Source organism: Cibotium barometz, chromosome 37 (genome assembly GCF_041138505.1).
Source record: "Cibotium barometz isolate CiBa-2024 chromosome 37, ASM4113850v1, whole genome shotgun sequence".
In the NCBI taxonomy this organism is placed as follows: Eukaryota; Viridiplantae; Streptophyta; class Polypodiopsida; order Cyatheales; family Cibotiaceae; genus Cibotium; species Cibotium barometz.
In genome coordinates, this window is record NC_141082.1 from 2,778,873 (window position 1) to 3,067,230 (window position 288,358).

General features: G+C 42.9%; 1 protein-coding gene across 3 annotated transcripts; it reads right to left on the reverse strand.

Moving 5' to 3' along the window:
• Positions 1-57,257: 57,257 nt before the first annotated feature.
• On the reverse strand, positions 57,258-199,444 carry LOC147616843 (uncharacterized). Of its 3 annotated transcripts, XM_086776480.1 has the most exons (15): positions 199,310-199,444; positions 199,086-199,210; positions 179,717-179,792; positions 179,513-179,609; positions 144,403-144,505; positions 144,200-144,265; positions 143,791-144,002; positions 133,859-133,994; positions 118,853-118,932; positions 118,423-118,663; positions 102,121-102,183; positions 88,450-88,497; positions 75,227-75,280; positions 57,509-57,560; positions 57,258-57,399 (listed from the first exon to the last, which is right to left on the reverse strand). In XM_086776480.1, coding segments are annotated over exons 1-15 (1,440 nt in total). In that variant the 5' UTR covers positions 199,395-199,444; the 3' UTR covers positions 57,258-57,397. The 3 variants fall into 3 exon arrangements, with proteins under 3 accessions (XP_086632606.1, XP_086632607.1, XP_086632608.1); XM_086776481.1 differs by lacking the exons at positions 75,227-75,280; positions 88,450-88,497; positions 102,121-102,183 and having other exon boundaries at positions 57,290-57,560; XM_086776482.1 differs by lacking the exons at positions 144,403-144,505; positions 199,086-199,210; positions 199,310-199,444 and having other exon boundaries at positions 57,290-57,560; positions 179,513-179,570; positions 179,717-183,730.
• Between the last annotated feature and the right edge of the window lie 88,914 nt (positions 199,445-288,358).

A 288,358-nucleotide genomic window follows, 5' to 3' on the forward strand; every position in this document is an offset into this window, starting at 1 on the left:
CTTTCAAGCACATATTTAGTGTATGGCATCGATATAACATGGCCGCATTTATTTATTTCAAGTTCATGCACACATAGATCTTACCATTCGTCTAAGGCACAATCATGGCTGGCACTTCCCCAATTTGTTTGCTTGCACTCGTAAATGAAACCCGCATAGATAAGTCTGACGACTTCATCCTTAATTATCTTGGCACATGTTTCATTGGATGTGTAAGGGCTTTGTTTGGCTAGTCTAGCACCATGGTCTAGCACCATCCACTAAAGGAATTATGTGTTGTGGTAAACCTCTGGAGGGACTCCTTTCAAATGTACATAGCTCCAAGAAAACATATCTCTGTATTCCTTGAGAATTGCTCATAGGACTCTCCTGGTGGTTCCTCGTCTTTTCCCTTTTTGGTGGTGGGGCACACACATTTTGATTTTTAACTTTATAATTCTTGAATTGAGAAGGGACTTGTTTAGATTCATGTTCTCTTGATCACTAGTTGTTAGGCTCGAATACTCAGCCACCTTCTTGACTTTCCCTTCCTTCATGGCCTTGTTTTGACTTTTTCTTGTAGACTTGGAAGTCTTTTTGGAGTCCACTGGAACCATATCATAGGGGCACTCATGGACTAGCACTTTAGCTATTTTAGGGGCCATGACTTTCTTGTCCATTTCAAGAACCTTGTCTTTTTGGTCCATTATGATTGATTCATCTTCACTTTCCTTGCCTCATTCCTCACATCAAGACTGATTAATATCTGGTAGTTCTAGGATGATTTCTATTTCTACCTAACTTAGATCATTAATTTTAACCTTGGGGTTATTCGTTCTTCTCTCTGGGCCCACAAAGCTCTTTCTCATTTCTCTTGGAATTCTGGGTTCTTTCTATTAGCACAAGTTTGTCAGGATTGTTTAACCACTCCTTTGCATCCAAAGTTACTTGGCGTACTAAATTAGGAACATCTTCAATCTTAGCATAACCTGGATGGTCCTTAGGGTTTCTTACCCTTGTCTCCTTTGCCACTAGGTCTTTTTGAAATCCTTGGTTGATTGGGTACTTTTGTCATCTTAGAAGAGGGAAATATAGATTTTCCCTTGCTCTATTTTACCTCATTTCTTGTTGTTAACACTTTTAGAGGTTTTTGATGCTTCAGTCATAGACTAAGGACTAGCATGATCCTACTTCTGTTGGGCCTATGCCCTAGTCACAATCCTTCCTGGTACTTCCTGTTCTTCCTCTAAAGAAGGTTGGCTTATGACATTGACTATCCTAAAGCTACTAGTGCGGTGCAATGGTAGATGGATTTGAAGTTGTAGGCTTATGCAGGTACATAGTAGCACCGATCAAGTGATATATGCCACACCCATTGTACCATCTATCCAAGGGTGATGGATTTATTGTTACCCACAGATGCCTTGGTTGTGTGTTGAATCATAGTAAGAACATAATCACTTACGCTTGTAGCAATGGTGTAAAGTACATCTACATTGCACCGCTTCCATGCCCGAAGAAGAGCAGCATCTGGTGGAATCATTCTTGTGTTATCGCTAGGGTCAATGGTTTCCACTAGTTCTTGGTCCGTTCCTAGAACGGTCTCTAGCAGTTCATAGGAATCAAGTATGGCATTGATTTTGAACTTCCAAAGAGTGGATTTTGTCCCATCTAACTTGCCTTCAGTGAAGGTAGGTGGACGGATGTGCTGGAATAGCAGCATTACAACACCACACCCTAAAGGAGACATTATTGGAAGCTACTTCTATGCAAAGAAAGACTAGACTTTGTGTACTAATTTTGCTAAGAGCAGCTATAGCTCCGATACCATGTAAGAATATGGTACAACAAAAGAAGATACAACAAGAGAAAGTACACTAGACAATGCAATACAGAGAATGGAGAGAATTTTAAAATTTTGATTATACCAAACAAGAGATAGGTAGAATATAATGGTGTTTTCTACTTGTGGGCTCTAGTGTAGAGCTTAAATAGTGATCTAGACAGACTCTGGATTGACGATGTACTGAGAATATAAGGAATATATGCTCACAAAAGCATTGGATACCTTAGCTTGTGCCAACTAAGTCTATATATAGTATTGTAGGTAGTGCAGTGGACGCATCCAAGACGTGGGCGGCTATGCTGCATTGACGCGGCTCACCGCTCGTGTGTTCATAACGCGTCCCAACCGATCACTGCCCATTAATGATGAAATTAGTATCTGATGGAATATTCCAAAGAATATTCCCCATACTTTCTTGTACTCCTCATCATCTCTTAACCATACAACTACAACCCCTTCCAGTATTTAAGCTGGGGTTCCCACTAAAGATATGTGCACCAATGGCTTCTCCTCATAATGGGGGCCACCATACAAATGTGCACCATACCTCAATGTGAGATACATGCTGAGAAGCTGGCATTGAACATATTCTAACACAAAGAGGGAGGTGGATTATGGAATAGAGCTTGAGGATGGAGTGGCAAAGAAAGTACAAGAGCTTAAGAGCTTATGGATATGGGATGCTGCTAATCACCCTTTGCATCACCTATACTCTTGGTCAAGAAGAAGGATGGCACTTTTCACACGTGTGTGGAGTATAGGAATTTAAACAAGTCAATAATTAAGAATAGATTTCCTGTTTCATAAATTGATGACTTACTTGATGAGTTTAAGGGTGCATGTTGCTTCTCAAATATTAACTTGAGATCGAGGTATCACCAAAGTAAGGATCAAAGAAGGTGATTAGTATAAAATGGCTTTTTGAACTAAGAGAGGGCTCTACCATGACTTGGTTATGTCATTTGGGTTGTGCAATGTACCAACCACTTTCCAAGCATTGGTGAACAAAGTGCTTCAGCCTCTCCTTTGCAAATGGGTGCTTGTGTTTGTCATTGATAATATCTTAATTTATAACAAGAGTGAGCAAGAGCACTTGATGTATTAAGGGATATTTTGGATGCGTTGAGGACCCTACCATGACTTGGTTATGTCGTTTGGGTTGTGCAATGTACCGACCAATTTCTAAGAATTGATGAACAAAGTGCTTGAGCCTTTCCTTTGCAAATGGGTGCTTGTGTTCTTTGATAACACTTTAATTTATAGCAAGAGTAAGCAAGAGCACTTGATGCGTGTAAGCGATATTTTTGATGCTTTGAGAGCTAGTAAATTGTATGCAAAGGAGAGTAAGTGTACTTTTATGGCATAAAGGTGTTAACCCATTTCTAGGGTTAACAAGAGTTAGTAAATTGTATGCAAAGGAGAGTAAGTGTACTTTTATGGCATAAAGGTGTTAACCCATTTCTAGGGTTAACAAGAGTTACTGCCATTATCTTACATCAATGAGTCAAGGTAGATACACCAAAAGGTCATACATTCAAGATATGAAGCAAAGATGTCAAAATCTAGACAGGTGCCTGTAATAGTCCGACGGAATACTTATGACTATTTTCACTTCAAGAGCATGTGGTAGCAAGTTAGGATGAAGTCCCAAGTGATGTAATTCATTATGAGATTAGTCATTGAAATAGCATTAGGTCTCTTATGAGCCTAAAGTGCCTGGCCCGCCATAGTTTATGTGAGTGTGCACTTATGGCCATGTATATAAGTGAATATCTCTCATAATACAAAGAAAATCTCCCATTGTACAATAGAGTCTTGCTCTTGATAATCCTCTTGCTAATATCGCTCTAATCCATGCTAGTGAGTGTGTGTGAGTGAAGTGAGGTGAGAGGAGGGAGGAGTACACGTAGTGCAACGTGGCGGTGTGACAACACATCCGCGGGAGGCATGATGGAATTGCTTCTCAAGGAGTCATGGAGCTTGGAGACCTCAAGGGTTACGAGCTCGGCCAATGGAAAGATCTCCAACAATACTTGCGGTTTGCTAGGTAATCTTCTTGTTGGAGGTGTTTCGAAGGGGGTTTGGGTGAGCCAAAACATTTTTGGCGTCGCTATCCGGGGAGCCATCCCTTGGCTTTTTCCATTGTTTGCTCTCTAATCTACACATACCCATTGCCCATTGTCTTGATTAGTGGTTTCCCATGAATGGTTTTGATGGAGATTTGTAAGTGATTTTGTGAGAAATAGCTCTCTTTTTTGCTTTTTGAAAGGATGATTTTTTGGCTTAAATGTGTTGTTTTGTTAGTTTTAATCTAGTTTTTAGTGTTTGTTAAGTGTACACATAGAGTGTGTTAGGTTCAGTTTGCATCCATTGCATCAAACAATGCAATGGATTACAATTTTGTGATTTTTAGCTCTCTTTAGAGTTAAACAAAGAACTAGAATCATTAATATTTGCTTGATTTGTGTATTTTTTGTTTGATTTGTATGCATTAGAGTGTTAGCAATTATTAGGGATACTTAATCATTTTAAAATTTCATGAAAACTTTAAAAAACTCTTGAAATTAACTAATCTTTCTTAATTGATTGGTTTTTATCATTACGGGGTGATTAATCCAATTCAAGAGGTAAAAAAACTAGAAAATGTGTTTTTTTGGGGGTCAAAATCAATCATGTAAGAGGTCGAAATTAGTGTCTTTAAGTGTTTTTTTGGGGGTCAAAATCAATCATGTAAGAGGTCGAAATTAGTGTCTTTAAGTGTTTTGAGAGCATCTAGATGCATCAAAACACCTAATTACATAAATTTCTTCATCATTTGCAGGAATTTCACTCTCTTTTGCTTAATTTTACATAAAGACAAGAGACTAAAATTAAGATTTAATTAGGCTCTAATTATTACACATTAGTTGAAGGACATAGCTTTGCAATTCCATGCCCTATCCAATGATGTGATCAATGGTTTGAATTAATTAGTGATTAATGGTTAATTAGGACTCTTAATTATTCTAAAAGAAAAAAAGATTAGTGAAAGGATTAAGCTTTAATTAATTCTTAAGAAATTTTTTCCATAACTCATTAAGGCTAATGAAAGAGTTGGATGAAAAGATACCCTTAGTTGGCAAATGGCCACTTTTGGGGAGTCATTTATGAAGGGTGTAAGAGGGTGTCATAAAAGTGTTGATCTTTTAGGGAGTAATTTATGAAGGGTGTAAGAGGGTGTCATAAAAGTGTTGATCTTTTGTATTCCCACTTACCTTTTTGGAAAATGGCCCATGTCTTTCTAATTTAAAATTTAAAAAATATTATCTCCACACACAAGGAAACTCAAATTTTCCTCTAGACTAAAAAAAAGACTGTGAAATACCCCATTTCATGGCGTGAACTGACTTTTACATCATGAAAGTTGTCCGCATGAAAAATCATGAAATCCCCCATTTCATGTCGTGAACCAACAACTTTCACGTCCTGCACTTTCATGTCGTGAAATTTTTCCGCGTGCAAAAAAGAAAGTCCGTGAAATATCCATTTCATGTTTTCGTGAAACCTTGACTTTCATGGCATCAAATAGGTCTGCGTGAAAAAAGAAACCTTGAAATACCCATTTCTCGTTTTCGTGAAACATGTCTGCATGGAAAAAAAATCCGTGAAATACCCATTTCACATTTTCGTGAAACCTTGACTTTCACGATGTGAAACAGGTCTGTGTGAAAAAAAAATTCCATGAAATACCCATTGCATGTTTTTGTGAAACCCGGACTTTCATGGCGTGAAACAAGTTTGCATGAAAAAAAAATCCATGAAATACCCATTTCACATTTTCGTGAAACCTTGACTTGCATGGTGAGAAAGAGGTCCGCGTGTGAAAAAAATATGTGAAATAACAATTTGATGTTCTCGTGAAACCTTGAGTTTTATGGCGGCGAGAAACAGGTCTGCGTTCATGAAAAAATAAAATAAAATCGTGAAATACATTTCATGCATGAGATACGTTTGACAGCGTGAAAGGTCTCTGCACTTTCACGTTCGTGAAAAGGGTCTGTCCGCTTGCATCGAGCTGTTCAAAATTGGTCTTGAGCATCCTAGGGCAAAATCCATCGTTTTGGCCTCTCTGACCAGTAGCCTCAAAATTCAACCTAGAAATCGAGGTAAAAAATGGGCCTTAAAGCACAAAATCGCCCAAAATCGCATGAAAAAGACCTCATATCATATTCAGGCTACTTTTCAAGAAGTGTCTAAACAACAAAATCACGAAAAGTCAGAGAGACAAAGTTGTAGTACTTCAAAAATACCACAACTCTGTCATACAATGTTTTCCAAATTCCTTTTGGAACACATTAAAAAACGGGATGGTTGGAAAATAAGTTTTGAGACCTCCTCTTCCGTTTGGGATACTACTGGTATGCACTTTTTCTGGAAAAGTTTATTCTAAGGGCGAACGTGCGCTTTTGAGACCTCGACTTCCATCTGGGACACTAGTGGCACGCACTTTTTTTCAGAAAAATATATCTAAGAGGTTCACGTGCGCTTAGAGCCTAAGCAAATTAAGGCAAACGGATCTTCGTTTGACCCAGTGAAGGGTACGCCAGGCCTCCTAAGGCTGCAACGAGTTGTAACAAAACCTAAAAAGGAAAAAAACCCACGTGTGCTTGCTCATCAAGGAGTAATTAGCAACGTCATTTTGTAAGATTTCTCCCTCCGGCTTTTGAGGTGTGTAGGTATAAAAACCTCCCCTTCTAATCTTATAATTATTCCCCTCTATGAAATAAAAGAAAGATCCTGTTTTACCCTGTTTTGGCCTAGAGAGAGAAAATGTCTAGAGGGAGGTAATTCAAAATTGAGATATTTTTGGATATAAAAATCCTCCTAGTGTCTAAAATGGTTTGCCCTGAAACAAATATTCAAAAAGAAATTTCGAATGTGCAATTGGAATAAATTGAAATCAGGTTAAAAGGACCTTAGCCTAAGGGTCCAAATTTTCTAAAATTTTTGAATTAAGATTCCTATGGACCAATTAGATTGTTCCAAATGTAAGGAGGATATAAATTGAAGAATAAAAGGAAATCCCTCCAAAAATGAGTAAATATTCACATAAGATGAAGAGTTGACTAAGGACAAGGTTATTAGTTAAAAAAGAAGAGATATTTAGAAGAAATGATGCATTTTTGACACCTCAGTGTGGGGGAATTCCCCTCATGAAGGAGGAGCCTATTTCACATGTGTGGTTGAGTTTTAAACTCACAAATAATGAGATATTTTCATCTCTCCTCTCTCCTGCTTCAACTAGATCCAAAAAGTAAGCTAAACTGACCTAAAAATGGTCAAAAATTGACCAAACTGATCTGAAAATTTCTAGAATCAGTTTGCTTGGTTAGAGGCTCACTTTTTCCTTAAATGAAGCCTCCCCCTTTGTAAATGGTTAATAGTGTTTTATGCACTATTACTCTACTTCTCTCCAGAGCCAAAAACAGGGAATTTATTCATAATTCATTAGTTTTTGACCATTTTCTCTTCAAAAGAATTGGTGGCCACTCTTGTTGCAAACAAGAGTAGATCCCTTAAACCATCAAGCCAAAGGAAAGCTCACAAAAATTCATGTAAGCTAGAAATCCTACTTTTTCTTTATTCCATTTTATGGTTTTCTAATTTTTGTTTTCTTTAAAATGAAAAATGATGCTATGCCTTGTTGGAAAGGCTTTTCCCCTCTCTTCATTCTTGAATTCAACCTTTCTTTATCCTAGATGTGTAATCAAATTGTAAGAATTAAACTTTTCATATTGTTTCTCTTTAAAAAGTGAAATTTGATTAGTTTAGAATGCTTTAAACCATTTGGGATAATTTCTAAGTAACTTGAGAATGAAAAAAAGTGAAAAATGGTCAGCCATACAAAGGAGGTTATGGCAAAATTTTCTTAAATTTTGTGAAATAAGTTTTATCTTTTATTATTCAAAAAGAGTAATCCCCACCGCTTGTGTATTCTTAAAGTGTTATTTTTATTCTATGCATAGAAAGAAATATTTTTATAATAAAAGTGTTATTTTCATTAGAATTAATTTCTATGCATAGAAAGATGCATATTGGAAATATTTTGATTATAAAAGTGTTACTTTCATCAAAATTGATTTTTATGCATAAATAGATGCATAAAAGAATTTTTTTATTATTATAAAAGTGTTACTTTCATTAAAATTGAATTCATGTATAAATAGATGCATAAAGAAATTTATTTTTATCTCAAAAGAGTTATTCTCATCAATTTTGATTTTATGCATAAAGAAATTTATTTTTATTTCAAAAGAGTTATTCTCATCAATTTTGATTTTATGCATAGAAAGATGCATAAAGAAATTTATTTTTATTTCAAAAGTGTTATTCTCATCAATTTTGATTTTATGCATAAAAAGATGCATAAAGAAATTTATTTTTATTTCAAAAGAGTTATTCTCATCAATTTTGATTTTATGCATAGAAAGATGCATAAAGAAATTTATTTTTATTTCAAAAGAGTTATTCATTAAAATTAAATTTATGCATAGAAAGATGCATAAAAAATTTATTTTTATTTCGAAAGTGTTATTCTCCTTAAAATTGGATTTATGCATAAATAGATGCATAAACAGATTTTTATAAAAGTGTTATTTCTCACTGAAGTTGTTCTTATGCATAAATAGATGTGTAAAGAATCTTTATATAAAAAATAAGAATTCTCTTACATTCGATAAACAGATGTGATAAGATGTGATATGAGTCATATAGATGAGAATGAATAGAGAATGGATGTGATGAGAATAGAAGTGATGAGAATGAGAGGTAAATAGATGTGATGATATGTGATGCGAATCAGATAGATGGGAATGGAAGGATGGATGAATGTGATGAGAATGAGAGGTAAATAGATGTGATGAGATGTGATATGAATCAGATAGATGAGAATGAATAGAGAATGGATGTGATGAGAATAGAAGTGATGAGAAAGAGAGGTAAATAGATGTGATGATATGTGATGCGAATCAGATAGATGGGAATGGAAGGATGGATGGATGTGATGAGAATGAGAGGTAAATAGATGTGATGTGAATCAGATAAATGTGAATGAATAGATGAGATGATGTCATGTCATGTGAATCAGGATGTAAATGAATCATATAGGATGTGAATGAATGTGGTAACATGTGAATCAGGATGTAAATGAATGATATAAGATATGAATGAATGTGATAACATGTGAATCGGGATGTGAATGAACAATAAGGGGCGTGAATGAATGTGATAACATGTGAATCGAGATATGAATGAATGATAAGGGACATGAATGAATGTGTTAGCATGTGAATCAGGATATGAATGAATGAGATGTGATGTGAAATAGATGTGATAAGATGCAATGTAAACTAGATAGATGTTAATGTATATGAAGTGATGAGATATATGGGTAGATGCAAGTAGATGTGATCTGATGATGAGGAAATAAGTGATGAGTTAGAAAAAGATGTGATTAGATGAGAATGGGAATACTTATGAAATGAATGTGGATTGATGTGTGGGTAATGTGGATTGACGTGAATGGATGTATGGATGATGTGGATTGATGTGTGGATAATGTGGATTGATGAGGATGGATGTATGGAAGATGTGGATGGATGAGTGGATAATGTGGATTGATGTGAATGATGTGGATAATGTGGATTGATGTGAATGATGTGGATGGATGTATGGATAATGTGGATTGATGTGTGGGTAATGTGGATTGACGTGTGGATTGATGTGGAGGGATGAGTGGATAATGTGGATTGATGTCACGTAGGCTGTAATGCATGTGACCGAAGGCAGACTGGATGGCCATATCTGGGGTTCAGTGGGAGAGGACACCCATGCGGAGTCATGGGCGGCCAGGCTAGTGTGGACGGCAGGCCACACACTATATAGCCTGGGGGATGAGGGGCAATCCTCATTCTTCCTCTATGGCTGGGTGGTGAGCCAGAGGCCGTCCCCTCTCGTGGTAACGCCTGTAGTGGCGTTACGGATATCTAACACTGGTATCAGAGCGTGGTTCGAGGGGATCGTGAGAGTCCGCGCGTGAACGGGGGACCGGAGCCCACTCGATGGTTTTCATCCACAATCTTCTCACCCTTATCTCCTCAAGGGAGTGTGTGGAGGGAGGCGAAAACACACGTTTTGAAGGGAAGAACTCTTTCTCTCTCTCTCTCACTCTCTCTCCCCGTCACACACAGCAAGCAGCATCGCAGGTAAGCAAAATTTTTGTTTTTTTTTTCTGCGTTGAATGGCTACGAACAAATTGTTCAATTTGTGTGGAAGGGGGGGCGCAAGCCTTGGAAACACACGCTGTGTGTGGGGGTGGGGCGGCGAAAACCAGTAGCTTAAGTTGTAAACGTCGTAGCTGAAATGCAAAACGACGGCTGAAACGCACTGTCGAAACGCAATAGTGTGCGTGGGGTGGGGGGGCGAAGACCAGCCAGCCCCACGACCTCATTGTATATGGTGTGGTGTTGTTGTGCGAAGGGGGGGGCTTGCCTTGCAAAAAACGAAGGCATAGACCAGCGAAAACCAGCGATGTATGGAGGGGTTCGCCGCCTGGCCTTGCGTTGAAGCCGGCCAGGCCAGCCCGGCCTAGGCGGCCAGCTAGGCGGCCCAGCCAGCCAGGCCTAGGCGGCCAGCCAGCCAGGCCTAGGCGGCCAGCCAACGGCGGCGGCCGGCGCGACAGACGGCCAGGCGGCCACCAAAGGCCAAAAAAAAAAATAAATAAAAAAAATAAAAAATCATTTATTTTAAAAAAAAATAATTTTCATTATTCATTTTTATGAAATTAAAAATGAGAAAATTCAAGGAAACCCTCTCTCTCGGCTGGGAACGAAGGATAATCCCCGCAAGAAATAATCCCGGCAAGGCACCTCTCGATCATTTAAATTTTTGTTATGAGTTGCAGGCATTTTTCTCGTGGATCGCAGCATCCCGGAAGCATCCTTGTAGAGGCTCGCAACGCAACACAAATCGACAGGCGACCGTAAAGGGGGGTGACTATTTTCTCTCCACCACTGCTCATTTTTATTAGCGTTTTTTTAGTAATTTCCGAGTTCTCGCATTATTTTTTTGCAAGAATTAAAATGTCTGCTAGGCATAGTGTGTCCCCACCGCCTTCTACTTCTCTAGGTTTTTTCAGTCTCTTGTCCTCCGTCGCGGGTTTGACCCCGACCGAATTGTCAGGCCGTACATGCCCGACCGTTGTTCGGTTCGAAGCGCGCTCGTCGATCACTCATAATCCGCTAACGCCCTCCTCGTCTATTGACCCTGCCTTAGGACCCAGCGGCCGCATTGGCTGATGACCCCTTTCTGGCCGATGAGCCAGAGAACATGAATACTGACGTCGCCGAGGGGACCGAGGAGGACCTCTTGGATTATGACGACGACGACTATGACCTATTGGACCCTACTGATGTCCTGACAGAGACAGAGCTCTCTAGTGGACTGTTTAAATATCTTAATGCCAAATTGAACACTATGGGTAAAGTCCAGGCTGATTTAGTCACGATGCTACAGAGCATCTCCACACGGTTAGATGCACTGACAGCCGCCTTCGGCTAGTACTCCGACTCCTTGTGGTAGCCGAGCTCCTGCGGCACGGGTGAGCGTAGCCTTGCCAGTAATTGCAGGAGTACAGGCCACGCCTACGGGGCCGTCCGTAGCGACAGCTTTGTCGTTGTTAAAAGACTTAAAGCCGCCTAGTTTTGGTGGCGAGGAAAAGGAGAGAAACAAGGACTCAGTCTCAATATGTTTCTAGCGAAGTGGTCAGATTTGCACGCGCTGCGACAGCAGCCTAGCCGTATACAGCCCGTAGAGGCTGGTCTCTCATTAAAACCGGCAAAGCGTACAAGTGGTGGATGAGTTTGACAACTCGCCCTGCCACTTGGACGGAATTTGAAACAATGTTTCGAAAAGAATTTTTGCCTGTTAATGAGACAGAGAGAAGCTGGGCGTTATGGGACAAGTGCTCGATGGAGAAAAAATCCCTAACTCAGTACATCTCAAACTACAGGGAGATAGTACTCAAGCTAAAGGGAATCGATGCATTCCAGACATTGCTAGGCTTTAAGAGGCCTCAAAGATGATTACCTTGAGTACGTAGAACCCCTACAGCCTAAAGACTTAGCAGAGGCAATTCAATATGCACAGATATTCGATGACATCAAGCGCCGTAGTGCGCGTGGTGGTTCTAGTAGGGCCGATGGTAGTGAAAAGAGGAGGTCAGGCCTCAAAAGAAAAGGGTTCCGCAGTGAGAAACAAGGGGATAGGACGGACCAGGAAGGACAGGGTGGTCATTGGTCTAAGAAACCGCGACGATCCAAAAAGAAAAGAGACAACGAAATCCAAAAGAAAGAGCAGTATATTAAAGCACGAAAGGAAAATCGCTGCTTTAATTGCAATGAAGTAGGGCACATGAAGGCTGAGTGTCCAAAGCCTAGAGCCAGCACGAGTGGCAACGAGCCCAAAAAAGATGGTAAATCTTCTAGGCAGTTGCATACAGTGCAGAGACTACCTCTCAGTTCCGTAGAGTTCAGAGAGGTGACAGTGTGTCATTGTGATGAGCATCACGCTTGTTCAGTGACACCAACGATGTGGCAGCCTACTGTAGGTCCGTATGACATGGTGCGCATGTATGGCACCATAGGTGGCCGTAGAGTCACAGTTTTTATTGATGATGGAGCTAGCCACAACTTCTTGAACTACTCGTTAGTCAAGAAGTTGGGGTTGACTGAGACCCAGAGTGATCATGAGTATAGTGTTGGCCTAGCCAACGGATATGACAAAACGGTATGGAATACCGTAGTATTGGGGGTCCCATTATCTATGCAGGACTACGAGGCTCCGCTTGACTTTCAGGTCATGCACTTAGCCAGAGCAGACGTATATCTAGGCAGGGAGTGGCTGTATGGCTTGGGCCCTAGTCTAGCTCGGAATTACTTACATAATACGCTATGTTTTGAGCACGGAGGTAGAGTCATCACCCTGCAGGGCGACCGTATTGTCCCTGCCACACCACTTATTTCCTCCATGGAGTTGTGTACAGCGGTCCGCAGAGACCAGATAGCAGAGGTATATGCTTGTTACCCTCTTTTGAATTCTGTTTTCGTAGATGAAACGATAAATGATGTTTGCGTAGACAAACAAGAAAAACAAAATAACCTTGGACGAGACCCACTATTTGAAAACCCTGTTTGGCATGCATGTGATTCAAACAAGAAAAAATCCAAGGTGAATGAGACATTAAAGAAAAAGTACGTAGATACTTTAATGAATTTATTAGAGGAATTTCAGGATGTTTTTCCTGATGATTTACCAGATGGTTTACCACCATCTAGAGAAGTAGACCATGGCATCGAAGTTATGCCAGGATCAAAACCTATAAGCAAACCTGCTTATAGATTAAGCCACTCCGGCACAGGAGGTGGAAAAACAATTGACGGAATATTTGAACAAAGGCTTTATTCGGCCTAGTTCAAGTCCGTGGGCATCGCCTATTCTTCTGGTAAAGAAGAAAGACGGATCTATGCGGATGTGCATAGACTATAGGGCTCTTAATCAGATAACGATTAAGAACAAGTATCCGATGCCACGCATGGATGAGTTGTTTGATCAACTCTATGGATCGAGATACTTCACAAAAATAGACCTGAGATCTGGGTATCATCAGGTTAGAATAAAAGCAGAAGATGTTGCGAAGACAGCATTTCGGACCCGTTTCGGGCATTTTGAGTTTTTGGTCATGCCATTTGGGCTTACCAATGCTCCAGCGACGTTTATGACGCTGATGGACAGTATTTTACGTCCATATCTGGGAAAATTCGTAGTAGTTTTCCTAGATGATATTCTTGTGTACAGTAAGACACAGAAAGAACACATAGAGCATTTGCGTCTAGTGTTCGAGTTGTTCCGAGAGCACAAATTATTTGCGAAGAAGAGCAAATGTGAATTTTTTGAAACAGGAATTCACTATCTTGGCCATATTATATCCGCCGATGGTACGCGGATGGAGCCAGAAAAAGTAGAGGCTATTCTTAAATGGCCAGTGCCGAAGAATCTCGAGGAACTGCAGATTTTTCTTGGCATGTCGGGGTTCTACCGACAGTATGTAAAGGACTACGCGAAGATCACAGTCCCGTTGACTGACCAGTTTACGGTCAAAAACAAAAAACATTAGTTGGGGGGATGCCCAATAGAAAAGCTTGGATAAGCTTAAGGTGACCGTAGCAGCTGCACCTGTTTTGACTATTGTGGATCCAAATGAGCCGTTTGTTTTGGAAACAGACGCTAGTAATGAGGCCATTGGGGCCGTACTCATGTAAAGGGGACGCCCAATTGCATTTGAGAGTAAAAAGTTAGATCGTGCACAGTGTAACTACTCGGCTTACAAGCGAGAGTTACTAGCGATAGTTCATGCACTGAAAAAGTGGAGACACTATTTATATGGTGCTACTTTTGATGTCCGGACAGATTATGAAAGTCTGAAATGGCTTTCAAGTCAAAATGAACTGAAGGGTAGAAAAGCTCGGTGGGCGGAGATTCTACAGGAGTTTGACCTTCAGATACGTTACCAGAAAGGTAAGTATAACGTGGTGGCAGATGCACTTAGTCGCATGCCACAGATTAATGAACTTAGTTTCACAGTCTTCAAGGATGATTTCTTGGAGTCCCTACGTGGTTTATGTGAGCACGATCCATCTTTTACAGAGGTCTGGTGCGCTGTACGCGTACGCACTTCTTCACAGATGCAACCACCTCCCTTGTTGGCACGTATTGCTAGTCCGGAGAGACTGGCCGAAGGTGCAACAGGAAGGGAAGCGAGAGTTAGTCCGGAGAGACTACCCGTGTCTTCTGGGTATAGTTTGGAGCCGGAGAGTTCTGACGTAGGCTCTTCATCACCTTTGACTGTCCCACGGCTTCAAAGGGGAGTGATAAACTTTGTCGGGGGGAGAAATATGCTAATTACTCCATTGACGACGGGTATTACTCTATAAGGGTAGAATATGTGTATCAACTATTGGTGACTTTCGGGCCCAAATTCTTAAAGAAAGTCATGATAGTCCAAGTGCGGGTCATCCTGGGATTCAGAAGACCTATGCACTAGTAAAAAGACAGTTTTATTGGCCTAGTTTGTTTAAGGACGTCCAGACTTATGTGCTGAAATGCAGTAAGTGCCAGGTCAATAAACATGAACGTCTTAAGGTTGGAGGACTACTCCATCCGCTAGAGATTCCTCAAGGGAAATGGGAAAGCATTTCCATGGATTTCATTGCCGGTTTACCCAAGACGAGTCGAGGGAATGACTCGGTGTGGGTGGTAGTGGACAGGTTAACTAAAATGGCAAAGTTTATTGCCACGAAGAAAACTGTTAAAACGCCAGAGTTGGCAAAACTCTTTATTGAACATCTCTACAAGCTATATGGCCTGCCCGCAGATATAGTGTCGGATAGAGATAGAAAGTTCAACAGTCATTTTTGGAGGGAAGTCTTCAAAAAGTTGGATACTACTCTGAGTATGAGTACGGCAGATCGTCCGGAGTCTGATGGTCAAACTGAAAGAGTTAACCAAATTCTAGAGGATATGTTGCGTTCTTACGTTAGTAAGAAGCAATATAATTGGGAAGAGTACTTGCCCTTATTGGAGTTTGCCTATAACAGCTCCAAACACTCAGCGATTGGATTTACACCATTCATGTTAATGTATGGATTCCAGCCGAGATCTCCGATGGCTGTAGGCCTAGAAAAGGAGAAGATTCAATCTTTCAAGGATTTCCTTGAAGATATGAATGATATGCTCAGAGCCGCACGTGAGAGCATTCGTAGCGCCCAGGATCGCGCTAAAACTTATGCGGATAAAGGGACGAAGAAAGGTGACCTTTGCAGAAGGTGACTTTGTATTCCTCAAGGTTCCTACGCAGTCAGAAACCATGAAAACGGGAAAGTGTAATAAACTTTCTTCAAGATATTGTGGTCCTTTTAAAATCCTTAAGAAGATTGGGGACGTAGCATATAAACTTGAGTTACCGGAGAGTTCTCAAGTCCATCCTGTCTTCCATGTTAGTAAACTGAAGAAATCAGTTCACGGGTTAGAGAACGTAGTTTCTCCAGAGATTTTGGTGGACTTGATAGAGCCACGAAAGATACCACATGAACCTGAAAAGATTCTACAGTATCGTGATAGACAAACCCGACATAAAGTGTACCAGGAGGTACTTGTTAAATGGACAGATAGGGATGAGGAGGTAGCTACCTGGGAACGCCGTAGTGCAATTTCCAAAAGGTTTCCCCAGTTTGTTTTCGAGGACGAAAACTCTTCTTAAGGGGGGGGTAATGTCACATAGGCTGTAATGCCTGTGATGACCGACCGGCAGACCGGATGGCCATATCCGGGGTTCAGTGGGAGAGGACGCCCATGCAGAGTCATGGGCGGCCAGGCTAGTGTAGACGGCAGGCCACACACTATATAGCCTGGGGGATGAGGGGCAATCCTCATTCTTCCTCTATGGCTGGTGGGTGGTGAGCCAGAGGCCGTCCCCTCTCGTGGTAACGCCCGTAGTGGCGTTACGGATATCTAACAATTGATGTGGATGGATATATGGATGATGTGGGGATTGATGTGTAGGTAATGTGGATTGACGTGTGGATTGATGTGGATGGATGAGTGGATAATGTGGATTGATGAGAGGATGGATGTATGTATGATGTGGATTGGTGTGGATGATGTGGATGGATGTATGGATGATGTGGATTGATGTGTGGATGATGTGATTGGATGTGGGAATGATATGATGTGATAGGGATCGATGCAGAAAAAGAAAATTTGTGGGAAGATGAGAAAAGATGGGGACTAATGTGAAAGGATGTGGAGTGATGAGAAAAAATGGAAATATTGTTGGAACTGTATTTGTATGTGAAATCTATTTTTAAATGACTGTTTTATATCAAGAATGCTGGGGAAGCATTTTGACCGTCTTATGAATGAGGTCGTGGTGGAGATCTATCTATTAAAGTTGCAACTGCTGACGGCGGAGAGTCAACGGAAGACGTCTCACGTAGCAAGGTCGGCCGAGGTCTTAACCAACCTCGCTTTGATTTAAATGGTGAGCTTCGGGTACAGTGGATGAGGGACCAAGGAAGCGACCTATGAGTGAAGCGCTAGGTGACCTGCGAAGGATCCTAGAGGGTGCTGACCATACGGTGCTCGGGCTCTGGGTCACCGAGAAGATACCCACATGTACATCGGGGAAGATATTGGACAAGGAGTAAGAGTTGTTTTCTGAATTCGGGCATGGATCTGGTTGGTTGACCTTGCTGGTTCTCAACGGCGGATGAGTCCATGGCTCTTTTATATGGATCCGTTGGTTAATCTTGCTGATCTTCAACGGAGATTCCATTTTGATATGTGAATATATTGCCGGTTACTATGAGCTAGGAACTATCGAAAAGGCCCCTGAGTGAACAGGTGGTGAGCGTTCTAGTTGCCAATGATGCCATAAGTACACTGATGAAGGAATGATTGGAAATAAGGATTCAACCGGAGATTTTGAGGATTGTGATCAATGACACAATGATTTCATTAAATAATTGTTTTAAAGATAGCTGATGCTGAGAAAAAAGCAATTTCATATTGGGTGTGTAAGTGGTGTGACTAGTTTTAAGTTTGCATGAATATCCGACTAGGGGGTCTGGGAACTCTTTTCCTTAGTACCAAGGACAAAACCTAACCCGATTCTTGATTGGATCCCATCACTATAGTGGTTGGGTGGTTGGCTAACCCACGGGAATGGATGGGGTTAGGCTGGACTGATGGATCCTTAAATTGAAACTCAATTCTATTATGGTACGATAGATGAAGTAAATCCCAGACAAAAATTGTTCTATGGAAAAGAATCAACGGCTGTGCCTCTCAACATGAGAAAAAAAGCATTGGTCTCTATGATCCAAGTGCAATCTTTTCCTGGAACTTACGGGTTTGGTCAGATCAGTTCAGTTAGTTAAGGCTTTTGACTACGTTAGAGAAAAGTTATCCTGGAGGAATCGCCCGTGCTTTCCAGGCAAGGGAAGTTTTTCCGGGATCGGTTTTGGAAGAACCGATGGATTAGTCTCTTGTCCGGATATCTGTGGAGGCGAGGCCCCGAGTGTGAGACCCTGCCCCATGCAAGAAGTGCTACTTTCGCTGTTGTTAGAACCCGTGAATTCATTGTATGGTGGAGATAGGGACCCAGGGACCTTACACCTGGTATCAGAGTGAATTGGCTGATGAGGATCAACCGAGAAGCGAAAAATGTCAAAAATTTATGAAGAAGCAGTAAAAGGTTGTAATTGTGTGATAAAATTCATACAATTTGATATTCAAACTGAAATTCGTAAATTGGTAATTGGGTCTTCAGATGGACGTACCGCAATTGTATGGAATCCCTGACTTGCTTGAGGCCTAGACATGATAGTATTTACCTTATAGTTCCAAGGACCGTGACTACCCATATATACTGAGGATAATTCATTAGTTTTTGACCATTTCCTCTTCAAAAGAATTGGTGGCTACTCTTGTTGCAAACAAGAGTAGATCCCTCAAACCATGAAGCCAAAGGAAAGCTCACAAAAATTCATGTAAGCTAGAAATCCTACTTTTTCTTTATTCCATTTAATGGTTTTCTAATTTTTGTTTTCTTTAAAATGAAAAATGATGCTATGCCTTGTTGGAAAGGCTTTCCCCCTCTCTTCATTCTTGAATTCAGCATTTCTTTATCCTAGATGTGTAATCAAATTGTAAGAATTAAACTTTTCATATTGTTTCTCTTTAAAAAGTGGAATTTGATTAGTTTAGAATGCTTTAAATCATTTGGGATAATTTCTAAGTAACTTGAGAATGAAAAAAATTGAAAAATGGTCAGCCATACAAAGGAGGTTATGGCAAAATTTTCTTAAATTTTGTGAAATAAGTTTTATCTTTTATTATTCAAAAAGAGTAATCCCCACCGCTTGTGTATTCTAAAATTGTTATTTTTATTCTATGCATAAAAAAGCATATTAGAAATATTTTTATAATAAAAGTGTTATTTTCATTAAAATTAATTTCTATACATAGAAAGATGCATATTGGGAATATTTTGATTATAAAAGTGTTACTTTCATCAAAATTGATTTTTATGCATAAAAGAATTTTTTTATTATAAAAGTGTTTCTTTCATTAAAATTGAATTTATGCATAAATAGATGCATAAAAGAATTTTTTTAAATAAAAGCATTACTGTCATCAAATTTGGATTGTATGCATAGAAAGATGCATAAAGAAATTTATTTTTATCTCAAAAGAGTTATTCTCATCAATTTTGATTTTATGCATAGAAAGATGCATAAAGAAATTTATTTTTATTTCAAAAGATTTATTATTTATTCTCATCAATTTTGATTTTATGCATAGAAAGATGCATAAAGAAATTTATTTTTAATTCAAAAGAGTTATTCTCATTAAAATTGAATTTATGCATAGAAAGATGCATAAAAGATTTATTTTTATTTCGAAAGTGTTATTCTCCTTAAAATTGAATTTATGCATAAATAGGTGCATAAACGAATTTTTATAAAAGTGTTATTTCCCACTGAAGTTGTTCTTATGTGCATAAATAGATGTGTAAAGAATCTTTATATCAAAAATAAGAATTCTCTTACATTCTATAAATAGATGTGATATGAATCAAATAGATGAGAATGAATAGAGAATGGATGTGAGGATGAGAATAGAAGTGATGAGAATGAGAGATAAATAGATGTGATGATATGTGATGCGAATCAGATAGATGGGAATGGAAGGATGGATGGATGTGATGAGAATAGATGTGATGGATGGATGTGATGAGAATAGATGTGATGAGAATGAGAGGTAAATAGATGTGATGAGATGTGATATGAATCAGATAGATGAGAATGAATAGAGAATGGATGTGATGAGAATAGAAGTGATGAGAATGAGAGGTAAATAGATGTGATGATATGTGATGCGAATCAGATAAATGGAAATGGAAGGATGGATGGATGTGATGAGAATAGATGTGATGAGAATGAGAGGTAAATAGATGTGATGAGATGTGATGTGAATCAGATAAATGTGAATGAATAGATGAGATGTGATGTCATGTGAATCAGGATGTAAATGAATGATATAGGATCTGAATGAATGTGATAACATGTGAATCAGGATGTAAATGAATGATATAGGATGTGAATGAATGTGATAACATGTGAATCGGGATGTGAATGAATGATAAGGGACATGAATGAATGTGATAACATGTGAATCGGGATATGAATGAACGATAAGGGATGTGAATGAATGTGTTAGCATGTGAATCAGGATGTGAATGAATGAGATGTGATGTCAAATGGATGTGATAAGATGCGATGTAAACTGGATAGATGTTAATGTATGTGAAGTGATGAGATGTATAGGTAGATGCAAGTATATGTGATCTATGAGGATAAATGAGGAAATAAGTGATGAGTTAGAAAAAGATGTGATTAGATGAGAATGGGAATACTTATGAAAAAGATGTGATTAGATGAGTTAGAAAAAGTTGTGATTAGATGAGAATGGGAATACTTATGAAATGAATGTGGATTGATGTGTGGATAATGTGGATTGACGTGAATGGATGTATGGATGATGTGGATTGATATGTGGATGATGTGGATTAATGTGTGAATAATGTGGATTGATGAGGATGGATGTATGAAAGATGTGGATGGATGAGTGGATAATGTGGATTGATGTGGATGGATGTATGGATGATGTGGATTGATGTGTAGGTAATGTGGATTGACGTATGGATTGATGTGGATGGATGAGTGGATAATGTGGATTGATGTGGATGGATGTATGGATGATGTGGATTGATGTGTGGGTAATGTGGATTGACGTGTGGATTGATGTGGATGGATGAGTGGATAATGTGGATTAATGTGGATTGATGAGAATGGATGTATGGATGTATGGATGATGTGGACTGGTGTGGATGATGTGGATGGATGTATGGATGATGTGGATTGATGTGTGGATGATGTGATTGGATGTATGGATGATGTGGATTGATGTATGGATAATGTGGATTGATGTGTAGATGATGTGGATTGATGTATGGATGATGTGGATTGATGTGTGGATGATGTGATTGGATGTGATTTGATGTGGGAATGATATGATGTGATAGGGATCGATGAAGAAGAAGAAAAAAATTGTGGGAAGATGAGAAAAGATGGGGACTAATGTGAAAGGATGTGAAGTGATGAGAAAAAATGGAAATATTGTTGGAACTATATTTGTATGTGAAATCTGTTTTTAAATGACTGTTATGCTGGGGAAGCATTTTGACCGTCTTGTGAATGAGGTTGTGGAGATCTATCTGTTAAAGTTGCAACTGCTAAGAGACGGAGAGTCAATGGAGGACATCTCGCATAGCAAGGTCGACCGAGGTCTTGACTAGCCTCGGTTTGATTTAAATGGTGAGCTTCAGGTACAGTGGATGAGGGACCAAGGAAGCGACCTATGAGTGAAGCGCTAGGTGACCTGCGACGAAGGATCCTAGAGGGTGCTGACCATACGGTGCTCGGGCTCTGGGTCGCCGAAGATACCCACATGTACGTCGGGGAAGATATTGGACATTGATCCATCATATAATATATATCTTCCACGACATACGCATGGGTGTCCTAAGCACCACGAGCCTGTGTATCACCTGGTCAGAACCCTCCAGGATCCTCCTTAGGTGTCCTGGCACTTCACTCAGGGACCGCTTCGTCGGCCCTCGCCCATCGTACCGGAAGTATACCATTTTTTACCATACCAAGGTTGGTCAAGACCTGGGCAGGTTTCTGCCACGTGAGCCGTCCTTTGAACACTCCCCGCGAGCTGTTGCAACCGAACTTCCCTTAGAAAAACACATATACCAAATGCTCCCTCCAGCATTCTGGCGTAAGACAGTCCTAAAAAAAAAAACAGGGTTTCTATGCAAGTTTTCAGTTTTGATTTTCTTTTGAATATAATGAGTATATCTTAAATCCGTATCCCAATACTTCTAGATCGCAGGTCTGAATTCCAACAGAATTTCCTGAATTCTGTAACCTTGATCCTCAGATCAGAATCAAAGGGTCTTAACTTGATTTCAGATTCAATGGGTGATTTGAGTGAATTTTCTTGAACTGGTCACATCGTCTTTTCTTGAAACTGACGAAGGAGTTATGTCTTGGTCATAGTCTGATTCAGGGTTTGAGTCTGGAAAGGTTCTCCTCCCTGAACTATCTTTCTCGAAGGGTAATATTTCAATTACTACTTTATTGAATTTCATTCATTGATGAGTATTTGCTTAACTGAATTCATAACTAATCACGAATTCCAACTTCGATAGTTTTTTTGAATTTTCTCATTACCATCCTAGAGAATATGAAACGGTAGAATTTTCTCTCATAGAGTATTTACTTATTCATTTACCAATATTCATGGGATTCAAACATAGGATTAAAGAGAACTCTTATTTTGATATAAAAATGCTGTATGCATCTATTTATGCAGCATAAAATCCAACTTCTATGGAAATAACACTTTTATATAAAAGAAAATCCTTTTATGCATCTATTTATGCATAAAAATCAATTTTGATGAAAATAACACTTTTATAATTAAAAAAATTCTTTTATGCATCTGTTTATGCATAAAAATCAATTTTGATGAAAGTAACACTTTTAGAATAAAAAAGTTCTTTTATGCATCTATTTATGCATAAAAATCAATTTTGATGAAAGTAACACTTTTATAATAAAAAATTTCTTTATGCATCTATTTATGCATAAAAATCAATTTTGATGAAAGTAATACTTTTAGAATAAAAAAGTTCTTTTATGCATCTATTTATGCATAAAAATCAATTTTGATGAAAGTAACACTTTTAGAATAAAAAAATTCTTTTATGCATAAAAATCAATTTTGATGAAAGTAACACTTTTATAATAAAAAAAATCTTTATGCATCTATTTATGCATAAAAATCAATTTTGATGAAAGTAACACTTTTATAATTAAAAAAATTCTTTTATGCATAAAAATCAATTTTGATGAAAGTAACACTTTTATAATAAAAAAATTCTTTTATGCATCTATTTATGCATAAAAATCAATTTTGATGAAAGTAACACTTTTATAATAAAAAAATTTCTTTTATGCATAAAAATCAATTTTGATGAAAGTAATACTTTTATAATTAAAAAAAATTCTTTTATGCATAAAAATTATATTTGATGAAAGTAACACTTTTATAATTAAAAAAATTCTTTCATGCATAAAAATCAATTTTGATGAAAGTAGTACTTTTATAATTAAAAAATTTCTTTCATGCATCTATTTATGCATAAAAATCAATTTTGATGAAAGTAGCACTTTAATAATAAAAAAATTCTCCAATATGCATCTTTCTATGAATAGAAATTAATTCTAATGGAAATAACACTTTTATAATAAAAATATTTCTAATATGCATTTTTCTATACCTAGAATGGCACTAATACACAAACGGTGGGGATTACTCTTTTTGAATAATAAAAGATAAAAATTATTTCACAAAATTTAAGAAAATTTTGCCATAACCTCCTTTGTATGGCTGACCATTTTTCAATTTTTTTTTCTCAAGTTACTTAGAAAATATCCTAAATGGTTTAAAGCATTCTAGAAGAGAGGAGGAAAGCCTTTCCAACAAGGCATAACATCATTTTTTATTTTAAAGAAAATAAAAATTAGAAAACCATTAAATAGAATAAAGAAAAAGTAGGATTTCTAGCTTACATGAATTTTTATGAGCTTTCCTTTGGCTTGATGGTTTGAGGGATCTACTCTTGTTTGCAACAAGAGTGGCCACCAATTCTTTTGAAGAGGAAATGCTCAAAAACTAATGAATTATCAATAAATTCACTGTTTTTGGCTCTCCCTACGTCTGGATTAATCTTATTGGTCCATAGGAACCTTAATTTAAAATTTTCAGAAAATCTGGACCCTTAGGATAAGGCCTTTTGAACAGATTATAATTTATTTCTAATGCACCTTCTGAAATTCTTTTTGAACTTCTGTTTCGAGGGAATTTATTCTAATAAGATGATATATTTTTTCATCCAAAAATATTCAAAAATTGAATCATCTCTCTCTAGAAGATTTTCTCTCTCTAGGCCAAAACAGGTAGAAACAAGATCTTTTATATTTCTGAAGAGGGATTTGATTACAAGGGAAGATACTGGACATCTTGAGGGGCTGGGGAGGAATCTTACACTTCTTAAATGGGAGTCATTTCTTTGTGGAAAATGATCATAGAGTACTTCAATACTTATTGTCTCAACATAATCTTTCTCCTATGCAAAGAAGATGGGAACTCATTCTACACAACTATGATTTCGAGATCTCTTACATGAAAGGGAAGGAGAATGCTATGGCAGATGCATTGTCATATACGTGGACATGTTCATGCTTGGAAATATTAAATGTACACAAGGATTGGATTATGGATATTCAAGAAGAGTACCTTTTGGATGAGGAAGTGGCACCAATGTGACATGATGATTTGCCACATTATGAGCTTCATAATGGTATCATTTACTACAAGGGTAAGGTCTACCTTATGCATACATCAAGCTACAAGAAGAGGATATTGGAGGAATCCATTCTTCTCTATTATTGAGGCACATGGGTCTATTCAAGACCTTTGGCAATGTGAGAAAAAGTTTCTATTAGTGGAAGGGTATGTGGAAAGATGTGCATGCTTTTGTGACAAGTTGTCTACCATGCCAACAAAACAAGGATCCTAGTCACTTGGCTTCTTTACCATAATTAGTTAGGGATTCCAATGTGGAATAATCCCATTATTTTACGAACTCTTCTAAAAATTTCTATGGGCAAAATTTAGGGTATAAGTTCACATGCACAATTGTGTATTTGACTTACACCTTTTTAGGCATGCTTGAACCTCATCCTTTTAGGCTTAGCCTCTTCTTTATTTTAAATTTTTTTGCTAAGTCTAAGGATAGATTTAGAGTTTCGTTTGAGCTAAAATTAGCACTTCACAACAACTAGGGTAAAAGACTTTAAAAATCTAGTTGGAATAGGAATAACAACCATCTTATGTGCATTTTCTATGTGCACAATTAGAGGATCTGACCCCACATAAGAATCTTTTAAATCCATCCATTTTAATTTATTCTTGGGCTAAATTCATTGACTAAGATCAAAACTATTTGTGAAAGGGAAAAAATTTAGTTTAAGTGTACATTTTTAACGCACTTTGAAACTCCAATTTTGATACCTAAAAAAATTATACTTTTAAGGCTTCAATGATTCTAAACACCTAAGATTATTCTATCCCTATCCAAAGTTAAAATTAAGATATGCCCATTTATAAGTTGCTTCCAAGGCTTCCTAGTAACATTGTCAAAACATAGTCTATGCTTTTCATCCTAAGGTTTAATGTAGTAAATAATTACACATGGCATAAACGATAAAAAGAAATCATATGCAAAGGTTTGGTCAAAGGCTTATCTTATGAGTGATTGTTTAAAGGCTACATCAAGGTAAATCTATTTAAATTGGCCTATTTAATGGTTTCCAAGGGTATATGGTATATGCCTAAGATAATAGAGTTAGTTTTTATTTACTGTCAAATAACATAATGCTAGAAAATAATTAAATTGAAAAGAAAGGATTAAAACATCAAAAAATGGTACTTGTACTCCAAATTCAATTATTTAAAAACTTAGATGATTTGCTTACTTGTAAAAGTGATTAAAGATGATGTTGATGTGCTGGAGTAGATGTGGAGTGTAGAGGTCCCTCCAAAGCATCTAAAAAAACTCACTTCCTTTTGGCCTTGGAATTACTACGACACAAGTTTCAATGTGAAATAGATAGTTAGCTTGACCACTTTCGCTAGTACAATGACATGTAAGGGTACTACGCAAGTAATGCAAGGCTATTAATGAATGAAAATACTAGCTTAGGGGAGCATAATAGCAGATATGGAGATTTGAAGCAAATGGGATCCCTTTTTATAGATGATAGTCCCTTCACATCATGTATATGACCCTATTTGGTATAGCCTCCATCTAGGCTAGTTAAACTCACAGATACTCAAGTAAAAGGTGGCTTTAATATAATGCATGCACTAGTCTAAGGTGCCTCTACTAAAATTAACTCAAGTATCTCAAATCTATCTAAGTCAAGTTTGCTCGAGTCTAGCAAACCACTAGCTCTCCAAAACCATAAATAACCCATTTTCACTTACCACTCAAGAAAAACCATGTGTGTAAGACCACTCAAGAAAAACCATTTTCACTTACCACTCAAGAAAAATCATGTGTGTAAGACCACTTACCACATTCCACACACCGCTTGCCCAATTCTACATATATTATGTTCAAACCCATGGTTTTCTAACCTTTTCCCTTTAAACCATACTTTATTATGCACCCCCCTTGCACATTGGAGTTGGAAAGAGAAAGAAAAAATAATATTAGATTTTTTAAAAGAAATAAATAATTTAATTACATGAAAATTAAATGATAATAATTATCTGTAAAACATGCAATCTATTTACAATCTTCCAACCTTAGAATTTAGTCTTTCATGGCATTCAACCTTAGATTAATTAAATGATAATAATTATATACAAGCCTTGGTAAAGATTGCCAAGGCTTGTATATAATTATTATCATTTAATTAATCTAAGGTTGAATGGGTGAAAGACTAAATTCTAATGTTGGAAGGTGGAGTGTAAAACCTTAGGAGTAATTTTTGAAATGAAAAATAATTATTAATGTGGAGTTAAGGATGGTGAACTAATAGATAACTCTAGTCGTGCATAAATGTGGGAGTTAACTAGATGTATGGGTGGGAGTTAAGCATGGAAAACTAATAGTAGATAACTCTAGCTGTGCATAAATGTGGGAGTTACTAGATGTATGGGTGGATACATGTAGGAGTGGTTGAATGCATGGAAAATGGGTGGATGCATGAAGTCTAAAGTTGAGTTGCATGTGATATTATGGGATACTGACCTTGAAGAAGTGAACTAAGAGTGCATGTAGAGTGTGCAACCATCATTTTCACATATATAAAGGGTCCCCTTCTCATGATAAGTCTACAAAATTTTATCATGAGAAACCATCATTTTCTCATATATAAAGGATCCTCTTCTCATGAGAAATCTACATAATTTTATCTTGAGAGGAGAGAGTGCTACACTTTTCCCTTGGTTATATGTTTGCATTACCTAGGCTGTAAGTAATCATTAGGATTATACAAGCACCTTGGGATCCTCAAAAAAAACTCATGGACTTTTAAAGAAATGGGAAGCTCATTTCTATGTACACAGGGTACAATAAGCCCTTTTCAAGCTAATTTCCAAAGGTACAATTAAATCCTTTGCTTAAAAATGGCATTTCTCCTATTCTTTGGTAATTCAATTGTCTATTTCATGCTGATTCAAATTTAAACCAAATTAGAATAATAATTTCCTAATCTCTACACACTTCTCAAAATCAGAGGTCTCTAAGGTTCAATTTTGACCCTTTACCCTTAGTTTAAAACATGCACATAACCTTACTCCTCTTAGAGATCTCTAAGGTCCAATTTTGAACCTTTACCCATAGTTTAATTTAAAACATGCACATTACTTTCATAGAGGTGTTAATAAATTGAGGGAAACTTTTTGTTGTGCCTAAAACAAAGGATTGGGAGGTCCAATTTTGACCCTTTAATTTAAAATACGTACATAAACTTTGTAGAGATCTTGTTAAATTAAGGGAACTTAAAACCATAGGAAAATTCAAGATGATTCTAAACTTAGGAAAAATTAATATTTAAATAATTTATGGAATTCTTAGATAGCGAAAAATTAATCCAGGTGCTTTAATTGAGATGAATCCAAGGTTAGGTAAGATTTTGGATTAGTTTTTGGATCGTAAAGTTTAATTAGGAAGACTAGACTCAAATTATGAGTTTAGTAATATTTACTTGCATTAATATGCATGGATAAGATTAAGATTAAGATTAATCCAAGATCCTAGATTTAACCTCAAAAAGATAAATTGTATAGATGTGGATAGATTGGATCAATCTCTTCAAAGATAACATGTATTTAGAGAGAGAAAATCATGATTGAACCCTAAATTAAGGATTTTTGGAGTATCTTACTGACTTTAATCAAGTGTAAAGCCATATCCTAGAGGGAAGTCTGGAGGACATTAAAGTAATCAAAATTTAATGACCCTTAGTAATAAATTTTAAGTCCTAGAATAAGAATCAGGAATAAGGCTCGATTTAGGAAAGGTGGATGTTCTCAAATCAAAGAGGCAAAGTCCTTAAATTAGGAATAAGGCGAGATTTAGGAAAGGTGGATGTGTTGAAATCAAAGAGGCAAAGTCCTTAAATTTGTGAAGGAATAATTGATGTCCCACTGATAAAAAGGGAAATGAACCCAATCAAGAGAAAAAATTGAAGGTTGGGATATTTTAAGAGCCCTATAAGGAAGAAGAAGACCTTAAAAAGGGAAATAATCCAATCAAGAGAAAAATCAAGTTTGGGATATTTTAAGAAGCCTATAAGGAAGAAGAAGACCTTAAAAATGACTCAAGACCCTTAGAGATTTTCAACATAAAGATACGACCCAAGTAAGTGAGAGAAGTAGATGGATGACCTTAGGAAGACCTTCTTTATATACAAAGGAATTCACTTGAAGTTGAATGAAATGAATTATGGAATAAAGACTTAGAAATGACCCCAACAAAGGGAAGATCTCAACAAGAAGACCTTGCTAGGATATGTGTGGTTGGAGGAATTCAACTTGTTAGTCACAGTTTCACTGGTGGAGAGAGCTATAATGTCTCATAGATCTTGCGATAGTTTACACTGCTTTGAATATGAATATGGGGCATATTATTTAAAATCCTACTTTATTATTTGGATACGTATTTATGTGGTGTATATGTGTTGGTTTTTAGAAGCCTCTAAAGGTCCCATATAAGTTTATGGATTGCTGTGTGTGGGTGTCATCAGCATGGTGCATCACACGAAGGTGGTCATCTGAGAACTTGATCTCTCCATATAGATAAATGCACTAAGTGTTGTATATCTGAATTCCCTCTAGATCCTATATGCATTTGTCCCTTAGAATTTGCCACACTAGCAATGAGGAATATTGTAACATGTATCATTGGGCCACACCTTTGTATATCAATATGGTGGTAATCAGATCCTTGTACTTAAAACATATATGTGGAACAATCTGAGTGAGCCAAGCGATAGCACCCCAAGTAACATAGATGGTATCTTTTCTCAATCTGAATCTCATCATCATAAGTTGAGCTACACCCCCATATGCAATGTTATACTATCTCAAAAGCCACCGAGCATCTAGGGCAAGATGGGCTTTGCCAAAAATAGCCCTCTTCTTATTAATGGGGAGGCCACCATGTAAGAATAAAACCAAAAGAAGTAGGAAATCTACCTCCTTCTATATGAGTGCCAAATTCTGTGCTAAAATCTCTTTTGAATCAATGGTGTAATGTCATAACTCTCCTAGTATGGTTTGAGCATAGGAGTCCTCTAAATCTATCCAAATACAAGGAGCCTAGCATTATGGATAATGTAGCTAGAAAAAGGCTTACACCTATAATGACACTCATGTCTTGGGGAGAAAACACCCAGCCACCTAGGATGATGTTGGTCATGAAATTTTCCAATAATCATGAGGTGTAGGTACATCAATTTGATCAATCTATCTAAGACTCCCTCTATGGTGGTGCTACCCCTAACGAGTCGAGAGATGAAATGTGGCTCAAGAGAGAATTCTTCTAGGAATCTACCTTGAGCTAGAGACCATGGACTATCACCTTGGGATTACCTTACTTAGAATGGCAAGCTATTCTCTCCTTCTAGCCAAAGAAAGTTCTTGATCAATCATTGTCTCGTAACACCTAGCTAATGTAGAAATGATGAAAGGGCCACTAGGAGGTGACGTGCCACATGGCTGGGGGAGGAGGGTTTGATTGTGCTCTAATAGAGAAGTTTCCTTCAAAGGCTTAAGAGAGGAGGGGGTGATCTGTTCCTTTGCCATAATGTTAAGTCCCACTTGGTAAACCAAGGTAATGTATTGAGGCTGAGGGACACCCATAAGTATCTCCATTGAAAATAATCAAACTTGCCTCCAAGTTGAGATGGGTGTTGCCTCCAAGTTGAGATGGGTGTTGACCCAAAAACCACATAACTTGTACCAATTGATTTGAGCTCCTAATAATGAGGCGAGGCAAAAATCCTTAATCATTCAGTGCTACAAAATAGTAAGGGTTACCCTCAAAACCCTCAAGGTATGTCAACAAACTCAACATCAAGGAGCTCCTTTGGGAGTGGGGATGAGGTGAAGACCCCAGAGTCATGTGTCCTAATGTTTAAGCTTACCTTTTCTATACCAAAACAAATGTCATTTTAGGAGCTCTACATAGAGCAAATTGTGGTTGTGATAGTCCATCATCCACATCCTTACTATATTACTACACCGGAGTTCTCCATTTGCTATGGGTGTGGAGAAAGAAATATATCTACTTAGATGAAGGCAAGAAAAGGGTTTCCTTCACAATGGTCCAATATCATAAGAGCTCAATAGAAAGGAAGCTCATCAAAGAGAGAATTCTGTAAGCAACCCTATCCATGCATGAATCCATCAATCTATGCAAAGATTCAATAAAGCAAGAGAGTAGGAAGAAGAGATAGAGCTTACAAGTATTCTATTATAAGGGGAATGATTCGCTTGATGTTAAAATAAGGGGCATATTGTTAGCGTGTGTGAAATGGCCATACACTATATAAGTGACCTTGTTCTAGGCTATTGTACCTTTTTAATATCTTCTTGATCAATTAATATGATAGATATCGTGTTTATCATTTAATAGACAAGATGTCATCTTGTATATCATTTGATATGATAGACCTTGGTCTAGGCTATTGTACCTTTTGATATCTTCTTGATCATTTGATAGGATAGGCATCTTATCTTCTTAGAGCTTATGCTGCCTAAGCTTTCATGTGGTTGATTCCCGATAGTCTTTCTATATCTAGGTGTTACTCCCTATGATGAGTGGGACATTTGTATACTCAATGCTAATGATTACAATTCCCTAGGTCTCTTCATTGCATTGGTATCATAGCTCTTGGCTTAGATCTTAATATTTTGAGTAAGGAGTGATTAGTGCTTCATCTATTTTTAGATTAGTGTTTTTATATAGTTTTTAGATTCTTATTTTCTTTATTTTGAAAAGATTAATAATGAGATTAATGCTTAATTATTTTTGATTTTATGCTAATAACCATTTTTAAAAACCTTAATCTACAGAGTTTCTTGAATTTCTACATTTCTTGATTTTCTTGAAAATTTTCTTGAAATCTTGAAAGATTAGAGGTTCTTTCACTAAGCCTACTAGATCTTTCTCTATCCTTTCTTAGATCCTTAGGATTCTGTGTATTTTAGGGAGAGATTTGAAATTTTATGCAGGTTTTTGGTAAAATTTCATCAAGAAAGTGATGCAGATTTTAGATCTGTTTAGAAAATTTTCAAAGATTGCTGTGCAATATTGCTAGGTAGTAGAATCTTGCTATAGTTTTTATCAAGAAAGTGTGTAGATTAAAGATTTCAATTTTGTTAGATTTATGCAAGGTTGCTATAGTTTTTATCAAGAAAGTGTGTAGATTAAAGATTTCAATTTTGTTAGATTTATGCAAGGTTGCTATACATAGCAGTACATTTTATAAATATGTGAAGACTATGCAAAATGAGTTGTGCAAAGTGCATTTACAAGTTTCTTTTCTACAAATGTGTTAAAGACTATGCAAAAGTGCAGTTTACAAGATTCTTGTGGTGAATAATTGTAAAGTTTACATGATTAAGTGTAGAAATCAACAAATCTTGGTGCAAACTTGAGCTGTGAGCGATTCTTGATTGGAACTTTCCTAACACTGATCATTTCTTGTAAGAGGTGTTTCTTTAAGAGAAATTGTGATAAATTCAAGAAACCATGATATGGTTGAAACTGATGTAAGAGAAGCCAGATTAGTGTATCTTAATACAAGATTATAATAACATTCGATGATGTGATATGATCTAAGATACTTGGGATAGCTTATTGATCAAGAAAGTCATTATTAATGATGATCTTGTGATTGGTGATTGATCTTGATGGATATTGACAAAATCAAAGAAGCAAATCATGAAGTGCTAATAAAAAATTAAGAGCGCAGTATTGAGTTTACAGAAATCTTGACATAGAATTATACAGTTGGTAAAGACAAGTGTGTTAAGGCCAAGACTTTGGCACAATTAACAAGATTCATTAAGGTTGTTTGTAACTTACAATACCCTTTTAGGGAAAAAGGGAGCTCATTTTGGGGCCTTTTACGGTTTGGAAAAATAAGCTCTCAACCAATGAACAGAGGGCCAACGTAACGTTGGAAATTCACAAAAATAAAAGAAAATAGATAAAAGAAACAATATTTTATGTAGGTACAAGCGTGCTACATTAATGTGGAGATTGGTTTTTTATTCTCACAAGATCTTTGGACATGAAGATAGAATCTAGTCTGACATTTTCTCTGACAAGGGCCTTCCCGCTTCCACCTCCCTTTGAACTTTGAATTGTTGTGCTGCCTTTCCTTCGAAAGGTCTACCATTCTACACCACTACCTCATTGTGCAGTAACCTCTTCTTTTCCAAAACTGCTCCCTTGATCCAGTTTGGCTTAGAGTAAGATGTTTCTTGTCAACTATCTGTCTGCCTACTTTCTCTTACTTGAAACTTCACTTTGTTATCTTGTTTACATTACTTTGCTGTGGTTACAGATTCACAAGGTATCCATGGTGAATAAAAACTATGGTCGTTCTTGTGGAAGACGCTCTGTGGATGATAATGCTATGAAGGCAGAATTATACCACACATCCTTACCCCGTCGACCTGCTTCTTCTATTTCTTCGGTAGAGAATTCAAGTACAGTCAAAACGGAAGGAACTTGGGAAAGGTTTACTGTTTCGAAAGGAGCATGGGTGCTCATGCAACCTAGTAAAAGAAAGAGACCCCAGACAAAAAATATTTTCTTGGCATCATGGAAGGGAAGAGTACGAGATTTTAAAATCACCAGAGGAAAGATATCGGTGAAAGAAGTTTTGATTCAGCATGTGTACATGCATAAAGAACTTGTCTTGCGAGACTATCCAAATGATCTTCCGCAACACAGGCCTAATTGTATATTTTTCTATTGTGGTTTTGTTTTTTATGAGGTGCATGGATTTTTAAGACAAAGCTTTCTTTCTTTGCTTATTGATATTCTTGTGTTATTTTATTCCAGATTTATACCCTTCATCGTATGAGACATGGCAAAACATCGATTGTATTCTGGGATTTATAGATGTTTTGCATGGATCGATAGGAGAACAACAATACGAAGGTCGATGTGCAACAGAGCTAGCTCAATCCGGTATATTTTTTACTGATCATTTTTATCAGTTGCTGGACAATGCAAACACACATGGTGTGTTAAGAAAACAAGACCTTCCAGCATGGAATTCAGTGGATTGGCCTCTCCCACATTTTAGTGTTACAGAGGCATATAGAGCCAAGCTTTTCAAAGAAGTACAGAAAGCTCTTAGGCCCAATATTGCCACAAGGATAATAAAAATTTCTTTGTGCATGCCTCTCACAGTTTTTGTAGACTTGTTTAATACCTTTCCAGTGAAGGTTTCAAAAACAATGTTCACAGTTAAAGCAACAAGTCTGGCATGCATGCCACAATTTTTGGATAAAGGTTGGGATAAGAAGACATGTAGTTCAGTGTTTTGTGAGGTTGTCCAACCTTCTATGCAACTGAAGTACATGGTTGCATCACAAAATTTCATTTTTTCTTTTTATTATAAGCGCAGTCGAATGCTAGGTACAAAACTAGTCCCTATGGATCAAGATGAAGATTCTTTTGGTGCAGAAAATAAACTTCTTGATATTGATGTTGTTGAGAATGGTGATGTGCTAGTCAATATCACATTAAGACAATGCTGCTCCCTAGCTCAATTGCGCAATGACATTCTATTTGAGACAGAAGGTTCTATTTCAAAGGACTTTTTATTTATCTACAACAATAAGAAGGTATACCATGTGACTTATCCTAGTCTCATTAAGCACTGCTATTAGTTTACTTTACCCTATTGTTTCATATTGCTTTTTTGCAGGTGCTCAAAAGAAGAGAGAGATCAATAAAATGCAAAGACATTGAAAATTTTAAAATTGAGATAACACAGACTCCATAAACAAAGGTATTATATTCAGAAATGTAAAATTCTGTATAGAAGTGTTTAATTACATATGTAGAACATATTCTTGATAGCAATTTTCTATTTATCTACAGGTTGATCTAGAGGCTGCTCTACATGGTCCAAGCTCACCGTATCATCTTTATTTGGAGAATCTACTTTCTGTTGCTCCATCTTGTCGTGTACAGTCTCTTGGTGCTGCTCCATTGTCTCCTCTACTACCCTTGGAGCATCTGTTTGCTGTTGCTCCATCATTTCCTCAATAACATCAGCAGCAACAGGTCCTTGTTCTTGTGGCTTCTCCTCATCAGCACTAGGTCTTTGTTCTTGTGGCACCACATCTGCATCATCTGTGTCATCAAGGTGTATGACACCTTCTCGGACTTTAGAGCTCTCACCTAACTCGACAGTAGCTGGTACAATAGGTTTGGGGAAGGCATACTTCAAAAACTTCCAAATTATATCAGCTCTGAAACTATACACATAGCTCGAGTTGAAGCTATCTTCTCTCATCTGCAATGAGATATGATGATTTAGAACACTTTGTACCAATATCAAATTTTTTGAAGCTAAATGAAAATTATTTTTTCTTACAAGCTCTGGCTGTCCTATCTCAAAATAGCTTGAAAGTATATATTTGGCACTAATCAGCACTCTCCAGCCACAGCTACTTGAATCATCTTGTTGTGGTGTCTGGATAGTTGGAAAGATATGTTAGAAACTGTTAATGTCTGAACAAAATAAAATTATTCAATAAGTTCAAAGGCATAGCATGAAATAGACATCAGTAGAGGGAGCAACTTTCTACCTCTAAATCTATTGGCTCTATTGAATCCAAAAGATTGACATTAGGAGGACACTGATCCAATGCATCTAGAAGTCTTCTAATACAACTGCAATACATATAATTCAGTTAGTGTGCATTAAATCCAAATAATGAAGTTTAAAGTTAAAAATAGCACACAAACCACTTACAATTTAACCTCTCTGTGTGTGTTTCTAAGAGAGTTGAATAAAAAGCATTGCTTCTGCTGGATGTCAATAGAAGCAAAGCTCCAGTGGTCACTGCATAAGGAAAAAAGCATTAAGAAATCAAAGGCTACAAGAGTACTCAATCTTGAAGGAAAATCCCAAAAGAAGCAGCCACACACATACTTGTTATGGTATGGAAGTAGCAAAATATCAACATGATCAAAATCACAGTGTCTGAACCAATTGGAAATATCCATGGGAGTTTCCTTTGGATCTCTCAACTTGAAGGAAATTGCAGGATCAATAATATAAACTGTATGCTGTACAGCATGGTTCAGCCAACTTCTCATCATGCTACATTGGACAAAACAATAATTAAGGTAAGGTGTAAGGGAGGAGGTACAATAAGGATTGTTTTGCAAACAAATGTAAAATAAAAGACACTTACTAGAGCATTGCAAGAATGATAGTATCTGAGCAATACTCATTCTTATGAGCCAATGCTGCCAAGCATGCTCTTGTCAAGTCAAAATTATTCTCTGAAAAATCATCTTCAATATGGACAACTATGTTAGGGCCCAGCTCCTGCAACCTTCTCTGTATCTGTAGCTCCATCTGTACAGTCTCCACATTTATAGCAAACTTGGATTCCTCTATTTGCTGCTTCAGTGACTCCTCATAAGCAGCTTTCCCTCTGGTGCTCATTGAGTGGGTCACTTCAACAACCTTCACCTTGTCTGCCTTCAATTTCCTTGTAGGTGGAATTAATAATATGTCTCTCATTTTTATGTCCTGCCATTCCACAGGATGGACCAGCTTGTCATACCTCCACCTCACTCTGGACAATGTGTTGAAGTCCTTGGCCATCAGAGTTACCCTGTGAGCATGGGCTGCTACAAGCATTGCATCTTCAAAGTACTTCTCCAGGTAATCCTCTGCCATTTCCTGTAAGGAAAGAATGGCAGTCCTATTCCACCTGAAACCAAGGTGCCAGCTATCACAAATTTCTCTGACTAGCCTCTGGAAAGGTGCCTTGGGGATTGCAAAGCCTATAGCTTTTTGCTGTTTCCTGATCTCCTTTAGCACACCAGCAGAATGCTTTAACCTCTTGGACTTCTGCTGTAGCATGCTCATTGGCTTCCCCTTCCTGCCATGTGCAACTCTTCCTTTTGTAGGCACACTAGATTCCTTGACATCAGGCCCAGCTGCTGCTGCTGCAAGCCCTGGCCCCTTGCCAGTCCTCCTTGCAGTTGCCTTGGTTCTTGCCATCACTCTGAAAAGGTCCATATAAAACAATAGTAAAAGATTAGAAACATAGAGAACATAGAATGATTAAAGAAGGTGATGACAACTTGGATGAAGCAAAATTGAACAATTTGCAACAAAAGGCGATTATGAACATTTGAAATTTGTAACAGCTCAAAATCGCGTTTTTCTGCAAATGCTTGAAACAACATGCTTTTGCATTCATATAATGAATTCTCTATCTTTCCAACTATAAACTATATGTATTGTGTCTATAGAAGAACTATGCAGGCTTGAAATGGGTGGATGAAGAAGATTTTTGAAATTTGCAACAAAATGCGATTTGCACTATTTTGAGATTTCTAAAATACCCTCCTCGCGTTTTGCTGCAAATCCTAGAGACAACATACTTTATCATGCATTTAGTCATTTTAGTGTGTATGCAGCTTGGTGCAACATGGATTGAGCATATAGACATCAAGAAGTGATCAAACTCTCATTCAACAAGGCCAAATAAAAAGTCTTCCTACTTCTACATGCAGTGGAGAAAATCTAAAAAATGCATATAGTATTTATCATAATATGTAACCTACATCACATCAATCAATTCCTTTCCCTAATATACTATTAAACAAGAAGAAGAGGAAAAAGATTTTCTTACTAACCTGGAAGCTATCTGCAAGTGTTCTGTGCTGATGATGAGTATCCTGTGCTGGGTATGAATCTCTGCTGCTGGTCTGGATGCTGATGTTGTGGAGTAGAGAGGTAGAGATGCAAGAGAACTGAGTTAGGAGAGTAGATTATTACAAAATACAAATAATGGAGTTATTAATACCACACGTGTGAGATATAGTCGTTTTTTAACACGTGTGGGTCCCACCAAATCTTTTGGGATTTTAAATTTGTGGGTCACTTTTTGCCTTGGAAATTGTGCCAATCATGATTTCATAATTAGATCCATTAACACTTTTCCCTCCCCGTATTCCATCCCTGCCAGCACCCTCCCATCATCCTCTTCTCTCCCACCTTGACCACTTTCTACCCAACACACTCCATCCACTCTGCAACCTGTCTGAAGACTACTACCATTACCAGATCTCCAGGTTACCAGTGCTACAGCTCAGTTTTGGAAGAGAGCAGGACAATCTCCAGGGCTATTTCATCAGTATGGAAGAGGAAAAGAAAGGTCAGAGATATATACCATTTCCAATGTTTTCTGACATATGTTTCTTCCATCTGTAGAATTCTTAAATCTCAGTGCCTAGAAATCTGGCAGATCACCCTAGGATTTGATTAGAGATGGATATGAGTAGGACATAGAATTTTGCAACAAAATGCGATTAGACAGGTTTATATTTTCCAAATGCTCCAAATCGCGTTTTGCTACAAATTCTGATACTTGTTCTAGTTTTTCTTTTTTCTCCTTCTTTTAATCTCTTTTGCACTGGGGAATAGCTCCTTGCATCATTTACTGTCCTGAACATTGTGAGATATCCCTAGCATTAGATTGGAAATGGATGTCAGTAGAAATTCAGAATTTGCAATAAAATGCGAGGAGAACACTTTACATTTTTCAAATGGATCTGCATCGCGTTTTGTTGCAAAGTCTTGTGTCTCTTTTGGTTTTTACTGTTTGCTCATTGTTTTGCTTTCTATGTCCATGGAGATGTCTTTCTTGATGATGAGAAATGTTTCTACTTTGGAACAGTTGATCCTCAGGCCCCTCCTTTCAAGAGGAAGTTGGACTTCTCTGCTGCTGTACTCAGACCACAGCAATCACCAGGTGATTCATGTGTGCTGATGAAGAGTTTTGTTTGGTGATATCCTATACATTATCTGATTGCATATGTGAGCATATAGAATTCATGTTATATAAATTTTGCTTCAGGCAAAAGCAAGAGACTAGAGCAGAAAGCTAAGTCTTCCCTTTCAAAACAAAGGGAACCAGAAGAGGACAAATCTCCAGATTTGCTCCTATTTGACTTTCTTCACAAGTGCAAGGCTCAAAGGAACTTCCACATATACCACAGTATTTTCAACAGGGAGTTCACTATGAGCTCTCTTTTGGACCATCACAGAGATTTCCTTTCAGACCATTGGGATACCTTCAAACAACTGACAGAGGCAGGAAGGATTGTGGAAGGTGAAAAGGTTTTTGTGCATTTAAATCATATTGTCTCCATTGACAAGCTGAGGTACCATGTGAATAGAAGGTTTGACAGCCTGCCTGAGGAATATAAATTCAGTTGTAACTTGCACACCAGAAAGTGTAGAGTGCTTGAGGAAAACATGGCATTCCTTATGTACATTGTCTTCCAACAGCAATCTCTAGAAGAGCAAGGGCAGGAGACTGAAGAAGAAGATATATCTATAGCAGAGGTAAAAGAGGATATTCCTATGGCAACAGATATAGCAGAGCAGGAAGAAGATATCAACCTCGAGGATGAGGGGCTGCAAGTGGCTGCTCTTGACCTTGTTCAGCTAAGGACTGAGACTCTTAGGGCAGCACAGCCAGTTGAAGACTTTGATGTTCAGAGCAGCAACTATGCAGTGCCCATGCTTCCAGGTGTCTTGATTGGTGGTAAAGATTATGTTTTCCTCCATGATATAGAGTGTATGTTCAATTTGAGGGAGGACTATGCCATTTCCCTTATTGCCCAGGCTTCAAGGCTTGACAAGGAGGTTGGCATAGAGGATGACCATTCACTGCTAGCTTTGGAAACAACCTTTGATCCTGCAGAGGCCCTTACTATTTGTTTCAAAGAGGCTGAAAGTTTCCAAGAGCCAGATGAAGCTGCCTTCCAGCTCACCCAGGAAGCTATGAATCTCTCATCACTTCATAAGGAAAAACTTAAAGAAGAGGCTGGACTGGAGGGGAGAGGAATAAATCTTTGGAAAGATGAACTTCTTGTTGCTGATGAAAATGAGAGGGTATGATATTATTACTTCAAATCAAATACTTTATGTTGTGTTTAAATGTTTTGTAGTTATGTATCATTGTCTCACTATAATCTTTTGATACATGGCAGCTACAAATTGAGGATGACACATTCCTCCAGAGATCAAGTGGAAGCAGGCCAGCTGGGTTTGGCAAAATGTCAAGCCTAGCTCATTATATTCATGATCTAGGTAGTGCTAAGATCTTGATTTACCATAGGCAGTTGAGCAACAATGGAGAAGCCATTGTTTACTTCTTTAAATGTTTGTCTAGGGTATTAGGTGGACATGATCTTCCATGGCAAAAGGAAAAGATCATTTTAATAGAGAGGTTGTCCGCCATAGATATATTTGGGGATTATGTGAATAAGCAGGCCTCTCGGGCCTCTTACTTTTTGTCTTACACTTCTTATGCATTAGCATGTGGTGTTAAGGAGCCCAAATGTCTAGAGGGCTATGGAAAACACAAGCTCATAAGGTTTCGAGAGCCACCCATGATTGCATCAGGCCACACAATCCAAGAAGAAGAACATGTGGAGATAGCTGAAGACAAGGATACCCCTCTCAGACAAGCAACAGAGGCAAGCATTGATAAACAGAAAGTCGACATCAAGCCAATAAGGAAGAAAAAGAGTCCAATCAAGTTCAAAAAGAGAGTTCCGACTCGCAAGCCTTGGGAGTAATAGGATTTAGTCATCAAATATAGCACAAACATTATGTTGAAGTTGAACTGATTTGTACAAAGTCTTTGATCCTCATCAGTTCCTTGTCCTTAGACACTTCAGTACTCTTCCCACACTCAAAAGCTTCTAAAAGTGTTTGACACTCAGTATTTTATTGGTAAGGATCAACAGTATGTCTAGCATAATTAAGTAGTATTGATTGAATTTTTTGTGTGTTAATATATGGATGTATTGATGCTTGTTAATATAGATCACATGTTTCACAAAAGACTTACTTTTGATGGAGTCTCAAAACATATAGGCATTACACCAAGAGTCACTTGTTCCACAGAATAAAAATCTATTGATTGAGTTTGAAAACATGTGGACATAACACCAATAAGTTACAAACTGCTATTCATGTTTACTTGTCCATTTATGGTTTCTAAATATCTTCGAATCCCTCCACTGTCTATGTCTCTCTGCTGCCATTGAATTGTCCAAAGTTTGTCTTCGTCTTTGCTTTTGGGCTAGAATAAAAGCAAGCTTGACTTTGGAGCTAGCAACTTTTCTTTTAGCATGCAGCCTTTGTAGAATGCCTCGGTAAAACCATTAGAAGACTTCCTTCAGACTATTTGCCTTTTGACTCCCTCCATAGTGTTGTGTGTGTCTGAAAAATGCATTACGTGCCATGTAGTGAGACTTCTCCATGCCTTGGGTAGACCAAATTGCTGGGCATCCATACTTTTTGACAAAATAGGGAAGGTGGTTGTAGATGATATGCTGTTTTCACAAAGACATAAGAATGCATAGTAAGTTATAAAAGAAAAGAGGATCACACTTAAGTAAAAAAAAGAAGACATCACTTTACCATGTAGTGAGTTATATTGCAGGCTGTCCATGCGTCTTTCATTGACTTCCCAAAATGTTTTATTGCCTCTTCAAAGTTCTTGTAATCACTCTTTGTCCATGTTACATTGTCACAGAACATGAAGAGTTGATCAAGAGACCTCCACACCTCTGCCTTCACATTTCGTGCTTCCCCATCTGCCTCATGATCTTTCACGGCATTATGGACTTGCTTCCACAATCCATAACTAATCCTTGAAACTGTTTTACCTTGCCTTACTTGCTTACTATTGTGTTTGGGTCGAGACAAGAATCTTCTTGCCTTAACACCACCAATAGAGGGCTTAATTGGTACCTCCTTGCCATTGCTAGACTTTTTAAAATCCTTTGTGATATGAACATCACCTCCATGCAGACCTATATCGGATAACACTTTTTCCAATGCATGAAGAGCATCCTTTCTATTTCTTTCGGGACGGAGTTTCCAAGCAAATCCAATATACAAAAATACCAATTTCTCAATAATTCGACATAGAGCGTGCAATGTGCATATGTGAACATTACATAGTGGAATGTCAAGAATGGCCTTGAAGACAGGGTCAACTTTATCTCTATTAGGTGCTCTCTTCCACCATTTAGAATCCATTACTTGCGCTGATTCTTTGCAGTAAAGACAAGGAGACTTTGAGTTACCTCCTTTACTAACGTTATACATGCACTTAAGTGTTTTAAGATCCCCCGCCATGTGCCACTCTACTTGAAAATCACCTTTTCCTGCAACATGGAGATTCTCTCCCTGCACCTGTCTTTTAATTATTCTTGGTATTTCCGTGTGGTGAAACACCCAATCCAGTGTTTCATGGTCTTCTGTCTTTACCTGTGGTTATACAAAACAAAAGTCTTACTATAAAAGATTTGAAAACATTGACTAAAATCAAGTACGAAATAAAAAATGATCATACCTGGAATGAGCCCAACCACCATATGTGTTTCTCCGACTGCACACTAAAATACTTCGAACTCGCTTCATTCAATGATGTATCAAGTGCTCCATTCATCAATGTGATAGTAATCCTTTCCATTTTCTTTTCCTTTACAACCTCACACTCATCCAGTTTGATAACAAATTTCAAAATGCCTTTGCACTCTTCAAATGTTATTCCATAAAACTCGACCATTCTTCTTTGAAGTTGTTGTAGATCTACAAATATATTGTTCCAAGGGTCATACACGGTGGTTCCTTTAGCACCATGAAATATATCTTCAATATGGATATATGGTCCAATAAACTCATCTATACTTTCATTCAAATGACCTCTTATCTTCCACACTGTTGCTGGATTTGGCAGTAAAACTCGTTTAATCCTTTGATCTCTCAAAGTTGAGGATATCGCATGGAAAATCGAACTATATCCCTTCCTGCTAACTCCACTAACATCAAGAGCCTCTTGGATTGTAGTACCATCAACTTGATTATTGGATATAAAGTCCTCTACAACATTGCGTTTGATTGTTTTGTATTTTTTTTCTTCAATCAAACCTTTTGCTACACCACAAGAAAGCAATCCTTTCATTTGTTTAACTGGAAGAAGGTTGGGATCCATATTTTCTTTTGCAGGCTCCAATAATTTCCTATAGTAACAATATAGTAACAACACAATATGCCTATATTATTCAACACTTCCAATCCTGTTTTGCATTAATGGACAAAATACATAGTCATTTGAGAGTATTTTTGAGTTTAAAAAATAAAAAATTACAAACTAACCTTGCTTCCTGAATTCTTCGCTTGCATCCACCAGTCCCAGCCTTCAAATTTGCAATGTTTTTAATCTTCCTACTTCGTTGTCTGTCTCCAAGCATGGTTCTCTTCCTTCTTGATCTTGTTAACTCTTTTTTACTCTTTGAATGCTCCTCAATTTCATTCTGCAACTGCTGCTCCAATTTTGCACGAATAGCTATCTCTTGAATCCTAGCTCCCTTTTCTTGTAGGTACATTGTTTTATATGTTTCTGCAAATGCAGACTGTGCTGAAATATAACCAAGAAGTCCATTTTGTCCATCGCCCGCAAACCTCAATTGGATTGACAAATGGAGGTGTAGAGTTTTGTACTAGACATTTTGGATATATACTTCCATCACACCATAAGTCAATATGTTGGAGCCCTTCTCTTCTCATATTTTCCCGTTGTTGAGCATTTAGCACCGTATCCTTTCGTCTTTTTTGTGCTGGAGCATATTGTTCTTCTAAGTCGATGTGAAGATGATATAATCGCTTCTTCTGAGATTGTACTTCACTAGTATCGGCCATTTTTGTGCTTCTGAGGTTGCAAAGTTGGCTTGTCAATCTCATAGTCTTTTTGTAACATGAATTGTGGAAGTGTGGCGGTATCCATACAATCATTAAGTTCAGTGATGGATTCTTTATGAGAGGCCTGCACACGTCGTCAAAAGAGATGCGAAATCTTCGAGAAACAAAAAAAATTAAGGAGATATTTAATGTAAAATCGTGTTAGTTAGATAAAAGATTATCTTATTCTTTTCTGAACTGACAGTTCAGTGGTCCTTACTGACAGTTCTGAGCCACGTTTCCATATTTTATTATTTTTGAGATCTTTTAGGAGAGAAATAAATCGAGAAATAGTGAATTTCTTACAGGGCCCCAAAATGAGCTCCGTTTTTCCCTCAAGTAGCATAGAAGAGAAATGTCCCGGATCTAAAGAAGATAGGATCATGTCCACAATCATAGAAGCCAAATGAGCATAACTCAAGGTCGGTATCATGTAAGATCAAATGTGAATCAATGTCGTCATCTCGTGTAGCACCTCTCGAATAATCCAAGGCATGATCCATTACATCAATATGCATATAGGCATGATCCATACCATGTAACATATCCTCGTGTTGTGCAAGATCATCTACATATGTATAATGATCCGAAGTAGAGACATGATCATCAAGATTATCATAATCATTCACTGAGAATAGTGATAATGAATCCACACATGAGAGATAAGTGGTATCATCCATAAGGTCGTCCCCATAGATATAATCTATCTCCATCAAGGGTGCCCCTATATGACCTATATCCGATGATAGATCAATCTCCATCAGTACAAAATCTAAGATGATGCCTATCTAAAATAAGAATATCTTAAGATTAACAGCACATGATCTAATAAGCATATGATCCATATGCATAATCTTACCTCTCCTATGAGGCCTTACCTCAACAATGTCATCACTACTCTATGACACTAATCCTGACTACTCAAATACATGAACTCTATCCACATGAATGCTGCCAAGAAAGCTATGAGAACTAGGAGTAATGATCAAATTAGGAATGAACCCACATGTGTAAGCCCTAGAAGAATAGCTTGACATATCTAATACAAGAAGTTTAGGCCTATAGGTATCATGTGAACCCACATGTGAAGTATCGCTAACCTCGTGTGTAATAATGGACACATCAATAATCAAATGATCATGATCCCCTACTCGATCCTCATGATCATCTAATGAATCCAAATTCTCCCTAGGAAGGTATATAGACATAGGTGTACCCATGATACTCGATGTTATACCTACCCCTAAGCTGGATCATGCCCACATGATTTAGCTCACACACATAAATACCACATACATCATCATCATGTAGACATAGATGATACTCGATGCTGCTATACCTACCCCCGAGCTAAATCATGTCCACATGATCTAGCTCATACACATCAATACCACATACATCATCATCATGTGTACCATGTGCATATGTGTCAATGCCATCATCATGTGCATATCTATCAATATCATCATATGCATGTGTATTATCATGTACATGTGTATCAATATCAGCATGAGTATGTGTGTGTGATACAACATCATATGCATGTGTGTGCAATACATCATTATGACTATCTAATGTGTTAGAGCATTCTACATCCTCATGAACATAATCAGGATGGCTCAAGAGTATAGGACCCTCATCCCATGCAAACAATGTTGAACCACCCGTATTGAGTTAGCCAAGCAATGAATCAACAAAGTTGTCATATATAGACCATCTGGACCATCTGGCACATATATGTCTATAATCAAATAAGTGCCTCAAATGGCTAGGCATCAAACCCTCAAGCTTGAAAATCCAACCATAGCATGAGTATGCCGCCTCGTCATAGCATGAAGTCGACAAATGAGGATATAAAGGTCTAAACCTCGAAGTGCCAAAGGTATATGTGAACTCGGCAAAAGAAATGTGATCCAAGGCATGAGATGGCAACTTGTGATAACAAGCGTAGAGCCATGATGACAAAGCATGAGCAAATCTCCTATGATTGGGATCTGAAATGGAAACAAAGTGATATCAATGATGATGATGGCCTGTAGCATGTTGATCCAATGAAGGATAGTAGTAGTAAATCATGGCTACATGTAAACACCAACCAACACACAAAGTGTGTGAAGTGTGTGAACACACCTCAAATCAAATGCACAATCACCTAGAATGTGAAAAACCCCCACAAAATACAAAGCACGTGAACACCTCAAACATAGCATGGGAACAACCGAGATAATGCAAATTTGCACGTCCATGAATAAGGATGTCAAGGGAAATGGAAAAAATATGAGATAATGGCCAAGAGTGTAGATAAAGCAAGGCTAGATAGCGTGGCCAAAGTGTAAATGGGTATGCCCAATGCTTGAAGTAGCAAAAAGGATGGAAGGTGTGAAAAAGGGAAGGTGTGAAAGTTTCAAAAGTTTAGGGCTAATAGAGAATGTAAACATAACGACAAGGAGTTTTGAACTCTATTTTTTTCCATCTCCCACACTTTCACATTGGGATTGAGTGGCCACTTTCCCTGAGAGCTATTTAATCTCAATGATGCTCTCTCTCTCTCTCTAATCCTTACATATGCTGGCCTAGCGGTCACTTTCCCTAAGAGCTCTTTGAGATCAATGATGTCTTCTCTCTCTAAGCCTTGCAAAGCCTTCTTGCTGAGAGCTCTTTTGAGCTTGATGAAGATTTTTATGTTTGCACAAGGAGATGACTGGCGGCTAACTCCATTTCTAGAGCCAAGCAGTGCTATTCTCTTTGCACACATTCTATGCCACTTGAGGTGTATGATATTTGATTTTGTGGCATGTCATTTGGATACACATCTGGAAGATTTTAGTTTGGGCCTACACGATGACTCATTTGCGCCAAGGCCATTTGGCATTATGTCCCCATGAGTTATGGCTTCTTTTGGTGGATACCTTGGATGATGTTGGATTCACACTATGGTTGAGTGGATGGGCTTGTGAGTTTTCCCTTTAACCCAAAAGCTATTACTACATCAGATTCAAAGGTCTATGATGTATACTATAGCTACCCATTTGACTCAAGAAGATATTTGGCTAGCTTCATGATTGAAGATGGTTCCTTACACTTCACATTTGAACTAGGTTTATTTGGAGCCATTGTTTTGAAGTTTAAATGGTGGGGATCCCATTTAATACCAATGGTTACATGATAAGCCTGATAAGCCTCATCTTCAATGGAATATCACCTTCCTTTCCATTAAATCCATGGGGTCATACAACTTTTGCATCGACATCGCACGACTCATGTTTTTGGCAACCATTTGCCTCAACATCGGCACCTAGTTAGTGATTTTTCGATTTTGTATATGACCTATTGTATATGTTGTTTGTGCATGACCACCCTTCGATTTTGAGAACGAGATCATTATAGGAGGGGATGGTTTTTAACAAAGGGATTTTAGGATGAAAATGCACATGAGGCATGGCCTAGACACATGGGGGCTTAAGGTACATTGAGGCATATGGGACTAGGGCACATGTGGCCTTGGAACTATAAAAGGCACATGGCCTATGTACTTACCACCCTTTTGACATATTATACACGACCTTTCTTGGAGCTATTAGCTTCTTGCATAACCTTTCATGGCCTTCTTCATGAACCTATGGCTACTCTAGGCATTGAGGAGCAACCTATGTGGGCTCTAGCCATTGAGCCTAGTTGTGCGGATTCGAACCATTGAGTTCTACTCTATCCTAAGGTCCCTTCATTGTATATGTCATTGTACTTAAACAAAATGCAAAGGCCATCAAAACAAGCCTCCCTATCAATTATCCAAGGTGAAAAGAGAGAAAGTGGCAAAGCAAGTGTAAGACTTGCTTTCCATGGGTCTTATTCAATCCTCACAATCTCCATTTACTTTCCATGGGTCTTATTCAACCCTCACAGTCTCCATTTGCTTCTCTTGTTCTATTTAAGGCATTATTTTCATGACATGCAATCTTCATGGGATGAAGGGCTACATCTTGTTGAATTTTTCCATAATTCTAGCAAAAATTTGAGCATTGGGATGTCTCTCTTTGAGGCTCTTTATGGGTATCAAGTGCATGTGCCTTTCAACAAGAAGACAAGGTGGTCAACCCATTGGCTAAAGAAGATTTAGAGGGAATAAGGAAACTTCTTCAACTATGTAAGGACAATATGAAGAAAGCCCAAGAGGTTATGAAGGTTGATACGGATGAGCATAGGCATGATGTGAAGTTTTAAGAGGGAGATTATGTACACTTGAGGCTACCAAAGAGCCACCACAACACTCTCAAGGGTTCCGCTAATCCCAAGTTTTCTCATAGGTACTATGGTCTATACCTAGTACTCTAAAAGAATTGGTGATTTGGCAAACAAGCTTGATCTTCCTCCTTCTACTAGAATCCATAATGTACTCCATGCAACCAATCTTAAGAAGTATATGGGTTCTATATCTCAAGAAGTGGAAGAGCTTCCACCTATGGCGGATGAAGAGGGAGAAATCATTTATGTGCTGGAGAGAGGAATGTGGGAAGAAGGATAAGAGAGTCGAGGAATAGAAGTATAGAGGAGTTCCTCATCAAATGGAAGCATTTACCCTTAGATGAGGCTACTTTCCTATGTGTAAAAACAAGGTCTATTTGTGGAGGATGTTTCTTGACCATGTGACACTATTTCCATGGACTTTTTACCTCTTATATAGGGAGATTTACATTCTATAATTTCTTGGATAGATTCTGCAGAGACATCTTTGGCGGTATTTCCTCTATCTCAATGGGTTCTAATGGATATTATGATGAAGACTTATGATATGAGGATGATAAGACATGGTGTATAACTCATTTGCGACCCATTTCAAGGTGTTTTCATGAAGGAACTACAAGGGATTTCAACTATGACATGGGTGTCATAAACAATCTTCTACATGTGGATTAATGGTTGTTCTTCATTGGATAGTCGAAGCTTATAGGTTTCCAAGCTTGATTCATGACTCACTAGTTCATTTCTTTGAAAGCTTCATTCATCATACGGAAGATCAAGGACATTTTTCTTTCATGATTGGAGGATATAATTCTACATCAACTATGCTATGGACTCATGGAGATCCTTCCATCTATTCTTATGGCCTTAAGGATATGATAAATATAAAACCTTCACTTATCATTGATGTATGATTGTACATGATAGATTTTGAGGATAAAATCTTTGGGAATGAATGGTAGCAGCTTTATTAGTTAGGTTTAGGGACTGTGGTCATGGACTCAAGTATAAAAGGGGGCTTATGTGCCACTATTGGGATCATTTGGACATAGTACTTTTGGACTATCTTGGAGCCTTTGGCTTACACACATTTGGCTTATAGAAGGCTATTTCCATCCTCATTGGAGAGAGGCTAAACCACTAAGGCATCATAAATTTGTATGTGATTACTACTTTGATTACATAATACAAGCTTTCATGGTGATTGCTCTACTTTCCCTTATCTCAGCTTTCATGTTTTTGTACAAGTGAATATCCATTACAGTGTGTGTGTGTGTGTGTGTGTGAGAGAGAGAGAGAGAGAGAGAGAGAGAGAGAGAGATATGTGAGAGAGAGAGAGAGAGAGAGAGAGAGATATGTGTGTTTGAGAGAGAGAGAGAGAGAGAGAGAGAGAGAGAGAGAGAATACATGTAAGATGTATTTATTTGAGTGTGAGTACACCTCACTACGCATCCCCACCCATTAAGATTTTAATCTAAATTAAAATTTAACTAATGAAAACTATATGTGTATGTGTGTGTATATATCAATTTTTTTATACTCATAAAAATACACATATATATGTATAGATATATGTGTCTAAATATAATAAAACATTTACATATACTTGTGTGTGTGTGTGTGTGTGTGGAGTGTGATTTTTGAGGGAGCTTAGTGGAGGGAGTTTTTCTTAGTTGTCCTCTCTCTCTACTTGAATAATCTCTCTCTAACTATTGCCACCACCATCTTCACCCACCACTGCCCTGCCCAGCCTAGCCCACACCACCCTCTCTCTCCTTCTCCCACCCTCTTCCCTCCCTCTCTCTCTTCCCTCCCTTTCACTCTTCCTCTCTCACTCTCTCTATCCTTGTTTCTCTTTGCTAACTCTCTATATCCTCCCCATGTTACTCTCTCTATCCTTCTCGTTTCTCACTCTCTGTGTTCTCCCTATCTCACTCTCTCTATCCTTCTCTTTCATAACTCTCTCTATCCTTCGCTCTCTTCGGTATCTCTCTATATCCTCCCCCTTCCTCTCTTCTTCAATTCCCTCTCCCTCCCTCCCTTTCACTCTCCCATCCTCCCTCTCTCTCCCCTCCACCCTCTCTCTCTCTCTCGCTCTCTCTCTCTCTCCTTGTCCCACCACCGCCCATCCCACACTACCCTCTCTCTCCTTCTCCCACCCTCTTCCATCCCCCTCTCTCTTTCCTCCCTTTCACTCTCCCACTCTCCCTCTCTCTCCTTCTCTCACTCTCCCTCTCTCTCCTCTCCACCCTCTCTCTCTCTCTCTCTCTCTCTCTCCTTGTCCCACCACTGCCCATCCCACACTACCCTCTCTCTCCTCCTCCCACCCTCTTCCCTCCCCCTCTCTCTTTCTTCCCTTTCACTCTCCACCCTCTCTCTCTCTCTCTCTCTCTCTCCTTGTCCCACCACTGCCCATCCCATCCTCCCTCTCTCTCCCCTCCACCCTCTTTCTCTCTCTCTCTCTCTCTCCCTCCTTGTCCCACCACCGCCCATCCCACGCTACCCTCTCTCTCCTTCTCCCACCCTCTTCCATCCCCCTCTCTTTCCTCCCTTTCACTCTCCCAACCTCCCTCTCTCTCCTCTCTCTCTCTCTCTCTCTCCTTGTCCCACCACTGCCCATTCCACACTACCCTCTCTCTCCTCCTGCCACCCTCTTCCCCCCCTCTCTCTTTCTTCCCTTTCACTCTCCACCCTCTCTCTCTCTCTCTCTCTCTCCTTGTCCCACCACTGCCCATCCCATCCTCCCTCTCTCTCGCCTCCACCCTCTCTCTCTCTCTCTCTCTCTCTCTCCTTGTCCCACCACTACCCATCCCACACTACCCTCTCTCTCCTTCTCCCACCCTCTTCCATCCCCCTCTCTCTTTCCTCCCTTTCACTCTCACACCCTCCCTCTCTCTCCTCTCCACCCTCTCTCTCCTTGTCCCACCACTGCTCATCCCACACTACCCTCTCTCTCCTCCTCCCACCCTCTTCCCTCCCCCTCTCTCTTTCTTCCCTTTCACTCTCCCATCCTCCCTCTCTCTCCTTCTCTCACCCTCCCTCTCTCTCATCTCCCTCCCTCCCTTTTACTCTCTTTCTCCCGCTCTCCCTCTCTCTTCTCTCTCTCCCTCCCTTTCGCTCTCCTTCTCCCGCTCTCCCTCTCTCTTCTCTCTCTCCCTCCGTTTCGCTCTCCCACCCTCCCTCTCTCTCTTTCTTCCCTTTCACTCTCCCACCCTCTTCCCTCCCCCTCTCTCTTTCTTCCCTTTCACTCTCCCACCCTCCCTCTCTCTCCTTCTCTCACCCTCCCTCTCTCTCATCTCCCTCCCTCCCTTTTACTCTCCTTCTCCCGCTCTCCCTCTCTCTTCTCTCTCTCCCTCCCTTTCGCTCTCCCACCCTCCCTCTCTCTCTTTCTTCCCTTTCACTCTCCCACCCTCTTCCCTCCCCCTCTCTCTCTTTCTTCCCTTTCACTCTCCCACCCTCTTCCCTCCCCCTCTCTCTTTCTTCCCTTTCGCTCTCCCACCCTCCCTCTCTCTCCTTCTCTCACCTCTCTCTCATCTCCCTCCCTCCCTTTTACTCTCCTTCTCCCGCTCTCCCTCTCTCTTCTCTCTCTCCCTCCCTTTCGCTCTCCCACCCTCCCTCTCTCTCCTTCTCCCACCCTCCCTCTCTCTCCTCTCTCTCCCTCCCTTTCGCTCTCCCACCCTCCCTCTCTCTCCTTCTCCCACCTTCCCTCTCTCTCCTCTCTCTCCCTCCCTTTCGCTCTTCCACCCTCTCTCCCTCTCCTCTCCACCCTCTTCCCTTTGTCTCTCTCTCTCTCTCTTTCACTCTCCCACCCTCCCTGTCTCTCTCCTTGTCCCACCCTCCCTATGCATAATCTCTTCTTCCACCTTGTTTCTCTCTATCTCCCTCATCTTTACATGCATTTAGCATTGCATGTGACATGGGATGTAATTAACAAGGTGGATAATTTCAAGGATTATACATACAAGATAATTTCACTCTAAGCAAGATATCTACTATGCCTTGCGTAAGAAGCAATAAAGAATGTAAATTTATTAAGGTCAATAATTATTCAATTATGATTGAGATCATGGCCTAATTATTTAAGAGAAAGAGGGAGTGAGTGAGAGAGAGGGGCTATCCACTTTATTTAGAAAGTAGATGCATGGCTATCCACTTTCTTTAAAAAGTAGATGAATGGAACGAACATATTCAAGTCATTAACATATAACCATATTAATTGTCTTGCTAAAATATTTAACAAAATAAAAATTAAATAGTCCTTGCTAGAGAATTGAGACAAAGGACATTTTATTATTGCAACATGAAGGATCTTTTCAAAACTACAGTACAATGTCATCAACAGTACTAGGTCCTTTTCACATTGTTCTCCTGCTGAACACTCACTAGCTCCTCCTTTTTTAGAGCAGTTTGATGTATAAACATAACATGGTTCGCATCTAACCCAAAGATATGTAAATATACAAAATAAAGGTGCTAAAATGCACGCTTACATGCACAATATGGTCGTCCAATACCCTGATTTGAAAATTGGGACATGTGCATGATGGATTCTTTCCCATAGTCACCGAGTATTTTTCATTACATACTAGTGATTCCTCAGTCTCAATTACAAACACTTCCATCTACCTGACCTTAATGAACAAATGCTCAAAAGACCATAACTGTACTTGAAATTGCCGGATCTGTTCTCTTATATATCTGATATGCTACTTCTGTACCGTGTTGACCGTTGGCCTACATCATTTGCGTCTTCCTGACATTGTTCCTTTTACAACACAAACCCACCAGCCTCTAATGCTCAGATCTCATCCACAATTAGGTTTGTACCTCGTCTCACTGGCCAAATAACCGGGGGTCTAGCAGGTGATTAACAAATGGTGTTACATACTCTCCAAGTATGATCCACACTACTATTATAAAACCACATGAACTGACGCCTTTGCCCCCCAGACTATTCTCTTATACCATAGAAAGAAGAAGCTCGAACACCTTGTTCGCAGTTCTTGATGCTCTTTTTTCACTTGCCATCTCGGCCACCTAACCATCCTTGGCAAGTTACCTTGCTATGTAGAGATGTTCGACGTATAGACCACATTGAATCGTGTATGTCACTCTCCACAATTTCCTGTACCTCTGCTTCAGTTGTCTCTCCCTTTGCATTGTGTTGCCCACTTGTAGCTAAAGAAGTTGTGGGTGGAAAGCTTAGTCTCCTACCTTGTTTCTTGCGTGGTTGGTTTTCTATGACATACTTTGGACGATGTGATGAGTTATCTTCCTCAAGTTATAACTGTGGGTTTTTGACACCGGCTAATAATAATGTTATCACCAAAAAAGTTTGGTTACAAGAGGACATTAGCGAGGTCTGAAACAATTGCATCATATAAAGAGATCGTTTCCCTGAAACTCTCTCCTGCTAACCAACTTGCATGTTTCATTTCTACTAGATTGGTGGTCGGCATGTGCGGCACACAAGCATCATTGACATCTTACAACAAGAGATTAAGTTAATTGCAAGCTCCAATCACATTCTATAACTAGATAGTTAAGTTGAAAATTTAGATTTAAAGTACAAGCTATTCTTTTTGAAAACCAAGAAAATAATACTTACCCCTACAAGATGTTTCCTCCAATGGGGATATCTAGTATGCCACCAACTAAGGCAACAATCCATGGCTGTTAAGTTTGCATCAGCGACTTTACTAATCATCCACCACAATCTAATGTATCTGTATTTAAAAGTGTCTCTTCCTCACTCAATGCACAACGCCACTGATGACATAGTCGCTTGTGCTCTTTCTGAAAATTCCTAACTACAAATTGTACTGTATGGATATTCAAGCTTTGTTTCCAATGAAAAAGACACGAACGCTCTCGCGACCTTCCAATATATTCTTTGGTCCATTATTATAGACTGTCCTAAATGCCCTCTAGTTGGCTCCAGCCTCATCAACCATGAAGCCAAAAAAATCTGGCTTGGAAAAGCCTTTTTGGACCATAACATTGTTAATCATCTCCCAGAAAAGCACTTGTGTCACTGTGTCCTCCTCTTTCATTTTACAAGTTGCAATTGTCATGAGGTCTTACAGGCTGCATGCCATCATACGACAATTGAAAAATTCCTAAAAACAAGATCAATTTTTTAAAGAACTTTTACAAGACCAAACTATATCTTGGATCATATACATGTGCATCCATTGTTGTCTATCCTTGCACATGCCTAATGTGATCAAAACAAACCCAAGCCTTACTCAAATCCTTGTTTCCTGTTTGGCGCATACGGTTCACTAGATCTAAACCCGATGCAGGCCTTGTAGTTGACATTTTAAACACATAACACCGGTTTGACCCTTCTAAAGCTTGCCCAGAAAAACGACTACCAGTGAAGAACTCAAAACTACATTGTCTCTTCAATTCTAGGATACTTGACTTTGCTCCTTGCACTGAACCATTGATCCTAGAAGCACGCACCATCCTCCTAAATCTACAAGAGAATTGGACAGCTTAACAAACTATGTAAATTTTCATTCACAAGAATTACCAACCAATTAAAAGCAATATAGAAAGAACATTATCTTTGACATTGAATTAGGGGATGCCACTACTTCTCTTACCATCTTGCTAACCTCATGCCAACCTTCCATGCTGCCTGCCACACCCCCCATTCCCAACCTACCCCTCAGGTGACCCTTCCACCCCTCATTCCTGACCCCCTGCACCAATCACTATGGCAATAGCTTTGATGAACATCACGACTCACCCTCCCCCACCCTACAATTTCCCCATCCTTTGTTATAGATGTGGGGAGTATGGTCACTACCAAAGCTAGCGCGCCTCATTTTTGAGAGGCACACCACCTTGTAATCGCCCCCATCCTCTGTTACAGATGTGGGGAGGTACCGAAGTCGATGCCCCCCTTTTGGGAGACACACAACCCTGTAGGCAGCACTGCCCAGTATCTAAGGATAATTACACTGAGATTGCCCTAAACAATGAGCATTCACTTCAATCGACTTCACATTCCAAACAATTCTAGCCACCCACATGGTTTCAATAGGAACTCCCCCATTTGCTTGCTCTACTACACATAACCCTTCTTTCCCCACTCTTTGTGTATTTGTCACTCCCACACCGACCATTTATGTGGATCCACCATCAATGATAGTGGTCACTCGTGCATAAAAAAGCGCCATGCTAGAAGGACCTACCAATGGAGGGGATGAGCCCAATGGCACTAATCTTCCACCTCCCTGCACAGTCAGAAACCAGTCCTTCTTGCAAGCCTTCAAGGATCTCTATAACCATCCCTTTGTGGTGGACAAACTACATATGGGCACCCTTCTCACAATCCAAACAATAGCTTCCACCCTCAAGGATCTCTACAATAACATCCCGCTGTATTGGACAAACCACATACTTTGCTTCTCACAATCATCCACCCTCAAGGATCTCTACAACCATCCCTATGTATTGGATAGACCACATTCGCCTTCCTTCTCGCAATCTTTGACCCTCAAGGATCTCTGCAACCATCCCTTCGTATCAGACAAACCACATACTCTTCCTTCTCACAATCTTCCACTTCCCTACATAGTCATAGACCAATACTTCTTGGAAGCCTTCAAGGAACTCTACAACCATCCCCTCTGGATCGAACAATCCACATACGCCTTCCTTCTCGCAATCCAAATGACAACTTCTACCCTTCTCCATGGAAGATCTACTAAGAGGGAATAAGATGGCAGTGAATCTCTTTGATCTTCTCTAGATCAACCCCAATGGCACCTTAGTGCACTCCTGCACTCCTAGAGCAACTTGACTATTAAGCCATCTAATTCTAGTGGTGGGAAGTTCCACAATGGTAGGTTCCCACTTCTTAAAGTGTACACATTATGGGTTACATGGGTATAAGCGGCACACCAACCCTTCCCTTACTACCAGAGAGCCTTTACTAGACCCCCTATCTCTCTGTGGAGATTCATACCAGCTTACTTTTTGGAGAACAATAATATTCATTGATTATCAATTATTAACTTAAAAAAGTTAGATTATCAATTATTAACTTAAAAAAGTTATACACAACCACAAATAGTAATGACATTTAGTATAAGTTAAAATACCTAAATTATTTTCAATACAATATTTCATTAAAACAAAAAAAAACAAAAAAAAAAGAATAACACCATGACTTAATCTATAGTCATAACATAATAATGATTAAAAGCTTAAAGAATAAAACAATTCAATCTTTAATTTTCAAAGCTTATAAACAAAACACACAAAAAAAATTCTATGGTCGCATGCTACGTGGAACCTTGACCATATCATCTCAATGAAGGCAATGGATAGAGGCTGAAGCCTGGAGTGTTGAGGTCCACCGTCCACGAACGGAATATTGGACGTCCGCCTGTTGGACGACAGCAGACGAGGACAGACTGACAGACGACAGATGGCAGATCGGAGGCTAAAGCGCTCATTGAGAGAACGCCTGGTCGGACTTGAGACGACGGATGGAGCCTGGACAGTGGAGGCTGAAGCAACGAAGCAAAGCGTGCACCCTCCACTGTCCAGGATAGCTAGCCTTCACTCTTCTGAGCTAGCCTTGGATAGTCATTACTACTCTATGGAGACTTCGGAGTGGACTCGTGGGAGAGTCTAGACGAGTCCACTTTGAAAGAGTCGAGACTGGAGAGAAATTTGCATTGGAAGGAATTTGAAAAGTAATCTGTGGAACCTAATAATTCTCTCTCAAATGAATGTTAGAAGAAGAGAGATTAATGGTTAAAATATTGAGAAATAAATACTATCTAAAGAGAACCTTGTCATAATTGTAAGTACCCAAATCCCCATCACCTTTCACAAGAACAGATATTCACAACTTTGCTAGTACAATTATGGGGGTGTTTTTACATTCTGGCTCATTCGATTACGAGCAATTATCACCTTTCTCTTTCAAAATTTACATTTAAGTTTTCACCATCTATCGATCATAAATAAAAACTTTACATATTATTTCCAAAAAGTTTGAATACCCTTTAATATTTATGTCTTGTCTATAGTTTGTTAGATCAGTTATATGGTTATGTATTAAAATAAATTAAATTAAATTTGAAAAACCTACGTTTTGAGTTTGGATTTCTTTTAGAAACGAAAGAATCAACATGTACTTCATCTGTTGACAGCCAAATTTTTTCTGACACCTAGTGAAGCCTTCAAATTCCAGGCATGGCAACTGGTGATGTCCTTTAGGACATTTTGGGCCAAAACCATTAAATACATGCAAAGATTTGGAGGGTCCACCCAAAAAAGGGCTCTGTGTGTGGTGGTTTTACATCTTTAAACTTTGTATAATTACACCTGCGTCGTCCGGTTGCTTGCTGCTGCTAAGTAGTAAGAGTAAGTATTCAAATGCTTTTTTGATTTTTTTTTTTTGAGTGGTGGTTGGTTTGGTTTCCTTACATGTGACTTTCCAAAAATTAACTAAAAAGAACTTATTTAGGTAGTGATATTGCAATGCGTGCTCCACTACTGACGTATCTTCTTTTTCGTTGGAACTGTACCCTCCATGTCAATAAGATTCTGTTTCTTAACCGTCTGTGATCCATGGGTTTCCAATCCGGGAAATGAAAAATAATATTATCTAAACGCTCTCACTACGGATACCACCCAACATTCTGGAGAAGAACGGAAAGGATTCTTCCAAAGTTTCGGGCTTGATTTTAATTAATCAGATATTTAAAAAATATATATATGTGTGTCTATATTTCTTTCTTTCTTCGCGATGAATAAGAAGAAGAAGCCGTCAATAATTAATTATAGCTATTTATTGCCATCAGTCCTACAAAGAGAACTAGACAATAATGTCGATCCATTTCATTCAACGGGCTCATCACTTTGTCTTATTTACACACATGACGATGTGTCCTGTCCAATCATTTCAATGCCGTATATATGAGCTACAGTTACTTTAGTCTTTTGTTGAGATGATGACAGTATGTACAGAGAGAGGACGTGCATTGAGATGATGACTCACATATTGCTGCTGCAAACTTGCGATCAAGACTGGAGAGACATATCGAAAAGGCCTGCCAAATTAGTGCAGGTGCACACACAACAACATCAGAAGAAATACTATCGAGCGAGCAAATGAAGATACTGTCAGCACCAAAAGCAATCGTCAAAAAAAGATGATCATCATCCCTCCTTTCTGATAATTTCTTTTTGCAATGGCAAAGCGCACCATCTTTCTGATCTCTTATTGCAATTGCTCCAAACAAAATCTCAAAAAGCGTACCCCTCCCTATAAGTCCTCCTGTGAGGCAAAATATACAGCTGCTGACACTAATACAGAGAGGCGCTAAAATTCCATGTTCCGCGCCGCCCCGCCTAACTGTGTGTGTGTGTGTGTGAGAGAGAGAGAGAGAGATCCTGGGTCCGTGTCACAAGAGGCTAGTTGCATCAAAATGATAACTTACGTCTTCGATGCGAGAACCACGTGGTCGAGCAGTATGTCAGAGTTAGACTTAACTTAACCTAGGTTAGCAATAAAAGCAAACTCCATTGCTATCGGGAATTTAGCAACGGTATTAACCGTTACAGTTTGTATATACAGAGGTCCAATCGACGTGGTACACTCTCTCTCTCTCTTTATTTGCTCAATCGCTAGTTTTTGCTTTATCATCTTAAATATCGTCTGTTCTTAGAGCCAACTCCATGGAACATTGCTAGCCATTGATTGAAAAAGAAAAGTGAGATGCTTATGAAAAGAAAACGAAGATGGTGATGTGAGTGAGCGAACACAAATAGATCAGTGTAGAGAACTTGTAAATAAGAGTGCTACCATATGGTGAAACTTTAGAGTAGACCGACCAGTGCTCAAGGCGCTCCTGGAGTGAACCAACCTCCCCCGAAGCTCAGTAGATAAGCTAACCGGACCAAACTTTCTTGTTTGGCAAGTTCGCATGGAACTTCTCCGTCAGCGTGCTGGTCTCTGGCCTCTCATTTCTAGCGCTCAAGCTGATCCAGAAAATGCTGATCCCGCTGCCCAAGCATAGTGGCAACAAAGGGATGTGGCTGCTTGGATGGACATCATCCTCCATCTCGGCGATCACCAGGTCCAGATGGTTTGGACTCTATATGGCTTTACTGCGCTCAACATTTGAGCACACAGGTCTTGTCTACCAAGTTACCTTGGGACCTCAAGCGTGTCCATGCATACAGATCTTGTCTACCAAGTTACCTTGGTCAAGCGTCTCATAAATCTGCCCATGCATGAAGGGCAGTCAACTACTCAATTTGTGGATGAGTAGCAGTCTTCACTGGATGAGATCATTGTGGCAGGTCTTGCCATCCCTGCCCAACTGCAGTCCATGTTTCTCCTGGCTGCTCTACCTCCAACATGGAGGAGGGCTTTCATTACCACACAGTCATCGGTGGTGAACCTCCAGCTCCAAGCCTTGGTTGCAGAGATTCTCCAAGAGGAGGTTCTCCGTACCACGAATGGCAATGGCTCCAAGCCCATTGATATGGTGATGGGCTTCGTCAGGGATGCGCAACTCCTACTCTCACCGCAAACAACCAGCTCCATCACCACAGCCCAACACTGTTTGGAAAAATGTTCAGCCCATCACCAGGCCCTCTCCACCTTACAATGGCAATGTGATGTGCCGCTATTGCAAGTGCTGGGTCACATGGAGTGTGATTGCTACACCAAGTGGCGTGCAACTTTGCCTCCACAACAGTTTCCTCAACTGATCATGACCCCAGTTGACCACCTTACAATGACAATGTGATGTGCCGCTATTGCAAGTGCTGGGTCACATGCAGTGTGATTGCTACACCAAGTGGCAAACTGATTGTTCGGGCATGGGGTCTATGAGACTACACGCATCAAGATGGTAGCCTGGAACTGTAATGGGACTCTGTGGTCAGATGTGGGAGGCTTCTGGGAGACATTTACAGGATGAGATATCGTCTTCTATATGGAGACACACCAGAGCTCGGACAGGGGATTGCCTCATGTCGCCAGATACCACGGGCATTTCGCTTAATGCGGGCATAACCACAGGATAGGAGTACGGGGGTTAGAAAAGTAGCAGTCCTATTTAGGTCACACCTTCAAGGTATGATCAGCATAGTCAGGCACGATGAGGATGCCAGATACATGTGAGTGAGGCTACAGCTTACCCCCACCAGATACATACATGTGGCGGTTTGCTCCTTTGCACCAGACAGGAGTACGGGGGTCAAGATAGAAAGTAGCAGTCCTATTTAGGTTGCACATTCAGGTTATGATCAGCACAGTCAGGTAGGATAAGGATGCCAGATACATGTGGGTTAGGCTACAGCTTACACCCACCAGATACATACATGTGATGGTTTGCTACTTGCACCAGATACTTCGCGATATGCTATACAGAATAGTCAAGATAGCCTAACCGCTCAGGTAGAGGAGAGGAAGGAGTCCCCATATGCTGCTATGCATCATTGTCTGATGAGATCTCAGCCATGTTGGGACTAGGTGAAGTTCTCCTTAACGCTAGGATCAAGAGTGAGCAGTCTCAGTTATGTAGCTTTGAGGACCCTATCAGACTACAGGCACTTGACCAAGAGGGCACAGGATTGCAGCGAGCTTCTCAGGACCTTGGAGCTATCACTAGATATGGGAGGCACCTCCTGGAGTTGGGTTCTCGGCATGGTCTTGTTATTTATAATGGGATGGCACAGTGGCCCCTATCTGGCAGACCAACTTCACACACGAATGTGACCACATATACCAACAACATTGATCATGGTTTGGTAGATATGGACCCATCAGTTCCCCTTGCCATCCTCACCTCCCAACTCATCGACACCATACATTGTGCAGCCATAGCTAGCTTTCCATACACCCCCCGCTCCAATGCTAAGCCTCGGAAAGGTACCATGCCCCAGAATGGTTGGTATGATGACCTACCGCACCACACGTGATCGTCTCAAATGAGAGGCAGCGATTGGTCAAATCCTCGAGCGTGATGCTCAAAGGATAAACCGCTCTCTCACTCGCTGTGCAAGAAATGAGCATATGTGATAAAGCAATACTGGAAGCTATACAAACTCTTCTTGAGTGGCAACTCTGAGGAGGCTTGGCATAGGTTGAGGGAACGACGTCCACCCACACCCATCACAGATCCTCACATTTGGCACACTTCTGCATACACACTTTACCACATTCCCAATCAGCCTCCACTCCCACACCCACCCAAACCTTGCCCCGCTACATCCACTTTCTTCACATCAACCATGGTGGAAAAGGCCATTTTGAAACTCCAAAACGGCCGCTCCCAGGATCACAAGGGGATAAGATAGGCGCACCTATCACATGCAGCCGACACCCTTGCACCCCTCTTGGCTTACATGTTTAACACGGCACTGGAGAAGGCTTTCCCCACACTTGGTCATCACACACCATCTCACCACACACAAAGCTGGGACACTATGGAGCCCAATAACTACAGGATCATCATGACCGGCCATACCTTGGCCAAGCTATATGGATTCGTGCTCGAGATAGAGCTCAGCTCATTGGTAGAGAGAGACGGGCATAGAGCATGAGGCCACGGAGGGTTTGGGGGGGACCTTCTCCACCGTGGATCACATCTTCACACTTAGGAGCCTCATTGAGCACGCCAACGTTGATGGCCAACACCTCTATTGTTGCTTTGTGGATTTCCGCAAAGCCTTTAATACGGTGCCACACGTGATTGCCTACTACATCACCTATAGATCATTTGGGGCAAGATTGCTTTATAATTGTCAGTGGTTGGGAGGGTGAGATGCCTTGGAGGAGATATCTAGTACTATTGGGGTGAAATAGGGTTGCTTGCTATCCCCCAATCTCTTCGGGCTATACATTGACGAGATCTCAGACTTTATCGATAGAGCAGGAGGTGGAGGGGCATCCCTAGCAGGCATACTTGTGTCTATTCTCTTATATGCTAATGATATATGTAGCAGGGTTATGTGCTGGTGTGTCTATTCTCTTTATGCTGATGATATATAGGTGCTTATTGCAAACTCACAAGAGGGACTACTCAAGCACATGGATGGATGCCCTAAAGGACTTCTGTTTGCAAAGGGGCTTGTCAGTTAACCTTGGGAAGACCAAGGTTATGGTATTCTATACCTCCCCTAGTGTGAGGAAACATACAGAGATCACCTACATGGGCAGCTGGGTGGAGGTAGCACAATCATGTCTTTTAGGGGGTCACTTTCACGAGCTCCAGCAGATGCTTCTCCCACGAGATAGGCATCACAGGACAGATTGACTAGGGGGTACGCTGCACTTGCCCTCCTAGAGAGATAGTGCCACTAGACACACTTCTAGGAGCCCAAGGACGAAGGGATGGCTTTTTGACACACTAGTGACTCCGACGATGATGTATGCATCCCAATTCTGGGCACCAGGCTTATCACAGCAGATTGGTAGTGCATAGAGTGCACTGATTTTGATGCTATCCAGATTGATACGCAACAAACCATCTGTCCGTCACCATATCATTTGAGCAGAGTTTGGCTACAACACTTTTGGTGGTAGAGGCCTTATTCCAGACTATAACGTACATATAGATGATACTAGCGATGCATTCATCACGGTTACCATACTTGGCACTACGATCTTCTTGGGCGATAGCGGAGAGAGGGGCATTCATCCTGGTATGCTTCTGTCCTCACATGGTTCACTGTGGAAGTCACCAGGATGGGACGGATTGACTGTGGATTTTTTTTCAATATTTTGAAGAGGAATTGGAAGACATTTTATTGGCAATGATAAATGTTGTATGGTTACAAAGAGTGATGCCTGCTTCTTCGCAAGAGGGCCTAGTGAAATTGGCTCCGAAAAAGAATGCATACCTAAATTTGGCTGATTGGAGACCTATCACCTTAATGCCAGTGCTTTATAAATTGGTGACAAAGATGATCTCCAATAGAATTGCCAATGTGCTTACAAAGGGTTCCATCCTGCCCAATACGGGTTCATTCCTAGACAACAAATAATAGACAATATATGTAATGCTTATGTGGGAATGGAGACTAAATATACTAGTCGGGAGGTATTATTACTGCATGTAGACATTGCCAAAACATTTGATACAATGCATTGAGACTTTATTGCAGTCACCATGAAACATTTGGGGTTTGGTCCAAAAATGGCAGAAGTCATCTATTGGTTGTATGGAGGCAACACAACTAGATGTATCATTGGGAAAGGATTATCAAAACCCTGGACCTTTGGGAAAATCGGTTAGATAGGGCTGCCCACTAAATGCGATGTTGTATGCAATTGCCACTCATCCTTTGCTGATGTATATGGATATTCTTACTCAGGAAGGAAAATCAGATGGATTGGCGCAGCGAGATGTAATGGTTGCACACGCATATGCTGATGACTCTTTTTTCTTCCCGACAGATACTCAAGGGATTTGATAGTGGTTTTACAATTGTTTGGGACAGCAGCGGGGCTGAAAATTAACTTTAGAAAGTTGAAGCTCTTACCACTAAAACAAGCGGATTGGCACAATATGCTCTCTGGCTAGGAGATATACTACCCCTAGGCCAAATCACTAGGAATTTGGGATTCCCTTTGGGTTGGAACATACCTTTCAAAGACCCAGTTGAACTGTATCTGTGAACATTGCCTCTCTAGCAAGCCAAGGGCTTCAGATTCTCTCATCAATCTAGCTTTGGCCGCCTTCCGCATCGAGAACTGAGGTCCAACAAAAGTGATCCCAAGGTATACATATGAGGTAACATACTCCACAGGCTCTCCACTATATGTAAACTGTACAACAGATCTACTTATCCACTATGAGGAGGTGTTAAAGATCATGACCTTGGTCTTTCCAAGGTTCACAGTGAGTTCCCGATCCTCACGAAAGGCCCGTAATGCATCCAAATGCCTCTGCAGCCCCTCTGGTGAATCATAAATAAGAACAATATCATCTGCATACAAGAGGATTGGTATCAGGACTCTTGCTAAATGTGCTCCTGGTCCTCCCTGTTTGTCTACGTAATCCGAGATCTCGTCAATGTATAGACCAAATAGAGTAGGAGACAAGGGGCAGCCCTGCTTCACCCCTATAGTGCTGTGTATGATCTCTGAGTCACCTCCTGGAGCCCGTACTCTGCCTGTGATTGACTCATAGAGTGTAATGATCCCCCAAAGCATCTCTGCTGGCACTCCCATATCCTGTAGTCTCCTCATCAGTCTGGCCCATGGGACGGTATCAAAAGCTTTGTGGAAATCCACAAAGCAACAGTATATCCGATGCCCGTGGGCTCTCCCCTCCTCAATGATCCCCCGTAGTGTAAATATATGATCTAGTGTGGAGTGCCCTCTCTTGAAGCCTGCCGGCTCCGATGCTCTGAGTCTTTGCTCCTCAGAGCATCCACAAAGCTCATGCTCCAAAATCGAACGATAAATCTTGGCCAAGGTGTGACCAATCATGATAGTCCTGTAGTGGCTGGGGGTCCATGGGGTCACCTGCTTTCAAGATAGGTACAATAGTATTTGATGACCAGCTGCTGGCGGGGAAGCCCTCACATAGAGCCCTGTTAAACATGTGAACCAGAAAAGGGGCTAGCGCGTCCCTAGCATGAGAGAAATGCTCGGTGAGGAGTCCATCATGATCCTGTGCTTTCTCAGTCTGCATCCTGTCAGTAGCATCTCTCACCATGCTGAGGTGAAGGAAGGAAGAGTGTGGGGACGGGGTTCAGGTGGATGGGGAAGAGGTGGTTGCTCGGCGGCATGGTAGAGAGAGGTGGCATAGGTGTGCCAAGTGGCGGGTGAAGTTATTGGAGTCGGCAGGTGATGATCCTGGAAGATCCTCCACGTCTCCTTACAATCCCTCCCAAGAAATAGTTGGTACAGCTCCTGCTCAAGCCTGGCTAGGTAGGCTCTCTTCTTTCTCTGTGTGAGACGTCGAAAGATCACTCGCGCCTACTGGTGAGTGGTGGATCGTAGTGCCACCTCCCAATGTAGACAGGCTCCGGTATCACAACATTCCTCGTCGTACCAGCTATTCTGTGGGGCAGTCCCTCCTAGTGATGTAGGGATGGCTCTTGAGTGCAGGAAGGCGGCTGCAGTGGACATATGGAGGGTGGTTGAGAGGTCTGTGGTAAGCTCATCAAGTGGGATGTGGGGGTTGAGGTCAGAGAGGATGCGGTAGACGTTGTTAGGAGTTTTTTGAGTGTGGTATTCTGACATATGTACATATAGATGCATGTTCGTATAGTATTGTAATGCCCAATACCTCAACCACTGAGGATGACAAGAACCATTTTTTTTGTACATAGAAGGAAGGCATTCTAGGTTCTCCCACTTGTGTGTGGGAAGTGTTGAGCAAAATTTAGTGACATATAGTGCATGGGTTGAGTTTATGGCAATGGTGCAGAAGGCATAGATAAAACTTTTGTCGATGATAATGACTAACCAGGGGGTGGACATGTGCCAAACCAATGAAGCAATGATGGAGAGGAGTTGCTGGAACAAAAAATGTTGAGGATCAAGCCTTTTTAGCATGTGATGATGTGTTGATGCAGATATGTTGGTTGGAAACGGTGCAAGCATCAATGGTATGATGTTTGGAACACATTGTGGAACACCACCAGAATGTGAGTTGTGTTGGGGTTGCGATCTTGTGAGCATATGTGGAAGAGCAGGAATAGATCAAATCTTTGTAGAGGGCGCACACGCAATCGGAGATGTTCATCACCAATATCAAGCCAAAGGTGTGCATGGAACTAAAGGCCTTAATACATAGAGGCCTTAATGCATAAGGGCAATAATAAAAGCTAGGTAATATTCTTAAAAAGGTGGCGGAATTGAAAATGTCAAAACAAAGAAATATTCGAGCAAAGAATGGCGGGCATGGTGGTTGCCAAAAGCAGAACGAGGATTCAGAAATTGCCGATTTCGCCAGAGGAATTCTTCAACACTCACACATTATAAAGGACTGCCGCTGGTAGCACAGAAGAGGGCATGTTTTCTTGTAGGGCGAGTGGCTTCTTGTAGGGGGAACCCTGGCCCATGGACCTTCTGTGTAGCTCGAAGGGTTTGTTTGGCTGTCTTCATCAACTTCTTCTGCAGTGCTGCAGTGTGTGGCCCAGTCTTGTGTGATTCAGCTGCTTGTGGGGTTTGGGCAGCCCAGTCCAGTTTCAGACAGTCCCGCCTGTGAACCCAACCCTACCTTGGTTAAAGCATTTTTTCTCTATGTATGGCACACTTGTAACCCGTGCCACCTGGTGTTGTCTCTTCATGTGAAGCCCTCCCAGAGAAGTACTCTCGTTATGCTAAGTCTACAGCTTAACCCTTGTAGTAGCCTAGCTCGTAGTCCCGTCATTCTGGTGTAACTTCTGTACGTGGGCTCTCAATGGCCACTCTTCATCAGCTTGTGTTACCTGTCATCACCGCATGTCCCTTGTAGGGCATTTCAGTACACATGATGATCTTGTTACACATAGTAGTTCAAGTATTTGGTTGATGCTCCTGCTCCCCTTCAGATGACGACATTTCACACATCAAGGTGGCTTTCATTTCCAGCAAGAGTCCGTGCATCCGCTGGCTGATTTCCAAGGCACAAGTGGGCTCTTGAGGGCCATTCACGTGGTCACACTGAAACTTGTCGGCTTGCATAGCCACTGAGGTATTTCTCATTTGGTTATTGGTATTTCGGAAGGGGAACTTCCCACCATATAAATGCAGAACATCTTGGAATTGATATGGGCAAAAGGTACCTTGGGTGCATGAAGGTGGTGTGGGTGTATTGTGAGCATGTTTCTCATTGGGTTAGTCATGGTTGTGTGATACTAAGAGTTGGCATTATGGTGGTAGTGCTTGCTATATTCAAACTTTGTAACTACACTCTATGCCAAGGTGTGAGTATCTTGGGTACTTTAAAGGGCGGCTATCTTTGAAACACCCTACTTCAAATTCAATCAATGATGTAGAACCTTTTTTTTTTTTTCCCAGAAAGGAGACTTCTATTGGTAGCACAGGGCTCCTGATTGGTTGAGATCTCCACCTTACTTTGGTGTGAAATCTCCATTTTGTAAAATTTTTTCATACTTAATAGATGCAGAACCTTTTGGAATTAATGTGTGTGAGCCCAAGGGGCCTTTGTGTTACAAGTTCTTTTGAAGTTGTGAGTGAGGTGGGAATGTAGATTTAGTGTGTGTGTGTGTGTGTGTGTGTGTGTCTGTTGATGTGCCCAGACCCCCTTGTGTGCACAAGGATGCCATTCACATGCTAATCTCTCATTCTCTCTATTGCTTGAGGCTGATTGAGCCTATGTAATCAAGGTTTTTTACCCATATATATCATCTACCACCAATGGAGTTGTGAGGTAGAGAAGTTGATGTACCTTTTTCCCTCTCTCCTCTTGGTGTGAATGTGTATTTTGGGTTGTGTTCTGTGTATCTGGATGGTTGGACGAGGGTAGAGAGTTGTTTGTGAGGATCTTGGGATTGTGAGTGTGTGAGTTCCCTTTTCTAGCTTTAGTAAAGGCCGGTGGTGCCCCTATTTTGTTCTTTGAGTGTGTTCTGGCATGTGTGGGTGGATGTTGCTATAGAGGACTGCCCTTTTCCTTTCACCCCACAACGTGATCAGAATAGATGGAAGAGGCCTCTGTGGTGAAGTGGTATCTCGGGCGGTGATGGGGCAAAGCAGGTGGTTAGGTGGTGTATCGGCATAAGGCCAAGTATGCATGGTCGGCTGCAAAACCGATGGGGCAAGGCGAGATGGTAAACTCTGGAATGAGTGGGATTAGAGAGAGAGATCCCATTAGATAGTCCACTATATTGGCTCCATGTCCGTAGGGGTAGGAGGTGAACGAGTTGGATCCAGGCCATCTGGCCAGGCCATTATAAATGGCTAGCCTGTAAGCCCCACCGAGGGCTAAGAGATACTCTCCATAGTCTGTGCAGGCTGCTGTATCCTCTGATGTCCGCTCCAGATCTGTACCCACTGTGTCAATCTCCTGGTACATGGGATCATCCGTCTCAAAGAAGGGTACCGTGCACATGTGGTGTGGGCATTAAAATCTCCAGCCAAGAGGATGTCTCCTCGATTGGAAAACTTCATAATGTCATCATAAAGGGGCAGGTACGGGGACTCTCCATGGGTGGCATATTTAGAAGTGGAGGGTGCAAAGTAGCACAACGCAAGGTAGATGTCCTGAGCGCTCTCTGTCTGGATCCTCACCCACAAAAACCGTGCAGCCTCATCCCGCCCGACCACCTGTATCACATGCTAAAGCTCCTCCCTGTATAGTAAAGCCACCCCTCCCAACCCCCGGCTACCCCCTACTGTGTGTAGGTGTGGGCGGTGAACAGACTCCCATCTGTATCCTCTCACCTCTGGAGGCCGACTTTGTATAAGACCAAGTCTCTCCCTCTAAATGTCTCCACGAACAGACCTGCATCTGTCCTCAAGGCGCCATTGCAGTTCCAAACCGCAATCTCTAGCTTGGTCTCATAGGTCTCGCACCGTCATTGGGCACGTCGCTCAGTGATGATCACCCTTCCATCTCTATAGACTGCTTATTTCCCTGCCTTCCGTGCATCCAGGATGTGTGGCATGCACTCCCTCTTGTGTGCCACCTGTGGTAGTGTGAGATCGTCTTTGAGGTAAGTGTTTTCTCCTTTTAGTGCCCACCTTTTGGTAACGAATGCTTGCCTTGCTGCAAACTTGAGGATGAGTGCACGTTCCTTGGTGGTGTCTTTGCCCACCCTCCATGCCTCGATGATGAAGGGGGTATCAGGGATTTTCAGCTTTCTGCATAGTGCTATGGCGTCCTCTTTGGCGAGGCTCCTTCCTTCCATCCCACCACTGTCACATTCAATGCCCTAATCTTCCTTCTTCTCTTCGAGTGTGTCATTGATGATGTTTAGGGATGATGGTGGGTTCCGTTGCTTCTTGGCAACCTCAATCCAGCTGCCTGCTTCTTCCACTTGTTTTAGTGTCTTCTTAATCATCTCGGCCCATGTGGTTGCCTTCTTCTCCTCTTGTTCCTGGAGGGTCTTCATTTGCTCTCTAAGTGTATTCAGCTCATCATTGAGGGATAGTTGAATTTCTCCTTCTTCGAATTGAGTACGTGCCCTCAAGGTCTCGTTTTGAACTTTAAGCATGGTGACTTGGGCCTCCAGCTCCGTGATTAGTGAGGTATGGTGGTTGGTTTTTGCGTCCAACATTTGGACCATTTCCTCCTACATCTTGCTTAGCTGAGTTGCCATGTATACTTGCATGTTTGCCTTCCACCTATCCATCTCCTCTTGCACGGAGGCACGCAACCCACGCATAAGGTCATCACTATCCTTGTTCTACCCGAGCTTCTTTTGTAGGTGCTCAATGTCCGTATCTTGCATTTTGCATAATTCTCTCATGGTGGTCATGCATGTTTTGATATGGGGATTGCTGATGTTCTATGTGCTCGCCCAAATCAAGCTGTATTTCCTCTCCTTCTCACCTCTAGTCCTTGTTGCCCGGGAGCTGTCCATGTTGGACTGGAGGGGTCCCCCTTCTAGTACTAATTTTGGTCCTCAGCTGGTGGCCCCCATAGGTGGCCAGTTGCAAGTGGGGAGGCAGGTTCAGGCGACAAGAGGGAGCAGTAGATAGGATTCTGTTGCTACCTTGGGGGCCTGAGCAAGGGCGGGTGGGGGGTGGGGGGGCGAAGAGAGAGAATCAAAAAAATAAAACAAATCAAAACTATCTCACTGGGGGGGGGGGGGGGGGGGGGGGGGGGGGGAGAAAGAGGGAGAGAGAAAGAAAGAAAGAAAGATATATTAAGCGTCTACTAAAGACCCAATGGGCCTATGAGACCAAAGTGGTACAATAATGTCCATGGCATATCTCATCATGGAATGAAAAATAAAACAGAATGAAAACATAAATATAGCTATCTCACTGGAGATATATATATATATATAGAGAGAGAGAGAGAAAGAAAGAAAAAAAATTGTATTAACGTCTCCAAAAGGCCAAAATGACCAAAAGGTTACATCATATCCATGAGGTACATCATCCTGGGCACAAAATAGTAATAAAGAAAGATAACAAAAATCTAGAACTATAAAATTTGATCTAGGTACATGAGCAGAGAGCTCTCATATCACCCTAATACATCCCTCATGGGTCGCTGTGTGTTGACGACATGACGCTCAAGGTGCTGACATAGGATATTGGTAATCCATTGTGAAATAGTTTTTCCTTGCCTGGAAAAGTTAACACCGTTTTTGTTTCTATTTTATTTTCGATTCCATGATGAGATATGCCATGGACATTATTGTATCAGTTTGGTCTCATAGGCCCATTGGGTCTTTAGTAGATGCTTAGTATATCTTTCTTTCTTTCTCTCTCGTGGGGGGGGGGAGAGAGAGAGAGAGAGAGAGAGAGAGAGAGAACAGGAGACAGAGGCGGCAGCACAGGTTTGAAGAGAGGCGGCACAGGTTCGAAGAGAGAGGAGGCGGCGACACAGGTTCGAAGAGAGAGAGAGAGAGAGAGAGAGAGAGAGAGGAGGCGACACGGAGGGAGGCGACACACGTTCGAAACAACAGGCGGGAGGGAGGCGACACATGTTCGAAACAGCAAGCGGGAGAGGGAGGCGACAGAGGTCAGCAGGTGGGAGGGAGTTGACACACGTGTCAGCGAGAGAGGGAGGCGACAGAGGTCAGCAGGCGGGACAGAGGCGAGAGAGAGAGAGAGAGAGAGAGAGAGAGAGAGAGAGAGAGAGAGAGAGAGAGAGAGAGAGAGAGAGAGAGAGAGAGGGGCTTTTTCCTTGGTTTTTTTCCGCTTAGCCCTTCTTCTTCACTCTTTTTCGTTTCTAGGGTTTCCGGCTCTAGGGTTTCAGGCAGCAGTGGAAGAAGATTAAAAATAAAAAAATAAAAAAAAAATTCAGGTTTGCAGGTTTTCTCAAGGGTGGAGCAATGGTTCAAGCAACTATTTAAGGGTTTGCAGGTGCTGAATTTCTTTGCTTTTGTACATGGATTTGGATGACCCGGCTGCGGCTGTTGGTGGCATGGCTGCCAATAGACTTAACATGGATCTTATTGAGGAGATGATCGAGAAGGATGTGGGTTATGCTTCAGATGCCTCGGAGCAACAAAAACGTCAAAGGCTTGATGTTGATGCAAGCTACACTCCGGTGAATGTTGGAGAGAATGCAGAGGAAAGTTCTCAGGTACCTTCTCCGGAGTTTGCACGTTTGCTGCAAATCACTGGTGAGCTTCTGCAAGAATATGTGAAGGCAAATAGCGTGCAAATGGCTGCAGTAGATAATGGTGGTGTGGCTGATGTATGCATGGAGACTCCTTTGTTGCTACAACAGCTAGCGGATTTTCATGATCGTGCTGCTATCTTCTTCTTTACTGGGCGTATTCCGTTGTTGCCTCGTCTTAGAGCATGGTTGGGCCGCTTGGTGTCGCCTGAGGCACTTGAGGAGATTTATGATGGTCCGAGAGGCTTTTATGAAATACTTTTTTGCACTTTGGAAGCCCCTAGGGCAGTCTTGGAGCAGGTGCCACTCTTTTTGGATGGACAGTTGGTTCATGTGGTTCTGTGGAAGCCTATGGCAGAGTACCAAGATATGTTGCGCCAGGCTTGCCCAGTTTGGGTTGAAGTGAAACAATTCCCACCAATGTTTTGGCGTGTTTTACCAGATCTCATGCGAGGCATCGGTGATGTCTTGGTGGTGCCTCGAATGACATCTAGAAACCGAAATCGTCTATGCATGTTATGGGATACTGGGAGACCTAGGCCGACACATTTGCGTGTCAATATGGTTGGGCTGCAACCTTTAATGTATGAATTGAGATGGGATACATTTGCTGGCCACTGTTTCAAATGTGGTAAGATGGGCCACTTTGTCTCCGAATGTCCTAAGAAAGAACAAGTTCTTGCTACCAAGGATATCGTTGATGGGCAGTTGCCCGTGGAAGATGAGCATGATGCTCCTTTACATGATGCCCAGCACATGGATGTACATGTGGATGTTCAGAATGAGGTTGAGCAGCCATGGATGGAAGTATGTGGTAAAAAGACACGATTTGTTGCCCCGCGGGGGGATTTCTCAGATGCTGTTTGGCGGGGGCCTTTGCGTACTCATCAGGGGCCCTTACATACATATGCTCGTCGCCCTTTGGGTTCAGGTGCCCAGCCAACAGACCAGGATTGAGAGGCCGGGAGGCCAACTTTCTCAGGGTACAGGGGCTCTTGGGGTGGATAGAGTAGAACGCTATCCTATTAGAAGTCGCCTAACAAAAGAAGCACAACAACAATTGCCTCTTATGTTTGGTTCGAAGGGTGAGGTCAACAAGCCATGGGATGGTCATTACCCTTTGGCACGTGCTCGGGAACTCCAAGGGCAGTCTGAGATCACAAATACCATGTCTAAAAATGCAATGCTTCAAAAGGTTCGTGATTTGGCAGATTGTCCTGGGCCTAGTACACGGCCTTGTTGATTCCTTTTCTGGGAAGGCTTATGAAAATTGTACAATGGAATGTAAAGGGTATTTCTTCGCGCCAAAAGCAGTTTAAGCTTTGGCGTACAACTTTTTATCATGGTTGGGATGTTTTGTGTGCAGTTGAACATAAGCAGCATAAGTTGGTTGGCAAAGCCTATGTATATAAGGGGTTTCATGTTTTCTATAGCGGACATCCTGCTTCGCATTCAGGTGTTATGTTTGCTGTTCGTTCGCAGTTTCAGCCTTCTCTTGTGATTCAAGATGTTCATGGAAGATTTCTAGTGATACAGATTGTTTGGGATGATACGCCTTTATGGTTGTTAGGGGTGTATGCTCCAAATAATGCTCGTGCACGCCGTTTGCTGTGGAATGACTTGTGTGCTCTTTCAATCTCTCATCCTGGCTTTGTGATGGGAGACTTTAATATGTGTGTCTCCGGGGAGCAAGCCACGTCGCCTCATTCTGTAATGGATGGCCCGGAGAGAATGGCGTGGGAAGCTTTTGCAGCAAGGTCGCTAAAACAAGACATGTGGTCTTGGTTGCATCCAGATGAAAGGGGTTACACTTATGCCTCACAACAGTTTCGGGGCACTTATGCTAGATTGGATAGGATGTATATTTTACATCAAGATCTCTTTTTGCCAGAGGTTCTTACTATGATGGTTGATTAGCAACAGGTTTTGTCGGATCATTGGCCGCTTGTGTTTGAAATGGTCTATCCTCCTGTGGATGCATATAAAGGCTTGTTGGGACGCTTGCCTTTGCGTTTAAATCACACTTTTTTGGAGCATGAAGTTTTTGATGTTTATATGCGTCAGTTGATACGACATTTCTCCACAAGAGTGTCCATGGCTGATTATCATGCTTGGCCAGTGTTCCTTACCAACACTCGGAAAGATTTTTGCCAATCGCTTGCAGAAGGTGCTTCCTACTCTTATTCATCCATATCAATATGGATTTGTGCATGGCAGGAATATTTTGCATAATATTCTTAATGTTCAAATTGGAGTGGATTATGCCAAGGCAAAGAAGCAAGAGATTGTGACGGTGCAGTTGGATCTTGAAAAAGCTTTTGATCATGTCAACTGGTCTATCCTTTCTCAGTTAATGATAGCCATGGGCTTTGGTCCCAAAATGGCTAATTTGGTGCATTTACTTGGCTCTGGCTCTATCACGCGGATTATGCTCAATGGAGGACTTTCGGACGGTATTTCTCTCACCCGTTCTCTCCGGCAGGGCTGTCCTCTTAGCCCTCTTTTCTTTGCCATTGCCACTCATCCTATGTTATCTCGCCTAGATGCTATGGCATCGCATGGTGAAGTGGTTGGTTTGCATCTCCCTCATGGTAAGCAATTGGTTGCTCAAGCCCTTGCGGATGACACTTTTATGTTTCTCAGGGCCGAAAAAGCCAATATAGATCGAGCAATGGAAGCTTGGAATAATTTTGCATTCGCTTTTGGGCTGAAAATAAATTCAACAAAATCAGCCCTCATTGTATGCACGGAATTTGATCTTGAGGCATTAGGGTGGCAAGGCCGTGTGGTGCATACAGGAGACATTGTTCGTCATCTTGGGTATCCGGTGGGTGTGGATGTGGACCCCCAAGCGCTTCTTGCTTGGATTTCTGCTTGGATCTCGGATAAATTTGTGTATTGGAAAGCTCAAGGGTGGCCTATGCACGTGAGGGTTAAGGTAGCTTAGGTTATTATGCTTAGCATGATTTCCTATTTTTTGCCTTTGTTACCTTGGACGCACATTTGGTTGCTCCCATTCGGTTTATGCTGTGGAAGAGGCAAGGAAATATTATGGGTCAAACATGGATAGCTTGGAATCACATTACAACGCCCAAAAGAATGGGTGGGGCTGCTTTACTGGATGTCCGCTTGCATATGGTGGCGCGTAGGTGGGCGCTTTTTCAGGATATGTGTTTGCAGGAGCAGCCTTGGGTATTCATGGCTCGTGACTTGATTGAGTTGGAGGGATTGTCACATGGACGGACACGTGTGCAGGCTTCATGGTGGGACATTGTGAATGCGGCTCATCCTGTCCGTATTCGCTCATCTCACATTTTATCGCATATTCTCCTTTCTTGGCATGAAGTTCTACTATTGGCTTGGTGGGATCCTGGTCATGAAAGACTACTTTTGAACTCTTTGCAGTTCGAAACATTTATGGAGTCACGTGTCATTGTTTGGCCAGACAGAGATGCTTCACGCATACGACTCAACCGCATGGTCAGGTTAGGCTTGGTTAGAATCCGAGATACTGTGATACCTGGTCGTGACAGGCCATATTCGTTTCGTCATATTCGGCAGCACTTTAGGGTTCCTCGGACATTTCAGCCACTATGGGTTAACATCATGCATGCAGTTGAGCCTTTTACTCCATTGCCTCGGCCATCTGCAGATTAGCCTTGGCTTGATTGGGCACTATGTAAATCTGGTGACTTGATATCACTTTCAACTAACCAGGTCTATCATAAGCTCCTATCAGAGAAAGATTGGTTTTCAGCCAAGGCCAATAAGGTGTGGGGATTGCACAAGTCTAAATCATGGTGGCAGAAAACTCTTATGCGTGGTTGGCAGTCTAAACTCCCTTACCAAGGTAAGGTTTTCATTTGGAGGATGTTGGTGGGAGGGTTACCTACACGGGATCAGCTCAGCTGTCGTAAAATTACATTGGCCTCTTGCTTCTTCTGCACGACATGCACTGAAACAGTTATGCATCTGTTCATGAGTTGTCCAGTGGCCCGTCAGATTTGGTCTTTTGTCTCTCGCGTTTGGGAGGCAGTAGAGAGGTCTACTGTTTCGGCTCATCAGTGGATATTTGGGATTTGTCCTCAAGTCATTACTTCGGACACTCACCTTGTGATATTCCATTTCCTTAGATGGACAGGACTTTGGCATATTTGGACTACATGGAATGGGTTCATCACATGGGCACATTCTACGTATCCGCGGTTTGCTGCTTTGGCAGTTTTCTTCTCTTCTCTCAGCTCAGCTACTGGATGCAGATGTTATTTCGTTATGGTCTACGGCGGCTCGGCTGGCTCATCTTTGATGCTTTTATCTGGGATGCTTATTTGGCTAGGAGGCTTTCTTATTAGTGTACAGGTTTGCATGGTCATGATCCTTTAGAGGATCTTTTGTGGGGGTTTTTTTTGGGGCCATAGGTTCTGTGTGAGCCATGTGGCTGATGTACATTTTTTACATATAATATAAAACACCATTTCACGAAAAAAAGAGAGAGAGAGAACCTGTAGTGCTGACATAGGATATTGGTAATCCATGGTAAAATAGTTTTTCCCTGCCTAGAGAAGTAAACACAAAAGTTAAGATCAACAAAATTACTTGTTAAGAGAGATGCACATACATTGGGCTTGGATTGAATTTGATAAGATCGGGCATAGAAGGTTTTCAGAATAAAAAACTCAATAATAGTCCAATTTTGAACCAAGCTTGAATAGTGTTTGCTTTTTGTGATATTTTACAATCATGCCAACCATTCCCAAGTTTTTGTATTTTACAATCATGCCTACCATTCCCAAGTTTTTGTATCTACCATGGTTAAAGAAAAATGCACATGCATGCTTAGCAGCAAAAAGAAAAAGCCCAAAGAGTTAGAGCTCCTGGTGCCTCCTCTTGGTGCTGAGCTGGCCATCTCTATGCATTTTTAACTCCACGTGTGATCCTTCCTGCCCTCCCATTTGGTCCCTCCCATTTCCTAGGTTCATTGTAAGAGAATGGTGCAGGGTTAGACTGCGTGAGTGACACTCTCCCAGGCACTCAAATTGAGATAGACAGGCAGCACACTGTGAAATTGCTCCAGGCCTGGAGATAGGTTGACTGCAAGCCTGCAGGAGGATCACCTACATATACCTGCTTCCAATCCTTGACCTTCCATGGGCTACCCCTGATTCATGGTTTGGAGATTGCTTTTGAGGTCTTCCATAGCACTCCCTTTCTTAAAACAATGACCGATGAGCTGAAGGAGTGGTGCAAGGGCACATACTCCAAGTCTAAGGGCAAAATTAATGCTCCATTAGATTTCCATAGATCTCCCCTGATGAGCTGATGGAATGATGCAATGGAACGTACTCCAAGGCTGAAATTATATGCTCCTCTAGATCTCCATGGTGCTTCAAGAGACCCTTTCCTCTATGTGAGTATGGATACTCTAGGTGTGGAGTCGTGCTATCAACAGGAAAAAGAAGTGAGGAGATTTAGAATGTGGTCACATGCATAGAGAATAATAGAGCCAATCTTCATGTCAACTTCCTCAATCAAGATCCACTAGGCCATGGTAGGAACCATGGTGCCAAAGAGGCCATGATCAAGGGAAAAGTATGTGCTGAAACTAAAACACGAACTCTTTGTTGTGCCATGGTTGAGATCACCCTACGTTATGGGATGAGTATTTTTTGTTCTAGCTTCAAACCGTGATTTTGTATGGTCTATTCATACTTAAATGAAAAAAGGAAAAAGAAGAAGAGATGGAGCATGCCTCTGACGACACACCTCCTACAGCCATTTCTCTGATGACACACCTCGTACATCCATTGGGGATGCTTAATAGCCTTTACTTTGGGTGCAAGAAGGTTACGAATAATGAGAGAATTGGCTGCATCTGAGTCTTTATCTCGATGGAGAAGCTGAAGCTTGAGAGAGAACATCAACTTGAACCTTCCATTATGATTCTGTCCTACCAGTTGTATTCCTCAGTTCACTATTGAAGAAAAAATAACATGTACATTTCTATAATCTAAGAGTGTTTTTCCTAAACAATTTGAAATCACGTTTTATTTTATTTTATTATTATTATTTTTTTTCAAAAAGAGACTTCTATTAAGTATGAGAAAAACATACAACAATCACAGCTATAAGCCGGAAAAGAATAGAACCACCCAATATGTAAGGTGATTTCAACCACTGAGGAGCATCATGATGCCATGTAAGACCTGTGGTACTAGAGGAAAAGAAGATGCCATGGTCCCATTCCCGCATAAATATCACACGCTTCACCTGCGTAGAACTAGAGGGCGCCTGGATGCGAGCCCAAGTAGCCATAAGAGTGTGGATGATATCACCCCATATAGTACTAATGCACTGAGACCCAAAAATCTGGACACCCTCAATAGCTTCCGTGCATCTAGCTCTCCAGATCTGCCATGCTGTAATACTGGCAATAATCTCCCAACTGGTGTCAATCCTCTGTCTAGGGGGTGTATAATCAGAGTGAGGAACATCCTGCAAAAGACCATGCTGGGCAATACCTCTACGAATGAAAAAAACAGAATCTGTACCACTGCCCTCATAAAAAAGTTGCGGACCGGACTGGGAGAGCCAAGCAACTGCCCCCCAAGTCACATGCATGGCTTGGCCACTCAATTTGCCCATAAGTTGTCTAGGACAGGAAGGTGCTACACCAAAAACTGATCTTTGCTGATTGGTGGGGAGACCACCATGTAAGAATAACCAAAAGAAATGAGAGATCTGGCTCCTTCTGTATGAGTGCCAAAGTCTATGCCAATATCTGCGCTGTATCACTGGAGAAATATCATAGCTCTCCCAATGAGGCCTGAGAGTAGGGATCCTATGCATCTGTCGAGTGAGGAGAAGCCTGGCATTCTGAACAGTGAAACTGAAAAAAGGAAGGCTTTTCAAAGGATCGAAGGCATCAATCCACTCCCACTCTCCTGGATCCCATTGAAGATATCTGATAGGACTGCCACCATATAGCCACAAACACCAAGAGCCATGAGTCCCTATCTGAGGAGAAGGGTCAATGAACCAGTGCTTCCCCGAGCGACCAACAATCCTCATTGGACTAAGCCTAGTGTTTGGTATGATCTCCTCCATACTACATCTCCTCAATCTCCCACCAGGCATGATAGAATACATGAGGAAATCTGTATCCTCCTGACCTGGCAGAGCAATGACCTGCAGAGGTATGCCTATCCTCGAAAAAACTCCCAGCCAACTCGGATGATAGTCTCCGTGAAAGGTCCCAGAAAGCCACTCATGCGGAATAGCTGCATCAATCTGATCAATACGAATGCGAAAGCCCCTAAGATGCTGAGTGGATGCAACTCTCCAATCCTCTGGAAGACTCTTAAAGGTCTTCCAAGCAAGAACTGTGTATGCGCATCCCTCCCATCCTGACCATTGCATATAACGAGATGCACCAAGTGGCCGACCAGCCTCATTCCTAATGAACTCGTTCCACATAATAGGTTGTCGGTCAGCCTTGTCCAAAGACCTAGGAAGCCTTTGTCGCAAAAAATATCTCATGCTTCTCCATGCTCTGACAATGGCTGCAATAAGAGGGGAAGATGGTACCCTAATATTAGCCTCTGTGAACAAAAAACGTGTTGGGCATCCAGTCTCTCCCGACCCTGGGTGTACATCTGGAAATCTGAGACAAGAAAAAATCCTTCCAAGGCTCAGTGCCTGGTAGGAAACCTCTGACCACAAGTTTGCAAAGAAACGCCCTGCATTGAACATCCGGATCGATAATATTCAAGCCCCCCTCTTTTGGGCTGAATAACTATAAGCCAAGCAACCCTGGCACGAGTGTCTGAGGTGCCATCGAAGCCCGACCAGAGAAAATTGCGGATGAATCTCCGCGATTGGCCAATGCACGCACGAGAGAAGCACCAACAAGAGGCAATAAACCAAGCTGAGGCAAGAAAAACCTGATTAGCCACCAAAGCTCTGGAGGCTAAATCTAATCTCCTGGAGCTCCAATGGAGGAGCTTCTTCCGGATACTCATAAGTACGGGAGCAAACTGTTGTGCAGGAGAAATATCAATCCCAACTTGGCATCCCAAATATCTAGCAGTACATCCTCTGCGGATCCAAGTAAAACCAAGCTCTGCACCCCAATCAACTCTCGGTGAATCACTAACCCAAAAACCAACAGATTTGTGAGTGCCCCTGCTGCCAAACAGAACTCCTCTAGTGCTACCCGGAAGGAACATAAGCATATATGTGAAGCCTCCAAAAACAGGGCTGTGTCATCAGCTAACTCAGAGTCAACCAACTCCTCATGACTACGAAGAGGCAACCTCAATCCTGAAATACCAGCAGTGGAGCGGAGAAAGATGCTCATGGCCTCTGCAACTATGATATATAATAAAGGGGCTAATGGGCAGCCCTGTCGTACTGAGCGAGAAATCTGAAACTGCTCTCCTTTATCACCGCAAGTAAGAACTCTATTGTGGGCATCACGATACATGCATGAAACTCCCTTGATCCATCTCTGAGAGAAGCCCATATGACTACGAGTACCCTCAAGAAAGTCCCATTCCACTCTATCATAGGCCTTCTCAAAATCCAAGAGCAGAATGGCTAAGGGCTGATTGCTCGCTTTAGCCCATTCGACGGCCTCCCAAAACGAGAAAATGTTGCAATCTGATGCTCACTGCCTTAGCAAGAATCTTATAGGCAGTCCCAAGTAAGGTGATAGGTCTTATAAGCAGTCCCAAGTAAGGTGATAGGTCTCCACTGGCCATGTCTTATCCCCACTCTTAGGAAAAAGATAAATAAGCCCCTCAGTGTGAGAGAAGAAGGCATGGAACTTGTGTCCCACATCTTCTGCAAAGCCGATGTTATCTCAGCCCCAATCTCATCCCAAAAAGTAGTGAAAAAAATAGGGGAGAGGCCATCCTCCCTTGGACACTTACCATGAGGTAAGGCATGAAGAGCATGACTGAACTCCTGCATAGAAAAAGGGGCATCCAGAGCGGCACACATCTCCTCGGTGGCAATCTGTCTAACCATGAGAGGATCTGAGTGAAGAGTGCCATGTGAATCCTGCAACTGCTTGACACTATCTTTGGCATGAGATGGGCCGTGAGAAGCAAAGAAATGTTTGTTACATCTGCCACCCATCTGTGTCCAAAAGGATTCCTGGGCATGAGAACGATACTCCGCGCGCTGCTCAAGAGAGTGATGAAGTTCTGCTCTAATAGTACATAAAGAATCTGCAACCCATTGAGCATGAGGATGTTTCTCGTGCTCTTTCTGCAAGGCAGCCAATCTACGTCTAATAGCCCTTTCTAAGTCCAAGGCCTCTTGCCTCTTAGACAGGGCACATGTGTGATAAAAGTCACTAATATCACAGAGAGCAGAGGCCAGGCTTTGAGAGGGCTGTAAGAAGTCATGAGATCTCCAAATATCAAGCATACGACGCGATAGTTCTGCATCTGAAAACAAATGATCAGGGATGCGTACATGGGGTGCTGATCCATGGCAATTCGGATCTCTAATACATAAAACCACTGGGCAATGATCCGATTTGGAGGTGCTTGTAGCAATCAAAGTATGTCCACCTCTGCACCCAATCATCCACATAAAATCTATCTAACCATGCATAAATACATCCTACATCTCTTCTCCTGTTAGATCATGAATAAAGAAGAGTGGATGGACTCCTCAAAATGTCATCCTCATGCCAACAATATCTACCATGAATGGAGAGTATAAACCTCTCCCAAGACGCTCTTTCAAGAGGATGCACCAAGCCCTCATGTCCACCTCTTTTATCCGTTGGCATCTCAACCATGTTAAAATCCCCACCAATAATCCAATGGTCGGCAAGAGGCATCAATGTAGTGAGAGATTTCCAAAAGGCAATCCTCTCACCTCTATGGTTAGGAGCATAGAGATTGAGAATACCAATGCGTGTAGTACCCTGCATAAGAAGGATCCACTACGCTCTCGCAGGCAAAATGACACCATGTCCAATGATGCAAGGCAAGAGCAAAGCTGAAACAGAGATACAAACACCACCCTTGGTACCAATAGCCGGTGACCAAAAGGTGTGTCCCGAGAGAAGCTTGCCTGATCTCCCACACTGACTAGCATCCAGTTTATGCTCTTGCAAGAGCAATATATCCATAAGTTCACCTGTGACTGCACAATGAAGCTGGGTTTTTACAATTTGTTTCCGTCGACGCAGAAAAAAACCCCCAAGACCCTGAATGTTCCAAGAGACAATCCTCATAAAGACTCAGAGTAGGAACGACCAGATCTCGTGGTCGACCAAGGACCCCCTTTAGAGGCGGAAGTACGTCTCGCATAGGTAAGGGAGGGAAATTCTGACGATGTAAACCTTACCTCTCTCTCCCACTCTGGCGAAAAGCCAGGTCTAGTCCTCAGAACTAGAGAGGTACCATGACAATGCGAATGTGCAACATCATCCTCAAGGGTGCAATCATCCTGTAACTGTAATGCAGCATCCTCCTATGAGGGATCCAGATCATGTGCCTGCAAGGCCTCATTCTCCAAAAAAGGATCAACATCCTGTGAGGCAAGAGCTGCATAGGGGTTGGGGTGCTCCACAGGGAGTGTGGGTGAAGGGGCAGGTACGGGGGTCCGAGGGTGCCTGCCATCCCTAACCACAACCCAACGCTGTGTGGTCTGCTGTGTCAAAGGAGCAGCTGGAGTCTCGGCATCTGCAGAAGGCCTCTGATGGGCAGGACCACGCCGCCTCCTAGCATGGCTCCTCGATCTGGGACAATCTCTAGCAATGTGACCCTGTCGACGACAAATCCGACACTGGTCAGGTTTACCTGCAATCTCCATCCTCTGGCGGAAATGAGGTCCGTCAGGTCTTTGAAGCATAACATGATCATCAGTAATTGATGGATCAGGAACAAGCACAAGGACCCGGGGTACACCATCAAGAGTGGCGGTAACGGCCGCGGAAGCTGAGGCGGGAGAGCTCGGGAGGATTGGTACTCTAGAACCTGGCCAAAGGATGCCCCTATGGAAGCTAAAAGCTTCCAATAGGACCGAGGAAGAGCAGGAAACCGTAGTGAGACAGGGGTAAGGCGCTGATCCTCCACCACTGGATCAAAGCCCACCTGGTACTGAAAGAAGAAAATCTTCCTAGGACCAAGAGGAAAGGGGCTGCTAGCCAAAGCCTGAGAAGTAGCTTCTGAAGAATGAAAGTCCACCTGGAAGAAGCCTCGACCAAGTAAACGAGTATCCTGAAAGTGCACAATCAGCTCCGAATGGAGAGTTGCTAGAAGCCATTCACGGGCCTGTGAACGAGAAGGGTGGGAACCATAAACTCTCGCAACAAGGGTAGTCTGGACCTCAAGGTCAATGTCGTGCTGACGAGAGGTGAGCTCATCTTGTGAAAAATTGATGATTCTCCGACCAGTGGGGGTGATGAGAGATTGGCTGCGGCAAAAAAAGCCATAAGAACAATCAAGAAAAGTGGGCGGCCGACTTGAATCCAGATAAAATAGCTACTGGGAAAACGGGAGCAGAGGAAGGAGGGCAAAGGCGGGGAGCAGCTGGGGAAGCAAGGGCAAAGGGGCAGGCAGGGGCAGCAGAGGGGCAGGCGGGGACTGAAGAAGGCAGGGGGCGGGCAGCAAAGGGGGAGGCGGTGCAGCAAAAGGGGGGCTTTGCAGGCGAAGGCAGGCGGTGGGCAGTAGAGGGGCTAGCGGGGGTAGCTGAAGGGCAGGCGGGGACTGAAAGGCTAGCGAAGGGCAGAAGTTGGGCAAGCGAAGGGGGGTGCGAAGGCAACAGAGGCAGGCACGAGCGGCAAAGAAACAGGCGGAGGCAATAGAGGGCAGGCGGGGACAGCAGCGCAGGTTCACGTCACTTCACCGCGTCGTCACTTCAGCAGCGCAGCTCACAGTATTCGCCATTTCATAGCTTTCCCTTCAGCACGTCGTCACTTCAGCAGCGCAGCTCCCTCTGAAATCAGGTTTTATGGTGGTTCCTACTTTTTAATAGCTCTTGAGAGACACAAACCAATGGCAAAAATATATATTTTTTTGCAAAAAGGAGACTTCTATTATAAGTAAGAATTGACCTTACATAAAATAGCTCTTGAGAGAGACACAAACCAATGGGAAAAATATATATTTTTTTGCAAAAAGGAGACTTCTATTAAGTAAGAATAGACCTTACATAAAATAGCTCGAGAGAGAGACACAAACCAATGGAAAAAATATATATTTTTTTGCAAAAAGGAGACTTCTATTAAGTAAGAATAGACCTTACATAAAATAACATGTACAACTCTACAATCTAAGAATAGGAGATGGCTTGTGATAAGTTTTGTTTTTCCTAAACAAGTGAAATCAGGTTTTATGGTGGTTCACTACTTTTTAATAGCTATTGAGATAGACACAAACCAACGGACAATATCTTTTTTTTGTTGCAAAAAGGAGACTTCTATTAAGTAAGAATAGACCTTACAAAATCATGGCTGGAAGTCGGAACAAAACAAAACCTCATCCCAAAATGTAGGGTGATCTCAACCAATATGGGGCACAAAGGTGACAAGAGAGTATTGTGGTGATCGTTGAGTAAAAGATCCCTTGATCCCGCTCCCTCATGAACAATGCGCTTTGCATGCACAGATCTCGATGGTCCCTGTACATGAGCCCATGTGGCCATAAGAGTGTGAATAATATCTTCCTATATAGTACAAATGCACTAAGTGTCGTATATCTGAGTGCCCTCAATAGACTATATTATCTGGCTCTCCAAATCTGTCAATTCAGCTTTGTACCTTGTACCTTTTTCTATTATCTGGATACCCAAAGGACATTGATAGTTGTATATTGTTTTGTCTCATAGGCCGACTTCGGCCTCTAGTAGACGTTAATAAAGCTTTCTTTCTCTCTCTCGCTCTCTCTCTCTCTCATGTACCCCATTTTGACTAGTAGCATTAGCTTCCCACTCTCCCTAGTTGCTGCTTCCGGATGCTCCCTACTGATGTATTGTAGGGCTAGATACTTACCTTAAGTCCTTTCTTTTCTTTTCCAGATAGTGTATCAGATGTCATATGGTTGTAACTTTGGTCTCATAGGTCACTTTGGCCTTTTGAAGACGTTAATATAACATTTCATTTCATTTCATTTCTCTTGCGCTCTCTGCAGAAGAGCTACCACTCTGAGCTTCAGTGCCATCATCCGCCTCCTCTTTTGGAGTACAATGGCACCTACACCTACCCGATCATCCAAATGGGAGGGCTTGTATGGCAAGTTGACCGACATCATAGACAAGATGGAAAAACACATTTCAGGACAGAAGGAGAAGAGTGTGCTAGGGGATTTATCAAAGGACGGGTTGAAAGTGATCAAGGACATACCGGTATGGCAAGAAGACACGTATTTAGGTGAGATCAAAGCATTACGAGAGGAACGGTCAACCATGCAAACAGAGATCTCTCAGCTTAAGGAGAAGGTGGAGGGGATTAAAGAACGGGAAGATGGAGAGATCAGCCCTGACATCGAAGAAATCAAGGCCGAGCTCAAGAAGGGGTTTGCTGAGGTGGTGAAGGTGGAGACAGCTAAGGTGAAACAGGAAATTCAGCAAGAGGCTGCCAATGCTCACTTGCGCTGCTCCCCCCTAGCTCTCCCTCTCCTTCATCCCCCCTCGCCTGCCTCGCTAGCTTCCCCTCCCCCCTTCGTTGCTGCCCCAGTGCTGCCTGCCTCCCCCTTCTCTTGTGCCTGCGCTTGCACACACCCCCCCCCCCCCTCCCCTGTCCCCCCTTTTTTCTTCAAGTTTTTCCCTTCCTCGCAGGTTGATGCTCAGGTTCTTCGGGGCATTTCTCTATTCGGCAAGTCTCGACTTTTTCTGGTCTCCCCCCTCAGGAGGACTCCATGGCAGCCCCGTCATCCCCGACTGAGGCCACCGTTGCTTGCATATCCTTTTCTGAAGCGGACCTTCATATTCTCACCACGACCGTTGCAACATTAGAGGCCTCCACCCTGGTTTGCAAGATTGTCGGTAGCCGCAATGCGTGCGGACAACTCAGGGATCTTTTATAGGCGAGCCTCATTGGTGAGCCTGCAAAGATCACAGACATTCACCCTCTAGGGCGTGGATACTAACAGGTGGAGTTCGACTCGCTAGTAGCGTCAGACTGAGTCATGCAGCTGAGTCCCCTTGCATTGCGTACGGCGCAGATCACCTTTGCGCGGTGGCAGCGCGGCTTCGATCCTGTGTCTGACCCTCTGGCTGGTGTGTCGGGCTTCCCAAGCCTTAGGAAGGACCCTCACCTTCTGCAAGGTGCAGCCACTAAAATCTTCCAAAAGAAGCTCAGATCTCTCTAGTCTCCCATGGGATCCAATCGAGAAAGTAAGCGGACCACTGTCCTCATCTGCTCTGAGGACTACCACTAGGATATCGTGCTACACTGGGGGAGTCACCCGCTCTTGAGGGATAGCTAAGTCGATGTCGATGTTGAGCCTATCTTTGCCCCGGATCCCTATCAGGCCTCTCTCCTGCACCTCTGAGGGTAACTGCCTGTGGGCGATCCAATCTCCAAGAGACGCGGCTGGTCCCATGCTCAAGGCGCCCCAAGAAACGTGCGGTCGGGCCCCTAGCATGTGGGCACTGGTTAAATGGATCAAGGGGTTCCAGAACAAAGGTTGCCGAAGCCGCTCCTCTGCTGCAATTGGAGCTATCTGTGTGAGGGGGCGGGCCTAAGGTGCTCCCAAGTATGAAGTACGCTGGCTACCAATTCGTCCTCAAAAGCTAGGCTAAAACCATGGGCTCGCATCTCTATATGAAGATCCATCGGAATCTCTGCGGCCAAGGGCCCCCAAGACTCAAAGTGCGGGCTGAAATCCGGGCCAACAAAAAATCCTTCCAGGGCTGACCACCGGGAAGGAGGCCTCTAACAATCAACTTGCCCAGCAGGGCACGGCTTTGAATAGCCAGATCAATGAGGCCTAGTCCCCCTCTGCGACGAGGCTGAATAATCACTCTCCATGCCACCTTGGCCCTGGTTGGCCTCCCATCACTTCCGGCCCATAAGAGATTCCGGATCAATCGCTGTACCTGGCCAATACAAGCCCGAGAAAAGGCCCAACACGAAGTGATGTACCACATGGTGGCCAGAAGTACCGGGTTTGCCACCACCACCTTGCTAGCTAGGGATAGTCTCGCCGAGGTCCAATAAAGAAGCTTCTTTTGAATACTTAGAAGAAGCGAGGTGAGCTACTGCTCGGGAGAGATATCAATGCCAACCTGGCAGCTGAGATATTGAACTGGGGTGCCCCTTGGGATCCACTGGAAATCCTCGACTGGTCGCCAAGTCGGGGCGGGTGCTAAGCCTACCCAAAAACCACAAGGAAGCAAACTGTCACTCGGAAGCCCGAAACGCATACCGATGGGTCAGACGCTAGATCGAAGCCGTGCTGCCATCATGCAAAGAAGACCTACGCCGTACGCAAGGCAAGGGGACTCAGCTGCATGACTCGGTCTGACGCAGATGGCGAGTCAAACTCCACATGGTAGTATCCGCGCCCCAGAGGAGGGTGAATATCGGTGATCTTTGCAGGTTCGCCGATGGGGCTGGCCTGAAAAAGATCCTTGAGCTATTTGCGCGCAAGGCGGCTACCAACAATTTTGCAGACCAGGGTGGAGGCCTCAAGTGAGGCAACAGTCCTGGCAAGAACCTCTAGATCCGCTTCGGAGAAGGTAATGCAAGCAACGGCGGCTTTGGTCGGGGATGAAGGAGCGGCTGTCATAGAGTCCACCTTAGGGTAAAGACCAGAGAAGGCCGAAGCTTGCCGAAAAAGCTGCAAACCCCAAAAAGAAAGCACCAACCTGCACTGGCTAGCATTAAGTTTATGCTCTTGAAAGAGCAATACATCCATAGGTCCACCTGTAAACTCCACTGTGCAACTGAGTTTTGACAATCTATTAGCGCTGACGTGGAAAAAACCCCCAAGACCTTGAATGTTCCATGAGACAATCCTCATAAGGACTAAGAGTAGGAACCACTAGATCTTGTGGTTGAGGAAGGACCCCCTTTAGAGAAAGAGGTATGTCTCGCATATGTAAGGGAGGAAAAATCTGACGATGAAAACCTTACCTCTCGTTCCCACTCTGGGGATCAGCCAAGGCTGGTCCTCAAAACTGGAGAGGTACCATGACAATGCGACTGCGCAACATCATCCTCGAGGGTTCAATCATCCTGTAACTATAATGCCAAATCCTCCTGCGAGGGATCCAAATTCTGTGCCTGCATAGCCTGATCCTCCGAAGAAGGATCCACATCCTTTGAGGCAAGAGCTGCACAAGGGTTGGGGTGCACTGCTAGGGGTGCGGCTAAAGGGACATGTACGGGGGTACGAGGGCTGTGTGGCACAGGGGCAACTGGAGTCTGGGTAGCTGCAGGAGGCATCTACTGCAGATACCCAGACTCCTAGCATGGCCTCTCGATCTAGGATAATCTCTAGCAATGTTGCACTGTCGACGACAAATGTCGACGACAAATCTAACATTGGTTAGGTCTGCCTGCAATCTCCATGCTCTCGTGGAAATGAGAGCCGTCAGGTCTCTGAAGCATGATATGATTGTCAGTAATCGATGCATCAGGAACAAGCACAAAAACCCGGGGTACACCATCCGAAGTGGCGCAATAGTCGTGGAAGCTGAGGCGGGAGAGCTTGGAAGGGCCAAGACCTCTAAAACCTGGCCAAAGGATGGCCCTATGGAAGCTAAGAGCTTCCAATAAGACCGAGGAACAACAGGGAACCGCAATGAGACCTTGAGGATCACATGAAATGCAACCACAAATTGTTGCAGATGCATTGCATAATTAGAAACCATTCAAAATTTTATTTTGGATGCGTGAGGGCCCCAAAGAATGTCGCAGAGTTTTTCAGTTGTTTGCTTCATATCAAGGGAGGATCATCATATATACTACACGGGGAGCATTTGCATGACTCATGGATAAAGGGCCCAAGATGTAGCACTCCTACAAATTGTCTTATATGGTACTCAAGGACATTTCACACCATAACTCTAGCTTAGGTTCACAATCCTCCCATCAGACCACACCACCTAACCTGGATATTAGTGGAAGTTTGACTGCTGAATGTGTAGAAGGCCATTGAGGGCATTCAGACATTCCATGTACAATCTCTACTTGTTGCTATTACATTATAAAAACTGCATCTTCAAATGAGAAGACATTATGAAAACTGATATTATTTTACGTCAAATCCTGTTGAAAGGGCTACAATCTCATACGTAACCATTGGGTAGTATTTTATAAGTGGTTCTAGCAAGGTGATAATCTTCACTACTTAGTCTATGTGTTCATTTTAATCCTTCAAGATGAGGTGGATCAATCCACATCAACAAGAAAAAAGAATCCTCCTTGTGCACCAAATCCCTTAAAATAATGGACTGGTGTCTTGACCAATATTGGGATAAATTTATGGGAATCAACCCATCCATGAGGGGAATTAGCAAAGAGTGCATGCTCAAATTTAACTGCTATAAATAGGACATTCTTAGGGGACCAAATCTTATCGACAATAGATCCTGGACAAAACTCCAAATACTTCATTGCGCTTTATCCTTGTAAATAATAAGAGTTCATGACTATAAAGGTGTGCTATTGGTTACTTTTGTTCCTATTGCAAACAATCCATTTCAATATCCACAAGGTTTAATAAGCAAAAAAATCCAAATTGAGTATGAACCTCACCTTCCCAAGCTGTAAAATTATGTGGTCATTATTGAGTTCCGTTACAAGCTGCACAAGTTACAGTTCATATGGAAACATCATCAGGTGTGCTCAAAAGTACTTTTTTTTTTTCAGAAAGGAGACTTCTATTAAGTATGAAAAAATTTTACAAAATGGAGATTTCACACCAAGCAAGGTGGAGATCTCAACCAATCAAGAGCCCTGTGCTGCCAATAGGGTCCCGAATGAGAGGACGTGAAAAAGATACCAATGTCCCACTCTCTCATAAACTGGCTACACTTCCTCTCCGCAGCCCTCGAAGATCCCTGGATTCTGGCCCAGGTAGCCATGATGGTGTGAATAATATCACTCCAAATCCTGCAAAGACACTAAGAAACAAGAACGGGAGTACCCTCAATAGCCTTGGTGCATCTAGCCTTCTAGATATTCCAGGCTGAGATGCTAGCAATAATCTCCCAAGAACTGTCTAACCTCTGTGCCGGAGGGACAAAGTGTGAAAGTGGCAAATCCTGAAGACAACACTGCCGAGCAACTCCTTGCCTAACCATAATGGCCAGGCTCCTCTCAGTCCCCTTGAATCTCAGCTGTGGCCCAGACTGTGTCAACCAAATGATAGAACCAAAAGAAATGATAGCATCCCTCGTAATCCTACCAAAGAGGTGAGCAATCGCAGACCAAACCCTCTGTGCTTCCCTGCATTCCCATAAACAATGGTAAACTGACTTCGAAAATCCTGCACATCTAGGGCATGTTGGGCAAGCACCAGTAATTGACCTCCACTGATTGGTGGCCAGACCACCATGAAGAGAAACCCAGATAAAGGAGGAAATCTGTGGCTTCCTATAAGAATGCCACAATCTCCGCCAAAAAATCCTCTGAATGTCAGTTGAAATGCCGTAGGATTCCCAATGGGGTCTAAAAGTAGGGACACTCTGAATGTGTCCCAAGAAAAGATGTCTGGCATTCCGCACCGTATAACTGAAAAAAGGCATGCGTTTCAAGGGGTTACAAGCATCCTTCCACACCCACTCACCGGGGTCCCAATGCAAATGTCTCATAGGGCAGCCACCATACAACCAAAGGCTAACACTCTTTGTGATCATCCCTGGGGGGGGGGGGGTCAACAAAGACGTGCTTCCCTAACCTGCCAACAACTCTGATTGGACGAATCTGGGGGCCCTCAATAAGGTCCTGCACGTCACATCTCTCCAACTGCCATCCATCCTGTACAGAAAAGAAGACCGGTACATCATCCTCCCTAGGCAACGGGAGACCCATAACCTGAAGAGGAACACCTGTCCCAGAAAAAACCCCTAACCAAGAATGATGACGGTCTTCCAAGAAAGATCCAGTAATCCAGTGGTTGGGAATGGCTACGTCAATCTGTGCAATCCTCCGACTAGAGCCTCTCAAATGCTGCGTGAGATCCAATCTCTGTACCTCGGTGAGGCTATGAAACCTCTTCCAAGCCAACACTGTGGGGCAAAGCGTCTCCGAGCCAGCCCAAAGAATATGCATAGCTTCCCCAAGAGGCCTACCATGCACATCTAAGATCAAATCATTCCACAGAATGGGCTGCCGGTTAGCTTCCTCTGCTGAACGCGAGAGAATGTGTACCAAAAAACTCCTCATGCAGTCCCAGGCCCGTAGGAGGGACCTAACCATGGGGGATGAAGGGGAGCGGTGAACTGCATCCGAAAAATAAAGCGTGAGCTGAGAGTCCAGTCACCTCTGAGAACAGGGACACACTTCATGATCTGCTGCATGAGAAAGTCCTTCCATGGCTCAGAGCCTGGAAGAAAGCCCCTAACAACCAACTTACAAAGCAAAGCCTTACATTGCACCTCAGGGTCAATGATATTCAATCCCCCTTCTTGCTTGGGCCTGATAATGGTTTCCCAAGCAACTCTAGCCCTGGTGTGTGCATTTCCATCAAGCCCTGACCAAAGAAAGTTCCGAATACGGCGACGAAGTTGTCCAATGCAGCCCTTATGAAAAATCCAGCACGAAGCGATAAACCAAGTCGTGGCTAGCAAAACTTGGTTAACCACCAAAGCTCTAGAGGCCAAGTCGAGCTTCCTCCTACTCCAGTGATGGAGTTTGCTTTTAATGCTTAAGAGCACAGGAGGAAACTGTTGTGCAGGGGAGATGTCAACGCCCACCTGATAACCAAGGTATCTGGTAGAGGATCCTCTCTCAATCCAAGTAAAACCAACATCTGTACCCCAATCTGCAAGAGGAGAATCACTGATCCAAAAACCAACTGACTTATGCCAATTGATAGTAGCTCCTGCTGCCAAACAAAAGGCCTCCAAGGCTGTCCGGAAAGCACATAAACAAGCATTTGAAGACTCAAGGAACAACACCGTATCATCTGCTAACTCAGAGTCCAAAAACTCTTCCTCCATACATAAATGCAGCCTGAGACCCACAACACCAGGGGCAGCCCGAAGAAACCTGTTCATAGCCTCAGCTACAATGAGGTACAGTAAAGGGGCGAGGGGACAGCCCTGCCTGACTGAACGGGAAATCTGAAAACGCTCACCACCTCCCCCACAGGCTAAAACACTGCCATGGGCCTCCCTGTATAGGCAAGACACACCTCTGATCCAGTTTTGGGAAAACCCCATGTGTGCCATAGTGCCCTCCAAAAAATCCCAATCCACTTTGAAAGCTTTTTCAAAATCAAGCAAAAGAATGGCAAGAGGTTGCTGACTAGCCTTTGCCCACTCGACAGCTTCCTAGAAAGAAAAGATGTTATCAAATATACTCCTTCCTTGGAGGAACCCATTCTGGGTATCATGGATAGTCCTTAGGAGAATCGGCTGCAACCTTATACTCGAGGCTTTCGATAAGATTTTATATGTAGATCCAAGGAGGGTGATGGGCCTCCATTGCTTGATGTCAGTCTTGTCCCCACTCTTGGGGATAAGGTGAATCAGCCCCTCTGTGAGGTATGGAGGCATCACACCCGACAACCACATTTCCTGAAGGGCAACAGTAAAAGCATCTCCAATATGATCCCAAAAAAGAATAAAGGCGACGGGACAAAGACCATCATCCCCGGGGCATGAACCACTGGAAAGAGCATGCAGTGCGTGAAGGAATTCATCCTTCGAGGAAGGGGCATCCAGGGAAGAACACATAGCATCTGTAATGAGCCTGGGCATGCACTCCCAAACTTTCCGCCGTGCCACATCTCTCTGAGGGGATGGCACCTCTGGGAGGGCACCTCTGCACTCAACAACGACCGATAAAATTCTGAAGCAATATCCCTCACCTTATCAGGCTCAATCTGAACCTCACCCTGCAAGTACCTCACAGAGTCCCTGCTATGGGAAGGCCTGTGTGCTGAAAAAAACTCTTTGTTGCATCTGCCACCCATCTGAGTCCAAAAGGCCTCGTTCGCATGAAAGGCGAACTCAGCCCTCCTGTCCATGGCCAACTGCAGCTGTGCTCTAACTGTGGTCAAGAGGTCTGTAATCCAAGTTGCATGTGGATGCTTTTCATGTTCCCTCTGAAGAGCAGCAATCCTACGCGTAATAGCTCTCTCCTTGTCCAAAACCTCCTGCTTCTTAGACAAGGCAATGCTATGATAATGATGGCTGGTCCTCTCAAGAGCTAGCGCAATATTATGACGAGGATCAGGATCCTCACGAGATCTCCATATCTCTCTGATCTCAAGGGAAATGTCAGCATCTAGATAAAGAGAGTCAGGGATACGGATACGGGGAGAGGCGGAGGGAGCCCCAGGCTCCCTGAGACACAAAACGATGGAGCAATGATCGGATTTGGTGGTGCCAGGCATAATAGCAATGGTGCCTCCTCTGTCCAAGGACCAATCATCCACATAAGACCTGTCCAGACGTGCAAAGATGCTCTCATCCCCGCTCCTGCGGTTATGCCAAGAGAAAGATAAGGAATTTGGCCTTCTCTGGAAGTCATCCTCAGTCCAGCAATCCTTGCCAAAAAAGGAAAGCGTGAACCTCTCCCATGAGGCTCGCTCCAAAGGGTGTAAACCCCCTTCGCGTCCACCCTTCTTGTCAGAACGTTGCTCAACCATATTAAAATCTCCTCCCACTATCCAATGAGCAACCTCGGGAATGACATTTGTAACGGTGTCCCAAAAGGCCACCCTTTCACCTCTGACGTTAGGTGCATAAATATTCAAAATTCCCAATTTTTGACCCTCATGCATGATCAAGATCCACTGCGCTCTAGCAGGGATGATAACACCGTGCCCAATAACATGAGGTATAATAGATGCTGCCACTGAAATACAAACACCCCCTCTAGTCCCAATTGCCGAGGACCAGAAGGTGTGGCCAGAAAGCATCTTACCAGTTTTGCCACACTGAGATCTTTCCAATTTGTGTTCCTGCAACAAAAGCACATCCATAGACCCTCCCTTAATAGCAGGGTGAAGCTGGTCCTTCAGAAGGCGCTTCCTACCACGGGTGGGAAGCCCTCCAAGGCCTTGAACATTCCATGAGACGATTCTCATGGAAGAGAAGAGGGTTTGACCCCCGATCTAAGAAGACGATGGGCAGCCTGAGGACGCCTCTTATAATGCTGGAGGACGGGAAAATCCACAGGGAAAAGTCCACTGACATGCCCTTGTCCGAGGCCATGCACCGATGTACGAGAAAACTGTTCGCCCTACGGGGCATCAAGGGTAATGGCATCATGCTGAAAATCTTGCAATACATGATCCCCACTGTGCTGAACATCCTGCATATCTCTTTGCAAAGATGCATCAGCTGACACATCCCTCTGACCAGAAAGATCATCTATCTGTACATGATCCGAAGAAGCCTTCCCATCAATCGCTATAGGGGGGCGGGTGTGAGAGACAACATGCCATACCTGGCGGACTGAAGGACGAGAAGGAACCCAGGGAGGTGGCGCCTGAGAGGCACGCTTACGAGGCCTCCTGCGACCTCGAGCCCGAAGACAATCTCGAGCAAAGTGACCCTGTTGGTGACAAACCCGGCACTGATCGTGTTTACCTACAATCTCCATACGTTGCTTCAAAGGGCCACAAGGGCCTAGAAGCAAAACATAGTCCTCAAAGAGCTCAATGTCACGGGCAAGAACCATGACCTTGGGGACAGCATCCGCCGAGGCAGTGACCACCTGGGCAGAAGATGTCGGCAAGGCGTGAAGGGGGGGCACTTGAAGAACAAGCCCAAAGGCAGACCCGATGGCCTCTAACACAGGCCAATAAGCGCACGGAAGACCTGAAAATCGGAGAGTAATCGGGAAGCGGTTCCGGTCTTCCTCAACAGGGTCAAAATAGCTGGAGTAGGGAAGAAAAAATATCTTCCTCGGGCCAAATGGCAAAGGACTGCCCTTCAAAACGTCTAAGGCTGCGTCCTCAGAATCAAAATCCACTTGGAAGAAACCTCTTCCAAGCAACCTGACATCTCGAAAGTGTAGAGCGAGGTCGGAGGGCAGAGCCGCCAGGACCCAATCCCGAGCCTGGAGACGGGACGGGTGAGATCCAAAGATTCTGGCAATGAGGGTCATTTTGGAGTCTTTCTCTATTTCGGCGTAGAGGACCGTGAGCTCGGCTTCGGAGAAAACAATGGTTCGCGCGGCCGAGGGAGAATGATTAGCCATGATGCTAATTGAAGAAAAAGGCCGACTTGAACCTGGATGAGGAGCAATCCGAGCCAAGGGGAAGATGAAGGCGTTGAGACGGAGGAAAGGAAAGGAGGGTGGAAAAGGAAACAGCAAAAAGGAAAAGGAAAGCAAGGGGAGAGGCTGATATTTTATAGGCGAAGAGGGGCGGGGGAGGGGCAGCACAAGAGCGCTGCGCTGAGGAAGGATGGGAGGCGATTAGAGGAGGGGAGGACAGGAGGGCTAGGGCGGGCAAAGGCAAGGAGGGGAGGCGGAGGAGGAAAGGGGGCGAAGCGGGAAGAGAACCGAAATGGCGCAGCGAAGGAAAAAACGAGGAAGAAGGAGGGGGCAGCGATGAGGGAGGGAAGTGAAGGCAGAGGCGGAAGGGAACGATTCAGGCGATGGAGGAAGGAGGGGCGCAGCGATAGGGGAAGGAGGGGCGCAGAACGGGGAGCTCAAGAAAAAACGAGGAAGAAGGAGGGGGCAATAGGGTCCCGACTGAGAGGACGTGAAAAAGATACCAATGTCCCACTCTCTCATAAACTGGCCGCGCTTCCTCTCCGCAGCCCTCGAAGATCCTTGGATTTTGGCCCAGGTAGCCATGATGGTGTGAATAATATCACTCCAAATCCTGCAAAGACACTGAGAAACAAGAACGGGAGTACCCTCAATGGCCTCGGTGCATCTAGCCTTACAGATATTCCAGGCTAAGATGCTAGCAATAATCTCCCAAGAGCTGTCTAACCTCTGTGCTGGAGGGACAAAGTGTGAAAGTGGCAAATCCTGAAGACAACACTGCCGAGCAACTCCTTGCCTAACCATGATGGCCAAGTTCCTGTCAATCCCCTCGAATCTCAGCTGCGGCCCAGACACACTTTGTCCCTCCGGCACAGAGGTTAGACAGCTCTTGGGAGATTATTGCTAGCATCTCAGCCTGGAATATCTGGAAGGCTAGATGCACCGAGCCATTGAGGGTACTCTCATTCTTGTTTCTCAGTGTCTTTGCAGGATTTGGAGTGATATTATTCACACCATCATGGCTACCTGGGCCAGAATCGAGGGATCTTCGAGGGCTACGGAGGAAGTGCGGCCAGTTTATGAGAGAGTGGGACATTGGTATCTTTTTCACGTCCTCTCACTCGGGACCCTACTGGCAGCACTGATTGGTTGAGATCTCCACCTTTCTTGGTGTGAAATCTCCATTTTGTAAATTTTTTTCATACTTAATAGAAGTCTCCTTTCCGAAAAAAAAAGGAGTGACACAGACTGAGACTTGGGAAACACTGTGCTTAAGCCTGCCTAGCTGAGCGGAGACTAGAATGTTTCCCATGACCACGTAATGGTTGGTGTTTGAGTCTCTAGAATCTCTAGCGAGAGTCCACACGTCTCCCACAGCATTGCATGACTAGTCTGATACACCATATTGCTGTCTTGCCATTCCGCTGATAGGGAAACCAGCGAGAAACCAAATTGCAAGGGGAAGCGAGTATGACAGGAGAGGCGAGACAGGAGAGGCGAGTATGAGGAAAACCATGCGGAGGTGAGTAGGAGATTGGAGGGGGATGAGCATGAAAAGAGGCGCTGCTGAAAGAAAGGAGGCGAGTGTGAAAAAACGGCATGAATGTTTTGTGAAAAAAAAAATGAAAGTGTGCATGGTTGCAAAAAAAAACTGAAAGGGCGAGTGCACCTTCGGCTAGTATGTAATTGGTGGAGTGCACCTGAGGGGGCGAGCATGAAATTGTTGGAGGGCTGAGTATGAAAGTGTTCATGGTTGCAAAAAAAAACTGAAACGGCGAGTGCACCTTCCGCTAGTATGTAATTGGTCGAGTGCACCTGAAGGGGCGAGCATGAAATTGTTGGAGGGCTGAGTATGAAAGAAAAGGGGGCGAGTATGAGTGGTTGGGGAAGGTGAGTATGAAATGGTGGGGAAGATGCGAGTATGAAAGGGCATGGGGGAGGCAAGTATGTAAAAGGGGGGGAGGAGAGTATGAGAAATGCCATGGGGGAGGGGGGAGGCGAGTATGAGAAATGCCATGGGGGAGGCGAGTAGGCAGGGCATGGCGGGAGGTGAGTATGTTAAGGGGGGGAGGCGAGTAGGAAGGGCATGGGAGAAGGCGAGTAAGAGGCCAGTTGAAAAGGTGGAATTGGCCATTTGTGTGAGGGCGTGGAGGCTGGAGGCTGCAGGGTGTGAAGGGGCGAGGATGCTGGCCAGGGAGTGAAGGTTAGGCTCGCCCTATGGTGTGGAGGGGAGAAGTAGTGAGCTGTCCGTGTGTGAAGGGGGCAAGTGGATGTGGCAACAGGACAACAGATGGGACGGGGCGAGTGGGGCGTCGTGCGGTAGCCTGCTGACTGTGAGAGATGTGATCGGCGACCAGAGCAGGGAGGGCGGTGCCAAGATGAAAGAGGAGGTGCGTGTGGTTTTTGGGTAGGATCTTCACCCACCCCAGCGTGGCGCCCAATTGAATCATTTTATGGGATCCCCACGGGCACCCCGATCAATTATCCTGGCCCCCATTCTTCTAAACATTCGGAAGAAGCTTTTGTCTGGAGCATGGCCCACCTCTCTCGCTGGCCGCGTGATCATGGCCAATCATGTGCTCCAGGTCACCATGTGCGCCAAGTACGATGACTTATCAAGAACTTTCTATGGGCCGGTCCAATGGCCAGACGGTTTGATTACTTTCTATGGGCCGGTCCAATGGCTAGGGTGGCCTCGAGGGTGTTTACTTAGCCTCTGACACGAGGAGGATTGGGCATCACAAACCTAGCTGTGTAGACCAAAGTACTGCTGGGCAAGTTGATCGTCATAGGCATTGTGCCTCGCAGTGAGCCTCGGAAGACCTTTCTGATTTTCCAGATCTCAGCTCAAACCCCCTCACTTGGCAGCCCCTGGACTCCCAGTGTATGTAGGAATTTCCCAGAGGCCCGATCTCGACACCTGAGCACCGCCTTTGAGGAAAAATTTGTAGCGAGTTTGATGAGAGCTTGGATCAACCTTAAGCCAGACCTCCAGCAGTTCCCCCCGGCCTCTGGCGAGGAGAGACTCTGCCACCCACTCTGATCTGGAATCGCCTCTTCAGGAAGTCAGCGGTCACCATTCGGGCGCGTGTTCTTACATTGCTTGGGCCCCCCTTAGCACTGGCCCAGCCCAGTCTCTTGGCGAGTGGACTAGTTTCAGGCGGTTTCCTCAAGAGGCTCAGGACAGACTCCTACACCTCAAGGCGACCTAGGCTGCACCGTCGATTGTATGATGCACTGCCATAGCCACAACCTCAAAATCTTCCAATTAGTGATAATTAATCACTAATTTCTCTATCTTTTGGCTAATCAAGCTTGCTCCCTCTCACTTGCTCAGTACTAATGTTTGTGTTGGCCTTTCTTGCAAGGCCCAACAAATCCTTACAAAGCATCCCAGAGTGCCTTCCAAGCTTGTCAAAGGCTTCTACCCCAAATCTCTTCCTCATCAAGAGCTTTAACCTTCAAGGTGACTCAAGGCTGAGTCAAATATTCTATAATATTTGCTCTCAAGTGTGTTCCTCAGCACTCTCAATCCTAATGGCCTCACATGATGGAGCATCACAAGTGGAAAGGAGAAGAAGCCAAGGGACCAAGGTACTATTCCAGCATGCGAGGGGAAGGTCCTCACAAAACTTGGATAGTGAAACAACTAAAAATAGTTGAAAATGGGATAACCACACAAAAAAACGACCTAGTATGATGGCAAGGATCTAGATACCATGTTGAAAGATTGAATAGCATGTGCAAGTGGGATATGGTGGCTCAAAGATTAATTCAAGATTAAAACACAAGATGAGTAAAAATAGTAGAAAGGGTTGTGCACACAAGAGAGACAACAGTGTCGGGCAAAATAAGTTGATTGAATTACTTCATAGGCAAGTGCCCTTTTATAGATCCCATACAACTCAATACCACCTAGTGGTTTCACCAAAACAAGTGGTTTAGCACAAAACTAGGTGCTAGACAAGCTAATTGATTTAGTCCCTTTCACATGTACATGGCCCATTTCGCCCCATCCTTCTAGGGATGTGTTTGGTGCATATTTCAACAAATCAAACTTTGTACATGTGAAAGGGATCAAAACCTTTGGCTTGTGGCTAGTTTTGAGCAAAACTTCTTGGTTGATGAAACCACTAGATGATATTTGGTTTGTAAAAAATCTATAAAAGGGCACTTGCCTATGAACTAATACATCAAGTTCTATTTGGCCACATCTTGCGTATTTGATCATTTTCTAGCATTTATATTCATTATGATATTTGAATCAACTCTTAGCTCTGAGCCTCCCTAGCTCACATGCATGCTAGTGGAGCCAGGGAGGGAAGCTAGTGGAGATTCGGACTCCATGTGGAGACGTCGAGAGGCCTTCCTATGCATCTGACAGCAGGGCCCCTTCCTTTTGGATAGCGCAGGTGACCTCACTTGGCACTACACACCACTAGTTTGGCTCCCCCTCCCTCCCCCACCATAGAGGGGACTACCCTCACCACTATTTTTTCCTCTTTTGGAGGTTCTGAGCATATTAAAATGATGCGCTGAGGATCCTCAATAGTGCTGAGGTTGAGTGTTAGGTCTTGGTAGCAGGGAGAGAAGAGCTTCCCTTGTCTCAATTGCTGGAGAGTGGGATTGTGGGCCGGCTGTTGGTAAATTGGAAAGGTGCCATATGGTTCTTCCCTCCAAGAATTACAAAGCTCCCATAAGGGAATGGTAGGTCTTCCAAGGGCACGTGCATTTTCTTGGTGATGGGAATTGGGGGATAGTCTGGCCCGTGGTTGGGCACTTTTCTCCCTTACTCGGGAGAGGGTTGCCAACCCGCCTCCCTCTGTGGTGCGGCTCTCCTGGACCTATTGCCTCTTGATTGAGAGTAGGTGGAGTCACTTGGTACCTTTATGATGTTGCTATGTAGGATGTCAGGCCTTCCGCCACACTTGGAACCAAGCAAGAAGTTCTGACTTGTCACCATGGGGGACAAAGCCTTCTTCAAACATGGGCCAAGATGTGGTTGTTTGAGGGGTTGTAAAGGAGGTGGGAGCTACCGTGGCAGATCCCTTGGTCCACGCCTTCTTCCAATTTCAGCTCTTGTGGTCTGTGCTCATGCTCCTTGGGAATCCACAAATAGTCAGAGGCCCAGGCATATAGTACTCATGTTCTTCTGAGCCACGGCTGTCCTATTAGTAATGAGTAAGCCCCTTTGATCTCAAGCAGCGGGATCACCCAAAAGTCAAGCAAAAACGGTGACTCCTTCCACTAGGTCTCTGGGGGTCACCTACTCCGGACATGGAATTTGGCTGGACTCGTTATCTGGAGACCCATTGCACGGACTGTGAATTGAAGCATTGGTTCACCCCAGAGCCAGCATCAACATTTGCCCCAGAAAGAGGGGTGCCATGAATCTCTACAGATAGGCGGGGACTCTGGTCAGTAAGGGAGGGGAAGGAGCGGCTGATACCCAAGCAACCCGCAATGCATACACCTGTAGGAAGTGGGGATCCACCACTAGAATTCAGTGGCTTACCATGAAGCTGTTCCAGGAGTGCACTAAGGTGTTGTTGGACACTGGGGCTTAACTATAGAAGATCAAAGGGGTTCACTGCCATCTTACTCTCCCTTAGAAGAACTTCCATGGAGAGTGGTGGAAGCTGTGGTTTGGATTGCAAGAAAGGAGAGGTAGGTGGTTTGTCCAATACAGACGGAAGGTTATGGAGATCCTTGAAGGTTGCAAGAAGGACTAGTCAATGACTGTGGGGAAGTGAGAGATTGGTATCATTGTGTTCATCCCCTGGATTGGCTGATTCTTCTGGCATGGACCTTTCTGGGCATGGGTGACCGCTATGGCTGATAGTCGATCCATCTGAATGGTTAGTACGGATGTGGGGGGCACGCCAAGGGTGGAAGAGAAAGGGTTGTGTGCGGCAGAGCAAGTGGACGGTGGAGTTCCTACTGAGACCAAGTGGGTGGCTGAAACTGTATGGAAGATAAGAGTCAGTTGAGGTGGATACCCAATGTTTGGGGAAATCCTGGGTATACTGATTCTTGGATTATGGGCAGTGCTGAGTGCATACAGGGCAGTGTGCCTTTGGGAAGGGGGCATCGGATTTGGTAGTGGCGATACTCCCCACTTATGTATAAGAGGACGGGGTGATTATGGGTTGGGGGAGGGCGAGCCAGACAGCTCATAGGGGCTGCTGCCATAGTGGCCAGTGCAGGGGGGGTGGGAATGAGTCCAACAAGGTGGTTGGTGCCGACTGACTCTCTCGAATCTTCTGCTGGGTGGTCCAGGGCAAGGTCTTTGTCACCCATTGACACACCACGAAGTTGCCAGGGTAAGCTGATAGGCAGGCCACCAGCACTGTGACCTGCCTCATCTTGCGTGCTCACACTCACCCCTGGCAGTAGTTGCAGATTCCCTAGCTCTTGGAGAAGGAGGCCCTCATAGTTACCAAGTTGGAAGCTGCAGAGGAAGGTGTCTCTCAAGGTGGCCCAGTCCACAATGTGGTTGGTTGGATACTGACTGAACCATTTGCCTGCAGAGCCTTACAGAGTGGAAAGAAAAAGTGTCAAGAAGGCATCCTTCCGCTCAAGACTGGATGGCAAAAAGTGCCAAGAAGGCGTTCTCCTGCTCAAGAGTGGACAGAAAAAAGTACCAAGAAGGCATCCTCCCACTCAAAACCTCGGATCTTGCACATAGAAATGAACCGCCGGATGCGGTCATCGACATCTTCAATGATGGATCCTTTGAAGGTGGGAAGCTCCAGCCCAACACTCTAGAAAAGGGTTTCTAAGCCAGGAGGCTTGGTTGGGCCTCCAACATTGTTACCAAAGATGGTATAGCAAGATTGGTAGCCATAGGGAAGGGTGGTTGAAGGGGATGCCTAGGAGGTATGTTATTGAACCTCTTTCTGCTATAGCAACATATTGAGAGGGTATGCTTGACTGGGCTGCACCGGAGCGTGCATTAGGCATATAGAGGACACAAAGACAAGAGGACAAAATGATAAGAGAACACAAGGTGAGCTAACATGACTACAAGTTTCGAGAGTCCCACCAGGCATATCAAACTTTAGTTTAGAGTACCTGTAGCAGGGTTGGTTGCCTGGCACACTAAAGTGGTGGCTCTTTTCTAGATTGTATGTCCGGGAGTCCTTAACATAATGTAACACTTAAACAGACTTGAATGCACGCACCTCACTGCACCATGCACACCCAATAGTGGTCATAGCAACACTTAGGACGGGATGATGCAGTGACTACAGGACTCAATGCACAAGAGGAGATGACAGTGATGGAGCAGATTGAGCTGAAAAGATGAATGTAGAATAGGAGGCCCCAACGGTTCCATTGATGTGTCTTTTAATGCTCTAGAGACTTTCTTTTGACTCTTTTGGCTGCTTTCCAATGGCATTTACTCGACATCCCTTTTCTTGAGGAGTCAAGATCGTTAGATGTTGTTGCATGGCAATAAACTTTGCCCATAGCTGTAGTGGAGCTAGGCGGCCTCTTTTGCTTGGTGGGGAATTTGGTTTTATTAAGCATTGGGGATATAAATAGTTGGTGTTATTAAGCATTGGGGATATAGGCATTGTGGATCAATAGTTGGTGTGGTTGAAGAAGAGGCCATCAAAGGTTCTTGCTAATTTGAGGAAGTTGAGGCGATGGGTCGTATCATGGGCTAGGATTGCACACACATATACGTATATATAGATAGATAGATAGAGGGTGCTAAGTGCATAGAGTCATATGGCTACGAGCCTCTGTCATCTCCATCGTTTGGAAAGCAGGTCAAGAATTCTCTAAAGATCCAAATTGCGCAATTCAGGTTTAAGCAGATCACCATGGGGGCATTTACCAATGACACATTGGTCAGAAGGTTTGGCAAATTCTTTTAGCTAATATAGCCAGCCAGGATTAACACACAATGATGTACTGAATCCTAATGTGATACATGCCTCTTTCTCCCCCCCTCATAATATGAATCAATTCTCCTTTGCAAAAATAAAACAAGGTGAACAAGAAGCATGTGCTGTTTCTAACCTGGAAATTCTTTACTGAGGCATACGTTGCACGTCCGTTAAAATTTAAGCAATATGATCTCAACTGCAACGAACATGAAAATGAATCAAAGGTTCAACAGACTTTACCAATGATTTTACAATCTTATCTCTTTTGTTATGACATAAGAGTGAAAAACCACATGCCAACGAGCTGATAGCCCAAGTGGCGAAGGTGTTTGATTCAAAACCCAGGAGGTCCTGGGTTCAAAACCCCACAAGGTGCTTCCTTAGTGGCATCGCCTAGAGCGGATAAAAAACGATAACTACAAGAGGATCTTGGGCCTAAAAGTGAAAAACCATGAGAGTGACATAAGAGTAAAAACTGGAGACACAGCAGCACATGTTTTATTTTCTCCGAGACAGATTACTGTCCCCCGTCCTCTCCACTGGTTTCTTCCATTATCCAGGATTGGAGTAGTATGTATATATTTTTACATCATAGACCCCCAAGCTCAATAGATGAGGTTGACAGGCAACCCATTATGTAGAACGACCTTATCAGAGATGATCTTGGCAGACCCCTGGGTGCAGAAGAGTATATGCAGTGGCCAAGCTGGAAGAGACAGGCTCAGCATCGACATCAACTCAGCTATCCCTCAGGAGTGGCTGACTCGTATCCCAAACCCGACCCCCCAGTGTGCCTAGGTGTGTTTACCAGACATGATATTCTCGTGGCGGTCCACGGAGCAGATGAGGGAAGTGGTCTGCTCACTTTTTCTATTGGATCCCATGGCAGATTAGAGAGATCCAAGCTTCACGCTGCACCTTGCAAAGAGTGACGGTGATTGGTTTTCAGGCATGGGAGTGCCACAGACCCACTGCCGGCCAAGGTGGCCAGGGAGATATTCTAGCAACTATGGATACGGGAGTGCCAACCTCTCACATGCCTACAGTGGGACCTGAGAGTGTGGACTTGGCATGAACCTGCTGATCGGGAGGAGACTTTGGATGCCCCCTTCTTTGCATATACTGTGCGGCTAGGCCGTAGGATCCGGATGCCAGAGATTGATGGCATCCCGACAGGAACAGCACATTGGCAATCACACAAGGCCTCTCACAACATTTCCTTTCAGATATTTGGAAGAGGCTTTGGGACAGTTTCCGGCCTAGAAAGATCACCCTCTTTCTTTGGTTGATGGCACACAGAAGCTTGGCAGTCGGCACTTGGCTAGCAGTTGGAGGTCAGCCAACAGCTTGCCCGCGGTGCGGCCACCCTTAGGAGTCTCAGCGACATTGTCTTTGGGATTGCCCAAAGGCTCAACAGATTTGGCAGCGGATTCTCCGCATCTTCACTATGGACAAGGCCTCGACCCAGATCATCACATGGGGCATTGTCGCTTGGGCCACAGAGGCTATGGTGGTTAGGGCTTATGAGGAGGATGGGGGAGGGCTAGTCCTTCACGTCTATCACCATCGTATTTCTACAGTAGCAGTCACAGCCCCACCTACAGATCACTAGCGACTAGGCTCATGCCAGAGATGGTAGATTTTGCAATAGCATTGCAACTTGGCAAATTTGGCGAGCTAGATGCAGCGAGGTCATAGAGGGTACCCATACCCCGCTTGTTGACTCCATTAGGAGCATTTGGCTTGACATTATTCATACCCTCCGTGGTCAGTGGGGAAGTTACAGGGAGGATTTGACCACATGTGGAAGTAGTGGGAAGCTTTCATGAGGCTTTGGAAGCCTGACCCTTTTCTCACAGATAGAGGTGGTGACCCCGCTTGGCATTACAGACCACCTGTGTGGTTGTTTCCCTCCCCCGCCCCCCCCCCCCCCCCCCCTGCCCGCCTCCTCCTATGAGATAGCCTTCTCCTTATAGAGCGGCCAGCTGGAGAATAAGTTTTTCTTTCCCTTCTTTTGATTATTTGATCCCCACCTTGTACATGAGGCGAGTTTGTATCTAGCCCTTCGGGGTTGTATTTAGCCCTTTGTGGCGTTCTTTCATTAACTAATAGAAGGATCTTTTTCCTAGAAAAAAAAAAGGTATGCTGCTATGTCATCTGCAAACTCAAAGTCTAGTAGCTCCTCCTCAGTACGGATGGGGAGACGCAATCCCTAGAGCCCAATCTCATGAGCTAAGAGAAAATTGCTCATGGCCTTGGTGACAAATAGAAAAAGGTAGGGTGCAAGTGGACAACCCTGCTAGACCAAGCGAGAAAGAGAAAATTTGTCACCTCTTGCTCCCTCAATGAGAACCTGATTGTGAGAGGCCGAGTAAAGTCCAGAAACACCACAGATCCACTCCTCTGGAAAAGCCATCTGGTACATCATGCCCTCCAAAAAGCCCTAGTCAACTCTATTATAGGCTTTCTCGAAGTCCAGAAGGAGCACAATGAGATCCTTCAGCCGCATCCTAGCCGAAGCTATCATCTCCTAGAACGTGAAGATGTCCAAAATGCTCCGATCCTAGACAAAACCTATCGGAGTGTCATGGATCAAGTCGAGGAGGAAGGGCTGAAGTCTTCGGCTGTGTTGGAAATAAGTGCACACTAGGTGTACTATTTCTAGTCTAGTTTCACTTAAGTCTTTGTGTCTTGAGTCTAGTGCCATGTGGCACCTCTACATTTATCCCATAAGTCAGTCTACTCAATCTTGTACTTCTCACCTATATATTGTGGGTGTCACATCAATGAAAGGATCAATCTTGTGTCTTGTCTACACTCATCTCAAGGTAACTCTTTGTCTTTCATTTGTTTTGTTTCATTTCTAGTTTTGCTCTTGCTTTCATATTTACAACATGGTATCAGAGCGGGCTGCTCCTGCCCTGTAATGCCTGCCATAGCTTCAAGCCACTATCTCCCTAGCTGCATTCATCTTGTAGGACCAGCCTATTCACACTCTGCACAGGCTGCGCTGGCCTGAATCCTCTGTCCTGCGCCAGCCTGAACCCTCTGCCCTGCGCCGGCCTGTTTTTTTCCTGCGCCGACCTGTTTTCCCTGCGCCGACCTGTTTTTCAGTAGCAGCTACTGTTCTATTGCTTGGAGCTGCTGCTGCCCGCCATACTGTTGCAGCTTTCCTTTGCCTTCATCAAGGGTGCGCATCATCTAAAAGGCTGCAGATCAACAAGAGGTTCTGCCACCATCACGTCCTCTTGAAGAGTCTAGAAGGTACTATGCATTGTTTCACTTTACTGTTTTTCTTATCCTCATATCTGCAAACTGCTAGTTCCTCATGCTTCGATGGGCTGTCATATGCTATGGCCTTGACAAGTGGTGAGAGAGCAGGCATATAAAATAGTTTGGATCTCTTCTTTCATTCATTTCTGCAATCTTGTAAGGGAATAGACACTGCCCTTGCATTTTAGCAAGAGGTAAGACCTTCCCACATGGCCTCTTCTACTCATTCTCTCATGTCTATCGACAAATTCAATGGGTCCAACTTTCATACTTGGCAAATCAAAATCAAGTGCCATCTTATGAAAGAAAGTCTTTGGGACGTTGTTCACCATGCTGCTCCCGAAGATTCCGACATTGAGCAAGTTATCACTTATGCTCCAACTGCCAAGAATGACAAAGCCTATGCTATCATTTTGCTCGGTCTTGGAGATGATTACATTCATCACATTTCCGACATACAGTCTGCTTCTCGAGCATGGATCACTTTGGATACCCTCTTTGGACCCCGCTCTAAAAACTCTAAGATTGCACTTATGATCTCATTCTTTGATTTATATATGCAGGAGGGAGCTACTATAGCCTCTCATGTCAATTATTTTCGCAGTCTTATGGTTCAGCTTGCATTAGTAAAGTCCCCCATCTCTGAAGATATTGCTATTGCTGTGCTTCTTAAAAGCTTACCTGACACCTATGCTACTCTTGTCACTACCTTCAAGTATCACAATAATCCTACTCTTGAAGGTATCATCAATGCTCTCCAAGAAGAGGAAAGAACAAAACAACAGAAGGTAACTGACACTGCATTTTTAGCAAAGAAAGGAGGTTCTAAGGTAAGAAAGCCTTGCACCCATTGTGGAAAAACTAATCATTTGGAGAAGGACTGCTTCAAGGCTCATCCATGTACCATTTGTGGCCGGGACAATCACCGGGAGAAGGACTGCTACTCTAAAACCTCTACATCAGCCCCTGCATCTACCTCCGCCCATGTTGCTGCTGCATCTACATCAGCAGATCTTGCTGTTCATTCCTATGATGAGGAGTGGGCTTTCTGATTACTTCATCTTTCTTGTCTACCACTTTGACCACCGATGATGTAGGTCAAGGGGTTCTATGTCTTCCTCATTCTACTTAAGGACCTCTTTCTTGTCCCTACTCCAGAGGCAGAGATTGCCCTTGAGGAGGGGATGTGTTGTAAATATGAAAGCAAGAGCAAAACTAGAAATGAAACAAAACAAATGAAAGACAAAGAGTTACCTTGAGATGAGTGTAGACAAGACACAAGATTGATCCTTTCATTGATGTGACACCCACAATATATAGGTGAGAAGTACAAGATTGAGTAGACTGACTTATGGGATAAATGTAGAGGTGCCACATGGCACTAGACTCAAGACACAAAGACTTAAGTGAAACTAGACTAGAAATAGTACACCTAGTGTGCACTTATTTCCAACACCCTCCTTAAGTGGACACTAGGAGGAAGACAAAAAAAGACAAGAATAGAAGACAGACATAAAGACTGATAGACTGAGAGACAAGACATGAGAGACAAAAGATCCTGAGACACCCCTCCTCAAGTGATATCCTCATATGGGTCCACAAGGGTAGGGACAAGATGGATCTAAAACAAGACACAGTCAGATTGATAGACAGATAGACAGATAGACAGACAACAGATAGACAGATAGACAAGATTAGATAGATAGAAGACTGACTGTAGACAAACAGATGGACCTTGAGGCTGATGGTCTTGGCTAAAATCTTGTAGGCGGTCCCAAGGAGGGTGATGGGTCTCCACTGTTGAATCTCCAATTTGTCACCACCCTCCTTAGGAATCAAGTGAATTCTGAGAGCCTCTCTGGCATGGCGCCTGTAGTCATAACCTCATTGAAGGCTGCTCCAAGGCGCCTTCCATGAGATCCCAGTGGTGAAGAAAAAATGAAACTGGAAGCCCATCTACCCTTGGGCTTCTGCCCCTAGGAAGAGCCATCAAGGCCTCTGCCAGCTCCTCTACTTTCAAAGCAGTCAATAAGGTCCAAAGAGCGGGCGGAACCACCTCTCTAATGTGCCACAACACCCTCTCTCGCACGTGAGGATAATAGGGCACCGCCCTCATAAAAAAGTTGCGGACTAGACTAGGAGAGCCAAGCAACTGCCCCCCAAGTCACATGCATGGCTCGGCCACTCAATTTGCCCATAAGTTGGGCGACAGGACCCAAATTTGCTGTGCAATGCTGCACCCCCATAGACAATGTTGTACGGACTCAGAATCTGCCGCACATCTAGGACAGGAAGGTGCTACACCGAAAACTGATCTCCACTGATTGGTGGGAGACCACCACGTAAGAATAACCAAAAGAAATGAGAGATCTGGCTCCTTTTGTATGACTGCCAAAGTCTATGCCAATATCTGCGCTGTATCACTAGAGAAATATCATAGCTCTCCCAATGAGGCCTGAGAGTAGGGATCCTATGCATCTATCGAGTGAGGAGAAGCCTGGCATTCTGAACAGTGAAACTGAAAAAAGGAAGGCTTTTCAAAGGATCGAAGGCATCAATCCACTCCCACTCTCCTGGATCCCAGTGAAGATATCTGATAGGACTGCCACCATATAGCCACAAACACCAAGAGCCATGAGTCACTATCTGAGGAGAAGGGTCAATGAACCAGTGCTTCCCCGAGCGACCAACAATCCTCACTGGACTAAGCGTAGTGTTTGGTATGATCTCCTCCATACTACTTCTCCTCAATCTCCCACCAGGCATGATAGAATACAGGAGGAAATCTGTATCCTCCTGGCCTGGCAGAGCAATGACCTGCAGAGGTATGCCTATCCTCGAAAAACCTCCCAGCCAACTCGGATGATAGTCTCCGTGAAAGGTCCCAGAAAGCCACTCATGCGGAATAGCTGCACCAATCTGATCAATACGAGTGCGAGAGCCCCTAAGATGCTGAGTGGATGCAACTCTCCGATCCTCCGGAAGACTCTTAAAGGTCTTCCAAGCAAGAATTGTGTATGCGCATCTCTCCCATCCTGACCATTGCATATAACGAGATGCACCAAGTGGCCGACCAGCCTCATCCCTAATGAACTCATTCCACATAATAGGTTGTCGGTCAGCCTCGTCCAAAGACCTAGGAAGCCTTTGTCGCAAAAAATATCTCATGCTTCTCCATGCTCTGACAATGGTTGCAATAAGAGGGGAAGATGGTGCCCTAATATCAGCCTCTGTGAACAAAAAACGTGTTGGGCATCCAGTCTCTCTCGACCCTGGGTGTACATCTGGAAATCTGAGACAAGAAAAAATCCTTCCAGGACTCAGTGCCTGGTAGGAAACCTCTGACCACAAGTTTGCAAAGCAACGCCCTGCATTGAACATCCGAATCGATAATATTCAAGCCCCCCTCTCTTTTGGGCTGAATAACTGTGAGCCAAGCAACCCTGGCACGAGTGTCTGAGGTGCCATCCAAGCCCGACCAGAGAAAATTGCGGATCAATCTCCAGAATTGGCCAATGCACGCACGAGAGAAGCACCAACAAGAGGCAATAAAACAAGCTGAGGCAAGCAAAACCTGATTAGCCACCAAAGCTCTGGAGGCTAAATCTAATCTCCTGGAGCTCCAATGGAGGAGCTTCTTCCGGATACTCACAAGTACCGGAGCAAACTGTTGTGCAGGAGAAATATCAATTCCAACTTGACATCCCAAATATCTAGCCCAAGTAAAACCAAGCTCTGCACCCCAATCAACTCTCGGTGAATCACTAACCCAAAAAACAAATGAATTTGTGCCAATTAATGAGTGCCCCTGCTGCCAAACAGAACTCCTCTAGTGCTACCCGGAAGGAACATAAGCATATATGTGAAGCCTCCAAAAACAGGGTTGTGTCATCAGCTAACTCAGAGTCAACCAACTCCTCATGGCTACGAAGAGCCAACCTCAATCCTGAAATACCAGCAGTGGAGCGGAGAAAGATGCTCATGGCCTCTGCAACTATGATATATAAAAAGGGGCTAATGGGCAGCCCTGTCGTACTGAGAAAGAAATCTGAAACCGCTCTCCTCTATCACCGCAAGCAAGAACTCTACTGTGGGCATCACCATACATGCATGAAACTCCCTTGATCCATCTCTGAGAGAAGCCCATATGACTAAGAGTACCCTCAAGAAAGTCCCAATCCACTCTATCATAGTCCTTCTCAAAATCCAAGAGCAGAATGGCTAAGGGCTGATTGCTAGCCCATTTGACGGCCTCCCAAAACGAGAAAATGTTATCAAAGATGCTCCTGCCGTGTAAGAATCCATTCTGGGTATCATGAATAACATCCTGCAAAATTGGCTGCAATCTGATGCTCACTGCCTTAGCAAGAATCTTATAGGCAATCCCAAGTAAGGTGATAGGTCTCCACTGGCCAATCAATGTCTTATCCCCACTCTTAGGAATAAGATAAATAAGCCCCTCAGTGAGAGAAGAAGGCATAGAACCTGTGTCCCACATCTCCTGCAAAGCCGATGTTATCTCAGCCCCAATTTCATCCCAGAAAGTAGTGAAAAAAATAGGGGAGAGGCCATCCTCCCCTGGACACTTACCATGAGGTAAGCATGAAGAGCATGACTGAACTCTTGCATAGAAAAAGGGGCATCCAGAGCGGCACACATCTCCTCGGTGATCAAATGTGGCAATTCATTCCAAACCTTCCTCTGTGCCCTGTGTCTCATATCAGAATACGGCCCAGCACTAAGAAGCTGGCAGTAGAAATCGGTGGCAATCTGTCTAACCATGAGAGGATCTGAGTGAAGAGTGCCATGTGAATCCTGCGACTGTCTGACACTATCTTTGGCATGAGATGGGCCGTGAGAAGCAAAGAAATGTTTGTTACATCTGCCACCCATCTGTGTCCAAAAGGATTCCTGGGCATGGAAACGATACTCCGCGCGCTGCTCAAGAGAGTGATGAAGTTCTGCTCTAATAGTACATAAAGAATCTGCAACCCATTGAGCATGAGGATGTTTCTCGTGCTCTTTCTACAAGGCAGCCAATCTACGTCTAGTAGCCCTTTCTAAGTCCAAGGCCTCTTGCCTCTTAGACAGGGCACATGTGTGATAAAAGTTACTAATATCACAGAGAGCAGAGGCCAGGCTTTGAGAGGCCTGTAAGAAGTCATGAGATCTCCAAATATCAAGCATACGACGCGATAGTTCTGCATCTGAAAACAAATGATCAGGGATGCATACATGGGGTGCTGATCCATGGCAATTCGGATCTCTAATACATAAAACCACTGGGCAATAAGTGCCTGTAGCAATCAAAGTATGTCCACCTCTGTCAAGCACCCAATCATCCACATAAAATCTGTCTAACCGTGCATAGATACATCCTACATCTCTTCTCCTGTTAGACCATGAATAAAGAAGAGTGGATGGACTCCTCAAAATGTCATCCTCATGCCAACAATCTCTACCATGAATGGAGAGTATAAACCTCTCCCAAGACGCTCTTTCAAGAGGATGCACCAAGCCCTCATGTCCACCTCTTTTATCCGTTGGCATCTCAACCATGTTAAAATCCCCACCAATAATCCAATGGTCGGCAAGAGGCATCAATGTAGTGAGAGATTTCCAAAAGGCAATCTTCTCACCTCTGGTTAGGAGCATAGAGGTTGAGAATACCAATGCGTGTAGTACCCTGCATAAGAAGGATCCACTGCGCTCTCGCAGGCAAAATGACACCATGTCCAATGATGCAAGGCAAGATCAAAGCTGAAACAGAGATACAAACACCACCCTTGGTACCAACAGCCGGTGACCAAAAGGTGTGTCCTGAGAGTAGCTTGCCTGATCTCCCACACTGACTAGCATCCAGTTTATGCTCTTGCAAGAGCAATATATCCATAGGTCCACCTGTGACTGCACAATGAATGCTCCTCTCTTGCTCATGGAACCCTGCCAATCTGCTCTATGTAGCCTCCTGTAGTAAACTATTGATCTCGATAAGGCTTGCATTCAAGGTGCAAGTGGCAGAACCTGAGAGAAAATCCAGTCCCTCCCAGATCTTCTCTATCCTGCTCTACAGATCTTAGAGTCTGTATGAGGTTGTTCAAAGTCCTAGTGCTCAAGTGTTTGTCCTACCGCCAGGGGTCCTCCAAGAACAAAATAACCGACGCATGATCAGAGAAGGTAGTGCCCGGGCGGAGATCTCAATCATGCCCCCGTGACCGAAAGCCCACTCATCCACAAACATTAAGGAATCCTGCACAGTCCTCGCCAATCCTAATGGTAATCCAATGACACCACCGAGTGTCTATGATGCCTCAGCGAACTACTGCCGACCAGAGCTGCTCACTGACAGAAATACGAACTCCCCCTGCGTCCTGGAGGGGTCAAAAGAGGGAGACCAGAAAGCGTGACTCTTGCCTGGTAAAATCTTCCCACAATGACGGATACGCCCCTTGGAAAGATGGTTCTCCTAGAGGAAAAGAATATCAATGGGTCCCCCAACTACTGCTCTATGGAGCTCTCCTCCAAGGACGCCGTGCCTCTGAAAACATTGAGGCCCCCCCAAATCCTGAATGTTCCATGAGGCAATCCGCATATCAATTCTGTGAGAGGCGGAGCTATCGGAACTGCCCTCCACTGGAAGAGTCTTGGGTGTAGGTTTCGACAAGGAGTAGTCATAGTCAGTCCTAGGATGAAGACGTGCCAGGTGGGCGTGGATCCTGTCCTCCATGTGTTGCCACTCTGTTCGAGCTCGAGAGTAAGCATACTTTGAACTCCACCTGTCACAATGCAAGTACCTGTAGGAGGGGGGAAGAGGTACTGCAACTGAGATATGAACGAACACAAAGAGCAACACCTTCAAGCTGGAGGACACCACTTCCCCATCTTGATCTCTAAGACCTGAGCCTCCCAAACAGATGGACAAAGCGACGCTGCAAACTCAACCGTATTAGATTTGCTTAAATGCTATGTGACTGGTCAGAAAAGTTCTTGGGAGAAGTATTTGCCACTTGTGGAATGTGCATACAACACAGTGCATGCTTCTATAGGAAAGCCCCATTTGAGATTATGTATGGCAAAGTGGTATTGCCACCCATCCTTCGTACAAAGGATGAGATTTTTTCCGCCAATAAATTTGTCAGGGACCTTCATATTGCCTTTGCACAAGTGCGGACAGCCATTGAGCGTTCGCAACAGAAGCATAATAAGGTTGTAGATAAGCAAAGAAGGCAATTGGAAATCAAAGAGAATGATTAGGTATTACTAAAATTCGAGAAAGCTAGACTTAGAAGAAGGCCTAGAAAAGAGGGAATGTGTCCTAAGCTCGCTACCAGGTTCTATGGACCATTCAAAGTCATTGAGCGCATCAATGAAGTGGCTTTTTGGTGGATTTGCCGAATCAATACACAATGCATTTCATGTAAGCCTCTTGCCCAAATATGTGGGACTGGAGCCTAAAGAGCCGGTTATGGAAGATCCACCTACAGTGGATGAGCTGGAAGAGGTGTTACAGCCAAAGCAAATTGTGTTTCACAAGGAGCGTAAGCTTGTAGGTGGCGAACTTCAAAAACCCTACCTTGTGAAGTTAAAAAATTATTCACCCATGGATGCTAAATGGATGGATGAGGTATACTTCCAGGAGTATCTGCAGCTCCTAGAAGCATACTTGGAAGCTTTTCAATTGTGGTCAACTGTTTAGAAGCTGGGGGGGGGGATGTCACTAGTTGGGCATTCTCTACGCTTCTGGACCTATGGACAAGCTCCACAATGTGGACATGACACTTCATGGCAGAGGACTTAAGTCTATGCCAAGGGTCATGTGGACTGGCACCTCATGGTAGGGGATTGATGTCTACACTAGGGGCCAATAGGTTGGATATGAGGCTGGGGATTTTGGTCCACGCTATTCCGGTTGGCCTCGGAATGTAATCTATGCTTGGAATGACCACTTGCTACAAGCTAAATGAAAGGGAGATTGACCAATACATTCTTATGCATGGCATATTTGCATGCTTGGAACTGTTTTCGTGTGAAATGTGTTATTGCCTCCAAGATCTGTGTGTCTAGTTTACGGGCACGGGATGCCCGCCTGTGAACCGTGCGCGTGAATCTATATTCTGACATAGCTTGTGGGCTATAAACAAGGGGTAGAACAAGTTATAAGTGACTTTCGTTCACACTTCATTAAAGTATGGGTGGACAGCTTATAAGTGAGTTTGGGGACTTTGGTCGGTCGGGCTAATAAATAGGCATCCAAATTATTAATAGGTGTGGGTAGGCACCCTCCCACTTATGGGAGAGGTGTGGCCTATGATGAGGTGGACCAGTGGCCAGCCTTAAATAGTTTGGAAATCTCAACTCTCTGTTGTTAAAAGAAATGATGAGAGCTTGATCACAAAGAGATAATATGCAATCGATTATGAGTGATTAAAATTATCTTAAGCTATCATCAATCTGCTCAACACATGAACAAGCTACACAAGCATAAATGAATGAGACTCAAGAGCAATAGAATGTGCTCAAGAATCACCACATAGACATAAACATGAAAGCAATTTAAGATGGACACAATGCCATGCACATAATCATAAACAAATGCTAATGGACTGCTAATGAAGAGAGTATTTCCACAAAGGACCACTTCGTATATTAGGCACCAAGTAAGTACACAAAGCATGCACTCTATTCTCTCCACATAGCTTGGGAAAGAGTGGAAGAGCCTGTTTATATAGACTCATGAGGAGGAGGCACCTAGAGACCTAGACTCACTCCACCTCTCGTAAGATCTCTCACAGGTTTTTCCTCTTTGTCTAGCGACTGTCGGGCTGCAGGGAAGGCGGGCACGTGTGCTGGACCGCAGCAGTCAGGCTACAGCACGCGGGCTTTCTCTCTCTTTGCAATCGACTGCTGGACGGGCTGGACTGCAGGCGCATAGCTGTTCGCCCTGCTCGCCGCCCTCTCACTGCTCGCCTGCTGACCTGTCGCCTCCCGCCTGTTGTTCGCCCTGCTCGCCGCCCCCTCTCTCTTCGAACCTGTCGCCTCCCTCCTAACTTTCTCTCTCTTCGAACCTGCTGCCATCCCTCCCGCCGGCTGCCCTGTTCGTCACCGCTTTCTCTCTCGTAGCCGTCCTCTCTGTCCGCCGCACTGTACTGCTAGCACCCACCCTTTCTCAAATATGCTGGCCGGCCTCTCTCTCCGCTAGCGTGTGGGCGCGCCTTTCCCCACCCACCTAGACACGCACCCACCCACGCACCCACCCTTGCTCAGGCCCCCAAGGCAGCAACATAACTCAAGAACAAATCCGCAAAGCTGAATAAAGTTAAAGAAGCAAGAAAGAATGGCAAATGGGCAATATACAGAGGAGGACAAGCAATCATTAAAGAATTCTGTACCCCACCCCCCTCAAGAGCAAATCCATCCATGGATGAAATATAGCTATTTTTATTTTGAACCTCAATTTCGAACTAGATGCAATAGAACCCATTGTAACTTAAACTCTTAAGAGTCTTAAGAGTTCATTTTGAGTTATTTTTTTTCAGTTTTATGCCTCTTTGGCATCGATACCCAGAGTGGAATGTAAATGGATGTACCTGATCTGTCCCATAGGTCGGATTCGGCCTCCCGTGGACGTTAATATAACTTTCTTTCTTTCTTTCTTTCTCTCTCTCGCTTCTTCCATGGCTTCCCCCTTGCGCAACCCGACGAAGGCGACCTTTATGGTCACAAACAAGAGGATAACAAATGTGGAAAAGGAGATGAAGGAATGGAAGGCGGAGATGGAGGGATGGTGGAAGGAGAAAGCCAACTTTCTCCAAATGGTATTCAATGAGGGTAAGCGGTGGAAAGAGGAGAAGGAAGACCTCATAGCAAAAGTCAAAGACCTTCATGGGGAAATCAACACGCTCAAAGGCGTAATTTCAGCTCTTCAAGGGGAACTTGCAGAGGCTAAGGCAAATGGTGGACTTGAAGAAGGTGAAATTCAGCCATCCATGATAGAAGAGCTCAAGGTTATCAAGGAACAAGTACAGGCAATTAAGGAAGAAGAGAAGCAACACGAAGCAAAACTTCCTCATGGGTGGAAGTCATCACCAAGACTCAGAGGAAGATGGATGAAGCAGAGAAGTGGATACAGGTCGCCAAGAAGGGTAAAGGTAAGAAGATAACAACCCCTACACCTGCAATCATTAACATGACTTTGGAAGAGGAACAACGAAGACGTACATGTGCTTTGCATGCGAGGATTACCCGTCTTAAAGACGGATAAAGTTGAAGAGGAGGTGAAAGAGCTTATGGTGTTGATGGGGATTGACAGTCCGGCACACGCAAAAGCCTGGAGAGTGGGCAAAAAAAGCGGAGGCAACGGGGAAACATCAAAGGAAAGAGCTCTCATACTTTGCTTTCCCTCTATTGAGGCGAAGAAGGAGTTCTTGAAGAGGCGACCCACTTTAAAGAATACAGGCATTTTTCTTGGTGACGATCTTACTCTTTCACAGCTTGCACATATGAAGGAAGTCATGCCAGAGATTAGGGCGGCAAGAGAAAAGGGAAAGATAGCATTTTATAGAGAAGGGAGGGTGGTCATCGTGGAGCGACGCTCTACATGAAGGTGCGAGACTTATGGGACCAAATTAAAGCTGGCAGCCTGGAACTGCAATGGATCCCTCAGACTTGATGTAGGTGCCTTTGAGGACAGCTTTAGAGATAGAGATATAGTCTTCTACTCGGAGACTCACCAGGCCCCTGGTCAGATGATGCCACAGGTGACAGGATACAGATGGGACACAGCTTGCAGAGTAGGGACGAGATCGGTACACAGTAGTAGAGGATCAGGGGGGGTGGTAGTTCTTTTCAGGGAGGAGCTGCAACCCCTTCTACACATCGTTCGGTGAGATGATCAGGCCAGATATATGTGGGTGAGACTGAGGGCCGACACAGGCAGATTCTTGTATATTGCCATATGCTATTTTGCTCCTAGTACATTGACATATGCAGCACCTAGAGGGCAGTCTCCTTTCTCTGTGCTAGATGATGACATATGGGAGTTCTCTAGGGATGGAGACATCATCCTGTTAGGGGACTTTAATGCCCGGACGGGCAACCGCCAAACAGCCTTTTATGATACCTCAGAGGAGATGCTCAGAGAGCTAGACACTCTGGATATGGGATTAGACAGACGCTCACAGGATGTGGAGTGCACAGAGTGTGGGAGATATTTGGTAGATATGGGACTGCACATGGGTTGGCCATACTTAATGGCTTGCAGAGGTTTCCGTCAGCAGCTGGATTTACTTGCTTTCCACATAGACATGGTGCTAGCACAGTGGATTATGTTATGGCTATGCCGAGCTTTGTTTCATGCATTGAGGACTTCACAGTTGGATCTCGGCCCATTGGGGTAGTAGTGGATCATGCATTGTTGACATTGACCATCTCTTTTCACTTTACCACAATTCAGAGGACACGAGGGGCAGATCACACTCGATATACTTTTACTTCAGAGACTGATGCTGTCTACACAGATGGGATCTATAGACGTCTGTACACAGAGGAGCCAGGGAGACCTTTAGAGGAGCTGACCCATATACTGACACAGACTTTACAGGATGCAGTGAGAGAGGCATATCCACATACTCAGTCTGGCCAGAGACAGCGTTCTCGGTGTATGCCCCAGAACAGCTGGTATGATGAGGCGTGCAGAGAGACAAGAGCCCGACTGCAGCGGGAGGTTGCTTTGGGAGTCACAACTCACCGACAGTCACGTATTGCCTTCCGGCGCCTTGTGCGAAGGAAGAAGTGGGCCGTCCTTGCTCAGCTAGAGCAGGAATTATACCAGCTGTTCTTGAGCCAGGATTCGAGGGAGGCTTGGCGTTTGTTTCATGAGTCCTCCCCTGCTTTGGCCATCACTTCTACAAAGGTCTGGGGTAGCTATGCAGCATCTCTATATACAGTTCCTGGACAGACACCTTTTCCTGACCCGCCAGCACCATGCCCACAGACATGTACTTTCTTTATCGCAGAGATGGTAAGGAAGGCCATTGATAGGATGAAGACGGGGAGAGCATATGATCATGATGGACTGGTTGCTGAGCACTTTATTCATGCGAGAGACATGCTGGCAGAGCTTCTAGCAATGATGTTCAATCGTGCTATGTTACCAAGTTTTTGCCCAAAAATATCAACTTTATGGTTTTCTTGTCTTGTACTCCAAGTTTTAGCCCAAAAAATATCAACTTTTATGCTTTTCTTGGCTTGATGCCCAAGTTTCATCTAGGCGCCTCCTTTTGTCCACTTGTAGATGCCCAAAATAATAGTATGCTCAGCCCGTCTTTAATGATATGTGAACACACCAACTTATAAACATTATAAGTCACTTTGATGAATAAAATCCCATGCTACTCATGATGTGTGGCCATCTTTCACGCCAAACTTTGCCGATACATGCTTCAGCTTTCTTCTGTGGAAAAATCCCTGTTCACATCTTGACTCTGCTCAGTGTGTGAAACACAGGTCAAGACTGGTGAAGGGACCAAATGGTGACACATAGCCTTGGCAACAATGAGATATAACAGGGGGGCTAAGGGGCATCCCTGTCAGACAGAACAAGAAATCTAGAAGCGATCACCTCTACCACCAGATGCAAGCACACCTTTGATCCAGTTCCGAGAGAATCCCATACATTTAAGAGTCCCTTCAATGAAATCCCAATCAACTCTATCGTATGCCTTCTCAAATTCTAGCAATAAGATGGCTAGGGGCTGGTTGCTTATCTTAGCCCATTCAACCACCTCCCCAAAAGAGAAGATATTAGTGAAATTTCCATTTGGTGCTTGGCAGCACAGGGCTCCTGATTGGTTGAGATCTTCACCTTGCTTGGTGTGAAATTTCCATTTTGTAAAATTTTTTCATACTTAATAGAACTCTCCTTTCTGAAAAAAAAAAAAACTGGTGCTTGGGTCAGAAATCAAGTGCCCACTGAGGTTTGTACCTAGAATCTTCTCTTCTCCTCAGCATTCAAGCAATAAAAATGCATGCAACCCTACCAAGAAGCTTGATAGCATAAAAAAAGGTTTTTCATTTCAGTACCCTAAAAAGCTTGATAGCATAAAAAAAGGTTTTTCATTTCAGTACCCTAAAAAAGTGTGATCATTAGTTTATCATATACAACCTCTTGATTCCATTGGGGTAGTTTGGTTTTCATGATAACCATTTTGTCATGATCAAAACCATTTCTGTATCTGTGAAGAATACTGGGTAAACTCCTGAGTTGTGGATCAAACATGAAAGGCTTGTCGTCATAATCGATTGCCGGTATCACTGCTGTGATTTTACGGGGACCTTTAATCCCAAACACATTTGCCTCATACAAAACAGCACCAAGCTCCACCCTATCTGTGGGTCTGTTGTAGCTGCTTTATGCAAGTGTTTGTCCACATGTAAGTCTTAGACATTGATTGTGTAGCATTAATATAGATATTCCGTTTATTAGTTTAATAACACTTCTTGAACTCACTAGCGAGAAAATGTATTGAAGCAAATGCAAAACCAAATTACTTCATACATGAAAATGCTCAAAATTGTAAATAGTTTTTACTTACTGGAACTTATCTCTACTAATTGTGGGGGGATCTCCCTTGTCATAAAACCAGAATTTAGTGCCAAGAAAATTTGATTGAACCTGTGAAAACCAGATTGTCTCCATCAGAGACTCAAATGTAAGAGTTTGTTAAATATAAAACTCTACCTACAAAAATTAGATGGAAAAGATGCAGATTGAACTGGTAAAGTTCTATCAAAACCAGATTGTCTCCATCAGAGACTCAAATGTAGGAGTTTATAAAGTTTATTAAACTCAACCTGCAAAAACTTACTAAAGGAAAGTAAAAGATACAGACTGATTTCCTCAACTACGTAGATGAAGTACCACGTGAAGTATTGATTTTTCCTCTGATTGGGTTCCTTCTCAATATCCCGATTGGAAGCACCACTATGTCATATAGCTATTTACACTTATTTTGGAAGAGATAGTGAAGTTCTGGCAGAAGCCTGCTGGTCTCTATTTTCTTCCAGACAGTGGGCTATCAGTCAATCATTGACAAGCACTTGAAATTGCACCCCAGGTGCTGCAGGTGCACCATACCTACAGAGTCCATTTGGCGTCGCAGATGGAGATGCATAAAGGCTCAGAGGGTTTGCCAGAGGATAGCAGTTATCAAATTCACATCATAAGAGCACCATATATATCTCATCAGTTGTATGGATTTCAGAAGGAAAATGGCATCTCCATGTGCCATTCACACATTTGGAGGGAAATTGTAACACCCCTTTTTTGAAGGCAGTGTGACCATCCCAATCCAGCGAGATGAAGACCAAAAAAAAGAGAGAATTCCTTCGCAAGTTTACTATGTTCGTCCCCTCCTTTATCCCCTTGAGAGTTTCTTATTAGGGACTGGGCTTTAGCCCCTTTTCACACATGGCTCCCCTCTTAACCCGGATAAGCAATCTAGCCCTTGCGCATGCGTCAAACCCCTCAGACTCGCTCCATGGAATCCCCCGAGCACAAACACGGGTTCCTAGTGACTTGCGTGACCCCACATACTCCTCTAGCTTCTGACCTTGCGTGTTGGCCAGTCACGCTCTATCGCCTCGGATGCAAAGTTCACTAACTTGCCGTATCTAGTTTATCGCCTTTCACCTTGGTACAATTACCCTTGTGATTGCGTGAAGTTTTACTGCGAGTATCACATTCTCTCCCCCTTTCTAGAAATCATCGTCCTCCATGATAAAGGTAGGAAAGTGCTGACGTAAGGAACTAGCTAGCTCCCACATAGCGTGTGTCAATGGGAGGCCCTTCCATGCAACTAGATACTCTTGGAGAATGCGATTTCTAAGCCTTTTCTCCCTACAATCTAGTATACGATCTGGGCATGGTTTGTAGTCTCCAGCTCCTACAAAGAAACAATACCATCAATTAAATTGTCGGTTTCGTGTAAATATTACTTTAGCTTACTAACATGAAAAACTGGGTGGACACGATAGACACTAGGTAAGTCCAATCTGTAAGCTACATCACCAATCTTTTTTAAAATTTTCCATGGTCCCGGTGAGAGCTTTGGACACTTTCCTGTTCTCAAGAAAGTAGATTTAGGTGGGACGAGTAAAAATACCTCATCTCCCTCCTTAAAAGATCTCTTCTTATCTACATAATGTTTGGCTCTATCCCTGCTGCTCTCTAGATTTTTCCTTGGGCCACTTGCAGCATGTGTTGTATTCTCTCTAAGAATTCAACTGCACTTATGGGAAGACCAATCGTGCCTGGACTAATTGGTGTAAACCCATAATTCATCTCAAAAGGAGAGAAATCTGTGACCTTGTGAGGTCAATTGTTATAGGCAAATTCAAGGAGTGGCAAGAACTTCTCCAATCCGTTTGCCTCTCTAAAACATAGGCCCTATGCATATCTTCCAATATCCGATTAACCCTCTCGGTTTGACCCATCGGTCTCTGGATGATCCCTACTACTCATACAAAGAGTAACTCCGAGCTTGTTAAAGACATACTGCCAAAATGGCTCCGTAAACTTTGAATACCTATAAGACATAATGGACTCTGGTAAGTCCATGCAGCCTAAAAATATGCTGCAAAAATAACTCAACCACCTATGCACAATCTCGGCTGTGAAAATAAAGTGTGCCATTTTAGACAAGCGATCAACTACGACTCATATGGCATCCTTCCTTGATTGGGTCCTAGGAAGACCAACTATAAAATCCATGGATATACTTTGCCATTGCCTTTCCGGACCTTGCAAGGGACGAAGTAATCTAGGTGGTCGAACTCTTTCACGTTTATTTACCTAACACTTAAAACAATGAGTAACGTATTTGTGGACGTCTCTTCGGAGATTCGGCCCCATTAAAATGTTCTCTTAATTAACTATACAGCCTAATCTATCCCAAGATGTCCTGCTGAAGGACTTTCATGGTTCTCTTTTAGAACCCTGTCCCTGAATTCATTTACACTAGGGACATAGACTTTCCCTTTTTGTTTGAGAAATCCATTCTCAACTGAAAAGTTTGAAAAGGGTTGTGGTCGTGTTGAGGAGTCAGACAGGACCAACTCACCAACAGTAACAAAATTGCCTAGACCAGTCTTTGACCACATTGTTTGAATAAATGGATCTTGTGCCTATGCTTCCTTTATTTCTTGAAGCAATGCACTATCCAAAATCGAGAAACTCATGTTGTACATGATTCTTGAAAGAGCATTTGCGACCACATTGTCGTGCCCTTTTTTGTATTTCCATATGAAATTCGTGCATAAGCTCAGCCCACCTGGCTTGATGACCTCTCAAGTCAAGTTGAGTGCAAAATACTTAAGTGTATGATGATCAGTATACACCGTAAACTGAGCACCATAAAAATAATGCCTCGAAACTTTGAGGGCATGAATAATGGCATAGAGCTCTTGCTCATGTACTGGTCATTTCTGTTGGGCTGGGGAAAGATTCTTACTCTCAAAACCTATAGGTCTACCTTCTTGGTTAAGCACAACCCCTATCACGATGCTACTAGCATTAGTCTCTGAGTCAAAAGGTTTCTCAGGATCAACTATCTTGAGAATTGGAGCCGATAAAACAGCTTGCTTCAACTCTTCAAAGCTATTTTGTTGCACAGCAGTCCACTTGTAATTGCAACAAATTGGTCACGGGTGTAGCAAAAAAGGAGCACAAGCATGTTAAAATTAAAACGACTTTCTTGGGATCCATAGTCACTCCAGGTGAAACAATACGACCCAAATATTCTATTTGAACCAAACATAACATTGTTTTATTCACATAAGCATACAAAGAGTTTTCCCTTAAAGCTTGAAAAACTGTAGAAAGGTGAAAAAGATTCTTTCCTGCTCGTCTGGAAAACTGGCATGCAGGGACAGCGTGCAACGAGGACCGCCTAGCTCCCCGAACCCTGAAACGCACCCCTTCGCCTCTGATTATCTTCGCCTATGTTCCTCTGCCATCGCTTCCTTCCTCCATCGCTGCGCACCTCCTTCCTCCATCGTTTCCTTCCTCCATCGCTGCGCCCCTCCGCCTCTCTTCCTGCTTCGCCTCCCACTCGCGCATATTGGCCTATGTTAGAGGCCATCGGGTCTGCCTTTGGGCTGGTTCTTTAAGTGCCCCCCCTTCACGCCTTGCCGACATCTTCTGCCCAGGTGGTCACTGCCTCGACAGATGCTGTCCCCAGGCTCATGGTTCTTGCCCGTGACATTGAGCTTTTTGAGGACTATGTTTTGCTTCCGGGCCCTTGTGGCCCTTTGAAGCAACGTATGGAGATTGCAGGTAAACCCGATCAGTGCCGGGTTTGTCACCAACAGGGTCACTTTGCTCGAGATTGTCCTCTGGCTCGAGGTTGCAGGAGGCCTTGTAAGCGTGCCTCTCAGGCGCCACCTCCCTTGGTTCCTTCCTGTCCTTCAGTCCCCCAGGTGTGGCGAGCTGTCTCTCACGCCCGCTCCCCTGGTGCGATTGATGGGAAGGCCTCCTCGGATCATGTACAGATAGATGATGTTTCTGGTCAGAGGGTGTTGGAAATAAGTGCACACTAGGTGTACTCTTTTCCTAGTCTAGTATAAACTTTTGTCTTGAGTCTTGTGTGTCTGCCATGTGGCATCTTATTTGTCCCACATATCAACGTGGCTACTATCTCTATTGTGGGTGTCACATCATAAGAAGTATCAAGCTTGTGTCTTGTCTACACTCATCTCAAGGTAACTCTTTGTCCTTCAATCTTCTTCTTATTTCACTTCTAGTCTTCTAGTTTCTAGCTCTTGTTTCCATATTTTTACATGGTATCAGAGCCAGGTTCCTCCTAGCCTCTTCAGCCCATTGCCTTCATCTCAGCCATCGGGCTGTCCTTATTCAAAGTTTTCGTGGAGCTGCTACTGTTATCTCTCTTGGAGCTGCTGCTGCCCGTCATATTGGAACTGCTACAGCCCGCTGTACTGTTGCTGCTCTCCTTTGGCTGCCTTCTTCATCGACTCAAGGGACTGTCCCTGCCTGGGATTTATTGCACATCATCTAGAGGCAGTTGCAGATCGACTTTCCTCCTGTTGACGAGCTATTTGCTGCATTCAGTTCTGCCATCGCTTCCTCTTGAAGAGTCTACAAGGTACTGTGCATTCTCCTTCAGTTTGCTGGTCAGTCCTTTTGTTATCCTCATATCTGCAAACTGCTGGTTCCTCATGCTTCGATGGGCTGTCACATGCTATGGCCTTGACAAGTGGTGAGAGAGCCGGCTTCTAAAAACAATTTGGATCTCTTCTTTCATTCATTTCTGCAATCTTGTAAGGGAATAGACACTGCCCTTGCATTTTAGCAAGAGGTAAGACCTTCCCACATGGCCTCTTCTACTCATTCTCTCATGTCTATCGACAAATTCAATGGGTCCAACTTTCATACTTGGCAAATCAAAATCAAGTGCCATCTTATGAAAGAAAGTCTTTGGGACGTTGTTCACCATGCTGCTCCCGAAGATTCTGACATTGAGCAAGTTGTCACTTATGTTCCCACTGCCAAGAATGACAAAGCCTATGCTATCATCTTGCTCGGTCTTGGAGATGATTACATTCATCACATCTCCGACATACAGTCTGCTTCTCGAGCATGGATCACTTTGGATACCCTTTTTGGACCCCACTCTAAAAACTCTAAGATTGCACTTATGATCTCATTCTTTGATCTATATATGCAAGAGGGAGCTACTATAGCCTCTCATGTCAATTATCTTCGCAGTCTTATGGTTCAGCTTGCATCAGTAAAGTCCCCCATCTCCGAAGATATTGCTATTGCTGTGCTTCTCAAAAGCTTACCTGACACCTATGCTACTCTTGTCACTACCTTCAAGTATCACAATAATCCTACTCTTGAAGGTATCATCAATGCTCTCCAAGAAGAGGAAAGAACTCAACAACAAAAGGTAACTGACACTGCATTTTTAGCAAAGAAAGGAAGTTCTAAGGTAAGAAAGCCTTGCACCCATTGTCGCGAAACTAATCATATGGAGAAGGACTACTTCAAGGCTCATCCATGCACCATTTGTGGCCGTGATAATCACCGGGAGAAGGACTGCTACTCTAAACCCTCTACATCAGTCCCTACATCTACCTCAGCCCATGTTGCTGCAGCATCTCCATCAGCAGATCTTGCTGTTCATTCCTCATATGATGAAACGTGGGCTTTCTGATTACTTCATCTTTCTTGTCTACCACTTTGACCACCGATGATGTAGGTCAAGGGGTTCTAGTGTCTTACTCATTCTGCTTTTGGACCTCGCCATCTGAGACAATGTATCATCTCTTATGGGAGTGCAAAGGAGCACAAAGAATCTAGTTATTATAGCCCAGCTCTTGGGCAGATTGAAAAGTGATTCTATCTATATTACTTGGGGTGCTATTGCATGGTTGACTCAGTCTCGCACACCTTCTTTTTTTTCAAGAAAGAGACTTCTACTAAGTATGAAAAAGGCATACAACAATCACGGATGTAAGCTGGAAAAGAATAGAATCACCCCAATATGTAAGGTGATTTCAACCACTGAGGAACATCATGATGCCATGAGAGACCTGTGGGACTAGAGGAATAGAAAATTCCATGGTCCCACACCCCCATAAATATAACACGCTTTGCTTACGCAAAATGAGAGGACCCCTGAATACGAACCCAAGTAGCCATGAGAGCATGGATGATATCACCCCATATGGTACTAATGCACTGAGACCCAAAAATCTGAACACTCTCAATAGCCTCTATGCATCTAGCTCTCTAGATCTGCCATGCTGTAATAATGGCAACAATCTCCCAACTAGTGTCAATCCTCTGTCTGGGGGGTGTATAATCAGAGAGAGGGACATCCTACAATAAACCATGCTGGGCAATACCTCTACAAATGAAAATAGCAAAGTCTGTACCACTGTCCTCGTAAAAAAGCTGTGGACCGGCGGACTGGGAGAGCCAAGCAACTTGGCGCAACCACTCAATTTGCACATAAGTTGGGCTATAGAAACCCAAATCTGATGTGCAATGCTTGCATCGCCATAAACTATGCTGTATAGTCTCAGAATCACATCTAGGGTAGGTATGTGCTACACCAAAAACCAATCTCCACTAGTTGGTGGGGAGACCACCATGTAAAAATCACCAAAAGAAATGAGAGATCTTGCTCCTAATGTCCGAATGTCAAAGCCTATGCCAATATCTACGCTGTATCACTCGAGAGATATCATAACTCTCCCAATGAGGCCTGAGAGTAGGGATCCTATGCATCTATTAAGTCAAGAGAAGCCTGGCATTCCGGACCATGAAACTGAAAAAGGGAAGGCTTTTCAATGAATCGAAAGCATCAATCCACTCCCACTCTCATAGATCCCACTGAAGATATCTGATAGGACTACCACCATATAGCCACAAACACCAACAGCCATGAGACACTATCTGAGGAGAAGGAACAATGAACCAATGCTTCCCCGAACAACCAATAATCCTCGCTAGACTAAGCCTAGTATCTCGGATGATCTCCTCCATGCTACATCTCCTCAATCTCCCTCAAAGCATGATAGAGTAGATGATGTAATCTGTAGCCTCCTGGCCCGGGAGAGCAATCACCTGCAAAGGTATGCCTATCCTCCAAAAGACTCCCAGCCAACTCAGATGATAGTCTCCATGAAAGGTCCCAGAGAGCCACTCATGCAGAATAGCTGCATCAATTTGATTAATACATATGCCAGAGCCCCTAAGATGCTGAATGGATGCAGCTCTCGATCCTCCAAAAGACTCTTAAAGGTCATCCAAGCAACAACTGTGTATGCACTGTACGAGAAATGAGGGAGAGACAAAGCTGAAACTGAAACTGAAATGAGAGCAAGACTAGAAGGAGACACAAAGCATAGAGATACCTTGAGATGAGTGTAGACAAGACACAAGATTGATACTTCTTATGATGTGACACCCACAATATATAGGTGTGTAGTACAAGAGATGGTAGCCACGCTGATATGTGGGACGAATAAGATGCCACATGGCAGACACACAAGACTCAAGACAAAAGTTTATACTAGACTAGGAAAAGAGTACCCCTAGTGTGCACTTATTTCCAACACCCTCCTTAAGTGGACACTAGGAGAAAGACAAAAGACAAGACTGAAAGACACACAAGACAAGACCAAGATTGAAAGACAAGATAGAAGACAAGATAGAAAAGATCCTGAGACACCCCTCCTCAAGTGATATCCTCATATGGGTCCACAAGGGTAGGGACAAGAGTGGATCATAGACAGAGAGAGAGAGAGGCAATCCAGTAGAGTGGTCCCACAGAGAGAGAGACTGTCAGATAGACATGAGAGAGTCTGACAGATAGAAGATAAATGGGGACATAGACAGAAAATGCCAAGAGAATGTGGGTAGCTAATCCGCAAAAGAGAGGCATATAGACTGATAGACAGAGTGTCAGAGACATGTGACTGTAAGATCACACAAGATAGACACATAGACAGAGAGACTGACTGATTGTAGATAGACAGAGAGATGGACCTTGATAGATAATCCCTCGTCAAGGGCAATCCTCCTGCTAGAGTGAGTAATGAAGGGATGCCTCTTGGATAGGGACAAAGATAAGTCCATGTAGACAAATAGACATGACATTACCCCATGATCTACATCATTGGTGATCAATGGTGGTAGATAGCATGAAAGCATAGACAAATATGAGAGAGATGGGAAGGTCTTACCATATTTGGCAGTGTCTAATCCCATACATGAGAGACAGATAGATGAAGGGAAGGTCTTACCACTTGCTGAAATGCAAGGGCAGTGTCTAATCCCATGAAAACTGAAAATTAAATTTTTATATTTTGAGTTTTTTTCGAAAGTAGAAGACTGAAAATTACATCTAGATATCCGGATTTGATTACTCCAGCTTGAGCAGGTCTTCCCTCTTTCAAAACCATATCTTTGACAATCTATCCAGAGGTGTAAACCATGAATGCTGAAAGTAATCATGAAGCATGAAGAACTTGCTAGTCGTGAAAGTAAGTGGGCATTAGGGCCCGGCTGAGGATTGTTAAACGAAGAGGATCCATACCTCGAAATTTGCAGAACCAGGAGCAGCCTGATAAACTAAAGATGAAGGGGCTGTCCCATGTGAGAAAACAACAGCATAACATGATCCAATGAGGATTCAGAAACGTAGCAAAGTGTCGAGCTGATTCTGACCATAGGTGAGGTATATCCATGGTGTTGTGCAGCCATGAAGTGAGTGGACAAGTTGCTGGAATTGAGGCAACAAAAATCTGAATGTATGCGGGCTGCTTCATGAAGAAAGGGAGCAGCAAATGAAGGCGATGACAGGCTGACTGAAATCGCCCTGAGGATGCCATGAGATGAGGCCCAAAACTGACGGCAAGCTGATGTAGAATGACGCGGAGCTGAAGCTTGAAAGCCACAAGCTAAAGATGAGCTGTCATGAGGAATTGCGCCACACTTTGAAGCTGAATATGAGCTGCCATGAACTGAAGATAGTTGTCGGGGTGAAGTAGAGTAACCACGAGCTAAGAAACGTTGAGGATGAGGTGAAGAGAGCTGAATTAGAAGCAGAGAGCTGAGGCGAGTTGAAGCGGGTTGAAGTGAACTGAAGCTTGAGGCAAGGATGAGGGGAGCCAGGATAAACCTGCTCTGATACCATGTACGAGAAATGAGGGAGAGACAAAGCTGAAACTGAAACTGAAATGAGAGCAAGACTAGAAGGAGACACAAAGCATAGAGATACCTTGAGATGAGTGTAGACAAGACACAAGATTGATACTTCTTATGATGTGACACCCACAATATATAGGTGTGTAGTACAAGAGATAGTAGCCACGCTGATATGTGGGACGAATAAGATGCCACATGGCAGACACACAAGACTCAAGACAAAAGTTTATACTAGACTAGGAAAAGAGTACCCCTAGTGTGCACTTATTTCCAACATGCACATCTCTCCCATTCTGACCACTGCATGTAATGAGATGCACCAAGTGGCTGACCGACCTCATCCTTGATGAACACGTTCTACATAATAGGTTGTTGGTCACCCTCATCCAAAGACCTAGGAAGCCTTTGTCGCAAAACTAGTCTCATGCTTCTCCATGCTCTGACAATGGCTGCAATAAGAGAGGAAGATGGTGCCCTAATATGAGCCTCCGTGAACAAAAACCGTGTGTTGGGCAGCCAGTCTCTCCCAACACGGGGTGTACATCCGGAAATCTGAGACGACAAAAAATCCTTCCAAGGCTCAATGCCTGGTAGGAAACCTCTGACCACAAGTTTGCAGAGCAACGCCCTGCACTGAACATTCGGATCATTAGTATTCAATCTCCCCTCTCGCCTGGGCTGAATAACAATGAGCCAAGCTACCCTGGCACGAGTGTCTGTGGTGCCATCCAAACCCGACAAAAGAAAATTGTAGATCAATCTCTGCAATTGAAAAATGCATGTACGAGAGAAGCACCAACAAGAGGCAATAAACCAAACCGAGGCAACCAATACCCGATTAGCCACCAAAGCTCTAGAGGCTAAATCTAATCTCTTGGAGAAGCTTCTTCCAGATGCTCATGAGTATCGGAGCAAATAGCTGTGTAGGACAAATATCAACCCCAACCTGGCATCCCAAATATCTAGTAGTGCATCCTCTACTGATCGAAGTAAAACCAAGCTTTGCACCTCAAGCAACTCTCGGTGAGTCACTAATTCAAAAACCAACAGATTTGTGCCAATTAACGAGTGCCCCTATTGCCAAACAAAACTCTTCCAATGCTACCCGAAAGGAACATAAGCATATGTGAGCCATGAGGGTCAGAAATTGGGAATCTTGAATATCTATGCACCTAACGTGAGAGGTGAAAGGGTGGCCTTTTGGGACACCATTACAAATGTCATTCCCCAGGTTGATCATTGGATAGTGGGAGGAGATTTTAATATGGTTGAGCAACCTTCTGACAAGAAGGGTGGACGCGAAGGGGGTTTACACCCTTTGGAGCGAACCTCATGGGAGAGGTTCACGCTTTCCTTTTTTGGCAAGGATTGCTAGACTGAGGATGACTTCCAGAGAAGGCCAAATTCCTTATCTTTCTCTTAGCATAAACGCAGGAGCGGGCATGAGAGCATCTTTGCACGTCTTGAAAGGTTTTATGTGGATGATTGGTCCTTGGACAAAGGAGGCACCATTGCTATTATGCCTGGCACCACCAAATCCGATCATTGCCCCGTCGTTTTATGTCTCAGGGAGCTTGGGGCTCGCTCGGCCTCTCCCCGTGTCTGTATCCCTGACTCTCTTTATCTAGATTCTGACATCTCCCTTGAGATCAGAGAGATATGGAGATCTTGTGACGGTCTTGATCCTTGTCATAATATTGCGCTAACTCTTGAGAGGACCAGCCATCATTATCATAGCACTGCCTTGTCTAAGAAGAAGGAGGCTCTGGACAAGGAGAGAGCTATTAGGCATAGGATTGCTTCTCTTCAGAGGGAACATGAAAAGCATCCACATGCGTCTTGGATTACAGACCTCTTGACCACAGTTAGTGCAGAGCTGCAGTTGGCCATGGACAGGAGGGCTGAGTTCGCCTTTCATGCGAACGAGGCTTTTTCGACTCAGATGGGTGGCAGATGCAACAAAGAGTTTTTTTCAGCACATAGGCCTTCCCATAGCAGGGATTCTGTGAGGTACTTGCAGGATCCACAAGGTGAAGTTCAGATTCAGCCTGATAAGGTGAGGGATATTGCTTCAGATTTTTATCGGTCTTTGTTGACTGTAGAGGTGCCCTCTCCTCAGAGAGATGTGGCACGGCAGAAAGTTTGGGAGTGCATGCCCAGGCTCATTACAGATGCTATGTGTTCTTCCCTGGATGCCCCTTTCTCAGAGGATGAATTCCTTCACGCATTGCATGCTCTTTCCAGTGGTTCATGCCCAAGGGATGATGGTCTTTCTCCCGCCTTTTTTATTCTTTTTTGGGATCATATTGGAGACGCTATCATTGTTGCCCTTCAGGAAATGTGGTTGTCGGGTATGATGCCTGCATACCTCACGGAGGGGCTGATTCACCTTATCCCCAAGGGTGGGGACAAGACTGACGTCAAGCAATGGAGGCCCATCACCCTCCTTGGATCTGCATATAAAATGGGTTCCTCTAAGGAAGGAGTTTATTTGATAACATCTTTTCTTTCTGTAAAGCTGTCGAGTGGGAGCCTCTTGCCATTCTTTTGCTTGATTTTGAAAAAGCTTATGACAGACTGGATTGGGATTTTTTGAAGGCACTATAGCACACATGGGGTTTTCCCAAAACTGGATCAGAGGGGTTTCCTGCCTATACAGGGAGGCTCATAGCACTGTTTTAGCTTGTGGGGGGCGCGGTGAGCGTTTTCAGATTTCCCGTTCAGTGAGGCAGGGTTGTCCCCTCGCCCCTTTACTATACCTCATTGTAGGTGAGGCTATGAGCAGGTTTCTTCAAGCTGCCCCTCGTGTTGTGGGTCTCAGGCTGCCTTTATGCGCGGAGGAAGAGTTTTTGGACTCTGAGTTAGCAGATGATACGGCGTTGTTCCTTGAGGCTTGACATGCTTGTTTATGTGCTTTCCGGACAGCCTTGGAGGCCTTTTGTTTGGCAGTGGGAGCTACTATCAATTGGCATAAGTCAGTCGGTTTTTGGATCAGTGATTCTCCTCTTGCAGATTGGGGTACAGATGTTGGTTTTACTTGGATTGAGAGAGGATGCTCTGCCAAATACCTTGGTTGTCAGGTGGGCGGTGACATCTCCCCTGCACAACAGTTTGCTCCAGTGCTCTTGAGCATTAAAAGCAAACTTCATCACTGGAGTAGGAGGAAGCTCGACTTGTCCTCTAGAGCTTTGGTGGTTAACCAAGTTTTGCTAGCTACGGCTTGGTTTATCGCTTCGTGCTGGAAATGCACACACTAGGGCTAGAGTTGCTTGGGAAACCATTATCAGGCCTAAGCAGGAAGGGGGATTGAATATCATTGTCCCTAAGGTGCAATTTAAGGCTTTGCTTTGTAAGCTTGTTGTTAGGGGCTTTCTTCCAGGCACTGAGCCATGGAAGGACATTCTCATGTAGCAGATCACGAAGTGTGTCCCTGTTCGCAAAGGTGACTCGACTCTCAGCTCATGCTTTATTTTTTTGGATGCAGTTCACCGCTCCCCTTCATCCCCCCTGGTAAGGTCCCTCCTACAGGCCTGGGATTGCCTGATGAGTTTTTTGGTACACATCTCCCCGCATTCAGTGGAGGAAGTTAACCAGCAGCCCATTCTATGGAATGATTTGATCTCATATGTGCATGGTAGGCCTCTTGGGGAAGCTATGCATATTCTTTGGGTTCGCTGGGAGACCCTATGCCCCACAGTGCTGGCTTGGAAGAGGCTTTAGAGCCTCACCGAGGTACAGAGATTGGATTTCACGCAGCATTTGAGAGGCTCTAGCCGGAGGATTGCATAGATCGATGTAGCCATTCCCAACCATTGGATTATTGGATCTTTCTTGGAAGGCCGTCATCATTCTTGGTTTGGGGCTTTTTCTGAGACAGGTGTTCCTCTTCAGGTTATGGGTCTCCTCTTGCCTAGGGAGGATGTTGTACCGGTCTTTTTTTCTGTACAGGATGGATGGCAGCTCGAGAGATGTGACATGCAGGACCTTATTGAGGGCCCCCAGATTCGTCCAGTCAGAGTTGTTGGTAGGTTAGGGAAGCACTTCTTTGTTGACCCCTCCCCAGGGATGATCACAAAGAGTGTTAGCGTTTGGTTGTATGGTGGCTGCCCTATCAGACATTTGCATTGGGACCCCGGTGAGTGGGAGTGGAAGGATGCTTGTAACCCTTTGAAAAGCATGCCTTTTTTCAGTTATACGGTGCAGAATGCCAGACACCTTATCTTGGGACACATTCAGAGTGTCCCTACTCTTAGACCCCATTGGGAATCTTACGGCATTTCGACTTACATTCAGAGGGTATTTTGGTGGAGATTGTGGCATTCTTATAGGAAGCCATAGATTTCCTCCTTTATCTGGGTTTCTCTTCACGGTGGTCTGGCCACCAATCAGTGGAGGTCTGTTTACTGGTGCTTGCCCAGCATGCCCTAGATGTGCAGGAGTTTTGGAGTCAGTTTACCATTGTTTATGGGAATGTAGGGAAGCACAGAGGGTTTGGTCTGCGATTGCACACCTCTTTGGTAGAATTAAGTGGGATGCTATCATTTCTTTTGGTTCTATCATTTGGTTGACACAGTCTGGGCCTCAGTTGAGATTCGAGGGGACTGACAGGAGCTTGGCCATTATGGTTAGGCAAGGCGTTGCTCGGCAGTGTTGTCTTCAGGATTTGCCACTTTCACACTTTGTCCCTCCAACACAGAGGTTAGACAGCTCTTGGGAGATTATTGCTAGCATCTCAGCCTGGAATATCTGGAAGGCTAGATGCACCGAGGCCATTGAGGGTACTCCCATTCTTGTTTCTCAGTGTCTTTGCAGGATTTGGAGTGATATTATTCACACCATTATGGCTACCTGGCTTTCTGTAAAGCAGCAAGTCTATGTCTAATAGCCCTTTCTAAATCCAAGGCCTCTTGCCTCTTAGACAAGGCACATGTGTGATAAAAGTCACTAATATCACAAAGAGCAGAGGCCAAGCTTTGCGAGGCCTGCAAACGACATGATAGCTCTACATCTAAAAACAAATGATCAAGGATGCATACATGGGGTGCTGATCCATGGGGACTCGGATCTCTAATGCATAAAACCACTGGGCAATGATCCGATTTAGAGGTGCCTTTAGCAATAAAAGTATGCCCCCCTCTATCGAGCACCCAATCATCCACATAAAATCTGTCTAACCGTGCATAAATACATCCTGCATCCCTTCTCCTGTTAGACCATGAATAAAGAATAGTGGATGGCAAGGGAGCTGATATCCTGTTATACTTGTCCAGAAGGGGCATAGCTCAGAGATGTTTGCTTCAGGATATCCCCCAGTTTATGATACACACCACCTTTGCTGAGTATTGACACCACATGGGAGATTATCATGGTGTGGCATATCTGGAAGACCAGATTCTCAAAGGCCTTTGAGGGGTATTCATATTTATGTCACCCAATGTATTTGCAGTATCTTTTGGCCACCTGGGACTGTATACAAGGATCTTCTACAGCTGTGCAAACAAAAAGCAGCAGATTTATGAGACAGTGGAACCATGGTATTTTCTTCTTCTCCACTCCCACGGGGCAGACATCACTGTAGACTTTAGATTTGTTACACTACAAGGTCAACAAGACTTGGTGCTGAAATTCGAAATCATTTGACAATGCTTATCCTTTAGTTCTATACACAACCCTTAGTGCGCAATGACACTCACATCAACATTCAGCTAGCATTCTCTTATCGTTGCCTCTCTATTGTTTTTCATCATGTATAATCAAAACTTACTAAATACGACAGAACACACAAGTAGTTGTTGAAAAGATCCAGTTCAATATATTATTCATATGGGTTCGTCTATAGCAGCAGATACATCCATAGACTCACATTTCCAAAGTAATTGCCTGTCTTCTTCGAGATGTCCTCTTCATCTAGAGAAATAATATAATTGCTGGTTTTACTCTTCTTACGTTTCCGTGCTGATAGAAGAAAGAAATCACCCTTTGTAAGATATAATTTATACCTGTCAAAAGTTAAAATATATAGGTATGAAAGCCAATTCAAGGCTAAAAAAGCAGAAAACTTTAAGGAAAAGAGCATAGATGTTCATTACATCACTTCAAGGAGAAAAAATCTAGAAGCTAGGTAATTGTTTTTTCCAAAAACCAGATCTCTAACTTTTATGTGTTCTAATAGAAATGTCACATGGCACATGTGCTCTTTGCTAAAACCTAACCCTATTGTGCCCTGTAGACATCGCCTCTTGCTAACTTGGAAGAGTAGGTAGGAGCGGCATTCCTAATGCTCCACTATGATCCAGTATATTTATTGGCCTTCAATCAGGATGTGAATCAAACGAACTCGTATTGATGGAAACCACAGCTTGAAATAACTATTATTTGTCACTTCAAGCATCATGATTGGATAGTCTTGAAAGTATTATTTGTTGAGCAGTGTAAGGATTTACTTTGTAAGCTGGTAATCAGATGATTTCTTCCCGGCACTGAGCCTTGGAAGGACTTTCTTCTCAGATTATGAGGTGTATTCCGATTAGGGGAGGTCATTGGTCCTCATTCAGGGAGCCCGTGGTGATAGATTCCCCCTTTCCCACTCAGTACGGCAAGGCTGTCCTTTGGTACCTTACCTCTTCCTATTTGTCGCCGAAGCCATGAGCAGCTTTCTCTCAGCCTAGGAGACCGGGCTTCAGGGATTGCGTCTCCCCCTCCACACGCAAGAGGAGCTGCTCGATTCAGAGTTTGCACATGACATAGTAGCCTTCCTTCCAGGAGATGTGGGGAGTCTCCAGAGATTCGCGGAGGTGATCGAGGCTTTTTGCTACGCTTTTGGAGCACATATCAACTAGCACAAGTCGTGTGGTTTTTGGGTGGGCTCTACACCTGCCCCGACTTGGTGGCCAGTTGAGGCTTTCCAATGGATCCCGAGAGGCACTCCAGTTCGCTACCTTGGATGCCAGGTCGGCACTGATATCTCTCTAGAGCAACAGCTTGCCCCTCTTCTTCTAAGTATGCGGAAGAAGCTTCTATACTGGAGTTCTGCGAAACTCTCCCTAGCAGGCAGAGTGGTGGTGGCGAACCAGGTTCTTCTTGACACTATGCGGTACATCACTTCGTGCTGAGGCTTTTCTCGAGCATGTATCGGCCTGATTCACCGGTTGATCCGGAACTTCTTATGGGCTGGCAGTGATGGGAGGCCCGCCACGGCCAAGGTGGCATGGAGAGTGATTATTCATCCACGTCGTTGAGGGGGGCTAGGCCTCATTGAACCTGCTGTTCAGAGCCGTGCCCTGCTAGGCAAACTGATCGTCGTTAGAGGACTCCTTCCTGGTGGTGAGCCTTGGAAGGACTTCCTCTTGGCCCGGATTTCAACGTGCACCCCAAGTCTAGGGGGCCCTTGGCCGCAAAGCACCAGATGGATCTTCACAGATATGCTGGCCCACGGTTTAGGTCGAGCTTTTGAGGACAGATTTGCAGCCAGCCTACTCCAAGCTTGGGTCCGCCTCAGGCCCGCCCTTAGTCACATAGCTCCGATAGCCTCAGAGGAGTGGAGTCAACAGCCACTGGTCTAGAACTACAGAGGGTAAGGGTGAGGGTTTCGGGTGCGGGAGTGGCACATAGACCCATCACCGGCCAAGGTGGCCAGGGAGAGATTCTGGCGACTACGGATACGGGAATGTCGACCTCTCACGCGTCTATTGTGGGACCCGAGAGAGTGGACTTGGCGTCACCCTGCTGATCAGGAGTCGTCTCTGGATGCCCCCTTCTTTGCACATACAGCAAGGCTAGGCCGTAGGATCCAGATGCCAGAGATTGATGGCACCCCGGTAGTAGCAGCACATTGGCAGTCACAGGGCCTCTCACAGCGCTTCTTCTCGGATTCTTGGAAGAGGCTCTAGGACAGTTTTCGGCCTAGAAAGATCACCCTCTTTCTTTGGTTGATGGGACACAAGAGCTTGGCGGTCAGCACTTGGCTGGCAGTTGGAGGTCGGCCAGCAGCTTGCCCGAGATGCGGCCACCCTCAGGAGTCTCAGCGGCATTGTCTTTGGGATTTCCCAAAGGCTCAGTAGATTTTGTGAGCGGATTCTCTGCATCTTCACTATGGACAGGGCCTCGACCTAGATCATTACATGGGGCACTGTCGCTTGGGCCACAAAGGCTAAGGAGGTCAGGGCTTGAGGAGTATGGGGGAGGGCTAGCCCTTCAACTCTCTCACCACCACCGCATTTCGGCAGTACTAGTCACAGCCTTAGCTACAGACCACTAGCGACCAAGCTCATGCCAGAGATGAGAGATTTGCAGTAGCATTGCAGCCTGGCACATTTAGCGAGCTAGATGTAGCGAGTCCATTGAGGGTACTGTAAGATTCCTCCCCAGCCTCTCAAGATGTCTAGTATCTTCCCCTGTAGTCAAATCCCTCTTCAAAAATATCAAAGATCTTGTTTCTACCTATTTTGGCCTAGAGAGAGAAAATATTCTAGAGAGAGGTTATTCAGATTTTCGATATTTTTGGATGAAAAAATATCTCTTCGTATTTAAACAAGTTCCCCCGAAACAGAAGTTCAAAAAGATTTTTAGAAGGTGCATTCGAAATAATTTATAATCTATTCAAAAGGCCTTATCCTGGGGGTCCAGATTTTCTGAAAATTTTAAATTAAGGTTTTGAGGAGCCAATCAGATTCACCCAAATGTGTGGAGGAGATAAATGGAAGAAATAAAGAAAATCTTTCCAAAAATGAGTAAATACTCACATAAGATGAAGAGTTGACTATGTACAAGGGTTATTAGTAAAAAACTATGAGTATTACTAAAAAAATGAGATATTTTGGGTATAATGATTCCATTTTGACACATGTGTAAGAAAGGGGAGTCCCTTCAAGGAGGCATCTACTTCACATGCTTGAATGAGTTTTAAACTAAAAAATAATGTGATATTTTTATCTCTCCTCTCTCTTGGATCAAACCGAATAAAAAAGAAACCAAACCGAATAAAAAAGGAACCAAACTAGGTCCAAATCTGGTCCAAATTCAACCAAACTGAATCTGAAAAATTCTAGAAATCAGTTGGTCTTGGTTAGAGCCTCCCTCTCCTATAGATAAAACCTGAGCCCTTTGTAAAAAAAACAACAGAATTATACTATGCCAGGATTATGCTGAAATAATGATAATTTTTACTATTCTCTAAAATTCTCTCCAAATTGAAGAAATTGGAGCTTCCCTCCTTCTTCAATCTCCATTGGTAGCTCCATCAGCATACCAAACCAATTGATTGGTTGGGGGCCTCTACCGTGATCAAAGAATCAAGCAATTTGTAAAATAAAGGGTGAATTTTGATCTTTTTCTATAATTTCTCAATGTTTCTCTCTTCTCAACCCCTCTCAAGCTTGAGAAGCTTAATTGGAATGGCTTTTTAATGCTATTGAAGTTAAATGATGAATGGTAGTAAGAAAATACATAAATTTCTATTTATGCTTAATTTTAATGGTTTTTATGATTTTTATCTTCTCTAAAATGAATATAATGTTATGCCTCATTGAAAAAAGGCATTCCCCTCTCTTCTTTAGTAAATCCAACCATTCTTTATCCTAGATGAATGATTAATGGATAAAATCAAGTTTTTCATAATGTTTCTCTTAAATAAGTAGAAAATGTTTACATTAGAATGATTTAAATACTCTTGGTGAAATTCTAATTAATTTTAAAGAGTAAAAATAGTGTAAAAGTCATTTTTGGCTCACAAAATAATAAAAGAAGATATCTAAATACACTTGCTTGAAAGCCTCCTCCATCACCCACACCTCCTTCTCCACCTCCCACCCTCAATCTTCACCTAGGCCTCCCTAAGGACTTCAAGGATATACCATCTACCTCAACATGCTCCCCCTTTCCCTCAATGCCACCCTCGCCACACCACTACCTTTCCTTTGACGGCTCCTTCACCCTTGTATGTTAATCCCATTTGGATTAACAACATGATTCTCAATTCAGGACATTAATAAGTGTCATGCAAAGGCACTATAAAGGTTGTACAATATGAGATATTGGCCACCCAAGGCCTAGTTAGTAAGTTTTTGGTGCCCAAGTGTGAATTTTTATTCAAAAAGAGTAATTCCCATCGTATATGTATTCTTAAAGTGTTATTTTTCATCCTAGGTATAGAAAAATGCATACTAAAATTTTTTTATTAAAAAAGTGTTACTTTCTTTAGAATTAAATTCTATGCAGCATATTGAAATTGTTATTTTGATTATAAAAGTGTTATTTTCATCATAATTGGATTTTATGCATAAATTAGATGCATAAAAGAAATTCTTTTATATTAAAAGAGTGATTTTCATCATAAATGATTTGTATGCATAAACATATGCATAAAAGATTTTTTTTATATTAAAAGTGTGATTTTCATCATAATTGGATTTTATGCATAAATTAGATGCATAAAAGAAAATCTTTTATATTAAAAGAGTGATTTTCATCATAACTGATTTGTATGCATAAACATATGCATAAAAGATTTTTTTAATATTAAAAGTGTGATTTTCATCATTAAAATAGAATTTATGCATAGTAAAATGCATAAAAGGTTTATTTTTAATTCAAAAGTGTTATTTTCCTTAAAATTCAATTTATGCCTAAATAGATGTATAAAAGGATTTTTATAAACCCTTGTTGCGAGAGTTTATGGTTCCCACCCCTCTCGTTCGTAGGCCCGTGAATGGCTTCTAGCAGCTCTCCCTTCGGAGCTGATTGTGCACTTTCAGGATACTCGTTTACTTGGTCGAGGCTTCTTCCAGGTGGACTTTCATTCTTCGGAAGCTACTTCTCAGGCTTTGGCTAGCAGCCCCTTTCCTCTTGGTCCTAGGAAGATTTTCTTCTTTCAGTACTAGGTGGGCTTTGATCCAGTGGTGGAGGATCAGCGCCTTACCCCAGTCTCACTACGGTTCCCTGCTCTTCCTCAGTCCTATTGGAAGCTTTTAGCTTCCATAGGGGCATCCTTGGGCCAGGTTCTAGAGGTACCAATCCTCCCGAGCTCTCCTGCCTCAGCTTCCGCGGTCGTTACCGCCACTCTTGATGGTGTATCCCGGGTCCTTGTGCTTGTTCGTGTTACATCAATTACTGATGATCATGTTATGCTTCAGAGACCTGACGGATCTCATTTCCGCCAGAGGATGGAGATTGCAGGCAGACCTGACCAGTGTCAGATTTGTCGTCGACGACAGGGTCACATTGCTAGAGATTGTCCCAGATCGAGGGGCCATGCTAGGAGGCGGCGTGGTCCTACCCATCAGAGGCCTTCTGCAGATGCCAAGACTCCAGCTGCTCCTTTGCCACAGCAGACCACACAGCGTTGGGTTGTGGTTAGGGATGGCAGGCACCCTTGGACCCCCGTACCTGCCCCTTCACCCACACCCCCTATGGAGCACCCTAACCCCTATGCAGCTCTTGCCTCACAGGATGTTGATCCTTTTTTGGAGGATGAGGCCTTGCAGGCACATAATCTGGATCCCTCACAGGAGGATGCTGCATTACAGTTACAAGATGATTGCACCCTTAAGGATGATGTTGCACATTCGCATTGTCATGGTACCTCTCCAGTTCTGAGGACGAGCCCTGGCTTTTCCCCAGAGTGGGAGAGAGAGGTAAGGTTTACATCGTCAAATTTTCCCTCCCTTACCTATGCGAGACGTACTTCCGCCTCTAGAGGGGGTCCTTCGTCGACCACGAGATCTGGTCGTTCCTACTTTGAGTCTTTATGAGGGTTGTCTCTTGGAACATTCAGGGTCTTGGGGGTTTTTTTCCGCGTCGACAGAAACAAATTGTAAAAACCCAGCTTCATTGTGCAGTCACAGGTGGACCTATGGATATATTGCTCTTGCAAGAGCATAAACTGGATGCTAGTTAGTGTGGGGGATCAGGCAAGCTTCTCTCGTGACACACCTTTTGGTCACCGGCTGTTGGTACCAAGGGTGGTGTTTGTATCTCTGTTTCAGCTTTGATCTTGCCTTGCATCATTGGACATGGTGTCATTTTGCCTACGAGAGTGCAGTGGATCCTTCTTATGCAGGGTACTACACACATTGGTATTCTCAACCTCTATGCTCCTAACCATAGAGGTGAGAGGATCGCCTTTTGGAAATCTCTCACTACATTGATGCCTCTTGCCGACCATTGGATTATTGGTGGGGATTTTAACATGGTTGAGATGCCAACGGATAAAAGAGCTGGACATGAGGGCTTGGTGCATCCTCTTGAAAGAGCGTCTTGGGAGAGGTTTATACTCTCCATTCATGGTAGAGATTGTTGGCATGAGGATGACATTTTGAGGAGTCCATTTATTCTATCATGCCTGGTGGGAGATTGAGGAGATGTAGTATGGAGGAGATCATCCCAGATACTAGGCTTAGTCGAGTGAGGATAGTTGGTCGCTCAGGGAAGCACTGGTTCACTGACCCTTCTCCTCAGATAGTGACTCATGGCTCTTGGTGTTTGTGGCTATATGGTGGCAGTCCTATCAGATATCTTCAGTGGGATCTAGGAGAGTGGGAGTGGATTGATGCCTTCGATCCTTTGAAAAGCCTTTCTTTTTTCAGTTTCACTGTTCGGAATGCCAGGCTTCTCCTCACTCGACAAATGCATAGGATCCCTACTCTCAAGGCTCATTGGGAGAGCTATGATATTTCTCCAATGATACAGCGCAGATATTGGCATAGACTTTGGCTCTCATACAAAAGGAGCCAGATCTCTCATTTGTTTTGGTTATTCTTATATGGTGGTCTCCCCACCAATCAGTGGAGATCAGTTTTCGGTGTAGCACCTTCCTATCCTAGATGTGCGGCAAATTCTGAGACCGTACAACATTGTCTATGGGGATGCAGCACTGCACAGCAAATTTGGGGTCCTGTAGCCCAACTTATGGGCAAATTGAGTGACCGAGACATGCATGTGACTTAGGGGGCAGTTGCTTGGCTCTCCTAGTCTGGTTCGCAGCTTTTTTATGAGGGCAATGGTACAGATTCTGCTATTTTCATTTGTAGAGGTATTGCCCAGCATGGTTTATTGCAGGATGTTCCTCACTCTCATTATACACCGCCTTAGAGAGAGGATTGACACCAGTTGGGAAATTATTGCCAGTATTACAGCATGGCAGATCTGGAGAGCTAGATGCACGGAGGCTATTGAGGGTGTCTAGATTTTTGGGTCTTAGTGCATTAGTACTATATGGGGTGATATCATCCACACTCTTATGGCTACTTGGGCTCGCATTCAGGGGTCCTCTCATTCTACGCAGGCAAGCGTGTGATATTTATGCGGGAATGGGACCATGGCATCTTCTTTCTACCACAGGTCTTACATGGCATCATGATGCTCCTCAGTGGTTGAAATCACCTTACATATTGTAAGTGGTTGAGATCACCTTACATATTGGGGTGATTCTAATCTCTTCCGGCTTATAGCTGTGATTGTTGTATGTTTTTCTCATGCTTAATAGAAGTCTCTTTCTTTTATTTACTTTTTTTTAAAAAAAAAACTATCGCCCTAGATGCACTACCTGTATTTGTGCAAGGACGGTCCCTTAGTCATAACCGCTACACTAGGAGACCTTTGGTATCGCATTACCCATGCAAGCTCTTTTTTGGAGACAGTGGGAGATCCAACTGGGAGAGACACATCTCCATGTTTTGGTTCCTCAAACACTGTAGACTGCTCCCCCCCCAACCTTCCCTCACATTCAAGCTTGAAGCTCCATAGTTTGTAAGTGTTAAAAAAAAAACGTATTTTATCGTATGGTATCCCAAAATTTCATATCGTACCAAAAATTCCCATACGGTATCATATTTTCGTACTGTGACAACTATGGTTTTTTCATAAACTAATAGAAGGATCTTTTTCCCACAAAAAAAAAAGGGGGAGGTGATTGGATTTACAGCCCATGTTTTATCTTCTCGGATGCAAAGCACCGACCACCCACTTCGCCCTTGGTGAGATCTCTTCTGCAAGGCTGGGATTGCATGAGGAGCTTCTTGCTTCATATTCCTCCACAGTCAGTTGAGGAGGCTTACAGGCAGCCCATTGTGTGGAATGACTTGATCTTGGATGAATCTGGTAAACCTCTTGGAGCAGCCACGCATATCAAGTGGACTGCCTAGGTGACTCTTCTCCCCTCATCAGTGTTGGATTAGAAGAGGCTCATGAGTCTCATGGAGGATGAGAGAATGCTTCGCACCCAACTATTAAGAGGCACCAATCAGTCTCTAAGCGAGTGGAGAAGTTTCAAGAAGCTTCCCTAGGGACTCGCAAAGAGCAAATAGTCCTCACCATCGACTCAGCCATTCCCCCCCCCCCCCCGCCCCCAATGGACGGGAGCTTTCATCGGCCACAACATCCCTCTGGCGGTTCTTGGATCAGATGGAGGTCCAGCTCTCATTTTCTCGGTCAGATGCCATGTGCATCTGACCCGCTCCTCAGCAGAGGACTTTAGTGGTGGCTCACTTTAACGGGTCCAGATCATCGGCTTCCATGAGCACCGCTGGAACATTGACCCCAGGTAGCTTGAGACAGGTCCTAGAGATTCTGGCTATGGGAGAGCCTTGTGTACTCATGGTACCAAGCCATCTTCTCCCCATTGGGTCAGCTTTTGGGCAAGTCCTACAGGTGCCCCCTATCCCTGCCTTGCCGACCTTTCCCGCCCAAGTGGTCACTGCCTTGGCGGGTGTGGTTCCCACGGTTATGGTGCTTGCTCGTGACAATGAGCTTTTTGAGGACTTCATGCTACTTCTGGGACCTAACGGTCTGTTGAAACAACGTATGGAGATTGCAGGTTGGCCTGACCAATGATGTGTTTGTCACAAGCAGGGTACTTTGCTCAGGATTGCCCTAGGGCTAGGGGTTGTAGGAGACGGTGCAAACGCGTCTCTCAGGCGACACAGACTAAGACTCCGTCTCAGCCAGCGTTCTGCCAGGAGTGGCATGTCGTCCCTCATGGCCAATGTACATGGCATGCAAGATCATGAAGATGCACACCAAGACATGTCGCCATCTCAAGAGGCTTTGCACGATGTACAGTATGATTATCTGATCATGATGCCTTGCAAGGCGCTTATGCGCAGACACTGCTGAGTGACTTCCCCCTCTTTCAGCATTATGAGAGGCGGGTATAGACACCGGCTAAGCGTTTGCTTAGGTCCAGGGTCAAAACCACATCTTTACCATGAGGATTGCCTCATGAAATGTCCAGGGCCTCGGAGGGCTTCCCACCCGCAGGAAAAAACAATAAAAATGTAGTTTGCAAAAGAGCTGAATACAGAGTATAAAGAAAGAAACTTGCATAATTTGACCTCAATGTAAGATCCTATAATTGTGCCAAGGTAGCTTGATCTCAAAGTAAGAGCCAAAAAATGGAGGTTGTGTGTGCAAATAATTGGAAAAATCTTAAAAGAAATTGAGCACTAGACCATTTCTACACGTAAATCATATGGATTGTTCTGTGTCCATATTACATGCCAGCTGGTAATTGACTCAATAGAGCCCAGGTTCCTACTCATTCACGCTATATTACTTTTTCTTGTGGGGAAAATAAAAGCTTTGAGTTGGTTACAGGTTTCTTCATCATAGAAATATCCTCGAGGTTACTTGGCTTCTTGGATTCTATTCGTGGATATTCGTAGATGACCATGGTCATCAAGAAATGGTGCATGTTCTTGCTATAAATTGTAGAGAATGCATGTCAACTTTTAATCCAAAAAAAAAAGCATTCTGTTAAACTTCTCGCACAAAATGAGAAAACATTTTTGATAAAACAGGCACCTGGGATACATCCTGTAACTGCTCACCACCCTTCTTATATGGCATTGAATTTGACCCCCACATTTGGGACCCGGGCAAACAAGGAAAACTCGCACGTCTGATATGTCTGGAATAAGAGGCATTAGGCTGCAGTGCTGCCTGCCTTGACAGCATTTTGGTTCATAAACTGGTGTGATACCTTGTTCCAATAGCTTTTGTTCAAGCGGCCCTTTCTAGAATTGTCAATGATTGAGCATTAAGGATGACTATTTAGTCCAATTTGTAGAGAGATAGCATTAATAATGACTGGAATTACAGGATTCCAATGTTCAACAAAACAAATGAACTGTGTGAATTTGGTGTAGTCTTGGTATATCCATTTCTTCGGCATGTCACAATCATGGAAAGACCAATGCAGCCTTGTAGTTACCTTGGATTGAAGATAAAGGTGCCCTGATTCCAACATATCTAAGGTGTTTTCTCCCATGGCTGTATACTGTTATACAAAAAAAAAATGATCAATGCTTAGTAAAACAACAAAGTAGGTGACGTTGACTTAATAGGTTCTCATCTCCTTAAACCACAACAGTTTATCATATTCAAGAAGTATGTGTTGTGAAGTCCATAATCTACCTTGCAAAATCGGCTCCGCAGACTGTCCCGTAGAGGGGGTTCAAGTGATCTTTCCTTTGTTCTAGCTGACTCTCTACTTGAGTTAGGCAATGAGATAGAGTCTCTACTTATCAAATCCATGTTAATATGTCATAATAGTATCTTGAGATATGAATTAGAAGAAGAACGAATTTTCTAGAAGCAGCCCAAACTTAAAAATCCTTAAAATGCTTTTTCTGTTTATCTTACATCTTCTAGAAGAGCCCAATAAAGAGAATACGCAACAGATTTTTTTCTTGTTTTCTTGGTGACAAACCTCTTTAAATCACAAAATAGAGTCCTTTTATAAGGACTCTCAAAAAATGATTGGTGATGATGGAGCCAAACACAAACACAATAACTCCATACAATACAAGGCAATGTCTAACAAGAAGGGGTTGTCTCCCCAAACACTAGACTGTGCAGCTCATAAGTTGATGGAGGTCCCAGTATGGACGGTATCTGACCATCTAACTGTTAATTGACTAGTCACTAAACATATATGGTCTCCAAGCCCTCAATGGCCCCTACAGCAAGATCTCTCTATCATACCGCCAAACTCGAAGGAATCTTCCAAGTAATGTCCATTGCATGATTATCATGTGCTTAGAGGACATAACTGTGCTTGCTTTATTGATGCGGCTAGGATTATAACTATCAAGACACTATAAAGTGACTTTAGGACACTGCTTTTATCATTGGTGCTTTCTCATACATTGCAAAACCGTTCCTGTATTTGCAACAGGATTTAAGGCAAGTCCAGGTCAGTATTTTCTACTCAGTATCATCTAGGAGTCTTACTTAGAGTTCTTATAACTGAAAGACAATCAGTTTATTGTACTTTTTAGTTTCATTTAGTTGTTCTCTTTGATGAGACACCAACTTCAGATGTACTCTCAGTTTTGGTCTCATAGGCCATTCATTATGGCCTCTTAGAGACGTTAATATATCATTTCATTTCTCTATATCGTTACCTTGCTGCTTTGTGGACTTCTGCAAAGCCTTCGATAACATACCACGTGCCAGGCTTATGCACAGATTGCATGACATTGAGGTACCCGAGGATATGCAATGGGGGATATATGCTTTGTATGAGTCTGTGATGACAGGCAGAGTCCGAGCTCCAGGCGGACTATCTGATAGGGTGACCAGCACGATAGGGGTGAAGCAGGGATGCCCGCTATCGCCCACCCTCTTTGGACTGTACATTGATGCGGTCTCTGATTATGTAGACAAATTGGGAGGCCCAAGGGCATGCCTGGCAGGGGTGTTGATACCCATCTTGTTATATGCTGATGATATTGTCCTAATCTCAGACTCTCCGGAGGGATTACAGAGACACCTGGATGCATTACAGGCTTTCTGTGTGGATAGAGATCTGACAGTGAACCTTGGGAAAACCAAGGTTATGGTGTTTAACACCACACAGGCATGGGTGACGAGATCAGAGCCTCAGTTCACTTTCCGAGGGAAGCCGATAGAGTATGCCAGGTCATATGTCCATTGTCTACTTGGGAGTTACTTTCACAGGACCGCGTTTCTCCCTGAAGGAGGCAGCAACAGCAAGATTAGCTCTAGGGCATTCAGCCTTGGGGGCACTTGAGAGGCAGTGTGCACACATACAGTTTCAGGAGCCACGCACCAAATTGTGGCTATTTGATACGCTTGTCACACCGACCCTCCTGTACGGAGCTCCAATTTGGGGGCCCAGTATACATCACAGATCTCAGAGAGGGACAGATGAGGGATGGAGGCAAATGGAGAGACCACTGATTATGATGATTGCCCGCATGATTCGGAGCAAATCAGCAGTACCACATGAGATTGTTCGGGCTGAGTTGGGTGCCCCACCAGTAGTAACCGAGGCCCTATTCTAGGCAGTTACTTTTTTATAGCGGCTATGGGAGCTCCCTCAGCAGAGGTACTCCCGATTGGCGTTGACCTCATCCATACAGTTGGTAGCGGATGGAGATACTCATTGCTGGTAGGCTCAGATGAGATAATGGTTTGACCTACATGGTTTGCGGATAGAGGCACTACCACCCTTTCAGTACAGTCTGGATTGTCCATTAGAGATTGCGGTTTGGAACTGCAATGGCACCTTGAGGACAGATGCAGGTCTGTTCGAGGAGACATTTAGAGGGAGAGACTTGGTCTTATACACAGAGACTCATCAGTGCCAGGGGAGTGGGCTTTCAAAGGTGAGAGGATACAGATGGGAGTCTGTTCACCGCCCACACCCACGCATAGTAGGGGGTACCCGAGGGTTGGGAGGGGTGGCTTTATTATATAGGGAGGAGCTTCAACATGTGATACACGTGATCGGACCAGATGAGGCCGCACAGTTATTGTGGGTGAGGATCTAGACAGAGGGCCTGAGACATCTACCTTGCAGTGTGTTACTTTGCATTCTCCAATTCTAAATATGCCACCCATGGAGAGTCCCCGTACCTACCCCTTTATGGTGACATTATGAAGTTTTCCGGTCTAGGGGACATCCTCCTGGCTGGAGACTTCAATGCCCGCACCGCAGGTGCACAGGTACCCTTCTTTGAGACAAATGATCCCATGTACCAAGAGATTGACATGATGGGTACAGATCTGGAGCGGACATCACAGGATACAGCAGCCCGCACAGACTACGGAGAGTATCTCTTAGCCCTCGGCGGGGCTCATAGGCTAGCCATTTATAATGGCCTGGCTAGATGGCCTAGATCCAACTCCTTCACCTCCTACCCCTTCGAACATGGAGCTAGTACAGTGGACTACCTAATGGGATCCCTCTCTTTGATCCAACTCATTTTGGAGTTTACCATCTCTCCTCGCCCCATTGGTGTTGCAGCCGACCATGCATACCTGGCCTTCTCACTCACATGCCGATACACCATGCAACCACCTGCTTTTCCCCATCACCGTCCGAGATACCACTTCACCAGAGAGACCTCTTCCATCTACTCTGATCACGTCTACCGCATCCTCTCCGACCTCGACCCCCACATCCCACTTGATGAGCTTACTACACACCTCTCAGCCACCCTCCATACGTCCGCTGCAGCCGCCTTCCCACACTCCAGAGCCACCCCTATATCACCAGGAGGGACTGTCCCATAGAATAGCTGGTACGACGAGGAATGTCGTGATACCCGAGCCCGTCTACATTGGGAGATGGCACTAGGATCCATCACTCACCAGTAGGCGCGAGTGATCTTTCGATGTCTCACACGGAGAAAGAAGAGAGCCTACCTAGCAAGGCTTGAGCAAGAGCTATACCAGCTATTTCTTGGGAGGGACCGTAAGGAGGCCTAGGATCATCGCCTTCCAACTCCGATTACTTCACCCAGAACCTGGCACACCTATGCCACCTCTCTCTACCATGTCTCCGAGTAGCCACTTCTCCCCCATCCACCCGAACCTCGTCCCCCACACTCTTCCTTCTTTCACCTCAGCATGGTGAGAGATGCTATTGACAGGATGCAGACTGGGAGAGCACAGGATCATGATGGACTCCTCACCGAGCATTTCTCCCATGCTAGAGACACGCTAGCCCCTTTACTGGTTCACATGTTTAACAAGGCTTTATGTGAAGGCTTCCCCATCAGCTGGTCATCGAATACTATTGTACCTATCTTGAAAGCAGGTGACCCCATGGACCCCAACAACTATAGGACTATCATGATTGGTCACACCTTGGCCAAGATTTATGGTTCGATTTTGGAGAGGAGCAGAGACTCAAAGCACTGGGGCAGGCAGGCTTTAGGAGAGGGCACTCCACACTAGATCATATCTTTACACTACGGGGGATCATTGAGGAGGGGAGAGCTCACGTGCAGTGAATATACTGCTGCTTTGTGGATTTCCGCAAAGCTTTTGATACTGTCCCACGGGCCAGAATGATGAGGAGACTGCAGGATATGGGAGTGCCAGCAGAGATACTGTGGGGGATCATTACACTCTATGAGTCAGTCATCACAGGCAGAGTACGGGCTCCAGGAGGTGACTCAGAGATCATACACAGCACTATTGGGGTGAAGCAAGGCTGCCCCTTGTCTCCTACTCTATTTGGTCTATACATTGACGAGATCTCGGATTACATAGACAGACAGGGAGGACCAGGAGCACATTTGGTAGGAGTCCTGACATCGATCCTCTTGTATGCAGATGATATTGTTCTTATTTCTGATTCACCAGAGGGGCTGCGGAGGCATTTGGATGCATTACAGGCCTTTTGCGAGGACCGGAACCTTACTGTGAACCTTGGAAAGACCAAGGTCATGATCTTTAACACCTCCTCACAGTGGATAAGTAGATCTGCAATACAGTTTACAGATAGTGGAGAGCTTGTGGAGTATGTTAACTCGTATGTATACCTTGGGATCACTTTTGCTGGACCTGAGTTCTCGATGCGGAAGGCAGCCGACGCTAGATTGATGAGGGGATATGCAGCCCTTGGCTCGCTATAGAGGCAATGCTCACAGATACAGTTTCAGGAGCCGAGGACTAAGCTTTGGCTATTTGATACTCTAGTTACACCTGCAGTACTGTATGGTGCCCCCATCTGGGGTCCTAGCTTATACCATAGGAGGAGACAAAGGAAAGAGCCAGCCGAGATAGATACAAAGGAGGTATATGATGGGTGGAAGCCGATGGAGAGGCCCCTAGTGGCGATGATCTCACGCATGATTAGGAGTAAACCATCAGTGCCGCCGCATGAGATTGTGCGGGCAGAGATGGGGGATGCACCGATAGTGACAGAGGGTCTATTCCAGACAATCGCATACTGGCATAGGCTATGGGAGCTTCCACTTGATAGATACCCCCGGCTAGCCTTGGAGTCCTCGACACAGTTGACACTTGAGGGAGATACAGAGAACTGGTATGCACAGGTAGGCACTTGGTTTGGCATGCACGGTATGCAGATGGAGGCACTCCCCCCTTCTTGTACAGCATAGAGGCCCCGTCATTTGCTCTCAGCCGCACAGAGCGGAACAAGGTTATCAAGAAGGACATTGTCAGACTAGATACTCAGAGGACATGGAGTTCACCTAGTCGTCCACTGGGGACAAAGATGGCCTTCTACAGAGATCACCTCCTATGCATGACAGAGGATGGGTTCATCATCCGTCCACGCTACATGGACATACACCTATCCTTTGGGGTGAGATGTGCGATCGGCCAGATCCGCACCTCGTCCCAACAGCTAAGAGTGGAGACTGCCAGAGATGGGCCTAGGGCGGTTGCACCAGAGGACAGGATATGCCAACTCTGTTACACAGAGCCCAAGACAGAGGACCATTACACATGCCGATGCCCCGTGTACTATAAGATTCGGAGAGGTTCCACTGCCTCTTCCAAGCTGGGTTCGGACCACTTTCCAGGATCATGGACTTCCCGGATCAGAGATGCTTGGGACTTTTTCTTCTAGAGCTCCATAGACACAGGAAGTCCTTAGTGAGATCCAGATCAGCTGTCGAGGACCAGCACAAAGAGCTCTCACTGACTTCTTCCATACCAGCACTCTGAGGGCCGATCCACCCATCATACCCAGACCACAGGCTAGTGTAGGAACTCGGTCGAGAGGTGTGACACTCGACAGAGTCACTGAGTTATGTAGAGCTCCATGCCCTACACCCCATGGCCCTCGCCCACGGCCACGCCACCACAGGAAGATCCGGGCCATCATCTCCCATCATCGCAAGACCTTCTCGCACCAGCTTAGTTTTACCACCTTGAGCACCATGTCACAGCGGCCCATGAGGGATGTATTAAGGTGATATGGGAGCTCTCTCCTCATGTACCTAGATCAGATTTTAAAGTTCTAGATTTTTGTTATCTTTCTTTATTACTATTTTGTACCCAGGATTATGTACTTCATGGATATGATGTAACCTTTTGGTCTCATAGGTCATTTTGGCCTTTTGAAGACGTTAATACAACTTTCTTTCTTTCTCTCCCTCCCTCTCTCTCTCTTTTTTTGGAGGGGTTGGCTGCAGCTGCATGCGTGTATGTTTTTTGGTGTGGGAAGGCTGACGGGCTGGGCTGAACAGTACGCTTCTCTGGCTTCCTTTCTCATTGGTGGAAGGCAGCTGCAGGGAGGAAGCGCACAGCCCTTTCTCTCTCTTGGCGAGCTGAAGGCAGCTGCAGGAGAGGAAGCGCACAGCTCTCTCTCTTCCTCTTGGCAAGCCGCCGGTGGGCTGGACTACAGGAGGGCAGAAACGCAGGACCGAGCAGGCTCCTCATGCTCTCTCTCTCTCTCTCTCTATATATATATATATATATATATCTCATGCATTGAGGACATCACAGTTGGTGGATCTCGGCCCATTGGGGTAGTAGTGGATCATGCATTGTTGACATTGACCATCTCTTTTCACTTTACCACAGCTCAGAGGACACGAGGGGCAGATCACACTCGATATACTTTTACTTCAGAGACTGATGCTGTCTACACAGATGGGATTTATAGACGTCTGTACACAGAGGAGCCAGGGAGACCTTTGGAGGAGCTGACCCATATACTGACAGAGACTTTACAGGATGCAGCGAGAGAGGCATATCCACATACTCAGCCTGGACAGAGACAGCGTTCTGGGTGTATGCCCCAGAACAGCTGGTATGATGAGGAGTGCAGAGAGACAAGAGCCCGACTGCAGCGGGAGGTTGCTTTTGGAGCACTACTCACCGACAGTCACGTATTGCCTTCCGGCGCCTTGTGCGAAGGAAGAAGCGGGCCTTCCTTGCTCAGCTAGAGCAGGAATTATACCAGCTGTTCTTGAGCCAGGATTTGAGGCAGGCTTGGCGTTTGTTTCATGAGTCCTCCCCTGCTTTGGCCATCACTTCTACAAAGGTCTGGGGTAGTTATGCAGCATCTCTATATACAGTTCCTGGACAGACACCTTTTCCTGACCCGCCAGCACCATGCCCACAGACATGTACTTTCTTTACCGCAGAGATGGTAAGGAAGGCCATTGATAGGATGAAGACTGGGAGAGCATATGATCATGATGGATTGGTCACTGAGCACTTTATTCATGTGAGAGACATGCTGGCAGAGCTTCTAGCAATGATGTTCAATCGTGCTATGTACGAAGGCTTACCCGAGACTTGGAGTATGTCCACCATCGTGCCTATCTTCAAGTCAGGGGACCCTATGGAGCCAGGGAATTATCGCACTATTATGATTGGTCACACGCTAGCACGATTGTATGCATCGATTCCTGAGCAGCAGTTGAGTAGATGGGCAGAGAGAGAGGGCATTCGAGCAGAGGGACAGGCAGGGTTCAGGAGAGGTTTCTCTACTCTTGACCACATCTTGACTCTACGGGCCATTATTGAGGAGGGCAGGTCGCATGGGCGACGGATTTATTGTAGCTTTGTGGACTTCCGCAAAGCATTTGATACAGTGCCCAGAGCCAAATTGATGAGGCGATTACAGGAGATGGGGGTACCCACAGAGCTCATATGGGGGATTATGGCTTTATATAGATCAGTTGCACGACAGGTACGCACCCCAGAGGGGGTCTCTACTTTGGTTCACTCCACTATAGGAGTGAAGCAAGGTTGCCCGTTATCTCCTTCATTGTTTGGTATGTATGTGGATGAGGCTTCTGACTACATTGAGAGATTGGGGGACAGAGGAGCCCAGCTAGCAGGTACATGGATCCCACTATTGTTATATGCTGATGATATTGTGGTGATCTCTGACTCCCCTGAGGGTATGCAGCGTCATCTGGATGCTTTACATGAGTTTGCACATGATAGTGGATTGTCTGTCAACCTTGGCAAAACCAAGGTTATGGTGTTTAACACCACGCCACAGTGGATTAGGCGATCAGCTCCCACATTTACATATGGGCAAGAGATTGTGCAGTATACAGATGCATATACATATCTTGGGGTAGTATTCAGTGGGCCAGTGTTTTCGATGAGGAGAGCAGCAGAGACTAGATTGACTAGAGCACATGCAGCCCTGGGTGGTTTGGAAAGGATGTGTTCGCAGGTTCAGTTTCAGGAACCTCGAATGAAACTTTGGCTTTTTGACACTCTAGTGACATCAGCTATGCTTTATGGAGTGCAGATATGGGGACCTTGAGTGGGCCATCACAGCGCAAGCGGGTGGAGAGGTATGGAGAGGCCTTTGGTATCTATGATTGCTAGGATTATTAGAGCCAAGGCCGTGGTACCTCATGAGATTATTCGAGCAAAGCTGGCGGCTGCCCCTCTGGTGATTGAGGCTCTTACGAGATCAGTCTCCTACATACATGATGGCTTGTGGGATCTCCCCCGAGATAGATATGCGCGCCTCGCCCTGGAGTCCTCCCGACAGTTAGCTTTACAGGGAGACACGGCTTGTTGGTATGGATAGATGACATCTTGGTTCCAGGCACATGGTTTTAGCATGGAGAGATTGCCTCCCTTCCAGTATTCTCTGGAGGCACCCTCTCTCACTCTCACACGGACAGAGATTACCAGACTCATCCATCGGGATTTAGTTCAGCTAGACATTAGGAGGACATGGATATAGCCGACTGAGGAGCTGGGCACGAAGATGGCTTTCTACAGAGAGCATTTTCTTCAGCTCACAGCAGATGGTTTTGTGATCACACCCAGTTACATGGATGTACACTTGTCTCATCCAGTACAATGTACTATTGGTCAGATTGGCACATCCTCACACCAGCTTGAGATTGAGATTGGCCGATATAGAGGTATACCAGCTAAGGCCAGGTTATGCCAAGTATGCCATGGGGAGCCAGAGACAGAGCTGCATTATATATGCCATTGTACTGCATACTATGAGATACGTGGTCGTTTCCACTGTTTATTCAAAGAGGGTTTTGGACCACTTTCTAGAGTCATGGGATACCAGGACCAGAGGTGTTTGGGATTGTTCTTGCTTGAGCTGCGGAGATATAGAGATAGCCTACTTAGGCGCACAGAGAGCCAAACTCAGAGGCACATTACAGACTTCTTTAGTCCAACCATCACTGCGCCATATGGACCACAGCAGCAACAGGACATGGATACCGCCCACACCAGCGGTACACTGATTGATCGTGCGATTGAGCTTGGGTGGCCAGACGCCCACGACTACGGAGGAGGGCATCCCAGCATAGACGGAGGTTGCAGTAGCGGATTCGGATTATTCTTGCGAGACATGCGGGACACCCAGTCAGGGTGCTGACCACAGAGGATATTGAGGAGATCCGCCAGCGTTCGATGCGGCACATATTATGAGATGGAGGCACCTCCATAGTGTACCCCCCGTCCCACATGATATTGTATCCCCTCATTGTACTCCACTCATCTCCATAGCGTACCCCCCCTCCCCTCACTATATTCACACCCTATAAGGGTTTGTGTTTACCTTCCAGTTCCAGTTTCATTTTCTAGGTGCCAGTAGTATCATCTTTATTTTTCATTTTCTGGTTTTTTATCCAGACATTGTATCAGATTCACCATGATGTAACTTTTTGGTCTCATAGGTCATTATGGCCTTTTGAAGACGTTAATATAACATTTCGTTTCTCTCTCTCTCTCTCTCTCTCTCTCTCTCTCTCTCTCTCTCTCTCTATTTCAGCCCTCCTTTATTGAAGAGCTGAAAACCATCAAGGAACAAATGAGGATCATTCGAGAGGAGGAGGAGCAACATAAAGAGAAGACATCTTCATGGGTGGAGGTGATCACAAAGACACAAAAGAAAATGGACGAGGCGGAGAAATGGATCGAGGTCGCCAAGAAAGGGAAAGGTAAAGAATCGCCACCCATCCCCACTCCCACCATCATCAACATGACCCTTGAAGAGGAGCAAAGGAGGAAGACCCGGGCCTTACATGTACGAGTGTCCGGTATAAAAGACCGTGATGATGCGGAAGGGGAAACCAAGGAGCTCTTCTCTATGATGGGCATTGAAGCCACGCACACAAAAGCATGGAGAGTGGGAAAGAAGAGAGAAGGTAGTGGCGAATCTTCTAAGGAGAGAGCACTTATCATTCGTTTCCCCTCCATTAAAACGAAGAGGGACTTCTCGAAGAGACGTCCTACACTCAAGAAGACGGGAATATTTCTTGGAGATGACCTCACACTCTCGCAACTTGCCCACATGAAAGAAGTTATGCCCGAGATAAGGGCAGCCCAAGAGAAAGGGAAAGTGACCTTCTATAGAGATGGTAGAGTGGTGATTATGGAGAGGCACTCTTTATGACGGCGCGAGACCTATGGGACTACACTCAAAGTTGCTACTTGGAACTGTAATGGATCTCTACGCCTTGATGTAGGGGCTTCTGAGGATAGTTTCACTGGGAGGGACATCATCTTCTACTCTGAGACGCATCAGGCTCCTGGACAGTCCATGCCACATGATGTTAGTGGATACCGATGGGAGACAGCTTGTAGACAGGAGACTCGTTCAGAGCATAGAGGACGGGGCTCAGGAGGAGTGGTAGTATTGTTTAGAGAGGAGCTACAGCCACTGATACATATAGCCCGCAAAGATGAGCAGGCTAGGTACATGTGGGTTAGACTGAGGGTAGAGACGAGTAGATATCTCTACATTGCTATATGCTATTTTGCTCCTAGTACATCAGTGTATGCATCACCTAGCGGGCAATCTCCCTTTTCTATTTCGGATGATGACATTTGGGAGTTCTCCAGGGATGGTACTTCACCTTTTCAATGAATGAGATGGCCTCCTTGAGACTCTTTGGAGATGGTAGATCGATAAGAGCCTTTGCCTTTGTAGGATCCACCTCAATGCCTTTGGAGAAAACCTTATGACCTGCTACCTCATTTAGGATCTCATCTTGAAATGGGAGAGGAAAGTGGTCCCTTTTTGTCGCCTTGTTGAGTGGACGATAGTCCACACACACCCTCCATTTGCCGTTCTTCTTGGGAGTGACCACGACGTGAGAGACCCACTCTGAATTTTCTACAGGATATATGAACCCCGCTGCTGGAAGCTTCCTCACCTCTTTGAGTAGTGCTTGCTCCTTGATGACTCCTAGTCTTCGTAGCTTTTGTGCCTCAGGTTTGGCTTCTGGCTTTAGCTCGATCTTGTGTTGAATGGCCTCTACGCCACGCACATCTGTGTAATCTTTAGCAAAAAACCTAGGAAATTTCCTTAGTACACATTTAAACTCCTCTCCTTCCTCCGATGTAAGCTTTTTTGAGAGCATAGCATTAAACATTTCTTCATCATGCACAATTTGGTCTTCTTGAGAGCCTATCTCCTCCAAACCTTAACAGGGTGTCTCTTTGTCTTTTGCTCTGAATCTTACCCCCATGACTTCAATGGAAGACTCCTCTTCAGTAGTGCTACTGCCGCTTTCTTCCTCTGAGGTGTCATCGGTCCAATCCTCCTCTGTTTCACCTTGAGAAGATTCTTCATTTATCTCCTCTCGTCGTTGCTCCTTCATGTCAAAGATAATCTTCTTACGATTTTCATTCCTGCAAATTAACTTTCCATTTTCCCAATCCTGCAAAGCTCGCATTCTCATTAGCCATGGTCTACCTAGGATAAATGGATAACCACTTCCCTTGGTAGACATAACATAAAAATCAACAACCTTCTTAATGCCAAAAAATTCCACAGAAACATTCTTACAAATCCCAAGACACTTTGCTTTGTTATTCTTTGTCATTTTCACCTTAATTTCAGGTGTTTCATGAATATGCATGCCTAGTCTTTGCATAAGGTCCTCTGTCATGATGCAAATTTGTGCACCCCCATCTACTAGACCCTTCTTAACTAGCCTTCCCTTGATGTAGCAATCTAATATAGGTGTAATGTCCTCATCCATCTCGGCTTGTGAAATTTTTACAACACGCACATTCTCTTTTGTTTTTCTCCTAGTGCTCACGGCCTTTCTCCTAGCTTGTCGACATAAAGCTAGAAATTGAGGCCACGAGATATCAGGACCCTTACCTCTCATGTCTTCCAAAAGGTTGTATTGAGCCATACCATGTCCAAGGGGGAAATCTTGGAGGTTTATACGACGTCGTCTCCTCTTGACTTCCTTGTTTTCCTTCACTTTCTTTCCTCGTCCATGGTCACTTTGTGATGCCACACCCTCCTTTTCCTTCTCTTTTCCATGCCCTCGTTTGATACCATTTGCTTCAATGTCTACCTCCTTGGCCTTTGTTACCTCTACCACATGTACATTTGGGTCCGGCAAGGGCGGCATTCCTTCCATTCCTCGTGGAGGTGGTCTTGTTGTATTGGGCCTTTGCAAAATCATCGATTGTTGTTGACTAGTGCCTTCACCTGCATTCATCACTGGATAATTCATGTTAGGCTTCCCTGGCTCCCCACGAGGCCAAGGACAATTATACATCCCAGGCCCTGACTCTCCGCAATTCCAACATTGCAAGAGTCGCCTAGGTCATGGCTCTCGTTCTTCAACCCTTTTGGCTTGGCCCTTCTGTTCCACAGCTTGTGCAAAGTGGATAGACAAGTTATTTAAAGACTGATTTAACTTTTCTATCACCTCGACTGTGACCTCAGGTAATTCTCTACGAGTGCAAGACTGTACCTCTTCCCTAGGCTTTGAATTATCAAAGATAAGCCCTCCCCTAGCATACACCTCATCTTTCGGAGTTTCTTGGTAGCTCCAGCCTCAGCAACATCAAATGTTGTGGGCTCTCCTGACTCTACTTGCAATTTTAGTGATGGGTACATCCTTCCAATAAATCTCTCCTTCTTCAAGAATTCTGCACCATCTCCAGGGTTGGGAAGACTACGCAACCAAAGAGTCCAAAGACGTAAGAATTCTTGCTTATAACTCAAGTAGTCCTCTAGATCCTTTTGCTTATGAGCAACTATTTCTTGCCATAGCTTTTGTGTGTTCAAAGGAGTGAAGTAATTGTCTCTAAAAAGTTGTATGACCCCCTTGTAATCTACTCGTGCATGTGCAAGTAGAGATTGAAACCAAGTGGAAGCATCTCTTCGTAGGACAAACTCAAACATGTCTAAGCACTCTTGGTCTCCTACCACTCTCTTTATGTGGAGTGCCATTCTAAAGTTTGATAAGAACAACTCGGCATCCTCACCGGGCTCTCCAAAGAATAAGGGGTAGCCACTCATTTGCCTAGTGGTATCCATGCTTAGAAAGAAGAAGCACAAATATGATTGCGTAAAGATCTTTCTTCACTCTCTTTCTCTCTCACTCTTTTTTTTTTTTCCAAAGTAGAATGAAAATGTAGACGTCAAAGCTTATGTCATAACGAATCAAAGGCAAAATAAATGGATTAACTGAGGCATTAATGGCTGCTACTTGCCTAGGTCCAAACATACGACGAATGACACGCTGAAATTGCAACTTACTACCAACAACTATGTGTATTTCTTGCCTAGCATAAGAAATTAGCCTACGGTATAAGTCTTCTTGATTCATAAAACTAAGCTAAAACAAGATGAAAATATGCACATCAAAGGAAATGGTATAATCTACAATGGGAAGTATGACAGGATTAGGTGATGCTAAAACCTCTCTTAGTCTTTCTGGACCAAAAAGAAGAACCATGCGTTGTTGGTAGAAAAATTTTCTATCAATGTAAACATTCACTCTAATGGAGCGCACCCAATGAAACTGGTTGAATCCCAAGAGGATTAGGAGGAGGTGGATTATTCATGAAAGATCACACAAAAGTATCAACTTTCTTTCTTAAAATATGATACCCAACAAGCACACAAGGAAATTTATGTGTTAAAGAGATCGATACACCTTAAATACCCATTCAAAAACTGCTCGTTCCTCAGTGGGGGCACCAAAATTGGGGCAGTCCGGGGCGGGCAACAAGAAGAGCGGCCTCTAAGCACTCCTCAAGGCTCCCGTGTTGCTCAATGGGCTTGGGGCACAACGCAACACAAACATAAGAACCCCAAAACCACACACTCAACAAGAAAAGGGGCACCACCTAGTTATGTGTGTGAACTAGGACACCAAAGATCTTTCCTTGTAGCCAATCAATACAAGCTAACCATATACATCAATCAAAAGGCACACACACCCTCAACAAACACTCATAACATATGATATTGTGTGTGCAGGAGACTAGCATAACACAAATAGATGCACACCAAACTTGGAGAAGAACTTAGAGAGACAATATAAGCTTGATTTTGTTGTCGGTATACACATGGTCTTAAGGTACGGGAGCCCTCTCACCATACAACCCTCTTACCATGGATTGAAAGGCAACAAATCAAAAACACGCCCTCAAGCCGCCAAGCATAAAATCACACCACAAAATACAAGGATCGAATTTACCTTAAATCAAACATCGGACCGCTTTGCTAAATCAACTTTGGAGATGTAGGAGTCCAAGATTTTGTACACAATTGCACCCAAACTACTAATCTTATTTATGCAACAAAGGCAAGATATGAAGGCTATGAAGGGTTAGGGTTAGGGTTTACAGAAGCTCAAGCAGGCGTGGAAAACCAAGAGAGAGAGAACACGACTTCAGTATATGCTTAATTGATAAAAGTGAAGTACAATAGCCACATAATAGTGACAGTGTTCACATGTCCGGCCATAAAATGTGCCGGGTGGACCAAAACACTTATAAACTGCATATAAGTGAAACTGAACTAAACTGGGGGAAAAAACCTCCACTAACTGAAGTAAAAAGTGCCCCAGTAATCTACTGATGATCACTAGCACTCCTCTGGGTGCATACACAGCATAAAACCCAACAAACCCCCCTGGAGTGATATGTGATCACTGTACATCATCCACCAAAAGGAAACAAATTCAAAGCATTGCGGAATGCTTCAAATTTCGGACGTGGTAATGCCTTGGTGAAGATGTCTGCCACATTCTGATCTGTAGGACAGTAGATCAGACTGATCTCCTGCCTGGAGTCTCTCCCGAACAAAATGATAGTGAATCTCAATGTGTTTCGTGCGAGCATGAAACACAGGATTCCTCGCCACAGCAATGGCACTCTGACTATCAGTATAGATAGGTGTAGGCTCCTCCACTGAAATATCCATATCAGTCATGAGACGACGCAGCCAAACACACTCAACAGTAGTAGTGTAGGCTGCTCGGTACTCTGCCTCACAAGACGAAGTGGCCACTGTGGTCTGTTTCTTGCTTAGCCAAGAAATGCATGAAGAGCCAAGAAAGAAACAATTTCCACTAGTGGAATGTCTGGTATCAAAATCACCAGCCCAATCTGAATCACTGTAAGCGTATAACTGCATGTCACCCCCCTCAGGATAAAGCAATCTAAGAGACAAGGTACCCTGCAAATAACGGAATACACGCTTCACAGCTTGCCAATGTGACAACCGCGGGCTGTGCATGAATCTGCTCAACTGAGAGACTGCATACTGAATATCTGGCCTTGTATTACACAAGTAAATGAGGCACCCAATAGCCTGAGCATATGTAGTGGCATCAAAGGAAACACTGTCATCTTGTAGAGACAGTTTCATCCCAGGCTCCATAGGAGTACTAATAGGCTTGCAATCCTGAAATTTAAACTTCTCCAGAAGTTTAGCAACATAACGTGATTGCAACAACCCAATGCCTCTATTATCCTGCACAAACTGTATGCCCAAATAGTAATGTACAAGGCCCAAGTCAAACATGTCAAATGTCTGTTGCAGTATCTCCTTAAAAGCTGCAATTTTGTCATCATTTGATCCCATGAGCAAGAGATCATCCACATAAAGACTGATGACCAGCAGATCTGTCTCTTCTTTCTTTACATACAGAGTGGCCTCTGATGGACTGTTCACAAATCCCTGAGTGAGTAGAAAAGCATCTATGTTTGCATACCAAGCTCGTGGAGCTTGTTTCAAACCATACAAGGCCTTTTTCAGCCTACAAACTTTCCCCTCATGACCATGTTCTGCAAAACCCATGGGCTGAAATACATAAACTTCCTCCTCGAGGTTCCCATGTAGGAATGCAGTCTTTATGTCCAACTGGTGAACAACCCAACCACGATGTGCAGCCAATGCAATGACACACCTAAGTGTCGACATACGGGATGTAGGAGCAAATGTCTCCTCATAATCAATGCCCTTCTTCTGTGCATAGCCCTTTGCAACTAGACGGGCTTTGTACCTGTCAATGGATCCATCTGCATGTCTTTTCAACTTATAGACCCATTTAGTACCAATTGCTTTCTTGCCTTTGGGCAGATCAACCACATCCTTTTAATAGAATCAAGCTCATCCTGCATGGCTTTGTTCCAATGCACATTATCTCGTGCATCCACAAATGAATCAGGCTCATCATCATCCTGTAAACTGGCTGCCATAACCAGATTCAAATCCATGATATGTGCATGCTCATTGGTCCTTGTCTCCCTACGAGTACGACCAGCAAGAGGACCCTCTAAATGGCTGTCCTGTAATGTCCTCAAATACCATCTAGGTATATGTCTGACCTGTGGTGCCTGCTGCCCCATATTTGGTTCAGCTTCTGGCTCATTTGGCTGCTGAATTTCTGCACCACCTACATCATTTGCTGGCTGTCCTGTACCCTCATGAGTTGGATCACCAACTGTGGAATGAAACTCCATGGGTAGTAGACCTTCAAACACATCATTTTCAGCCTGATTTGCCTCATAACCAGCCATGGATATTTCTGATTTTTCATCAAAAATCACATCCCGACTAGTGAATATCTTCCTGGATAGTGGGTCATATAACCTGTAGCCCTTGCTCTCACGGCTATACCCAACAAAAATGCATTTTGTGGCTTTATCATCCAGCTTTCTCCTCAACTCTTTGGGTATGTGTGCATATGCAAGACACCCAAAGATACGAAAATGCGATACAGAAGGCTTGCGGCCATGCCAAGCCTCAAAAGGAGTAATAGAAACCAATGCCTTTGTGGGACATCGATTCAAAATATGACAAGCACACATTACTGCTTCCACCCAAAAGATATGTGGTAGCCTTTTTGCCTTTAGCATACATCTAGCCATCTCCATGAGTGACCGATTCTTCCTTTCTGCAACCCCATTCTGCTGTGGAGTGTAAGGAGTAGTATACTGATGTTTTATACCTCTACTCCCAAGAAAGGAATTCAGCATACGTGACATATATTCCCCCCCTCGGTCAGAACGGAGAGTCTTCACCTTGCATCCTGACTCTGTCTCAGCAAGTGCTACAAAGGCCAAAAATGCATCATATACCTGTGATTTCTGTGTCAAAGGATAGACCCAGCATATACGAGAGAAGTAATCAATAAATGTTGCAAAATAGAAGCAACCACCTAATGACTTCATCTGCATGGGACCACAAAGATCACTGTGTATAAGTTGCAACTTTGCAGTTGCTCTTAGAGCCTGATCACGTGGGAAGGAAAACCTGTGCATTTTTCCCAAAATACATCCTTCACAAATGTGATCTGGAGGCTTCTCCATGAGAGGTAGATCTGTAAACATATTATGTCGCTGCATAAGCATAAGACTACCAAAATTTACATGCCCCATGCGAGCATGCCATAACTCCGCATCAACCATAGCTGGAGTAAGAGTGAATGCATGATAAGCAGACTGATCCACTGGCTGAAATGCATCCAACTGATAAAGTCCATGACATAATGTACCAGTAAGCATCAAGGTCAAGGCATTAGCTTTGTCTCTGACCATGCATTTATCATTATCAAAGTGGACTTGCATACCACAATGTGCTAAAGAAGAAATGGACAACAAATTCTTCTTTATCCCTGGTATATATAAGGCATCTGTAAGGCGGAGAATGGAGCCATCAATGGCTGTGAGCTGAATCTCCCCAATGCCACGAACTGGATATGAAGCATTGTTGGCACACTGAACAGTTTTGCCAACAGGGGCAGGGCCAACATGACTAAACAAATCCCTGCGAGATGTGATATGCTTTGAGGCACCACTATCAAAATACTAAGTACATGCATGCTCTGTCAAATTGAGTGCCTGTGAAGACCAAGAGGCATCATAGCTGCATGTATAAAAACAGTAATCCCTGTCCTCAACAAAAGAAGCAGTCTCTAGAGGAGCTTTAGAAGCATCATTAACAGACATCCCAGCTTCCTTTGCCTTCTCTTTGGCAATCCTCTTCCTACATTCCGTGATGTAGTGACCTGGCTTCTTACAGTAATGACATTTGCCCTTCTTCTTGGGCTGTCCATCACTTTTCTTGGTATCCTGTGAAGAACCACCATCACCTGAATTTTGATTTGCACTCTTTGGCTGAGTTTTTCCTTTCCCCTTTTGACCTGTAGTAAATGCTTGTTTAGCATTTGTGTTCATATTCATATTCTTCCTCATTTGCTCCTCTTGTAGTAAGAGAGCAACAAGTTCCTGATACTTGAGGGGTTCAACAGCATTCCTCATGCTGAGGTTCAAAGAGGTATGAAAAGCCAAGTAAGATCTTGGCAAAGAGTGCAAGATGGTGGACACCATCTGTGTCTCAGGAATAATCTCATCCACATTGATGAGTTGTTCTCTCAAATCCTGCAGCTTGTTTAAGTGGCTAGACATATCATCTCCTTCATTCATTTTCTGATTTTCCAGCTCTCTTTTCAAAAATGAGATCCTAGCCTCATTACGAGCAGCATACATCTGCTCCAAAGTCACCCATGCATTCTGTGAAGAGCCAGCTGAACGAATATGAGGTATAATGGACCTCTGTACTGACAATGCAATGAGTGACAAAGCTTGTGCATCCCTGGCATCCCATGTCTTTTGAGCATTTGTTCTTTGAACAGGCAATGGCTGTCCTGGAGCCTGTACCTATTGTCCTCGTCCACGAGCACCCCCTTGGGGAGGAGTCTCTGGAGCCAATGGACCTGGACGTGGTTCATCACCACTAACAAAATCCCAAAGACCTTTTGCCACAAGCACATTTTTCAGCATAAAACTCCACAAGGAGTAGTTCGTGCCATCCAATTTGTCTTCCTTAGACAAATATGTGAATACATCACTTTGCTGTTGATTTGCCATTATGCTTACGCACAATGTTGTACCTGTTTATCAAAAAACCCAATAGCAGAAACCCTGATAATAACTGTACTCCACTGAATACAGTTCACCCAAATATGCCTGCACTCTCAATCCTTTGAATGTGCAGCTCAATGCACCAATGACTGAGTAGAGCAGCAAATGGCGTACACAATGCCAAAATGCCCCAAAAATGCCCAAATTTGCTGCACCCAAACTGTGCAAAAAACCTGTATAGTTCCTTGCTAGAAAATCTGCCTGTTGTGCCTGTATATTTTCACAGAGAAAATAAAAATGCCCAAAAACTGAATTTTAATGCTTACCACTGAATGACTGATTAGCTTGTGGTATTCCTGCAGGTACAGTCCACCAAAAGAGCAAGTACATTTGACTGTACTGTGCAGGTACAGTCGAGTTGTACTTTTCAGTGCTGAGGGCGACTGTTGGGATATTCTTTGCAGGTACTGTGAAGGTACACTGCAGACAGGTACAGTCGGGTTATGCAGGTACACTACAGGCAGGTACCACGGGTACAGTTACAGTCGACCACTGCAGTTCGAACTGGTACACGTGCACTGCAGGTCCAGATGTACGTATCAGGTACAGGCGCTGACAGGCGCAGTCATTCGAAGCAGGTACAGTATACACGTGCGCTGCAGGTACAGTACGGGTACTGAAGGCGGCGCTGTCTTGTACGGAAGCACAGATGTACGGAGCAGTACTGCCCTGTGTAGGTGTGTACGGACTGGTGCAGGTACACTGTACGGAGCTGTGCGACTGTACCTTCAGTTGATGGAAACAGGCGATAACATGTACGGAGTAGTGCAGTATGAAAGATAACGGGCAGAGCAGGGCAGAGCTTCAATGCTCTGATACCAATTGAAGGCTATGAAGGGTTAGGGTTAGGGTTTACAGAAGCTCAAGCAGGCGTGGAAAACCAAGAGAGAGAGAACACGACTTCAGTATATGCTTAATTGATAAAAGTGAAGTACAATAGCCACATAATAGTGACCCTAAAGATAAGTGTTCACATGTCCGGTCATAAAATGTGCCGGGTGGACCAAAACACTTATAAACTGCATATAAGTGAAACTGAACTAAACTGGGGGAAAAAACCTCCACTAACTGAAGTAAAAAGTACCCCAGTAATCTACTGATGATCACTAGCACTCCTCTGGGTGCATACACAGCATAAAACCCAACAAGATACAATTATGATAGGGTATATGGCATCACTCAAGCCCTCACAATGACATAACTAGCTTCAAGCTTCTCTATGCAATCAAAGGTATTGATGTATAGAGAGAGCTCACAAGTTCACTATCTCCTTACACACTAGAGTTGGGAGTGGTGTACAATGTGTGTAATCCCCCTTCACAAGGAATGGAGGGGCTCTATTTATAGGTTTGAGAAGTCCCAATTAGGATTAAGCCTAATCAATTTTATTATGAGAAATCATAGATTATGGATTTTTTATTTTGAAATGAGAGTGGGCCTCTTCTTATCCCTTGAGTCTGATGGATGTGGGGTCAAGGTAAGAGGAGAAGAGTGTGATGTAGAGGTTTGAGCAAATAACTTGTAGTAATGCCTACTCAAAAAGTAGTAGAGTGGGTGCTTATTTACATATGTTTAGTGGTCAGTAGTTAGTAATCACTATAAAAGGTTAGTAGTACAATGTACAAATGGGTGAGAAGGGCTGAGAGATTGAGTGAGAGGAGTAAAGATTTGGAAAGATCCTTTGTGTGGTTGAAAGCTCAAAGAAGCTTGGACTCTCCCATGTGTAGATCTTTAAGTTAACCGCCAGTCTCCTTCTTACATTCAACGCCACAAGAGTTGATTGAGGTGAAGAACATGTTGGTTTTTGTAGATGAAAACCCCATATTTGCAGAGGTTAATATGATACAGTCATGCTGAATTTTTATGTATTTTTTGAGATTGGGAAAATAATTTAGTAATATGGGAGTGGTAGGGAGAGAAATGGAGATGAGGTATGGGTGTAGAATAGATATGAGAGCGAATGGAGATGGAAGGAGAGGGCAAAGGTGAAGAGCGTGAGAGAGGACATAAAGTTCGCAGGTTTGATGGAGTGAGAAAGGAATGAGTGTGTGTGTAGGTGATGAATGTGTAAGGAAGGTGAGAAGAGACTAGGTGTACCTTGTCAAAAAGTGGGCAGACTGGGGTCCAATAAAAAATTCATATCTCACCGTCATTAGCTCCAAGAATTCTAAAAAAATTTGAGCATATTTCTGAGCTCACGAGCTAACTTTTGTCTCTTGATGACCAATCCAAATTCGGAGTGGAGGTGGGCGCAAAAATTTCAGCAGAATCATGTATTTTCTGAATTTTCAAAATCTTTGTGTAGGTCCCCATCGGTGGAATTTCTTGATAGCTCCAAGAGTGAGCCCCCAATACATCATATCCTGACCTTAGAGACACTTGCATGGAGGAGATTTTTTCCATTTTATAGAAGAATTTACATAATAAGAAAAAAACAAGCTAGTACTTTAATTAGTCAACATATCATTATAATATGGTTATTATGATAGGAAAATAAAATAAACAAAAAGATCTAATTGTGAATAAAAATACTAAAATAAAATATACAAAAATAATTGATCAAGGGAGGGAGACCCTCATTATTTTAGAGTAGATGAGAGATTAAAAGATGAAATAGTCTAAGAGAAAAAGTGATTAAGGTAGTAGATTTTTTATTTTTTTATTTTTATTTTTATTTTTTTGGCTTTCTACACGGTGTGGGTAGAAATGTGAGGGCATACGATTTACTTATGCATGGTGAAGTTGAAGCATATGTACAATGATGGTCCAAAAGTATTATGAAGAAAAAATAATAATAATAATAAATAAATAAATAAAAATATACTTAGGTTTTGTAATATACACATCTAATGAAGTATTTACATAATTAGAGAAAATAGAGACCCCCATATTTAGGCCCTTCTATGAAATGAGATATTTACACAAAATGGGCCGTAATAATTTTATTTATTTTTGATAAGTAGCTAGCAGAAACTTTTTTTTAAAAATAATATAAAAATATATAGAAGATATGGGTAAAGTCCCTAACGCACACACGCCTATTTACAGTGAAAAGGTATTTATGACAAAGAGTTTATGTGATTTTTCTTGGCCGAGGTAGCTCCCTGTGGTAATATGGATAGTCGAAAAAACGGCTATCAGTACATGTGGGTTAGACTGAGGGCAGAGACGGGCAGATATCTCTACATTGCTATATGCTATTTTACTCCTAGTATATCAGTGTATGCATCACCTAGCGGGCAGTCTCCCTTTTCTATTTTGAATGATGACATTTGGGAGTTCTCCAGGGATAGTGACATCATTCTCCTGGGGGACTTCAATGCCAGGACCGCCCATAACCAGACAGTATTTTATGATACCTCAGAGGAGATGTTGAGGGAGCTTGATGTTAGGGATATGGGCCTATCTAGACTCTCACGGGATGAGGAACATACAGTGTATGGGCGGTATTTGATAGACATGGAGACTGCACATGGATTGGCCATCTGAATGGCCTACAGAGATTCCCGACATCAGGCGGTTTCACTAGCTTTCCACATAGGCATGGTGCTAGTACAGTGGACTATGTTATGGCTCAGCCCAGTCTCATTCCCTCTTTTCAGGATTTTATGGTAGGCACTAGGCCGGTTGGAATAGCAGTGGATCATGCTATCTTGTCCTTCACTCTCACATTTCAGTTGAGCACCGCTCCATTGGGACAGGTTTGCACACACGCTCGTTATACCTTTACAAGGGAGACCGACACCGTGTACACGGATGAGATATACAGACGCTTATGTGCCGAGGAGCCGGGACCGCCATTAGATGAGCTCACTCAGATGTTGATAGAGACGCTTCATGCTTCAGCATCAGAGGCATATCCCCATAGTCAACCTACACGAAGACGATCTGGGAACATGTCCCAGAACAGCTGGTATGATGAGGAATGCAGAGAGATGAGGATCAGATTACAGAGAGAGGTGCTCATGGGTGTTACCACTCACAGACAGTCACAGATTACCTTCCGGCATTTAGTGCGACGGAAGAAGAGGGCTTATCTTGCTCAGTTAGAGAGGGATTTGTATCAGTTATTTATGAGTCAGGACTCAGGCGAGGCATGGAGACTAGTCCATGAGCATTCACCATCACCAGCCATTACCTCCACAGAGATTTGGGGTGAGTATGCAGCATCCCTGTACATAGCAGTAGGACAGCCGCCCGTGCCAGACCCATCGGAGCCATGCCCAGAGACATGTGCTTTCTTTACTGCTGAGATGGTAAGGAAAGCTATTGACAGGATGAGGACTGGGAGAGCATATAATCATGATGGTTTGGTAGCAGAATACTTTATTCATGCCAGAGACATGCTTGCAGAGCTTATTGCTATGATGTTTAACCGAGCCATGTGTGAGGGTTTTCCTGAGACTTGGAATATGTCCACGATTGTGCCTATCTTCAAGTCAGGGGATCCCATGCTTCTTGGGAATTATCGTACCATCATGATTGGTCACACATTGGCTAGATTAAATGCATCTATTCTTGAGCAGGAGTTGAGTAGATGGGCAGAGAGAGAGGGCATACGTGCATCAGGGCAGGCAGGGTTCAGGAGAGGTTTCTCCACTCTTGACCATATCTTGACACTCAGAGCTATTATTGAGGAGGGCAGATTATATGGCACGAGGATTTATTGTTGCTTTGTGGATTTCCGCAAAGCTTTTGACACAGTACCGAGAGCCAGATTGATGCGCAGACTACAGGAGATGGGAGTGCCCACAAAGCTGATTTGGGGAATCATGGCTTTATACAGGACAGTTGTGGGGCAGGTACGTACTACTCACGGTATATCTGAGATGGTTCACTCCGCTATTGGGCTGCCCCCTTTCTCCCACCTTATTTGAGATGTATGTGGATGAGGTTTCGGACTATGTAGAGCGGGAGGGTGACAGAGGAGCACAGCTAGCAGGGACATGGATTCCGCTGTTATTGTATGCTGATGATATTGTGCTGATCTCAGATTCTCCAGAGGGGATGCAGCGTCATTTGGATGCATTGCACACATTTGCACCGGACAGTGGATTGTCTGTTAATCTTGGTAAAACCAAGGTGATGGTGTTTAACACCACAGCACAGTGGGTTAGGAGGTCAGTACCCACCTTTACATATGGTCAGGAGACAGTGGAGTATACAGATGCATATACTTACCTTGGTGTGGTTTTTAGTGGCCCACTATTTTCCTTGAGGAGAGCAGCGGAGACCAGATTGACCAGAGCTTATGCAGCATTGGGGAGACTAGAGAGGATGTGTTCGCAGGTTCAGTTTCAGGAACCTCGAACAAAGCTCTCGCTCTTTGACACTTTGGTCACTTCAGCCATGCTGTATGGAGTGGGGATATGGGGACCCTCAGTGGATCACCACAGCCGAGCTGGTAGCACTGATGGATGGAGACGTATGGAGAGGCCCTTGGTTTCTATGATTTCCCGGATGATTAGGGCCAAGGCCTCCGTACCACATGATATTATCCGTGCAGAGATGGCTGCCCCCCCATTGGTAGTAGAGGCACTCACTCGATCAGTCTCCTTTATACATAGCACTTGGGCTCTCCCTAGAGACACATATGCTCGCTTAGCCTTGGAGTCTTCACGACAGTTGGCATCACAGGGAGACGGATCATGTTGGTATGCACAGATGACAGCTTGGTTCCAGCTACATGGCTTTAGTATGGACAGGCTACCTCCATTTCAGTACTCCCTGGATGCACCCTCCCTCTCTCTCATGGGCAGAGATTACCAGACTTATCAGGCAGGACTTCATTCAGCTGGACACTAGGAGGACATGGATACAGCCGACACACGAGCTTGGTACGAAGATGGCTTTCTATAGAGATCATCTTCTCCAGCTCACGCAAGATGGGTTTGTGATTAGACCTAGCTACATGGATACTCATCTTTCTCATGGGGTACGATGTGCTATTAGTCAGATGCGCACATCCTCACACCAGCTAGAGATTGAGACTGGCAGATTCAGAGGAGTACCAACTGAGGCCAGGATTTGTCAGTTGTGCCAGATGGAGCCAGAGACAGAGTTACATTACATATGTCACTGTCTAGTATATTATGAGATTTGAGGCCGTTTTCACTACCTGTTTAGAGAGGGTTTCGGACCACTTTCTAGAGTCATGAGATACCACGATTTGGGATGCCTCGGATTATACTTGCTGGAGCTTCGTAGACATAGAGAGGGTCTCTTGAGAGGGAGGGGATTAGAGAGGGAGAGACACCTACAGAGGCAGATTACAGACTTCTTTCGACCAGAGATTGAGCAGTCAGGCCAGCAGGCATTGTAGCTAGCCCCAGAGTATAGCCGCACCAGAGGTACACTGATTGATCAGGCTATAGAGCTGGGGCGGTCTAGGCGCCCCAAGATGAGAGGCCCATCTCGACACCGGCGGAGACTACAACAGAGGATCAGGACCATACTAGCACGGCATGGGAGACGTCCAGTCAGAGTACTCACCATGAAGCACATTGAGGATATCCGCCATCGACCGATGAGAGACATCTTTGGATAGTGATGTGTATGATGCTTACCTTTGTTGCTGAGTTTTCCTCCCAGATGTTATCCATTAGGAGCTCCTAGTACCGTACTTTTCCTCATAGTTGTTTCAGTTTCAGTTAGTTGTTTAGTTGTTTTTAGCTTTTCTTACACAGACATTGTATCAGATCCACCAATTGTTGTAACCTTTTTGGTCTCATAGGTCATTTTGGCCTTCTGAAGACGTTAATATTTCATTTCATCTCTCTCTCTCTCTCTCTCTCTCTCTCTCTCTCTCTCTCTCTCTCTCTCTCTCTGTGCCATGATGTAACTTTTGGTCTCATAGGTCATTATGGCCTTTTGAAGACGTTAATATAACATTTCATTTCATTTCATTTCTCTCTCTCTCTCTCTCTCTCTCTCTCTCTCTCTCTCTCTCTCTCTCTCTCTCTCTCTCTCTCTCTCTCTCTCTCTCTCTCTCTCTGTGTGCTCGCCGCCGCCCTGTTCGTGTCTGCCGCCTTCCCTCTTGCCTGCTGTTCCCCCTGCTCGCCGCCGCCGCCGCCCTGTTCGCTTCCGCCGCTTGCTGTTCGCCCTGCTCGCTTCCGCCGCCCTGCTGCCTTCCCTCCCGCCGCCCTGCTCGCTTCCGCCGCTTGCTGTTCGCCCTGCTCGCTCCCGCCGCCCTGCTGCCTTCCCTCCCGCCGCCCTGTTCGCTTCCGCCGCCTGCTGTTTGCCCTGCTCGCCGCCCCCTCTCTGTTCGAACTTGTTGTCACCCCCTCCCGCCTACTGCCCTGTTCGCTGTTCGCCGCACAATTCTGGTGGCAATATGCTGGCTAGCCTATCTATCCGCTAGGATGTGTGCCGCCTTTCCCCACCCACCCTTGCTCAGGCCCCCAAGGTAGCAACATAACTCTCTCTCTCTCTCGCTTCTTCCATGGCTTCCCCCTTGCGCAACCCGACGAAGGCGACCTTTATCGTCACAAACAAGAGGATAACAAATGTGGAAAAGGAGATGAAGGAATGGAAGGCAGAGATGGAGGGATGGTGGAAGGAGAAAGCCAACTTTCTCCAAATGGTATTCAATGAGGGTAAGCGGTGGAAAGAGGAGAAGGAGGACCTCATAGCAGAAGTCAAAGCCCTTCACGGGGAAGTCAACACGCTCAAAGGCGTAATTTCAGCTCTTCAGAGGGAGCTTGCAGAGGCCAAGGCAAATGGTGGACTTGAAGAAGGTGAAATTCAGCCATCCATGATAGAAGAGCTCAAGGTTATCAAGGAACAAGTACGGGCAATTAAGGAAGAAGAGAAGCAACACGAAGCAAAGACTTCCTCATGGGTGGAAGTCATCATCAAAACTCAAAAGAAGATGGATGAAGCGGAGAAGTGGATAGAGGTCGCCAAGAAGGGTAAAGGTAAGGAGATAACAACCCCTACACCTACAATCATTAACATGACTTTGGAAGAGGAACAACGAAGACGTACACGTGCTTTGCATGTGAGGATTACCGGCCTTAAAGACGGGGATAAAGTTGAAGAGGAGGTGAAAGAGCTTATGGTGTTGATGGGGATTGACAGTCCGGCACACGCAAAAGCCTGGAGAGTGGGCAAAAAAAGCGGAGGCAACGAGGAAACATCAAAGGAAAGAGCTCTCATACTTCGCTTCCCCTCTATTGAGGCGAAGAAGGAGTTCTTGAAGAGACGACCCACTTTAAAGAATACAGGCATTTTTCTTGGTGATGATCTTACTCTTTCACAGCTTGCACATATGAAGGAAGTCATGCCAGAGATTAGGGCGGCAAGAGAAAAGGGAAAGATAGCATTTTATAGAGAAGGAGGGTGGTCATCGTGGAGCGACGCTCTACATGACGGTGCGAGACCTATGGGACCAAATTAAAGCTGGCAGCCTGGAACTGCAATGGATCACTCAGACTTGATGTAGGTGCCTTTGAGGACAGCTTTAGAGATAGAGATATAGTCTTCTACTCGGAGACTCACCAGCCCTCAGTCTCACCCACATATATCTGGCCTGATCGTCTCTCCGAACGATGTGTAGAAGCGGTTGCAGCTCCTCCCTGAAAAGAACTGCCACCCCCCCCTGATCCTCTACTACTGTGTACCGATCTCGTCCCTACTCTGCAAGCATCTGTATCCTGTCACCTATGGCATCATCTGACCAGGGGCCTCCGACACAGGCAGATTCTTGTATATGGCCATATGCTATTTTGCTCCTAGTACATCGACATATGCAGCACCTAGAGGGCAGTCTCCTTTCTCTGTGCTAGATGATGACATATGGGAGTTCTCTAGGGATGGAGACATCATCCTGTTAGGGGACTTTAATGCCCGAACGGGCAACCGCCAGACAGCCTTTTATGATACCTCGGAGGAGATGCTGAGAGAGCTGGACACTCTGGATATGGGATTAGACAGACGCTCACACGATGTGGAGTGCACAGAGTAAGGGAGATATTTGGTAGATATGGGGACTGCACATGGGTTGGCCATACTTAATGGCTTGCAGAGGTTTCCGTCAGCATTTGGATTTACTTGCTTTCCACATAGACATGGTGCTAGCACAGTGGATTATGTTATGGCTATGCCGAGCTTTGTTTCATGCATTGAGGACTTCACAGTTGGATCTCGGCCCATTGGGGTAGTAGTGGATCATGCATTGTTGACATTGACTATCTCTTTTCACTTTACCACAGCTCAGAGGACACGAGTGGCAGATCACACTCGATATACTTTTACCTCAGAGACTGATGCTGTCTACACAGATGGGATTTATAGACGTCTGTACACAGAGGAGCCAGGGAGACCTTTGGAGGAGTTGACCCATATACTGACACAGACTTTACAGGATGCAGCGAGAGAGGCATATCCACATACTCAGCCTGGACAGAGACATCGTTCTGGATGTATGCCCCAGAACAGCTGGTATGATGAGGAGTGCAAAGAGACCAGAGCCCGACTGCAGCGAGAGGTTGCTTTGGGAGTCACTACTCACCGATAGTCACGTATTGCCTTCCGACGCCTTGTGCGAAGGAAGAAGCGGGCCTTCCTTGCTCAGCTAGAGCAGGAATTATACCAGCTATTCTTGAGCCAGGATTCAAGGGAGGCTTGGCGTCTGTTTCATGAGTCCTCCCCTGCTTTGGCCATCACTTCTACAGAGGTCTGGGGTAGTTATGCAGCATCTCTATATACAGTTCCTGGACACACTTTCCTGACCCGCCAGCACCATGCCCACAGACATGTAATTTCTTTACCACAGAGATGGTAAGGAAGGCCATTGATAGGATGAAGACTGGGAGAGCATATGATCATGATGGACTGGTTGCTAAGCACTTTATTCATGCAAGAGACATGCTGGCAGAGCTTCTAGCAGTGATGTTCAATCGTGCTATGTGTGAAGGCTTACCCGAGACTTGGAGTGGGTCCACCATCGTGCCTATCTTCAAGTCAGGGGACCCTATGGAGCCAGGGAATTATCGCACTATTATGATTGGTCACACACTAGCACGATTATATGCATCCATTCTTGAGCAGCAGTTGAGTAGATGGGCAGAGAGAGAGGGCATTCGAGCAGAGAGACAGGCAGGGTTGAGGAGAGGTTTCTCTACTCTTGACCACATCTTGACTCTGCGGGCCATTATTGAGGAGGGCAGGTCGCATGGGCGACGGATTTATTGTAGCTTTGTGGACTTCCGCAAAGCATTTGATACAGTGCCCAGAGCCAGATTGATGAGGCGATTACACGAGATGGGGGTACCCACAGAGCTCATATGGGAGATTATGGCTTTATATAGATCAGTTGCACGACACATACGCACCCCAGAGGGGGTCTCTACTTTGGTTCACTCCACTATAGGAGTGAAGCAAGGTTGCCCGTTATCTCCTTCATTGTTTGGTATGTATGTGGATGAGGCTTCTGACTACATTGAGAGATTGGGGGACAGAGGAGCCCAGCTAGCAGGTACATGGATCCCACTATTGTTATATGCTGATGATATTGTGTTGATCTCTGACTCCCCTGAGGGTATGTAGCGTCATCTGGATGCTTTACATGAGTTTGCACATGATAGTGGATTGTCTGTCAACCTTGGCAAAACCAAGGTTATGGTGTTTAACACCACGCCACAGTGGGTTAGGCGATCAGCTCCCACATTTACATATGGGCACGAGATTGTGAAGTATACAGATGCATATACATATCTTGGGGTAGTATTCAGTGGGCCAGTGTTTTCGATGAGGAGAGCAGCAGAGACTAGATTGACTAGAGCACATGCAGCCCTGGGTGGTTTGGAGAGGATGTGTTCACAGGTTCAGTTTCAGGAACCTCAAACGAAACTTTGGCTTTTTGACACTCTAGTGACATCAGCTATGCTTTATGGAGTGCAGATATGGGGACCTTCAGTGGGCCATCACAGCCCAGGCGGATGGAGAGGTATGGAGAGGCCTTTGGTATCTGTGAATGCTAGGATTATTAGAGCCAAGGCCGTGGTACCTCATGAGATTATTCGAGCAGAGCTAGCGGCTGCCCCTCTGGTGATTGAGGCTCTTACGAGATCAGTCTCCTACATACATGGCTTGTGGGATCTCCCCCGAGATAGATATACACGCCTCGCCCTGGAGTCCTCCCGACAGTTAGCTTTACAGGGAGACACGGCTTGTTGGTATGGACAGATGACATCTTGGTTCCAGGCGCATGGTTTTAGCATGGACAGATTGCCTCCCTTCCAGTATTCTCTGGATGCACCCTCTCTCACTCTCACACGGACAGAGATTACCAGACTCATCCGTCAGGATTTAGTCCAGCTGGACATTAGGAGGACATGGATACAGCCGACTGAGGAGCTGGGCACGAAGATGGCTTTCTACAGAGAGCATTTTCTTCAGCTCACAGCAGATGGTTTTGTGATCACACCCAGTTACATGGATGTACACTTGTCTCATGCAGTACGATGTGCTATTGGTCAGATTCGCACATCCTCACACCAGCTTGAGATTGAGATTGGCCGATATAGAGGTATACCAGCTGAGGCCAGGATATGCCGAGTATGCCATGGGGAGCCAGAGTCAGAGCTGCATTATATATGCCATTGTACTGCATACTACGAGATAGGTGGTCGTTTCCACTGTTTATTCAGAGAGGGTTTTGGACATCAGCTATGCTTTATGGAGTGCAGATATGGGGACCTTCAGTGGGCCATCACAGCGCAGGCGGGTGGAGAGGTATGGAGAGGCCTTTGGTATCTATGATTGCTAGGATTATTAGAGCCAAGGCCGTGGTACCTCATGAGATTATTCGAGCAGAGCTGGCTGCCCCTCTGGTGATTGAGGATCTTATGAGATCAGTCTCCTACATACATGGCTTGTGGGCACGCCTCGCCCTGGAGTCCTCCCGACAGTTAGCTTTACAGGGAGACACGGCTTGTTGGTATGGACGGATGACATCTTGGTTCCAGGCACATGGTTTTAGCATGGACAGATTGCCTCCCTTCCAGTATTCTCTGGAGGCACCCTCTGTCACTCTCACAGGGACAGAGATTACCAGACTCATCCGTCAGGATTTAGTTCAGCTAGACATTAGGAGGACATGGATACAGCCGACTGAGGAGATGGGCACGAAGATGGCTTTCTACAGAGAGCATTTTCTTCAGCTCATAGCAGATGGTTTTGTGATCACACCCAGTTACATGGATGTACACTTGTCTCATGCAGTACGATGTGCTATTGGTCAGATTCGCACATCCTCACACCAGCTTGAGATTGAGATTGGCCGATATAGAGGTATACCAGCTGAGGGCAGGATATGCCGAGTATGCCATGGGGAGCCAAAGATAGAGCTGCATTATATATGCCATTGTACTGCATACTATGAGATACGTGGTCGTTTCCACTGTTTATTCAGAGAGGGTTTTGGACCACTTTCTAGAGTCATGGGGTACCAGGACCAGAGGTGTTTGGGATTGTTCTTGCTTGAGCTGCGGAGGCATAGAGATAGCCTGCTTAGGCGCACAGAGAGCCAGACTCAGAGGCACATTACAGACTTCTTTAGTCCAGCCATCACTGCGCCAGATGGACCACAGCAGCAGCAGGACATGGATACCGCCCACACCAGATTGATCGTGCGATTGAGCTTGGGTGGTCCAGACGCCCACGACTACGGAGGAGGGCATCCCAGCATAGACGGAGGTTGCAGCGGCGGATTTGGATTATTCTTGCGAGGCATGCGAGACACCCAGTCAAGGTGTTGACCACAGAGGATATTGAGGAGATCCGCCAGCGTCCGATGCGGCACATATTATGCGATGGAGGCACCTCCATAGTGTACCCCTCCATCCCACATGATATTGTATCCCCTCACTATATTCCACTCACCTCCATAGCGTACCCCCCCCTCACTATATTCACACCCTATAAGGGTTTCTGTTTACCTTCCATTTCCAGTTTCATTTTCTAGGTGCCAGTAGTATCATCTTTATTTTTCATTTTTTGGGTTTCTTTATTCAGACATTGTATCAGATCCACCATGATGTAACTTTTGGTCTCATAGGTCATTATGGCCTTTTGAAGACGTTAATATAACATTTCATTTCATGTCTCTCTTCGCTGCGCCCCCCCCCTCCCCCCCCGCCCTCGACTCTCTCTCTTCGCTGCCTACATTTCTGTTCGCCCCCACCTGCCCTCGACTCTCTCTCTTCCCTACCTGCATTTCTGTTCGCCCCCACCCGCCCTCAACTATCTCTCTCTTCGCTGCTTGCTTTCTCTCTCTTCGCCGCCTATTTTTCTCTTCGCTGCCTACATCTCTGTTCGCTGCCCGCTTTTTTCGCTACTGCCGCCTACTAGCCCCTCCGCCTCGCTGCCTTGTTGGCGCTATGCTGGCCCGTCTGCCTGTCCGGTTATGGCCACTTAAGTGTGGATACGCTGCACGTGCGGGCTTTCCGTGACCAGATGGAGGATAGCTTGCCAGTTGATGGCAGCAGCTGGCAAGAACTTTCCAGTACAGATGTTGGTAGTTCTTGTCTTCGTCAGTCGGAGAAAACTTTACAGGTAACTTATGCTGTGATGTCTCGTAGTATTCGGGACAAAGACACTCCTGTAGATGAGGAAGTTCTTTCCACGGGGACCTCTTGGAAAGCCAGGCAGGTGACAGTTGATTACTTGCAGAAGGAGGTGGATGTTGCACATTCTCCAGGCTTTGTGGTTTTGGATTCAGAGGGGATTGGTTACATGTTTCCAAAGGCCTTAAGTGGCCTTTAGCAAGTTTCTAGGACTTTGCATCCCACCGTAACAGTTGTTGATCCTTGTGAGCAGTATGGTGCCTCTCTCACTCGGAAGCAGAATGGTTCATTGATTTGGTTGATGTATACCAGATTGAATGGGAGCTTCCTGATGAGGCTGTTGAGCTCATGTTTGCAGAGGACTCTTTGCGAGGCAAGATTGCGTATCTTGTGGTTTGTGCAGCATGCGAAGGATCTTGGACTCTTTTACACAGGAGGGGGATTGATGGATGGAATCCAACTCCACGGTTGGAGTAACTGAGACTGGGGAGGAGATCCAGACACGAGGAGATCTACTTCAGGTGACAGTTTTACCCTCGGCTGAGGAGCAGTTTTATGGAGCAGTAAGAGGCAGCTGTCTCTTGCCTTGTCGACAGAGGCAGAGTACCGGGCTGCTTGTGGTGCTGCTTGCGAGGTGGTGACGTTGCAAAGGTTACTTGGCAAGATTGGGTTTCCACTGGTGGAATCCTTGGTCATCCAGAGGCACTTTGTTCGTAAAAAGATCATTTGCTGATGACATCTTGCTAGAGTTTTGTTCGACGGAGGACTGTGCGGTGGACCTCTTCACGAAGTCGCTATCTCAGGCGTTGCTCCGGCGGCGCTCCAGCTCCCTAGGGATGGTTCCACAGCTAGGAGCTGAGAGGGGGTGTTAGAAGTCATCTCCTGTCTATACATATACACCAGGGCCTCTGTTGTGGGTGTGCCTGCCCATATTAGGTGTTTTCTCATTTTTCCCCTCTCCATATTTTCCCCCATTTTTCCCTATTTTTCCATGGCTTGGGAGGCTGCCCTGTGATGGCAGGAGAACCCAGTTGCTGGCCGACTGCATCAGTATGCTTGTGTTCACATTCTGGAGCTGGCCAACTGGTCTGGACAGGTCGTGGACCTTTTTATGCAGGCCGACTGCTGTGTGCAGGTTGTGGGCTCTTTTGGTGTCCTGTCGGCTGTCCCTGATGCAGGCCGACTGCATGCTTGGGGCCATATAAAATGGCCCCATTGCCCCATGCCATTGTATCATCGTATTCAGGATTTTCCTTGTGTATATAGAGTAGAGTTACACGCCTATCTCTCTCTCTCTCTCTCTCCATTGCTGTATTTTTTCTGCACTTGCTCTTGTGTTCTCAGATTTTGTCTTCATCTCCGCTGCATATTCTGACAGAGGGGACCGCCGACCAAGAGAAGACCTCTGTAGAAATCTGTGGCGACTGGCCTGGACCTAGGGTAGGTCTGATGACTCAATGGTACCAGTTGTGCTCCTCAACCTGCGGAGCACGTCTCTGAGGACTGCTGACAGCTCAAAAAAGTCCCACATAACCCTGTCTTCTGCCTTAGTCCAAAAAGATGCTCAAGAATGATACCTGAACTCTATCCTCCTCTCCTCAATCGAACCGATCACTGTGCAGGCTGCCTCCATCTGAAACTCCAGTTAGGGGAAGCAAGGCTCCTGCGAAAGTTCCTCTCCTGCTCATGAAACGAGATGATTCTGTCCTGCGCTTTCCTCTATAAGAAAGAGCTGATCTTATCTCCTCAATCTGCCTGCAAATCTCAGGATCATGAATCAAGCTCTGGGGGATGCCGAGACTCTTCTGCTTCTCTAGTTTCCAAGAATCCTCAAGGCGGCAGAGAACTAGGGCATGGTCTGAGAGAGAGTGGTTCCTGCAATATTGCCAGTCAGTCACCTGCGGCTGCAAGCCCAGGGATCACATGCTAAGAATCAACACCTCCCAGGCAGAGTACTTGGCTCCCAGGATAGTGTCCCTAGTCTTCCTCCATATGTCCTCTAACATGTTGAAGTCCCCTCCCAAGAACCAGAGAGGCTACACCCTTATCCCATAAAGAGTGGGACCAATTGTCAAAGGGCATGGATGCAAGGACACCAACGCTAGGAGGTTGTCAAAAAATACCATGGTTGTCAAAGGACATGGACGCAAAGACACTGACGCCAGGAGGTTTTCAAAAAACACCATGGTTGTCAAAGGACATGGATGCAAGAACACAGATGCAAGACATCTTCTCCAATGACAATTAAGTGGCTTTTGGGAGGAGCTTGAATAGAGAAGAAACCCCATAACCAGGAAATTGATGAGGTTAACATAGTCTCTCCCATACTTTTCACTGCCGTCAAAACATACAGAGGGTGTTTGTTTAAATTTGACATATAATGTGAAAATTTAAAAGTGCTTGAGTATGAATGGTATTCTCTGCCTCGAAACAGCTTCTAAACTGCAATTTAATGATGTTTCAACATCTAGAGCATATTGTAAGTTTACTGTGTACAATTGCTCTTGCCTCCCGAATAGGCTTACCTTTCCAATGATGTTTGGGTAAAACACCCACGAGCACTTGATAAAGGTGTCAAGCAACCTGATCTTGGTGACAAAAAATCATTATTTCCAAGCAGCACTGGCATTAAGAAAAACAACAATAAAAAATTAGAAACTTTTATAATAATAAAGAAACCTAAAATGTTATGCACATTGAATTTGGGAGAAAATGGTGCATCTTCTTACCACCGGACAAGGCTCGATCCTTCCTTTTTTGAAGAGAAAGTAAACATTTCAGCTCCAACTCTAAATTCCTTCCATCCTAATTGAAAAAGAAAAAGTTTTTTTGAAACATTTGAAAGCATAATCTTCTCCTTTTTTTCCAGAAAAGAGACTTCTACCAAACGAGGGGGAAATCTCAACCAATCAGGTGCCTCATGCTGCCAACAAGGTCCCATATGAGTGGCAGTGAAAAATATGCCATAATCCCACTCTCATAAACTAGCCGTGCTTTCTCTCTGCACCCCTCAAAGATCCCTAGATTCTGGCCCAGCGGTAGCCACCATGAGGGTGTTGATGATAGCACTCCAAATCCTGCAAATGCACTGTGACTCATAAACCAAAGTGCCTTCAATGGCCTCAATGCATCTAGCCTTCCAAATGTGCCAGGCTATAGTGCTAGCAATAATCCCCCATGTACTATCCAACCTGCAGGTGGGACGTATCCTGACTCCGGCATGTCCTGAAGATAGGGATCATAATCACCAGATCCCTATCGTTCCCCTCATACATGAGTTGTGTGGGCCCGACTGTTCCAACCAAATGACAGCACTAAAAGAAATGTAAGCATCCTTCCTGATCCTTCCAAGGAGATATGCTATCACAGTCCAACTCCTATATGTGCTTCCCTGCACTCCCATAAGCAATGGTAGATTCTCTAAAGCTCCACATCTCGGGCATGCTGGGCTAACACCTATAAGATCAATCTCCACTGGTTGGTGGCGAGACTACCAAGTAGAGAAAGCCAAATAAAGGAGGATAGATGTGTCCTCCTATGAGAATGCCACAACCTCCTCCAAAAAGTCCCCTCTCAAAAAGGTCTAAGAGTAGGGACCCTCTGAATGTGTCCCAACACAAGATGCCTGGTGTTCCGCACAACATAACTAAAGAAGAGCATGCTTTCCATCCATTTGGTAGCATCCATGCACTTCCACTCATCCGGGTCCCACCAAAAATATAGGGCATCCTCCGTACAAGCTCCAAGCATCTGTGATCATCCCTAGGGCGGGATCAATATAAAAGTGTTTCCTTGCTCTGCCAACAACTCTCATAGGATGCACCACCAGGCCCTCAATGATAAAATCCTCCTGCATGTCACATCTCTCCAAATAAAATCCATCCTGTATAGAGAAAAAGACTCGTGCATCATCCTCCCCCAGCGTGGCGAGGCCCGTAACCGATAGAGGTGCAGCTTTCCCCGAGAAAACTCCAAATCACGAGTGATGAAGCCCTTCCAAGAAGGTCCATGTGATCCAGTGGTTGGGTATGACAACTCAATCAGCACAATCCTCTCTGACTAGTGCCCCATAGATGCTATGTAAGCACCCCTCTCTAATCCTCCATGAGGCTTTTAAGCCTCTTCAAATCCAATACTGCGGGGAAGAAAGTCTCCCAATCATCCCACTGAATATATGTTGCTGCCCGAAGAGGTCTACCATAGTGGGCTATCCATTCCAAGGTCAAGTCATTCCACATAATGGGCTATATCTATCTCCTAAGCTGACCGCGAAGGTATGTGAACCAAGAACCTCCTCGTGCAACCCCAAGACCGAAGAAGGGATCTAACCAAAGGGGAGGAAGGGAGCAGATGCTCTACCTCCAAGAAGATAAAGCCTAGGGTGTATATTCAGTCACTCCCCTAACCGGAGTACACCTAGTAACCTGCTAGATGAGAAAGTTCTTCCATGGCTCAATGCCAAGAAGAAATCCTTTGATAATCATCTTACAAAGCAACACCTTACACTGCACCTCAAGGCCTATAATGTCCAATCCAACCTCTTGCTTGAGTAGGATAATGGTTTCCCAAGTAACTCTAGCTTTGGTGTGTACTATGCCATCTAATCCTAATCAGAGAAAATTCCGAATCAGGCAACGTAACTGGGCAATGCATCCCCTATGAGGTACCCAACAAGAAGTGATGAACCAAGAAGTGGCCAGAAGTAGTCAGTTAACCACTAAGGCTCTAGATGCCAAATCAAGCTTCTTGCTACTCCAATAAAAGTTTGTTTTTAATGCTCATGAGCACAAGCGCAAATTGTTGTGCTGGGGAGATGTCAATGCCAACCTAGCAGCCAAGGTATCTGGCAGTGCATCCTCTCTCAATCCAAGTGAAGGAATGTGGGGGGGAGGATCTACTCTGTGGAAAATACAATGACAGTGAACCTCCGTGCTCTTCTCCTAGGAATGTGGGGGGAGAATCTACTCTCGGACAAACCACCTACCCCCTCCCCCCCATGGTGATAAGTCGGAACTACTTGACTGGCTCCAAGCGGCAAAAGGCCTGACACCCTACACGGTGGACATCACAGAGGTACCAAGAGACTCCACCAGCCCTTCCTCCGAGCACTATGAGGCTGTAGGGCTAGGAGAACCCGTCAAGGGTCGCCATAGAGGGCGCAAGATAGTCAAATGCCTCCCACACAAAGCCAACAAGCACCCTACCACAAGCCCGACCACTACCCCTTAGCCTTCCCTCTTGCCAAGACCCCGTCTAGGAATTCAATCTCAGCACTACAAAGGAGCCTCATCCCATCATGTTAGCCTCTTGGCTGTGGGATCACCCCACCCTACTTGACCAAGCCGCCACCTTCTTCCAATCTTATAAGGATGTCTTTGCTAGAGCCTAGGACATACGAGGACTTGGAAGGTGTTTCAGCCAACATTGGTGTTCACACCATACCACTCCAAGAAGGGACTCGACCTGTTCGTGAGCAAGCCTACAAGCTCAACCCAAAGTATGCAAAGGCAGTCAAGGTGGAGCTGGAAAAGATGGAGGACACCCAAATCATCTCCCCTATGGAACACTCGGAATGGCTTTCCTCCGTGGTCATCTCTCCCAAGAAGAAGACTAACAAGATCCATGTCTGTGCGGACTTCCGATCCCTCAACAAAGCAACCATCAAGGATGGATTTCAGCTCCCATTCATGGATCAGGTTCTAGAGGATATGGTTGGGCATGCCTGTACAACTTCATGAACAGGTTTAGCGGGTACAACCAGGTCGCCATCCCCCCCCGGACAACCGCCCAAAGACAGCTTTCGTCACCCAATGGGGTACCTACACATACAACAAGATGCCCTTTGGACTATGCAACGCTCCGGCCACCTTCCAATGGATCGTCACCAATATCTTCAGGGAGTACCTCCTCAGCTTTCTTCTTACTTTCATGGACGATTCACAAGCACTCACCTTGTCTCCCGAATAGAGGCCTTCCCAGAACATCTTTCTCAGTTAGCTCTAGTTTTCGCCAAGTGTTGCTCTTCCCAGATATGCCTCAGTCCCTTTCAGTGTCATTTCTTGGTGGTCCAAGGCACCCTACTAGGTCACATCATCTCTTCCGAAGGTTTGGCTCCCGACCCTGACAAAATCATTGTCATTCTTCACCTTCCTCCTCCCATCAGCCCTACAGGAACCCAAGTCTTTATCGGACACACCGGCTATCATCGTCATTTCATCCATATGTATGCCGATGTGGCCCTTCACCATTTTCCAGTGGTCTTACCCAGCATCTACCGCCTTCTCCTACCTTAAAAAGCGCCTCACCGATGCTCCCATTCTCATCCCCCCAACTGGACGACTATCTTCCATGTCCATTAAGATGCAAGCCTCACCGCTGTGGGCACGGTCCTTACTCAACCCAGTGCGGAATACAAGATGGACACACCAATCTACTAGGCCAGCCACCTCACACCCGCTGAACAAAACTACAATACCACTAAGCGGGGTTGTAACATGCGGAAGCTTCGGGGGAGATCAGTAACTTCAATGCTCAGAAATCAGCACACTTTTTGCAACGAAAATAGCGCACAAAACTGAATATAGATGTGCAAAAAATAGAGAGAGAGAAAAAGGGAGAAGAGGACATAGTATTGGGTCCCGAATACCCTCTGTAGGGCCCCGACCACGGATGGTGTATTTGCTTTTATTAGAATGATGCAAAACTGAAAATAAAAGACTGAACCTGAACCTTCATGGCTGAGGAGAATCACCTTGTGTTAGGTTCACCTTGGCTGTCCTTGACCTTGAGTTAGCTTCAGCACCTTGATGAAATATGAGCTGAATTAGACTGATTTATTCAATGGGTATTTATACCCTTCTCTTATGTTGGTCGGCTGGTTTCACTCCAGTCGGCTGACTGAAAAAAGCCTCATGACTGCATCAAATAGCATTAAATGCTAGAAATATCATGCCCATTCAGATCTGGCCGGCTGGCCAGCATGTGCATCTGACATGGGCTGCTGGGCAGCCTGTGTGGGCTGCCCCACACCGGGCCGACAGGTTTTTAAGGACTTGATGCCCTGTCGGCTGCCTGTCCAGAGGCCCTAGGGCTGGCCGACAGCCCTTCCAGTCCATCCCATGGCTGGTGGGCATAGCCAAGGCCCTCCTGGCCCTTTGGGGGTGGTTCTACACCTCCCCCATGCCCACATAATTATTCTTGGGGCAGCCCTATGGGCTGGCCCCATTCCTACATGCAAATCTTACCTGTCTACTCAACGGTTTGGCATCCGGTGTCATACCAGATACATAGAACCACTGACATCATTCCAGAGGGGGACTCTCACCGCGGACTGGCACTGATTCATGTGCAAGACAATGCACACCTGACCTCGGACGACTGGAGTGGAACCTTGGCTAACTCGTCCCGGACTAGGCTCACACGAGACCAGTTTTCCACCCTAGTTCCTGCACCTTCTGTACAGATATGTCTACGTGGAATCTGAGTGCGGGATGCATGTGACATCCCCTTTTGCTTAGCTTGACGGAAGCTGCATAGCCTCCAAATAATCCGTCAATAACGCCGGATAGTCGTCAAAAAACTCTTTGTCAAGCCATACCGCTTCGTGGGTCCCTCGGTCCTAAAACTTTGTGAGGAACTGTCTTTGTCTTCGGCCTGAGCCATGCTTGAAGCGGTGCAAAAGGATCTGTTCTGGAACCATAACTTCAGCTTCATTGATTCTTGAATGCCTCCAACGCTCGTGGGGTCATTCGAATCCGTTGCCTTCTTGTCTTGACACCCTGTAGCAGATCGGTGAGATCTGCCGAGAGGTCAGAAAACTTGTCTATGTGGGTGGAGTATGCCTGGCATATACCCACAAAGGATCTGATGTCATAAGCAGTGTGTCGTACTTCCCAATTGACAATCTCGGCCACCTTGGCCGGATCAAGTTGAATGCCTTCTGCACTAATTATATATCTAAGGTAACCTCGAACAAAAAAAATTCTGACTTCTTCTCATTGACATAGAGCTCGTTGCTTTCCAGTAACTTCAGGACTTTCTCCACATCAATGTCATACTGCTCAACCGTAGTTTAAAATACTAGTATGTCGTCCAGAAATATGAACACACACTTTCCAATCAAGTTCCGGAACACACGCATCATCATGCAGTTGAATGTGGCTGGGACGTTCGTCAAGCCAAAAGGCATGACGACAAATTCATAGTGGGCCCGTTCCGTACAAAAGGCCGTCTTGGGGATGTCCCCCTCCGCAATCCTCACCTGGTGGTACCCGCTCTTTAAATCGAGTTTCTTCGAGAACACCTTAGCCCCATTCAGCCTCTCGAGAATATAATCTATTTGAGGCATCAGGAATCTACTCTTGATAGTCAGCTTATTGAGTGCACGATAATCGACACACAAACGAGAAGACCCATCTTTTTTATTGACAAACAGGATCGGTGCTGCAAATGGCGACACACTAGGGCGGATGAAGCCAGATTGCAACAATTCTTGGAGTTGGCGGTCCAACTCCGATTCCATTGCCTTGGAAAGACGATACGGAAATTTGCTTGGGGCCCGGGGGTTCCGAGCCTAGGACGAGATCGATCTTGTGGTCCTCCGGTCCGGGGGACGGAGGGAGCTAGGGAGGGAGATTGTCCCAAAGAAAAATCTTCTGGAACTTTTCATGGAGAGCCAAATACTTCTCGGAAGCACTGGCCACGCCTGGGCAGTGTGGATGTATATCATCGCACAATGTGCGCCTTTCCTGATTGCTTGTTTAGCCTGCAAGTGGCTTATGAGCGGAAAGTTCAGAATTCCTGGCTCACACTTAATGGTCACTGGGGCGTTTGACACATTCCGACTAATCTGGAAAGTGTGCTTGTCCCACTTGACATCAGGAAGGAACTTGTGAAACCACTGAATGCCCAATATTATGTATGCTCGTACAAGAGGAGCAACCATAAAATCACGCACAAACTCTATGCCTTGAATAACTAACTTAGCACCTAGAGCTTCATACTTGATGCTCGTTGTTATGCCTATGCTAAAACCCTCAACTTGCTTGTCCACCGAAGTCAGGACGAAACGGGCACGCTGAGCGGCCTGTTTTGTGACCACATCCTCCGTGCTACCGCTGTCAAACAAGACAACGACTCTCTGGCCACCTATGTAGCCAAAGATCTTGAGCAATTCGTTGCGCTCATACTCCTGGTCATGGGTGCCCTTCTACTTATCTTTGAGCTCCCATCTAATGATTGCTCCAACTGAAGCATTGGGATTCAAAGAACTAGGGACAGCCACCACTGGGGTCTGTGTGGGAGCTGGGCTCACCATTGAAGCCGTGGAGGCTAAGGCGGCGGTCTTTGGAGTGGTAGTCTTCTTAGGACACTACCGAGAAGTGTGTCCTTTTGTATGACAAAAGAAACACCTACCCTCCTCCTTGTACTGAGCAATCTCCTCAGCACTCAACTTGCCACCACTGGTCTTGCCTACCTCTGCTTTTTGGTTTGTAGTAAGCTTCGGCACATTGGTCAAGTTCTTGGAGCCAGAGGCTCCCATGCTCTGTCCTGGGAAAGACCCCGTCTTGTTCTGGCCTTTTCCCCTCGAGGTGGTAACCTTGGGAGTAGCCGGCTAGGAAGTCTTGGGCTTGCCACCAGTGTGCTTCATTTCAGCACTCTACGCAAGCGAGAGTGCGTCTTCGAAGGTGGCTGGCCGAAACATACGCACCTCCCACTGGATTTACATATCAAGGCCATACAAAAATTGCCCTTTCTTGTCCGTATCAGATAAGCCTAATTGCAAACATAAGTTCGAAATTCTGTTGGCAAACTGAAGGACTGGTTGCGCGTTCTGACGCGCTCCCCTAAACTCGTCTTCGAGTCGCTCAAGGTACTGGGGCGGTAGAAACCGCTGCTTAAGGTCACGGACAAACTCATCCCAAACATAAGCTGCCATACCTAATCTGGTTTGGGCATGAGCCCACTGGGTCCACCAAGTCATGGCCTCACCTTCCAAGTACCAACTATGGCTAAGATCACTCTGTCAGTATCATTCTTTCTAACTACGGCAAAGTAGGCTTCAAATTGATGCAACCATGAATAAAGAATTGTGGGGTCGAGTTTACCATTATACTTACTGAAATTCATTTTCTCGAGAAAATGATTCGAGGAAGCCCCTGGTGTCAGTCTTGCGTCCAAAGCCGCAAAGGTATCACTCATGTTCCACGCATTGCATGGCTTCATCTTCACATTGTCGGATCTTCAATGCGCGCATCTGCAACTCAAGCATCGAACTCGGCTACGGTCATGACCCTTCGAAAGGGTCCCTGTGTAGAGGATCTGGTATCTAGGAAGGAGAGGGAGGAGGAGACGAAAAACGCGGAGCTGGAGAACGGGTGCGCTTGTCCAGAGCCAATATCTGCGCCTTCTGCTCTTCCAACTTGGTACTCTGGTCTACAATTGCTTGCACCATCTGTTGAAACATCTCTTTCACACTCATGCGTGATGCCCTAGCTAGGCTGCCTGGTGCACTTTGGTCCCAAGGTTTTTGGTCTCCCTCATCGTCGAAGCTCGCCATAGCAGAAAAATGCATCTCCTTTCCGAAGCGCAATCTGACCATCCACTGTGTGTGGGAGACTTCCAGAGGCTTTCGGAGGCTGAAACCAACCATCCTTCGAGGGACAAGAGTCACTCCGAAAGGGGAGGTCCACCGGAGTCTAAAAACCAACCACACAAGCGAGAAAAAAATTTTGGTTTCTTGCTGAATCTTTACACTTGAAGTAGGCTCTGATACCACTATAACATGCGAAAGCTTCGGTGGAGATCGGTAACTTCAATGCTCAGAAATCAGCACACTTTTCGCGACGAAAATAACGCACAAAACTGAATATAGATGTGCAAAAAATAGAGAGAGAGAGAGAGAGAGAGAGAGAGAGAGAGAGAGAGAGAGAGAGAGAGAGAGAGAGAGAGAGAGAGAGAGAGAGAGAAATGAAATGAAATGAAATGTTATATTAACGTCTTCAAAAGGCCATAATGACCTATGAGACCAAAAAGTTACATCATGGTGGATCTGATACAATGTCCGGAAGTAAAAAACCAGAAAATGAAAAATAAAGATGATACTACTGGCACCTAGAAAATGAAACTGGAACTGGAAGGTAAACAGAAACCCTTATAGGGTGTGAATATAGTGAGGGAGGGGGGGGGGGGGGTACGCTATGGAGGTGAGTGGAGTACAGTGAGGGGATACAATATCATGTGGGACAGGGGGGTACACTATGGAGGTGCCTCCATCTCATAATATGTGCTGCATCGGACGCTGGCGGATGTCCTCAATATCCTCTGTGGTCAGCACCCTAACTGGGTGTCCCGCATGTCTCGCAAGAATAATCCGAATTCGCCGCTGCAACCTCCGTCTATGCTGGGATGCCCTCCTCCGTAGTCGTGGGCGTCTGGACCACCCAAGCTCAATCGCACGATCAATCAGTGTACCGCTGGTGTGGGCGGTATCCAATATTGGGTCCCGAATACCCACTGTAGGGCCCCCACCACGGATAGTGTATTTGCTTTTATTAGAATGATGCAAAACTGAAAATAAAAGACTGAACCTGAACCTTCTTGGCTGAGGAGAATCCTCTACCCTTGACCTTCAATCCTTCACCTTTGTGTTAGCTTCTCCTTGGCTGTCTTATGCTGGTCGGCTGGTTTTACCCCAGTCGACTGACTGAAAAAAGCCTCTCACGACTGCATCAAATGGCATTAAATGCTAGAAATATCATGCGCATTCTGATCTGGCTGGCTAGCCAGCATGCGCATCTGACATGGGCTGCTGGGCTGCCCCACTCCTGGCCGACAGGCTTTTAAGGGCTTGATGCCCTGTCGGCTGCCTATCCAAAGGCCCTAGGGCTGGTCGACAGCCCTTCCAGCCCATCCCATGGCTGGTGGGCACAGCCAAGGCCCTCCTGGCCCTTTGGGGGTGGTTCTACACCTCCCCCATGCCCACATAACTGTTCTTGGGGCAGCCTTATGGGGGGCTGGCTCCATTCCTACATGCAAATCCTACCTATCTACACAGCAGTTTGGCATCCGGTGTCACACCAGATACACAGAACCACTGACATCATTCCAGAGGGAGACTCTCAGCACGGACTGGCACTGATTCATGTGCAGGACAATGCACACCTGACCTTGGACGCATGTGCAGGACAATGCACAGCTGACCTCGGACGGACCTCGGACGATTGGAGTGGAACCCTGGCTAACTCGTTGGGCTCACATGGGACCAGTTTTCCACCCCAGGTCCTGCACCTACTGTACAGATATGTCTATGTGGCATCCAAGTGCAGGATGCACGTGACAGGGGAGGGCTTCACTATAGTCTATGCTTGCCAAAAGTTCCGACACTATCTCTTGGGCTCCCACTTCATCATCATCTCGAACCACCATTCTCTCAAGTATCTCCTCAACAAGCCCCGAGTGGCAGGTCGTGCCTGGCGGTGGTTGCTACTCTTCTAAGAATTCGATTTTGAGATCCTCCTTCGACTGGGCAAACATCACGTCATGGCGGACCACCTCTCCCGCCTCGCCACTAGAGAGTCTTGCCAACAAGTATTGAGGATGACCTTCCTGATAGCGTTATTTTTAAAGTTGATGCCACCCCGGACTGGTATGGGGATGTTCTTGCCTTGCTTTCCACATGACAATTTCCAACTGGTGCTAGCCCCAAGGACAAGCACCATCTTTTGGTAAAAAGCCAACCCTTCCAAACATAGCTGGCCAACTCTACAAGGCTGGTCATGATGGAACTTTACCGAGGTGCATCAGCCCTCATGAAGTGCCTCACTTGGTCAAAGAAGCCCACTCCGGCCCTAGTGGTGGTCACTATCCCGGCCACATTTGAGGCGCCCTCTTGTTGCAGCACGGCCTATGGTGACCAACAATGTTCAAAGATTCCATTCAATTTGCCAAATCTTGTGATACTTGCCAACGGTGCGGGCCCAAACCCACACTCCAAAAGCCTCGGTTCCAAGAAGACTAACTGTTACTGGTGTACCAAGCTCGTTATTTGAAACGGGCAAAAAAGTTGGTTTCAGCTTGGGAAGGACCATTTCTAGTCCACCACATTCTCCTCAAGGCACATTGCAACTCCGCACTTTGGACGGCCTGCTTCTTCCACTGGTTGACGACTCAAGGATCAAGTCTTATCCCGCAAAAGCCTCCCTTGCCGCCTCCTCTTAACCATCATCCACCCCACCTTCCAAAGAAAAAAAAACGATGCAAAAAAAAAAAGAGCCAAAAACAAAAACAAAAACAAAAACAAAAGAAGAAGAGGAAGCCTGAAAAACACGCTGCACACTTTGGAGAATCCTTTTAGCATGGAGAGTCGGTAGGTGGGATCAAGTAGCTGGTGCGGTGGAATAATTATTGCACACCACTTGAAGTAACCATAGAGTTGGATTGCCTTTGGGGTTCCCACGAGACACCACTGAATCCCACTGGTCCATTCTCCTTTGGTTGTTGTTGCAGTGGAATAATTGTTGTGCCACTTAAAGTAGCCGTTGAGTTGGATGGCCTTTGGGGTTCCCACTAGAAACCGTTGAATCCCACTGGTGCACTCTCCTGTGTCTTGGGGTTCCCATGGGACAAGTGGTGTTCCACTGATCCAGTGTGTGAACATGAAGTTCCATCAATCCAGGACAAGTGCTGTTCCACTGATCCGGTGTGTGAACATGAAGTTCCACCAATCTGGGACAAGTGGCATTCCACTGATTCGGTGCACACATGAAAGTGGAGTTCCACTAATCTGGGCACCCTTGGTGGCTACACATTGTCAGAGAGAGATTGTCATAGAGAGGCCCTCCTCAGGCAACAGACATGACGCCTTGATCAGCAAGAGCCATCCATCAGTGACTGCTTTGGACCCCACATGAGTGTGACAAATTCTCGGCCCACAGCCAATAACTGAGGGGACTGAGAGATCATGGACGGGACACCCGCGCTCACCCATGAGAGTACCTCCCAGATCCAAGACCCACTAGCACCACGTATAACTAGAGTCATCTGGGATCGAGCACTGCCCCTCCAAAGAGCTAGATGCCCTTGCCCTCCGAGATCCAATCTCTCTTCTCCTCAGCTCCATATTTGGGATATACTCTAGTGCCATAGAGCGGCCGTGCCTTGGGTGGTGGAAATTATTTCCATGCATACTATGTAGTGGATGAGGACGGCATTACATTGTACATCTAGGTCAGTATACGGGCCTATTTCCTTTCGGCACTTTTATTTCCATGTTTATGACCTTCAGTTTACACATGAACCTATCTGGGATATACTTTGGCAGTGGACATTGCCTCCCTATATGCTCTTATAGAGGAGGATGACACATGATGAGCTTCTCTGATTTCACTAGCCTTACTATTTAAGCGTAGTATGTGGGCCTATTTTCTTTGGGTTTTTTTTTCCCCAACTGGCCTTAGGCCCAAGATCCTCCCGTTGTTATTGTTTTTTTTTTTCAGAAAGAGACTTCTATTAAGTATGAGAAAAACATACAACAATCACAGCTATAAGCCAGAAAAGAATAGAATCACCCCAATATGTAAGGTGATTTCAACCACTGAGGAGCATCATGATGCCATGTAAGACCTGTGGTACTACAGGAAAAGAAGATGCCATGGTCCCATTCCCGCATAAATATCACACACTTCGCCTACGCAGAATGAGAGGGCCCCTGAATGCGAGCCCAAGTAGCCATAAGAGTGTGGATGATATCACTCCATATAGTACTAATGCACTGAGACCCAAAAATCTAGACACCCTCAATAGCCTCCGTGCATCTAGCTCTCCAGATCTGTCATGTTGTAATACTGGCAATAATCTCCCAACTGGTGTCAATCCTCTGTCTAGGGGGTGTATAATCAGAGTGAGGAACATCCTGCAATAAACCATGCTGGGCAATACCTCTACGAATGAAAATAGCAGAATCTGTACCACTGCCCTCATAAAAAAGCTGCGGACCAGACTCGGAGAGCCAAGCAACTGTCCCCCAAGTCACATGCATGGCTCGGCCACTCAATTTGCCCATAAGTTGGGCTACAGGACCCCAAATCTACTGTGCTGTGCTGCATCCCCATAGACAATGTTGTACGGTCTCAGAATCTGCCGCACATCTAGGACAGGAAGGTGCTACACCGAAAACTGATCTCCACTAATTGGTGGGGAGACCACCATGTAAGAATAACCAAAAGAAATGAGAGATCTGGCTCCTTCTGTATGAGTGCCAATATCTGCGCTGTATCATTGGAGAAATATCATAGCTCTCCCAATGAGCCCTGAGAGTAGAGATCCTATGCATCTGTCGAGTGAGGAGAAGCCTGGCATTCCGAATAGTGAAACTGAAAAAAGGAAGGCTTTTCAAAGGATCGAAGGCATCAATCCACTCCCACTCTCCTGGATCCCACTGAAGATATCTGATAGGAGTGCCACCATATAGCCACAAACACCAAGAGACATGAGTCACTATCTGAGGAGAAGGGTAATGAACCAGTGCTTCCCCGAGCGACCAACTATCCTCACTGGACTAAGCCTAGTATCTGGGATGATCTCCTCCATACTACATCTCCTCAATCTCCTACCAGGCATGATAGAATAAATGAGGCAATCTGTATCCTCCTGGCCCGGGAGAGCAATGATTTGCAAAGATATGCCTATCCTCGAAAATACTCCCAGCCAACTCGGATGATAGTCTCCGTGAAAGGTCCCAGAAAGCCACTCATGCGGAATAGCTGCATCAATCTGATCAATATGAATGTGAGAGCCCCTAAGATGCTGAGTGGATGCAACTCTCCGATCCTCCGGAAGACTCTTAAAGGTCTTCCAAGCAAGAACTGTGTATGCGCATCTCTCCCATCCTGACCATTGCATATAACGAGATGCACCAAGTGGCCGACCAGCCTCATCCCTAATAAACTCGTTCCACATAATAGGTTGTCGGTCAGCCTCGTCCAAAGACCTAGGAAGCCTTTGTTGCAAAAAATATCACATGCTTCTCCATGCTCTGACAATGGCTGCAATAAGAGGGGAAGATGGTGCCCTAGTATTAGCCTCTGTGAACAAAAAACGTGTGCTGGGCATCCTGTCTCTCCCGACCTTGGGTGTACATCTGGAAATCTGAGACAAGAAGAAATCCTTCCAAGACTCGGTGCCTGGTATGAAACCTCTGACCACAAGTTTGCAAAGCAACGCGCTGCACTAAACATCCGGATCGATAATATTCAAGTCCCCCTCTCTTTTGGGCTAAATAACTGAGCCAAGCTACCCTGGCACGAGTTTCTGAGGTGCCATCCAAGCCCAACCAGAGAAAATTGCGGATCAATCTCCGCAATTGGCCAATGCACGCACGAGAGAAGCACCAACAAGAGGCAATAAACCAAGCTGAGGCAAGCAAAACCTGATTAGCCACCAAAGCTCTGGAGGCTAAATCTAATCTCCTGGAACGCCAATGGAGGAGCTTCTTTCCGGATACTCATAAGTACCAGAGCAAACTGCTCTGCAGGAGAACTATCAATCCCAACTTGGCATCCCAAATATCTAGCAGTGCATCCTCTGCTGATCCAAGTAAAACCAAGCTCTGCACCCCAATCAATTCTCGGTGAATCACTAACCCAAAAACCAACAAATTTGTGCCAATTAATGGGTGCCCCTGCTGCCAAACAGAACTCCCCTAGTGCGGAAGGAACATAAGCATATATGTGAAGCCTCCAAAAACAAGGCTGTGTCATGAGCTAACTCAGAGTCAACCAACTCCTCTTGACTACGAAGAGTCAACCTCAATCCCGAAATACCAACAGTGGAGCGGAGAAAGATGCTCATGGCCTCTGCAACTATGATATATAATAATGGGGCTAATGGGCAGCCTTGTCGTACTGAGCGAGAAATATGAAACCGCACTCCTCTATCACTGCAAGCAAGAACTCTATTGTGGGCATCACGATAGATGCATGAAACTCCCTTGATCCATCTTTGAGAGAAGCCCATATGACTAAGAGTACCCTCAAGGAAGTCCCAATCCACTCTATCATAGGCCTTCTCAAAATCCAAGAGCAGAATGGCTAAGGGTTGATCGCTCGCTTTAGCCCATTCGACAACCTCCCAAAACGAGAAAATGTTATCAAAGATGCTCCTGCCGTGTAAGAATCCATTCTGAGTATCATGAATAACATCCTGCAAAATTGGCTGCAACCTGATGCTCACTGCCTTAGCAAGAATCTTATAGGCAGTCCCAAGTAAGGTGATAGGTCTCCACTGGCCAATCAATGTCTTATCCCTGCTCTTAGGAATAAGATAAATAAGCCCCTCAATGACAGAAGAAGGCATAGAACCTGTGTCCCACATCTCCTGCAAAGCCGATGTGATCTCATCCCTGATCTCATCCCAAAAAGTAATGAAAAAAACAGGGGAGAGGCCATCCTCCCCTGGACACTTACCATGAGGTAAGGCATGAAGAGCATGACTGAACTCCTGCATAGAAAAAGGGGCATCCAGAGCGGCACACATCTCCTCAGTGATCAAATGTGGCAATGCATTCCAAACCTTCCTCTGTGCTCTATGTCTCAAATTAGAATGCGGCTCAGCACTAAGAAGCTGGCAATAGAAATCGGTGGCAATCTGTCTAACCATAAGAGGATTTGAGTGAAGAGTGCCATGTGAATCCTACAATTGCCTGACACTATCTCTAGCATGAGATGGGTTGTGAGAAGCAAAGAAATGTTTGTCACATCTGCCACCCATTTGTGTCCAAAAGGATTCCTGGGCATGGAAACGGTACTCCGCGCCCTGCTCAAGAGAGTGATGAAGTTCTGCTCTAACAGTACATAAAGAATCTGCAACCCATTGAGCATGAGGATGTTTCTCGTGCTCTTTCTGCAAGGCAGCCAATCTACATCTAATAGCCCTTTCTAAGTCCAAGGCCTCTTGCCTCTTAGACAGGGCACATGTGTGATAAAAGTCACTAATATCACAGAGAGCAGAGGCCAGGCTTTGAGAGGCCTATAAGTAGTCATGAGATCTCCAAATATCAAGCATACGACGCGATAGCTCTGCATCTGAAAACAAATGATCAGGGATGCGTACATGGGGTGCTGATCCATGGCAATTCGGATCTCTAATACATAAAACCACCGGGCAATGATCCAATTTGGAGGTGCCTGTAGCAATAAAAGTATGTAGTGGGCGGCCGACTTGAATCCAGATAAAATAGCTTCTGAAAAAAGGCGGGAGCAGAGGATGGGGGGCAAGGGCGGGAGCAGCAAGGGAAGCAAGGGCAAAGGGGCAGGTGGGGGCAGTAGAGGGGTAGGCAGGGACTGAAGGGAGGGGGCAGGCAGCAAAGGGGCAGGCGGGGGCAGTAAAAGGGGCTGGCGGGGGCTGAAGAGAGGCCGGGGGGCAGCAGAGGGGCTGGCGGGGGCAGCTGAAGGGCAGGCGGGGGCTGAAGAAAGGCTAGCGAAGGCTACAGAGGGGCAGGCGGGGGGATGCAGATGGACAGGCGAGGGCAGCAAATGGGCAAGCGTAGGCAGCAGAGGCAGGCGGGAGCAGCAGAGGAGCAGGCGGAGGCAACAGAGGGCAGGCGGGGGCAGAAGAGAGACAGGCGGGGGCAGCAGCGCGGGTTCACGACTTCAGCATGACATTTTTGTAGTTGAAAATTTTGTGGTTTTTCGTAGTTATTGTTTTTCACTGCCCATAGGTGCTTTTTTATCCAGCCGTAGGCAATGCTGCCGGGGAAGCACCTTGAGACCAAGGGGGCTTTGCAGAGACTTGTTTATGTTTATGATCTTTAGTTTACACATAGACCCATTGAGTCTTTCATAGATGTTAATAACATCTTTCTTTCTCTTTTTCTTTCCAAATAGGGGTGCAGGCCCCAGGGTCTATGAGACCTCATCAGGATTGAGGATAGCCACTTGGAACTGTAATGGTATATTGTGCTCAGACCAAGGGGGCTTTGCAGAGACTTTCAGAGGGAGGGACATTATCTTCTACACGGAGACATGTCAGATCCCTGAGAGAGGATTGCCACGGGTCTCTGGATACAAGTGGGAGTCAGCATACGGGGAAGAAACCAGAGCTTGTGGAGGAGTGCGGGGACCAGGTGGAGTCACAGCTCTATTTAGACCACAACTTTGCAGGATTTTTGGTGATCTGGAGAGATGAGGTGGCCCGTTACGAGGTTATGCCTACCAAGGGGCAGATTAGAACATATCACAGTTTGCTATATTTCGCCAGAGACATCCACATATACAGTCCAATGGTCAATCACCAAACCTGCCCTTGTATGATGACATTACAGAGTACTCCAAGTTGGGGGTGGCAGCATGGGGAGGTCGAATGACTGCAGACACGTCAATCTGCCGCCAGCAATTGTCAAGCTTCTACTACCATTTCCGGGGGGGGGGGGGGGGGCACTCAGAAGACCCAGCAGGGTCTATGCCGAAGGAGAAAGAAGAAGAAGAAGGGACATGCTCCTTTTTGGGTGACTTCCGGATGGAGAGCCATCAGATCTTCCTCGTTGATTTCGGAGACCCCAGCTTGCTACATGAGCTAGATCCTATAGATATGGGCACGCAAAGAGTATCACAGGATCTTGGGCACACCACTTTCTTTGGCAGATCTCTTCTAGAGATGGGGGCTATATATAAGCTCACCATTTACAATGGTATGGCCAGATAGATGGCCTTCTTCTGGAGGCCTCACTTGCTTCCCACATAATAGAGGCTCTTGCACAGTTGACTATCGAATGGGATCCCCCCTTGGCCCCTTTCAACACACACACACACCCCTGCCACAGGATGCATACGCAAAAAATCCTTACCACCCCCCAATCAGCCACCCCTCAATCAACCACGTGCCCACCATGTCAACCCTCTTCACTATTCCTAACATCACTAAAGCCATACAAGAATGGTCATGAGGGGTCACTCGTGGAGCACATTACACATTGCACCCAAATAAATATAGGACTATCATGATTGGTCATATATTGGCCAAACTTCCTTAATCTGTGCTAGAGTCAAAGATCAATGCTCTAAAAGAGACATGGATTCACGGCCACAAGATAGGCCCACGTTTTTCCCTTTTTTCACTATATAAACAAGGTCCTACACTCTTTGGAAGTGTAGTGAGGAGCCTTTGTAAGTGCTTTGTGCAAGCTACCATATGTTGGTAATATAACTTGGTGGATCCTTTGTGGGCATGAGCTTATCTCCTCATTGCATTAAAGTAATCTTTGTGGTATTCATGTTTGTCATTTAATTCATGGTCTTTCATTTGTTAACCCATCACATGCTAAGTGCATCTAGCATTACTTATGTGCATTGATGAGTTTGGTTATGCATCATTATCTTTGTGATTAACCATTCTTGCATTCCACTCTCATCCCTATTTCTTAACACAACCATCACGAGTTCCTTCCAGGTGACATGAGGGCAGCACAAGACGACATATACAGCTGGTGCCTGAGGACCCTCACAGGAAGACCAGACAACATATACAGCTGGTACCCGGCGCCATCATGGCTCCCAAGGGTCACCCTGGATAGAGGTCATCAGTTACTGCACACTAGATGCCAACGGCCCTCTGGCCTGAAGCAGACCGACATGCAGCAGCTTTAGATCCAAGAGATTCTACAGACGCACAAGGATGCACCTTATGGATACAGAGAACCTCTTTGAGGTCATAGATTCACCTACTTTGAATATGCTATTTTGGATTGATGATGAGGCCCTGTTTTCTCTCATCAGCCAAAGGCCATCTTGACCCTCATGAACTCATTTGAGGTAGGTAGCCTTTTTCTTTTTCAGTTCTTTTCCATGTCTCAGCGTCTCATGGGTTCATTATACTACTTTTGGTCTCATACCAATTCGGTCTTTTATAGACGTTAATGCAACTCTCTCTCTCTCTCTCTCTCTCATGGTTGATGCAAGCAACCACATACCTTCATAGGATCTCGTCTCTTGAATTTAATTCTCTGCCAAATATTTCATTGACTTCATCCATACAGCTAGCAAACAATGGAACATCATGCTATTACAATACTACTAGATTGGCTTCTCTCTAAAGGCATTCATGAGAGAGACTACCACCCTTTTAGTATAGTCTTGACCCTGCAATCTCAACCTTACAACAAACTGGGCATCCTCCAGCTACATATCTTTCAGAACATGGGATTCATGTTCCGAAAGGCATTCTCTCTAAAGGCATTCATGAGAGAGACTACCACCCTTTTAGTATAGTCTTGACCCTCCAATCTCAACCTTACAACAAACTGGGCATCCTCTAGCTACATATCTTTCAGAACATGGGTTCTCTCTCCACAACAACACAACAATGGGTTTCTATCCAGATCATTTCTTACACCTTTCTATATTCATTCAGAGGTCCGAGTACCTTTGTCACATGCTTTGAGGATTGTCGCTGGTCAGATCAGAGTCTGTGAGACAAGCTTCATAGGGAGCAACAATTACAAGAGACTTGTAGTATTTGTCAGTCATGTGACAGCGGGAAGCTGGAGACGGAGGAGCACTAACCCCATCTATTATGAGATCCCTAGTACTGTTTTCAGTTGACTAACTAGCATTGTCTGGGGCTCTTTTTCTTTGGAGATGCAAAGCAAAGGGACGGACCTTGAATAACGGACCAGGCGTACTCAAGATAATTTTCACCAGGCTCCACGTCCACTGAGATATTTTTCCATCAGAGTGAGAGACCAAATACAGGGAGAAAGGTAGGTGGGCAACACGGAGAAAGGTAGTTGGGCTGCTGAAAGTGCCAAGAAGCTATTAAGCTGTATACACATTTTTCAGAAGAGGCAAACATTACACTTGTTTGAGTTGTAAATGCCCAAAGGAGTCAACAGCAAATGGGTCTGACGGAGAGAAATTCAAGAATTTTTATAAAAAAAAATATTTGAGCAACCCAATGGTTGAAACGTGTGCAGTTCTTTTAAGTTGCATCACTGCGATCTTGCATCAATGAAGTACACACAGAGAGAACTAAGCTTAGGTGGACTGAGGGCTGCATCTTGAGAATGAGTGACGCTACTGGACATTGTTTACATTATCAAACACGCACTTTTCCAGTGGTTCCACCCATCGCTAGCAACGAAACCTTGTTGTTACGGGTGACACTTATTTCCGGTTCGAGCTGCTGCTCCGCTTCTTCGCTGCTCCTCAACAATTCATTCTTGTACCGCGCCACTGCACACACACGCGCGCGCGCGCGCGCGATCATAGTCACAATCACAATTTGCGTTCTCTCTTGGAATTGAGAGAGGGTGGCAGAGTTTTGGGGGTTACTGGCGCCATAAAGATCGAGTACGGGGAGGCGTGGAGGTTTGGATGGTGTGCGCCCAGGCGCCTCGTCGACGGGGGTGGTGGCCATGCCTCACTCTCGCAACAGCCTCTCTCAGATTGCTTTATATAACTGCCCTGTCACAAACAAAGGATACGCTTGATTCGGTACAACATTTTGGCTATAAATAAATCCTTGCTTTTTGAACGAGCTGGACTAAAGTTATGATATAACCAGAATGCTTAGGGTTTCCAAAAAGGATGGTCTAATAGTTCCAAAGGCAGTTGTGCTGGTGGTTTCTTGACATTTAAAATGTACAATGAGAGAGAGAGAGAGAATTGAGAGCACACTAAAATTGATGAAATAAGGCTTTATTGTTTAATTAAATTGTCTTTGGAAATCATACAAGGTTTCATTCATAGATACATATTCATCAAGAACTTTATTCTATATTGCTTGCTAAGATGAAAATAAACACAGTGTGATCCATCAGGCAAGCAACAATGATATCTTAATGCTCAAGTGCTCAAAAGCTACTAAAAGGATATTGTTGCCAAGTGTGAATGATTGGTTTGAAATTTAGGATGTGTCAGTTGATATTGAGTGATCCTACATTCCTTGTATCAAAGCAACACTACATCTTAAGGACTGAGACGATGGACTTGTGCTAGCACGGCCATTGTTTGTACAACTCAATCACAGATGACGATATGAGAGACAACTTCATGATTGTCAAAGATCTTTGTTTCACTCTATCTCTTTTAGAAATATTAATTATCTAGTTGAGTAGTGGCATTAATACAAATCTAAGCATGTGGAGAACTGATTTATCAATCATTCATCGTCAATGTTGCTATGTAGAAAAAACATGACTTATTAAAATGGCATGGCATTAAGTGGGGGACTTTAAATTATTAAACAATTATATAGCATGTGACAATATGCTTACATGGTGGCCACTTACTTCAAAATCGTTTTGGAGGATGTTAACCACTTTTGGTTAACATGGTTCTTCACTAACAACGTCCATATTGTACCGAGCACCTTAACATGGTTCATCATTGACGACATCCATATTGTACCGAGTGCTTTAACTTATATTGTAATTCTCGTTATTTGACATTGTATGCACTCTTAAGATGCTCCCAAGTCTTATACTTCAAGGTTGTAACATGAGGAACCTAACTAAAAAGGCCAAACACTTGTAAAAGCCTTGTGTCACTCATGGACACCTCGGTAGAGCGGCCTAATGGGAAAAGGTTTATGAATTATATTTCCCTTATTCCATAACCATGACAAGTAAGCCATACTCAAAAGCATCTTCAAGGGCTTGCTTAACAACATATCCACATCCATTTTCCTTAGAATATATCACAACTGGAGTTTTCTCTATCCAATTCATAAGATACTATTTCCATTTTCCATTTTCCCTTAGAGTGGGTCAAGACTAGGCCCAATACTAGATATCGGGGATCTATTTAAGCCATTATCCAATTCATAAGATACTATTTCCCTTTTCTATTTTACCCTATAGTGGGTCAAGACTAGATATCAGGGATCTATTTGAGCCATTATGTTCAAATAGTCTCATCACATCAGTCTTTTGAGTCATACAAAAGGTTTTTCTAGTCCCCCATCAACTTATTTGGCTAAGATAACTTAGATCATCAATATCTCTTCAAGGGATATGACTGTAAGAAGGATACATAATTTGGATCTCAATAAAACTTAGAAACTTGGTTATGAACAAGTGAATGCTATCCAAGCATTCACTTGTACTTATGAGTATCTCTAAGTCAGTAGTCTATCATGGCATGTCGCCTAGTAGCTATCATCGCACAATGAAAGATAGGGTCTAAGTTGGCAAGTTTGGTAGCTATTATCGCACCATGAAAGATAGAGTCTGAGTTGGCAAGACTCTCTTTGTACATAAATAACAAAACAATATTACTTGAATCATTGAGCCGGGATTCCTTATAAATTTATGTCCTCCTTTATTAAATGCAATAAAGGCTCAAAACCAAGCTCTTGCCTAAGGGTAAGAAGCTATGCATGTTGTGTTTGAGCACTTGACCAAATGATCGGCTCAAAGCTGCCAAATACTATGTGAAATGTGGAGAACATTATTTTTACTCTCTTTTGCAACTCTAATCTAGCATGTGTGAATGTGTTTAGGATTAGGGTTTGTTCCAACTTTGCACTTATCAGCTTGTTTCCTCTTGCTTCTTAGTATTCTCCTCTCTTCCCTCTTTCTTGAGTGGTTAGGCATAGCATGGTGATTGGGTCACCATTCCAAGCTTTGTGAGGAGCAATTGCACCACCCATTGGAGCAAGATCTACATCAGTACGACAAAGCACGACAACAAGCATCTCTCTACACACAAGGTTGAAGCTTTTGAGCGCGTGAGTTGGCCAACAAAACCCTTGCTCTAACAAGGCATGGCATCCTTGTCCGGGATTCCTTGTCACTTCTCGATGACATGCTTCTTATTCCAATTCCAATGGAGTCTACCATTGAGTAGTGGCGCACCACGAAAGACATTTGAATATGGAAGTTCTTTGATTGTTTTTCATGCTATTTTTGGTGTTATTTTTTGTGTTTACTCTTTGATTTTGTGCTTAATCGATATCAACTAACACATCCTAAAGTTAAATTCTTTGGATGTATTATGACGTGAATAGAAGAGGAATTTATAGACGTTAAGTGGTGTTTGCCCTAATCTTACTTCATTTGTTTAAATTTTGCTTTCTAGGATAGGATTTACCTCTTCAACTTGCTAGTTAGAGTAGTTTTTGCTTAATTTTTTTGTTCACATTAAGTAGGGATTAGTTAGAATTAGAAGTAGAAGGCACCAAAACCATCACCATCCACACATACCTTGTAAAAATTTGCTTCATCAACACAAATGATGTGGCAGCGGCCTAAGAATGTGTAAGCAAACCTTAAGAAGGGCATAAGAACCTCTCCTATCACAATTGAGGAAGACACAAGAACTTGATTGCAATGTGCAAGATAAGGGCAAATAACACAAGTAGATCTACCCTCAACTCCTAAAGTGGAGTTCCCTTCTTCAATAAAAATTTGCTTCATCAACTCAAATGGTGTGGGGGCCTAAGAAGAAAACTCCATACGAAAGGCAGGCAACGCAATTGGATCTCTCCTTTGTTCCTTTGCTCCTTAAAGTGGATTTTCCTCCATGAAAATATCACCACCCCTTATGCGAGTGGAACACGAGAACCTACATCTTAGAAAAGGTGTAGCACCACAAGAATGGAATTTTCATGAGAACAACAATGCAACCTCTCCCATAACCTCGCCATCAAGCCCGCTACCTGTTAATTTCAAAGAGCCAATGGGTGTATTAAATGATGGTAACATTACAACAAGCTTGGAAGGGCTCCTCCTCTTACCTCAGCACAAAATTGAGGGGGACACCATGGGTGGTCTCTCACACATCTATATGGCTACATAACTCTTGTGGCCATCAACATTAGAGAGATAGCTACAATGTGATGAGTGTGTCAATGATGTTAGCACTTTTACCAGCTCCGAAGAGCTCCACCTCTTACCTAAGCATGAAATTAAGGGGGACACTATGAGTGGTCTGTCGCACATCTACGTAGCTACACAACTCTCATGGCCATCAACATTAGAGAGACAATCACAACCACTCATAGCCTCATGATAAGGCAAATCATGGTAGGCTTGCTCAATATTGCTTCAATGTAATCAAGACATCTACGCTTTAAGGAAAAATATCAAGAAAAGCAACTAAAGAGTCCAAGAAAGAAAAAAGTCACTGATCATGAAGAAAGCAAAGAAAAGACGAAAGCAGATGAGTCGGAGATAAAGCAAAAGTTTTGCCTCACATTGACCAAGGTGTCAACTAACTACCAACATCATTACATGGTGGCTTTCCTTATTACCACCTACATTCTCAACAAGTTGCCATGGCAAATGTAAGCAGATTTTGAGACTTCATGCAACAATGGAAATGGATGATGGGTTTAACACTACCATCATTACATCATTACATGGTGGCTTTCCTTATTACCACCTACATTCTCAACAAGTTGCCATGGCAAATGTAAGCAGATTTTGAGACTTCATGCAACAATGGAAATGGATGATGGGTTTAACACTACCCTCACTAAAGCAAAAAAGATGAAAATCATGTAACAAGCTTTCCCTATGTCTTTATTGGTAGTTATTACTTGTAGCTTGTAAATGGATTTTCCACTTCTTGCCACTAAGAAATGAGACAATCTATGATGACCAACCCATTCCATGTTTATTGGTAGGTCACTTTGGTAAATCAGCTCTTAGGTGAAGAGCCACCTCCTTCGAGACACCTCACATGATGCCTTTCTTTCAAAAAAAATTGATTGTTTTTTTAAAGAGTTACCACATGGTCTGCCATGTTCACGACCTAAGGATCACAAGATTGAAATAATTCCTGACAGTGCACCACCGTGCAATCCTTTAGAGCAAAAAGAAATTCAGATGAAGTAGAGGATTTGTTAAATTGTAAGCTATAAGGCCTAGTAGCTCACCATATGGAGTACCTATTCTATTTGTCAAAAAGAAGAACTCTAGAATCATTTCGTCTAAAATCATTTTTAGAGGAATCGTTTCGAGGAGGGTCGTTTGCTAGTAAGATTGCTCGAGTAGGATCATCGATCCTCCTAAGACAAAATTTCAAAGGCATTAAAAAATAAAAAAACTAGCCAATGCAAGGGATTTTATCAATAACCTCACACTTTGACCTATTGATTTGTGAAGAAAGACTATAAAAATATAAAACCTTTTAAAACACTTAAAAATTTTAAAAATTTAAAAAATACCACAAAAAAATTTAGAAAAAACGTCGAAAACCCAAAAACATCAAAAAACTAGAAATATAAAAAGAATCCCCGCAGGTGAATCTAGCATTAGACCAAAGTGCTTATGCATTTACGTTAAGGCCAAATCATTCCGACTTTATTCTTGGAACCTAGCATTTGAAACATTATTGTGCAGAGTGAGACAGGAAACAAGAGTCGACCTAACCACCGTAGTAGCTCTAGATTTTCCAATTTTGAAGTAGACCAAGAATCCTTCACAATGAAGGAACCTAGACGAGGAGTGTGCTGCTTAAGCCAAATAGAGCCTCCATATAAAGGAATGGCCAAACAAGAGCATGGAATGTTCATAGGAGAGTCATCACAGAAGGAGCCGAAAGGCCCCAAGCCATAAGACCAACAGGGGAGAGAAATGACATAAATGGAAAGATAGGGGTAAGAACTCAACATAGTGGGGCTAGGGGAACCTCTATGATCCAACGCTATGGTTACCATGTAGCTACTATGATTCTAATATAGCGAATAGGACACTCTTAGAGTGATGGACACTACCGCCATTGCTTGGGAATGAACTAGGACACAAAGGTTAATGGTGGACAACTGCTATAGCTCACTACCTTCACAGAGATCAAATATGCTTATAGCATTTGCACATCTTCAACATGCCTTTTCACATGTACAAAGCCTTTTTACATAGCCCTACATGCTTTTTATATAGTTCACATTATAGATGATGCTTCTCATACACAAGAAATCTATAGAGCCTTACCAGTTGCTTTTGAAGGGCTTCACTTTTTTTGCTACTATAGAGAAGATAAACTACCCAAAAATAGACAACTGTATACCCGACTATTGCTATTATGTACCTGTCGCACTGTATGATAAACCACCACACAGTTAAGAAGATTTAACATGTGGATCATTGCCCTCTGTATAACTTTTTTGTGCAAGCATAAGAAACCCAAAAACATCAAAAAACTAAGAAATAATCCCTGCAAGTGATTCTGGCATATTGGACCAAGTGCTTATGCATTTACGTTCGGGCCGAATCATTGTGACTTCATTCTTGAACCCAACATTTGAAATGCTATTGTATGGAGTGGGATGGGACCAAGAGTTGATCTTAACCACCCTAGTAGCTCCAAATTTTCCAGTTCTAAAGAAGTAGACCAAGAATCCTTCACAATGGATGAAACCTAAGCCCAATAGAGCTTCCATCTATAGGAATGGCCAAACAAGAGCATGGAGTGTTCATAGGAGAGTCATCCACAGGAGCCGAAAGGCCCCAAGCCATAAGACCGATGGGGGAGAGAAATGATGTTAGGTGAAAAATAGGGGTAAGAACTCAACATAGTGGGGCTAGGGGAACCTCCATGATACAACATAGTGGGGCTAGGGGAACCTCCATGATACAACACTACAGTTACCATGATACTACTGTCATTCCAATATACTTGGATGCTTAGAGTGATGGACATTGTTGCCATTTCCTAGGAATGAACCAGAACACAAAGGCTGATGGGCATTGTTACCATTGCTTGGGAATGAACCAGCACACAAACGTTGATGATGGGGACAACTGCTATAGCTTACTACCTTCACACAGATCAAATGCGCTTGTAGAATTTGCACATCTTCAACATGCCTCTTTACATGTACAAAGCCTTTCTACATAGCCCTACATGCTTTTTGCACAGTTTGCATTACAGACGATACTTCTCATACACAAGGGATCTATATGGCCATACACAAGAAATCTATAGGGCCTTATACCACTTGCTTTTGAAGGGCTTTACTTTTCTAGTACACAAAAGATAAACTACACAAAAATTATATGCTTGACTACTATTGCTATTGTGTACATGTTGCACTGGATGATAACCACCACATAGTTAAGAAGCTTTATCATGTGGATCATTGTACTCTTTACAACTTTGTTATGCAAGCATCAAAACCCCAAAAACATCAAAGAACTAAGAAATAATCCCCGCAAACAAGTGATTCTAGCGTTGGACCAAGGGCTTATGCATTTACAATCGGGCCGAATCATTGTGACTCCATTCTTGAACCCAACATTTGAAATGATATTATACAGAGTGGGACGGGACCAAGAGTCGATCTAACCACCCTAGTAGCTCTAGATTTTCCAGTTCTGGAGAAGCAGACCAAGAATCCTTCACAATGGAGGAACCAAGAGTCGATCTAACCACCCTAGTAGAACTAGATTTTCTAGTATTGAAGAAGTAGACCAAGAACCTAGATGAAGAGTGTGCGACTTAAGCCCAATAGAGCTTCCATCGATAGAAATGGCCAAACAAGAGTGCGGAGTGTTCATAGGAGATTCATCCAAAGGAGCCGAAAGGCCCTAAGCTATAAGACCAATGGGGGAGAGAAATGATGTAAGGTGAAAAATAGGGGTAAGAACTCAACATAGTGGGGCTAGGGGAACCTCTGTGATACAACACTGCGATTACCACGAGACTACTATCATTCTAATATACTTAGATGTGAATTGGACACTCTTAGAGTGATGTACATTGCTACCATTACCTAGGAATGAGCCACCACACAAAGGTTGATGGACACTACCACCATTGCCTAGGAATGAACCGGCACACAAAGGTTGATGGTGGACGACTGTATAGCTTACTACCTTCACACAGTTCAAATGCACTTGTAGCTTTTGCACATCTTCAACATGCCTCTTTACATGTACAAAGCCTTCTTACATAGCCCTACATGCTTTTTGCACAGTTCACATTATAGACGATGCTTCTAAAACACAAGAAATCTATAGGGCCTTACCACTTGCTTTTGAAGGGCTTCACTATTTTTGCTAGTATACAAAAGATAAACTACACAAAAATAAACAACTATATGCTTGACTACTACTACTATTGTGTACATGTTGCACTGCATGATAACCACCACATAGTTAAGAAGCTTTAACACATGGATCATTGCCCTCTTTATAACTTTGTTGGACAATGCACATAGATATTCAATGCTCTGCCTCTACCAAGGACTTATCGTCTCTATAAGAGCATGCATGTAGAGCCATGTCCATAATCGCGTTGCGACAAAGCAAATTCAGAGTCTCAAATTTCTCTATCGGCAGATATGCACATGGCTAGAGTCGTGCATATTGGCCACGGGCATAACTGTGCATATAGATGCATGTACAACCATGCTATAGTCTACGCAGATACAATGGTGGGGGGAAAAAATGGGAGAGTAACAAATTTGCATCTCTCCCATTCTGGTCCCTCCCTCCCCATTTAAAAAAGAATCTAACACATGCATGAAAAATACAACATTTATAAAATATTATAAAAAACTTGAAATTCATTAACATAAACAAGCTTCATTCAAAAAGACAAACATATATTGAGAGTAAGCATCAAGTTTCACATATCACTTATACATAAGCCCAAAAAAAAACAAGATGTTCATATTGCAAATAACGGAAGCATGTACAAGGTAAAAATGTTGTTTCAAAATAGTGTAATAAAAAACAAGCAAACTAAGATAATCTTTGTATGATTACAAAGATTATCCTTAAATGTAATCATCCTTGTCCTCATCATCATTTGTATCCTCCCCAATCACCACCACCTTTACCTTCACCTTGACCACTTTCATTCTCGTCCTACATTGCATTACATAATGAAAAAGTATACACATTTAGTGTGCTAAAACACGCTCATATAAATCTTCAAAGAATTTAAGTAATGAGGGATCACATAATGAAAAAGTATACACATTTAGTGCTAAAACACACTCATATAAATCTTCAAAGAAATTAACACTAGTTCTGTAATTGGACACTAAAGTGTCCTGAGGACACTAAAATGTCCTAAAAGTTAGCACTTTTCTTGAATTTTTGTGGGCAATCTGTTAAGAGTTTTGAAATGCTTAACATCCACAGATGTTCCTCAAGACCCAAAAAAATTTGAGATTTTTTAAATTGCACTTTTCTTAGCTTTTGCAAGGCAATATTTTAATTTTCTTAGACGCATGCTGATAAAACGCATGATTTTTGCTGTTTTCAAAATAGTAGTAATTTGTACATAACTTTTAGAAGGGACATAGTTTGATCATGAAACTTGGCTTGATGGAAAGCCCGTGATGTAAACTAAATCTTGGAATCATCAAACGATAATTATTGGATAAATTTTTGACTCGCTAATATTGAAATGATGTTTTTTATACAGGTGGAGCATGAATTTTTCTCCTTCCATATGCAAGCTAATAATGTAAAACTTGAGGTGCACCCATGTTATATAGGGTAAATACTACTTTGTTTTGAATTTTCCAAAACTTTAGAGCCACTTTTTGGGCCTCTTCTCATACATGGCCTTTTGCGCAACCTGTTTTTAATACGTAAAATGTCTAATTATGAGCCTAATTTTGATTTTCATCAAAGGGAAAAGCTGTGTAAGTGCATTATTTGTTGTAACTATAGGTGTAGACTACTTGTGCAAGCATAGTTATGATTAGTTTTTGAAAAAAGATGATCAAATTTTATATTTTTGTTTTTTACAGTTTTTTTAGAACTAGGCGATAAGAACCTACTTAAGTGGAGGCTAAGTTAGTGTCATACACATCAAATTATGGCTTATTTATCTCATCTCAAGCATGAAAACCAATAATCAACATTCTCATTGATAGGGCTACAATTTTTTTTAGTGGCGTGATTGAGTTTTGATAATACGCGTTACTTTTGCTGATTTTATACAACTTTTTTGGAAAAAATTCTAGGAAAGGAAAATGGTTTTTTTGGTGAACTTCTACCTCCTTGGACTGATGTATGCTATCAAAATATCTTGGGAAAAATGCTATTGATATCATTGGATTTTTTTTTTGAGAGAATGATGCTTGCATATTTGGAAAAATCCTGAAAAATCCTGAAAAATGTTCATTTTCAAGACATGCTACTTTGTTGCTTATGTACTTCCAAATAAAAAGGCATTTTATATGTTTAGCATTTTTTACATAAGCATAGGATTATGTTCTACATGCCCAATGAAGCATTTTGGTTTTTAAAGCCTACATTAGGAGTTTGATTTTTTTTCGCAACCCCCAAAAAAGGACACTCAAGTGTCCTGTTTTGGTACCAAACTAGTGTTAAGTACATGTGGGATCAACTACACACAGTTGTATAATTATGTCGAGCTCTCTAAATGTCATCAAGTCACCACTTCCTTTTGTTTAAAAAACTCCAAAGTTTTAGCTTCAGTATGATGTCTTCGATAAACCTATTATCCCATTCTCTTGGGGTGTAACTAACTATTATTTCCTATAATTACAAACATATAGCACATGAAATTAAATGCATAGATAACATGACACGAATTTAGCAACACATAAAAAACCACCCGTATTTGAACACACAACTTGTATTTGAATACAAGTTATAATAACTTACAAATCTAGTGATCTAAGTCGCTTTTCCTCCAAACCCATATTTTGTGGTGCCATACTTCATGGTGTGCCACCTTTTGTTGTGAGTTCTACTTGTCCTCCTTGATGTCCTTAACTGGTTTCTTCCACTCTTTCATTGAGCACTGAGCTAGCATGCCTCTTTCTTCACACATCTCTTGTGTGACCTCCTGTTGTTTAATATCATTATGTTGTGATCTCTAGCCCAGTGGGTCAGTAAAAGGCATACTAGGGGGATTAGAAAACTACTCATTTATACATTAGATAACGTAGGCAAAGTGTCTCTCTGTTCCCCCATAGTTTGAAGGCATTCTTGTATATTTGATTCACAACTTGGCAGAAGGCATAGCAAAACCTTCTCCCCATATTATCCATAAAAGGGTCACCATCATTGTCCAACGATATTACCATCCCTAGGCTCCTCACCATCACGTCTAGGTGAAGGCAAGCTCACCTGATCCAAAATAACCTAGGCACCCTCCCCCACTACCTGCACCTAGAACATTGATGGATTTGTGAACCACTCAGAAGTCCAGTGACTGAGAGGCAATGAGAGCTAGAGCCACATGTAGGAGATGGCTATGCTAATGTGAGCAAGGTCTGGCAGGCTAAGGGGGGGAGGACTAGAGGGAGGGAAGGGGTGTATCGAGTTGTTAGAGGAGAAGAGAGGGGAGAGGAGAGGAGTCGTCAATGCATGTGAGAGAGGTAGGGAGAGTGGTGGAGTGAAGGCTAAGAGAGAGAGAGAGAGAGAGAGAGAGAGAGAGAGAGAGAGAGAGAGAGAGAGAGAGGGCTTTTTGGAAATGAAGAAGTGTGTGACACATAGGCACATGTAAACAAGGGGGATAAGCCCAAGTCACATAAGCGTTCTGCTCTGTACCGTTGGATCAATCAATTTCAAGCATCCTATGTTGTGTAGAAACAAAAAGATACTAATACATATTTATGATATCAAGGCTTGTGTGTTGATTTACATACTTGATTGAGTTCAGGATTGTCCTTGGGTAGAGAGAAACATGCGCTCCATGTCCATATTCAATAGCATATAAGAGTATAAGAATTCATGAAGCTCCATGGCATATTATTGCATAAGATATATGGCATTCATAAAGCTCATAAGATATATGCATAAGCCTCATGCATGAGTCCTAAGCATAATCCTCATGCATAAGTCTCATGCATAAAACTTAGGCTTATATAAAAGGCTTATGCCTTATGCTTTCGGTTTATGCCTTATACTTTCGGCTTATGCTTAAGGCTTATACATAATCTCATGCATAAGGCTTATACATAAGCCTTAAGCTTATGCCTGAGCCATATGCATAAGTTTATGGGGCTATGCATATGCATAAACTTAAAGCATAAGACTAAAGCTTAAAGCATGAGCCTAAAGCTTATGCATGAGCCTCATGCATAAGGCTTGTGCATAAGCCTCATGTAAAAGAACTTATGAGGCATAAGGCTTATGTATAGAGCTTATGCATGAGTCTCACACACAAGAGATTTAGGCTCATGCATAAGAGCTTATTCACAAACCTTATACATAAGAGCTTACGAGGCATAAAGCTTAGGCATGAGCCATATTCTTTAGAGGGAGGTAATACGCCTTATACATGAGCCTCATATTAGTATACATTAGAGAGGTAATATGCCTTATGAATGTGCCTTCTCCTTTAGGCTTATGCATAAGACTAAACCTTATGCATGAGTTTTAAGCATACGCATATGCTTGAAGTATAAGGCCTATGCATAAGCCTAAACCTTATGCATACGTATATGCCTAAACCATAAGGCTTACACATAAGCCGCATGCTTTAGGCTTATGCATAAGACTCATACCCCGTGTCCCCTTCTTCAAATATTTTTGTCAGGGTTAGCTGACAAACTGGTGTGATTCATGGCAATGGGGGTTGAGGTGGGAGAACCGGGGGTGTGGTAAGGGAATTTCGAGTACCCTAAGAATTCCTCTTTGGGCCACTTCTTGGATTGGTTGAGGTGCATTGTGGAAAGCAGGTGCTGGCAAAGCTAGCGGTTGCCTTGGATTTTCAGGCAAGGCTTAAGGCAGAGCACGGGCTCCTTGAGTAGCCCTTTGCTAATAGCAGTTTGTGACCTCGTTATTGCCCCATCTTTGGCAATACGTGCAATAGAGGGTGGGATAGGGTTGCAAATGTGGACACTCCATGCTGGTATGGTTAGCTCGACAAATCGGGCACCATGCTAGCTCCCTCTTCGGATAGAGATAGGGTTGGCCGACTCGATCCCAACCTTGGCCAGTTCTCTAATATTGCGTCATTTGCTGCATTAATGCAATGTCCAACTACTTGACTTATTGTCTAGATGAGGAATCTTTTCTCTTTCTGTCAGATTTTGTGCTGGTGGTCTTGAATTAGGCTTTTGATGTACCCTCATGGAGTTGTCGAAATGTGTTCCCTTGAAGTTGTCCTCAAAGTCCATAGTATTCCTGTAGCATTTCTCAAAGGAGGTATGGGCCAAGGGATACAATGAATTGTGTAAGGGTATACCATCCAAACCTTCCATAAATCTCCCTATTAATCTCTCATTAGAGAACTTATCTTTGGCACTGGCCTTATGCATGAACTTTAGGCTTATGCATAAGGCTTGTGCATAAGTCTAAATCTTATGCATAAGCCCAAACATTATGCATAAAGGCTTACGCAACAGCTTTATGTATATGTATATGCATATGCCTAAAGCATAAAGGCTTATGCATAAGCTTTATGTATATGTATATGCATACACCTGAAGCATATGTAAGCCTTACACATAAGCTTGTGCAAGCCCAAAGCTTATGCATATAAAAATGAATGCATCCATAAAGAAAAAAGAGCTTCCAAGCACCCAGGGGTGCACCATTAACAATAAAATAAGGGTTTATGCATATAAAAAATGAATGCATCCATAAAGAACAAACAGCTTCCAAGCAGCCGAGGTCCACCATTAACAAGTAAAATAAGGGTTTATGAAAGAAAAAATTCTTTTACCTTGACGAAGAAGAGAAGTTGAGTTCTTGTTGAAGAAGCTAAGCTTAAGGTTAGTATCCAATGTGTGGAGAAGAACCAATGGAGCAAGAACATATATGGAGGTGAGTCTACCATAACTTTCCTTTTATTTCAAATGCATGCATATGATTTCTTTTATTTTTTTTTCTCTTTTTTGGGCTTAGCTGGGAATTTGAAAGTACACTACTCACACACACTAGATGCTATCGCTTGCATAGAAGGAGATTTGAACCCATCACCTAGGGAGTCTCAAACTCCTTCCTTACCACTGCGATTGTTGGTAATTATGATTTCTTTTCATTCAATAAGCATGTAGATAAAATTAAAAAAAAGAAAAACTTTTATTTTATACATGGATGAAATAGATATGGATTGGGAGGAGAGAATAATAGATATGGATTGGAAAAGAGAGAGAAAACAATACTTTTGATTAGCTTAAAGAGAGCTCCAAGAACACCATGGACACCACTCTTAAGGGAAGGGGTCAAGAATACTATGAGAAATATTGAGGCATGAGAAGCATGTTTATGGGAGAGTGGGGGAAAAAAACCATCACGAGGCGGTGCAAGAGAATCCAAATCTTTTTTTAATAGTACGCAGCTATACACTTAGCTAAACTTTTTTTAATAGTACGCAACTATACACTTAGCTAAGTTGCATGTATAACCACATGGATAGCCATGTACTGATTAACAGAGAAGGACCTGCAAATAACCAAGAGTGAATGACTCAATTTTTGGGAACCATGTCTAATTTTGAGTAATTTTGTAGGTGCCCACTAGAAATGATGCTTCACTTTCATCATCCAAGGATGACGCGCCACCTATGAGGAGTCATTTCAATGGTTGTGCCAAAAAAAATTCATGTCCATGTGAGAGATGCAAGGTAGCAATCATGTGTTTATGGTGAATCAATAATGCACTTATGGGAGTATAGTTGATTCGAAGAAATAAGCCATCCGAATTCTTCGATGAGTATATGTTAAATTTTGCTCCCTTCTACACATTTAATTAAAGTGTTTATATGCTTGTCCATTTCTTTTAGGACGATGATGAGGAGAAGACACATCACAGAATGAGGGATTCAATGCCTCATTACTCTAAAAAAAAGCAGACGGTTATGTGGACAATTTAGAGATTTCTAAGAGAGAATTAATGTGAATGAGCTCATGAGCCGATATCCTATACATGATCAATAAATGTATCTATTAATGCCACATGATGTCAAGGATGACTTTCCCATGGATGAAATGGTTGTTGACTTTTTTAAGAAAGAAGGAGAGGAGAAGGAGGCCAAAACCACTTAAGATGAAGCAACCTTACGACGATAAGTGGCAAAGCACTCCACTATACGAGGGGTGTACATACTCAACCCTTTGTGGAACCTTAGAGCTACTGACCTTGTAAACCATGTACGATTAGACTAAAGCTAGTGTTATAAGCCTCTTTTGGTGAGTGCCTATGTTTTGTTGTTTGTTATTTATTCTTACGCTTATTTCCTACTCTCCAAAATTAAGCTATGTATTTTCTAATCTCCAAATTAAGATATGTTATCTTATGTGTATAAACTTATGAAAAAGATGCTTTCTTTGGACAACAAGATGCAGATACGAGGGCGTATGCTAGGAGAGTGTTGACGGCAATTAGCATGGATTGCGAACGTATACATGCATGTGTCAATAATTGTGTACTATTTCGGGTGTTCACAAAGATGTAACCCAATGTCTTTGGAGTGTGATGAGTCTCATTTTATCAAAATGATTTGAAAGGTATCGTGGTGTGATATGGCATGCGCACAATCACTCCACCTATGGAATGATGAGGATCCAAATTCACCAACATGGCAATATATAGAAGAGAAGTGGTCCAAATTCAAGGAATAGCCATGTCACTTACGGCTTCGATTAGGGATGGATGGATTCACTTACAACTTGGATTAGGAATGGATACATTCAATCCATAGCACATGGTCAATAGTAGTAGTAAACTACAATCTCCCTCCATGGAAGTCAATAAAGAAGGGTCATGTGATGCTAGTTCTTCTCGTGCCTCGGAAAGCATAAGCTGAATAACATGGATGTGTACTTGAGCCTTTGACTGAGGAGCTTGAGACACTATGGCATGGCATCATGCATGATGTGTCTGGATTGCTTTCATAACATACTGGAGAGGTGAAGGCAATTTTAATGTGGACAATGCATGACTTTCTAGGATGATACGAGAGTGCTCCAGTACAATTTCTATCCTCAATAAAATCAACTTTGAGTTTTTGAATTTAATGTATAATGCATCAAATATCAATCGTATACTCTAAATATTACATTTTTGTCTCTTACAAACAATGACTCATAACTTTCAGGCATAGTGCTTGTCTAATTTGAGGGCCATCACTTGTTACATCATGGCTAGATCATCTCAAGAAAGTTGTGTATGAAAACCATCACCGATTTCTTCCATATGATCATGAGAAGTTTGTTCCATCTACAAAGGGAGTTCCCCCACATCCTCTAACAATAGGTGATTGGAAAGTGGTGTGGAGAGGATCACCCCAAATGCCACCACCAGGAATGCCAAGGTACTCAATCTTCTTTCGCTTTTCATATTAGATAAGGCTTAAAATCAATCATCTATGCACTTCATAAAAAATGTGGCGTCAAACATTTGGGACCACTTAATTAGCAAGAGAGATACTCTTTTGGTTCAGAAGGACTTGAGATTGACTGATCATCTCCCAACCACTTGGCCGAGCATTCAAGAGAACAAAAAGGTGGTTTTACCCACGGTACCTTGGATGTTGACAAAGAAGGAGCATAAGAGAGTGATGAATTAAATTGCATCATTTTATACCTATAGGTGTCATGAGTTCTTTAAAAGGGGCATTCACAAAAACAAAGAAGAAAGGAGAAACACAATTGTATGGACTAAAATCACATGATTGCCATAAGATGTTACAAGTATGTTCAATATTTATATATAGTTTTCATGATGATTTAATTATGATAACGCAACATTAATTTTACAATGTTTTATTGTATATAGTTCATTCTTCCCATATGCATTGGTAGGTATGAAGATTAAAAAGTGCATGAGGCCATATATAAAAAGGGACAACGATGAGATACGCACAAACAACATTCGAACATGGTTTTCTTTTGTTGTTGTGCTAGTTCAAAGGGTTGGTTGTGCTAGTTAAATTAAGTCATCTCTATGTTAGGACCGTATGTTTCAAGAAGATACATCCATCCACTATTGATGCTGCAAGTAATGAAGGCATTGTGTATGGGTTAAGGAGAACTTTCTAAAATTATAATTAACTATATCTTGTGGTACATAGATGAATTGTCCATGTGCGATGTTGTACATGCTTAATGGATGTTTTTCCTTAAGCAGTTCATGAAGATCTTGAAGGATTTTATTAGGCAAGGAGCAAGGCTGGAAGGAAGCATTGTTGTGGAGGAGTGGTTAGTTCAAGAAACATGCGTCCATATTTCAAAGTATCTTTCTAAAGTGGATCCTACAATGCCACGATTATGGAGCAACAAGGATGATGAGCAATTGGTGTTGCATATGTATCACAAGTAAAAGGAAGAGCAAGGAGAATGGATAGAATAATGATAAACAAGGTGAATACATTTTGTATTCTCAATAATGAAGAGGTGGCTAGCTAGCTTGATGAAAATTTGGAAAAGTCAGAAAAAGATTAAGAGGTGGTGACGTAAGAGGAATGGGAGTACACAAGAGGATGCAAGCCTCAAGTAAGTGTGCCTTTATATCTCTTAACTAACCCAAATAGAATCACACTATATGGTTATTCATTTTCATATATATAATTTGTTTGGCATTGGTGGTAGTATAAAGTTTACAATTCCATGTGGTCCAAGGGAAGACAATTTCACACTCAATGTAGAGATACAAAAAGAAATTTTCAAGATTATAGAGTTATGGCAAGTTTTAAGCAAGAGAGTGGAGTAATGCTTGATTATTGTGGCATGATTCAAAACATTCTAAAGATTGGATTCAAGAAATCCCAAATTTATATATTCGATATGAAATGGTTCAAGGATGTTGTATGTTAAGGTCTTGAAGCAACCGCGAAAAGGCATCTAAATGAACTTATGGCAGGCAAACAGAGAGAGATACATTTATGCTACCTTAACATTGTAAACAAGTCAAATCTAACAAGAAATATAGTTCCTTGTGCATGTTTAATTAACACTTTCTGTGTTCTTTTGTATTAGGTTGTGTTTCGACCGGGCATGTATCATAGAAGTTACTCCTTGTTTAAAAAGTATTTTTCAAGAGGTGGATGTTGAAGAGCTCATGAATGAAGTGGGAGTTGAAAATGAACATGCAGAGGATTGAGTGTAAGATGCCCAAAGCGAGATACCACCAATAACCAATGAAGATGAGGGTGTCCCTATCCAAGATGAGGATCAAGCAATCAAATCCGAACATACCAATGACAATAATCTAGATGATAACAATGATGTGATAAAAGGATATACTTGGATGAACTCTAATGTAATGAGATTATTGAGTTTGTGCCTTAATCATTGTCATAATCTCTATCTTATTCTTGTATTAGCATTTTCGTAGTCTTTCATTATGGCCTTAATCACTTGATATGAACCTCTCTAGATCCATGATTCTTAACATTGTATGAGAGCTTGGCCGAGCTAGCTCATTAGTAAATGATTAAGAACATTAGGTTTCTAGGAGTTGATTAGGTATTAACATTAGTCCCGTTAGATTCTCATTAGGGTCTTCTTTATTCTGTTGTAGAGAAATTAGTAAGATAGAGGTTTGCATCAGAATCTCTACCTCAAGCATTTTCACGAAATACATTGTCAAAAGTACTTATATCTATCAATTGTGCAGAACAAGGAACCAGTTCAAGCGAGAGAACTAGCTTCTTCCAAGAGCAAGAGACAGTAAAACAATAGAAAGAGAAGCTTCATACGGTGGCCTTCTGCTGTATAGCAAACAGGTTATACCTTGTTGAGCAATAGCAAAAACGCACGGTGGCCTTCTGCTGTATAGCAAACAGGTTATACCTTGTTGAGCAATAGCAAAAACGCACGGCAATTGTGCGAGAGCAAGTACCATGACGCTGGGCAGCACAGAAGAGGCCCGCGGGGGCACGTAGCAAACAGAAGGAGGCGATTGTCAGGCCAGCAGAGCAGCGTTCGGCGGGGGCTAGCGGTGCTGGTGTTGTGTGGCAGTGGGCAAGGCGGAGGCAGCCAGAGCCCCAGTGGCAATATAGACATTGCCTTCTCCATATCAACGTAGTGCGAAGATAGTGTATCAGACTGGAAGGCTGGCAGTCTCTCTCCACAACACTAAAAATTAAGGAGGAGCAGTTGATGATGGAAGATACCACAAATCTGCAGGACATTGAACACCACCTAGATAACACTTTTTGTGCTTGAAAATAGACCCTAATCATTGGTGTGAACAGACTTGGATAAGAAGGTGTTCACATGGGCATCAACGAGAAGCTTGCTTTTTTGGACATCATTGTGGAAATCATTGTGGGCATTTAAATTATTAGGGATATGTGCATTATATGTGAGATCTTCATCAAGATCAAATTTGACAAAATGTTTTCACCAAAAATGTGTAACATTTGTAAATGCTACCAATATGAGCAGGCAAATTCATGACCAAGAGTTGAAAAAAATGTAACCCTTGATGAAACGCAACCAAATGAGCATGCGTGGAGTAGGTGTGTGAGGGCAAAGAAAAAGCTCTCGGGAAAAACTTGGAGCATAGCCTTTGCAAAAAGGAGACTAAGCAGAAAGCCTTTGAGTCTAAAGCAAAGAAGAAGCCATAAACCTAGTAATTGAAAGCTGCTAAAGGTAGTAGAAAGTATGCGAGCATGGCTCATAACCCTTGGTTGTAACCCCACTCTCGCGGTGTGTAAAGTGTCAAGACAAAGCCAACAGTATAGCTCATAGAGCAACCTAGACAGACCACTCCAACCATATGAGTATGGAGTGTAGGTCAGGGAAATACATGTTAAGTGTTAGACCCTCATCACATTAAGGGGAGGTGTTGAGAAAAGTAATGTGTGTGTGTAACGGGAGGAACATGCACATTAGAAAAGAATAGACTAAGGGTACATTGGCAAAGGTTGATTTGTATGGTCATTTATAAAAGGTGAAGTCAAAGGTCAAAAAGGTAGCACATGGAAAGTGCAAGGAGGCACATGTAATGTGAGCATTTATGGACACATGTTTAGCACTAGGGTGCACACTGGGAGCTCCATGAGATCTACAAAAGGATGTACTTGGATCAACTCTAATGTAATGAGATTATTACGTTTGTGCCTTAATCATTGTGTCATTGATTAATCTCTATCTTAATCTTGTATGAGCATTTTCTTAGTCTTGCATTATGGTCTTGATCACTTGCTCTATGAGCCACCCTAGATCCATGATTCTTAACAACATTCACCTAATGCAACCACCACTCTCTCACTACAATCTCTCACTAGTGGCATGGATACATCACACAATATCCTCTTATAGTGTGCCTTACTCTACCCATGTTATCCCTTGCATGCATGCTACCCGTGTCGTCCCTTGCATGTGTGCTACCCACATCATCTCTTGCATGCATGCTGCACTATAGCAGTACATATTTGAATGCTTACTCAGTTGTTCACATGCTAGAGCCCACCATGGCCTTCAAGCTCTATCACACAGTAACATGGTTGCTTTGATGCAGCAAATGCTGATGGTCTTCTCACACAGAAGAGTCAGATGGACCAACTCAACCCATATAAGAAAGATGTTTGATACCATGCTTAAAAAGGAATTGAAATTTATGTCTACTTCTTCTCTCACACTCTCATGGCACAGAATCAACACAATGAAGAACTTGAGATTGGGACAAATTTCCCACTATGTTAATCTCCATGAAGTGTTTTTTATTAAGCTCCTCTTGAAAAGAATACAAAACTTACTTGTGAATAGCTTGAGCCTCAACATCTGTAGAGCATTAATCTTTCTCTTTTGTAGGTACCAATCGCAATACAAGAAAGGTCAAGGGTTGGCACATCTAGGTTATTTGACATATTTTCAAATTGATACCTTATTCAAGAAAGCTATAAGTTACCTTGGGTTGGGAATAAAAGATCTATACTTTTTGAATTATAATGTAAATTTGATCTACTCAATAACTTGAGTCAAGGTTTGTGTTTACAAATCACCTAGATTTCTAGGGGTAATATTGGAAGGTGAGTTCTCTAGTATGTGTACATGTTGTACAAGTTTCATGGAGATAAAGTTCAACAAGCACTCTTGGTGGACACATGTACATCTATCAATGTAGTGAATTAATCCATTGAAATATGTGGAAATCTCCATTCTTAGAACATACAAATCAACCATTCCTTCATCTAGGTCTAGATTCAATCACCATCATGAGGATGTCAAGCCCTCTTGGTGGACACATGTACATCCTTCAATGTAGTGAATTAATCCGTTGAAAGATGTGGAAATCTCCATTCTTGGAATATACCCATGGTGACCTCCCGGAAGGGTTGTTGAGATTGAGGTTTGGGGGGTGGTCTTCATCTTTGCCACCGAGGTTGTGGTTTAAGGGGGTGATCTCGACACAACTAGGCAAGAGGTGTGTTGAGTGTAGAGGTTACCTGAGGTGATGGCTTGTAAGTGGAGGACAAGGCTTTGGATGTTGATAGGTGCAGGGTGCTCTCATCGACCAAGCATACGGTAACCGTTCCATGGGGAAACTTGAGTGTTACATTTCTTTTCCACACTAACTGACTACACAATTAATCCCCTCCCAACAAGGATGATGCTCTCTTTCATTATGGAGGTCACATAAAACTTGCAAGACACAGGTTTAGCTCCAATATAAAATTCAACTTTAAAACAACCAACAGTTATAGACTAGGAGTTACTTTACCATGCAATGATGGTTGTTATAGATAGTGTGAGGGGTCGATGGCCTAATGAGGTCTATGTCTCCCAAGATAACATGTTGTGGCTAGCCCCACTATCAACCAAGGTGGGCCATAATGCAACAAGCTGGTAGGTATTTTTTGGGGAAACTCTAGCTCAAGACAATTGAGTTCCACTCTCCTAGTTAAGCCAAATAGGGATGTAATTTTGGCGCTGTCCAATTATGCAAACCTTGTCCCCAAGCATATGTGGAAGAGTGTTCAGGGTCGCTCTAATGTAAATCCAATCCTAATATTTGGAATGCTTTGGGAGGGGTTCATATTCTTGACCTCCTCTTTACCATCCCACATCTTATTACAAGCTCTATAGATATCAATTGATGTGGCAAAACAAATGTGTCAGGCTCATTGGCGAGAATGCCTCGACCCATTGGATGAGTCTTCCCTGTTTTCAAATTTATTTTCAAGGATTGGTTACCTTTATATATGTAAATGTAATTGGTTCCCTCATGTAACGCCTTACAAGGATGATGGTCTATCACCCTCTTCTTTGAAAATCCATCACCGCCTATGAATGTGTCGTGGAAGCTTTAGCTCGAAGGTCTTAATCTTTGCATCTTGAAGGACATGCCCAAAGGTATAGCTACATTCCCATCGACAAGCTTGACCACGAGGCTTATGCCTACGAGTGGTGGGATTTCTCGTATACCTCCTAGCTATCCTTGGTGATTATGTTAACACTAGCACCACCATTCAAGCTTGTAGAGATCGTCGTGCCTTTATAGCTAACACGGCATTTATTACATCATTTGTTGAAATAGTGTCCTAGATTGTCATTGGCACTTTTGGCTATCCTTTTGTCTTGGGTAAGAAAGGAGAGTGTTCAGTGTGGCATGACTCATCCTCCTCCTCTTTAGGTTCTGGTGTGTGGACTCTCATCCTCCTCCTCCACTTTAGGTTCAAGCGTTTGAGCTATTAGATTCCTAATCATCTAGTCTGATATGTCTCTCCTAAAGTTGATAATTTCCTTATAAAAAAGAACTTATCGAGACTCAAACTTCCAAGGATAAGAAGGCTATGAGACCTACTATATCCATCATGCTCACTTAGCTTGTACTCACTCGAAGGTGGGCGTGGCCATGCCAATGTGTAAGGGATGTGCACTGATCCTTCCCTGGAGATGATGCCTCTCATGGGGTCAAAATGAAGTCATCACCTATCACATTTCAGAAAATATTATGGTGACTATGATAACCCATGCTTGGCCAACTTTCACCTCCCATTCAGTCCTCCACTACATCTAGTTGGATTGGTTGCAAAGACAGAGGCTCTAGAACTAGCTCTTTTTGTAGCTTCTTAAGAGTGGTCATGGGTTTGGCTACAACCATTGGCATGCTCTGAGGTTCCTTTAGTGATTTTATGATTAGCTTTGGAATAAAATCAAGGATATGGTCATGTGGGTTGAGTGATTTGTACTCAACCACTTGCTCAAGTATAGGCTCTAATTCAGCCTATACCTTCCTTACAAAACAAGTGCTTGGGCATGTTTCATTCACTCTTTCTCCAACATGGGTTTGGGGTAGTCTTTGAGTTTCTTTGGAAGGTTTGTATAGGGAGCTATCATCTAAACCACTTTTATTAATCATAATGTTCTTGCCCTTGATAATTGATCATGTATCTTATGCATGCTCTTTGAGGTCTTCTTCTTTTAGACCTCAAGTTCTAGTTCATTAGCCTTTTTTGGGGCCACATCAGCCTTTTAGGCTTGTTCCATAGGCTCTTGGGCTATTGGCTTTGAGGTTGAAGTCTGAGCTTTCTGCTTCTTTACTACCTTAGATGTTTCCTTCTTGACAATTGGCCTGACTTGGTTTGGAGCCTTCTCCTTGTATACTTAACAAGTGAAGGCTCATCAATGTAGCTAATGCTCCGGCCACTAGGGTGATTATCACTATGTTGGGACAATCCTTAAAAGCAAGATCAAATCCACACTTGTAATATGTGTCTCCATATGGAATGACATTGGGGTTTGGCATTGGACCCAAAGATGGAGTTGGGGCACTTGGTGTGATGGCTCTCTCACAATGAAAACATTGAAGATATGGAATGAGTGACATGTTATTGAAGTCTCTTGCCCTTTGTTGAACCATAGCTTCAAATAAGGAGGCATAGTCATTAGCTAGGGGTTTCTCTGGATATCCATATAAATTATATTGGTCAAAGTCTCTCGTTGTTTTTTGCACCATAGCTTCAACCAAGCAATCATAGTTAATGGCCATGGGTTGCTCTAGATATCCATACAAATTATATTGCTCATATGACTCATAGCTCTCCTTTTTCGGACTCTCAAAATCCACCCTTGGCAAAGTCACTGGGTAATGTTATACTAATGCAGTTCTAAGAGGAACTAATTGGGGTGGTAATCTCAAAGGTAGATATGTCATTGGTGGTGGTCTCTACATATAGCACGTGAGTTCAAATAAAGAGGTTTTTTAATTAAAAATTTTAAGGTAAAATTACACAAATACATTTACAAAAGGGTTTTTTTAATCGATTTTGGAAAAAAGGAGTCATCTTATTCATGTAAAATTCGTAGACCCTTCTTGGTAGTGCACCCCTTGAGCTCCAAGTAGAAAGTTTTTTCCATGACTTGTAGAAAATTGAATGAAACCCATTTTTAACTGAGACCATAAAAATCAACTCACAATTTACACAACTACAGTGGTGCATTCTGCCATGGTAGAAGTTTCCAAAACCATTGTGGAACAAAAACTAAGCAAATGAAATAAAAATATGGGATCTTAAGAGCAATCCCACAAGCAAGATCCTAACCTTCCCATAGCAACATGGATTATTTAGATGCCATTTGGGGTACTTATAAAGGAAAGTCTTCTTACACCAAGGGAATATTTTGTCATTTTTTAAGCTGAAGATATAAGAAAAGATGTCATAACCCTCCTATATAATACAAGGGTCAAGAAAAGATACCCACTCTCTTCTACCTATTTGGGCTACTTATTTACGATACATGCAAATAGACATGCCATAGCACACTCGATCATCAGAGGCTTGACTAGCAGTTGAGATCCTATGTCAAGGAATATAGCGCCTAAGAGTTCTATACATCATTTTATGAACTCTAAGATCTTGTAATATAGAATCATTTATGCGCAAATGTTAAAGCTAAGATTAGGGAAAATAGAGCAATCGCCGTGAAAGCTAAGATTAAGAAAAATAGAGCAATCACCATGAAAGCTTGCATGCAATCAAGGTAGAAATCATATATAAATCCATGATGCGTAACCTCTCACCAATGAGGATGTAAATAGCCTTCTATAAGCCAAATGTGTGTAAGCTAAAGGCTCAAAGATTGTCCAAAATTAATATGTCCACAAAAGATATCTATGGTGGCCCATGAGTCCCCTTCTATACTTGATCCCATGACTATAGTTCCTAGACCTAACTAATGAAGTTGCTACTTCATTACAAAAACCAAACCCTCCCAAAGATTTTGTCCTCCAAATATATCGTATGTACAATTAGCCACATCTCAAATATACTTCAATGAGAAGTGAAGGTTTTATCATATCCATAAGACCATAAGAATAGATGGAAGGATCTCCAAAAGTAGCCATGCCAATGAACCATAAAAAGACTCCATGAGTCCATAGCATAGCTGATGTGGAAACTAGACCCTCCAATCATGAGAAAAGAATGCCCTTGATCCTCCAATCATGAGAAAAGAATGCCCTTGATCTTCCATGTGTTCCCATGAATGGATCATATACCAGCCTCCAAAAATTAATGGGTATGCCATGAAAGCTTTAGCCCATAAGTTTCACAACTACCAAATAAAGAATAACCATCAATCCACATACAGAGGAATAATATGACAACCTATGTCATAGTTGAAAGCCCTTGCAATTCCTTCATGAAAAACTTGAAATGAGCTACAAATTAATTATACACATGTCAAAACATCCCACATCATAAGTCTTCATCATAATAGCCATTGGAATCCATTAGGATAGAGAAAACACCCTCTACAAAATCTATTCAAAAAATTACAGAATAGATATCTCCCCATATAAGAGTCAAAAAGTCTATAGAAATCATGCCACATGGTCAAGAAACATCCTCCATGGATAGACCTTGTTGTTGCACATAGGAAAGTGGTTGCCATGTAGCCTCATCAAAGGGTAAATGCTTCCATTTGATGAGGAACTCCTATATGATTATATTCCTCAAGTCTCTTATCCTTCTTGAGATATAGAGCATACACAAGCTAAAATTTTGGAAATTCTAAAATTTTGGGATGTCTTGTCATCCACAAATGTGCCCATTATTCCCACCACTTGGGTTAAATGGGAATTCATCACCCCCTTTTATGAAAGAGACATGTGACTCTTCATCTTGTGTTTCTTCATGGCAATCCTCAAACTCTTTTATGAAAGAGTCATGTGCCTCTTTCATCTTGTGTGCCCATCATTCCCACCGCTAGTGTCAAATGGAAATTTATCACTCTCTTTTATGAAATAGTGGTCTTGCTATGGGTATGACTATGATGAGACGCTAGCTAACTGATGTTAGGTTGTAAAATTATATATTTACCTTCTTGTATAGGAGCTGCATAAGAAGAGAGACAAAAGAGGTGTACAATTGTGTACTTGCCTTGTGTATGAGCTACATTAAAAGCCACTTTAGTAAACAATATCATACACATGTGACTCTTGATCTTGTGTTTCTTCATGGAAATCCTCAAACTCTTCACCCTCATAATAATATTTGGTTTCCCTCCTTCATCCATGACAATAATAGTGGCTACAACCTTCTTAGTTTTGCATAGATGCCCAAGTGACCACCTCTCTTTGCACTTAAAATATAACCCTTTGCTTCTTTAATCTTTGGATCATCCATCATTTGGGTCTTGTTAAAGGTTTAAGGAGGCTTTTTGTCTAAATTTTTCCCCTTCTTTGCATCAAAATGAGCTCTATCCTTGGGATTTCCACCCCCATAGATGATAGGAAATCTAGGAATGGAAGATGATAGTGGTATAGGAAGAGAGTGTTTAGCCTTTGAGCTGACACATCTACCTTGATGAAGGAATCCAATCCATGCACAAACTTCTTCATCTTCATTTCCTCATTTAGCCCCTCCACCATTCCCTTTTGAGAGAGTTCACACAATTGCTCATGGTATCTATCAAGCGCCAAGGTGAAATGAAAGATAAATTCATCTCCCTTTTTAAATCTTCCAATGAGTGTGGCATATTTCCTTATTTGAACATATGCCTCCACCATTGGTGAGAAAAATCCTCCATGTGTAATGAAGCAAATTGTACCTTATATTGCTCACCCAAGGGATAAAGCTGCAAATAGGTCTCCATATTGGTAATCCACTCCTCTAACTCATGTAAAGCTAAACCATCACCCTTAAACTTGGAGAGGGAAACCTTATCTTTGATATTCATTGAACTATTAGAAGATGGACCCCCATAGAGGGTTTGTATTTTTGCATTTTCATGTAGGAATTCATGAATTGGGAAAAGTCTTTATACCCCTTTTTTATGAAAGAAGGCAACTCCATCCATCTATCATGTGCCTCTCTTTGCCTTTGTGTGGAGTGTATATGCTCCCAATCATGCATAGCCTCTTTCTCATCCCAATATATCTCTTTATCTACCATTATGGGCTGATTTGCCTTTGCATGAGTGAGTACCCTCTTGGCATCCCTAATGCATAAATCCATTGGCTTGAATGAAGCTTGTTGTTGCTTTCCATTCAAATGAGATGGACTGGGTTGAAATGAGATGGACTAGGTTGAAATGAAGATTTCCTTAAATCCTTCATGAGAGGCCTCCTAGCTTCCATCATGAATCCAAATGACAAAGTCTTCATAATAAATGCCCCTTGCAGAGTCTTCATAGGAGTCTCTTGAATAGTTTTCTTGCCTTCTCTATGACCATCATAAGAAGCTTCATGCATAGCTTCTTTGGCCATTATGAACACCAAAATCTTCATGGTGTTGATTCATGGGTTGAGCCAATTTATCCTCCATAGCTCCCATCCTTATACTCATGCATTCAAATCTTGAGTTCAAGATATGGTTAATAGTATCCTCTCTATAAGGGGTTTGAAATCAAGTCTCTCCACAAGTACTTGTAGGAGAGTGTCATTGGATATGGCTTGTGAGAATTGACGAGTGATCCAATTGCCAATTTATTCAAGGTAGAATGTTGATTTAAGGAGAATGTTGATAATGAGCTTTTTCTTGCCAATCTCTCGGCCAAGCCTTCCCACCCCTTTACCAAGTTTTTTATCTAAGGAAAATGTTGGGGTCGTGTCTTTACCACCATGTACCTATCCCCCTCCTTGTTTGTCGCTTTACCAAATCACTTATGGTAAGGAGAGTTCAAAACATACTCTCCCTTGGCCTCTCCACCAAATGCCAAATGACAAAAAGGACACCCCTCTTAACATGTTGTATACTATTGTGCATACTTGAAATGAAACTGCACAATTTGAAATGAAATTCTAACAATGTAGAGAGAGTAAGGTTTGAAAGCATATGATTAAAGACATGCACTCATGATCATGTACATCACAAGAACTTAGCATGAACTCATGCTCATGTACATTTAGCATTTTCCACTTCCATCACCAAAGTCTTCGTGCATGGGAAACTAAGAACTTTCACAATGTTAGGAACGTGCATGGGAAACTAAGAACATGCATAGCTAGGTAAAATCTGGAACATACACATGTTCACAACGTTAAGAATGTGGGGAACTGAGAATGTGTATGGCCAGATAGATAGGAACGTACATTCCGAGATGAGAATTTACATGGCCAAGTGTTTGTGGACTTGTGAATGTACATTCAGAAGTGAGAATGTGTGTTTCCACTTTGGCACATGCATACGTAATTCTAACAAGTCTGCCACTTGGCAGTGGTGGAAGTCAGGGCCACATGATGGTGGTCAAATTTTAATCTTTTTTTTATTATTATGGTCATTAATGGGAAGAATATTATTTAACCTTTCCTTAATGAGAATATTGTGTAGATCTTCCCTGTAAGCTTGAAAACATGTATTCCTACTTTGAACGTGCATACAGAGGCCCAATTGAGCACATACATAGGCAAATTAGCAATTTTTTGTGTTTTGGTCAAAATATCCAGATTTTGCCCTCTAATTTCTCCTTAATGATTCATGTTTTTAGATTTTTGATTTGACAGCATGCTTTAGCTTTCCCTACTTATCTATTACAAAATTTTCCCTTTGATTTCTCCTCAATGATGCATGTTTTTGGATTTTTTATTTGATAGCATGCTTTACCTTTCCCTACCTATCTAATGATGTGCATAATGCAACCTAATTTTTTCTCTACAAAGATTAATGGTGAGATTAATTCCTAAGATGAACAAAACTCAAAAATTTATAAATCCAAGAAGGAAATAGCAAAAATCAAGAGAATTGAATTAAATGCTTACTTGTAATTATACAACTTAAGCCTAAAAGGTTTGTCCATGCTCTATTGCACCAAGGTAAAAATGAACCAAAAAAAACAACAAACAAAAGTTAACCGGTAGATTTGCACTCTAACTAGGCTATAGTAATACTCCAAATGTAAAGTACAACAAGAAAGTTCTAAGCAAAGGTGCTTCCCCCGGCAACGGTGCCAAAGATGTTCACACTGATTGAGAACACTTGAGCCTGCAAGATAGAGAGAATAAGAGGAGAATGCAAGGATCTTACCGGTTTTCACCTCAACCCACTCTTGGTAGAGTAACTCTCTCTTGTGGAGAGCTACCTTGCCTCCTTCATTGTCACCACAAAGGAGCTTTGCAAAATGGGCGGGAAGCAAAGAGAGAGAGAGCTATGGAAAGCTCAACCTCTAATTCAATGCCACGGTGAGTGAGAGCATGAGAGAGTAAATAAGAGAGAGAGAGAGAGAGAGAGAGAGAGAGAGAGAGAGAGAGAGAGAACAAAACATACATCAACAACATCACTCACCCACATAATTCCTAAGCATGCATGTAACAAAAAAGAAGAGAAAGCATACAAGCTACTTCACAAGAGTAAGAATAATCAAACTCAATTGAATGGGATTATATGTTTTCTCATTTGTTAAAATGTCTTATATACAAGACTCATTTGTACAATACCTGGTTGCTTAAATAATGTCTGGTGGCCTACTAAGTTAGTCTAGGCTAGTTTCCTAGTCTATTTGTACATTATTGACATTACACAAGTCGTAACCTCGATGTTTGACTATCTTCTAGCATTGCACAAGATGTAAGTTCCCATAATCATTTTTCATAAAGTGAATTGTATAGTACAAAAAATTATGGCTTAAAAGTGTTACTACACATTTAGTGTAATGTTGGCCAATGTGGTTACAATCGTAATCTCACATCCATACTTGGCTAAGCTTACCAGTTGTGAGACCCCTACCCCTCTATCACTACCAACAAAATCACATTAAGGGTAGAGTGACTCACTTGGGCCTCATATCATAATGGCCTAATGCTTGGCTATTCCGACAGCTCCTCTTAGTATGACCAGAACAATCCTTACGCAAGAAAGGTGAATGATTCCACCAAGTTTTTTTCCTTCATAATTCTCATAAGCAGGTCACATCAAGCGGCTCCCCGAGGCTCAACAAGATGTATTGATTCCTCGATTATGAAGATAACTTCTCTATCCTTATTGATGATTTGCCAACTAAGCTATTCGTTTAAGGTTTTGCTCATGTTGTAATAACACAATTTTGTTTTATTTTAGAAAGTAACTACTTCTTGGGTCCACTCGATCGCCCAACTTTTCCCTATTTAATCCTTTTTCTACTTCGACTATGTAGCATTATATGGTAGTGATGTGTGTGAACACACTTAGGACCCCTGGGTCACTTTTTCCCTCAAAAGGAGGTTTTTTCCCCGTGCGTATATACACCCTCTTATCTACTCATTTTGGGGTGTGTACTTATCTTTTGTATCTAGCACACATTTGTTGATTCTAATCTAGTGAGTTTGTGTGCTCTCAAGCTTCTCTATCTTGTGTGTGTGCATTGTTGCAACCCTAACCCTAATTCTAACAATTGTTATCAGAGCTAGCTTCCTTGACACTTGATCTAGTAGTCTGTTTCCCTTCTCACAACCCTGTTTTTTTGTCTCCGATTAAGATACCCTCTTAGGAGAAGAAGATATATATTGTAGTGTGGTGTATACAGAGTAACAAAGTTTTCAGGGTCGCAGTGCGATTCGGGCGCATTTTGGGCACTGCAAGGTTTTTACTGACGTTCTGGAGAGGCGTCATTTTGGATTGGTTCTGCTCAATTTTGGGTGTTTGGACTGTGCAACGACAAAGATTTCGTGTGCAGTAGCATCTAGAGTGTCTTCAACAACATTGACCATCATACTTTCGCCAGTAACACTCTATTCTCTACTCTGTGTTATTTTTCATACACTTTGTAGGTGATTTAGTTAGTTGGCAACCATCCGGGGTTGCATTCAGTGAGTACTTGCAGTGTGTTGAAAGATTTTGCATTTAGTAGACAGTCATGGCTAGCAGTATGTACATGTCTTTGGAATGTGGTCAGTGGTAGTAAAACTCATCCTGTTTCACAACTACCAATGCAACCAGGTACTAGAGGTACATCTAAAGTAGAATCTGATACAGATGTGGCTCCTCCACATGCACCACCAGTACCTCCCACTGCTACTCAAACGAGATGGGATGGAAGAGATGCCCAGGCACATGCATTGCTTGCACTTTCTGTGAAACGAAGCATTATTCCTCATGTTCGGTCATGTAAGACTTCAAAACAAGCATGGGATGCACTTGCTGCATTATACCAGGTGCGCAATGAAGCACGTGTTGCATATCTGCACAAACGGTTGGAGTCTAAGCACATGAATGAGAGAGACTCAATGGACAACTTTTTGACCAAGATCAAAGATTTTAAGGAGCAGCTTGCTAGTGTGGATGAGATATATCCTAATAGTACATTGGTGCCCACAGTTCTCAATGTATCACTGAATTCTTATCAGAGTTTCGCCTCTACCCTTAGACTCATGAATGATGAAGGGAAATCTAAATGCCCTTACATTTGATGAGCTAGTTTCAGTACTCTTGCAAGAAGAGCAATCTAGGCAAAATAGATCTAATATGCGAGTTGGTGACCAAGCTTTTGTTGCCAATCAGAAAGACAAAGGTAAAGCTTCTTCGCATGGTGGCTATATGCCAAAAGCAGAATTCTTAGGTAAGGATGCAGAGAAAGAAGGTGATAAGCCTAAAAAGAAGGGCAAGTGTCACTATTGCAGGAAACCAGGGCACTACATAAATGAGTGCAAGAAAAGGCTAGAGAAGGAGAAAAAGAAAAAATCGGGCATGGCTGGCTGATGCATTTGCACCACAAGTGCAAAGAAGAAGGAATTTGCAAGTTTTCCCAAGATGATTGGGCATGGACTGTACATTGCAGTTATGACCCTTCTGTTCATAATATATGCATGTCAGTTAGTAGAATCGGATATGGGTACTTTGACAGTGGTGCTAGTAAGCACATTACTTCACAGAAAAAATTGTTCTCATCTCTAGAATCTGTCCCAAGTACAGGAACCATCACATGTGCAAATGGTTCCTTATATCCTGTCAAAGGAGTTGGTAGAGTTGTGCTCTCACTGCTACAAATGGGGGTGCATTTACTCTTTCTAAAGTTTTATATATGCCACGCATTAAGAAAAACTTGCTATCAATTTCAGCCTTAGCATTTGTGAACGATTTGTCGCCACTTTTTGCTATGCTTTGTAACTTGTTTTTTTTGCACTTCCCTTAGTCTTGTTGATGGATGTTTGCATAATTTTGGTGCACATGTTATGGGAACTGTGCCACCAATTTCCTTGTGCTTTTTAAAAACACTGTGCGTGCTTTGGGAAACATAGTGATTGTAATTTATTTTTCAGTTGCGTGCGGAACGAAAATTTAAGTATTGATTATTCACACCCTAATCATGTTTCCTCATCACCAATCAAGCTCAAATATTTTACTTATAGCTAGTTTTACGCTATGTCAATGTGTATATGAATATGTAGCATAATTGTGGCTTGAGCGGTGCTCTCTCTCTCTCTCTCTCTCTCTCTCTCTCGTGCAAAAACACCAAGGAGATCATTATGCAAGAGATTATCCCTTGAAAAAATCTATATCACAATGAGGCTTTTACATAAACATCAAGTACAATCATCATTTTATAGGGATTGTCCTAATCATCCAGACAATAAGAATGCCACATTTGATATGGTAGGAGTGGTTCCCTCTCCAACAACATTAGAAGAAGGGACTACCATGCCTTTGAAACATAGTCACACTACTAGCCATTGGGTGTACAACGACTCTTGTAACGACTCTTTTTCGTCGTATAAGCGACGCTATTTAGAGTCGCTACTGGAGACGCTGCAGTACATCATTTATACGACGCTGTTAGCGAATATTGTAGCGACGCTTTGCGTCGCATAAGCGTTAATTTTTTTAAAAATTTCTTAACCATCGCATAAGCGATGACGTTGCACTGCGTAAGCAATGACGTTGTGAGATGACATTGCTTATGCGATGACGTTGCATCGCATAAGCGACGCATTGCTTATGCGACGCCCGCATAACGGGAAAAAATGGCTAGCCGATAAATTTATACCGACGGGATTATATATATACATACTGTTCTTATTAGCGCCTCTCTCTCTCTTTCTGTAGCTGTCATCCACAAAACTTGTCAGGCTTGATGGTGAAATTTGTGGATGACAGATGTACAGTTTAGGATATAAATGATGGTTATTCTATTATTGCCTCAGGTATCTTGTTTCATGTCCTATACAAGATGGATGTATTTGAGAAGTTGTAGCATGATGCTTGCTCAGTCTCTACGACTCGTGCTATGAGTGATGCAAAATTATGGCATGCATGATTTGGCCATTTGAATTATGGCAGTTTGTTACGCCTTCAAAGGCATGATATGGTGTATGAGTTGCCAACTCTTGAGACCCCCTACTAGACATCTATGTGAGGGGTGTATTCTTGGTAAAATGTATCGGGCATCATTTCCAAAGGATGGATCTGTGAGAGCTGTGAAATCACAGGTTATACATAGTGATGTATGTGGCCACTCCTATGAGAACACCATGTATTGGGGGATATCTGTACCTCGTCACTTTTATTAATGATTACTCGAGATATAGCTGGGTGTATCCATTAAAGCAAAAGTCAGAGGTTTTTAGGTGCTTTAGACACTTTGTATCCATGGCTGAAAATGCATGTGGATGTAAAGTTTGCACCCTTCGTTCAAATCGAGGGGAGGAGTATATGTACAAGGAATTTCATGCATATATGGCTGAAAAAGGCATACGGCATCAATGTACAATGCCATACACACCTCAGCAAAATGGTATGATTGAGAGAAAGAACAGATCTCTCATGTAGATGGCACGATGTATGGTGAAAGCCCAAGATTTGCCTCATGGTTTTTGGTTGGAGGAAACTATGTGCGCAAACTATGTGTTAAACAAGTACCCTACCAAGGCCTTGCAATCTAAAACTCCTTATGAAGCTTGACATGGTAGGAAGCCTTTTGTGGCTCATTTACGTGTTTTTGGTTGTCTTGCTTATGCTCTTGTGCTTGAGCAACAACGCAGTAAGCTTGATGATAAGGTAGTTAAATGCATATTTGTGGGACACAATTCAAAAAGAAAGGGATATAGGCTCTACCATCTGGCCAAGCAGTTTTTGGTAAGTAGAGATGTTGTTTTTGTTGAAAACTCAGTTCAACCCATGCTTTCATGCAAAAAAGAGCAGAATGTATGCTCACAGGACATGTTTGATTCGCTCCTACCTTTGTTTAATGGAGGGCAGCCATATGTAGAGTAATTGAATGCTCAACATTTACAGGTGCATAATCAGCCTACAAATTAGCCTTTTGATGAGGTAATTATTAAGGATGTAGTGGATGAGGAGAGAGCAGCCACAGAAGAACCTAGGCGTATGCCAAAATGGCTTGTGCAGACATTGAGGGTAGCAAGTTGGCAGCTCCTTTACGTAGCAGAACTCGTGCAGGTTCTCATCATGCAGATTATTCTCATATGGATCATGTTCTCATTTATCCTTTATGTAATAAGGAGGAACCTGTTTCCTTTGAGAAAGCACAGGATGATGATCATTGGATGCATGCTATGTAGGATGAGTATAACTCTATACTCAAGAATGACACCCGGTATTTGATAGATCTACCTTGGCAAGAAGGCCATTCGTACTAAGTGGGTTTATAAGTTAAAACGCAAAGCAGATGGTAGCATTGATCTCGCTACAAGGCCAGACTTGTTGCAAAAGGGTATGCCCAGCAAAAGGGCATTGATTATGATGAGACCTTTACACCCACATCTCGTATAACTACCATTAGGTGTCTCATTGGTTTGGCAGCACATCATGGGTGGAATTCACATTAGTCGAACATTAAGATTGCATTCTTGAACGGTGATTTACATGAGGAGATGTATGTATCGCAGCCTCCTAGTTTTGTTGTGATGAAAGGAGAAGAGTCTAAAGTATGCAAGTTGAAAAATGCTCTTTATGACCTTAAGCAGGCTCCTAGAGCATGGTATGAGAAGATTTATGCATACTTGGTTGCAAATGATTTTTGCAACATTCCAACAGAGAGTACCCTCTATGTGAAGAGGAGTAAGGACACATTTTTTGTCATCGTTCTATATGTTGATGACATGCTACTCACAGGACTCGATATAGATTAGATTTCAGCCTTTAAGACTGATTGCAGTCATCGTTTGAGATGTCAGATTTGGGGCCCTTGCATTACTATTTGGGGATTCAGTTTATGCAGCGCAATGATGGCATTGTTATGCTGCAGTCTAAATATATATAGAAGCTATTGAAGAGGTTTATTCTTAAAGACTATAAATCTCTGGCTACACCTATGGAGACAGGTACTTAACTTAGTCTTCAAGATGTAGGAGACTCTTTTGATGCTAGTTTGTATTAGCAAGCTGTTGGATCCCTTCTTTACGTGTGCAACATGAGGCTAGATATACAGTATGCAGTCTAACAGTTGAGCAAATTTATGCATAGCCTAGGTACAAAGTATTGGCAGGCTGTTAAGTGAGTTTTTTGCTATTTACGGGCACTCCGTATTTTGGATTGTTTTATCCAAAGGGGGGTGAGTCACAGCTGCATGCTTTTAGTGATTAAGATTGGGCTGCTTGGTGATTCATGTATATCATGGCTCAGCAAGAAGAAGCCTACAGTGGCCACTTCCAGCTGTGAAGCTGAGTACAGGAGGGTAAGTTTTACAGCTACAGAGTTGAGTGTGTGTGGCTCAGACGTCTTATGGCTGATTTGGGTGTTGGACAGTCATCTAGTACTACGATTTTCAGTGAGATAGCCAGAGCGCATTAGTAGTTGCAAGAAAGCCAATGTTTCATGCTCGCACTAAGCACATTGAGATGCATTACCACTATGTCAGGGAAAGACTCTCTCTGCAGAGCAGCAGAGATCAGCTTGGTCTATGTGCCTACACATGACACTCTTCCTCGTCAAAAGTTTGAAGCTTTTCATAAAGCTTTGGGCTTACTTCCTTTCCAGGATTAATTGGCCATACCCTGTACATATTCACATCATCACTCTAGGGGGGATTTGTAGCATTATATAGTAGTGATGTGTGTGAAGACACTTAGGACTACCGGGGCACTTTTTTCCTCACTAGGAAGTTTTTTCCCTTGTGCGTATGTACGCCCTCTTCTCGACTCATTTTGGGGTGTGTACTTATCTTTTGTATCTAGCATGCATTTTTTGATTCTAATCTAGTGAGTTTGTGTGTGCTCTCAAGCTTCTCTATATTGTGTGTGTGCATTGTTGCAACCCTAATGCTAATTCCAACAGACTAGATCCATAAATTTAGCCTAGCTCTATCTAATCCTATGGGTCTAGCCTTCCACCCTCCACCCTGGACCTATGGAGCCAATGTGAACTCGCACATCTGTAATTGGAGAGTTACCACTTTACTCACACACGCCACTTAAAAACGAGAGTTCACACATGCTCCGTTTTATAAAATTAGTCTTTTCAAATGAAAACATACATCATAGTGTTCTTTTCAATTCATGCATATATCATATGTTCATGTCACACATCACATAACAATATTCAAGTGTCACATCATCATCAAATCTCCTCGCGCCCACAACCATGATCCTTAGACCAGGACCATACACATCAATGAGCCAAACGGAAGGAGCCCTATAATATCTCACATCCACCTTAATACAAGTGCCAAAATAATCCAAGGAGGTGCTTCTATTAGTCACCATTACCTATCGCAAAAGCACAAACACTCTAGGTACTAGCATCATCATGAGCCACATATATCTAATAGCAGCATATATACTTAGCCACCTGGCACTACCCCGCTTGTTTCACTTTGGAGTTTCTTTCTATCCTCACACCAATCGTGCTAAGAGCACACACACATTCAGTCAAGAGAGGGGTTGAGGTCTTAGATGACCACCTTCATGTGATGCACCTCACAGATAACACCCACACGATAATGCATAAATCTTTTTGGTACCTTGAGAGGCTTTCATAAACAAACATATGTAATAGATAAATACATTATTCCAAAAAAAAGTTATATTTTAATCAAAGTACACCATATTCATATTTTAAGAAGTGTAAACCATGGCAAGTTTGATAAGATATCATAGCTCTCCAGTCAAATAAACCGAATTTCTCCAACGACACCACAAGATATTATGGTGAAGTCTTCTCAAGATTCTTCCCTTCTTGGGATCATTTCCAAGTCTGGAATCCATAAGGTAATCTAGCCAACTTTGCTTAAGGTCCTTTATGTACAAAGATGGTCACTTCTAAAGTCATTAGTCTAGCTTTCATACTTAGGCCTTATCCTATATCGACAATCTTTCTAAAGAACTTTATTCATTCTTAAGGATCCTAAGGACATCTCTCCTTAAAGCTCCCTTAAACTTAAATCACTCTTGACTTCTCCAGTCCAATCATCTTCACATTTCTTAAGGACTCGATCACTATGAATTAAGCACATTAATCCTTACTTTTCATGTGCTTGACTTTGAATCTGGTCCTCATTCACCATCAAAAGTCATTTAACCTTTTCAAGGTACTCAAGACTTTTCTTTCCCTACTCTTGATTAAGGTACTCTCAATATCTTAATTAAAGGGTCAATCAAGATTCTCTTTAAAAAAATATACTTTTCTTGGGGGAGAAATTGACTTAATGTAACTAAATTTGATACAAATTGATGTTCTAGACTCTACTCTAGGGTTTAACCTAATCTTGACCTTAATCCTACCTAGAAGGTCACTTCTCTTTATCTCATCTTGTCTCTCTAGAATTCTCCTTCTAAAGCTTTCTCTCCCCATACTACTTTGGTTAAACTTGTACCAATCCTCAAAAAGAATTCTAAATACCAATACTATCAATTTCTAATTAAACTAAGGCATTTTCCTCTTTCTTAATACTATTTTCTCTCTCAACAATCCTGATTCCACTTTTTCTTTCCAACCCTAAGGCTAATCTATAATCTTAATCTAAAAATCTTGTGCTTTACTTAACTAACGCTATAATTCTCTTATCCTAAATTTGTTTTCATATAAGGGGTAAATGTGCACATCTAGGTGCACATTTGTGGGTGTGATTTTCTGGCGAGCTTGCTTGGCAAGCTATTGAAAATGATGAGCTTTTGGATATTTCTTATCTTTTGTGTACTTATAAAGCTCATCACACCTAGTCCATTGTATGTAAAAGAATATATAAGTGAACTACCATTTGAGATAACCAAATCTAATGAAGAGTAAAAGGCATACATAACATAGAACATAGAACATAACATGCACAACATAGAACATAACATGCACAACATAGAACATAACATGCATGATAACCACAATCAATATTACTCATATTTCAATAACATTTACAACATAACATATTAATGTTTACATCAGCCAAAATCTTAATTCAAAAATAACAATCCCATCTCTTCAATCCAAACTATCAATCCCAAAAGGACAATGTTCAGAATGACTAACAATCCAAATGAACACCCTCTTGAAACACTTATTATAAATTTCCTTCTTTTTATTAACACACAGAGAGAAGCGCATCATAAGTTCACATACTCCTTCCATGCACCGCATCCTGATTCATATCAAACACTATGTCATCCTTCTTTGTAAAGGTTACCAACAACCATCTGTCAAAAATCATCAAAAGATACACATACAAAGGTCACACACATGTGAGTACAAAGGCTCGAGAACATACATATAATCACATATATATTTTTGATTCATCATAAATAAGTGATATAAACAACAGAAGGATGACCGTTCAGCCCCTCCAAGATATGGCCCGCTTGGACCACTAGTGCATGTTGGATTGATATTAGGTAGCGACTTTAGGATGAAGCTTTTTGTTGCATGAAACGCTTGATCATAAATCTTCTCTCCTTCTTCTCTATCCATCCATAGCCTTGGGTATCCTTTTCAATGAAAGAGACACACCACCAAAGTAACCACCTACATGAAGATACATGAAATCAAATGAAAAGGCTTCACTTACAAAGAAGTACACATAAACTTACTTTCTTACTATATATATGCTCACTTATATAAAAACCTTACATATATATATATATATATATATATATATATATAAGCTTACTATACATGAAATCAAATGAAAAAGCTTCACTTACACAGAAGTACACATAAACTTACTTTCTTGCTATATAGACGCTCACTTATGTACATAAAAAACTTACATATATATATATATATGTATATATATATATATGTATATATATATGTATATATATATATATATGTATGTATATATATATGTATATGTATATGTATATATGTATATATACATATATATGTATATATATATGTATATGTATATGTATATATGTATATATGTATATATATATATATATGTATATATATATATATGTATATGTATATATATGTATATGTATATATATATATATATATATATATATATATATATATGTATATGTATATATATATATGTATATGTATATATATGTATATGTATATATGTATATGTATATATATGTATATGTATATATATGTATATGTATATATATGTATATGTATATATATGTATATGTATATGTATATATGTATATGTATATATATATATATATATATATAAGCTTACTATGTGCTTATATACATATATGCTTAGTCTCTTATGTTTTCAACTTACATTTTGGGGAAAATACGTGCGATAATATTTATCCAAGAGACAAGCAATGGTTCAACTCAAAGCCAACCACCTTGGCACATTCCACGGCCATAGGCACATGCTCCATAATGGTGGTGACCACAAACCATCCTTGGTCACACAAGAACCAATCTATTAATCGAAAAACCAACTCCACAATCTCTCTACTATGAATATTCCACAAATTAATGCCACCCTCATTGTGGAGTCATTTGGGTACCAATAATGTTGGCAGATCGGCCCAAGCATACTTTGCTACACACTTCCTTGGTGATCCCTTCATAGTTAGTCCCTCCATGGCATGTGCATGCAAAAAATGTACTAGTTTCTTCATTCATCTATCATCCCAACAAAACATAAGTTCATGAAGAAGTAATGATTTATAAATAAGGGAGAAATGAAAGGATGTAAACAGTGATAAATATTTGTTCTCAACACTTAAATTGGCATACTTATTTGGTTGTTCAATCAAGCATACCATCCGAATGATGCATCCACGCGAATAGGATGGACAAAAGTAAATACTCCTCCATGACCTCCTGCCATATCATGATATGAAGACAAATTTAGAATAAGCTAGCAAAAAACTGAGAGGTGACCATAAAACAAATTGTACCATCGACATTTTCAGCTTCGTCAATGTTGAAGCCTAGTACAAACATTAATTGGAGTTAGCTACAATCCATCTCAAAATTATCTCATGAAAAACAATCGTACACTAGAGTTAGCTACCTTCATTATCATCTAGGATACTTGAATCCATGGTTGCATGTCCACCACCACCACCCTTATGCTCCACCAACTCCAGCTCCAAACAAATCTCATTCAAATTTTAATTTAGAGAGGAATCTCTATCCACATCAAGTGGTGGGTATGATGTAGACCCACGTGAAGGGTTTGTAAATAGCATGAACGCTCAAAAGGTATGCTAAATGTAAATACAACTAAAGTCAAGTCCACTCAATATCACCGAGATCGAGTTCAAATGTGTTTCCATGCATACCCTGGAAAAGAGCCTCTTCACTTTCATGACTCTCGTTAGGAGGGTACTCAATCCATTATGGGCAATGTACATGCTCCCAATCCGACAAACCCTCATCCTTACATAGATGAAGATATATGCCAGATGGACTCTCCCATGATAGCCATTCATTTATCTCATTTGGTCATTATATGAGCTGCCCAGATGTGACATCCATCTTTGAATTCCCAAAAGATACACAATCATCTCATAAACAAACTCTAAGAGTAGAAGGTGACATAATGCATGTATTGTACACTTAAGCTTTACTTGTACACCAAACAACAAGTGGTTTAGGCTCAACATTCTTTATTATAGCCTTCAAGTATGTAAAAGCTTTTTGGAAATGACGCATCCTCATGTCCTTGAAATATACCTCAGCACCCTCTGGCAATAGCTCACCACACCAATGTCTAGATCTCTAATAAACTCGAAAGCCCTCATACAAGAGTGTGGAAAGACATTATCTGTTGGCATTACCCAACTATCTTGCACTTCTTTAGGCCATGCTAAGATTTACAAGATCTCCTTTTTCCTACAAGGTTATTAATGTTTTTACAACGTCCATACCCATGACAAAATGAAAAAACAAGGATGTGAAACTAAAAGACATGCACCTTGTAGGACTAATTGTATAAGTCGTGATCCATTGCAATTTGTCCTTCTTCATTGCCTTCTTGTTAATCCAATCAATGTTAAACAAGACTCGAAAGAAACCAAGACCATTATTCAGATTAGTAATGGTAGCGGTTTTGTATGCCCGGGGACGAGCATTTTCTGAGCGAAATCTTCCGAGCGTCCGAGCGAAGGAAAAACAAAGCTTCCAACTATGCAAAAATATGACAAAAATGGATCAGAAGAAAGCATAGTTTCACTTAGAAATATGAAAAGTATTATAGGAATGCCTATTTTATACACGACTATTTATGTGAATCTTTGGGAATGGTGAGAACATAATGGGATGGCTTTTGAAGAAACCCACATGTAGAGTAGACTTCTCTATGAAAATTCCCTTATGATCCTTCTTACAACTTTTTACTTAATAGGGGGTGACATTGAAAAACCTCTCTCAACCTATCTTCATGAAAGGGTTTCTCCAAAGAAAACTCATTGAAGCAAGCCATCAAGGTAGTTTCTCCAGCGAAACCCCTTTGAACAAGGTCTTTCAAGGTAGTTTCGCTGGCGAAACTACCTTGGACAGCACTTTTAAAAGTGACATAACTTTCACATCCAATGTCCAAATATAGTCATTCAGCCACTCAAATTGATCGAAAAACCCCATTTGAGCACATCTATGGGGTTATATTTTGGAAAACCTTGCATATATAGCATTAAATATTACATGTATTTTATGAGAGTGATATATGAGCCCAAGTTAATACTTATTTACGATAATTTAAACTTCTGTAGAAACATGTCCATAAATATCTTGTTATTAACACTATAAAAACACTTGAAAGATATTGTCATATGATATGTTTAATAAGTAATTATTTATGTATAATATTATTATATTGAGAGTGATTATGAGGGACGTTTCTTAAATGAATTATTTTTCAATACTTTTTTAAGGTAATAACAACGGTACAAAGGGATGTCTATCTATCTTACAATCTCTCTCTCTCTCTCTCTCTCTCTCTCTCTCTCTCTCTCTCTCTCTCTCTCTCGTTTGTCACTATGATGAACCTCTCCAAGAGACAATCACATAGAATCTTATTCAATGTCTTTCAAGAGACAATCACATAGAATCTTATTCAATGTCTTTCAACTTTTCCCATACATAATTAGCAGAAGCTAATAGTAATATACACACCTTTTCCATTGCTCTTAGAGAAACAGTATATTGCTTTTCATATTTTTCATCTGCAAGTAGTTGTTGAACAAGCATAGAAGTTTTTCCCATTAAGGCCTCATGGAAATCCTCCTATGTAACACAAAGTAGACCACTCTTGGGGTGAGTCATCCCTACAAAACAACCATGAATTAGTTTGGTGTCCTGACTACTAAAAACAAGTACCTTGAAGACCAACTGGGCCATCACACAAGTTGGGATCTTATACCAAGGTTTCACAGGTTCACTACTTTTCTCTAGAATCATTTCTCTTTCAATAATTAATGTTAATCCCATTTTGGATTAACAAATATGCTCCTCCATTTGAGAACATTAATAAGTGTCATGCAAAGGCGCTGTAAAAGTTGTACATTATGAGATATTGGCCACCCAAGGCCTTAGTAGTTTTGGGCACCCAAGTGTGAAGAAGGGCAAATTGTATACAAGGCATTTTCTCATAATAGAAGGACACAATCCCCCTTGTGCTATGAGAGCTCTTGCCTTGTCTTGTGAAAGAGAGAGAGTGTGTGAGACTGTACTCTAGTGCATGTACCTTTTTAATGTATGTATGTGTAAAAGAGTGACAGAGAGATTACCTTGTGTGGTGGTGCAAGCGACTCTATGGTGACAGCGTGGAGGTGGAGCTGGGAGGATTGGAGGTTTCAGAAGCGATCTTGGAGACCTCAAGGAATGTGAGATTGAAGCATTGGTAAGTCCCCAATGATGGTTATTGTCTATTGCTTCATCCAATGGTGAATGTTAGTGTTCGCTCTTTGGAGGTGTGGTAGCCCATAACAATTTCTCGAGTCTCTAGTGGGAGAGATGCCATTATACTCTCTTTGTTTGCCAATCCAAACTTCTAAAACATGTAGATCTCATGCCCAAGAGTGGTAAGTGCATGAGTCCTTGTAGTGCTATATATATAAAACACTATATATTCATTTACCCGAGTGAAAAGAACACGAGTACTCATAATGATGAATAGGCAAAATGTCATTGCTCATTTACTTAGCTCTAAACTACAATAAGTACTCATCACCAATTAACTCCACTGAGGGTGAGTAACAAATCTCCCTCTTAACCACAAGCCACCTATAAGCATTTAGACCTAACTCTTATGTTTCTTGATCTCTCATTTGCGTAAGCTGCATACAATCAATGTTGTACAAAATTAAGGATAAATGGCAAACTTAATCACTCTAAAAAATTATATAAAACCAAGGACTTATATTGCATAGCCCATGGAGGGTAAAAATAAATTCTACATCATACATATAACTTGCTAGTTCTATCTTGAGTTGAGACCATAACACACCCTCATTAATAAGAGACAACCAAGCTTTGCGGTGATGATTATCATCGACTCTTGGTTCTAAAGTTGTGGCTCCTTGCATATATTGTAAAAGTCATAGAAATCAAGTATAATAATAATATCCCATGACTCCTCATATAATAGTCAGTGTTTAACTCCAATGTGTGAGGATATTCACTTTCTTCTAATGGTTCTTTGATCAAAACCTGATTGACCACTACAATGTTAGCTTAAGTGGAGGTGGTGGTTATTACAACGATGGTAAATAGTGGTTATATAGGTACGTTGGGTAGTACCCCTTGGACAGTTTTGTAGATTTTGTTATACAAGGCTAGTATTTGTGGTATCATGAACAGGTGGTATTCGTAAAGCTAAAGGTTACCTTGGTGTAGGTAATTAAGCTATTGGTTTTGGTCAAGAGGAAACCTACATAGTTAATTATAATAAGAATGTGTTCTCTTAGTTCTTGGACTTCCTTGACTAGAGTTCTCTTTTGTGATAACATTGTCTACATGTATGCAAGGAACTTTGGGTCAAACAATAGGTTATTTATGCCTTCCTTGGTGTAGAGTTGGTCGGTTAGTCCTTTCATAAATGGGAGGGTTAGTGTCTATAATGCCAAGTTGTGTAGTCATCTCCCAACCCTCCTTAGTAAATCCTTTATAAAACTGGCTCTAAACATAGCATACCTTTATCTAAGGATTGGGCTAGCTCTTGGGCTTGTGTAGCCACATGGTCTCTTGAATCTTAAGTGGAAACTCAATCGGCGATTCCAGAGCTCATAATCTTTCAATGTTTCTTCACTTAGCATTATACCTTCATGCATCCAAGCGTTGATTTCTGTGAGAGTAAGAATTTAGTCCGTAGTTATGGGCTTCTTTGATTTCTTCCTCTACCTCCATTTCCTCTACATTTGAGTTTGTAGTTATGGGATTCTTTGATTTCTTCCTCTACCTCCATTTCCTATGCAACAATAGAAAAGAATGTCTTTCAAATCATAAGAGTGTTAAATAGGAAAGAATGTCTTTCAAATCATAAGAGTGCTAGCAACATCTCTAATGCAAGGGGTGAATTATGGTTAATATAGGCACTAGAAAGATTTTATCCTTGCACAAATACAATCGAGGGAGGTAATTTTTTGAGTAATTATGGTACCCTCAACCCTCATTAATCCCTTGCTCATTTCTTGACCATAGTCAAATTATAACTTCTTATTGTTGTTACCCAAATAGTCCCTTGGCATAGTCCAAAAGGCTATTAAATTTGGTGGGAGAAGATACAATTCTCTTATCCACTTTCTCCTTAATTGTAGGAGCATTCTCCACCTATTCTTCGCTACTAGTCTCCATAGCTTCCAGTCCTCTTCAAGAAAAGACACTCAAATTGGGTGCTTGTTGCCATGTAGTGACCAGACCAAATGCTTAACTAATAGGAGGATCCTAGGTGAGTAGATGCACTATCTTCTAGAGTGACATCGTCACCAATCACTCTCCCAAATCTTCATGTCATGAAAGTCTTTTTTCACACCCATGAAAAAATAAGTAGTTTTTCATGTTGTGAAAAACTGAGGAAAAACTCAAGACTATGTCCATTTTTGGATCATTGGAGTATCCTAGATTGAAAGATCACAAGTTACAAGGTAGATTTTTCATGGTATCTCGCACAGGCTAGGAAGCCAATCAACGCCAAGAACATACACGGAGCGCTGCACGTTGACACTGATCCGGACAGTAGTCACCCATGGCCCAAGCCGCAGCAGCCTCCCGAACTTATAAAGTCGATAAATTGACCGACACTAATTATCAGCCATGGAAAATGACCATGGAGCTTCTTCTGCAGAAAATGGACCTGCTTACCGTTGTCAACGGAACCCAAGTTCTGCCCGATCCAACGGTTGCAGCTAATAGCTAATGCGCAAGCCGTCACGGATTGGAGGACCAAAGATCTGAATGCACGATTAGAACTGTTTCTTCACATGGAAGACAGTCAAAAACAGGCCGTGCGAACACTAACAACATCTCACCAAATCTGGACACAACTTCGTGAAACGTATGAGCACACAGATGTCTCCTCACAAGTAGCGAACTTAAAAAAATTAATGCAACTCTCTATGACCGAGTCTGATGATGTCTCCAAGTTCATCCAGTCTTGGCGGACATCTATGGATGATTTAACATTGTCCGGACTCATCCTTCCTCAGAATGTTCAAGCCATTTGCCTGTTAGCCGCCTTGCCCCCGTCCTGGCAACCCTTCATTACAACGAAGGCGAATCAAGCCAATCTCACTATTCCTTCTCTAGTACCCACCATTATTCAAGAACAGGCTATGCGCACCACGATGGCTTCAACGTCATCGGGATCTACCACCACTCTTGCGATGTATTCTACACCACAATCACGTTTTCGTCGCACACAGGGTCGATCCACTCAAAATTCATCTTCATCACGATCCAATATGGAACGTTTTCGTTCCTTCTCTACACGTCGTTATGGTTCCAAGCCACATAATAATCCTAATCTTCGCCTTGCCAAACCACATTGCCGCATATGCAATCGGATTGGCCATAATTCACGTGACTGTTGGCATAATAAAGCGAACAAAGGGAAAACACCCTATCGCTCAGGTCACGCCAACTATGTCTCTGATTCAGGGACGGAATCTGAGAACGTGATAGAAGAGGATGATAATTCGGTGGTATCCGATACATCTTCGGTTGAGGATGCCTTCCTTGCATTTTCTGCCTCACATCAACAATCCGATTCAGCTGAATCCACCTGGATCCTTGATACTGGGGCTACTTGTCATCTGACATCCCGCAAGGAGTGGCTTCACAATTATCGACCTCTTACAATTCCAGTCGATATAAGATTTGGTGATAATGGTACTCAAAAAGCCATTGGAGTCGGCAGTGCGAATGTCGAACTCTCAGATGGGAATCTCGTTATCATTGATCAGATCTACTATGTTCCATATATCGCAAAAAACCTCATCTCCGTCAGTAAGGTGACAGGCCCAGACACCTTTGTGCAGTTTCACCACACTCATTGTTCAATTCATCATCGTCTTCCTAGCGGCAGAAAATATGTTGTTACCTGCCCCCGGTATGGCCGTTTGTACTTCCTTGGTCGCACAACACTCCCTGCCCAGGAAGTCTACAGTGCCGTCCATAATCCTGCTCAACCCTATAAAACGCTACTTTGGCACTATCGTCTTGGTCATCTGAACCATACCACAATGAAATACATGTCCAAGGAGAGATTGGCCTTGAACTTCCATCTTCCACAATCTAGCCGTCTTTCCTTATGTGAAGGCTGTATCTACGGGAAATTATCTAATACTAAGTACCCGACTCACACTAAAGCTACGACAGCACCGCTCCAACTAATTCACACAGATATATGTGAATTACCTACTCCATCTCTTTCTAGCAGCCTTTACTTTCTTACCTTCATCGACGATTACACGAGGTTCACAATCCTATCCTTTTTGAAAGATAAGGCCTCTGCCACGGTCTTACGGGCTTTCCAGACTTATCGTCATCTTGTTGAGAACCAGTTACCCTATACCATCAAGATGCTACAGTCTGACAATGGTGGTGAATATGCCTCGGCTGAGTTCCGAGACTACTGCTATCAACACGGCATCAAGCAACGCTTTACTATTGCTCATAACCCCCAGCAAAATGGGATTGCTGAGCGAAAGAATCGTACACAAATGAATGCCGCTCGTAGCATGCTGAAGGTTGCTGGGCTCCCACCTTCATTCTGGGAGGAAGCAGTCTCTACCGCATGTTACTTGCAGAATCGAATCTACTCACGAAGTGTTGGTGCCATTCCCTATACTCTTTGGTTTGGCCGTCAACCTGATTACAAGCGACTCCGTGTTTTTGGTGCAACTGCCTATGCCTTCATACCTTCCCCAAATCGCCGAAAGCTTGATGACCGTGCCCTCAAAACAATCTTTGTTGGGTACGGAGAGCCTCACGGGGTCAAAGGCTACCGACTATATGATCCCGCACGGAGGCGCGTCTTGTTCTCTCGCACCCTCATCTTTGACGAAGAATCACTCATCTCGACTGCGCCTACACAACCTCCTTCTGAAGATAGAACATCTACCTCTGCTCCACCTTCACCCGCGACCGCCCCCTGTGAACCCCAAACCTCCACGAAAGAGAGCCATTCAATGGTTACTTGGCGGGCTCCCTTTGATCCACTGATTCCTGTGGTGCCACCACCACCGATCCCAGCAGCAGTCGCTCCACCATCCCCACCGATTCAGACAACTCCGCGAACACCTGCTGTCCGTGTCCTGCATCGCTCGACAGAACACGTCAGCCCACTTGCAGTCACCCAACGTCCACCGTGGAATCCCACGGGGCGTTCTTCCCACACGCGTCGGTCCCTAACTGCCAATCTACATGCCAACCGCGCCATATATGGTCCATCCCCTACGTCTGCACCTGCTACCTCCGATACACCCTCACCATCCAGCGATTCCTCTCTCATTCCTCCTTCTTCCCCTACATCTGCCCCTGCGAATCGCACTAGAGCCCTCACAGATCTTTATAATACTACTACACGACTCGATGCACTTTTGGCTCAGCACGACCTTGCATCGGAATATGCTTTCTCAGCCGTCTCTGAGGCATCGACCTTTTCACTTACGGAGGAACCCATCTCAGTTGCATCTGCACTTGACGGACCTGACTCTTCCCAATGGTGGTCTGCCATGCAGTCTGAATATGATTCGTTGGTTCAAACCAACACCTGGACTCTCGTACCGCCTCCACCTGATCGTCATCCCATCAGCTGCAAATGGCTTCTTCGCCATAAACTCAATCCTGATGGCACGATCGCCCGTTACAAGGCCCGATTGGTGGCGCGTGGTTTCAGTCAAGTCCCTGGACTTGATTACCATGAAACATTTTCTCCTGTCCTTCGTATGGCCTCCTTCCGGATATTGCTTGCACTTGCCACTTTACTTGACTTGGAATTACATCATCTTGATGTGCAGACAGCATTCTTACATGGAGACCTTCCGGAGGAGCTATACATGGAGCAACCACCATACTTCGTCAATCAAGATACTCCCCATTATGTCTGCAAGCTGCAACGATCTCTATATGGACTTAAACAGTCTCCTCGCTTATGGTTCCAACGGTTCAACAATTTCATGCTACAACACGGGAGCAGCAGTCACATGGCAGTCAAAGAAGCAAGTTTCAGTCACACTTTCATCTGCTGAAGCTGAGTTTGTTGCAGTTGCATTAGCAGCAAAAGAAGGTCTATGGATTCAGATGTTAATTGAGGAATTAAAGCTGCTACCAAAGCCTCGATTGAAGATATTCTGTGACAATCTTTCTTGCATTTATCTTGCAAGTAATCCCAAACATTCGGAGAAGACAAAGCACGTTGATCTTAAATATCACTTCATTCGTGAAATGATTGAAGAAAACAAGCTGGTGCTGGAACACACATCAACAGAGACAATGTGGGCGGACTTTCTAACAAAGCCACTGTCGTCACAAAAGCATGACCTGTGTTGCAGCAGTGTTGGACTAAAAAGAGTACATAACAAAATGACCAGTGTTAAAGGGGTGTAAAGAAATATAACACCTGGACATTTTAGTTATTAAGAAATTAAAACATTCAAACGTCGTGATTTGAAACGACATACTGAAGCGACGAACTGTCGCTATGTATCCTGCCGATTGAGCAAAGTAAACACGCATTTGTTTTGTATCTCTTGTGTCTCTGAAAACACCTTGTGAGCACACAAAGTTTGTATTTTTCTACATCAAGTATAAGCCACTAGGGCTGAAGAAACTTTTTGACTAGTTTGTGAATCATTTCAAATGTCTTAGCCTCCCTCCTTGAATGCATGCGCGAAGAATTAAAAATTTTCCAATAGCATGCAGTGCACTTCTCTCCAAGCTTTCTCATCTCATTTGCGACTGCAAAATTGTAAGTGTGCATGGATAGGGCAGCAGCTATGACTTCGTTATTTAATTTTGGCATTTTTAATGCTCGCCACAAGGCATAAATCAAAGTGTGTTCTCTACTCATCTCTCCACCACTGTATTCTTTTTCGACACGTGGTGATGAGGAGAAAAAAGTATCCTTTATATATAGTTATAAGTTTATTTTCTAGAGTGAAAACCAATTAATGTTTACCTTTTCTTGTATTTCTATACGCTTGTCCCATTTATTTTCTTGAGAGAAAATCAACTTCATGAATGAAGTTGACAGAAACCTTCAAGAGGAAGTTATTATTTTGAGTTATTAGGATACTGGCAAACGTTTTTTATATTTTTTTTTGTAAAAAGATACTTTGATATTAATAATATTTAGTTACAAAAAGAGGTGAAGATGGAGTGAAGATGTCCCCCTTGTATTGAACAGGCTAGGTTCTCAGAAGTTGCAACTTGGCCATCTCAGAGTTAAACGGACTAGTTAGCACCTTTAGCTCAGCTACAAAAGCGCAGCTCTGTTGTTGTTGCCGGTGGCAAAGAGGCATTGGAAACCACTAGCAACAGCATGACAAGCTCAGAGTTCTTCTTGGTTGTTAAAGAATCATCCTCCTATTCATTGGAAAATAACAGTGCTACACCCCATACAATAGAACACAAGGCAAAAAAAAAAAAAGAAAAAAAAGAAAAGGGGAGGGGAGGATTCTGGAGCGCAGTCTCCCCCTTTTTTTTTTGTATGTCCTTTCAGGTGATACAAGGCGATACATTGGGTTGCTGCACCCAACCCAATACAACACAAGGGGACAAAAAAGGGGAGACTGTACTGCAGAAGCAGCGCATACGAGTTCTTTGGTGATACAATTACAATACAAGGGGACAAAAAAGGGGAGACTGCTGCAGAAGCCAGCGCATACGAGTTCTTTGGTGATACAGGGTTGATGCACCCAAGGGGAAACCTAAAAAAGAGGGAGACTGTGCTCCGGAAGCCAGCGCATGCGTCCGGAGTGCAGTCTCCCCCTTTTCTTTTGCATGGCCTTACCAAGAGGGTGCGAGTTCTTTGGTGATACAAGGCCATACATTGGGCTTCACAAAAAGGGGGGGGGGGAGATTGCACTCACTCCGCATGCAATGGCTTCCGCAGCGCAGTCTCCCCTTTGTTTTTTAAACATGGCCTTAAGGGTGTTGGGTCATAGAAGACGAAATCTCATGTATCCTCACCATCGTTTGGAGAGGTTGGGGTAGTTCTTGTGTCAAGTTACAAGTATTCGACATTGAATTCAAATACATGCTACATGTTTCATATGCGCGCACACACACACACACAAAAAAAAAAAGGGAGACTGCGTTCCAGAAGCCATGGGTTGGCTTCCAAAGCGCTCTGTTGTATGTGGGATGTAGCAACCCGCACCATGATAAACCAGAAGTGTTGTATACCATAATCAAGGAAAACAACTTGGCTAACCTCTTTGATGGCACCATTGGATGGACCGCACGTGATGGCAAGGAATGGCGAGGGCCTCTTTGACGGTGATGCTCAATGGAGAAGGCGACCCTTAGGACTAAGTGTCACGAGGTCTTAAGGACCTTTGTTAGGTGATATTAATGGATGACATTGATCAAAAATTGAGACACCTTTTTTTGGGCTGTTGGATAAAGTAAACTAGGGCTAGTATGTTGGATAGGTGTCATCTCCAGATGGTGTCATGCTAGTGGCACACTCTTTAGCCTCTAGACATTTTTGGGATTTATAGCATTCATTTCTATTTTTTCCTATTTACACACATTTTTGGGTGGAGGAAAGGGTGGAGGAACTTTCCTATATATATGAGGCATTGTAGTTCATTTCTAATGAAGTTGGCTAGTGGTTCATTGATGAGTTCTTGAGTACATTGTCTCTTCTCTCATCTCTTCTTTCTCACATGGTATCAGAGCAAGGTGGTGGTGCACATAGAGCCTCCTTATCCTTCTTCCTCTCTATCTCTAGTCCTCTTCAACAACCCCGCTTTCAATTGCGTTTTTTCATTCTTGATTATCTGCTAAACGGATGCATTTTTGAGGATTGTGCCCTAGAGACCTACTGGAATCATCGTGGTCTACAACTTTGCGGAAGAAAGTTTTCGCAAATTCCTCACCGTTTTTGAGTTATTCTTCGCAGACTGCCTGCATGCAGAATTTCTGCTTGCGTTTTTTGCAGAAGCACTTACAACTTTGCGGAAGAAAGTTTTCGCAAATTCCTCACCGTTTTTGAGTTATTCTTCGCAGACTGCCTGCATGCAGAATTTCTGCTTGCGTTTTTTGCAAAAGCACTTACATGCTTAATTATCTACTAAACGGATGCGTTTTTGAGGATTGTGCCCGTAGGACCTACTGGAATCATCGTGGTCTACAACTTTGCAGAAGAAAATTTTCGCAAATTTTTCACCGTTTTTGAGTTATTCTTCGCAGACTGCCTGCATGCAGAATTTCTGCTTACGTTTTTGCAGAAGCCCTTACTCATCATCCTTGCACTCATTCAATGATGCAAGAGGCTTCAAACCAGCCCCTTATCATCCTCTACAAGTGTGTTTTTAAAGCACTTCAATCTGAGTCCTACAACTCTACTTGCGGTGAAAACATTGCCACTAGTTTTCCCTACATACGGTAGCTTTTTTTGGAGGCTTCTTGTGGAGAGATTTCTTGGCTGCGTTTTCATCATCAACTTCAGCCCTCTTCATGGTGTTTTGAAGTACATATTCATCCTCTTTTCTACACCTTTCTACGGCTGAAAATTCTACTTTGCTACACACTTTGTGTTTGCGTTTTTGTGGACAATCAACTCCTCCATACTCCTTCTACCTAAGGCTACATTCTCAGCTCTCTTTTGGTGGTTTCTACGGAGTCTATTGGTTCATATATCGGCTGCGTTTTGTGGCTGCGTTTTTGCACTATCTTTGTGCATATTTTGGAGATACTTCCTCGGTGGATAGCCCATCTATTGGCTGCGTTTTTTGGAGGTACGACACTTCTTCCCTTGTGTTTTCCCACCCTCCACTCCCTATGGGATCTCGCAAGTCCTCTACTCCAAAAGACAAAGGCAAACTTGAAGATACTATGGATCCTACATCTCCTACGACGGTTGGACCGGCAACTACTACAACGGAAGTTGGTGCAATTCCTTCTTCGGTAGGTGCTTTTACTTTCTCTTTTCCGTCGTATCCATTACCTTCTACGGATCCATACACTCTTTCTTCTTTGTCCTTTATGCCTTCCTATCCACATACTTCTATGCCCTCTATGGTATATCCCCCTACATCATCTATGCCTTTTATGGCAACTTCATCTACTATGATTCCTTCTTCTACTACTTCCACTACTACTACTCTCCCCACTCAATCATATCAGCCCTTTACCCCATTCACTCAATCTTTGAGCCTTTCAAGTCCTTCCGATTTACAAAAGCTTACCCTAAACAACTACCACACTTGGTCCTTGTTTATGTAACTTCTTTTGAAAAGCGCCGGGGTGTAGTCTATAATCACTTCTCCTCATATGGTGCCTTCTCAATATCAAATCTATATGGATGCACGGGTCAAAGCTTTACTTGTGCATGGCATGTCTACATTGGTTGTGTCTCAATTTCTCTCTACAAGGAGTACGGCTCAACAATTATGGCACGCTATACAAATGCAATATGGAAGACTTTCAACAGTTGGAAGAAGATTTGGATAAGCTTTCTATCTCCGAATCCGACAACATAGTGGAGAAGCTTGGAGAATTCAATCGAATCAAGCGGCAACTTGAAGAGTTTGGTACATTGGTAAGCAATCCGGTCCACAAGCTACTTGGTAAATTGCCTTCTTCTTTTGAATCGTTCAAAGATAACATCTTTCTTCGAGTTCCTTTCCCTTTCTTTGAAGAGACTATGGGTCTTCTTCATGATAAGTGCCTTACTTTCGCAAGCAAAACAAAAAGGACTCGGCTTTTATAAGCCAAGGCAAGGGCAAAGACAAAGGCAAGGGGAATAATCAATGCAAAGGCTCTAATTCCAATGCTAAAGATTCTTCAACCAAAGGCGACAAGGACAAATCAAAGGATTCTTCCAAGGAGTGCACTTTCTGTGGTCGTAGTGGTCATACGGAGGATCGTTGTTTTGCTAAGAAGGCGGCATCCAAGAAGATAAAAGCTGAACTTGAATCCAAATCTAAGGGTTCTTCTACATCAACATCTTCTCACGACAAAAACAAAGACAAGAAGGAAGACGGTAACGCCAAGATTGCATATGTTGCTATTTCTTCTACTTCTTCATGTGACACATCACTTGTGGTAATCAAAGATCTTGATACGCATACTACGGATGAGTAGATTGCCGATAGTGGTGCTACCTCTCACATGATGAATAGTTCTTCCTTATTGGAAAACTATAAGTCTATCTCTTCATTAGTACACATTGGTGATGCTTCGTCTCTCCCAGTGATTGGTATTGGTGATGTTTCTTTTGGAGATGCTATCTTACATGATGTTTTGCATGTGCCTAAGATGTCTGCCAACTTATTTTCTATCTCTAAGGCTACTTCTAAAGGTCTTGGGGTTACTTTGATGATGAAGTGATTGAAATCATTGATAGACAGTCACTTTCTTGTGTGGCACATGGTTATCAAAATGCTGGGCTTTATCATATAAGCTCTTTTACAGCACAGTTGCCACCACATGAGTCTCGTCTTCATCAATTATTTTCTTCTCCTAAAGCACTTGTTTCTAATGAAGATAGTGATCTATGGCATTTCCACTTTGGCCATGTTCCTCTTGCTACTTTGCAACATCTTGTCTCACATGACATGGTTACAGGTCTACCAAAGCTTCAGAAACCTCGCCATCATATTTGTTCTTCTTGTGCTCAAGGAAAGCAACATCGGGCTTCTTTTCCAGAGAAGGCTACTCATAGGGCCACACGCATACTTGAGCTTATTCATGCTAATCTTGTAGGACCTATGGAAGTACAATCGCTTGGTGGATCCAAGTATTATATGCTTCTTGTGGATGACTTCTCTCGCAAATCATGGGTTTATTTCTTACCTAAGAAGTCTGATGCTTTTTCTCAAATTCTGAATCACCTTAGATGTTCATCTACTCTGACACTCATCTACTCAGATTCACAGAGTGCTATTGCTTTAGCCAAAAATCCAGTTATGGACGATCCAAACACATTGATGTTCATTTTCATTTTGTTCGTGATTGGATTTCTGAAGGTCCCATTCAGCTTGAGTATTGTCCTACCAAAGATAATGTTGCTGATTTGTTTACCAAGCCTCTTCTTTGACCTACCTTGGATTATCTTCTTCAGCGCGTTGGCGTTGGTCCTCCCATCTAGACCTGAAGAGGAGGTGTTGGATAGGTGTCATCTCCAGATGGTGTCACGCTAGTGGCACACTCTTTAGCCTCTAGGCATTTTTTGGGATTTATAGCATTCATTTCCATTTTTTCCTATTTACACACATTTTTTGGTGGAGGAACTTTCCTATATATATGAGGCATTGTAGTTCATTTCTAATGAAGTTGTATAGTGGTTCATTGATGAGTTCTTGAGTACATTGTCTCTTCTCTCATCTCTTCTTTCTCACATAGTAAACTAGGGCCAGTAAACTACGTTACTAAGCGATCATAGTTTACTTCCTAGTCTACTAAGCGATCTTAGTTTACTTTTTAGTTTACTAACCGGGCATAGTTTACTTCCTAGTACATCATGGAATGAGGGTGAATTTGGGTTTGGGACTTAAAAAATTTTGGAGCAAAATGTTATGTGCAAAAGAGGATTTGAACTCGAGATCTCGAGTCACCATTGGAAACATCTTACCACTACACTATATCTTTAAAAGTAAAAAAAAGCATGTGGTTTCTAGCCATTATACTCTATGTTTTTCACCCCTAGTTTACTTTATCTGATGGTTCCAAAAAGGTGTCGTGATTTTGATCAATGTCGTCCATTGATATCACCTGACAAGGGTTTTTAAGACCTCTTGGCACTTAGTCCTGAGGGAAGGCGACGGCAAGTGCTATGGTGAGGGTTAAGAAATCAAAGAATCCCATAACTACAAATGTAGACCCACAAAAACTTAGAAAACGTAATTTGATAATGAATTCGAGATGATAGATCGAACCATCTCTGTTCAAGTATGTGCACTGGTAGGAGCTAAATCAAAGGGTGATTCAAAAGATGATAGAATGTACACATCCCTCCCTTATCTTGGCTTTAATGAAAATTGGATGCATGTGCTACCAATAAGAGAAACCAAGAACACAAAGAGGAACATAGTAGACCTAGGATCCTCAACTTTGCTATTCGTGCTAGGTGTCAGAACCTTGGTAATGGACTCTGGAAGTGGGTCATCTAATAAAAAAAGCTCAGACAATGAGGAGCAACCAAAAGTTTCATGTCTCAAGAAACGGTTGAAAAAACAAAAACACTAAAGAGCTAAGCATGATGACACTCTACTCTGAAAACTAGTCGAGGTATACAAAAAAGGGTAGAAAAATAGGAAAATAATTTTTTTATAAAAATGCTAGAGATGAAGTTGAATCCCATGAGGCTAAGGCTAAACAAAGGTTACAAAAAAAAAACTTACATATGAACACATGGCCGCACTCACTTCTCTAGAAGATGAGGACTTGGACATTAAACCTTAGGTAGGCTGAAGGTTAAAATTTATCTACATAAGGTAACCAAGCTTCTAGCATCATATTAGTTGATACAGGGGCAAGTCATGACTTGCTTTTTTATGAAACATGGGAAGCCCTGGGTAAACCATAACTTGGACCCATAAATGCTTAGTTTGGGGTGTAAATTCATGTTTGATGCATGATGCAGGATTTTTGGAAGTTAATATTTCCATTAGAAATATTTCCTTGGGCGGAAAGGTGTATATGATACCTGTAAAATAAGAATGATGGAAGAACATGTGTAGAACTTATGTATTGTTGGGACAAATGGATTAGGGCAGAGGATATAGCCACAAATTATATCAAGCTATTTAATTACATCAAGCTAACCCATAATGCTTGCAAAAGTATCAAAATCAAGTTCACTTTTCATTGTGAAAAAATAACTAGTTTATCATGTTGTGAAAAACTTAGGATTTTCACATCATACACTTGATTTTTAATATCTAACCTTGCTCATTAACATTGTGTACTAATATTCTAAAACATCAAACACTTAAAAAAGGTAACAATGAATAAAAAGCTAAGTTTTTCACGTTATGAAAAAATCATTAGAAATAGTTTTTAGGGGTTTCTTTAGTGTGCTCCCTATGTATGAGCTCAAAATGATTGCAAACATTAAACTTAGTTATCTCTTTGTTAAACCAATATATTGGTTAACATGTTTTTACCCCCCGACCTATCATCATATGTGATTTGCCATTTTACCTATTAAATAAGCACTTATCCTTTGTAAAACAGTGCTAAAATATATAAAACAGCTTTACCTTATGCTTAATGTCAAATAGGAAAAGTTTATGGAATCTGTATACATATTTTCTTAAGATTAATAATAGAGATCAAGCCATTTTTAAGTTTTGTTGGCCTAGTGTGAAAAATAGTCCTTTGTATATAAGTCTTTTTTGTTGGCCTAGTGTGAAAAATAGTCATTTGTATATAAGTCATCTTTATAATAAGGAGAAAGAGACAATCATTCCCTTGCAATAGTTTACTTATTATGAGCTCTCTTCTTCCTTCTTCTTGCTTTCTTGATGAATGCATGCTAGATAGGTTTAGTTGGTTATAGGTTATCTTCTTGCATTAGCTTTCCCTTCATTCTCTAACTTTTGTGAGAGAGAACCATCACAAAGGACTATCTCTTATTGCCTCCATCTAGGCATAGAGAGTTCTCCCTTCACCCCTTTGGCAAAGGAGCATTCCAGTGTGTGACAATGAAGTGAGAATGTGACCATCAATTAATATTAGGACCACGAAAACACACCCCATTAAGTCTTAAAAATCATAAAATAACAAAATCCCAGTCAAAAATAGCTCTCAGGTGTAGAGGACATGAGACCATAGTCTCGCACAAAAAGATGTGAACCTAGACACATGAGTCTACACACATAATCTTGGACATGTGAGTCATGAGAAATTGGACACCTAATTCCAGAGATAAGTATACCTAACATTATATGGACTAATTATTACTACCATAAAGACTCGTACTACGAACACACCTACACATCTCCATAGAAGATTTTCCTATCATACAATCTATACCAGCTACAAATTGTTAGAAAATTAAAGTACAATTAGTATCCACCATCCCTGTTTTTTATAGGCCAGTTTTTAGAAGTTAGTGCCCTAGATAGGCTTATTTCATACAATAAAAAAACACGAGCCGAGTTTATACAAAAGAACATGAACCTATAGATGTGTGAACCTAGAGACATGAGTCTAGAGGTGTGAACTTGGATACATGAGCCTGTAGACGTGAGTCTAGACACACAAACTTACATACGTGAGCATGTATATGTGAGCTTGCATACGTGAGTCTAGAGGCATGAACTTGGATACATGAATCTAGAGACGTGAACTAGTACATGTGAGCTTAGTAATTAAAAAAAAGTGTATGAAAGTATTTTGAGACCTACTCTAGAAGCACTAAGGGCCGATTTGGACTAATTATTGGAAACAATAATACCTCAAAGACTATAGTGTATCAAACCACACTTCCTCAAATCCAACAAGCCTTTGATCTCAACAATAAATGACTACCACTGAGCAATGCTCTCCTATTAAAGAAGGCTAGACTCCTTTGGATATGTTATAAGACTCACAGGAAAAACTGAAAGGTAAGACTAGAAAAGATTATTTATATGTAAAAGAATTGCATAAAAATAAGGTTTAGGGAATTTTTAATAGAAAATACCTAAGTAATGGTTAATAGGCATTAAAGTTAAAGTAAAAAGGGAAGTAAATGGTGCATAATGGAAGCCCAAGGTCAAGGGACTGAAGTTGGAAGGTCATGCACCGCTTAGGCCTACATAACCATGAGTTTAGGGTCTATTTGGAAGATGGTTGGGTGGAGAATCAAAGTACTATTCTTACAAGTCCTCAAGCTTATAATGCAAGGATCATTACATTGGTATAAAGCCAAGTTCTTTCTCTTCCATGTTTTCAATGAGCTACTCATTTGCTAACTCTAATCTTTACTCCTTAATCTCTTTTCTATTTATTTTCATAAGCTAATCTCTATATTTCTCAAATCTTTTCCATACAAAATACCTCTTGCCTAATAAATTGGGCATACCTCTTGCCTAATAAATTGGGCATAACTCTTGTCTAATAAATTGAGCATACTTTGGAGTTCTACATGGAGCAAGTGGAGTATAAAACAATCTTAAAGGATCTTTGAATCAAATATCAACAAGGAGAAATCAACGAAATTGTTCTTCACATCGTTGGGAACAATTTATAATTAACCAACCAAGTAAGGTCATTGTGTTGCTTCTTTTTTTTTTGCTTTGTAAGAAATCTTCCATTTTTCTTAGTGTTAGAGTAAGTTGCTTCTCAAGGTCGTAAGGATGAAAATGGTGAGAAGGGGGAAAACCCAATGTCCTTTTCCAGATGGTTTCCAGATGGAAGAGGATATTACAAGACCAAATGAAATAGATATACAAGATGTAGACGTTAATGATTATGAGAATATGGAAATGAAAGAAATTAGCCTCATGGAGGAAATTTTGGCTCTAAAACAAGAAAGGGTTTTTTCTTTAAAAAGGAAGAACCTTAAAAATGCAAAAATCGAATCCTAGTAAGTTTCTAAAAAAGTAAGATTTTGAGAGAGCGGTTAAAGAAAAACTTTGTTTCTCTTGTCTTGAGCCAGGACATGATAAAAAACATTGTTCTAAGTCCCAAGGACAAGAACTTAGTGGAAATGGTAATGATAAAGCTAAAGGAAAATCAGTGCACACTATTGAAGTGTTGACACTTAAGGATTCTCCTAAATATAAATTGGTCAAGGTTTGTCATTCTCATGAAAAGCATTGTTGTATGGTGGAAAAATCTATGTAAGAACCATCATTTGGGCCACATGATTTGGTTCGAGTGCATGGAAATATTAAGGATTAAAAAAAATTAGAATCCTCATAGATGATACGACCACACACAACTTTTTGAATTATAACTTGGTTTAGAAACCTAAGTTGCCTCAAGTCCCAAGTTTGCATAAGTATATAGTGTCACTAGCCAATGGCTATGATAAAGATGAGTGGGATACTGTGGTAAACCAAGTCGGGATAAAAATTCAAGAGTATGAAATAGTTTTGGATTTTCAAGAGATGCGTTTGTCAATTGTAGATGTAATTCTTGGGAGAGAATAGTTATTTTCATTGGGGAAAACACTTTTGAGAAGCTATTTACATAATACACTAACATTTGAGCATAAAGGAAAATTTATTACATTGCAAGGAGAGCACAATGTACCATCTTCTCCTTGATATGTAATATTGAGCTCCAAAATCTTCATCAAGATAATGAAATAGAAAAAAAAAATATTATACAATGCCTCAATTTAAAAATCATGTTGAAATGTTTGATTCAAGATAATGAAATAGAAAAAAAAAATATTATACAATGCCTCAATTTAAAAATCATGTTGAAATGTTTGATTCAAGTATTTGTGAAGTAGTTAATTCTTCTCTGAACAATTTATTAGAAGAATTGAAAGATGTTTTTCCAGAAACATTACCAAAAGGTTTACCAAGGTTTACGCGTTGGATAGAGGGATAAATCATTCCATAGAAGTTTTAAAGTATTCAAAGCCAATTAGTAAGTCACCTTATAGAGTAAGTTTGTATGAAAGACAAGAAGTTGAAAAACAATTAGCTTAAATTTTGAACAAGGCTTTGATAGGCGAAGTAAGTCTTCCTAGGCTTCACCAATATTATTGGTGAAGAAAAAAGATGGATCTAAGCCCTTGTGTATAGGTTATCATCATGGATTGAATGCAATCATCACAAGGCTTTATTAGTCCAAGTAAGTCTTCTTGGGCTTCACCAATATTATTGGTGAAGAAAAAAGATGGATCTATGCACTTGTGCATAGATTATCGTCCTGGATTGAATGCAATCATCACAATAAAAATTAAATTTCCTATTCCTAGGATAAGTTAGCTCTTCTAAAGCCGATTCAGGGGTATGAAATCACCAACGGTCGGGATTGATGGCACTCCCTCTGTCCCGATGTTGCACTCACAAGAGACTGCCCGTAGTTCTACTATGGAGGAAGGTGATAGATGAGTTGTTTGATCAACTTCAAAGGTGCTAAATATTTTAATAAGATAGATTTAAGGTCTAGATATCATCAAGTAAGAATTAGAATTGAAGATGTTTCAAAAACAACATCTAGAACATATTTTGGACACTGAGTTTTTAGTTATGCCTTTTGGTCTAACTAATGGTCCCACTACTTTTATGACCATGATGAATACTATATACTTCATCCTTATTTAGGAAAATTTGTGGTGGTTTTTATTGATGATATACTAGTATTTAGTCAAAATGAACAAGAACACATTGAGCACATTAGAAAAGTATTTCAATTATTGAGGAAAAATAAATTATTTTTTAAAAAATCTAAATGTGACATTCAAAAAAGAAGTGCAATATCTTGGACACATAGTGTCCAGGGAAGAGATTTGTATGGAACCTGATAAAGTTGAAGCTATAGTGAGATGGAAGGCCCCATCTAATATAGATGAATTACAAACCTTTTTAGGACTTGCAGTGTTCTATCAAAAGTTTATAAGGAATTATGCTAAGATACCTATTCCAATGACGAACTAGCTTAAAGGAAAAGGAAAACAATTTAGTTGGACTCGTGATCAACAAACTAGTTTTGGACTCGTGATCAACAAACTAGTTTTGAAAAATTGAAAGTAGCAATAGCTATTGCTCCTATATTACAAATAGTGGATCCAAGTGAACCATTTGTATTGGAAACGGATAATAGTAATTTTGTTGTAGGAGCCATATTATTGCAGAAGGGAAGGCCAGTTGCATTTAAAAGTTAAAAATTGGACAAAGATCAAAGTAACTATTCAACTTATGAAAAAAGAATTGTTTTTGCAGTTGTGCATGCTCTTAAAAAGTGGCATCTTTATTTGTATGGCAGCAATTTTGAAGTACTGTCTAACCATGAAAATCTTAAATGGTTAAGTACTCAAAAGAAGTTAAAAGGTAGGAAGGCTAGATGGGCTTCAGATATAGAAAAGGAAAATTTAATGTCATGGGTAGTTGCTCTAAGTCAAGCACCCATGATAAATGAGTTGAGTTTTACTCAACTAGAAAGTGAGTTGCTAGCTCAGTCAAAAGGAAAATGTGCTAATGACCCTGGCTATCAAGTATTTTGGAATTACTTAATTAAAAAAGATAAATAGAGAGTAAAGAAAATATCTAGTATGAGCATCTACAACAAGAGCGCAACCATATTTCCCATTTTTCTAGGGTAGTTATTTCTATCTTCACCTTCTCACTATCCAAAGACAGTGCCAAAGTGTGGCAGAGCATCCCACCAATTCAAAGTATTAAAGAATATCAACAAGCTTAAGAAGATAACAATATCTTACCTCATTCATAGCTCAAGCTTTTTCAGGGGCACACATCCATAAACAATAATATACCTAGCCATTTAAAATCCTTCACTATGCTAGAGAAACAAGAAATCACCTGCAAAAGATAACACTCAAACTTGGGAGATCATTTTTTTATTTTTAACATATCAAACTCGATTAATTTTCGATGGTGGTGAAAATAATGATTATCGACAGGTGCAGTAATCACTTTGGACTTTAAGGTTTACAGTTCATATGCTTTTAAATGCAATAATTAATATTTCATATATGCTCATTGATTAACGGTCATATAAAATATTTGATTTTTCTGTTATGATTTTTGCCAAGTCAATGAAATCCTAGCAAAAATCAACTTTAATTCACTACATGGGCTTTTAAAATCCCACAAAGTGCAATAATTAATATTTCATTTATGCTCATTCAGTAACGACCGCCCGAAATATTTATTATTTTGCGACCTCCCCAAATGTTTTTTGTAATGATTTTCAGAATTATATCAAATCTTCAGTGAAAATAGGAAATCTTAATGAAGCCAAAAATCAAAACCCTATTGAAAAAAAAGTACAGATACACAGCCACAGTTTATTTTCAACTTAATTAATTTGAGATCAACCTGCTATAATTTAAACTTTAAAGTGGCCACTATACATGAGTACAACTTGCTGACTCACATTATGATAAGCATGTTAATTAGACCTAATCACCCTACTTACTACATGAATTATAGTATGAGCATTTACTAAAGCATTATTATATTGTGAGTATTGATTAGGCCTTATTACCTGATTACTACCATTAGAATCTAAAAAGGTGTTGAATACGACATTCACTTCATGGCTTCATTTTCAATGTTAGGATTTGCAGGTAGCTACATACATGCATGCATGTTATGTATGTGTAACATTACTAGGCTTCATTGTACCAAATCAGAAGCTAAATAAGGTGTTTTGAATGTACATAAATACATACTACATATATATGGATGTGGCTATGTATCTTAAAAGGTGTTGAATACGACATTCACTTCATGGCTTCATTTTCAATGTTAGGATTTGCAGGTAGCTACATACATGCATGCATGTTATGTATGTGTAACATTACTAGGCTTCATTGTACCAAATCAGAAGCTAAATAAGGTGTTTTGAATGTACATAAATACATACTACATATATATGGATGTGGCTATGTATCTTAGGAGTACAAGCCTATTATATAAAGAAAATTAAGAGCACTACTATTTGTGCTTGCCATAACTTCTTTAACACCCAGTTGTGCTTGCCCTAACTTCTTCGTCTCATCATCGCTTTCCCTGAGGTCACACCATCACCTGGAAGGAGAGGACATCATGATTCATAGCATCATTGCCTACAATCAAGAGTCCATTACCATCACACGTCCACAGTGCTCACCATCGTTTGCCAAGTTTGTCACAATCCACAATATTGCAATGCTTTTTATTTTATGAGCTACAGTTAACAAAAGTGGTATTGCAACCCTACCTTGTCTTGGCCACTTTGCCATGGTCTTGGCTAAATTATATGGGAAGCAGCCCACATCGACACACGGGCTGCTTCCCATATATTTTGTTCATTTCCATGCATGTGGTGTTAATGGCCTTACTTGCTCTCTTACTTACTGTGTGGCCCAGACCCACGCCCAATTTGGCCAACATAAACAATTTGAATCCATGGCCTCACTTGCTAACAACCTTGAATCCATGGCCAACATGGATGTGGTGATGGCCTCACTTTCTTGGCCATGCCTTTGCCATGGCCTTGGCTAAATTATATGGAAAGCAGCCCGTGTCAAGATGCAAGGTGCTTCCCATATAATTTAGCCAAGGCCATGCACGTGGTGGTGATGGCCTTCAATGCTCAAATTGCTGACTGCTTTGGTCCTTATTGTTAACGCCCAATTTGGCTAGCGCACAAGATTGCTTCAAGATTTGAATCCATGATCCATGGCCTCGCTTGCTTCAAGATTTGAATCCATGGTCCATGGCCTCACTTGCTTCAAGATTTGAATCCATGGCTTCTTCTTCCTTGTGGCCTTGCCATGGTAGGGTTGCAGGATTCCCACAAGGTAGGGTTGCATGCATGTGGTGATGATGTATACCTTGGCTAATATAATCGTGTGTGAGAGATCATCTAACATTAGTTAGGGTTGTCTTACAAAATCATATGTGATAGAGAATTCTTGGTTGATGTCCCTTACCTCTCAATGCTCTTCTTGCTTGCCCGCTTTTTGCAAGCCTCCCCTCTCTTTTGTTTTATTTACGTTGGCCATGGCTTGGATGCATGCTACTTCCCATCATCTTTGGCCATGGCCAAGGAGAATGGGTGAGCAAGTGGAATCATAACTAACAAAACAAAGAGAATCGACTTAAACATCTTTGGTGGTAGGTGATGTAGGGATTAAACATCAATAAAACTAGTAAAAATTATGCAATCATAACTAACAAAGCAAAGACAATCGACTTAGAATTATAAGGAAAGATCTTAAACATAGTACAAGGCACTATTTTGTGGCCAAGGAGAATAGGTGAGCAAGTGGAATCATAACTAACAAAGCAAAGAGAATCAACTTAAATATCTTTGGTGGTAGGTGATGTAGGGATTAAACATCAATGACTAGTAAAAATTATACAATCATAACTAACAAAGCAAAGAGAATCGACTAAGAATCATAAGGAAAGATCTTAAACATAGCAGAGGGCACTATTTTGTGACCATTGGTGGGGGGAGGACTTAATGATGTAACATTGCTTAAATGCCATATGTGATTATATGTGATAAAATTGATGATGAATTATTTTATTAGGTGTTTCCAACCATGTTTTGTCATGATTTGTTGTTATGTATGAAGTATCTTTTAAGTTATTATGTAATAGCTTGATGTTATGTTCTAGTTGTTTTGATGTAGCTAGTGGGATACATGTTCTCCATGCATGATTATTTGATATTTTTGTTTTGTGTTCACAGGATGGAGAGAAAAACTAAAGACTCGTCAAAGAGTGCGGAGAAACAAAAATAAACAACAAAAAGAAAGAGCAATCAAGTTCTGCTCAAGGACCGCAACAAATAAATTGCGGACAAAGTTAATACTTCTCGGATTGCCGAGTTGAATGAGGCTGATGGACATGGAAGTGGGGTGGATGAAGCGGGGGAGGAAGAGCAAGTTGATGAGACTCAAATTGCAATGGAGGCTTCCCTATAAATTGTGCCATATGTATCCACCTCTGTGAATGAGCCATGTGCTAGTGGGGAAGGGCACATCACCATGATTCACAGTGAGGACATCATAAGGAGGACAAAGATTAGGAGCTCTACAGTCTTGCCACCTATCGTGTTATGTCACTTGATTCCACATGGCAAAGTCCGTGGACTCCGAGATGATTTTCTTATCTTAAGGTATCCTTTCAACATAAGTGTTACATGGAGGAAAAGGGGCTTTTTATAGTTTCCTTGAGTACATCACATGGGGAGGAGAGCATGGTCACTAAAGACATTGAGCAGAGTTGGGATGGGCTATCAATATGGAGTTTGAAAATGACATCGCACATAGAGATGATTTGGACACATGTTTTATGTCTAGGAGGGAAATCACAGGACAGTGGTATGGTCATCAATTATAACAAAGAAGTTCTGTGACACAAAGAGTTGGCATGTGAGAGTGTTTTGCACAATCATTGATCCTAGGAAGGTCAGTGAGATTGCATTGTTGATGGGACTTCAAAGAATGAATATGTAAGTGTTTTGTGTTTCTTTATATTACGAGTGTGATCTATTCTCGGGTGCTTGTGTCAAAATTTTACCTTTTGATTTTGTTTTTATTATGTAGTCTATCGGTGCATACCCATTGTTGTTAAGTCGCATCTAGACCACATTGATGATGACTTGTCTCCTAAATGAGAATGATTTGGCTTGTACTGGTGGTGAGTGGGTGTCTTCTTGCACTCGTCATTGTTGTGAACATTGCATTGTGGTGTTTATGTGATGGTCTTTTGTTATTTTGTGCTCTTATGCAAAGACTCTTTCTTTGTCTACATCTACTTTGAAGCTCTAGCAAACCTTCATTTTTTTTAGAGAGCACACTATACGCTTTGATGGTGTCTCTCCATGCATGTCGGTTCATGGGGACTACATTGTGATCGGAAAGGCTTTTGCTAGTGGTTAGAGAGACCCAATGTACACATGCATCCATGAGCTATTCATAAAGAATAACCCTATGATTGGTGTGCACACTAGGAAAGGAAAGTATGTCCCATGAGCGGCAGACTTTGTTATGTTGGACCTCCCATTTGGAAGGAGTCTCCACGGGACTGCACAAAGGCCTCCATGGGATATGTCACAAAGGACCATGTCCATTATGGTCTGTCTTTGGAAGTTGCTTCTCTTTCCGATAGTGGTTGGTGGTGGTGTCCTACATGGAAGGTTAGAGCTTTCCTTACACTCAATTTCTTGTTTACCAATTATTTAGCATGGGTGGTCCCAACTTGGTTTTCCTTACATTCTTGTTCACCAATTATTTATCATGGGTCCCAACTTGGTCATGAGGTTTATGTAGGTGATTTTATGGGGTGGATTGAGCGCTACTCCAGAGTATATGACATGGAGGTTTGGTGCAACAGATTGTTATCTTTCATCACTCCGCATACGGTTACATGAAACAAGAGGGCATTATGGAAGAGATAATGTGAGCTCTTTAATGCCCTATGGTAGTTGCATCGCTCTTTCTATGGTGTTATGTAATTGGATTTTGTTGTGTGGTTGTGTGTATATGTGTGCCACTTATGAAAACACAGGGAATACTATGATGTACCTTATTTGTAAAAAGAGGGGTGTTTACACCCACTTTCACTCTTGCAAGCAAACCATTGTTTGAGGCATTGCGAATGGGAGCCATTGACTCAGGTGTTTTGCATTATGTATACTAGTGATTGAGCACACTATCATTAGTGGAGGATTGGAGCTTCGAGGTTGGCTAGAGATGATCCATACATTTCTATCATGTTTCTTGGAGCTGCTTTGTCATTCACAGGGTACTTTCTTGGAGATGGGGTGTGGCACGATGCCCGCTTTGAAGGCATGCCTCTATTCAGGGGGAGATCATGTATTTCATTGGACGTAGATGATAGCATCATCTCTAGCTATGTAGATCCATATTTGCACAACTACATAAGTGCAGGCTCCTCTACAAGGATGAGAGTGGATGAGCACTTGGAGGATGAGATTAATGCTCATGTGAGGGTGAACCCCTATGATGAGTAGTGAGCTTTGATAGTACCTCTTTACCTTCTTTTGGTCGTTTTTTGATAGATTTGGGGTGGAGCTTTTCTACTACATTGACATTCCCATTGTTCCTTTTTTTTTGTCTTTATCTCTATCATATGGAGTGTTTCCTGTTCACTATATGTGACAATGGATGACTATTTTTGTGCTGTATTTTGGGTATTTGGCTTGTCCTTGTGGCACTGGTAGTTTGGACACCGGTACTTAATTTTATATCAAAATTAGTGATTTCCTTCCTATGACTCTCTTTTTGGTTATTCGGTTGAATTGGAATTAACAAATATGCCCTTAACCCTTTGGGATTCATTACAAGCTTCGTATTGTTGACACATGTGTGCTTTTGTTGTTATTGTAGTGTATTTCCCTCTTATGCGGAGGCTACAGCTCAAAGAATGGTTACTAACGATTGGGAAAGGATGTCACAAGCACATCATCAAGCATCGTGCTTTTATGTGGATGATAAGTGTGAGGAGGGTTAGATAGTGTGCTAACAACCATCCTCTCAAATGAATACTCTTGCTCTCTTTAATTGTCGAGTTGCATGTTTCCTCGATGTCATTGATGTCATGACATGTACGCTTTGAATTCCATTTGATTTTTATTTGATTCATGGCTCTCACATATATTGATGGATTATCAAGATGAATCAATGCTTAAGAACCACATGGTTGTAGCGTGAGGAAGCGTTAGTTTTTTTGTTTATTTTCGTAATCATTTCAGTCCTCTGAGTATGGTGTTTGATTTGCCTTTTATGATTGCATGTTGATTTGAGAACTCTTAAAACCTCTCAAATGAATACTCTTTCTCTCTTTAATTGTCAAGTGGCATGTTTCCTCAATGCTCCCTCAATGTCATGACATGTACACTTTAAATTCCATTTGGTTTTTATTTGGTTCATGGCTCTCGCATACATTGATAGATGGTCAAGATGAATCAATGCTTGAAAACCACATGGTTGTAGGGTGAGGAAGCATTGGTTGTTTCGTCTATTTTTGTAATCATTTCAATGCTCTAAGTATGTTGTGTGATTTTCCTTTTATGATTGCATGTTGAATTGAGAACTCTTAAATGACAATACGTGTTAATATATTCAAAAGCTATTACAACACCTAGTGGTTTGGATGTACGGATGGATCCTCACCTAGAGCACTATATGGTTTTTGTAGTTGCTCGAGTTTGGGGCTTACTCGGTTATGTTTGCTCGGTATATCCTTAAAAGGGTTTAAGGATATACGATACAATTGACATTCACTCAAACACCTTCCTTAAACAGGCTAGATGGTCCGACCATCTTCAGTGTACACACATATCATCAATGAATACCTCTAACCACTTTTGCAAGTAGTCTTTGAAGGCTATGCACATTAATCATTGGAAAGTTGCAGGGGCATTGATGAGGCCGAATGGCATAACCTTGTAAGCATATGTCCCCCACATAGTATTGAAGGCCGTTTTGTGTTGGTCTTCAGGTGCTATAGACACCTGATTGTAGCATGAAAATCCATCTAAGAAGCTGTAAGCTTCTTCACCAGCTACCCGTTCCAATATTTGTTTGGTATAGGGTAGTGGGTAATGGTCCTTTCTAGTGGCTGCATTGACCTTTTTGAGGTCGATGTGCAAACCCTTAGTTTCCCATTCTTCTTTGGCACTATCACGATTGGTGATAGCCAATCGGTGTGCTTAATCTCATAGATGAAATCCGCAGCAATGAGTTTGTCAATTTTCTCCTTTATAAATTACTGCATATTTTGGATTCATCTGTTGTATGGTTTTTGCCTGGTTGGTCTTGATCCTTCCATGATTGGGATCGTATGTTGTACCACTTCAGGTGGTACACCCTTCATCTCCGTGTATTTCCAAGCAAAGCAATCCTTAAATTCTTTGAGGAGAGCGATGAGTTCCTTTTCCTCAGTTGGAGTCAAGTCCTTAGCTATATAGATAGGTTTGGTTTCCTCCCTTGGCTCTTCAATATCAATTTCTTTGACCTCAGTTGGACCATCGTATGATGTGGACAGAACATCTTCCTTTATTCTTTTAGCCATCAATTGGACCACTTTTGTTCGTCAATGGTGTATGTTTTGAAATTGTTCGGCACTTAGAGTAGGTCTGGTTTATCTTCGTCCTCTCTTTTTTTCTACATTATCACCTTCTTAGCCTCGTGCTCAGCTTCAACCCGAGCCTTGTTTCATTTTTGATGCTCTGCTTTTGTGAGCTTTGGTGTTTCCAGCTCTTGAGGGATGACCTCCTCCTTATGTTTTCCTTCCAGGGATTTCTTACTCAACTCTTCACCCCAATTCTTAGAAAACTCCTCATGCACCTTAGTAGCTTCGAGATATCTCAGCCACCATTGGGTGTACTTCGCAACAAGGCATTTCAGCGATATACATCTTTTGTTTTAGCCATCTTGTAAGTCGTTGGGCACTGGTGTGGCCTTGTGATCCAGCCCCTTCCGTGCTAGAGGCTCCATCCTCCGTATCCTCTTCTCTTGGTTGCACACTGAGGTGGTCGGGATGTTTCCTGATTCAACATATTGGGTTCCTTTGGGCTGCAAACATTTATAGTGGCTAGCACATGCATCCAATTTTCAGTGAAGTCAAGAGGGGGAAGTGACGCATACATTGTGATGTCTTCCTCCTTCTTTGAGAATTCTGCCACTGATTGGTAGACTTGTAAAGACGTGGTTTGCTCAGTGGTGACCGAATCATTGCCCAACAATCGCCCTTCTAATGGATGTGTTTTTCATGCTCGTAGATCTATTTTTAGGTTTGTGAGTCCCTTCAAACATACACATGATCTAATGACCAATCATGCACCAATTTGCATTCCCTCATGTGAAAGGTCTACCCAAGATGATTTCGTATGAGTTCTGTTGGTGCAGGAAGTCCATTTACAACAAATGTATGATGGTAGCAGAATGAAAAGAGTTTGAGTCGTACATTCTTCAACAGCCCCATGGGTTTTGACAATGTTCCATTTGCCATTTTGACAATTAGATCTGCTCTTTCCAGATCTGGTTTTCCCCAATTCTCCCAACATTGTTTGGTAATGATACTAACTCCTGCTCCTCCATCTAAGATAGCAAATTGGTACCCGTTATGATGAATTGGAATTGTAGCATTAGTATCGTCACTCTCATAATATCGGCCCAATTGATTGATTGGTATCTTGACAAATCTAGGCGTTCTTACCCCTGCATGTTTTGAGTTTCTTTCTGTTGGAGGTGATTGGGTCTCCTTTGCAGTGGTCATTGGGTTTAATCCTCCCTCTACCCATTCTTTTGTGTCTTCCCACAATGTTGGTGAACTGTGTAACAATTGTCCCAATGGCATTTGGACAGGAGTGGATAGTACGGCTACGAGACTGCCTATGTCTCTTGGCTCTCTAGCAAGTGAGGGCTCTCTGGCAAGTGAGGGCTCCTTCCACATGTGTGTTTGATATTCACCCCTAGTAGGGAACGAATGAATGGACACATCTTGCTTAGCCTCCTCAAACATACTTGCCATCAGGTCACTTTGAGTTCCTCCTTCAGACTCTTCTGGAATTGGAGTAGGCACATCCAATTTTCTTTCCCTTATCGGCTTGTTTCTTGAATACATTGTATCCCTAGCCTGGTTAGCCCTTAATTTGGCTTCATGAAGTCATTGGCACTCTTCCACTAGGGCCCTAGCTTCTTTAAGCTTTCTTATCTCTTCTTTAGCATTTGGGTATTCATTGATCCCCTTAGGGGTTGCTGGTCTCTGTCTTTGTGCCTCTTAGGTAAGCTCATCTGATTTTGGCACTTGATCACTCTCTTCCTTTGATTGGGTGGATTTGGTGTCAATGGTATCTTCTTTAGACCCATCCTGGATTGTGACCATGGTTTCACCTTTCCCCACTTTTTTCACTTTCCTCCTCCTTCTTGTTATAGAGGTTGTGGCACCTGCTGGGTTCTTTCCTTTGTCCCCTTGTTTGACTTGGGCTAATGTTAGGATATTTAGTGGTGTGATGTTTCTAAGCTGTACACTCATGGTCTTGATAGTGGCCTGTTTAGAAGTGGAGGCAGAACCACTAGCATGATATGGGCAGTCTTTGATCAAATGATCAACCCCATACTTAGTACAAACAAGTAAGTACTGGCATGTCATTGGGTGGTGCTACCATTGACTGAGTTTGATGTGCATGAACTACATTCTTGTTAGGACAGTTCGCTATTCGATGAGGTCCACCATAACCAAAACATTGTAGTGGCCCCCTTCTCATATTTAAGTTTATGTCTTTACCTTTCCACTGTACCGTGGTTTGGAACATTGGTATCAGCATGTTATTTTATAAGACACAAACTCTGGCGCAATCTCCGCAGCCTCCTCATAATACTCATTATTGATTTCTACCTCACGCACCATCTCACCCTCATCTAATGGCTCCTCAATCAACACTTGGTTGAATTTAGCCTATGGTGGTTGTGTCAGCAGAGGCGACGTGTCCTGTATCTGGAACATTCCTCTTGGTAAATAGGATAGGTTTGGCTGTGGCCTGCACAGCCGTAGTGATTTGCACTGACGGTGCTGGTAAGGCCAGTGGTGTTCTGGGTGCCGCTAGTTGTGCTATATGTACTTAGTTGAGTTTATATCATTATGAGCTTTTTCATTATTGAGGATCATTACATTTTAGTTGATGTTCATGGTCTTTTTTATTTTTTTAACACTTTGGCTATCATATTGTTTGTTGAAAATCCCCATGCCATCATACCAAAACATGCTTTGATGGCGCCCAAACTTTGCAAACATGTGGGGGGGACCCGACCCCATATTCTTGCATCCCCATCGGAGCATGTTTGGGTTAGCAATTAGCGCCCAGGGCAGATTTTTCAAGTCTCTTGGTGCTTAAGAGGCCATGAAAAATCCCACTCTTTCCCATACCATCGTACACCCAAACATGCTCTAAGGGGACCAAACGTTGCAAGCATGCAGGGGGACCCACCCCCACATGCTTGCAAAGTTTGGTACTTTTGGTCCAGAACAGAGTATATTTGGGTTAGTATTTAGTGCCCAGTGCGGATTTTTCAAGTCTCTTGGTGCTTAAGAGGCCATGGAAAATCTTGCTCTTTCCCATACCATCATACCCAAACATGCTCCGATGGGGACCAAACTTTCTAAGCATGTGGGAGGGACCCACCCCCACATTCTTGCAAAGTTTGGTCACCATCATGCTTGGGTAGCAATTAGCACCCAATGCAGATTTTTCAAGTCTCTTGGTGCTTAAGAGGACATGGAAAATCCCACTCTTCCCCATACCATCGTACCCAAACATGCTACGATGGGGACCAAACTTTGAAAGCACGTGGGGGGACCCACCCCCACATGCTTGCAAAGTTTGGTCCCCATCGAAGCATGTTTAGGTTAGCAATTAGTGCCTAGGGGGGTTTTTCAAGTCTCTTGGTGCTTGAGGCCATGGAAAATCTCGCTTTTTCCCATACCATTGTACACAAACATGCTCCGATGGTAGGGACCAAAATTTGCAAGCATGCGGGGGGGGATCCACCCCTACATGCTTGCAAAGTTTGGTCCTATCAGAACATGTGGGGGGACCCACCCCCACATGCTTGCAAAGTTTGGTCCTATCAGAACATGTTTGGGTTAGTAATTAGCGTCCAGTGTAGGTTTTTCAAGTCTCTTGGTGCTTAAGAGGCCATGGAAAATCCTTCTCTTCCCCATACCATCGTACCCAAACATGCTTCGATGGGGACCAAACTTTGCAAGCATGTGGGGGGGACCCACCACCATATTCTTGCAAAGTTTGGTCACCATCGAAGCATGTTTGGGTTAGCGATTAGTGCCCAGTGCGGATTTTTCAAGTCTCTTGGTGCTTAAGAGGCCATGGAAAATCCCGCTCTCCATACCATCGTACCCAAACATGCTCCGATGGGGACCAAACTTTGCAAGCATGTGAAGGGGATCCACCCCCAAATGCTTGCAAAGTTTGGTCACCATCAGAGCATGTTTGGGTTAGCAATTAGCCCCCACTGCGGATTTTTCAAGTCTCTTGGTGCTTAAGAGACCATGGAAAATCTTGCTCTTCCTCCCCATACCATCGTACCCAAACATGCTCCGATAGAGACCAAACTTTACAAGCATGTGGGGGGGGACCCACCTCCACATGCTTGCAAAGTTTGGTCACTATCGGAGCTTTTCTGGGTTAGCAATTAGCGCCTAGTGCGGATTTTTCAAGTCTCTTGGTGCTTAAGAGGCCATGGAAAATCTCACTCTTCCCCATACCATCATACCCAAACATGCTCAAATGGGGACCAAATTTTGCAATAATGTGGGGGGGCCCACCCCCATACGCTTGCGAAGTTTGGTCACTATCAGAGCATGTTTGGGTTAGCAATTAGCACCCAGTGCGGATTTTTCAAGTCTCTTGGTGCTTAAGAGGCCATGGAAAATTTCTCTCTTCCCCATACCATTGTACCCAAACATGCGCCGATGGGGACCAAACTTTGCAAGCATGTAGGAGGAGCCCATCCCCACACGCTTGCAAAGTTTGGTTACCATCGAAGTATGTTTGGGTTGGCAATTAGCGCCCAATGCGGATTTTTCAAGTCTCTTGGTGCTTAAGAGGCCATGGAAAATCCCGCTCTTCCCCATACCATTGTACCAAAACATGTTCCGATGGGGACCAAACTTTGCAAGCATGTGGGGGGGAACTACCCCCACATACTTGCAAAGTTTGGTCCACCATCTGTAACATACCCATCTTCACTAATAAAGAAATGTCCATGTAATAGAGTTTTTATGGTATAAAAATCAATGATTTTATTAAATGAATCATTTCTACTTAGAACCTTCAAATTCTAAGCCCAAATTTGGAGTATGCGCATGATTTTATCCTAGTATAGGATTTTATAGCATCCAAAACGGACACCGGATCAAGCTTATACGTAAATTTCAGTCATTTTTAGTTAAAAAGCGACGATCTTTAAACCTTAATAAATGCACAACCGGGCGTTCGATTGATAAACGGTCTAAACCCCAACAACCAAGAGAACTCCCAGACAAAAAAATAATTTTGCCTCCCGGGGCGGTCTAGCACGCAAATCGAGACCAGATTCCCAAATTTGGGGACTCCGTCTCAAAATTTGAACCGTACACACTTACCAAGGTGCCTGTACAATGACCGCATAAGAATGAAAGGATGACCGCCCATTGTGTAGTCCACACGTGCCGCTACGTGGACACCCATGCTACCCCAAACCAAATAAGGTACATGCGTACCACTCCTTTCCCTGTTAACCGACACTGTACCTTTTTCCTATACCCATGCAGGCCACTGATCTACAAGCCTTTGCTGGTACACCATCCTTTCGTCCTTGCTTTGCGCAGCGCCCGTACCCATACCCCACAGTTATATAAACTCCCAGGGTGCTCCATGGACAACACGCATTTCTGCGTAGCGTATGCTCTGTTGTGCCGTCGCCCGTACCGCCGTCTATCCCTCTGCAGTGTACTTACTGTAGTACAATCGCCCCTTATAGCCACCCCTCTCACACCCCCTCATTTACCTCTTTTCAGAGATAAGGCAATTTTCCTCTATCCCCCTCTTGCTAGGAGACAGTGTCCTTAACTCTTCTCCCACCCCTCCCCCCCATGTGAAGAGACTTACAGCAGCCCTCAGCCCTTCTCTCCTTTTGCAAAACATTTTTGTGTTAAGGACATCTCACAATCCCCCCCCTTTGTGTGGACTTTAGTAAGAGGTTTTTGCCTTAAGAGAGGGTTCATGCGCTGTGGTCTTTTGCTCATACGGTGAGCAAACGATCTCAGAATTGAGATCCGACTAGAGCGTTTCGACCGCGAGAGTGAGCCCTACAAGACGACGTCCAAGATGGACCCTTCTCAAAAATATCAGAATATTACCTAGGGAGGAGCGCGCAACAACAACGAGATTAGAGAAGATGCTATGCGGCCCCAATCCTCCTTTTACAAGCTCCTCAAGGAAATAGTGGCCAGGTTAGCTTGGTTATCTTTATAGAAGAGTTTTTTTAAATATTAGTGTTAATAAATGTTTATCTTTTTCTTTTAAAATAATGACATAAAATTGTATGAAGCTACGAATTGAGTGATGTTGTATTCAATGAATTGTATTGAAATTGTCATCTTTAAAGAGTGCAAGTTTTTCATGGCTTCGACGCTAACTCCGTCCGTGCTTGTGTAGCTGGGGCGGCGTCGTTTTAGCAAAGCCCTGGAATGGCCCAAAGTATCCCTCATACCATTGGGAGAATAAGGTTCGCCAATTGAGGCGAGAGATTAGGATGCTATCTAGTTCTGAGGGCCCAGGCTAGAGCGGTGAATAAGCCCATCCTAGTGTGCAGACATCCCTCTGAGGGACGGGAGGATCGAGCGATGGAGCCTAAGAGAGCGACAGGCCGGCTTGAGTCCTCGCCAGCTGGCCGACGATGAGGTGTAGGTCTCGTAGGGTTTTGCCCATCATGTAGAGGCTGGAAGGCCAAATTCTAGATCATCGGCAGTATAAAGGAAAAGAATAAGAGAGCCGGTTTGGCTTGTATGGAATTGATTCATGTATAAACTTTTTTTTTATAAATCTTGTTTTTGGCATTATTGTATTGTGAAAAAAGACTATTTTAACAAACCTTGTGAAAAGGGTCTTAATTAAGGAACATGTTTATTTATGTCAAACAATGTGGTAGGATTAATTAGAAAACAAATTGATGCGTGAGTAGGGTGAAAAGTTGGAGGATGGAATGCCCCGACGGCACCATCCTATGGACGGGTGGACCCGATTAGTCGGGTAGCTTTCCAACAGATTAAGTGAAAGCCCTACGCTAGATAAATAGGTTCTTGGGCAACTCTATTCTAGAAGACTAGGCCAGCAGCTGTGCCTTGCATGGATGAGGAAAAAAGCGTTGCCTCTAGAAATCAAGTCTAGTAGTTGCCCAATTTATGATCAATTATCCTATGGGTGATTTGATTTTTAGAAGATCATGCTCCCCCTGCGGGATAGGACTAGGTCTTACCTATGAATCGTATCCTTGAATCTCTACATGGTCAAGGTGTCGATGAATAGAAAATTTTCTCCAAGTTAAGACTTAATGGACTATCTTAAGTGTTTTTCCTATTTTAGAAAGGGAGGAACCTTACAATTGGTATCAGAGCCGATTTTAGCTCCTAGGAATTGCCATTTAAGGACTGTTTTGCAATGAATGTTTTACCTAACATAATGCTAATTAATAAAAACATCCTACTAAAATAAACAAGTTAAATTGATGTTTAAATGATTGTAGGAAGAGGAAGATGCTTACTCGAAGTTTCTAGTTTTCCAATGCATCTTCAAGACTTCTAGTCACTCCTCAAATTTCGAGTTTCGTAACACCATGGTGCAGATACTAGAGAAGATGTCCCTCCCTCATTTCTCTCGTATTTGAAAGAGGATGGGGTAGAGATTTCTGGAGTCGTGGGCCGAGATATTTCTTCATCCGAGCAGATCGAATTGGGAACCTTACCACCGACCTAAAGCAGATTCGTTGGATTGAAAAGTTGAAGATGATCCGTTTTGACACCTCTGTGACTATAGATGGGATTCGCATACCTCAGGATTGCTAGGTGTATGACCAAGTGATGCAAGTCTTACCTACTAAAACAGAGTAGCTGTGTTGGGACCTATCCCAATCCAGAGTCTACCACCCTTACCATGAGTTTTTAGAGTCTTAGAAACTACAGCGGAACCCCCATATTTCACCTATGTGGACCGCTCTACCTTTATGTCATAGTCAAGCCTAGGAATTTCCCTTGATGGTAAATAAGACTAATTATATTAGTCTCACATCTTTGTAATAAAACTTGTCCTTGTAAATATTTGGAAATAAAATGATTTCAATGTATTACTCTCCAAAAGCGTTGTGCAAATATGAATCTTGTAATCTTAAAATTGTTTTTACAATGATGGCCAGGACGATCACCCTCCACTTCCCAATCTGCTTTACGCAGAAATATACGAGAGAAGAAGCTCTTGCTTAAGCAAATGCAACCTCCCTCTTTTAAAGGAGAAGGTTCAAAGATTGAGAAGGATGCTGAAGTCTGGATTGAAGTGATGGATGCTTATTTCTCTGTTGCCGGTACTGGAGTAGCAAACCAGTCTATGCTTGCACGATTTCGCCTCATCGGAGATGCTACCGGACAAGGGAGTCACCGAGCATTCTCAAACGTGGGAAGACATCAAGCAGGCCGTGAAGGAAAGATATCTTCCCCATCCCATGAATCCATAAAGATGAATGAGTTTTTTAGTCTTAGGCAGTGCAGCTTAACTCTTGAGGACTACTATTCCAAATTTATCACTCTTCGGAAGTATGCCCCAGCTATGACTACTTCCCAGCAAGAGGCTCATTTTTGCCAAGGGTTAAATTAATCCTTAGATTCCCGCCTTGAAGCAATGAGGCCAAGCACATTATAGGATGCTCTCATACGAGCAAAGCCCCTTGTGAAAGAAATGAGGACTGACAAACCTAAGCATCAAAAGAGATCTTACCCTAAGGCAAATCCTAAAGATCAACCCTACAAGAAACCCCAACAGAATTTTCCCTACTACAATAGAGGGTGACAAGGCAACTCTTTTGTCCCTCGCTCGTATGCTACTTCTTCTAGAGAAGGCCCTCTATGTTTTGAGTGCAATGAGCCGGGACACTTTAGGGCCAACTGTCCCAAGATGGCAACATCATTTCAAGGTGGCAGAGGAAATCAAGGCCGTGGAGCCCCTATCGACCAAGGTGCAAGAGGCGGTGGGCATGGCAGGGGCCACAGAGGAGCAGTTGCTACTAGGACTGCCTGTATTATAAGTGAAGAACTGACCTTGGAATTGGATGAAGATGAGCGCGCCACCAACCATGCGGCAGTAGAACACCAAGGTCCAAATAAACAATTTGGTGTAATCCAAACCCCAGCCACTCATCACGGTAAGCCATTTCAGCTTTTGATTGATTGTGGCAGTACCCATTCATTTCTTTCTCCTAAGTGTTTGCAAAAATTAAACTTGGGTCAAAAAACAGCTAGAAGAATGACTGTAGAGTTAGCCAGTGGGGGGAAAGAAGTAGTATCTCGCCACTCTATAGGAAACCTTGATTTTGAGCTGGGTAATGAGCAAACTCATGGCCACTTTAGAGTCTTGCCATTAGGAATTTATGATGGAATCCTTGGGATGGATTGGTTAATTGCAAACAAAGCTAGCATTCATTGTAACCAGGGGAGTATTACTTTTGAAAATGAGCATAGCCAAGTAATATCCATTCAGGGGATAATAGGAAAACCTAAATCTAGGGTAGTCAAGGCAAAACATCTTCTCAAGGGAACACATAAGGGTCAGCAAGTTTTCTTAGTCAAGCTCAACAAAGCCATTGAACCTAGTAAGGAGACAGAACCCTCTTGGCTCCAAGAATTCTCTGACATCTTCCCTGGCGAGCTTTACAGGGCACCGCCTCCTCGAGAAGTCAATCATGAAATCGAGGTGATCCCTGGGGCTCAACCCGTCTCAAAAACGCTCTATAAAATGTCCCTTCGTGAAGCCATTGAACTTAAAGAGTAACTTTCCCAACTCATTGAGCAAGGATTCGTACGCCCCAGTAGCTCTCCTTGGGGGGCACCTGTCCTTTTCCAAAAAAAGAAGGACGGAACTCTCCGCCTCTGCATAGATTATCGAGGGCTGAATCAAGTCACTGTCAAGAATAAGTATCCTATCCCTCGCATCGAGACGAACTTCTTGACAGGCTTCATGGGGCCAAAGTCTTCTCAAAAATAGATTTGAGGTTTGGTTACTATCAGATCAAAGTCAAGGAAGCAGAAATACCCAAGACAGCCTTCAATACCCATTATGGCCACTATGAGTTTACTGTAATGTCATTTGGATTAACCAATGCTCCGGTAACCTTCAACCACCTAATGCAAGATATATTTCGTCCTTACTTGGATGAATTTGTGCTTGTTTTCTTTGATGACATCTTAATCTACTCCAAATCAATGGAAGAGCATGAGGAGCATGTGCGTAGAGTTCTACACTTTACTCATCAAATTGAGTATCTTGGGTTCATCATCTCCAAAGATGGCATTTCAGTAGACCCCGCCAAGGTCAAAGATATTCTGGAGTGGCCATCCCCTAAATCAATTTGTGAAGTTCGTGGGTTTTTCGGAATCACGGGATGGTATAGGATTTTTATCAAAGATTATGCCTTGGTAGCTACACCTTTGACGGATCTTCTTAAGAAGGATTGCAAAATAGTGTGGCAACCAATCCATCAAAACACTTTTGATTAGCTCAAGGTCATTATTACTTCTGTCCCAGTCCTGAAACTTCCTGATTTCACCAAGGAATTTGAAGTGGTTTACTGATGCCAGTAGTCTAGCACTTGGTGGTGTCTTAGGCCAAGAAGGAAGACCAGTCGCTTATACTTCCCGCAAGCTGAAGCAATATGAAGCAAATTATGCCACCCATGATTTGGAGCTCTTAGCAGTTGTTCATTGCCTCAAATTATGGAGACATTATCTCTTGGGGGGCAAATTCCAACTTGTAACTGACCACAAAAGTCTAAAGTGGATCTTCACCCAGCCTAACCTCAACATGCGGCAAAGGAGATGGATTGAAATTCTGTAAGAATATGACTTCAACATCAAATTCCGCCCTGGGAAAGACAGATGCACTTAGCCGCGTAAATCTTTCTTGAGTGCAATTTCAATGCCAAATAATCCCATACTGGTCAAGGTGGAAGAAGTCTCATCTCATGATCCAGATTATCAGAGGATGATGAAGTTAGTAGAAGAAGGAGGAAATTCAGAGAAAGAGAAGAATCTAATTAAGGGATACTCCACTCATGAAGGAAGCCTCTACTTCAATCACAGGCTATGTATCCCTAAGGATCCTGCTTTAAAGAAACTAATCCTCCATGAAGCTCATGATAGTCCTGCTAGAGGACACCTAGGCTATGCAAAAACATTAAATGCCGTAAGAAGGAGCTTTCATTAGACAGGCTTGAAAAATGATGTCCTTCGGTACTTGAAGCAATGTCTCTCATGCCAAAGGATCAAAGCTGAAAGGGTCAAGATGCCTGGGAAACTCCAACCCTTGGGTATTCCCCAAATGAAGTGGGAGTGCATTAGTATGGATTTTGTCACAAGTATGGATTTTTACCTTGGGAACTCAACTTTGCTTTAGCACAACTTATCATCCAGAAACCGATGGCTAGATTGAGAGAGTCAATCAAGTAATTGAAGACATTCTCAGAGCATATTATGGACGGGAACCAAGAAGGTGGATTCTTCCTCTGGTAGAATTTGCCTACAATGCATCTTATCATCAGAGCATAGGAATGTCACCATTCAAAGCACTCTATGGGCAAGAATGCTTGTCTCCTCTAAATTTCTCAGATCCGACCATAAGAGTTGAGGCATCCAGGAAAATACTCGAAGGGATGGAGGAACAAACCAAAGCAATCCAAAAGGATATTAAAGCTACCCAAGATCGTCAAAAACATTATGCTGACACACACCAAGAGGTCTGAAAGGATCTTCAAGGAAGAAGACAAAGTTCTTCTATGAGTGTGACCCAAACGAAGTTCTCTATCACTTGGGAAATATAAGAAGCTCAGCCCTAGGTATTGTGGCCCCTATACAGTTATCAAGTGTAGGTAAAAGTGCCTATAAACTCCAACTCCCAGCCCATATTAAAGTCCATAATGTATTTCATGTAAGTTTGTTAAAACCTTATGTACCCAGTCTCGATCATATTCTTGATGATGAACAAGTTGTAATCCCTACTCAAGGAGTCCTTGAATTACAGCCCAGTAGCATCATAGATTCTAGGGAAAGGCAACTCCGAAATAGAACTCTTGTAGAACTTCTAGTACAGTGGAAAGATTACCCTGAAGAGGATGCAACTTCGGAAGATGAAGCTACACTCTTAAAGGATTATCCCCAATTCATGATGAGATGAGGACATCTTGATTTCTTTAAGGGGGGAAGGATGTAACATATCCATCTTCACTAATAAAGAAATGTCCATGTAATAGAGTTTTTATGGTATAAAAATCAATGATTTTATTAAATGAGTCATTTCTACTTAGAATCTTCAAATTCTGAGCCCAAATTTGAAATCTGTGTGCGATTTTACCCTAATATAGGATTTTACAAACGGACACCGGATCAAGCTTATACGTAAATTTCAGTCATTTTTTGTTAAAAAGCAACGACCTTTAAACCTTATTAAATGCACGACCAGGCATCCGATTTGAACGCTCTGAACCCCAATGACCAGGAGAACTTCCTCCTGGATTTAAAAAAAATTCACACCTCGAGGCGGTTCGGCAAATCGAGGCTGATACCCCAAATTTGGGGATCCCGTCCCTGGACCGTACACACTTACCAGGGTGCCCGTACGATGGCCGCACAAGAACCAAAGGACAGCCGCCCACTGTGTGGTCCACACGTACCGCTACGTGGACACCCATGCTACCCCAGACCAGATAAGATACATGCATACCACTCCTTTCCCTATTAACCGACACCGTACATTTCCCCTAGACCCATGCAGGCCACTGATCTACTCGTACACCGTCCTTTCATCCTTGCTTTGCGCAGTGCCCGTACACCTGTATACCTCGGGGTGCTCCATGGGCAACACGCATTTCTGTGTAGCGTATGCTCTGTTGTGCCGCCGCCCATACCGTCATCTGTTCCTGTGTAGTGTACTTGCTATAGTACAGCCACTCCTCTCACACCCCCTCATTTGCCTCTTTTCAGATAAGGCAATTTTCATCTATCCCCCTCTTGCTAGGAGGCAGTGTCCTTAACTCTTCTCCCCCCCGTGTGAAGAGACTTACAGCAACCCTCAGCCCTTCTCTCCTTTTGCAAAATGTTTTTGTGTTAAGGACATCTCACAATCCCCCCCCTTTGCGTGGACTTTAGTAAGAGGTTTTTGCCTTAAGAGAGGGTTCATGCGCTGTGGTCTTTTGCTCATATGGTGAGCAAACGATCTCAAAATTGAGATTCGACTAGAGTGTTTCGACCGCGACAGCGAGCCCTACAAGACGACGTCCAAGATGGCCCCTTCTCGAAAACGTCATAATATTATCTCGGGAGGAGCGTGCAACAACGAGATTAGAGAAGATGCTCCTGATGCGGCCCCAACCCTCCCTTTACAAGCTCCTCAAGGAAATGGTGGCCAGGTTAGCTTGGTTAACTTTAAAGAAGAGTTTTTTTTTAAAATATTAGTGTTAATAAATGTGTATCTTTTTCTTTTAAAATAATGACATAAAATTGTATGAAGCTACGAATTAAGTGATGTTGTATTCAATGAATTGTATTGAAATTGTTATCTTTAAAGAGTGCAAGTTTTTCCTGGCTTCGACGCTAACTCCGTTCTGTGCTTGTGTAGCCGAGCGACGTCGTTAGGCAAAGCCCGAGAATGGCCCAAGGTATCCCTCATACCATTGGGAGAATAATGTTCGCCGATTGAGGTGAGAGATTATGATGCTGTCTAGTTCTGAGGGCCCAGGCTAGAGTTGTGAATAAGCCCACCCTAGTGTCAGACATCCCTCTGAGGGACGGGAGGATCAAGCGATGGAGTCTGAGAGGGCGACAGGCCGTCTTGAGTCCTCGCCAGTGGGTGGCCGAAGATGAGGTGTATGGTCCCGTAGGGTTTTGCCCAGCATGTAGAGGCTGGAAGGCCGAATTCTAGATCATCAGCAGTATAAAGGAAAAGAATAAGAGAGCCGGTTTGTTGGCTTGTATGGAATTGAACTTTTTTTTTATAAATCTTGTTTTTGGCATTATTGTACTGTGGAAAAAGACTGTTTTAACAAACCTTGTGAAAAGGGCCTTAATTAAGGAACATGTTTATTTATGTCAAACAGTGTGGTAGAATTAATTAGAAAACAAATTGACGCGTGAGTAGGGTGGATGCCAAGTTGATGCATCAAATGGTGGACAAGTTGGATGAAAGGTTTGCAACTCTTGAAGACCGGATTTCATGTGTACAACAAAGGGGTGTGGACAGGCTTGATCATGCACCAAATCCACATGGGAATCTTGGTGGTATGCAAGGAAAGTCAAATATGCCTTCAAGAGGCCATCAAAGTGGGCATGTTCCGGGTTCTAGGTTTGGAAAGCAATCCATAGTTTTGGATCCCATGGAAGGCTCTTCAAGGGGTGTTTACAATGTTTGGGAGATGGGATATTCCACACAATACCCATGGATGTTCTATATTGGAATCACCAAAAGCCAAAGATGTGAAAGACAAGATTACACTTCCCAAGTTCAAAGGGGTGAACACAACCACCGAGGAATTGGAGAAATGGACTAGCAAGATGGAGATGTACTTTGCATTGTATCCCCATGAGGAAAAAGACAAAGTACAATTTGCTATGTTGCATTTGGGAGATTATGCCCATTCATGGTGGCAGTTTTTTCAACATGAGGGTTTGCATTTTGACACTTGGGAGGCATTCAAAGATGCCATGTTTCAAAACTTCACATCTCCATTGAAAAACAAGCTCAATTGGTGAGACAATGGTATGACTTGGAGCAAAAGGGAAGCTTCTTCAAGGAATATAGCAACTAATTTAGAAAGCTTTCCATGTTTGTTGGAGGAATGAATAAGTATAAAAATAACAAAATGGTGAAGAATATACATGAATTGCAATCCTCACTTAGAGCTGATGTGAAGGCTCAAAGACCTCAAACTTTGCAAGATGCCATGTATTATGCAGAGGTCTTTGAATCTAAGTATAAGGGGAGTGTTGCAAATAGATGGAATGCGAGATCAACTAAGCCCAAATGCAATAAAATGGCTAACTTCTACCTCTTCAACACCTTATTTACCTCATGCAAGCTTCACTCCAACTTCTACTCCCACACAATGATATCCTAGTGTGTGTGGACGACCAAGGAATGAGAATGGAGTGGTTCTACGGCCAAACCTCCTCTCAAGAGTGATGTAATCTTCTTCCCTTCAAGGTAAAGTGGTTAAGCAATTGTCACAAGAAAAGATGGAGGAGAAGATGAAGAAATGGGTTTGCTTCCTTTGTAATGAGAAATGGAGTCCCAAGCATAAAAAGGTTTACAAGGTAAAGGAGGTGAGAGCTAACATGATCTTTGAGGTGGTTGAAGATGAAGAGGCACCATTGGATTATGTGGATGAGGCTGAATTTCAAGATTGTGCAAATGAGGTGATAGAAGAGCCTACTCTTGACCCTTCTCAAGAGTTTCCATTTGATCTGGGTGGAGAGGATTGGGTAGAAGTTGAAACAAAAGAAAGGATGGCCATGCTTTGTGCCATTTCACAAGAAGCTAATGCGGGATGCAAAGGTTCCAACACTTTGAGGCTTGTGGGAAAGATTGGGGGAATCCATTCATATACTTGTTGATTCGGGGAGCACACAGTTTTGTGAACTCTAAATCAATAAATTCTTTGAAACTATGCCCAATAGAGATGATGAAGCCTCTAAAAGTGGAGGTTGCAAATGGACAACATGAGCTGAGCAAGAGTTGGGTTGCAACAAGGATTTCTTTGTCTTTCAATTATGCCTATGATGCCCGTTTGACTGTGCTTGATATGGGTCCCATTGATGTGGTGCTTGGATGTGATTGGTTGCACACTTTGGGCAGGTTCTCAATGGATTTGAAGCATATGAAAATGTGGTTTATGCATTAAGGCAAGGAGCTATGCTTGGATGGAATTTGCAGCCGTGCTTCAACCTTGGTGTCCATGAATCAAATGAAGAGAGAGTAAACGAGTTTATGCCTTGTTTACATGCTACAACTCACTCGTCTCAAGAAGGGGACAATGGGCTGAAAATACTTGATAAAGAGATGGATGCCTTGTTGCAAGAGTACAAAGATGTGTTTGAGACACCTAAATGCTTGCCAACTACTAGAGAAGTTGACCATGTGATAGAGCTTGAGAAGGATGCAAAACTAGTCAATAAGCCTCCTTATAGGCTTTCAAAGGTTGAGCGGGAAGAGATGGCAAAGCAAGTATAAGAGCTTTTGGAAATGGGATTCGTACAACCAAGCCAATCATCTTTCGCCTCATCGGTTTTGTTGGTGGATAAGAATGATGGATCTTATAGAATGTGCATCGATTATAGGGATCTCAACAAGATCACTATAAAGAATCGATATCCCATTCCAAGGATTGATGATTTACTAGATGAATTGAAAGGAGTAGAATACTTCTCCAAGATAGATCTCAAGTCCGAGTATCATCAAATAAGGATGAAAGATGGCGATGAGTTTAAATGGCATTCCGGACGACTGAACGTTTTTGATCTTGCAACGATTCTCTATTTTCCAACTTGATAATTTGACAAGGCAAGGACTCCAAAGATGAGGATGTGATGTCCATGCATCATGTTCTTCCAGTGCTACCATGTGTTAGAAAAAGGCGAGTATGCCTTTTTTTTAAAGGGCTTTGGGTTGCCCTAGAAGCCAGTGGCTTCTCGGACAGCCCAAAGCCCTTGTTTTCACTTCATTAAGAAAATTAGGGAGTTGGGGTGCCCGTCTTTATCAACCACCAGAGACTTGAGTGGCTTCTGAGGCATCCTAAAGCCCTTCTTTTTCACTTCATTAAGAAAATTAGGGAGTTGGGGTGCCGATATTTATCAACCACCAGAGACAAGCCAAAACTTTTGGGTGGCAACAACATTGAGTTGATTCATTGAGAGGTCTTCATACGAGGAGATTTGGAGATAATCGATCGTGTAAAGTTAAGATTTGCATGCAAGGGCTTAAATATCTTGACATTGAGAGATTGAGGAGCTTATTGTTGACCATTTGCATAACTTGATACAAGAGAGGCCTTCGATTAATTGCTAGGAAGAAGGAGGACTGATCAGGCCTTCAAATTTATTGAAATGTTTTTATAAGCATCATTGTTAGAGATTGGCAAGGAGAATATAATAACCTTAAATATGATAAGATTGTATGATTGTATGATTGTATGGTTGTATGATTGTTGGGCTTCCACTTCAGCTTGTTGGAAATCTTATGTACCCTCTTAAATTGGGTTATATGTGATTCATCTTGTCAGAAACCTTATGTACTCTCTTAAGGTGGGTATGATAAGATTGTATGATTGTATGATTGTTGGGCTTCCTCTTCAGCTTGTTGGAAATCTTATGTACCCTCTTAAATTGGGTTATATGTGATTCATCTTGTCAGAAACCTTATGTACTCTCTTAAGGTGGGTTAGATGAGATTGGGTTAGATGAGAAACCTTATGTACTCTCTGAGATGAGATTGGGTTAGATGAGAAACCTTATGTACGCTCTTAAGGTGGGTTAGATGAGATTGGGTTGTATATGATCGGTTATATGTGATTGGGTTATATGTGATTGGGTTGTATATGATTGGGTTATAGGTAATTACTAATTATGTGTGAATTGTAAAGTTTCAGGTATATGTCACGATACAACCTATGGTCACAAAAAAGGAGATTGTCAAGTGACATGGAAGTAAGCAACACCCAACATCATTCACTGGTTCATGAATCACCAATAGTCCCAATTTTCGAGAACATCCCTATCACTTCTCAAGTGCAAGAAGACATGGTGGTGAAACCAAGTGATGCTCTAGAGTTAACACAAAATGCTACTAATGCAACAAATAATAAAAGAGACGAAGACAAAGAGCAAGCCGCTCTCATTCCTCAGGGGCTCGAACATAGATGCGGCTTCTTCAAGACTCCTTCTCAAGTTCTATGTTGAGAGAGAGAGGGAGAGAGAGAGAGAGGTATTAACGTCGGTAGAATGCAACATGAGGGCATATACGACCAATGGTGTGAGAGAGAAAGATCCACCTCTAATTCCATTGTGTTGTTTGGTTGTGAATGAGGCTATTAGGCTGACACAAGTGGATGTGACCAATCTTCTGGATAGATTTGACAGAGGCGGCTATATTGATGCCACTACACCATTTCTCATTAGTTTGAAAAGGCCTAGGGAGGGATTTATTCAAGTTAATGATGACAATGTACAGGAGTGGGGTCCAATGTGGGCAAGAATCAACATTGTGTTTGAAGAAGAGCTCCCTGATGAGTTGTCATATTTGAGAGGCATATGGTTTTTGGTATGGGATGGTAATCATTACCTCAAATCTTGGTTGTCTCTTATTAACGAGGGTAAGTGCTAAGGTCTCAATGTAAAATAGAATTACCAAGTTATATGTATGATGTAGAATTTATTTTTACCCTCCATAAACTATGAAATATAAGTCCTTGCTTTTATATAATTTTTTAAGGCGATTAAAGTTTACCATTTATCCTTAATTTTGTACAACATTGATTGTATGCAGCTTATGCAAATGAGAGATCAAGAAACATAAGAGTTAGGTCTAAATTTTCATAGGTGGATTGTGGTCAAGAGGGAGAGTTGTTACCCACCCTCAATGGAGTAAATTGGTGAGCACTCATTGTAGTTTAGAGCTAAGAAAATGAGCAATGACATTTTGCCTATGCATCATTAAGAAGGACTCGTGTTCTTTCACTCTTGGGTAAATGACTCCTGCACTTACTGCTCTTGGGCATGAGATCTACATGTTTTAGAAGTTTGGATTGGCAAACAAAGAGAGTATAATTGTATCTCTCCCACTAGAGACTCGAGAAATTGTTATGGGCTACCACACCTCCAAAGAGAGAACTCTAACATTCACCATTGGATCAAGTAATAGACAATAACCATCGTTGGGGACTTACCAATGCTATGAGCTCACGTCCCTTTGAGGTCTCCAAGCTCGCTTCCAAAAGCTCCAATCCTCGAAGCTCCACCTCCATGCTGTCACCGTAGAGTCGCTCGCACCACCACACAAGGCAATCTCTCTCTCACTCTTCTACACATATATGCATAGAAAAGGCACATGCACTAGAGTACACTCTCACACACTCTTTCTCTTTCACAAGACAAGGCAAAAGCTCTCGTAGCACAAGGGGGATTGTGTCCTTTTATTATGAGAAAATGCCTTATATACAATTGGCCTTTATTCACACTTGGGCGCCCAAAAACTAAGGCTTGGGTGGACAATATCTCATAATGTATAACTTTTATAGTGCCTTTGCATGACACTTATTAATGTTCTCAAATGGAGGTGCATATTTGTTAATCCAAAATGGGATTAACATCCCCCTACCTAATATAGGTTTTGTCCTCCTCAAAACCTGTTACCTAGGCCGAAAGATCTGGTCGCCGAACTCATCCATGTAAAAGTTATGGCGTGATTGAAGCTTTTTTAAGGTTCTTATAAAAGTTGCATGTGATGTCCAGAACCCAGTGTCGACTATATCTTCAAATTTAATGTGCACGTAACCTGGAAGACACCTTAGGCGATTATAGTATAGCATCATGCCTCTTTCATTAGGACCTATGTTCATGTTGAAGTGGAGTTGGTCAGTTGCAAATCCATCATTACGTTCCTTAGGTTGATGTATTAGGACCACTATTAGCTTCAGAAATC

What these genes read in the sequence shown, in the direction of transcription:
- LOC147616843 (XM_086776480.1), bottom strand. Translation starts at nt 199,394, where the DNA reads ATGGCCACCACCCCCGTCGACGAGGCGCCTGGGCGCACACCATCCAAA. An exon ending in ACCCAAACATCATTGGAAAG is followed by an intron (nt 144,506 to 179,512) that starts GTAAGCCTATTC and finishes TTTGATAAGTAG; the next exon opens with AGACTCTATCTCATTGCCTA. An exon ending in TAATTTTACAGCTTGGGAAG is followed by an intron (nt 75,281 to 88,449) that starts GTGAGGTTCATA and finishes TTACTTCTCTAG; the next exon opens with GCAGGGAAAAACTATTTTAC.